This window comes from Saccopteryx bilineata, chromosome X, assembly GCF_036850765.1.
Source record: "Saccopteryx bilineata isolate mSacBil1 chromosome X, mSacBil1_pri_phased_curated, whole genome shotgun sequence".
NCBI classification, from domain to species: domain Eukaryota; kingdom Metazoa; phylum Chordata; class Mammalia; order Chiroptera; family Emballonuridae; genus Saccopteryx; species Saccopteryx bilineata.
Genome location: NC_089502.1, coordinates 72,849,114 through 73,137,471, shown reverse-complemented (window position 1 = coordinate 73,137,471; position 288,358 = coordinate 72,849,114). Strand labels below are relative to the sequence as shown.

General features: G+C 36.4%; 2 pseudogenes; both read left to right on the top strand.

Annotated features, from left to right (window-relative positions):
* Positions 1-129,705: 129,705 nt before the first annotated feature.
* LOC136317695 (PRELI domain containing protein 3B pseudogene) lies at positions 129,706-268,191 on the top strand (annotated as a pseudogene).
* On the top strand, positions 191,880-191,973 carry LOC136317924 (small nucleolar RNA U3; annotated as a pseudogene).
* Positions 268,192-288,358: the final 20,167 nt, after the last annotated feature.

Genomic DNA, 288,358 nt, shown 5'->3' with positions numbered 1-288,358 from the left:
TGAAACATATAATTTTCCAAAAATTAATCTAGAATAATCAAAAAACCTAAACAGACCGATTACATCAAATGAGATAGAAACAGTTATCAAAAAACTCCCAACAAAATAAAGTCCTGGGCCTGATGGCTTCAGAAGTGAATTGCAGCAAAAATTCAAAGAAGAACTAACTTCTATTTTCTCAATCTATTTCAAAATATTCAAGAGGAAAAAAGACTTCCCAGCTCCTTCTATGAGGCGATCATAATTCTGATTCCAAAATCAGTCAAAGACTACACAAAGAAAGAAAATTATAGGACAATATCCCAGATGAATATAGATGCTAAAACTTTAATAAAATACTAGCAAACTGGATCCAGCAATATATGAAAAAAATCATAAACCATGATCAAGAGGGATTTATTCTGAGGAGGCAAGGCTGTTACAATATTTGCAAATCAATCAATATGATTCATCACATAAACAAGAGGAAGGAGAAAAACCATATGATAATTTTAATAAATGCAGAAAAAGCATTTGATAAAATCCAGCACCCATTCATGATCAAAACTCTCAGCAAATTAGGTATACAGGAAACATACCTCAACATGGTAAAGGCCATCTATGACAAACCCACAGCCGACATCAGACTCAATGGGCAAAAATTACAAGCAATCCTCTTAAGATCAGGAACAAGGTAGGGGTACCTTCTTTCACCACTGTTATTCAACATAGTTCTGGAAGTCCTAGCCAAAGGAATCAGACAAGAAGGAGAAATAAAAGGCATCCAAATTGAAAAAGAAGAGATAAAACTATCATTATTTGCAGATGATATGATACTGTATGTAGAAAACCTCAAAGTCTCAGTCAAAACACTACTGGACCTGATAAATGAATTCAGCAAGGTGGCAGGATATAAAATTAATACTCAAAAATTAGAGGCATTTTTATACACCAACAATGAACTGTCAGAAAGAGAAATTAAGGAAACAATCCCCTTCACTATTACAACCAAAAAAAAAAAAAAAGTACCTAGGAGTAAATTTAACCAAGGAGATTAAAAAGTTGTACTTGGAAAATTATTAAACATTGATAAAAAAATCAAGGAAGATACAATCAAGTGGAAGCATATACCGTGCTCATGGTTAGGAAGAATAAACATCATTAAAATATCTATATTGGCCCTGGCTGGTTGGCTTAGTGGTAGAGTGTTGGCCTGGCGTGTAGAAGTCCTGGGTTCGATTCCCAGCCAGGGCACACAGGAGAAGCGCCCATCTGCTTCTCCACCCCTCCCCCTCTCCTTCCTCTCTGTCTCTCTCTTCCCCTCCCACAGCGAGGCTCCATTGGAGCAAGGATGGCCTGGGCACTGGGGATGGCTCCTTGGCCTCTGCCCCAGGCGCTAGAGTGGCTCTGGTTGCGACAGAGCGACGCCCCGGAGGGGCAGAGCATCGCCCCCTGATGGGCAGAGCGTTGCCCCCTGGTGGGTGTGCCGGGTGGATCCCGGTCGGCGCATGCGGGAGTCTGTCTGACTGTCTATCCCCATTTCCAGCTTCGGAAAAACACAAAAAAAATAAAATTAAAATAAATAAAATATCTATATTACCCAAAGCAGTTTATAAATTCAATGCAATACCAATTAAAATACCAATGACATACTTCAAACATATAGAACACAGATTCCAAAAATTTATATGGAACCAAAAAAGAACATGAATAGTCTCAGCAATCTTGAAAAGGAAGAATAAAATGGGAGGTATTACACTTCCTGATATCAAGTTATACTACAAGGTCATTGTACTCAAAACAGGCTGGTCCTGGCATAAGAACTGGCATATAGATCAATGGAACAGAACAGAGAACCCAGAAATAAACCCACAGATTTATGGACAACTGATATTTGACAAAGGAGGTAAGAGCATACAATTGAGTAAAGACAGACTCTTTGACAAATGGTGTTGAAAATTTTTTTTATTAATTTTAATGCAGTGACATTGATAAATCAGGGGAAAATTTGACATCTAACTGCAAAAAATTGAAACTAGACCAAACTTACACCATTCACAAAAATAAACTCAAAATGGGTAAAATATTTAAATGTAAGCCATGAAATCATAAGCATCTTAGAAGAAAACATAGGCAGTAAGCTCCCTGACATCTCTCACAGCAATATATTGCAATATTTGCCAAATTATCTTCACGGGCAAGTGAAATAAAAGACAGGATAAACAAATGGAACTATATCAAACTAAAAAGCTTTTGTGGAGCTAAACACAATAAGAACAGAATAAAAAGACAAACTACACAAAGGGAATACATATTCAACAATACGTCTGATAAGAGGTTAATAATCAAAATTTATAAAAAACTTGTAAAATTCAATACCAAGAAGACAAACAATCCAATCAAAAATGAGCAAAAGAAATGAATAGACACTTCTCCAAAGAGGACATACAGATCACCAATAGGCATATGAAAAAATGCTCAACATCACTAATCATTAGAGAAATGCAAATTAAAATCACAATGAGATATCCCTTTACACCTGTCAGAATGGCGCTCATCAACAAACAACACAGAATAAGTGCTGGTGGGGATGTGGAGAAAAGGGAATCCTCTTGCACTGCTGGTGGGAATGCAGACTGATACAGCCACTGTGGAAAACAGTATGGAGATTCCTCAAAACATTAAAAATCAAATTGCTTTTTGACCCAGCTCTGCCACTTTTAGGAATATTCCCCCAAAACACTATAGCACTGTTTCAAAAGGAGAAATGCACCCCCATGTTTATGGCAGCATTGTTCACAATAGTGAAGATCTGGAAACAGCCCAAGTGTCCGTCAGTGGATGAGTGGATTAAAAACCTTGGAACATAAATACTATGGAATACTACTCAGCCATATGAAATGATGACATTGGATCATTTACAACAATATGGATGGAGCTTTAATACATTATACTGAGTGAAATAAGTAAATCAGAAAAAACTAATAAGTATATGATTCCATACATAGGTGGGACATATAAATGAGACTCAGAGACATGGACAAGAGGGTGGTGGTTATGGGGAGGGCGCAAAGAAAACCAGATAGGAGTTGAGGTAAGACAACTTGACTTTGGGTGATGGGAATGCAACATAATCAAATGTCAAAATAACCTGGAGATGTTTTCTCTTAACATATGTACCCTAAGTTATCAATGTCATCCCATTAAAATTAATAATAAAAATATGTTAAAAATAAAAGAAATAAAAACTTCTTTTTGTTTCTACTGGAAAATTAAAAAGAAAACATTTTTTCTTTAAAAAAATAGAATTTGGATCAATACCTGTTTTTTTATTAATTGTATAGAGAATCAGGCTTTCTCAACATTGTCTCCATTCATGTAATCTCTGTAACGTTTTCACTTTCTTTGCATTACTAAAATCAATTAAATATCTTCATACCACGTACGTTGTATCTTGCACTACAATAGCTGTAGAAAGACTATGTAGCTAGTTTCACCACTTTGAATGCAGAGTTAAGAGCCACAAGAAATCTTGGGAGCTAGAATAAAGTTTCCAAACCAGCCCCAAGTGCCTTGAAGATTCTCTAAGAACACACCTTGCTCCAAACTCAGACTACACCAGTTTTTCCTGCAGAAAGTGAGACAAATTTATATAGTAATAAGTTTGACTGCTTGAGCCCAAGCCATGCAAATACTTGTAGGAGGAGATGTCATGGAGTGTTTCTTTCTTACTTCAGAGAACCCGATGAAATAAGAATGTGGTCTTGAGGAACTTCTTATTTGGAAGGCAGAAAAGATGGTTTTTGTCTCTATTAGACCCTCTTAGACCATGAGGTAGTGCCATGATGGTATTTAAAAGTTCTTCTTTGGTCCTTTTAAATAAATCCTTACTGAATTAGCTGGTCATCTGCCAGGCATTGTGGTAGGTCTGTGGTAAGGAAGTAGGAATAAAAAAGATAAGGTACCTCAGGGAAATCACACCAGCAAATGCATAATTGGGAGTCAAATTCTGTTTGTGTTTAGGAAGAGGGTGGTCAGGGAGGACTTAAGGGCTTCCTATTGAAACTGATTTTTGAGCTGGGTTTTGTAAGATGAGTTAGTGTAGAGATTTGGGGAGATAACTGCCAGGAATCGTGACAGCAGAGTTGCTGAAGTGAAAGTGGCCTTATTTCACTGTAGATTGTAGTTATCAGGCTCAAGTGACCTGGTAAATACAGAAAATAGTCATTTTCAGAAGTCTGGCCAGGTCTTAACATTTCCCTTTGATAAAAGTGCACCCTTAGTCAAAAGGTGAGATCATAAAAGATGACATAAAAAGAGAACTTTAATTTTACAAACCAAATGTGCATAAACTTTGTAATCATGCTAAAAAGCCTAGAAAGGCAGAGACCATCTGGTCCATGCTCTTAATTTGGCAGATGAAAAAAAAAAGGCCCAGAGAGGGAAAAGGGAAGTAATTGTCCAAGGTAACATGGAAACTTTGAAACAAAGCTAGCATTAGAGCCCAAGTCTTCTAAACACACTTTAAGGCTTAGAGATTCTGTCAATGAACAATATGTAGGAAGCATAACATTATGAAGGCTGACTTAAGGAAATCATCTAGCAGAGTGCATATGCTTGCCATATGGTAGCTACTAAGTGGACAGGTGGTGTGCCATAGTGGTTAAGAGCACAAATCCTAAAGCCAAACTGTTTGGATTTGAATCTTTGTTCTGCTAATTTCAATTTGAATGATACTAGACATTTGTTGTACCACAATTTTGAGGGTAGTAATGAGGATTAAGTTATTTAAAATCTGTAAAGTACTCAAAGAAGTGCCTGAGGTATAAAAATATTATGTAAATATTTGATAAAGAAATTGATTTCCATAAATTTCTTTGTCCTTTTCACTATTGCTACCACAATGGATGAGTTTGGAGGGAAATCACATAACAATTCTACCCCATCACTGTTGCAAATGATTACGCATTGATTACCCCTGTGTTTCTGAATACAGAAGAAGAGAACTTTAAGGTATTGAAACTGGAAGTCCTTTAGCAACCTTTCAGATTCTTGGTGTAGTATTACAAAAGCTTAACACTATGCATTTTGTGTTAAAATGTCCAAGGTTCATATTCCAGGTGTTCTATGTATTGAGAGAATTATCTGTGCCTTGGCTTTCTCATTAATATATATAAAAAAAGATTTAAAAAGTCCCTCTCATAGGATGTCATGAGAATTAAATGATTGAATTCACACAGTAGAGCATTTAGCTCATGTCCACCCTAACAGAAGTGCTTGGTAAGTAGTAGCTGCTATTATTTTTGGAATTAATGTTATGTTCAAACTCATAATAGTAACTTGGCCACAGAACTGACTCTCAAACACATGTATTTTAAAATCCTTGTACTGATATTTATCCTGAGGATACTTCAGGGCACATATCTGCAATTCCTCCCTAGTGACTCATATCCCAGTGCATTTAGGTGAGGAAAGCTCTTTTTAGTAGTCAGATAATTATTGTGATGATCTGACTCTAAAGAGATGCAAGAAGTGGAATTCCCATTCCAACTATTAGGCCTCAACCTCTAATACAGCGGTTCTCAACCTGTGGGTCACGATCCCGGCGGGGTCAAACGACCAAAACACAGGGGTTGCCTAAAGCCATTGGAAAGTAGATATTTATTATACAACACATTTTTAAATAAAATACATATTTCTGATGGCTTTAGGCGACCCCTGTGTTCTGGTCGTTCGACCCCTACCGGGGTTGCGACCCACAGGTTGAGAACCGCTGCTCTAATAGCTCCTATTTCCAGTGTTACACTGTTACAGACTTGGCGTTTGTAAAAACTTGGCAGTGAGAAGGTAAGAAATATGTACCTTTATTTTAAAAATTAAAAATTGATGGTCATAGAAGTAAAGTGATTTGCCAAGGTCATATAACATGTTAGTAGCAGCGATTAACTTTGAAACTCAAATCTTCTGATTTCAGTTGAGTTCTTTCCCTTACAAGACCCTGCTTAACTCCCTCAATTTTAAACAAGGCTTACTTTTGGCCTTTAGCCTGTCAAGAGAGACAAGTGATGTGTGTGTGGGTATACATAAGTGGAGTTTGATAGAGATAGAAATTGGAAGCCTGGTCTAGACTTGGGAGCAAGAAAGGTTTAAGCCAGTGGTCCCCAAACTATGGCCCGCAGGCCGCATGTGGCCCCCTGAGGCCATTTGTGCAACCCCCTGAGGCCATTTGTCCGGCCCCCACCGCACTTCCGGAAGGGGCATCTCTTTCATTGGTGGTCAGTGGGAGGAGTATAGTTCCCATTGAAATACTGGTCAGTTTGTTGATTTAAATTTACTTGTTCTTTATTTAAAATATTGTATTTGTTTTCGTTCTGTTTCTTTTTTACTTTAAAATAAGATATGTGCAGTGTGCATAGGGATTTGTTCATAGTTTTCTTTATAGTCCGGCCCTCCAACGGTCTGAGGGACAGTGAACTGGCCCCTTGTGTAAAAAGTTTGGGGACCCCTGGTTTAAGCTCTGCTATCTAGATCTGAACCAAACAACACAAAATGTTACTCCATTTTATTTATGTTTTATGAAGAGGACAAAAATTTGGAGTGAAAGGAGAAGTGTGGGATGTTGGATGTGGCTCTACATATTAGAAGATCTAAGCTATGGAATAAAGTAAATCATAGAACAGCTGGAACAGATCCCTGTCACTTAAAAAGGTTATAGATGGCTATTTGGGATCTTTGGTAAGGAACAATAAAAGCTTCATTCCATCCCTCAGCTGCTGTACATTCAGCAACCTCCTATTCTATTTAGCTCTATACCATTCTTCCGAAGTAGATTGCATTGGTACTGCAGCCTCAGTTGTCTTGGCCTAGAAAAATGGTGGACTTGGGCTGGTGTCTCCATATAATTGTGGTACTTACATAGAATAAAGATATGATGGGCCCTGGCCAGTTGACTCAGTGATAGAGTATCTGCCTGGTATATGTATTTCCTGGATTCCATTCCTGGACATTGCACAGAGAAGTGTCTATCTGCTTTTCCACCCCTTTCCCTCCCTCCACCCCTCTCCTCTCCTTCCATAGCCGTGATTTGATTGATTTCAGTGCATTGGCCTTGGGCACTGTGGATGGCTCTGTGGAGCCTTTGTCTTAGGTGTTAATCATGGCTCAGTTGCTGAGCAATGGCCCCATTTAGCAGGGCATAGTTGTCACCTGAGGGGCTTACTGGGTGGATCCTAGTCAGGGGCATACAGGAGTCTGTCTCTTTGTCTCCCCTCCTCTTAAGAAAAAAGACATGAGAAATTATTTAGTCTCCATATCTTTTATATAGATACCCTAAAGTGAAAATAAATTACATCTTCCTTCTCTTACCCTTTGTTTAACACCTTCTGTTAGCTGGATCCTTTCTTTAATAGGTCAGGAAAAAAAAATAATGAAAAATTGACAGATCGAGGGATGCTTCCTCTAGTACAGTCTGAGTCTTGTACAGAACAGCTTCTGTGTCCTGGGAGTAGGCTTCTGGGAGGACTAGAAAATTCTCTAGTGGACTCACTTTGCTTCTGCCTATAAACATGCTCCTAAAACTCCAAGAACAGGAAAGAAATATATGTTTGACAGCTTTTGCCTGAAGCTTGTCACAGAATTTAGGAAGTTCTTGGTTTTCTTGTGATGGTCATACAGAGCAAAGTCCACCTTGCAGGACACATTTTGCGGCTCTACAAGATAATATTGTTCTATAATAAATATATAAGAACGGAGATCAGCTGTTTTTTTTTTTTTTTTGGTGACAGAGACAGAGAGAGAGACAGATAGAGGGACATATATGGATAGACAGACAGAAGGGAGAGAGATAAGAAGCATCAATTCTTTGTTTCCTGCTACTTAGTCTCCTTAGTTGTTCATTCATTGTTTTCTCATGTGTACCTTGACCAGGGGGCTACAGCAGAGTGAGTGGCCCCTTGCTCAAGCCAGCAGCCTTGAGCTTCAAGCCAGCAACCTTTGAGCTCAAGTCATCGACCATGGGGTCATGCCTTTGATTCCATGCTCAAGCCAGTGACTCCATGCTCAAGCCAAATGAGCCTGCACTCAAGTTGGAGACCTCGAGGTTTCGAAGGTAGACCCTCTGCTTCCCACTCTGACACTCTATCCACTGTACCACCACCTGGTCAGGCTCAGTTGGTGGTTTAACTACAGCATTAAAATCTTCCTCATGTCTCAGCTATTCTTCTTCTCAGTCTTAGACTCTCATTGTTAAGCCAATGAAATCAAAGAGGGCCAATCATTTTGACATTCTCCTTGCAGTGGTGGGTTAAAGGCAGAAGTGATCACCTACAGAGGCCGATAAGGAAAGCTTCACTAGTTTTAAATACCCTAATTCTGTATATACGCATGATTCTTGTAGACAAATCACATTGGCCCAAATTCCTCAGAAGGTTATCTGAATTATTGCCTTTTATTGAATGAAATGAGATGAGTTCTGACTGACCATGATTCTGACCTTAAACTCTGGTATCATTCAGTTCTAGAGTTATAACACCTGAAGAAATCTTTGATCTCTGATCACAGAACAGAAAGCCCATGGACCACCTTGGGAGAAATAAGTAGAAAAAGCCTTAAATGCCTATGGTCTACATTCCTCAGTTTACCTAGATCCCATTCTCATAATAATATACCAATATCTGCCCCCCCAGTAATAACCAAAAATAATTTTATGCAGAGGGATCTTTAGGTAGGAATGGACTATGGTTCCAGTATCTCAAATATGGCCTTCTGGGGAGTTGACTCTTTCTTTTTAGCTACTCATTGTGAGCTCTTCTCAGCTTTCACCTGGGAGATGCTAAGGTATTTATCTTTTAGAAAGATAGTCCTTCCTTCCTTCCTTCCTTCCTTCCTTCCTTCCTTCCTTCCTTCCTTCCTTCCTTCCTTCCTTCCTTCCTCACTCTTTCCCCCTCCCTCCCTCCTTCCCACCCTTGCATCTTTCTTTCTTTCTCTCTCTTTCTCTTTCTTTCTTTCTTTCTTTCTTTCTTTCTTTCTTTCTTTCTTTCTTTCTTTTCTTTCCTTCTTTTCTTTCCTCCCTCCCTCCTTCCCTCCCTCCCTCCTTCCTTCTTCCTTCCTTCCTTCCTTCCTTCCTTCCTTCCTTCCTTCCTTCCTTCCTTCCTTCCTTCCTTTCTCTCTCTCTTTCTTTCTTTCTTTCTTTCTTTCTTTCTTTCTTTCTTTCTTTCTTTCTCTTCCTTTCTTCTTTCTCTTTCCTCCCTCCCTCCCTCCCTCCCTTTCTCTTTCTCTTTCTTTCTTTCTTTCTTTCTTTCTTTCTTTCTTTCTTTCTTTCTTATTTTCTTTCTCTCTCTCTCTTTCTCCTTCCTTCCTTCCTTCCTTCCTTCCTTCCTTCCTTCCTTCCTTCCTTCCTTCCATTCATTCTTTCTTTCTTCTTTCTTTCTTTCTTTCTTTCTTTCTTTCTTTCTTTCTTTCTTTCTTCTTTCTTTCTGAAAAATCAATCAGAATGGATAATAGGGAATCCTACCAAGAGAGAAGAATAGACAAATCAAGAACTAGAGATATATTCTTTGTTTTATTAGAATAAGTCATTTAAGATCAAGAAGTTAAGAGAGGTCCTTCAGATGAATGTGGTATATTGTTAGTGGACAGCTGATGTGTTCCAGCTGGTCCTTTTGAACTCTAGACTTTTCATGCCAGTTGGTGGAATACAAGAACTAAAAAAAAATCTGTCTTCACCACATGTCTGTCTCTTTCTTTAAGGTCACAATTCTGGCCAACACCAGCATTTTGGCCATGCCAGGCATAAGTTGTGTAACCCAGAACAGGAAAACAGGAAGGTCATATGATTGCTCCAAATCATTATGTACCTCATTTATCTCTGCATTCCCTGTACCTAGAACTGGCCCTGGCATACAGTAGGTGCACAGGAAATGTTTAATGAGCAAATAAATGTTTAAATAAATATTTCTCAGTACTTCCCTTGCCAAGGACAAAAGATCAATCTTTTCTTAGAGTAACTTTCCACCTTTCACCTCAACCTTTCATGTGCCCAATTCTTCCCATCTACTCCAAAGGAGAGAAGACTCATGAATAAAAATAGAAAAGACTTGGGTGATCCACAATGGAATTCAACTCAGAATAATTCAGATAGTTAATTAGATCATTCACAGAGTCCAAATTTCCTGCTAGTGACAAAAAACAGCAAGAAACAAACAAAAAAACAACCTCACTATAATTTCTAATTCAATTTCTACTTACTTTGTTCTTTTTGAAACATTAAACAGGAGGCAAATGCCTTTAGAAACAAACATCAAGTTTTGCTTAAATAGACTACATTCTCCAGATTTCATGCCCAAAACATTACAATCCAGGCTGAACTCTCTGCCCAAGTCTTATAGGCATTCCAAGAATTCTCTAAAGAATTGATTGCATACAATGATAATGTCAAAGCTGAAAAGAACCTTAGAAATGATGGCACTCAACGTCTTCTTTACATAGGTAGAAGAAGTGATACCCAATGGTTGGAAGATATTTGAAATTTGGTGTGCTAACCTCCAGGCTAGTGTTATTTTCACTGAACCACACACAATTTTTTGATTTTCCAGTGTTGGTCAATCCTATGTAGGACTCTTATTTACAAAACTATAAAGTTACAGAATAAAATTCTCTGTATTGGAAACACCATGTGGACAGAGAAAATAAGGGCCTCTGTCACTTTTGAAAATTACATCCTCTGTAAATTGTTGGTTTATTTTTGCCTAGAATGTGCTGCTAGTATGGCCCAGAGGAGGATTAAAACTCTTAGGTTTTGTTTCCCTCCCCCATTCAGCTAAGTCAGGTGTGCTGGGGCATGTTTGCACAGCATCCTTTTCCACGCATTTCATTGGAACAGAGGCCACAGGCCAAGTACATGTTAGTGAAGCTATGCAGAGTATCTAGGGCTCAAAGGTCTGGGACTAGGAAGAAATGAGGACAGGCTAGATAGAAAGTAGACTATGAGGAGAAAAGAATTGTAATTACAAACTAGAAAAAAAAATATCTTAGAGCAATTAAAAAGAGCAATGGGCTTCCAGGACCTACATTTGTAGTTTTGGCTTTGTGGTTTTTTGTTGTTGTTTTTTTTGTCAAGTCACTTAACCTCTCAGACCTTGGTACTCTCAATTATAAAATGGGGATAGTTAGATCAGGTTTAACTATTTTGATGTAACTATGAAAGTTGTTTGAAAAACAATAGTATTATCCAAAGGCTCTTTGTGACCAGACCTGGGCTTTTTTCAATCCTTTGCATCAAGTAACTCCAGTAGAAGATACCAGTGCTTTTATTCAGATAAATGTAAGAAAGCATGAAATGGTTAAAGAGTAATAGTAAGCTTCAATCACATTTAAAGATAGTCTAATACAGTGATTTTCAAACACAGTAGTTGTCAGATTGGTTGATCAGAATCACCAAGAAACTGCTTTTAAAAAAATCCAGAGGTTTGAACTCTATATTGGATATAAGGTTAAAATTGAAGAAGAAGAGATATGAGTTGGACACAACATCTATGTTTTTTAAAAAGGAATCCCTAGACATTCCCATAATCAACCAAATTTGGAAAGTACTGATCTAGTAGACTGATCAAGGAAATGAGGTATATAAAAAGCACCTAAACTATGACTCCATCCAGAAACCAATTTCAAGTATTGACCTGGAGCAAATTAATTCCTGTCTCAGAGTCTTCATTTATTCATCTATAAAAGAGGAATCTATCTCTTAATAAACATTTATTTATTTATTTATTTATTTATTTATTTATTTATTTATTTATTTTATTTTATTTTTCTGAAGCTGGAAACGGAGAGAGACAGTCAGATAGATTCCCGCATGCGCCCAACCGGGATCCACCCGGCATGCCCACCAGGGGCGAAGCTCTGCCCACCAGGGGGCGATGCTTTGCCCTTCCGGGGCGTCGCTCTGCCGGCGACCAGAGCCACTCTAGCGCCTGGGGCAGAGGCCAAGGAGCCATCCCCAGTGCCCGGGCCATCTTTGCTCCAATGGAGCCTTGGCTGCGGGAGGGGAAGAGAGAGACAGAGAGGAAGGAGGGGGCAGGGTGGAGAAGCCAATGGGCACTTCTCCTATGTGCCCTGACCGGGAATCAAACCGGGTCCCCCGCACGCCAGGCCGACGCTCTACCGCTGAGCCAACCGGCCAGGGCCAGGAATCTAACTCTTGAAGATACTCGGGTATTAAAGGAGATGTTGTAGGAAATGTAGCAGGCATCGTTTATTACATGTAGTAGACATAGTTTTTTTTTTTGTTTTGTTTTGTTTTTTTCATTTTTCCCAAGCTGGAAACGGGGAGGCAGTCGGACAGACTCCGCATGCGCCCAACCGGGATCCACCCGGCATGCCCACCAGGGGGCGATGCTCTGCCCCTCTGGGGTGTCGCTCTGTTGCATCCAGAGCCATTCTAGCGCCTGAGGCAGAGGCCACAGAGCCATCCCCAGCGCCCAGGCCATCCTTGCTCCAATGGAGCTTCGCTGCGGGAGGGGAAGAGACAGAGAGGAAGGAGAGGGGAAGGGGTGGAGAAACAGATGGGCGCCTCTCCTGTGTGCCCTGGCCGGGAATCGAACCCGGGACTCCTGGACACCAGGCCGATGCTCTACTGCTGAGCCAACCAGCCAGGGCAGTAGACATAGTTTATTACATGTAGTAGGCATTCAAAAGAACACTTTTGAGTGTTATTTAACCTGATTTGTTGTAAGCTCCTAGTTGGCATGAACCTTATCTGTCTATCTCATTCTGCATGATGCCCAGGACTATGGTTTGAGAGCAGGGAGAGGTGTGAAGAAAGAGAAGCCTAATAACTGTTTTGTGATTGTTTTAGTCAGAAACAGAGGTCATTTAGTAAAGGAGAATTTACTGCCAGGCTATAGGGATCTGACAGAGAAAAAGTGAACCTAAGAAGCTAAAGAGATCTCAACAACTAGAGTTCATAAACAGACCTTAAATTAGTGTTATTTGGCTACCCTTGTCAATTGACTCCCTCATAACCGCAGCTTAAACACAGTATACTGTAACTACTCCTGTTCCAACTCAACCTGATGACTTTCAGTTATAACCTCTACTACTAATTGCTCATTCATTTTTTATATTTCCTAGTTCAAATATGAGAGTCATAATGGGAATGTGCTTTGCTCAGTTCACTTTTTTTGTGACAAGCCAAACAAGTTATAAGTTCTAGGCTTGACCAAAAGATCAAAGATTGGTTGCCCTTGAGTCATATTCAGCCAACAAGGAGTCATTTGATATAATGTTGGCAACATAGGCTTTAGAAACAATTTATCTTGGAAGGAAATATGGTTTAAGCATGGATCATAATATAAGACTGGCACAGCATTTTGCTCTGTGGTTGAACAATTGAGCAGATACTGGAAGGGACTTGGCAGTGGATGTGTACTGATTGATTAGGTTATACCATGGTGTCTCTGCTTTAGACAGTAGTATAGGTAACCATCCTCTGGGAAGTAGAAAAGTTACATCATAGAATCTGACTTTTTGAATGCACTGAATGATAACCCACACTGTTTTTAAAAATTCACTTTCATTATATTCTTTCAGCTTCAAAATAGGCCTATGAGAGGGATGACTCTTTCCCTTTGCAGGTAAAGAAACTGAGATAAGAAAAGGAGCATCTCACAAATAAAAAGTAAGAGTCAAACCTGGTTTGCCTGCCTCTACATTTTATACTCACCATTATACTCAAGCTTTGGTTTTCCTCATTATAAATCCAAGACATTACAATGAAGTATACCACTTCCTATTTTACAGATAGAAAAACTGGGGCGTAATTGGCTGCCTGGACAACATCTGTACTGACGAAGTGAAGCAGATGACTTTATATTTTTCAGGAAAATTCAGGCAAAGTTACCACTTTTATTAGGTGTATCTTAATATGCATTAGAATTCCCTGGATGGCTTGTTAAATACAGATTTCTGGGTTATACTCTTAGGTAATTTGATTCATTACATGTGGGGTAAGGGTAAGAAATTTGCATTTCAACAAGCTCCCAGAATGCTGCTGCTGGTTCAAGAGGCCACACTTTGAGAACCATTGTTGTAAACAAAATGTTGCTTAATGTTTGGCATGTGGCATCAAGCTTTCAGGCCACTAAAACGAAGCACTTTAAAAGAAACAACCCTGGATATTTGAAACCATATGTAATCTCTTGAAAGTTAGCTCATACTATACACTACCTTCATCTCCTCCATAGACATTAGCAAAGACAGTGATGATGGCACAGACTTCAGAGTCAGACTAATTTGGTACAGCTTCCTTGCTATGTGACCTCAAGAAAGTCATTTGAACTATCTGGACCATGTTTCATCATTTTTAAGATGGGGTAATAAAGCAGCTTCATAGGGCTATTGTGAAGCTTCTGGATACGTAAAAGCCCTTTGAAGAATAGAAGCTTTGCATCAGTGGAAAAAAATGGTTTTCTTTAAAATTTTATTTAGAAAATTAAATTTAAGAGGGTGACATTTGATCAATAAGAGTACATACGTTTCAGGTAAACGTTTCTATAGCATTTGAATTGTTGATTATGTGGTATACCCATCACCCAAAGTCAAATCATTTTCTGTCACCATAGATTTGTCCCTCTTTACTCCCTTCCTCCACCCTTCCCCCTTCCCATGTCCCCCTCCCTTTTCTCTAAGTCCGTGAGTCTCAGTTTTATATCCCACCTATGTGTGAAATCATATAGTTCTTAGCTTCTTCTGATTGACTTATTTCACTCAGTATAATGTTCTCAAGGTCTACCCATGTTGTAAGTGTCACTATGTCATTATTTCTTATGGTTAAGTAGTATTATGTTGTTATATAGGAACCACATCTTTTTTATCCAATCCTCTTATCAAAAGTATGGTAGATCCTCCAAAAATTAAGAATATGATTACCATGTAACCCAGCAATCCCTTTACTGGGTATCTACTCTTCGAAACTTGAAAACATTGGTAGGTAAAGACACATGCACCCTGTTGTTCATTGCAGAATTATTCACAGTGGTCACAACATGGGAAAAAGTGTCTTTTAAAATAGTGGCAAAGTTCTTCTGAAACACGTCTCCTTCTTGGCATTTTAAAATTCCTTGGGTTTTTGGTGATTTATTGCAAAATGTGACAGTCAAGCAGATCTGCAAATGTGTATGGAAGAGCCAGCATGGACTCTGCAGGTGCTTATTTACCCCTATTGACAATGGTTAAAATTCAGGTCCCCCCAAACTCTTAGCATTGGTTCTTTTTAATCTGATACCTTCAATAGCTAAATTGCTGTCATTCACAGTCTGAGAAATGCAGATGACCATGGAAGTTTCATCACTAGTCTTCATCTTTAGATGATGTAGTCTTTGAAGGAAATTAGCATTTTCTTAAGAGGTAGACAACACATACAGCCTTTACAACTGTGCAAAATTGCTCTCTGCTACAGGGCGAATGCAGAGACTACCAAACTTGGAGTCAGGAAAGCTGGATCATATACCATTATCTACAACAAACTCACTGTTCAACCTTTGGTAAATACCTCCTGATTTCTGAGCCTCAATATTTGGCCTGCAACAACAAGTACTCAGATTAATTGGTCTTGAGGAGTCCTTCAAGATCTGAATTCTAGGATCATCAAAATAGCAGACTTATTTCTGGCCTTGGCTATATATCTAGACTTATTATTTGACCTTGAGATATCAGTACTCATCTCTCAGCCTTAGTTTCCTCATCTATAACATTGAGAATAATTATAAATCATGCCCTAACTCACTTCCAAATGCTTATGTCAAGGATAAAAACATTATTTGAATATCTAATTAGTGATTAATATCCAGATTATATAAAGAACTCCTACAGCTCAATAATACACATACATAGAAAAATGGGCAAAAGATTTGAATAGACAATTCTACAAATATATATAAATGGACAATAAATATATAAAAAGATGCTTAACATCATTAATCATTAAGAAAATTCAAATAGAAACCAAAATGTAGTACCATTTCATACCCAATAGGATGGCTACTTTAAAAAAATCAGAAAAATAATGAGTCTTGGCAAGGATGTGGAGAAATTAGACCACTTGTGCACTATTGGTGGGATTGTAAAACTGTGCAGTCACTAAGGAAAACAGTATGGCAGTTCTTAAAAATGTTTTAAAAAAAACAACTTCCACATGCTACAATCATTCTACTCTGGATATATATTCCAAAGAGTTAAAAGCAGTGCCTTGAAGAGGTATTTGTACACATATGTTTATAGTGACATTATCTATAGTAGCCAAAAAGTGGAAGGAAAACAAGTATCAGTAGATGGATAAATGAATAAATGCATAAACCAAATGTGGTATTACATACAATGAAATATTATTCAATGTTTAAAAGAAAGACAATTTTTACATGCTATAGTGAAAATTAACTTTAAGGACATTATACTAAGTAAAGCAAGTCAGTCCCAAAAAGAACAAATGCTTTATGATTCCACCTATATGAGATACCTAGAGTAGTCGAATTCATAGAGGTAGAAAGTAGAGATTACTGGGAACTGGGGAGGAGGGAATAGGGAGTTATTGTTTATGGCTACCGAGTTTCAGTTTTGCAAGTTGAAAAGATTTCTGAAAATGAATGATAGTGATGGTTGCACATCAATTTTGATGTATTTAATACCTTTACAATATACACTTAAAATGGTTAAGATGGTAAATTCTTGTTATATATACTTCACAACAAGTAAAATGATAAATTTCTTTGAAAACAGAAAAGTACTCTGTAAATTTGGAAATATGATTTAAATTACAAGTACAACAATCTTTAGATTTTTGAAAAACATGGCTACATATGCATTTATTTTATGACAAAACCAATTGAGGCTTGAAGAGAGACCCATTGCTTCTTTCGGCTTGAGATTATTTTCCTAACTCAAGATATGTTCTTTTTAATCCCTTTAGAGTAGATAAGGTGGCAGATTGATATATTGAGCTGGAAACTAAGAAACTAAAATGCCAAGTTGAAAACTGAGGCTAGAATAACCAGTTTTGAAAAATGCCATGGTCTTGTTTAAAGACAAGTTATATAAAGAATTAAATTTAACATTGTTGTAACTGATGGCTTGGCTATGATAGGGAATGGAATGACGAGAAGCTATTTCTCTATCCCCAGCTACTTACCTACCCTCCACATAGGTTCAGCCATTTCTTCTTGTTGCAAATATCCCTGTTCATTTTTGCACATTGATGATATTTCTCAGAAGACCCTGGAACATTTACTTGTCTTGGCTTGGTCATAAGAAAATTGGCTTGTAGTTATTGCAGTGGTTTTCCAGTTTTAGTGGGTGAGTATCAGAATCACTCAGAGGGCTGTTAAACTACAAATGGCTGGTCTCCCACTTGGAGTTTCTGATTGAGTAGGTCTGGGGTGGACTTAAGAATTTACATTCATGACTTAAGGTAGTGAACACACAGTGATGTATTGTAGAATTGTGTACCTGAAACCTGTATGATAATATTAGCTAATGTCGACCTAATAAATTCAATAAAAATTTTTTAGAAAGAATTTACATTTCTCACAGTTCCTCAGATGATTATGATGCTGTGAGTTGGAAGCACATTTTGTGAACCACTGTATTAGAGGACTATATAAGTCTAGCTGGGATGTCTGTTGGCACCTCAATTGCAGACTCAGTCCTGCTCTAGTAACAAAGACCAATCTTGACCTAAATTTGTAGCTACATCTTCTCGGGTATTAATGTGAGACCCTTTCACTGCTGCCTTAGACTTTGCAGCAGCTCCTTGTCTCTTTTTTACGAGCTCTTCTTCTGCTTCTAGCAATTCCTTACCTTACTTTATGGTATCTAAAGCTGACTTACAGTGGCAGTGCAAATCAATTGTGCACACCTCTTCCCAACTCCATGTTTAGTTGTGTAAATGTTTACAGCACAAAAATTGGCAAGCATGAAAAATCAGTGCTTCCTCCCTCCTACCTGGAGACCTGATTGTTAAACCACGTTCTGTTATCACCATTGCCAAATGATTTCCTATACTGTAACATCCATATGCCAAACTGAACCTCCTTTGGCCAACCCTATATTGGAACAATTCCTGGGGCATGTTGCCCCAGGTTCTAGCCCTTCTTAATCTCTATGATGCATTTTTGAGATATGAATATAAAGAAAGAATATCCAGGCATCAAGTGCTTTGGGTTCTTGGTATTCTATGAAATTTCTTGGTTCTTAATGGAGAGTTAGACACACTATAAAGATAGTGTATGTGAAAGAAATTAACATGTGTTATAGAAAATGATAGGCATTTGCATATCTTCTGTCTCCATTATTACACTGAAACTTTATTTCAGCTCTGTGAACTAGGGGTTATTGGTTCTACTATACAGATAAGTCAGAGAAGTGAAGTATATTGTTCAAGGCCACACAACTATTAAGTAGTAAAGTGTGGATTCTTACTTAAATAATTATGACTCCAAAGTTTTGACTCTTTTGAGTCAGCAAATATATTCTAAGCACTTAAGAAAGCCGTCTTGCTTGAAACCATGAAACTGTGTTACAAAGATCTTGAATTTACAGAAGAATTTAACTGCTTCTGAAGTTAAGACTAGAATGTAGGCTAAAGACAGAGTTCTACTATCTAGTAAGGGCTCATGTTACAAAAAGCAGTAAATTGAGAAGTTTCTGAGAAGAGAGAAGGGGGTCATTATTTCCCAGCGATATTCAGGAATGTGTTAGACACTTATTTTCCTGAACTAGGTTTGTAGATTCTGCCTAGGGTAAACCCTAGAACTATAGTGTAGTATAAGGCTTAGAATTGTGATGTCACAGGACTGAAACTAAAAAGGTACAATTTAACAACTTGTTCGTACAAAGACTTGTCATTAGGACTCAAAACTATATACTTAAGGCTAGAGAAGCAAAGCTCAGCCACATCCTTGTTTTTGTTGTTTTACTTACTTATTTTTAAATTTATTGGGATGACATGGTTCACGGAACTGTACAGTTTTCAAGTGTACAATTCAATAATCAATATAACACCATATACACCCCACAACATGCAGCTACATTCTTATTTTTAATTTCAAGTTACAATTTTTCATTACTGGTATATAAGTCAGTAAGAGAGTTTTGTATATTAACTTTTTAATTTTTCAATCTTGTTAAAGTCATTTATTAATTCTAGAAACTTTTTGGTTGATTCTTTGAGATTTTTCTGTAGAAAATCTTGTCATATGCCATCAAAACCAGGATTAATTGCTTCCTTCCCAATATGTATACCTTGCAATTCCTTTTCTTGTCATATTGTATTAGACAGGAGTTCAGGTATGATGTTAAATGGGGGTTATAAGATGTGACATCATTTACTTGTTCCCAGTATAAAAAGAAAAGCAACTAGTTTCTTGCCATTTAGTATGATTTCAGATGGAGGTTTTTTATAGAAGTTATTTACCAGGTTAAAGAAGCTACCCTCTATTTATAGGTTGTTGAGAGGTTTTATTAGGAAACTGGGTTAGATTTTGTCAAATCTATTGATATAGTCTTATGATTTTTTTCTTCAGTCTATAGATATGATAGATTACAGTAAAAATTTATCATTGGAGGTTGAACTAGCTATGCTGAACTATTAACACCTGCTTTGTCATGGTGCATTATTCTTTTTACACATTGTTCAATTCAATGTGTTAGTATTTTGTTAAGGTTTTTGCATTTATGTTATGAGAGATACTGGTCTGTAGTCTTATTTTTTTGTCATGTTTTATTTGCTTTTGTTATCAGGATAATGCTGTCCTCAGAATGAGTTAGGAATTATACCCTGTCTATCTTCTTAGAGGTTGTTTAGAATTGGTATAGTTTCTTTCTTAAGTATTGGGTAGAATTTATGAGTGAACCCATATGGGCTTACTGCTTTCTCTTTTGAATAGTTATTAATGATTGATTTAATTTATGTAATAGATTTATGTGTATTCTGGTGGTTATTGTGTATTTCTTGTGTGACTTCTAGTAGATTGTGTCTTTCAAGAAATCTTTTCATTTAAGTTATCGAATTTGTGTGCATAGAGTTCTTCATATTATTAACTTATTATGCTTTAATGTTCATGGGATCAGTAATAATGGACCCATTTTTATTTCTGAAATTAGTCATTTATGTCTTATTTTATTTATTTATTTATTTATTAAACCTGGCTAGAGCTTTATCAATTTTATTGTTTCAAAGAACCAGTTTTAGGTTTCCGTGATTTCTTCTATTGATTTCAGTTTTCAATTTCTATTCCAATATTTATTATTTATTTTTCTGCTTTCTTTAGATTTAATTTGCTCTTTCTTTTCTAGTTTCTTGAGGTGGAGGTTTAGATTATTTATATTATATCTTTCTCATTTTATAATACATACATTAAATGCTTTATATTTCCTTAAAAGTCTTATCTCACAAACTTTCATGTTATATATTATTTTTCATTTATTTAAAATATAAATATATTTGAGACATTTTCCTGGACCCATATGTTATTTAGAAGTGTGTAGTTACTTTCCAAGTATTTAGGGGTTTTCCAGTGATCTTTGGGTTATTGATTTTTAATTTAATTCCATTGTCATCTGAGAGTATATTTTTATTATTTTTTATTTGTTAAGATGCACTTAAGGCCCAGAATATGGTATGTTCCATGTGAGTTTGAGAATAATGTGTATTCTACTGTTGTTGGATGAGCAACTCTATAAATGTCAATTAGATCCAGTTGATTTGTGGAGTTAAGTTCAACAATGTCCTTAACGATTCTCTGTCTGCCAAATCTCTCAATAGAAGGGTATTAATGTCTCCAAATATAATAGTGAATTCATTTTTTTCTCTTTGTAACTGTGTTTGTTTTTGCCTCATCTACTTTGATGTTTTCTGGTTATAAACATACAATGTAAGGATTTTTATGTCTTCTTGAAGAATTGCCCTCATAATCACCACATAGTGGCTCTTTTTATTCCCTATAATTTCCCTTGTTTTAAAGTCTAGTTTGTCTGAAATTAATATAGTTACAACAGATTTCTTTGGTTAGTTTTTAGCATGACATATGTTTATCTAAACATTTACTTTTAATATATCCTTGTCTTTATATTTAAAGGAAGTTTCTTATGGTCACATATAATTGGGTCTTGTTTTTTATGCACTCTGACAATCCCTGCCTTTAAATGGGTGTATTTAGACCATTAACATTTAAAGTAATTATTGGTATTTTTGGACTAATATCTACCATATATGTTGTATTTTTCTATTCACTGCCTCACCTTTTCTACTGGTTTTGCTGTTCACACTTCTTCTGAATTCTGTGGTTTTAATAAAGAAATTTATTTTATTTATTTTAAAATTAAATTCATTGAGTACATTGGCTAATAATGGTACATAAATTTTATTTTATTTATTTAACACATAACAAATTTATTTATTTAGTTTTGTTTACCTGTTTATTTTTTATTACTTTTTCCCCTTACTTATTGAGTATACTGGAGAGACATTAGTTCAACAAAACTACATATGTTTTATGGGTACAACTCAACAGAAAATCATCTGCATACTGCATCATGCATCAAACACCTCAAGCAAAGTTTCTTTCCATCTACAATTTCTCCCCTATTCCTCCTCACCTCCACCAATCCCCTAAGGTCCTTTCCCTCTGGCTATCACCACAGTGTTGTTGTCTGGCTAAACATATACATACACATATGTGTTTTTTTGCTTAATCCCTGAACCTTCTTTCATCCAGCCCCCAGACCCTTTCCTTCTGACAGCTGTCAGTTTGTTCCATGTATCCATGGCTCTGTTTCTATTTTGTTTGACAGTTTATTTTGTCCATTTGATTCTAAATATAAGTGAGATCATATAGTACTTGTCTTTCTCTGACTGGATTATTTTCCTTAGCATAACACTTTCCAAATCCACTAATGTAATGCTGTCACAAAAGGTAAGGTTTCTTCTTTTTCTTTTCAAAGCCCAGTGTCGTATTCCATTGTATAAATGTATCACAGTTTGTTTTATCCACTCATTTACTGATGGACATTTTGACTGCTTCCAAATGTTAGCTAATGTAAACAATGCTGCAATGAATATAGGAATGCATATATTATTTTAAATTAGTGTTTTGAGTTTCTTTGGATATATTCTCAGAAGTGGGATTATTGGGTCAAAAAAAAATTCCATTCTTAACTATTTGAGGTAATTGTATATTGTTTTCCATAGTGGTTGCACCACTTTGCATTGCCACCAGCAATGCATGAGGTTTCTCCACATCTTCACCAGCACTTGTTGTTAGTTGATTTATTGATAACAGCCATTCTGACAAGCGTGAGGTGATATCCAATTGTAGTTTTAATTTGCACCTCTCAGATTATTAGTGATGCTGAGAATTTTTTCATGTGTCTATTTGTCATCTGTATATCTTCCTTGGAGAAGTGCATATTCACATCATTTGTTAATTTTAATTTTTTTATTTATTATTTTTTAAAATTTTATTTAGAAAATTAAATTTAACAGGGTGATATTGATCAATAAGAGTACATAGGTTTCAGGTGAATGTTTCTATAGCATTTAAACCGTTGATTACATTGTATACCCAGCACCCAAAGTCAAATCATTTTCCGTCACCTTATATTTCTCTCTCTTTAATTCTTACCCTCGCCTCTCTCCCATATCCTCCTCCCTCTGATAACAGCTTCATTTACATTTATGTCCATAAATCTCAATTTTATATTCCACCTATGTGTGAAATCATACAGTTCTTAGCTTTCTCTGATTTACATATTTTACTCAGTATAATGTTCTCAAAGTCCACCCATGTTGTAAATGGCACTATGTCATCATTTCTTATGGCTGAGTAGTATTCCATTGTCTATATGTACCACATCTTTTTTATTCAATCCCCTATTGAGTGACACTTTGGTTGTTTCCTTGTCTTGGCCACTGTGAATAACTCTGTGATGAACACGGAGGTGCCTGTCTCTTTTATGTACCAATGTTTTCAAGTTTTTGGGGAAGATACCCAGTATAGGGATTGTTGGGTCATAAGGTAGTTTTATTCTTAATTTTTTGAGGAACCACCATACTTTCTTCCATAATGGTTGTACTAGATTGCATTCTCACCAGCAGTGAATGAGGTTTCCTTTTCTTCACAGCCTCTCCAACACCTATTATTACCTGTCTTGTTGATAATAGCCAATCTAACAGGTGTGAGGTGGCATCTCATTGCAGTTTTGATTTACATTTCTTGAAAAACTAGCAAAAATGAGCATCTTTTCATATACTTGTTGGCCATTTGTATTTCTTCTTGGGAGAAGTGTCTTCTCAGGTCCTCTCCCCCATTTTTTTTTTTTTACAGAGACAGAGTCAGAGAAAGGGATAGATAGGGACAGACAGACAAGAATGGAGAGAGGTAAGAAGCATCAATCATCAGTTTTTTGTTCGACACCTTAGTTGTTCATTGATTGCTTTCTCATATGTGCCTTGACTGTGGGGCTACAGCAGACTGAGTAACCCCTTGCTCGAGCCAGCGACCTTGGGTCCAAGCTGGTGAGCTTTGCTCAAACCAGATGAGCCTGCGTTCAAGCTGGCGACCTTGGGGTCTCGAACCTAGGTCCTCCACATCCCAGTCCGACACTCTATCCACTGCGCCACCGCCTGGTCAGGTCTCTCCTCAATTTTTTAATTGGATTCTTTGCTTGTTTTTTTTACTGAGATTTGTGAATTCTTTATATATTTTGGGTATTAAGCACTTATTGGAGCTGTTGTTTGCAAATATTATCTCCCATTTAATTGGCTGCATATTTGTTTTATTTGCCAGTTTCTTTTGCTGTGCACAAGCTTTTTAGTTTGATATACTCTCATTTATTTATCTTAGCATTTGCTTCCCTTGCCTTTGGGATCAAACTCATAAATTCTTCTCTAAAGCCAAGTTTCATGAGCTTAGTACCTATGTTTTATTCTATGTAATTTATAGTTTCAGGTCTTATATTTAGGTCTTTGATCCACTTTGAATTAATTTTTCTTTAGGGAGACAAACTGGAGTCAAGTTTTTTTCTTTTGCATGCGTTTTTCTAGTTTTCCCAACACCATTTATTGAAGAAACTTTCTTTACTCCATTGTGTGGTTTTGGTTCCTTTGTTGAAGATGATTTGGCCATATATATGTGCTTTTATTTCTGGACTCCAAATGTTGTTCCACTGGTCTGTATGTCTGTGTTTTGTTTGTTTGTTTGTTTGATTTTTTGTTTTTTGTTTTTTTGTCAATACCATACAGGTTTCATTATTGTGGCTCTATAGTATAATTTGAAGCCAGGTAATGTGCTACCTCCAGCTTCATTCTTTTTCCTCAGGATTGCCTTGCTACTCAGTGCTTTTTATGATTTCATACCAACCTGGTAATTTTTTGTTTTATTTCTTTAAAAATTCACATTGAGATTTCGATAAGGATTGCATTAAATTTGTATATTGCTTTGGGTAATATGTCCATTTTAACTATGTTGATTTTTCCAGTTCATGAACATGGAATATTTTTCCATTTCATTGTGTCTTTTTCAATTTCTTTTAATAATGTTTTGTAGTCTTGATTATAAAGGTCCTTCACATCCTTTGTTAAGTTTTTTCCTAGGTACTTTATTTTTTTTGTTAAAATTGTGAAAGGAATTTTTTTGTGTTTTTGTTGTTGTTGTTTTTTGTAGTTCATTTTCCAAAGTTTCATTGTTGGCATACAGAAAAGTAGAAGACTTTTGTATATTGATTTTGTATCCTGTGAATTTACTATATTGGTTTATTGTTTCTAATAGTTTTTTGGTGGAGTCTTTGGGGTTTTTTATATACAGGATGATGTCTTCAACAAAAAGTGGTAACTTTATTTTAGCTTTCCAAATTTGGATGCCTTTTTTTTCTTTCTCTTGCTGATCAATCTGGCTAATACCTCCAAAACTATGTTGAATAAGGGCAAAGAGAGTGGAGAGATTCCAAGATGGCAATGGAGTAGGAGGACGTTCCAACTGCCAACTACCAGGACCAACTTGGAACACAATTTAAATTAAGAAAAATCATCTTGAAAAACAAACTTTGTACTAAAGAATAAGGAGTCTATAACCAAGGATCACAGAAGAAACCACAACGAGACTGGTAGGAAGAGCAGAGACATGGAAAGGGCTGTTCTGCTCCCAGGAGCGGGTAGAAATGGAAGTTCCTGAGGGACTGCTACTGTGGGGAGGTTTGCCCTGAGAAGGGAGGGTTCTCAGCCCCATGTTGGGTGCCCCAGCCTAGAGCCCCAGATCTTAGAAGAAATGGTTACATAGCATTCGGTTGTGAAAGAGCCAAGGTTTATGTCCCTGAGAAAGGAACAAGAGCTCCAGAGACACAGCTTCTGTCTTAAAAGGCCAGCAAAGAAAGTTTTATTCACAGCCATTTACCCAGGACTCCAGTCGAAAGAGAGCTGAGAGAACTAGAGCTGTGTGAGGAGAGTGTGGAGTTGGAAGTCTAGGGAGAGATACCATGAGGGATGGCCACTAAGACCCCTGTGCTGAGTAATTTGACAATACGACAGTCTCTGTTTTTTTGGGGGTGGTAAAATCCCCTCTGTGTGACATCAGCCTGAGGGAAAGCAAGTTCATGCCCTCTGGAGTCTTTCCAGTCCCACCCCATAGAGACTGGGTCTTTTTGCAAATTAAGCCAGAAAGCTGGGGGTGACTCAATTTTCCAGTGTTGAGGCTGGAGTCTCTCCCATATTCTCTTAAGTGTATGACTTGTGTTTCTGCCTCGTGGGAGATTCAGTAGACTTTATGAACTGTGGGAAGACCACATCTCTGTGTCTCAGAGGCCACACCACCAGATTCCTTGGGCCATACCTGACTGAGTTCTGTGAAAAAAGTCTGGACAGATTGACATCTGGGGCCAAGACACATTCACTGTCTTTCCTAATTCCCCAGGTTCTAGGTTCTAGCAGAGGTTTTTTAGTGGCCAAGCCTAACAAGCAGCCAGCAGACAAAGGCTGCAGGAGTTGGGGCTCATGGTACCTTGCCTTTTGCAGACCTTTTCTCAGGTCAGGTGTGGTTAAAAGCCAGACTAGGTGTTCAGGTTGGTATTTCCAGCTATATCTTGGCCCAGCAAAGGCAGCCACAAAATCTGGATTGCTTGTAGCTCCAAGAAGGTTGCTGAGGGCCACTCATGGGCCATGTTTCCCATTGGTCTGTTCTGGGTTCTCTCCAGGCAGGTGCAGGGCCAGCACATTCAGTGGCCAGCTGCAGAGAACATTGGTTTAGTACCTAACAACCCTTGCTAGTGGGGTGTCTGATGGATGGGTTTCTCACACCTGGCTCAGCTGTGGCAAGTACTGCTTTCTGTGATCAGCAACAGCACAGCAGCTCACGTGCACTGGACAGGGTGAAACTTCACACTCAGCTTGATTAGGTATTGGATATTTTTCCCTGCTTGTCTAGGTTCCATAGGGGGGAGGTACAGAGCATCTTAGAGCATGGACATTTAAAGTGTGGGTTCTCACAAGCCTATTGTCAAGTCCAGTAGAGGATTTATCTACTTTCTGGAGGGCAAAGTCAGCCCCAGGAAAGGATTCTCAATTTTCCTGAGACCAGGGTCTCATCAGCTGGAAGAAATTCTGCAGAAGGGACTGTCAGCCCCAATCAATCTGAACCTGCTGCTCACCTTGCTGGGGAGTATCCAGCAGTGGTTGAGGTGTTAGGCTCTGAAGTAGGGGCCACTTTCCCCATAGTGAGATACTGACCAAGAAACCCCTGAAGTAGGTGGTCACACTAACATCTCCAACCTCAGTTGCCATAACTCACCAACCTCGCATCCTGTAGAGGAGTTGGTGGGCTGAGGCTGGACTAAGCCCACACTATAGTCTTTCTACAGAAGACTCTGTGGGAAGAACAGGCAGCTGCAAGAAGAGGTGGAAGAGCTGAAAAGTGGAAGCAAATCATACAGAATCTGGGGCTTTTATGGAGCTGCTGTCATCTCTAAGCAGGAGGAAGCTGATCCTTATACATAGGTTGGCCCCTCCCACTCTACTCAGGCATAGGAAATGAAGACACAGACAGAAAACAGAGCAGTAGCTCCAGAAAGGTAATCCACAGGAGGTTACAAACAATGACTGATGCCAACCCAAGAAGACAGAACCAACACAACCAGTAGTTGGTGGCAGAGAAAAATAATCCTAGACTCAGCTAACTACACAGGCAGCATGCCTAAAGGAGAAGTCCAGCAGGCACCAGATGCTGTGGACGATAAATATGCCCAACAAGACAGACACGGTATAGTGTCTAACATACGTGATCAAGGCTGACAAATAGAGTCAGCCTGCCTGAAAGTATAACAGCACTCACAAAAGGGCCAACTGCATTTAATTCTCAAATACAACAGGGGGGGAATACTACTTTGAAGACACATTGTTAGAGCAAGGAAGTCAGGTGGCCTGGACATCAGTAGCACTGAGCCTATCTTTCTTATAAAGACATCACAATAGATTTCAAAGTCAGACAGTGCTACCTAATACACAGACAAAATAGGCAAAAAAATATATATGACACAAATGAATCAACAACTGAAATGTTTAGAAAAAGAACTAACTTAAATGAAGTAACCAAACTATTAAATGCAGAGTTTAAAATATTAATTTTTAGGATGCTTAACAGTCTTAGAGCACCAATGGATGGTCACAATGAGAACCTAAGCAAAAAAATAGCAAGCGTCAAATTGGGCATTGCCTCTCCACAGCCTCTCTAACATTTGTTATTATCTGTCTTGTTGATAACAGCTAATCTAACAGGTGTGAGGTGCTATCTCATTGTAGTTTTGATTTGCATTTCTCTAATAGCTAATGAAGATGAACTCTACTGGGAATATACCCGCATAACTCAAAAACACTGGTAAGTAGAGACACATGCAGCTCCATGTTCATTGCAGCATTATTCATAGTGGCCAAGACATGGAAACAACCAAAAAGCCCTTCAATAGATGAATGGATAAAGAAGATGTGGTACATACCACTCTCTCCACTCTTATTTAACGTGGTGCTAGAAGTTATAGCCAGAGCAATCAGATAAGACAAAGAAATAAAAGGCATCCATATTGGAAAAGAAGAAGTAAAGGTATCACTTTTTGCAGATGATATGATCCTATACATTGATAACCCCAAAGACTCCACAAAAAGATTACTAGAAACAATAAACAAATACAGTAAGGTCGCAGGATACAAAATTAATATACAAAAGTCCATAGCCTTTCTATATGCCAACAATGAAATATTAGAAACCAAACTTAAAAAAAATAATCCCCTTCACGATTGCAACAAAAAAAATAAAATACCTAGGAATAAACATAACAAAGAATATAAAGGACCTACATAACAAAAACTACAAAGCATTGTTAAGGAAAATCAAAAAAGATACAATGAGATGGAAAAATATTCCTTGTTCTTGGATAGGAAGAATAAATATAAACAAAATGGCCATATTATCCAAAGCAATATACAAATTTAATGCAATTCCCATCAAAACTCCAATGTCATTTTTAAAGAAATGGAACAAAAAATCATCAGATTTATATGGAACTATAAAAAAACCCAAATAGCCAAAGCAATCCTAAGGAAAAAGAACGAAGCTAGGGGCATTACAATACCTGACTTCAAACTATATTATAGAGCCACGACAATCAAAACAGCATGGTATTGGCAGAAAAACAGACACTCAGGCCAATGGAACAGAATAGAAAGTCCAGAAATAAAACCACATATATATGGTCAAATAATTTTTGATTAAGGGGCCAACAACACAGAATGGAGAAAAGAAAGCCTCTTCAACAAATGGTGCTGGGAAAACTGGAAAGCCACATGCAAAAGAATGAAACTCAACTACAGTTTGTTCCTTTGTACTAAAATTAATTCAAAATGGATCAAAGACCTAAATGTAAGACCTGAAACAATAAAATGCATAGAAGAAGACATAGGTACTCAACTCATGGACCTGGGTTTTAAAGAGCATTTTATGAATTTGACTCCAAAGGCAAGGGAAGTGAAGGCAAAGATAAATGAATGGGACTACATCAGACTAAGAAGTTTTTGCTCAGCAAGAGAAACTGACAACAAAATAAACAGACAGCCAACTAAATGGGAAATGATAATTTCAAACAACAGCTCAGATAAGGGCCTAATATCCAAAATATACAAAGAACTCATAAAACTCAACAACAAACAAACAAACAAACATTTTATCCAATAAAAAAATGGGAAGAGGACATGAACAGACACTTCTCCCAGGAAGAAATACAAATGGCCAACAGATACATGAAAAGATGCTCATCTTTATTAGTTATTAGAGAAATGCAGATCAAAACTACAATAAGATACCACCTCACAGCTGTTAGATTAGCTATTATCAACAAGACAGGTAACAGCAAATGTTGAAGAGGGTGTGGATAAAAAGGAACCCTCATTCACTGTTGGTGGGAATGTAAAGTAGTACAACCATTATGGAAGAAAGTATGGTGGTTCCTCAAAAAACTGAAAATAGAACTACCTTATGATCCAGCAATTCCTCTACTGGCTATATACCCCCAAAACTCAGAAACACTGATACATAAAGACACATGCAGCCCTATGTTCATTGCAGCATTGTTCATAGTGGCCAAGATATGGAAACAACCAAAAAGCCCTTCAATAGATAACTGGATAAAGAAGATGTGGCACATATACACTATGGAATACTACTCATCCATAAGAAATGATGACATCGAATCATTTACAACAAAATGGTTGGATCTTGATAACATTATATGGAGTGAAATATGTAAATCAGAACAAAACAAGAACTGCATGATTCCATACATAGGTGGGACATAAAAATGAGACTAAGAGACATGGACAAGAGTGTGGTGGGTACCGGGAGTGAGGAGGGGAAGGGGGTGGGGAAGGGAGAGGAGGGGCACAAAGAAAACCAGATAGAAGGTGACAGAAGACTATGTGACTTTGAGTGATGGGTATGCAACATAATCAAATGTCAACCTAACCTGGACATGTTTTCTCTGACCCTTTGTAACCTGATTGATTAATGTCACCCCATTAAAATGAATAAAAAAGGACATTGAAATTATAAAAGAGGACCAGTACAGAATGACAAATACAATATTAGAAATGAAGACTTCACTAGATGTAATCAACAGTAGGCTGGATGAAGCAGAAGATTGAATCAGGAATTTAGAGGACAAGATAAATGCCCAGAAGCAGAGAAGCAAAAGGAAAGAGGCTCAAAAAGACTGAGGAAACTCTAAGAGACCTCAGAGACAACATGAGGAGGAACAGTATCAGTATCGTAAGGATTCCTCAAGAAGAAGAGAATAAACAAGGGATAGAGAACATGTTTGAAGAAATTATAGCTGAAAGTTTTCCTAAATTGATGAAGGAAAAAGTCTCACAAGTCTAAGAAGCACAGAGCGTTCCATTACAGAGGAACCCAAGGAGGTGTACACCAAGACACATCATAATTAAAATGCAAAAGTTAAGAGACAAAGAAAGAATACTAAAAGCTGCAAGAGAAAAGCAGTTAGTTACTTATAGAGGAGCCCCCATAAGGATGTCATCTGATTTCTCAACAGAAACACTTGGGGCTGGAAGGGACTGGCAAGAAATATTCAAAGTGATGCAAAATAAGAACCTACAAGCAAGACTACTTTATCTAACAATACTATCATTTAAAATTTATAGAGAAATAAAAAGCTTCCCAGATTAAAAAAAAAGACTCAAAGAATTCATTGAAACCAAACCAGTACTGCAAGAAATGATAAGGGGCCTGCTGTAAAAAGAATTAAAAAAAAAAGTAAAGAAAAGAAGAAATCAAGAGAAAGTGGATTGTAGATTTAAAGAATAAAATGCAATTCGACTTAAGATCAAAAACAAGGCAGGGATGACTCATTTCCAACTCTTACTCAACATAGTACTGAAAGTCCTAGCCACAGCAATCAGAAAAAATAAGTAATAAAAGGTATCCAAATTGGAAAAGAGGTAAAGTTATCATTATTTTTGATGACATAATACTGTATATAGAAAACACTAAAGTTTCAGTCAAATAACTACTAAACTTGATAAACAAATTAAGCAAGGTGGCATGATACAAAATTAATAATCAGAAATCAGTGGCATTTTTATATAACAACAATAATTTTTCAAAAATAGAAATTAAAGAAACAATTTCCTTCATAATTGCAATAAAAACATAAAAACCTAGGAATAAATTTAAGCAAGGTGGTAAAATAGTTGTACTTGGGTAATTATAAAACATTGAAAAGAAAAATCAAGAAATATATAATTAAGTGTAAGCATATAACATGTTCATGGGTAGAAAAAATAAACATTATTAAAATGTCTATGCTACCCAAAGTAATCTATGGATTCAATTCAATTTCTATTAAAATACCAATGGCATACCTTAAAGATATAGAACAACTATTCCAAAAGAACTATATGAAACAAAAAAAGAACTTGAATAGCCTCAGCAATCTTGAAAATGAAGAATAAAGTGAGATGTATCACAATTCCTAATATCAAGTAATATACTACAAGGCCATTATAATAATAACAGCTTGGTACTGGCATGAGAACAGGCATACAGATCAATGGAAGAGAACAGGGAACCTAGAAATAAATCCACAATTTTATTGTCAGTTGATATTTGACAAAGGAGGTAAGAATCTACAATGGGGTAAAGACAGTAATTTTAATAAATGGTGTTGGGAAAATTGGACAGGTGCATGCAAAAAAATGAAACTAGATCACCATTCACAAAAATAAACTCAAAATGGTTAAAAGTCATAAGTGTAAGTCCTGAAACCATAAACATCGTGGAAGAAAATATAGGCAGTAAACTCCCCAATATCTCTCATAGCAGTACATATTTTTGCCAGTATATCTCCATGAGCAAGTGAAATAAAGGGCAAAATAAGCAGATAAAATTATATCAAACTAAAAAGCTTTTGCACAACAAAGCACACTATTAACAAAATAAAAAGACAACTCACACAGTGGGAGAACATATTCATGAATACTTCTGATAAAGGATGAATAATCAAAATTTATAAAGAACTTCTAAAACTCAGCACCAGGAAGGTAAACAATTCAATGAAAAAATGGGCAAAGGAACTGAATAGGTGCTTCTCCAAAGAGGACATGCAGATGTCCCATAGTCATATGGAAAATATTCAACGTCACTAATCATCAGAGAAATGCAAATGAAACCCACAATAAGACACCACCTTACACATGTCAGAATGTCTCTCATTAACAAATCACCACCACAAGTGCTGGTGAGGGTGTGGAGAAAAGGGAACCCTCCTGTACTGCTGGTGGGAATGCAGACTTGTACAGCCACTGTGGGAAACAATTGGAGTTTCCTCAAAAATAAAAAATGTAACTGCCTTTTGATCCAGCTGTGTCACTTTTAGGAATATATCCTAAGAGTCCCAAAACACAAATTCAAAAAAATATATGCACCCACATGTGGTATTGAAGCATTATTTACAATAGCCAAGATCTGGAAACAGCTCAAGTGTCCATCAGTAGACGACTGGATTAAAAAGAAGTGGTACATATACACAATGGAATACTATGTGGCCATAAAAAAAAAGAAATCTTACCCTTTGCGACAACATGGCAAAATAAGCCAGTCAGAGAAAAATATATCATATGACCTCACTCATATGAGGAATCCAATGAACAATGTGAACTGACTAACAGAAGAGAGGTAGAGAAGGGGTCAAAGAGTCCAGAGGGAAAGCGGTCAGAGGGAAAGGGATGAGAGAAGAGATCAAAGAAAGGAAAAACATTAGTGAAAGTATATACACGTAATGCAGAGAGATAGAGGGCAGGATAGTAAATAATGGAGGGAAGGGAGAAAGTTGGTGGAGGGAGGGGGCAAAGGGGTATCAAGGAGAACACGGGGGGAGGGAAGGAGATATATTTGGGGGAACACTTGTAACTATGTAAACACAACAAATTAAAATCAATAAAAAAACAGTTCAAATGCTATAGATATGTTCACCTGAAACTTATGTGCTCTTATTGATCAATGTCACCTCATTATATTTAATTTCTAAATTATAAAAAAACGAAAAACAAAACAGCTGTCACATCTTCCTCCCAGGTTAACAGTTCTCGTTCTCGTGTCCTTCCAGGGCAGGAATGGAACCTTATTTGACTTTTTTGTTTATAATCCCAGAGCCTGGGCCATAGTAATAAATGTTTGTTAGATTATAAAAAAAATATTGAAACTTGTTTTGTGTCCTAAAATGTGTTCTATCCTAGAACATGATTTCTGTGCTCCTGAAAAGAAAGTATGTTCTGCTGCTTGGGGCAAAATGATGTATAAATATCAATTGAATCCATCTGATTTAATGTGTCATTTAAGTTTGTTGTTTCCTTATTGATTTACTATCTGGAAGATCTATCCATTGATGTCAATGAAGTGTTAAAGTTTTCTATTATGACTGTATTACTGTCAATCTCTCTCTTTATGTATGTCAATATTTCCTTTATATAGTATTTTTAGATGCTTTTATGTGGGTGCATAAATGTTTATACAGTAATTGTGTTATATTCTCTTGTTGCATTGATCTTTTTATTATTATGCTTTCCTTTATCTCTTATTATAATATCTGTTTAAAGTCTATTTTTCTTTTTCTTTTCTTTTTTTATTTTCAAGAGGAGGGCAGAGAAGGGAGGGGGGGAAGAAAGAAATGAGAAACATCAACTCATAGTTTCTTCACTTTAGTTGTTCATTGATTGCTTTTCATACATGTCTTGATTTGAAAGCTCAAGCCAAGCCAATGAGTCCTTGCTTAAATCAGTGACATTGGGCTGAATCACGATCTTGGGCTTTAAGCCAGTGACCTTGGGATCATGTCAATGATCCCATGCTCAAACTGGAGACCTTGCTGTTTCAAACCTGGGACCTCAGCATTCCCAGTTGATGCTCTATCCACTTTACCACCACCAGTCAGGTCAAGTCTATTTTTTCTGATATAACTATTGTTATCCAGATTTTTTTTTGTTTCTATATGCATGAAATATCCTTTCTTAATCCATTTACTTTTAGTCAAGGTGTATCTTTCGATCTGATGTGTGTTGTTTGTAGACAATGTACATATAGGTCTTGTTTTTTCTTTTTAAAATCTATTATTCTGTCCTATATCTTCTGATTGAAGCATTTAATTATTTTAAATTGAAAGTGATTACTGAAGGCTATGTAGTTATTGATGTTATATTTATGTTCTATTTTTCTTCCTTTTTAAAGAAGTTTCTTTAACATTTTCTGTAATATTGTTATTTGTTTTTTGTTTTTTGTATTGATGAACTCCTCTAATTTTTTCTTGGCTGGGAAGCTTTTTACCTTTTCTTTAATTTTTAAATGATAATTTTGCTGGGTAAGGTAGTTTTGGTTATTTGTTTGTGTTTTTTCTTTTCTTCAAATATTTTCTGCCAATTCCTTTTGACTTGCAATGTTTCTGTTGAGCAGTTATTTCCCAGTATTACGGTAGCTGCCTTATAGGCAACAAATTGCTGTTTGCTTGAGGTTTTTAAGATCTTCTCTTTGTCTTAAATTTAGCATTTTAATTATTACATGACTTCATATGAGCTTTTTTGGTTCATCTTGTTTGGGATTCTCTGTGCTTTCTGAAGTTTTGTTTCTATTTCCTTCACCAGGTTAGGGAAGTTTTCTGGCTTTGTTCAAATAGTTTTTCAATTTATAGCTCTCTTTCTCTCTTTATGTAATCCTATGATGCCAATGTTATTATACCTGTACTTGATGTTGTTCCAGAGGTCCCTTTTATTATCTTCATTTCTTGCATTTTTTGTTGTTTTGATTGGGTATTTTTTACTACTTTGTCTTTTAAATTGCTCTTTCAATCTTTTGCTTCCTTTAATTTGCTTCTGATTTTTTCTAATCTTTTCTTTATTTTAGTTACTGTATTTTTCATTATTGACCTGTTTCTTTTATGGTATATATCTTCTTTTTTATGCTTATTATCTCCTTGTTGGAATTTCTCACTAAGTGCATTGAGCATCATCATTATAACCAGTTTGTTGGATTCTGGGTAGATTATTGCTTCCCTTTTGTTTAGGTGCTTTACTGGAGTTTCTTTTGTTCTTTTATTTAGGACAAGTTTCTTTGTCTTTTTATTTTGGCTGCTTCTCTGTGTTTGTTTTTATATTAGGTAGTTATGATTTATCTCTCAGTGTTAGCAAGGTGCCATTATGTAGTAGGTATCAAGGGGGGCCCAGTGGCACCGTCTCTTTGATTATCTGAGCTGGGTGCTTCAGGAATACCGTGTGTGTGTGTGTGTGTGTGTGTGTGTACTCTTATTGTAGTTGAGTCTTGATTGTTTTTGGCCATTAGGTTGTGAAATTCATCCTCAGGGAGACTGACTATGAAGGCTGTTCATAACCATAGCATATGAACTGCTATATTGCACCTGAACTCATTGAGTGTGATTTAGCTCAAAGGGCTCTGGCTCTTGTGTCTGTGGAGACCTTTGTTTGGGTGTGGTGCTTTTGGATATAATTGAGTGGTGCTTTGTTGTACATTAAAGCTTGCCTCAGAGTGTGTTGGTGTGGGGCCTCTTGGGAACAGTTCCAATGCATGCTAAGTCCACTTGTTGCCTGGGGCTACCTGATATTGAATAAAATGTTTTCTTCATTTGGAAATTGCCTGTGCTATACGTGAAGACTCCTGGGAGAGGCCATGATCCATACCTCATCTAACTTATACTAGTACTGAGTCTGGGGCAGCTCAGCAAAATGCACATGACAACTTGAGACCTGCTGCTTCTTGCAGGATGCCTGTAATGCTCAGCTAATAGCCTTGGGTGATATGTGTGTTGGGTGAGGCAGGGTCTTATAGAGTCACCTGGGTGGGTCAAGTGGTGGTCACCATGTTAACACAGATTCAAATTTTGTGTCTCCAATGAACAAGGGTACATTCAGAAAAACAAAACAAAACAAAAAAACCAAACAGGCCTGACCTGTAGTGGCACAGTGAATCAAGCATCAACCTGGAACACTGAAGTCACCAGTTCAAAAACCCTGGGCTTGCCTGGTCAAGGCACATATGAGAATTGATGCTTCCTCCTCCTCCTCCCTTCTCTCTCTCTCTCTGTCTCTCTTCTCTAAAATAAATAAATAAATAAATAAATAAATAAATAAATAAATAAAAATAATAAAAAAATAAAAAATTAAATAGAAAGAATTTGCTGAAAAAAAATAAAAGAAAACGCAAACAAAGAAACATGTCATGGTCCAGCCACAATGAGTCTATTACGGGGTCCTCAAACGGAAAAAGGTATGGAATTGAAATGAATGATAAATGATAGACAGGGACTTAAAGATACACACACACACACACACACAGGTTCAGGAGGATGCCATGGCAAACAGTCTTTACTGTTCCTTAGCCATAATATCCATGTTCCCAGAGGCACACCCACTTTTATTCATAGAAAAACTGTGGTCCATCAGCAATTCAATTAAGTTTCCAAGGCAACTCAAAGACAACCTTCACCATACCATCCAAACCTACTTTACACTAATAAGAAATTAGCTTCCAGCCTCCTCTGGAGAACATGGGTGAGACAAATGAGAATCAGGTGTAGCTCTTTGTTAACTAGGCAAATGAGATGGGGTTTGGGCCTAGCACCTCTGTCCAGATTGCAAAAATACCCTGCTTATTTATTTGGTCCCCAACATATTCCTCTTTTTATTTTTATTTTTCAAAACTTCAATTCATGTGCTGTGATTCATATTCATCTGAATTTTCATGTTCTGATTTGGAGGCAAACTGTAAAAAATATAAAATAAACAATAAAATTGAAATAGCCAATGCTAACAGATACTGTAACAAGTGTCCGAATATAATTAAGTGATTAGATTATCAAGCAAAGTCTTAACTAATACAACAGGATCTATAATAAAATTCTTACAGTCTTAAATGTCCTTAACATATTAATGTAAATTTCACCAAGTCCATGTCGACACCATCATCACTTCATATTATTTGTAAATGTAACCCAACCTCACTTCAGTCTAAGAACTGTCGCAAGGAGAAGGAGTCACACACATTCAGGAAAAGTCCACAAGGCACTGGAGTTGTGGTCATATTTTCACACTTTTCAGCTAGAGTCCAAGTCCCAATGACAACTGCTTCTAGCTGACACTGATTGAGATAGACTAGTAAAGCCATCTGTAGCATGTATGCAGATGGAGCTTCCGTTTCTTTAAACTAGAGAGATGGACCCAGGGTGCCTTTCCCTGGAGCTCTGCAGCATGGCATGGTGAAGAGAACCTTGGGATAAACTATGCTGGGTGGCAGAGATAAATTCATCTAAATTAGGAGCAGGTTCCAGCCTAAAATAGGCATGGGACATTAAGGCAGGAGGAATAAAGGAAACACTATATATTAAACAAAGCAGCAGAAAATAAAGACTATCAATACCCACAAAGATCTTTGAGGGATGAATTAAAATCCAAATATTCAGGCAAGGCATAGTAAGTGGCCCTAATGTCCACAAGAAACAAGATTAGTTTACCCACTACTTGGAACAAATACCCTAGGCTCATCCATGGTGAAGTGAGATGGGGCCAACAGCCCTGGGCACCTTTATTCTATAGTGGTAAGTCCCAGTAGGCTGGGCAAGGTTAGGTCACAGGTGGCTGGAGCAGGGCTGGAAGAGACTAAACCCTTCCTTAGAAGAGTGAGGGGGCAGCTTATCTTCCAGTGTCCCTATTTTTTCCACAGCAAAGGTATGTCCCTGGTAGGGGCAGAGAAGGCTGACGGGCTTTATTTCAATGACCTTCCTTTCCACTCTTGAAGCAGGGCTCTGATGAGTCCTATGAGGCCCCTTTGGGGTGTTGGAGCCTTTAAAGGTGTATGCCAAGAGCTGGTACTTTTCCTGATCTCTTTTGGGCTTTATCTGCCTTTTCTTTTCCTCTTGATCATTACAGACCTTAAAAGCCATGCTCAGAGGATCTCGCTGAGGGTTTTGAAGGCCCACATCCACCTATATAAACTTTTTCTGTATATCTGGAACTATTTAGAAAAGATTAAACATTGTTACTAGATGAATCAAATAAAAGAGGGTAGAAATTTGCAACAGAAAGAGGTTTGGCGTCTCCTGTACATCAGCATTCAAAAGAAAATTTTTAAAGTAAATAGATTTGCAGGAATTCCAGAATATGGCCAAAATATAGTAAATACATTTTCAAGTAATATTCCCATGCTTATCAAAACATTTCTACCCCATTAATTAACAGGCAATTTAAAGAGTAAAAAAAAAATTATACCTTTGTTAAGCAAATCCACCCTGCTTCAAGCTTTGCAGCTGCAGCAACTTTAGCTTGGAGCAGTTTGGCCAAATTAGGAAGTCTTTAGAACCGTGATGGCAAACCTTTCTATAAAAACCGCCCACTTTTGCAGTGCTGGTCAACCTGGTCCCTCCTGCCCACTAGTGGGTGTTCCAGCTTTCATGGTGAGCAGTAGCGGAGCAACAAAACGGCGCCACGATTGGCAAAAAACATACATACAGACCAATGGAAAAGAATTGAGAGCCCAGAAATAAAGCCACATATGTATGGATAAGTCATCATTGACAAAGGAGCCAAAAATACACAATGTAGGAAAGAAAGCATCTTAAATAAATGTTGCTGGGAAAATTCAAAACCAATATATGAAAGAATGAAACTTGACTACAGTTTGTCCTACTGCACAAGATTAACTCAAAGTGGATCAAAGACCTAAATATAAGACCTGAAAATATAAGTTACATAGAAGAAAACATAGGTACTGAGCTTATGGAACTTGACCATAGAGAAGAATTTATGAATTTGACCCCATAGACAAGGGAAGTAAATGCGAAAATAAATAAGTGGAACTATAACAAACTAAAAAGCTTCTGCACAGCAAAAGAAACTGGCAATAAAACAAATATGCAGCCAATTAAATAGGAAAGAATATTTGCAAACTACAGCTCAGATAGGAGGTTAATACTCAAAATATACAAAGAACTCACAAAGCTCCGTAACAAGCAAGCTCATCCTCACAAGCTCTTAAAAAAATGCAAATTAAAACTACAATGAGATACCACCTCACACCTATTAGATTGGCTATTATCAACAAGACAGGTAATAACAAGTGTATGTTCATTTCATTTGTTTCAAGGATTTTTTTTTATTTCTTTCTTGATCTCATTGTTAATTCATTCATTATTTTATAACATGCTATTTAGCCTCCAAATGTTTGGATGTTTTTCAGTGTTTCTATTGTAGTTGATTTCTACTTTCATGCCACTGTGAAGATGCTTGATATGATTGCAATCTTAAATTTATTGAGACTTGTTTTGTGTCCTAAAAGGGTAACTATCTTAGAGAATGTGCCATGTGCACTTGAAAAAAATGTGTATTCTGTACCTTTGTCATGAAATGTTCTAAAGATGTCAATTAAATCCAGTTGATACAGTGTGTCATTTAAGGATGCTGTTTCTTTGTTGATTTTCTGGCTGGCGGATCCATCCATTGATGTTGGTGGGGTGTTAAAATCCTGTACTATTATTACTGTATTGCTGTCACTCTCTCCCTTTTGTCCATTATTACCTGCTTTATGTATTTAGGTGGTCCTATATTGGGTGCATAAATATTTACAATCATTATACCTTCTTGTTGAATTGCTCCCCTTATCATTTTGTAGTACCTTCTTTGTCCCTTACAAATAGCCTTTGTTTTAAAGACTATTTTTTCAGATATAAATATTTCTAATCCAGCTTTTTAAAATTTCTATTTGCATGGAAAATTTCTTTCCATTTCCTCACTTTCAGCCCATGTGTATCTTTTGTTTTGAGGTGGGTTTCTTGTAGAGAGTATATGTATGGCTCATGTTTTCTTATCCATTAATTTACCCTATGTCTTTTGATTGGAGTGTTTAATCCATTTACATTTAAGGCTATTATTGATATGTACTTATTTATTGTCATTTAATTCTTAAACCTATAATCTTCTTTCTCTCGATTTCTTTTTCTCTTTCCTTTTCTTTTTTTAATTATTTTTTTTATTTTATTTATTCATTTTTAGAGAGAAGAGAGAGAGAGGGAGAGAGAGAAAGAGAGAGAGAGAAGGAGGAAGGAGCTGGAAGCATCAACTCCCATATGTGCCTTGGCCATGCAAGCCCAGGGTTTCGAACCGGCGACCTCAGCATTTCCAGGTCGATGCTTTATCCACTGCGCCACCACAGGTCAGGCTCTTTCCTTTTCTTATAGCAGGCCTTTTAACATGTCTTGTGGTACTGGTTTGGTAGTAATAAACTCCTTTAGCCTTTATTTATTTATTTATTTAATTTGGGAAGCTCTTTATTTCCTTTTCAATTTTAAATGGTAGCTTTGCTGCATAGAGTAGTCTTAGTTGTAGGTTCTTATTTTGCATCACTTGGAATATTTCTTTCCATTTCCTTCTGGCTGGTGGTAAGGGTCAACCTTGATCACGTGTATTAGATGTTGTGCAGTGTCTTCCCTATGAGGTGTAGTTATTCTCAGCAGGGTCTAATGCCCACTGGACTCCTCTTTTGGGCATGCTACTTGTGTGGCTAGTTGAGTCTAGCACTGGTGCAGACTGCAACCCACTGCTGGCTGTATTGTTTTTGGGTCCTCTTGGGTGGAGATTGGTACAGGTTGATTTCAGATGTAGTTTGTAACCCACTGTGGGTTGCTTGTCTGGAGTAACCACTTTTATCACTGTTTGTGTTATGTATTCTGTAACTGGGTATGTGTGGGAGGTGCCAAAGTGTGTATAAGGATCAACTTCTTCCTGCTTAGAGCTTGCAGCAGCTCCATAAAAGGGCCCAAACTCCTTAAGATTTGCCTCCACTTTTCAGCAGCTGCGCCAACTCTTGTAGTTGCTTGGTCTTCCTGCAGACTCTTCCTTAGAAAGATTATAGAGTGAGCTCTGACTGGCTTTACCTTATCAACTTCTCCACAGGATGCTAGCTTGGTAGGTTAGAGCAGGTGAGTTTGGTAGGACAGTTAGCGGGCCTCCCTACTTTGGGTGTCTCTTTGTTAGGAGCTCATTATGGGGAATGTGACCCCTACGGCAGAGCCTAATCCCTCAGCTACTGTTGTATACTCCAATTCTATTTCTCCTCAGAGATGTGAACAGCAGTTTCTGGCTGGTTGGAGCTGACAGTCCTCCCTGTAGAAAGTCTTTCAGTTGAGGAGCTCCTGGTCTCAGGGAAGAAGATTGTGAGGTGTTCCAATGGGGCTGATTGGTGCTTTTCCTTAGGAGATGGCTTAGCTCCTTGATTGGTCCCAACAAGCGGTTCCAAGGAACTCACAGTTTGAATGTTGAGCTCTAAGCCACTCTCCCTTCCCTCTGTGGAACTTAGTCCAGTGGAGTAGGTTATCTAGGACTTGAGCCAGCTGACTGTGAGCCTCTATCTCATCCAATTCATGTGTGGTGTTGACCACAGAAAGGGAAATTTACCTCAGTTGGGATTGGTGCCTGCCAACCTTTCCCTTTGGCTATGCTACTAGTAATGCTAGTTGCATCCTTCTCTGATGTGTGTAGCTGGCCACTGGCTGTATTGGTTCAGGGCCTTTTAGGAGGAAACCTGGTGCAGACCAGTGTAAGACATTGCCTGTGACTAACCCTCAGCAACCTTTTTGGAGCTATAAGTGATCCAGAGTTTGTGGCTGCCTCTACTGGGCTTAGTTGCACATAGAAGGACCAAGTTTCACACCTAGGCTGGCTTTTAGCAGCACAGAACTTAGGGGAAAGTCACAAAAAGGCCCATGGTTCCCTGAGTTCTGCCTCCTGCTTCCTCTGTCTGTTGGCTGCTTGTTTGTTTTGGCCCCTGAAACAACCTCTGGTAGAGTGTAGAAGCTTGGGCTGATCTGGTGTCAGAAAAGGCAGTGGGTACAGCTCCCATCTGAGGGAGCAGATGTTGGTCTGTCCTGAATTTTTTTCACAGACCTCAGTAGGTTGTGGCCACTAGGAGTCTGTTGGGTGTGGCCTCTGTAACCCAGAGATTTGGTCTGCCAATAGCCCAGGCAGTTTCTACTAAATCTCCCTTGGATCAGAAACACCACTCATATCAGTCATATTCTCAGGAAAGTGAGGGGAAAGCTTCAGTTTTAATACCATACAACTGAGTCACGACAGCCACCTGAGTCTTTTCAGTGCACTAATTCCTGTCTAAGGCTGCTTACTTCTCACTAAGGTCTAATATTTATAGGGTGGGGCAAGAGAGATTCCTGAGGGTGGATCAGTTGTTTTTCCCCAAGCTGATGCTGCAAGGAGGTAATTGCTCCACCCAAGATAGATGGTGATTGCAGTATTGGAGAATGATTCAGCACAGGGTTTCCAACAGCTGTCTCCCACCATGTCTTTTCCAAAGGCCGCCAATTTCACAATCTCCTTATGCAACTCTAGACCTCTCAGCCCTCGTTCTGCCAGAGTCCAGGGTAAGTGGCTCTGAATGAGATTTTCTGCATTGGTCTTTTAAGAGGGTTCCTGTGTCTCTCAGAAAGCCTGTCTCTTTCTCAAAGACTGAAACATTACCTCTTTTCACCACCAAATACTAAATGGGCTGTTCTTCTTGAATCTGGTGTTCTAGGCTGGTGTGCCCAGTCTGGGGTTTAGGACCCACAACTTTCAAAGAAAACCTCCCCACAGCTGAGATGTGCCTCCAGACCCTCAGCTTTTGTTTGTTCCTGGGAGCAGGGTAGCCTTTTTCAAGTCCCCACATTTTCTACCCGTCTTGATGTGGCTCCTGTGAATCTTTGGTCATAGACTGCTTTACTTAGTTCTGAGTTGGTTTTTCAGGATGATCATTCTTAAATTTAGTTATAGCTCTATTTTGGTCCTGAGAGGAGGCATGTAGAATGTCTATCTGCTTACTCCATTAACATCTTGGATCTCTATGCCAGTCTATTAAAAAACTTATTAAAGATATTTTTCACTTTTGTAACAATTTTTTTGAGGTCTAGTATTTCCTTCTCATACTTTCTTAATACTTTCCTTTTTTTGCCTACATTACACATCTGTTTTTGTGTGTCACTTACTTTTTATACTAGAGATCTTAGCATATTAATCATCATTAAATTAAATTCCAAGTTGGCTAATTCTAGCATCTCTGCCATATCTATGTATAGTTTTTTAAAATTAATTTTAATGGGGTAACATTGATAAATCAGGGAACATATTTTCAGAGAAAACATCTCCAGATTATTTTGACATTTAATTATGTTGCATACCCCTCACCCAAAATCAAATTGTCTTCTGTCACCTTCTCTCTGGTTTTCTTTGTGCCTCTCCCCTCCCCCACATCCTTCCTCTCCTTCCTCCCCCTTCCCCCGGTTACCATCACATTCTTGTCCATGTCTCTGAGTCTCATTTTTATGTCCCATCTATGTATGGAATCATATAGTTCTTAGTTTTTTTCTGATTTACTTATTTCACTCAGTATAATGTTATCAAGGTCTATCCATATTATTGTAAATGATCCAATGTCATCATTTCTTATGGCTGAGTAGTATTCCATACTATCTATATATAATTTTAATGTTTGCTTTCTCTCTTACAATGTTTTTTGTCTTTTAATTTGTCTTGTAATTTTGTTGTTGTGAAAGCTTGACATGATATACTGAGTAAAAGAAATTGAATTAAATAGGCCTTTTTTGAGGTGCTTTGTTTATCTGCCTAGGATTAAGACTGTGTTTTTCATTTGTTATAGCTGTAGTTGTAAGAGGTTAAAATTTCCTCTGAGATATATATATATATATATATATACCTGTTGCTTTTGGATTTTCCTAGAGATTTTTAAAATAATGTATGAGATATTCCACTCTTTTAGTTTTAAGCCAATTATTATACAGAATCCCTATCAATGTGGTGGGAAGGTGTGGGGGAAAAGAAAGTATTCTGTAGTCTTATGATTATGTTTCAGCATTTTATTAACCTTATACACCTGAGCTGTGACTTTCAGAAATGCTTCTCACCCTTCCTTCCCATTATGTGAGGTAGAAAGAATAGAGAGGGCTGGATTGGGGTATTACTCATCATTGATTTGCAAAGCTAGAGAGGACTGGACATGCATATTTTTCTTCCTTGAAATGAAAGGCTGGATTTCCCTGAGGTTGAGCAGTTTTCTTTTTCTATGTCAAGTGGGGTCTGATTTAAAAGGTTATCTTGAGGACTGGCCTTTTTAAGAACAGAATGTTCTAGTGGTTTTTTTTTTGTTTGTTTGTTTTTATAATGGCTACTTTCCTCATTTCTGCTGGAAACACTGCACAATTTTTTCCCCTGATCTGTGAAAATGATAGACCTCTTGAAGGTAAAACATATAAAAGTTGATGGGTTCTCCTAAGACTTAGCTTCCTTAGAGTTTTTAACTCTCAAGCTTGTCGTTATTGAACATACAGCAATTCATCAATTATCGATTAGCGTTTCATACCCAACTATTGGTTCTTATGAATGTTACCGCTCCTGGGCTCTGCTCTCATAAACTGCAATTTCTGGAATCCTTCTGCCTATATCTCTGATCATTAGGGATTTTCCTGTCATCTCAATTTTATGATGGATTAAAAAAGATATTTTTAAACATTTTTTTCCTTGTCTGAATGGGAATGACAACTTCCAAACTCTATTTGCCTTACCAAAAATCAGATGTCTGACAAATATTTGAGAAGAAGACTTAGGGATTCTAGTTTTTTAGGTAATGATAGTGAGTTTCAGCAACTTTTAAAGCCAAGTTGCTCTTGAAATGCAGAAAACATGTAAACCTAGACAGAGAGAGGAAGCCTTCTGCCATGATCAAACTTCCCTGGAAGACTGTGCTCAGATCTGGGATCCTTCTACACTTTAAGGGTGACACAATAAACATAAGATAACATGCAGAGGGGAAGGCACAGACTGGGGCAAGATCTAAAACCAAAGTCTTAATAAAATAGCTGAAGAGGTAGAATTGCTTAGATTGAAGTAAAGAAGACTCAGTGGGGTGAGTGTTCTCTTTTCAGGTTTCTGAAGGGCTGTCTCAGATCAGAAAGAGCAAATGGATTCTGTGTGTCCTCCCAAAGATATAATGAGTAACCTATGCAAATATTTATTATAAGGGCAAATAATAACTTTTACTAAATCTCACATATGTACACAAAAGGAATAGGCTATACTGAGATGGAATGAGGTACCATCATTGAAGATATCCAGAGAGAGGTGGGATCCTCCTTTCATGGTGATTCTAATATCAAATGGTCCTAATGAGGTTGGACATGATTACTTAGTATCTTCCAGCCTTGTGTTCTTGTGATATTAATAAAAAAGATAATTTGTTGTGGAGTAGGAGATTATAATTGTAGTCATAGCACAGTTTTTTTCCTGACTGAATAGCTTTGAGATAAACACATTTTCCCTGATAAGCCTCAGTACATTTTTAAATTTATTTTTATTTTTTATTTAATTAATTGTGTTTACATAGATTCTAGGTCACACCGAATGCATCCTCCTCCCCCCTGTTCTCCTCAACATCTCCCTTGCCCTACTCCCTACAGTGCCCTCCCCCTTCCCTTTAGGTTTATCCTATCCTATCATCCCCTTTCACTCTGTCCTCTATTCCTCTGGTCCCTTTGATCCCTCCTCTGTCTCAATTCCGTTCCTCAGTTCTCATTATTCCTTGGATTCCTCAAATGAGTGATGTTATATGATATTTTCAAAAAGTGAGGTCATATCAAGTGATCTTAGAGGTTGCCTTTTCAGATCTTTAGGCCTAAGAGTCATTGACGGTACCAAGGCAATTTAGAAGTGATCTAGAAACCACAGAAGCCAGCATATTGCCAGAGAATATTTGGAGTCATGTCTCAGTTGCAGCTGCCCCAAAGTTGGCCATGTATAGCTGCTTCCTTGAGAATCTTGCCAAATGAAATCATCCCATTATCTCTGAAATCCCATTGGCTACTAACTCATCACCTCATCTTTCTTCCACATCCTCAACCTCTCACCTTGCAACCTTAAGCCCAGTAATTTTCTGGAGACCCTGCTGTTGAATCTGCCCCATTTCCTAGGGCATCTTATTTGGCTTTATTTTCCCTGATCTGTATTAACCTGTCTTCTTTTGAAGGCCTTGGACTTTTGGTTTTCTCTTAACAGAGAATTTTGGAAGTAACCTTGTGTATATACAACAAGTTGAACTTGCAAAGAAAAGAAGATGATGCTTGTTCATTCACTATGGGGCTTTTGTGAAACTCTTCTTTTCTGGGTTTTCTTTTCCCATGCTGTGATATGAAAACTTGGGACTTTATCAACAGTTTTTAAATTATTTTTAGTGAGTCTATTTTTTATGTTAAAATAAAATTTACATTGAATCTCAGTATATGTAGATTAAAATATTTTATTTCTTTTAAATGTCTTTTACAAGTTTTTTTTGGTCTATTTATTCATCAAATATGTATTGAGCACTTACTATATGCCTAGAGTTGTTTGAATTGTTGGAAATATAGAGATAAACAGACAAAAATTTCATGTTATTATAGAAGTTACGTTAGGTAGAGGGAAATGGTAAAATGTATATTTCAAATTGTGATGAATATTATGGAAAATTTAGGAAAAGAAGGAGAATGGAGAGTTCTTGGAGAGTTGTGTAATTTTTAAGATGTTAAGGTAAGGCCTAATCGAAAAGAATGCTTTATAGCAAAACCTTGAAAGATGTATGAATGCTCATTTCCAGAGGAAGAGCATTCCAGGAGGAGGAGCATCCAGCACAGAGGTACTGAGGCAAGAACAAGTCTCTTATTTTCTAGGAACATTGAGGAGGTCACTATGTTTGGAGAAGGAAATTCATAAGAGAGTAGGTTGGAGAGGTCAAGAAAGATGGCAAGTTTGTAGGTCGTAGTAAAGACTGCAATCACTCTGGGTGAGATGGGAAGTCTTGGAAGGTTTAGAACAGAAAAGTGGTATGATCACATATGAAATATAATTTGCTTTTTATAAAGTCAGCCAAAGTAAACAATAAAGGCACTTTAACAAGCAGATATTTTAAAATGAGCTTAAGGATAACAGTTTCAGCATCCAACTTTGATTTCACAATTTTATGAAAATCCTTATTTCTGCTGATATGTAGAGGGAAACTTGTTTGTTAGAATCTGATATTAGCAGACATGCATAGGCCTGAATTAAAAAAGAGCCAAGTGTTGAACTCCAGATTTCTGAATCAATGCTGTAGTTGAAAGGAGTTTCAAATATGCAAAGTCTGTTGCTTTATTGTAAGACTTGCGGAGAAATAAAGAAAACCAGGCACATGTGTTGACATCTCAAATATATTAAAACTTGGTCTAGAACACACTTGAGTTTGCATATGCTTTGTTTACATAAAGTATTTGAGTTGTAATATTAAAATTTCTATCAAATTTTGAGGAAGCTGCTCTGAGCAACAGAAACTCAGTTTAAAAACTGCAGAACTATGTCATTCTTATGAGAATTGTAAGCTCTGGAATCATATGATTCTACGAACCTCAGTTTTCCTATTTGTAAAATGGAGACATAAATTTCAGCTCATTTCTTGGACTTCTTATAAAGATTGCTGGCACTAGCACAACACAAAGCATTATTGGTCAGACTTGTATAAGTTGTTTCAATTATGAATATATTTCAAGAGTGTAAATCATACTACAGTTTAAAAAGGAATCTTTCATATAGAAACTTATTTGAAAATTACAACCATTCTCTAAGACAGGGTAAACATCATATCCTCATATTGAAGGTGTAAAATTTGAGGACAAAGAATTAAAATAATTTGTGTAAACTCACATAACTAAGAAGTCAGGCTAATCATACCTCACATGTTTCATAATGTTAAATGGAAAGGTTAGGACTTGAATTGAGATATTTGATCTAAATCAGGTACATTTTACACTTTAAGTAATTTAACAATTTCATCCTTCCCCTGCCAAAATGATACAGTTGTGGTTACATCTGCTTTTCTCTCATAAAGCCTTATGGTAGAGTGGGAAGAATGGAGAAGTCTGAAATTCAGATAGTCCTATGTTAACTCTGGTTCTGTTACTGACTTGCTGTGCTCCTTAAATAAGTCACTTCATTATCATAGCTTCAGTTTTTTCACCCTTAAATGAAAATATGTACATCTATCTCTCAGGGTAGAAGGATGAGTTTCATAAAGTAACAAACATTAGAAAATGTCCGTAGTCTTTGATCTGATAATCAATCTCACTTTTAGAACTTGACTGTAGAAATAAAAAATGTACATACATAAAGATAACTGCACAAATATATAGTACCTCTGATGATGGCAAGTATTGTGGAGAAAAATAGTGAAGAGGGATCCAGAGTGTTTGGGAAAGGGCTAGTAATTTTAAACGGGATGATTGAGAAGAGCCTCAGTTAAGAAATGACATCTAATATATATCATAAATTAATACTGCTTACCTCTTGATAGTGGAATGGGATATGGAGGAGGGTTTCATTTATTATTTATTTAATTTTTAATTTGAGGGATTAATGTTGATTTATAATTTTTGTGTTTTTCACATTAAATATGTAACATGTGTTATAGTGTTTATCACATAGTAGGTTTTATAAAACATTAGATTAGTATCCTTTCTCCTTTTCCTATTTATTTCTAGCCTATAAAGATTAGAGTTCTGTCTTTCAGTAATGGAAAAAGAGCAGCATTCAGAAGCACAAGTTTCTCATGTTTTGACAAAAAATTTCCTGTCTACAAATGTTGTCCACAGAGTCCCAATACCCACATCACCTACAGTGAAGACAGTTCTTTGTTTATAACTGAAATAATTGAAAATTGAGAATATGTTATACCCTATGGCTGGTCCCAACTTTCAAATTCTGGCCTTCATCTACCAGTTTGATGGAGCAAAATTTATTTATCCAAAGCTTGACAGATACAAAGAAAAACTGAGTTTGGAATTTAGTCCTGTTAAGTCTGTCCACAGCCCATGTAATAAAATTATACCATCTTACGGACAGAACAGATTGAGTGCAACTTCTCATATTATAGAAAGGGGAAATGAGGCCCAGAGAGAAAAGAGTTTCTGAAGGTAAATATAGCTTGTTGGTGGAATTGCTGAGATTTGAATGCACATTTTCTGATTCTAATGCAATGTCCTTTTTTATTATATCAAGGCTAGTTTATAGCAAATTGGCAGTAAAATCATGTTTCCTGATTTCCATATGAAAGTTATCTTTATTGCATTGTATTACACCTCTTGCTTTCTGTATTTTTTAGTCTATGAGCATCCATGAGCAGGGTCGGCTTAATAGGAAGATGAAATAGACAGGTGTCCATGAGTGCTTTCAGATAGTTTCTCCCTTTGCCCCCGCCCTCCCTTAGCTTAACAGAGTTCTTGAATTACCAACATCAGTACTTTATTCAAAGAAGTACTTTTAATAGTATAATATTTCCTGTGAAAAGGCAAGATACTTGAGATAATTTTATTACAGTCATTAAAACCTAGGTAGTTCTAGAGAAGATTACTTCTGTGTATATGTAGGAGTGAAGGAGGAACAGGGGTGAGTAATTTACAAACATCTCAAAAAGAACATACCAGGAGTGTTATTTGCATACAGACTTTGAGTCTTCTTGCAAAGGCACAGAAGAATTCATTAGGATACACATGGAAAAAGTTGGGGAAGTTGCTATAAAATTTTGGAACAAAACTTCAGATCAAGAGGTTACCTCCAAAGTCTGAGGCAAAGTGTTTTTAATTTTTTATAGTATTATAAAGGGAACTGTTTTATAAATTTTTTTAGATTGTTCATTGCTATGGATAAAAATACAATTAATTATTGTATTTTGATCATGTATTCTAAAATCTTTATGAAATCATTTAATACTCCTAGTACTTTTATTTGTAGAGTTTTTAGAAGTTTCAACATATAAAGGATGTCACCTGTGAATTGATATTGTTTTACATATTTTTTCCAATCTTGATAAATTTTAAAAATTGTCTTGCTTAGTTTCTAGAATATCCAATATATTTTTGAATAGCAGTGACTCAGAGTGAACATCCTTATCTTTCCCCTTATAATACAGGGGAAGACTGTAGGCTCTCATCATTATGTATAACATTAGTTGTGGGTAGTTTTTATTATTTACTTATTTATTTACTTATTTATTTATTTAGCTTATGTTTTTACTCAGTTTGAAAAAATTCTCTTCTGTCCCAACTCTGTTAAGTATTATAAACAACATGGTATAGAACATAAATTTTTTTTTACAGGGACAGAGAGAGAGTCAGAGAGAGGGACAGACAGGGACAGACAGACAGGAACGGAGAGAGATGAGAAGCATCAATGTTCAGTTTTTCATTGTGACACCTTAGTTGTTCATTGATTGCTTTCTCATATGTGCCTTGACTGCGGGCCTTCAGCAGACTGAGTAACCCCTTGCTCGAGCCAGCGGCCTTGGGTCGAAGCTGGTGAGGTTTGCTCAAACCAGATGAGCCCGCGCTCAAGCTGGTGACCTCTGGGTCTCGAACCTGGGTCCTGTGCATCCCAGACCAACGCTCTATCCACTGTGCCACCACCTGGTCAGGCTAGAACATAAATTTATATATATTTTTTGCACCCTTGTCTTATTATTAGTATGAATTTCTTAAGGTTAAATTATAGAGTGTAAAAGATACCTATTTTTAAGACATTTGGCACTTATTGTTGAACTCTGACCAAGATGAGGAACTCATTAGACCTTGGTGATAAGTTTCACAAATGAGTAGATCCATGTAAACCACTGGGACCTGGCATGGTATCTTCTATGTGTATGGCACTTAAGTAATTCTCTAAACTAGGGGATGTATATATATATATATATATATATATATATATATATATATATATCCAAAAATATTCATTCAGAAGAACAACAGATTTGAGTAATTACTTGTAAAAAGTAAACTTTTGACAAGCCTATGCCTGTTGGTTTTGTTGAAAGAAAGAGTAGATCCTCATGCATTATTTATAGATTCCTTAGCCAGGGAGACTTAGGCTTGGTGTTGGAGATAATTAGTTCAATATAGAGCTTCATAAAATGACAAAAACTGAAAATCATTTTTCCTGAATGAGAAAAGTATAATGTATCATTTTCCTAGTTGTTTTACTTTGCCTAAATCACTTCACTTTACTGAGCCTTAATTTTCCCACCTGTCAAATGGTGGTATTGGTAGTGGTGGTAATGATGATGAGATAACAAATACTATCTTCTTGGTTGTAAATTTCAAATGAATAAGTGAATGGAGAAATGCTTTGGGAATTTTAAGTAAAGGTAAATATTTTGGGACACTACAGAGATATTCATGTAAGGAGTAGTTTGTTGATTTCCCTTCCTTTACCCCTGGTTCTATTTCCAGAATATCCTTAATGTATCTAACTTCATTATAGCAGCCAAATCCAAACCACTATCATCTCATGTCTTGGTCTCTCTGCTTGCTTCCAATTTTCCCTCTTCCTTCACTTACTGCCAACCCGTGGGAGCTTTAAAATTAAATCACATTACATCATTTTCCTGCTTTAAAATCCTCCTGTGGGATCACATCACACTTAGAATACAGACCAAATTCCTTACCATTGCTTATAGCCCTATGTTTCCCATTCTCATCTCACACTTATCTCCCTGTTACTTGCTGCATGCAGTACACTCATGTCACAATTGCCTTTATTAGTTCCTCTGATTCACTGTGATCATCATCATAGTAACTTAGCATGTGTGTTCTCTTTGTTTGAAATGCACTTCCTTCTTCTGTTTACCTAGTTAATTCTTTACAACTTTAACTCAGTCTTCACTTCTTTCAAGAAGCCTTCTTTAACTCTCTCATTAGATAATCCCTTTCCTATTACAGTCTCTCATATCATCTATTCTTTGTAACACTGATATCCCAAGAGCTGCTTCTGGCTCTGAATTTTCTAAATTAAAATTATAGAACTGAAAAATGAATTACCAAAATTAAAACAAAAATTCATTGGTTGGGGTTCAACCGAAGAATGACAGGCCAGAGAAAGGAGTTAGTGAACTTGAAGATATATTGATAAAAATTATTATATCTGGAAAACAGAGAGAAAACAAACTGTAAAAAGATTGACAGAAATTTAGGTACTTGTGGGACTATACAGAAATCTAAAATCTTTGTCATTAGAGTCCCCAAAGGAAAAGAGAAATAGAGTAGAGCTGTAAAAATATTTAAACAAATAATAACTGAAAATTCTAAAATATAACAAAAGGTATGTAAACTTAATGATTCAAGAAGCTGAGTGAACCTGAAACAGAATGATTTCAAAGAAATCCATGACAAGACATATAATTGTCAAACTTTTGAAAACTAATGACAAATAACAAATTTGGAAAGTTTTGATAGAGAAATGTCATCTTACTTATACAGTCAAAGCAATTAATTTATTTTTACTTTTATTTAAATTTATTGGGGTGACCTTGGTTAATAGGATTATATAGGTTTCAAGTGTACATTTCTATGACACATGCTCTGTAAATTGAATTGTGTGTCTACCACTAAAAGTCAAATTATCTTCTGTCACCATATATTTAGTCCCCTTTACCTTATACTAGTCTACTACTCCCCCTTTCCTCTGGTAAAAACAATTTAAATGAGAGAACTTATCATTCAAAACTATGGTGAGAAGGAACTCACACAATATTTTTAAATTGTTCAAAGAAAATGACCTATAAATCTAGCATTTTGTATACAATGAAATATATTTCAAAGTGAAAGGGGAGATATTCTCAGATGAAGGTAATAAATTTAGAATTTGTTACCAGCACACTTGATCTAAAATATTGATTAAAGGAAGTTCTCTAATAAAAGAGGAACCATGAAAGATGGAATTTTGTAGAACCAGTTAGGAAGGAATAACAACGAATAGTGCAAAAATGGAGATGAATATAATAGACTATTTTTCCCTATTGAGTTGTCTAAAATATGTTTGCAAACTGAAGTAAATTTTTTTCTTTTTAAAAATGATTTAATTTCTATTTTAAATTTATTTTAATTTAATTTATTGAGGTACAAGTTCAAGTGTGAAACTCAATAAAACATCGTCTGCACAATGTATTGTGTGCCCATCGCCCTGAGCAAAATCCCTTTTGTTGCTATTTGTACCCCGTTTGCCACCTCTACTGACCTCTTCACCCCAGTATCACACCATGTAGTCTAAGGCTGCTTATCTATTGGCTAATAGACAAGCAGTAGAAGGGTCTCCACCCCCTACCACTCATTTTTCCTTCCAGGAATCATTTGATTATTTTGGAAGAAAGCTCATTTTGCTTCCTGTTGACTGTGTGCTGCAAGGAAGCCTATATCTATACACCAGGGCAGCCTAAAGCCCTACAGCCAGATTGCAGTCCACATCAGGTTCATGCCTCTCAACTTTTATCATGACCTACTTTCCTAGGCGTGGGGCTGTGGGGCTGGCTCTATCACTATTCCAACTCTAGATTTTTCCAGGAATTGTTGCTGGATGATCCAGCCAATACTGAGAAAAACTTTCAATCCCCTATCCAGAAAGTAAATGTGGAGGTTAGAAGATTCTAGTAAGCCTCATGTTTGGCATTTTAAAGGGTTTGGGGATTGTGAGAAAGTGATCATGGTTATTGTAACCATGCAGTAAACTTTTATTAATAATCTAATAATTTGACTAAAATTTACTAAGTATCAACTGTGCTCAAGCATTTTATGAATATTTTCAAGTCTTCATAATAACACTGTGAGCTATAGATTACTATCCCCTAGTTCAGAGACTGGAGAATTGGTATTCAGAGAAGTGAAGTTACATGCCTAAGGTCACACATGTAGATGCTCAAAGAGGAGAAGAACTGCAGTTTGCAACCAGCCCAATAAATAAAAACAAAACAACAAAAACGACAAAAAACATTGACTTTAGTGGTAGGTAAAAGATGTTCAGTAGATGCTAACTCTTATTACCTAAAATCATAGTCTGCATTGTACCCCAGGTGTTTGTATCCAACAGTTTCTGAACCTTTATCTAAAAAACAAGAAAAACTGCTGTTTTGCATGACTTATGCATAGAAATGGCCTGGAAGAGAGTTCTACCAAATACAAGAGAGACCTATCCCTTATCTTAGTGTCTCAGCTGTATTTGAAAGAGGAGTGTAGAAAATCTTGTCCTATAACAAGAGGCTTGGCCTGACTGGTTTTGGGAATGAAAGTATATTCACTAGATTACTACTTCTAGTTCTGTCTCATCAACCTTCTTTCCTTCTAAAGCTTTTTTTTTCTTTTAGTATTTTTCTGAAATGGTGAGGCAGAGAGACAGACTCCTGCATGTGCCCAACCAGGATCCACTCAGAATGCCCACTAGGGGGCGATGCTCTGCCCATCTGGGGTGTTACTCTATTGTAACCGGAACCATTCTAGTGCCTGAGGCAGAGGCCATGGAGCCATCCTCAGAGCCTGGGGCCAACTTTGCTCCCATGGAGACTTAGCTGTGGGAGGGGAAGAGAGAGATAGAGATAAAGGAGAGGGGGAGGAGTGGAGAAGCAGATGGGTGCTTCTCCTTTGTGCCCTGGCTGGGAATCGAACCCAGGACTTCCATACGCCAGGCTGACACTCTACCACCAAGCCAGCTGGCCAGGGCCAAGCTTTTGTTTTTTAATTAAATTGTTTTCAATTACAGTTCATATTCAATATTATGTAAAGCTTTTCAGTACAATGTAACCAATATACACTAATCCCTAAGGTGTGTAAAGCCCTGCACTGGAATCACTTACCATATATTTTCTTATACAATCCTCAGAACACTGACATATAGATAAGCATTATTATTTCCATTTAACTGTTGATAACACTGAACTGAGGCTAAGAGAGGCCAAAGGACTTTTCTGAGATCACATTACTAGTGATTAACTGAGTTGGAATTCGGAGCCTGATTGTTGCCTCTCAAACAGGCATTTTATGCCTATCTTAGTCTCCTCAGCTTCCTTTTTTTTTCAGTAAGAAATTCTTTACATCCCTCCCCCACTCCCTCAACATTCAAACACACACACATGTGCAGAATAAGCCTACTCAATCTTGGTGGGAAAAGAGTTGTTTCTCCAATCCTTTATCTAAAAATTATTCTGTTTTGGGTATGTTTTGGGTTGTGCAAGGCCATTATAAAGTAGGGGCTGGGAATGCTTAAAGACAAGTAGACTTGAGTTTGAATTCCAGCTGTGCTATTTACTTTCTGTGTGACTCCTCATAAATGGAATTAAGAATCTAATACTTCTTAGTTTAAAACCTTACAAGATCTTTCCCACTGCTTTGGAATAAAATTCAGTCTTTATTTTAGCCCACAAAGCTCTGCTTGATTTTGGCCTGTTTGACTACATTTCATAACACCTTTCTTTTTGCTAAGAGTTCTCCAGATACACCAGTGTTCTTTCTGTTCCTTAAACACAATGCGCTCATTCCAACAGTGTCTTTGCATTTAAAATCTCCCCTTTCTGGAACTCTTAACATGACCGGTTTTGTCTTCTATTTTCTGGCCTCAGCTTAAACATTCTCTCTTTACAAAGGCCTTTTCCAACCAATCAAACTGTTTAATCTGCACGATGCCCCTACCCCATTACTTCATGTTCATGACTTCATTGTTTTCTCCACAGCTTTTATTGTTATTTGATATTTTATTTGCTTATGTGTTTAGTTATTTATTTTCTGTTTCTGTTATATGTTTGTGATGATAGGGGCTTTCCTGAATTATTCACTGCTATATATCTAGGACTCAAAACAGTACCTGGAACATAGCAGATGTTGATTAAACATCTGTTGAAAAAATGAATAGATGAATCTCTTCTGTCTGGTGTGTGAAAAGAGATAGTCATACCTGAGTTTCTGTGAACGTCTTAATACAGAGTGAGGATCAAATACCCAGTATTTTTTATTCCTCCCTGCTCTTATGTTTTTGATATGCACACTTGACATTGATGAACTGACTTGTCCTGAATGCCTCAGAGGTTTTCTGTTTGGACCAAGCACTTGAGTTCTGATAGATTGGAAGCTAGAAGGCCTGTCCAGTGAGCCCTCTCTGACATGGCGCTCACTGAGTTATAAATTCCAAACAGTCTGGGTTTGTCTGGAGACTCCCAAGCAGGGCACAGTCCTGAACTGATGCTATTTCTAGTCACCAGGTTCATATAGCTCACCCTTTCCATACCTGCATCTGTCACTCTTAGTCATTCACCATGCCAGTGGAAACAGAGGTGCTTTTACCAACAGGCAATGCTGTAAGGAACATAGACTCTAATGTCTACTTCTGGATGAGGAAACTTGTGCCCAAAGAGAGTAAGAGATTTTCTCCAGAACTGTCAGAATTAGAATTATAATTTCTTATCCCTGATCCAGTCTGGAGCTCATTTTTATTTCCTGCAAACAGTACTGTGCTCTCAATAATTCTTTACAATAGATGGAGTAGATCTGCAGTTGGGGATATAGAGGAGATATGTAGTTAGAAGAAACATATCCAAAATGCATACTAAAAAATATTTAGTCAAAATTGTCTTCATATGGAGAGTACAAGAAGTTAAATTGAGAATGTATATATAGAGAATGAGTGGGTTAAAAAAGTTGAGACACATAGCAGTGCAGATGCCCTTCATATCTCTAATAGCTATATCTAACAGAATAGTTTTTAAACTTTATTTTTATTATATTCACATTTAATATTATTTTGTATTATTCTCATTTATACAGCATAATGGTTAGATAATTACATACTTTACAAACTGATCCCTCAAATATTTCTAGTACTCAATGGGCACCAAACAGTTACTACAATATTACTGACTATAATCCCTATGCTCTATATCTCCATGATAATTTTGTGAATACCAATTTGTACATCTTAATTCTTTTACATTTTTCATGCAGCCACCCACCCACCACAGCCCCAGCAACCATCAGCCTTCTAACAAAATAATTCTTATTTGGATAGCAATGGCTTCTAGAGAATTTTCATAAACAGTCTTCTCATTTCAACCGACAAGTATTGTGTTCTTTGTCACTTACTGCCATATATTCTTTTCTTTCTCCAATGCATGGCACTATTTGTACCTCTTTGTAAAAATATTTTAATTATATTTCTTAATTTTTTCTGTTGACATTGTTTCAAGTGTCCCACTTGATATAAAGCCCTCTACATACCACAATGTGCCCCTTCATGCCCAATGCAAAGTCTGTTTCCACCTCCACTTTTCCCTTTTGTCCCCCTTCCCTACTTCCACCCCTTCCCCTTTTGCTATTGCTACCCTGTTGTCTATATATATACATATATATGTAAAATATATATGATTGTTGGCTAATCCCTTTATATTCTCTGATCCCATCCACTCATCCCGCTGCTCTCTGACAGCTGTCCATCTGATGCCTGTGACCATGACTGTTTCTATTTTGTTCATCAGTTTCCTGTGTTCATTAGATTCCACATATAAGTCAGATCATTTGGTATTTGTCTTTATTTACCTGATTTATTTTACTGAGCATAACAATCTCCAGGTCCAACCATGCTGTCACAGAAGATAATATTTCTTTCTTTTTATGGACACATAGTATTCCATTGTGTATATGTACCACAGCTTTTTAATCCACTCATCCACTGATGGACAATTGGACTGTTTCCAGATCTTGGCTATTGTAAACAATGCTGCAATGAACATGAGGGTGCATATCATTTTTTTGAATCAGTGATTTAGAACTCTTAGTGTATGTATATATATATATATATATATATATATATATTTTAATGGGGTGACATTGATAAATCAGGTTACATATTTTCAGAGAAAACATCTCCAGGTTATTTTGACATTCGGTTATGTTGCATACACATATTTCAAAGTCAAATTGTCCTCCATCAACCTCTATCTAGTTTTCTTTGTTCCCCTCCCTTCCTCTCACCCCTCCCTCTGCTCCCTCCTCCTCCCCACCCCAGTAACAACCACATTCTTGTCCATGTCTCTGAGTCTCATTTTTATGTCCCACCTATGTATGGAATCATATAGTTCTTAGTTTTTTTTCTGATTTACTTATTTCATTCAGTATAATGTTATCAAGGTCCATCCATGTTGTTGTAAATGATCCGATGTCATCATTTCTTATGGCTGAATACTATTCCATAGTAAAGATGTACCACAACTTCTTTATCCAGTCTTCTATTGAAGGGCTTTTTGGTTCTTTCCATGTTTTGGCCACTGTGAACAATGCTGCAATGAACATGAGGCTGCATGTGTCTTTATGTACCAATGTTTTTGTGTTTTGGGGGTATATATCCAGGGGTGGGATTGCTGGGTCATATGGTAGCTTTATTTTTAATTTTTTGAGGAACCACCATGCTTTCTTCCATAATAGTTGTACTACTTTACATTCCCACCAACAGTGGATGAGAGTTCCTTTTTCTCCATAGCCGCTCCAACATTTGTTATTCCCTGTCTTGTTGATAATATCTAATCTAACAGGTGTGAGGTGGTATCTCATTGTAGTTTTGATTTGTATTTCTCTAATAGCTAATGAAGATGAGCATCTATTCATATATCTGTTGGTCATTTGTATTTATTTCTTCCTGGGAGAAGTGTCTGTTCATGTCTTCTTCCCATTTTTTTATTGGATTGTTTGTTTGATGTTGAGTTTTATGAGTTCTTTGTATATTTTGGATATTAGGCCCTTTTCTAAGCTGTTGTTTGAAAATATCATCTTCCATATAGTTGGCTGTCTGTTTGTTTTGTTGTCCGTTTCTCTTGCTGTGCAAAAGCTTCTTAGTCTGATGTGGTCTCATTCATTTATACTTGCCTTCACTTCCCTTGCCTTTGGAGTCAAATTCATAAAGTGCTCTTTATAACCAAGGTCCATGAGTTTAGTACTTATATTTTCTTCTATGTAATTTATTGTTTCAGGTCTTATATTTACATCTTTGATCCATTTTGAATTAATTTTAGTACAAGGGGACAAACTGTAGTTGAGTTTCATTCTTTTGTATGTGGCTTTCCAGTTTTCCCAGCACCATTTGTTGAAAAGGCTTTCTTTTCTTCATTGTGTGTTGTTGACCCCTTTATTGAAAATTATTTGACCATATATAAGTGGTTTTATTTTTGGGTTTTCTATTCTGTTCAATGGGTCTAAGTGTCTATTTTTCAGCCAATACCATGCTGTTTTGATTGTCATGGCAGTATAATATAATTTGAAGTCAGGTATTGTAATGCCCCCAGCTTGTTTTTTTTTTTTCCTTAGGATTGCTCTGGTATTTGGGTTTTTTTTATTTTTTAAATTTTATTTATTTTTTAAAATTAATTTTAATGGAGTAACATCGATAAATCAGGGTACATATCTTCAGAGAAAATATCTCCAGATTATTTTGACATTTGATTATGTTACACACCCCTCACCCAAATTCAAATTGTCTTCCGTCATCTTCTATCTGGTTTTTTTTGTGTGTGTGTGCTCTTCTGCCCCCCACCCCTCCTTCTCCTTTCTCCCACACCCCGAGTAATCATTAAACTCTTGTCCATGTTCCTGAGACTCATTTTTATGCCCTTTCTATGTATGGGATGATATAGTTCTTAGTTTTTTCTAATTTACTTATTTCACTCTGTATAATGTTATCAAGGTCCATACATGTTATTGTAAATGATCCGATGTCATCATTTCTTATGGCTGGGTAGTATGCCATAGTATATATGTACCAAAGCTTTATAATCCACTCATCCACTGACTGACACTTGTGCTGTTTCCAGATCTTCACTATTGTGAACAATGATGCCATAAACATGGAGGTGCATTTCTCCTTTTGGAACAGTGCTATGGAGTTCTTGGGGTATATTCCTAAAAGTGGCAGAGCTAGGTCAAAAGGCAGTTCGATTTTTAATTTCTTGAGGAATCTCCATACTGTTTTCCACAGTGGCTGCACCAGTATTCATTCCCACCAGCAGTGAAGGAGGAGTCCCTTTTCTCCATGTCCTCACCAGCACTTATTCTGTGTTGTTTGTTGATGAGCGCCATTCTGACTGGTGTGAGGTAATATCTCATTGTGGTTTTAATACGCATTTCTCTAATGATTAGTGATGTTGAGCATTTTTTCATATGCTTATGGTCTATCTGTATGTCCTCTTTGGAGAAGTGTCTATTCATTTCTTTTGCCCATTTTTTTGATTGGATTGTTTGTTTTCCTGGTGTTGAGTTTACAAGTTCTTTATAAATTTTGGTTATTAACCCCTTATCAGACGTATTGTCGAATATGTTCTCCCATTGTGTAGTTTGTCTTTTTATTCTGTTCTTATTGTCTTTAGCTGTGCAAAAGCTTTTTAGTTTGATATAGTCCCATTTGTTTATCCTGTCTTTTATTTCACTTGCCCGTGGAGATACATCGGCAAATATATTGGTGCGACAAATGTTGGAGAGTTTACTGCCTATGATTTTTTCTAAGATGCTTATGGTATCACGGCTTACATTTAAGTCTTTTATTCATTTTGAGTTTATTTTTGTGAATGATGAAAGTTGATGGTCTAGTTTCATTTTTTTTTTTTTTTTTGCAGGTAGATGTCCAATTTTCCCAGCACCATTTATTGAAGAAACTGTCTTTACTCCATTGTATATTCTTACCTCCTTTGTCAAATATCAGTTGTCCATAAATCTGTGGGTTTATTTCTGGGTTCTCTGTTCTGTTCCATTGATCTACATGCCTGTTCTTATGTCAGTACCAGGCTGTTTTGAGTACAATGGTCTTGTAGTATATCCTGATATCAGGAAGTATGATACCTCCCGCTTTGTTCTTCCTTTTCAAGATTGCTGAGGCTATTTGTGTTCATTTTTGGTTCCATATAAATTTTAGGAATTTGTGTTCTATATCTTTGGAGTATGTCTTTGGTATTTTAAATGGTATTGCATTAAATTTATTAATTGCTTTGGGTAATATAGACATTTTAATGATGTTTATTATTTCTAACCATGAGCACTGTATATGCTTCTACTTGTTTGTATCTTCCTTAATTTCTTTTATCAATGTTTTATAATTTTCCAAGTATAAGTTTTTAATCTCCTTGGTTAAATTTATTCCCAGGTACTTTATTTTTTGGTTGCAATAGTAAAGGGGATTGCTTCCTCAATTTCTCTTTCTGACTGTTCTTTGTTGGTGTATAAAAATGCCTCTGATTTCTGAGTATTAATTTTATATTCTGCAACCTTGCTGAATTCATTTATCAGGTCCAGTAAATTTTTGACTGAGACTTTAGTGTTTTCTATATACAATATCATATCTGAAAATGATAGCTTTACTTCTTCTTTTCCAAAGTGAATGCCTTTTATTTCTTCTTCTTGTCTGATTGCTGTGGCTAGGACTTCCAGAACTATGTTGAATAAGAGTGGTGAAAGGGGGCACCTCTGCCTTGTTCGTAATCTTAAGGGGATTGCTTTTAATTTTTGCCCATTGAGTATGATGTTGGCTGTGGGATTGTAATAGATGGCCTTTATCATGTTGATGTAGATTCCCTGTATTCCTACTTTGCTGAGAGTTTCGGTCATGAATGGGTGCTGGATTTTATCAAATGCTTTTTCTGCATCTCTTGAAATTATCATGTGGTTTTTATCCTTCTTTTTGTTTATGTGATGAATCACATTGATTGATTTTCGAATATTGTACTAGCCTTGCCTCTCCAAAATAAATCTCACTTGATCATGGTGTATGATTTTTTTCATATATTGCTGGATCTGGTTTGCTAGTATTTTTTTTTTTGAGGATTTTAGCATCTATATTCATCAGGGATATTGTCCTATAATTTTCTTTCTTTTTGTTGTCTTCACCTTGTTTTGGAACCAGAATAATGCACGCCTCATAAAAGGAGCTTGGAAGTCTTCTTTCCTCTTGAATTTTTTGAAAAAGCTTAAGAAGGATAGGAGTTAGTTCTTCTTTGAATATGTGGTAGAATTCAGTTGTGAAGTTATCAGGCCCTCGACTTTTCTTTGTTGGGAGTTTTTTTTATAACTTTTTCAATCTCATTTGTTGTAATCTGTTTGTTTAGATTTTCTGATTCTTCCAGATTGATTTTTGGAAATTTGTATGTTTCAAGGAATTTCTCTATTTCATCTAAGTTGTCTAGTTTTTTGGCATAAAGTTTTTTATAGTATTTTCTTACAATATTTTGTATTTCTGTTGTGTCAGTTGTTATTTCTCCACTCTCATTTCTAATTTTTTTATTTGAGTCCTCTCTCGTTTTTTCTTGATGAGTCTAGTTAAAGGTTCATCGATTTTGTTTACCTTTTCAAAGAACCAGCTCCTGGTTTCATTGCTCCTCTGTATTATTTTTTTAGCCTCTATGTCATTTATTTTCTCTCTAATCTTTATTTTTTTTTTCTTCTACTACATCTGGGCTTTATTTGCTTTTCTTTTTCTAGTTCTTTTAGATGCAAGATTAAGTTGTTTATTTGAGCTTTTTCTAGCTTCTTAAAGTATGCATGTAGTGCTATGAACTTCCCTCTCAGTCCTATTTTTGCTGTGTCATAAATTTTGAGTTGTTGTATTCTCATTATCATTCTTTTCTAGGAATTTTTTATTTCTTCTTTGATCTCATTGTTAATCCATTTGTTATTTAACAACCTGCTATTTAGTTTCCATGTGTTTGAGAATTTTTTAGCTTTTCTGTTGTGGTTCATTTCTAGTTTTATGCCATTGTGATCAGAGAAAATGCTTGATATGATTTCAATCTTCTTAATTTTGTTGAGACACTTTTGTTCACTACCATGTGGTCTATCCTAGAGAAAGTACCATGAGCACTAGAAAAGAATGTATATTCTGCTGATTTAGAGTGAAAGGTTCTGAAGATATTTATTAAATCAAGTTGATCTAGTGTGTCCTTTAAGTCCACTGTCTCTTTGTTAATTTTCTTTCTTGAGAATCTATCTAGTGATATTAGTGGGGTATTGAAATCCCCAATATTATGGTATTGCTGTTGATTTTGCCATTTATATCCATCAAACTCTGCTTTATATATTTAGGTGCTCCTATATTAGGTGCATTGATATTTATAATAGTTATGTCTTCCTGTTGGATTACTCCCTTTATCATTATGTAGTAGCCTTCTTGATCTCTTACTATATCCTTTGTTTTAAAGTCCATTTTGTCAGATATAATTATTGCTACCCCAGCTTTTTTTTTCATTTCCATTTGCATGAAATATTTTTTCCATACTTTTACCATCAATCTATGTGCATCTTTTGTTTTAAGGTGTGTCTCTTGTAGAAAGCATATGTACGGGTCCTGTTTTCTTATCCATGCAGCTACCCTATGTCTTTTGATTGGATCATTTAATCCATTTACTTTTAAGAATATTATTGATATTTAGTTTTTTATTGCCATTTTATTCTTTAAAACTGTATTCCCCTTTTGCTACATTCTTTTCCCACTTTGATCTGTTTACAACAGGCCCCTTAACATTTCCTGCAGCATTGGTTTGGTTGTAATAAATTCCTTGAGGGTTTTTTTTTTTTTTTTTGGTCTGGGAAGGTTTTTATTTCTCCTTCAGTTTTAAATGAAATCTTGCTGGATAAAATAGTCTTGGCTTTATGTTCTTGTTCTGCATTACTTTGAATATTTCTTGCCATTCTCTTCTGGCCTCAAGTGTTTCTATTGAGAAGTCAGATGTCATCCTTATTGTGGCTCCTTTGTAGGTGATAGCTTTTTTTCTCTTGCAGCTTTTAATATTTTCTCTTTATCACTTAGCTTTGGTATTTTAATTATGATGTGTCTTATTGTAGATTTTTTTTGGGTTTCTCTTTAATGAAGTTCTTTGTGCTTCTTGAACTTGTGCGAGTTTCTCCTGCATTAATTTAGGGAAGTTTTCAGCTATGATATGATTGATCAAAGTCTCTATCTCTTATTCTTTCTCTTCTTCTTCAGGAACCCCTATGATGCAGATGTTATTTCTCTTCATGTTGTCACAGAGCTCTGTAAGAGTTTTTCAGACTTTTGGAGTCTCTTTTCTTTTTTCTTCTCTGCTTTTTTGCCTTCATTCAAGTTTTCCTCCAACTTGCTGATTCGATCCTCAGCTCTATCCATCCTGTTTTTAATTCCTTCCATTGTGGTCTTCATTTCTGATATTGTATTTGTCATCTCTGACTGATTCTTTTGTAATATTTCAGTATCCTTTTTTTATACTTGCTATTTCTTTATTTAGGTTTTCGTAATGACCATCCATTGTTGTTCTAAGATCCCTGAGCATCCTTACAATCATTATTTTGAACTTTGCATTTGGAAGTTTAGTTATTTCCATATTACTCAGTTCATCTCTTTAAGGTTTCTCTCGTGGTTTCATTTGGATTGCACTTCTCTGTCTTCTCATTATGTCTGTGTGTTTGGGTGTTTTGTTTGTAGAGCTGGTTGAGTCTAGGCTTGGTGTTGTCTGCCTCCAGTTTTCAATTGTGTTATTTCTAGGTCTTCTTGGGTTGGCATCAGCTATTATTTGTAATCCACTTTGGGATTTGGGCTGCTTTGAAGTTTTGATTTGTTTTCTTAACAGGTGATAGTCTTGTTTACTGATCTCAGCAGGGGGTTTCCTTGAAACTGTATCCAGGAATGTGGTGGGTGTAACCTGAGACTCTGAAGGCCTCTTCTACCAGTTAATCTGTCTGGGATCAGGGTGTTTTCTCAGCTTCAGTAGGAGGAAGTGTATCTCAGATCTTCATGGAGACCTGAGTTACTGCCCCTTTTCCCTATTTCTTGTTTTCAGCTCTGTCTTGTTGTGCTGATTGGTACTGGAGAGATGTCTTGAGATCTGTGATCTGGAAGCAATTTAGTCTTTGTTTTATGGAAGGATCAGTCCCTCCCCCAGCTATGGCCACCTTCAGCACTGGATGAGTCAGCTTTTTAGGTCATCCCCTGCATTCCTCTGCCCCTCAGTGTCTGCCCCTCTCTCTCCTCTTTCCTCTTTTAAGACAAGTGGGTCCTTTCAACACACCTCTCTTCATGGTCGCCAGGCAAGTGGCTGTAAGCAGTATTTTCTGCTCTTTCCCCTGGAGTGAAAACCCTCTGGGCTTTTAGCCTCACCCCCCCATTCCTGTAAGCAGGGGAGATTCAGGCGCTCCCTACCAGGTTTGTTGTGGCTTTTTCTTTGCTCCTTGGTTTTTGAGAGCTATTCTTGTAGTCCAGAGTTGGTTTTTCATGCTGATTGTTCCTAAATTGATTTGTATTCCAGTTTGGTGGTGAGAGTTGGGAGACTGTGTGTCTGCCTACTCCTCTGCCATCTTCAAGTCCCCCCAGCTTTGTTATTTTTTCATTAGGATTGCTCTGGGTATTTGGAGTTTTTTATAGTTCCATATAAATCTGATGATTTTTGTTCCATTTCTTTAAAAAAGGACATTGGAATTTTGATGGAAATTGCATTAAATTTGTATTTTGCTTTGGGTAATATAGTCATTTTGACTATATTTATCTTCCTATTCAGGAACAAGGAATATTTTTCCATTTCATTGTATCTTTTTTGATTTCCCTTACCAATGCTTTGTAGTTTTCATTATATAGGTCCTTTTACATGAGTGTCCGATTCATCCCAGAATCAGAAGGATGGTTCAACATACATAAAACAGTTAACGTAATATAGCATATCAACAAAACAAGGGATATATTCTTATAAGTAGGATAGATGGGTGATAAGGCAGTTAATTTTTCTTTCTTTTTTAGGCAGTTCCCTTTTTAATTTTTTTGAGGAAATGCCATACTGTTTTTCACTGTGGCTCCATAAGTCTGCAGTCTCACCAGAAGTGCAGGTGGGTTCCCTTTCCTTTACACCCTCACTATCATTTGTGGTTTGTTGATTTATTAAGGGAAGCCATTCTGGCAGGTGTGAGGTGATATCTCATTGTGGTTTTAATTTGCATTTCTCTGATGATTACTGACTGGGCATTTTTCTATATGCCTATTGGTCATATATATGTCCTCTTTGAAGAAGTGTCTATTAAGGTCCTTCATGCTTTTTTTTATTAGATTGTTTGTCTATCTGGTATTGAATTTTATTAGTTCTTTATAAAATTTGGTTAGTAACTCCTTATAAAATATATTGGCAAATATGTTCTCCCATTCAGTGGGCTGTTTTTTCATTTTGTTAATGGTCTTTTGCTGTGCAAAAGCTTTATAGTTTGATCTGGTCCCATTTGTTCATTTTGTCCCTTGTTTCACTTATTTGTAGAGATATATCTCAAATATAATATAAAAAGTATTGATATAAATGGTGTGTGAGAGTGGACTGCCTATTCTTTCTTCTAGGATTTTTATGGTTTTGGGACTTACATTACAGTCTATCTTGAGTTTATTTTTGTGAATGGTATAAGTTAGTGGTCTAATTTTACTTTTTTTGCATGTACCTGTCCAATTTTCCCAACACCATTTATTAAAGAGACTGTCTTCCTCCTTTGTCAAATATTAATTGACCATAAAGTTGTGGATTTATTTCTGAGTTCTCTGTTTTGTTCCACTGATCTGTATACCTACTCATATGCCAGTACCAGGCTGTTTTGACTACAATGGTCCTGTAGTATAACTTGATATCAGAAAATGTAATGCATCTCAGTTTGTTCTTCATTTTCAAGATTGTTGAGGTATTTGTGTTCTTTTCTGTTTCCATATAAGTTTTTGAAATATTTCTTCTAGATCTGTGGATTATGCCATTGGTAGTTTAATAGAAATTGCATTGAATTTATAGATTGCTTTAAGTGGTATAAACATTTTATTTCCATTCTGATCTTTATCATTTTCTTCCTTCTACTTTCTCAGGGTTTTGATTTCTTCTTCTCATTCTCTTAGATCTAAGCTTAGATGGTTTATTTGAGATTTTTCTTTCTTCTTGAGGTATGCCTGTAATGCTGTAAACTTCCCTTTCAGGACTGCTTTAGCAGTCTAGTTCCATAGATTTTGGGTTGTTTTATGTCATGTTTATTTTTTTTCAAATAAATTCTTTATTTCTTCGTTGAATCCTTTTTAACCAATTAATAACATGCTATTTAGCATCCAAATGTTTGAATGTTTCTCAGTTTGTCTACTGTATTTAATTTCTACTTTCATGTCATTGTTGTCAGAGAAGGTGCTTGATATGATTTCAATTTTAAATTTATTGAGACTTGTTTTGTGTTCTAATATGTGGTCTGTTCTAGAAAATGTGTGCTGTGCACTTGAAAAAAATATATTTTTCTGTTTTGGAGTGAAATGTCCTGAGGATATTCACTAAATTCAGTTGATCTAATGTGTTATTTAAGGATGCTGTTTCTTTGTTAATTTTCTGTTAATTTAACACAGGAGTGTTCTCAGTGGGGTGTTAAAATTCTCTACTATTACTGTATTGCTCTTGTTCTCTCCTATGTCCATCAACATCTGCTTTATTAAGTGCTCCTATATTGGGTGCATAAATATTTATAATGGTTATATTCTCTTTTTTTTTTTTTTCTGAAGCTCGAAACAGGGAGAGACAGTCAGACAGACTCCCGCATGCGCCCGACCGGGATCCACCCGGCATGCCCACCAGGGGCGACGCTCTGCCCACCAGGGGGCGATGCTCTGCCCATCCTGGGCGTTGCCATGTTGTGACCAGAGCCACTCTAGCGCCTGAGGCAGAGGCCACAGAGCCATCCCCAGCACCCGGGCCATCTTTGCTCCAATGGAGCCTTGGCTGCGGGAGGGGAAGAGAGAGACAGAGAGGAAAGCGCGGCGGAGGGGTGGAGAAGCAAATGGGCGCTTCTCCTATATGCCCTGGCCGGGAATCGAACCCGGGTCCTCCGCACGCTAGGCCAACGCTCTACCACTGAGCCAACCGGCCAGGGCCTTTGGTTATATTCTCTTGATGGATTGCTCCCTTTATCGTTATGTCTAGACATTTTTTTTTGTCTAGACATTCTTTGTCCCCTTTGTTTTAAAGGCTATTTTTTCAGATATAGTATTGCTACCCCTGCTTTTTTTTTTTTTACATTTTTATTTGCATAGAATATTTCTTTCCATCCCTTCACTTTCAGTCTATATATACTATTTGTTCCTACTTGGGTCTCTTGTGGACAGCATATATTTGGGTCATGTTTTCTTATCTATTCAGCTACCATATGTTTTTGGTTGAAGCATTGAATTCATTTACATTTAAGATTATTAATATGTACTTGTTTATTGCAATTTTATTTTTTAAACTTATAGTCTTTCTCTTCAATTTTTTTCCTTTCCTCTTTATAGAGCAGGCCCATTAATATTTCTTGCTATACTGGTTTGGTGGTAATAAACTCCTTTAGTTTTTTTTTGTTTTGTTTTGTTTTTTTGTCTAGGAAGCTCTTTATTTTTTCTTCAATTTTAAATAATAGCTTTACTGGATAGAATAGTCTTAGTTGTAGGTTCTTATTTCTCATTACTTTGAATATTTCTTGACAATCCCTTCTGACCTGAAGTGTTTGTATTGAGAAGTCAGATGTCATCCTTATGGGAGCATCTTTGTAGGTAAGTAATTGGTTTTCTTTTGCAGCTTTTAAGATTTTTTTTGGTCTCTCTTATTTGGCATTTATTTTAATTATGATGTGCCCTGGTGTGGGCCTCTTTGGTTCATTTTAATGAGACTCTTTGTGTTTCTTGAACTTGTGTGACTTCTTCCTCCTACAGATTAAAGAATTTTAAAGCTATGATTTCTCAACAAGGTTTTTTCCTTAATCTCTTGTTTATCTTCTCTTTTTCAGATCTTATCATGTGGATGTTGTTTTGCTTCTAGTTGTCACAGAAGTCTTTTATAATTTCCTCAACCTTCCTGAGCCTCTTTTATTTTTCTTTTATTTTTTCTAATCTGCTTCTGTGCTTACATTTATTTTGACCTTTATATCAGTGATTTGATCCTCTGCTTTATTCATCTTGCTGTTTATTTCAGTCTTCATTTCAGATATTGTGTTTGGCATTTCTCTTTTATGGTTTCAATGTCATTTTTAATACTTACTATCTATTTAAGTTTTTACTGAGTTTATTTATTCTTATTTTAAGATCCCTGAGCATCCTAAAAATCATTATTTTAAACTCTGCCTCTGTTAGTTTGATCACTTTTATTTTATTTAATTATTTTGGAGGGATTTCTCTTGTAGATTCATTTTGCACATATTTCTTTGTCTTACCATTTTTTTTTCATTATGTAGCTCTGCTTTGACTCCCTCATATGTTGTTATGTTTTTATGAAGAAAGTGGGCTCAGTGGTAGTACCTTCTAGACCACTTAAGCTAATTGCTCTAGGAATTATTCTTTAGGGTTATATTTACCCTCTTATTGTATCTGAGTCTTGAATACTGTTGGCCTTTTCATGGGTGGAGTTAACCCTTCAAGCTGGCTGGCTTTAAGGGTCAACATTGATCATGTGTATTAGATGTTGTGCGGTGTTTGTCCTATGAGGTGTAGTTATTCTCAGCAGGGCCCAGTATCCACTGGACACTTTTTTAGGGCATGTCACTTGTGTGGCTAGTTGTATCTAACATTGGTATGGTCTGAAACCTACTAGTGGCTGTGTTGTTTCTGGGTCCTCTTGGGCAAGGACTAGTATAGATTGATGTCAGATGTAGTCTGTAAGCCATCGTAGGCTACCTCTCTGGAGCAACCATTGTTTTCACTGTTTGTGTTATGTTTTCTATTCCTGGTTGTGTATAGGATGGTCCAATGTGTATATAAGAATCAGCTTCCTCCTGATTAGAGCTGGCAGCAGCTTCGTAAAAGGCCTAAGTTTCTTAAGATTTGCTTCCAATTTTCAGCTGCTCCACCTCTATTTGTAGCTGCATTGTCTTTCAATAAAGTGTTCTGTAGAAAGTCTGTAGAGTGTGCTCAAACTGGCTTTACCTCACCAACCCTTCCACAGGTTGCAAGCTTGGTGGGTTTGGGAAACTAAGATGTGGAGGATGTTAGTGGGACCCCCTACTTTAAAGGTCTCTTGGTCAGCAGCTCAGCATGGGAAAAGCAGCTTCTACTCCAGAGCCTAATCCCTCAGCCTCTTCTGGATACTTCAACTATAGTTCTCCCTAGAGAGGTGAACAGCAGTTTCAGTTTAGGTGGGGCTGTCAGTCCCCTCTGCAGAAGTTCTTTCAGCTGAAGAACTCCTGGTTTCAGGGAGGAAGATTGCAAGAGTCTTTCACTGGGCCTGATTGGGACTCTTCCTCTAGGAGGTGGCTTAATCCTTTGATAGGTCCCAAGAATAGGCTCGAAGAAACTCACACTTTGAATGTTGATCTCTAAGCCTTCTCTTCCTTCCTCCTGTGGAACCTAGTGTAGAGGGGAAGGATATCCAATACTTGGGCCAGCTGACTGTGAGGCTTTACCTCATCAACTGTATGTGAGCTGTTGTGCAGGTGTTGACCACAGAAAGGGGAAATTGCCTCAGTTGTGTTTGGTGCCTGATAAGCTCTCCCTTTGGATATGCTGCTAGTAATGTTAGTTGGATCTTCCTTTTATGTTTTTTGTATCTTCCCACTGGTTGTTTTGGTTCTGGGCCTCTTAGGAAGAAACCTGGTGGAAACCAGTGCAGAGCACTGTCCATGACTGGCTTTCAGCAACATTTGTGAAGCTATAAGTGATTCAGAGTTCTGGCTGTTTAGGCTGGACATAGGTGCACATGGAAGGACCAAGCTGCACACCTTGGCTGGCTTTTATTAGTACCAAGCCTGGAAACAAATCTGTAAAAGTCCCAAAGTTCCCTGATTCTGCTTCTTGTTGCCTCTGTCTACTGGTTTCTTGTTAGGCTTGGTCCCCCAAAGAAACCTCTGGTTGAGTATAGAAGCCCAGGCTGATCAAGCATCAGGAAAGGTGGTGGGTGTGGTTCCAGACCAGGACCAGGACCCCAGGTCTTGGTCTGTCTTAAATTTATTCACAGATCTCTGTAGAGTATGCCCACTAGGAGTTCTGTAGGTGTGGTCTCTGAAGACCAGAGATATATTCTTCCCACAGTCTGGACATTTTATAATGAATCTTCCATGAGGTAGAAGCTCCAGGCATATTATAGGCAAAGTGGGGGAAAAGCTCCGACCTCAATGCTGGACAACTGAGTCACTGTCACCCACTGAGTCTTTTCAACCCCCTGTTTTCTAGCCCAGGCTGCTTACTTCATAAGAAGGCTAATATCCATAGGGTGGAACAAGAGATATTTCTGAGGATAGTACAGTTGCTTTCCCCCAGTTTGCTGCTGCATTGAGGGGATTGCTCCACCCAAGAAAGACTGAGGTTCTGGTGGTATTCTTCACCATGTCTTTCCGCTAAACTGCCAATTTCACACTCTCCTCATGCTACTCTAGTCCCCTTAGTCCTCCCTTCACTGGATCCCAGGGTAATGGCTATGAATGAAATTTTCTTTATTGGCCATTTAAGAGGGTACCTGTGTCTCAAGTCTCCTGTCTTTTGGTCAAAAACAGAAACTTTGCCTCTTTCCACCACCGAATGCTATGTGGGACCCTCTTCTAGTCTCTGGTGCTTTGAACTGGGGTACCCTGTCAGAGGGCTAGGACCCACACCTCTCAGGGAAAACCTCCTAGTAGCTGAGATGTCTCTCCAGGCCCTCAGAAACCTCTATTTCCTGGCAGTGGGGACAGCCCTTTTCCAGTCTCCATGCTTCCTACCACTCTCAATGTAGCTTCTTCTCTGAATCCTTGGTTATAGACTCCTCTTCATTTACTCCCGAGTTGATTTTTCAGGATGATTGTTCTTAAATGTAATTATAACTCCAGTTTGGTCCTAGGTGGTGGCGAGTGTAACATCCATCTACCTATGCCATCACCATAGTTAATCCTTTTGTGCCATGTATTGACCTATAACCTTTTTTCAGTATAATCATCACAGTTTGTTCCTGTAAATTGTTGGTCTTCACCAATACTAGCTTTTATTTTTTATCATTGTCTCTCCATCATTTCTTGTAATGCCTCCCATGTAAAGGGCAATCAACACATATTTGTGAAATTGAAGAATGAAATACTGTCTTACAGATATTTATATATACTGAGAACCAGAAGGAAATAATTTTGTTGCTCAACATCAAATACTATCAAAGTGGCAGAACCAATACTTTAACTTATGTTTCATGATTTCCAGGCAGGCCACCTCTCTTTCTACCACTGACTTAAATAAGAAACAATAGTAATAATTGCTATCAGTTGTTGATGTTATGGGTGCAGTGCATTATTTTATCACATTAACTATCATTTCTAGAACTTTACAGCTGATCCGTCTGCCTTGAACACCATCTTCTATTTGTCTTGAGTCTCTCTATTTATTCCTTAAGAGAATCTTAGGCTTTTTCTTACCCCAGGAATCATTTTCTAATCCTATATATGTAGAATTAGATAACATTTGTCTTTATTCAAGCCTCTGTACTAGCATTTATCCCATATATTGTTATTATTTGTCTAAATACTAGACTATGAGCCTCCTAAGAGTGGAAACCATGTCTATTTTATCCCACAGAACATAATTTTATTTTTGTGACAGAAACAGAGACAAAGAGAGGAACAGATAGAAACAGACAGACAGGAAGGGAGAGAAATGAGAAGCATCAATTCTTTGTTGCAGCTTTCTCATATATGCCTTGACCAGGGGGCTAAAGCAGACCAAGTAACTCCTTGCTCAAGCAAGGACCTTGGGCTCAAGCTGATGAGGTTTGCTCAAACCAGATGTGCCCATGCTCAAGCTGGCAACCTCTGGGTTTGAAAATTGGTCCTCCACATCCCAGTCCAACACTCTATCCACTGTGCACCCACCAGATCAGGATCACAGAACCTAATTTATATTATCAGTAAATATTTTATATATCAATAAATTATTAAATTTACATTTGATCTTCAAAGTCACTCCTTAGAAAAGGTAGTAGAGACTGTGTTCTTATGGCAATAGGTGTCATACTTTACTATTCAATACTAAAGCACTTGACGTGCTTGTTAAACACACAGATTTTTAGTCTCTTTTCCTTTACAACTACACCTAGAGAGATTAAGAGTCAGTAAGTCTACGGTGTGGACAAGGATTTGCATGCTTTATAAGCCTCCCAGGTGATTCTAATGCAGGAGGTCCTTGGAACATACCTTGAGAACTCCATGCTACTCAAAAACAATCTTTGCATTCTTCTGGACTTGCATAAATAAAAAAAATTCAGTAGCAACCATGTTCACTGGTGTGATTCCCAGCTGTAAATTTCAGGAGTTATCTAGAAGAGTAGCTTCTCCAGTCACTCATAAAAGAGGATCCCTTGGTCACTTCTCTCAATATTTTTTCATCCTTGATATATAATCATGTGGAGAAAAGCACATTGCTCTGGAATGGAAGATATCTGGGTGATGATTGGGTGGCCTGAGACATGTCTCTTACCATGTTTGAGTCTCAGTTGCTCATATTTAAAATGAAAATCTGTTGACTTGAGTACCTACCTCAAAAGACTGTCTTAAAAGTTAATTAAAATACAATAGATCAAAAAGCTAACACAATATGGGTACTGAATAAATGAAAATAAATTACACAAAACTGTATTATCTCAACTCTGCAATTTAATCATTGAGCTTCCTTTATTTTTCTTATTTTTACTGTTTATCCAATAATGTAAAGAAGCATTTACAGGATTATTTCCAAGGTGTATTGAATTCTGTGTTGTGGGCTTTGTTACAGAGTTCAATGCTAGGTTTGATGTAATTTTTTGAAGTGGGCCATTATCTTGTATAGCGTTACCAATCAGTCTAAATTTGATATGTTACCCTTCACTTTTCCCTTCTCCTTGATTTTTGACCTTGCTGTACATGTGTCTGCAGTTCACACTTTTTTTTTCTTTTTTAGAGCAGGCAGAACAAGGGACTTTTGCAAGTCAGGAGAATGAGTAATGGAATTGTCAACATGTTCAATTTTCTTTTTAGTGTGGTCTTGATTGTGTTTTGAATAATGTCTTGTAAAAGATGGACTAGGTGGTGTCTCAAAGGCTCCCATTAGGTTTGCTTTGTTAGTTATATTAGCTACTAACTTTGCTATTAATTCAGGAAAAATGAGAAACAGGAAGTTCAAGAAAGAGTAGGTACTTTGTAAAAATGTTTGATAACTACAAACAGTGGCATAGACGGTCATTGCAGAGTTGGAATACTTGAACTTTGTGAAGTAGTTCTCATTAAAAGAGCTTTCAAAGGTTCAGAGAAGCAGAGGACAAGAGAAGAGTCAGAATTCTTGTGACACATTCTTGACATATCCATATTTTAACTCTTTCAAAGCTTATAAGAATCTACGGTGTAAGTACTATTATTATTACTTGCACTTTCAGACTAAACAATCAAATAAACAAAACTAAGCCACAGACAGTTCAAGTGATGTGGTCAGGGTCACACATAAGGTAGATGTGACAAGGCTTAGATTTCAACTTAGAATGTCTGGCTCCAGAATATGTGTTATCACCACTATGCTACACTGAGTCTAAAGTTTGTTTAAAACCCTTCAGGGTGCAAGAGAGTGGCCTAACTCTGTTTTGGGGTACAGTATATTTTTATCTTTGATAAAGTCTAGATCTCTTCCATCTGCCTTTTGAATGAAATTGATAACCCAAGAATTTTAGATTGTTATTGATTAGTTTTCTTGGTTGACCTTCCCTCCTCTTCTTCCATTTAACCATAGTTAAGCTAGTTTATCTAAAGTTTATATTATCCTCTGGGATTGTTTTTTTACCTAGACTCACTAAATGTTATAATAGTTACTTTTAACAAGTATACAGCACTTCCATATACATTTTTTCATGTGGTTCTTAACAGTTGTGTGGTATAAGCTTGACATGGATTATTGTCATAGCTTCAAAGTTAGAACAATTGAGGTCCAAAAAAAGTAAGTGACTTACCTAAGGTCACACAATAGATTATCAACACATTCTTGTCAGTCAGCTCACATATACTTATTGAGTATCTGTTAGATACTAGGTATTTATTTATGTATGATTCTGACACTGTCTGACTCCCATTCGATGCTCTAGCACTTTCTCCACATTCTTGGAAGTTATGCAGAATGTATACCCAATTTCCATGAGTAAGGGAGAGAATAAGCATTTATTGAGTTCTTATGATGTGCCAAGCTAGGAACTTTATTTACATTTGTTGTCTTAGTAAATTGTGTTACCAACACTGAAAGTTTGGTATTTGTATCTACAGTTTAAATAAGAAAGCAAAGGAGTGAGACATATCCCAGTTGAGTTGGCTCCCTTTTTCCTCTCTAGAGTTCCATGTCTGGCTTGCATTGCAGCACTGGAATGTTTCCCTGGCAGACTCTGCTGAAAACATTCCGAGGAATGCTGAGTCTAATATGAATACATCTTTTTATTTATTCCTTGCGTTTCTCCACAGAATCATAAATAATCAAGCAGAATGCAATCAAGTTAGTGAGGGAGAAAGGAAGTGGGGACTAGACTCTGGGTAATATTTTCAGTCCCCAGTTCCACTGATACCCAAGGTGCCCTCCAAGTCCAAGTCACAGATGGATGGAAAGGGTTTTGGGCAATAGTCCTCTGAGATGTGGCCTAGTTTTGATGCTCAAAACTCTGTTGGCTGCTCAAGCTGTTGCTTCTCATTTATTTTTCAGGCTTGGCCAGCATCATTTGGAGAGAGAAAGGTTGAGAAATGCAAGAGATTATATGAGGAGAAACTCACTGAGAACAAGATCATGGCTCTTAAGAAAATGAAATTCAATTCTGTTGAGACAACTTCTCCTGTTTCCTCATGTGGAGGGTCTGAGAGTCAATCTCCTGATCAAATTGTCTCTTGTGGTGCTCAGTACTCAGTGAAAAACATATTATAGTACTTAGGGAAATGACATGTGTCAGGTGAGCCTGCTCAGTTGCTTTAACGCATAGGCAAAAATACTTTTCACTCTGGGCCATATTTTACCTCCCAGTCTTTAAGCCTCATCATCTTAATCTTTGAAGAAAATTGTAGAATTAAAGAGTCCTTTGGTCAGAAGAACCTGCTAGAGTCATTTTTGTCTAACTATTGTCTCACCGCATGAGTCGCCTTGAGTATTTAGACTAACATGTTGTTAATCTGTTCATAAAAATCTTTTAGGAAGAGAATTAAACTCTTTTGATGTCTTAATAAACTCCTGATTAAACCAGTAACCTCCAAATTTTGAATGCCTTCTTTGCATGTATCTTGATTCTTCATTTACTGTCATTTCTTTTTAGGCTCATACAAAGAACCAAAGGGAGATATTACTACTATATGAGAGGCTTTGCAGTAAAGTACTGCCCATATGTAATTTATTATTGCTATCTTGTTCAGCCTCCACACTTGAAAAATGAGCAAGCTATAGCCCTTTGGGATAAAGTGATTTGCCAAAAATTATGCAGATCATAAGTGACAACTTTAGTCTCAATCCCAAATTTTTCTGGACCAATGAATTAGCATGTTCTTTTCTGTGCTCACTGACTCTTTTCCTGTCTCAACTGACTTGGTGAAGAATATGTTACAGCCTCCTCAATATTTATATTCATGTGTTGTTATGATGTCACTGTTTGACCTTCTCTTCCTCAGTCTAAATCAAGGAATTAAATACATTTTTTTTTATCCCAGAGACTTATTTTGAACTTTTTAGTCCTTCCAGTTTTCTGAGGAGAAGATGTGTTCTTCAGTAGTAGAAAGATACACAATGGGTTGGCCTAACAATGGCTTGAAATATTTTCCTCTTCCTAAGCAGAATAAAATGCTGGTGAGAAAAGTAGAAGTTGTCATTTTTTCCTAGGCACCAGGATTTCAGTATACTGTAACTGCTATTTGATGGTGGGAAGAATACATCATATGTCTGATAAGGGATTAATAACCAAAATTTATGGAACTTCTAAACCTCAACACAAGGAAGGTAAAAATACAATTTAGAAAAGGGCAAAGAACCTGAATAGACTTCTCCAAAGAGGACATACAGATGGATGAAAAAATGTTCAATGTCACTAATCATCAGAGAAATGCAAATTAAAACCACAATGAGTTATCATCTCACACCTGTCAGAATGGCACTCATTAAAAAAACAACATACAATAAGTGCTGGCGAGGGTGTGGAGAAAAGGAAACCCTCCTGCACTGTGGGTGGGAATATAGACTTGTGCAGCCACTGTGGAAAACAGTATGGTGTTTCCTCAAAAAATTAAAAATGGAACTGCCCTTTGGCCCAGCTATTTTACTTTTAGGAATATATCCTAAGAATACCAGATCACTCATTCAAAAGAAGATATGCATTCACATGTTTATTGCAGCATTGTCTACAGTAGCCAAGATCTGGAAACAGTCCAAATGTCCATCAGTGGACCAGTGGATTAAGAAGCCGAGGTACATATATACAATGGAATATTATGAGGCCATGAAAAAGAAGAAAATCTTATGTTTTGTGATGACATGGATGGACCTGGAGCTTATTATGTTAAGTGAAGTAAGCCAGGCAAAAAAGACAACTATCATATGATCTCACTTATATGTGTATTCTAATGAACAAAGTGAACTGAGGAATGGAATAGAGGCAGAGGCGGGGTCACTGAGAGCAGTGGGACAGCTGTCAGAGGGAAGGGGGATGGGAGGATGGGATCAAAGAAGGTGAAGAGATTAGTGAATTTATATATATATATATATCTATATATCTATATATCTATATATATATCTATATATAGATATATATATATATACACATAGATACAGATAACAAGACAGCAAATTCCAAAAGAAAGGGGGGGGAGTTAGGGGAGGAGGGCAAAGGAGGGGTAATGGGGGACAAGTGGGTGGGGATAGGGAGTTATATTGAGTGGGACACTTGAATACATGTTAGCAATAAATTAAAATTAAGAAAAAATTAAGAAAAAACACTAGCTACTATTTATTGAGTGCTTAAAATTAACAAAGGGCTATGCTAGGGCTTTGAAAAGATCATCTTATTTAATCCTTAGAAGAAATTATTATTAACACCATTTTATAAATAAAGAAATTAAGGATCAGAAGGGTTAAACACTGTGTCCACATTTACATAGCTACTAACTGACAAAATATTTGAACATGAATCTTTCCAACCCAGTGTCCAGACCATTTTCATTACAGTAAGCTGCTTCTGCAAAGAGTAGCCTTCTCCCTTTTTGATGTACATAGTCTGAAAGGTGTCCAAAGGTATCTCCAACCATTCATCCTAAAAGATTTTGCTGGAGGAAGGGGTAGGGGGAAAGGAGTAAACAGGGACAAATATACAGTGACAGAAAATGATTTGACTTTAAGTGATGGGTACACAACATAACCAACAGTACAATGCTATAGAGATTTTGTCCTGAAGCCAATGTACTTTTATTGATCAATTTCACCCCATTAAATTAAATTTTCTAAATAAAATTTTAAAACATCTCTCATGCCATGGTCTTATGATGACTGAGAAGTCACTATTCACAATTCGAGGCTTGTCATTTTCTAGTGAAAATTCTACTAGTACAGGAGTCACTGTGCAAACTTAGGCAAATTACTCCTACACTTTATGTCTCAGTTTTCCTATCTGTACAATGGGAAAAATCGGTGAGGCTTCTTTATTCTATGAAATCTTGCAATTTTCTGGAGGTGATGAGACAATTCTTCCAGGCTGTCATCTGATAATGAAAGATAGATTGAGAGTATAAAAATTTTTTTCCAGGTAATGGTTAATTTAAGGTACGTTTTCATAGTGAACCCATCCTCAAGGTGGAACTCCCCCACTTATACCCTATAAAGGTATGAGGATGGTTTTATATAAGTCTGAATGGAATGAAGACTAACAATGAGAGCTGGAGTTTCATCTGATGCTAGGAGTAATGTACCTCAGATTGAAGTCCTCCTGATCCAATTCAAAAAGGCCTAGAAATAATCTGAACATTTAATTAGTACCATCAGGTGCATGAGATGCCTCATGATGTTTGAGACTTACTTCCCTAGCAAAATATAATTTCTGCTACTTTTCTCAAATAGTGAATATAAGGATAAAATGAAGCTCTCTCTCTTTCTCCTCTTTCTCCTCCTTGTTCCCTCTCTCCTCTCTTGTTTCCTTTATTTTTTCCCTTATTTATTATACTTGATCATGAAACAAATAATTATTGATATGTCTGTGCCAGGATATTTGAAAAAATATAAGACATATTCTCTATGAGAAATACAAGATTCAGTAGGCAAGTCAGAGAAATAGACCAACGATGACAAGACATGAAGATTAGTGCTATAATAAAGATACACACAAATGCTAGAGGGGTCCTAAACCAGCAAAGGTGAGATTAAGGAAGTCTTCATTGAGGTTATTGTTTCTGAGATAAATCTTATTTGAAAAGTAGACAGGACTAGAAAGAAAAGGTGTTCCAAGCATATAATTTAGCCTTAAAGGGTTAAAAAATGTTATTTAGTCTGATCAGATAATATATAATACTGTTCTTAGTGCACTGAAAAAAAACTGAGAGCTATCATCATTATTGTATGACTTTTTTTCTTCTATGGAATTTGTTAACCAAAAGTGTCACCCAAGAGATTGTAATACTTGAGGAATTCAGCAAGTTCAGCCATATAGCTCAGAAGAGAACAGAGGGTATTCCATATCCACACTATTATCAACACCTCCAGTTTATGTGCCACATCTTCTTTATCCAGTCTTCTATTGAAGGGCTTTTTGGTTGTTTCCGTGTGTTGGCCACTGTGAACAATGCTGCAATGAACATGGGGCTACATGTGTCTTTACGTATCAATGTTTCTGAGTTTTGGGGGTATATACCCAGTAGAGGTATTGCTGGGTCATAAGGTAGTTCTATTTTCAGTTTTTTGAGGAACCGCCATACTTTCTTCCATAATGATTGTACTACTTTACAGTCCCACCAACAGTGAATGAGGGTTCCTTTTTCTCCACAGCCTCTCCAGCACTTGCTATTACCTGTCTTGTTGATAATAGCTAATCTAACAGGTGTGAGGTGGTATCACATTGTAGTTTTGATTTGCATTTCTCTAATAACTAATGAAGATGAGCATCTCTTCATATATCTGTTGGCCATCTGTATTTCTTCCTGGGAGAAGTGTCTGTTCATATCCTCTTCCCATTTTTTTATTGGATTGTTTGTTTGTTTGTTTGTTGTTGAGTTTTATAAGTTCTTTGTAAATTTTGGATATTAAGCCCTTATCTGAGCTGTTGTTTGGAATACTACTCAGCCATAAGAAATGATGACATCGGATCATTTACAACAAAATGGTGGGATCTTGATAACATTATATGAGTGAAATTAGTAAATCAGAAAAACCAAGAACTACATGATTCCATACATTGGTGGGACATAAAAACGAGACTAAGAGACATGGACAAGAGTGTGGTGGTTACCGGGGGTGGGGGGGAGGGGGGCGCGGAAGGGAAGGAGGAGAGGGGGAGGAGGAGGGGCACAAAGAAAACTCGATAAAAGATGACGGAGGACAATCTGACTTTGGGTGATGGGTATTCAACATAAGTGAATGACAAGATAATCTGGACATGTTTTCTTTGAATATATGTACCCTGATTTATTGATGTCACCCCATTAAAATTAATAAAAATGTATTAAAAAAACACCTCCAGTTTAAATCAGCCCAAAGATTACCATAAAATCTCATATCTTAAAGGTCATCTGACCAACTTCTCAGTAGAGTTGTCCTCATTCTCAAAGTACATAAAAATTAGATGTATTTCAGTTTCATTTATTATTTATTCTTATAAACCTTGGTCTCTCAGTTTCCTTTGCTCTTTGAGGCCAATGACTACATTTTCATCAGAGCTGGATGATCTTTATGACATACCTATTCCAACTTTTATATTTTATGGATAAAATGAGAGAACAAGAATTTTTTTTTCTTTTTGTGTTGGGTCAACCAACTTTTTTCTCATTGCCTCATTGACCTGTGCATAATGAATCAGTCCAAACAATAGTACAGTCTCTCTTCTTTTTTTATACATTTGCAGAATTCTTTTAACTTCTTTTCTTAGCTTTGTTAACATTAAGCAAATCATATACCCCAGAGGAAATTGAGGTCCAGAGAGGTAAAAGAAAATTTACTAACCCCTGAAATTGCTTAAACAATTGATCTATTCTGCTTTTCTTTCTTGGAAAACATTAGGAAGATCCTTTGTGTTAAAAATTATTATTATTATTAATTTTAATGGAGTGACATTGATAAATCAGAGTACATATGTTCAGAGAAAACATCTCCAGGTTATTTTAAAATTTGATTATGTTGTATACCCATCACCTGAAGTCAAATTGTCTTGTCACCTTCTATCGGGTTTTCTTTGTGCCCTGCCCTGCCCCCCCTCTCCTCCACCGCCTCAGTAACCATCATTCTCTTGTCCAAGTTTCTGAGTCTCATTTTTTTTTTGTATTTTTCTGAAGTTGGAAATAGGGAGGCAGTCAGGCAGACTGCCACATGTGCCCGACTGGGATCCACCCGGCATGACCACCAGGGGGCGATGCTCTGCCCATCTGGGGCATCACTCTGTTGCAACCAAAGCCATTTTAGCACCTGAGGCAGAGGCCATAGAGCCATTCTCAGCGCCCTGGCCAACTTTGCTCCAATGGAGCCTTGGCTGTGGGAGGGGAAAAGAGAGACAGAGAGGAAGGAGAGGGGGAGGGATGTAGAAGCAGATGGATGCTTCTCCTGTGTACCCTGGCTGGAAATTGAACCCGGGACTACTGTACGCCAGGCCGATGCTCTACCACTGAGCCAACCAGCCAGGGCTGAGTCTCATTTTTATGTCCCACCTATGTATGGAATCATATAGTTCTTAGTTTTCTCTGATTTACTCATTTCACTCAGTATAAAGTTATCAAGGTCTATCCATGTTGTTGTAAATGATCCGATGTCATCATTTCTTATGGTTGAGTAGTATTCCATAGTATATATGTACCAAAGCTTTTTAATCCACTTGTCCACTGACAGACACTTGGGCTGTTTCCAGATCTTCACTATTGTGAACAATGCTGCCATAAACATGGGGGTGCATTTCTCCTTTTGAAACAGTGCTATAGGGTTCTTGGGGTATATTTCTAAAAGTAGGATAGCTGGGTCAAAAGGCAGTTTGATTTATAATATTTTGAGGAATCTCCATGTTGTTTTCCATAGTGGCTGCACCAGTCTGCATTGTCACCAGCAGTGCAGGAGGGTTCCCTTTTCTCCACATCCTCACTAGCACTTATTCTCGCTGGTGTGAGGTGATATCTCATTGTAGTTTTAATGATTAGTGATGTTGAGCATTTTTTATATGCCTATTGTACATCTGTATGTCCTCTTGGAGAAGTGTGTATTCATTTCTTTTGCCTATTTTTTGATTGGATTGTTTGTTTTCTTAGTGTTGAGTTTTACAAGTTCTTTATAAATTTTGGTTATTAACCCCTTATCAAACGTATTGCCGAATCTGTACTCTCATTGTGTAGTTTGTCTTTTTATTCTGTTCTTATTGTCTTTAGCTGTGCAAAAGCCTTTAAGTTTGATATAGTCCCATTTGTTTATCCTGTCTTTTATTTCACTTGCCCATGGAGATACATCGGTAAATCTATTGCTGCAACAAATGTCGGAGAGCTTACTGCCTATGTTTTCTTCTAAGATGCTTATGGTTTCATGATTTACATTTAAGTCTTTTGTCCATTTTGAGTTTATTTTTGTGAATGGTGTAAGTGTGGTCTAGCTTCTTTTTTCTTTTCTTTTTTTTTTTCAGATAGATGTCCAATTTTCCCAACACCATTTGTTGAAGAGGCTGTCTTTACTCCAATGTATGCTTTTACCTCCTTTGTCAAATATCAATTGTCCATAAAGCTGTGGGTTTATTTCTGGGTTCTCTATTCTGTTCCATTGATCTGTATGCCTGTTCTTAGGCCAATACCAGGCTGGTTTGAGTACAATGGCTTTGTAGTATAATTTGATATCAGGAAGTGTGATACCCCCACTTTATTCTTCCTTTTCAAGATTGCTGAGGCTATTCGTGTTCATTTTTGGTTCCATATAAATTTTTGGAATATCTGTTCTGTTTCTTTGAATTATGTCATTGGTATTTTAATTAGTATTGCATTAAATTTATAAATTGCTTTGGGTAATATAGACATTTTAATGATGCTTTTTGTTCCTAACCATGAGCACGGTATATGTTTCCACTTGTTTGTATCTTCATTAATTTCTTTTATGAATGTGTTATACTTTTTGTGTACAAGTCTTTAATCGCCCTGGTTAAATTTATTCCTAGAAACTTTATTTCTTTGGTTTCAATAGTGAAGGGAATTCTGATTTCTGAGTATTAATTTTAAATCCTGCCATCTTGCTGAATTTATTTATCAGTTTCAGTAGTTTTTTGACTGAGACTTTTTGGTTTTCTATATACAATATCATATCATCTGCAAATAATGATAGTTTTACTTCTTCTTTTCCAATTTGGATGCCTTTTATTTCTTATTGTTGTCTGATTGCTGTAGTTATGATTTCCAGAACTATGTTGAATAAGAGTAGATAAAGGGGGCATCCCTGCCTTGTTTCTGATTTTAAGGGGATTGCTTTTAATTTTTGCCCATTGAGTATTATGTTGGCTGTGGGTCTTTCATAGATGGCCTTTATTATGTTGAGTTATGTTCCCTGTATTCCCATTTTACTGAGAGTTTTGATCATGAATGGGTGCTTGATTTTATCAAATGCTTTTTCTGCATCTATTGAAATTATCATGTGGTTTTTATCCTTCCTATTTTTTATGTGATGAATCACATTGTTTGATTTGTGAATATTGTACCATCTTTGCCTCCCCAGAATAAATCCCACTTGATCATGATGTATGATTTTTTCATATATTACTAGATCCGGTTTGCTAAGATTTTGTTGAGGATTTTAGCATCTAAATTCATCAGGGATATTCTCCTATAGTTTTCTTTCTTTTTTTTTTTTTGAAACATTCTTTTTTTTTTATAATTTTATTTTTTTAATGGGGTGACATCAATAAATCAGGATACATAAATTCAAAGATAACAAGTCCAGGTTATCTTGTCGTTCAATTATGTTGCATACCCACCACCCAAAGTCAGATTGTCCACCGTCACCCTCTATCTTGTTCTCTCTGTGCCTCTCCCCCTCCCCCTTTCCCTCTCCCATTCCCCCCTCCCATCCGTAACCACCACACTCTTATCAATGTCTCTTAGTTTCACTATTATGTCCCACCTACGTATGGAATAATACAGTTCCTGTTTTTCTCTGATTTACTTATTTCGCTTCGTATCATGTTATCAAGATCCCACCATTTTGCTGTAAATGTTCCGATGTCATCATTTCTTATGGCTGAGTAGTATTCCATAGTGTATATGTGCCACATCTTCTTTATCCAGTCATCTATTGATGGGCTTTTTGGTTGTTTCCATGTCCTGGCCACTGTGAACAATGCTGCAATAAACATGGGGCTGCATGTGTCTTGACGTATCAATGTTTCTGAGTTTTGGGGATATATACCCAGTACAGGAATTGCTGGGTCATAAGGTAGTTCTATTTTCAGTTTTTTGAGGAACCACCATACTTTCTTCCATAATGGTTGTACTACTTTACATTCCCACCAACAGTGGATGAGGGTTCCTTTTTCTCCACAGCCTCTCCAACATTTGCTATTACCTGATTTGCTAATAACAGCTAATCGAACAGGTGTGAGGTGGTATCTCATTGCCGTTTTGATTTGCATTTCTCTAATAGCTAAAGAAGATGAGCATCTTTTCATATATCTGTTGGCCATTTGTATTTCTTCCTGGGAGAAGTGTCTATTCATATCCTCTTCCCATTTTTTTATTGGATTGTTTGTTTGTTTGTTGTTGAGTTTTATGAGTTCTTTGTATATTTTGGATATTAAGCCCTTATCTGAGCTGTTGTTTGAAAATATCATTTCCCATTTAGTTGGCTTTCTGTTTATTTTGTTATCAGTTTCTCTTGCTGAGCAAAAACTTCTTAGTCTGATGTAGTCCCATTCATTAATTTTTGCCTTCACTTCTCTTGCCATTGGAGTCAAATTCATAAAATGCTCTTTAAAACCCAGGTCCATGAGTTGAGTACCTATGTCTTCTTCTATGTACTTAATTGTTTCAGGTCTTATGTTTAGATCTTTGATCCATTTTGAGTTAATTTTTGTACAGGGGGAGAGACTGTAGTCCAGTTTCATTCTTTTGCATGTGGCTTTCCAGTTTTCCCAGCACCATTTATTGAAGAGGCTTTCTTTTCTCCATTGTGTGTTGTTGGCCCCTTTATCAAAAATTACTTGACTATATATATGCGGTTTTATTTCTGGACGTTCTATTCTGTTCCATTGGTCTGAGTGTCTATTTTTCTGCCAATACCATGCTGTTTTGATTGTCGTGGCCCTATAATAGAGTTTGAAGTCAGGTATTGTTATGCCCCCAGCTTCATTCTTTTTCATTAGGATTGCTTTGGCTGTTCGGGGTTTTTTATAGTTCCATATAAATCTGATGATTTTTTGCTCTATTTCTTTAAAAAATGTCATTGGAAGTTTGATGGGAATTGCATTAAATTTGTATATTGCTTTGGGTAATATAGCCATCTTGATTATATTTATTCTTCCTAGCCAAGAACAAGGTATATTCTTCCATCTAATTATATCTTTTTCAATTTCCCTTAACAATGGTTTATAGTTTTCATTATATAAGTCCTTTACATTCTTTGTTATGTTTATTCCTAAGTATTTTATTTTTTTTTGTTGCAATCGTGAAGGGGATTATTTTTTGAGTTCATTCTCAGTTGTTTCATTGTTGGCATATAGAAAGGCTATTGACTTCTGTATGTTAATTTTGTATCCTGCGACCTTACTGTATTGGCTTATTGTTTCTAGTAGTCTTTTTGTGGATTCTTTGGGGTTTTCGATGTATAGGATCATATCATCTGCAAAAAGTGATACCTTTACTTCTTCTTTTCCGATATGGATGCCTTTTATTTCTTTGTCTTGTCTGATTGCTCAGGCTAGAACCTCTAGTACCACATTAAATAAGAGTGGAGAGAGTGGACAACCCTGTCTTGTTCCTGATTTAAGGGGGAAAGCCTTCAGTTTAGTGCCATTTAATATGATGTTAGCTGATGGTTTATCATATATGGCCTTTATCATGTTGAGATATATTCCTTCTATACCCATTTTGTTGAGAGTCTTAAACATAAAATTGTGTTGTATTTTATCGAAAGCCTTTTCTGCGTCCATTGATAAGATCATGTGGTTTTTGTTCTTTGTTTTGTTGATATGGTGTATTACATTAACCGTTTTACGTATGTTGAACCATCCTTGAGAATCTGGGATGAATCCCACTTGATCATGATGTATTATTTTTTTAATATGTTGTTGTATTCGATTTGCTAGTATTTTGTTTAGTATTTTAGCATCTGTATTCATTAGAGATATTGGTCTGTAGTTTTCTTTTTTTGTGCCATCCTTGCCTGGTTTTGGTATGAGGGTTATGTTGGCCTCATAAAATGTGTTTGGAAGTATTGCTTCTTCTTCAATTTTTTGGAAGACTATGAGTAGAATAGGAACCAAGTCTTCTTTGAATGTTTGATAAAATTCGCTGGTATAGCCCTCAGGGCCTGGACTTTTATTTTTGGGGAGGTTTTTAATGGTTTTTTCTATTTCTTCTCTACTGATAGGTCTGTTTAGGCTTTCTGCTTCTTCTTGACTCAGTCTAGGAAGGTTGTATTGTTCTAGGAATTTATCCATTTCTTCTAGGTTGTTGAATTTAGTGGCATAAAGTTTTTCATAGTATTCTACAATAATTCTTTGTATATCTACGGTGTCCGTGGTGATTTCTCCTCTTTCATTTTGGATTTTGTTTATATGAGTTCTTTCTCTTTTTTCCTTGGTAAGTCTTGCCAAGGGTTTGTCAATTTTGTTGATCTTTTCAAAGAACCAGCTCCTTGTTCTATTAATTTTTTCTATAGTTTTTCTGTTCTCTATTTCATTTATTTCTGCTCTGATTTTTATTATCTCCTTTCTTCGGCTGCTTTTGGGTTGTCTTTGTTCTTCTTTTTCTAGTTCCTTAAGGTGAGAAGTTAAGTGGTTCACTTGGGCTCTTTCTTGTTTGTTCATATATGCTTGAAGCGATATGAACTTCCCTCTTATCACTGCTTTTGCTGCATCCCATAGATTCTGATATGTCGTATTGTCATTTTCATTAGTCTGTATATATCTTTTGATCTCTGCACTTATTTCTTCTTTGACTCATTCATTTTTTAAAAGTATGTTGTTTAGTTTCCACATTTTTGTGGGATTTTTTTCCTCCTTTTTGCAGTTGAATTCTAGTTTCAAGGCTTTATGATCAGAAAATATGCTTGGTACAACTTCAATTTTTCTGAATTTGCTGATGTTGTTTATGTGGCACAACATATAGTCAATTCTTGAGAATGATCCATGTACACTGGAGAAAAATGTATACTCAGTCACTTTGGGATGAAATGTCCTGTAGATGTCTATCATATCCAGGTGCTCTAGTGTTTTGTTTAAGGCCACTATGTCTTTGTTGATTCTCTGTTTGGATGACCGATCTAGAGCTGTCAGCGGTGTATTGAAGTCTCCAAGTATGATTGTATTTTTGTCAGTTTTTGTTTTAAGATCAATAAGTAGCTGTCTTATATATTTTGGTGCTCCTTGGATTGGTGCATATATATTAAGAATTGTTATGTCTTCTTGATTCAGTGTCCCCTTAGCCATTATGAAATGGCCATTTTTGTCTCTGAGTACTTTTCCTGTCTTGTAGTCAGCATTATCCGATATGAGTATTGCTACACCTGCTTTTTTTTGGATGTTATTTGCTTGGAGTATTGTTTTCCAGCCTTTCACTTTGAATTTGTTTTTATCCTTGTTACTTAGATGAGTTTCCTGTAGGCAGCATACAGTTGGATTTTCTTTTTTAATACATTCTGCTACTCTGTGCCTTTTTATTGGTGAGTTTAATCCATTTACATTTAGTGTAATTATTGATACTTGTGAGTTTCCTATTGCCATTTTATATCTTGCTTTCTGTTAGTTTTGTGTCTTGTTTGATCCTTCTCTTTCGTTTTTCTATCTTTTGTTTTTATTTGGTTGTATTCCATACATCTTTCCTCTGTTGCTATCTTTTTTATCTCATGTGCTTCTGTGGTGGTTTTTTCAATGGTGGTTACCTTTGAGTAATGAAAAGGGTCCCTACCCTGTTCATTGTAGCGAACTATTTTGTGAGTACTTTTGCCCTCCATCATTCTTTGCTACTGTTAATCTCCATCTTCTCCCCCTCTTTCTTTTTGTTGTTGTCACAGTTTAAATTTGGTTTTATTGTGTTCTTCTTGGAGCTTTTACTTGTGGCTCTGTTTTTTTTTGTTCTTTGTATCTGATTGAAGAACCCCCTTTAGTAATTCCTGGAGTGGGGGTTTTCTGATGATAAATTCCCTCATCTTTTCTGTATCTGTGAATGTTTTTATTTCTCCTTCGTATTTGAAGGATAGCTTTGATGGGTATAGTATTCGTGGCTGAAAGTTCCTCTCTTTCAGGACTTTAAATATTGGGGTCCACTCTCTTCTAGCTTGTAGAGTTTCTGCTGAGAAATCTGATGATAATCTAATGGGCCTTCCTTTATATGTTGTATTCTACTTTTCCCTGGCTGCCTTGAGAATTTTTTCTTTGCTGTTGGTTTGTGTCAATTTCATTATGATATGCCTTGGAGTAGGTTTGTTGGGGTCAAGAAAACTCGGTGTTCTGTTTGCTTCTTGAACTTGAGGCTTTAGTTCTTTCCACAGGCTTGGGAAGTTCTCATCTATTATTTGTTTGAGTATGTTCTCCATTCCATTTTCTCTCTCTTCTCCCTCTGATATACCTATTATTCTTATGTTATTCTTTTTGATGGAGTCAGATAATTCTTGTAGGGCTATCTCATTTTTTTTAATTTTTGAGTCTCTTTCTTCTTCTCTCTGTTGTGCCTCAAGTTGCTTGTCTTCTATTTCACTAATCCTCTCTTCTATCTGACCTGTTCTATTAGCTAAGCTTGATACTTCATTTTTCAGCTCGTGAATTGAGTTTTTCATCTCTGTTTGATTTGTTTTTATAGTTTCAATTTCCTTGGACATATATTCTTTGTGTTCATTGAGTTGTTTTCTGAGCTCCCTAAATTGCCTTTCTGTGTTTTCTTGTATATCTCGGAGGATTTTTAGGATTTCTATCTTGAATTCTCTGTCATTTAGCTCCAAGGTTTCCAATATATTAAATTTTTTCTCCATAGATTTTTCCTCATCTAGCTGTGTTACCTCTCTTTCTTTTGTATCCATGATATTCTATTTTCTCTTCCTTAATGGCATCTGAGGGTGGTTTTGTTGATAGTATTAATGAGATTTAATAAAGAATAAAAAGTTAAAAAAGTAAAAATAAAAAAAATGAAAAATCGAAAAGAGTTGTTTTTTTTTTAAAAAAAATTAATAATGAAATAAAGAAAAATAAAATAAAAATTAAAATAAAGGAAATTATTCCCCCCCTCCTTTTTTCCTCTCCTCTCCTCTCCCCTCTTTTTTGAGAAAATCTTGTGGTGGACTGTGAATTTTAACAAACAATGCCTGTGATGGAGGGCCTGAATTGGGGAAAAGTAATAAAGGGGCAAAAAGAAAAAAAAAGAAAAAGAAAAAAAAAAAAAAAAAGGAAAGAAAAAAGAAAAAAAAAGAGCGTATGGACCCACAAAAAGCAAATAAGGAAAAAATTTGGGTCAAGAATGAAATGATTTGCTTTTAGGTGTTGGTTGTCTAAGAGTTATGATGAGAGGAATAAGAGGAAAATGGAAAAATGGGGGGACAAGTTAAAAAATTACTATTGTATTTAGTGGAACAAGAACTAGATAATATGGAGAGCCAGGGATGAGAGCACTGCTAGTGAGTTAAAAAGGTGAAGTAAAAACCCCCCAAAATGCCACAAACATAGGTTTGAGTCCCAGATAAGATAATTTGTTTGTTATTGAGGTTTGAATGAGAGGAGATGTAAAGGAGAAAGGAAGAAACTAATATAGAGGGAGAAAAGAAAGAGAGAGAGAGAAAAAAAGAGGTAACCACTAAAAGAAGAAAAAAGAAAGGAGAGAGAGAGAGAGTTAAGGGTTTTGGAGTGCAACCCTCATAGAGAGAAAGGAAGAGAAGAGAAAAGATAATGGGAGATGTAACACTTATGGGTAGTGTACTTCAAGGAGAGGAGAGAGTAAGACCGGTAGAGAGGTAATCGGCCAAATTGGAGGAGGAAAAAAAAGTATCAAGAATGAAGATAAGAGAAACAAATGAACAAATATAATAAAATGGGATAGGTTATAAAGTCTGCAGATTATTCTTGATTTTGAGAGGTTATCTTCTTGCTTTTTCTTTTCTCTCCCTCTTCCTGGTCGGTGACTCTGTACCCCGGGTTCTGCCCCTTTGGCACGCTCAGGTAGAGGTTTGCAGTTGATAAGTCTCTATGGCAATGTCATATATTGTGCTTTAGTCTCGTTGGCAGTCGAAGCTCAATAGCATTTATAGGCTCCGACAGTGAGAGAGTCCGTGTTCCTGGAGCCTTTCTCCTAGTCTTTCCTTCCTTAATTAGTAGCCTGATAATCCAGCTATGGGGTTGCTGCTGCCTCTGCCTGGATAGTAAGAGGCTCAAAGAACTGGCAACTCCCCACTCTATTTCCACTCAGCACAGGGCTCTGGGTAAGGCTCAGTCAGTCAGAGCTGCTAGCATAATCAGGCGGGCTTTCTGCCCACTCAAAGACCTCTGGCTCTGCCACTCTGTCTGGTAACACAAGCGGGCGCCCACTTCCGGGGTGCTTGGAGGAAACTCTCACTCACTGTCTGTGACCAGGATATCTGGCCAGCAGTCTCACGCTCTGAGTGAAACCCCCAACCGCAGGGAAAATTTGTAGCGTTGGAATTGAGTCTCACTCCGTCCCCGTGCGCGGCTTTTGCAAGGCGCTGGGGCAGCTCGAGATTCCGCTTTGGCCCACTCAAAGGCCCCTGACTCTGCCCCTCTGTGCGATAACACGGGGGCGCACTGCCGAGGCACTCGGAGGAATCGCTCACTCCTTATCTGCGCGCGCAAACCAGGATATGAGGCCGGCCGCGGTTCCCTCTGAGTGAAACACCCTCCAGCACGGAAAATCTCCACCGTTGGAATTGAGTCTCACTCCGTCCCCGTGCCCGGCTTTTGCAAGGTGCTGGGGCGGCTCGAGATTCCTCTTTGGCCCACACAAAGGCCCCTGACTCTGCCCCTCTGTGCGATAACACGGGCGCGCACTGCCGAGGCACTCGGAGGAATTGCTCACTCCTTATCTGCGTGCGCAAACCAGGATATGAGGCCGGCCGCGGTTCCCTCTGAGTGAAACACCCTCCAGCACGGAAAATCTCCACCGTTGGAATTAGTTCTCACTCCCTCCCGTGCGTGGCTTTCCCAGGAAGAAATTCTCGCCCACCAACTGCGCACCGACCAGGAGACCGGGTAAAATGGCCGCTCCGCTTGTCTTTCTTTGTTTGGGTTTGGCGCGAGTGTTAGCTTGTATTGCCCGGGTTGCCACAGGATCAGATTTTCCTCGGCTTGGATCTCTGTGCCACAGCCTGGTTCGGCCGTTTGTGCCGCGGCGGCCTGGATCTATTCACCCCCTTTGCCCGCCTCAGTTTCTATATTCACAGTTACCAGAGAAAGCCGCCCTGTTTAGGTTAGTGAGGAAGGAGGAGCATTTCTTACTCCCTATTTCCTTCGGGGTTTGGTTATATATTTAGCCAATTTTTCACTCAATCATACCTTTGGGTGTATTGCGAAGCATCTGGAAGCTCCAAGTATAGGTTTTTCTGTTTCTGGTTGAAGATCTTGTTGAGTTTTGGGGGAGATTTATCGGTATCGCTTCCTACCCCGCCATTACTCTGACATCATCTCTCTATAATTTTCTTTCTTTGTATTGTCTTTCCCTGTTTTGGAATCAGAATTATGCTCGCCTCATAAAAGGAGCTTGGAAGTCTTCCCTTTTCTTGAATTTTTTGAAGTAGCTTGAGAAGGATAGGAGTTAGTTCTTCTTTGAATATTTGGTAGAAATCACTTATGAAGCCATCAGGCCCAGGACTTTTCTTTGTTGGGAGTTTTATGAAAATTGTTTCAATTTCATTTGTTGCAATCGGTCTGTTTAGGTTTTGTGATTCTTCCAGATTAATTTTTGGAAGATTATGTTTCAAGGAATTTGTCCATTTCATCTAGGTTTCCTAGTTTTTTGGCATACAGTTCTTCATAGTATTTTCTTTCAATATTTTGTATTTCTGTTGTGTCAGTTGTTATTTCTCTACTCTCATTTTTAATTTTATTTATTTGAGTCCTCTCTCTTTTTTCCTTGGTGAGTCTGGATAAAGGTTCATTGATTTTGTTTACCTTTTCAAAGAACCAGCTCTTGGTTTTATTGATCCTCTGTATTGTTTTTTTAGTCTCTATGTCATTTATTTCTGCTCTGATCTTTATTATTTCCTTTCTTCTACTACCTCTGAGCTTGCTCTTCTTTTTTTTAGTTCTTTTAGATTCAGGGTCAAATTGTTTATTTGAGCTTTTTCTAGCTTCTTAAGGTATGACTGTAATGCTATGAAATTCCCTCTCAGGACTGCTTTTGCTGTGTCCCATAAATTTTGAGTTGATGTATGCTCATTATCATTCATTTCTAGGAATTTTTTTATTTCTTTTTTGATCTCATTGTTAACCCATTCATTAGTTAATAACATGCTATTTAGTTTCTAAGTGTTTCATTATTTTTCAATTTTCTGTTGGGGTTGATTTCTTGTTTCATGCCATGTTGATCAGAGAAAATGCTTGATATGATTTCAATCTTCTTAAATTTGTTGATACTGCTTTTGTGTCCTAACATGTGGTCTATCCTAGAGAATGTACTATGAGCACTTGAAAAGAATGTATATTCTGCTGCTTTATGGTGAAAGATTCTGAAGATATCTATTAAATCCAGTTGATCTAGCGTGTTGTTTAAGTCTGCTTTCTTTGTTAATTTTCTTTCTTGAGGATCTATCTAGTGATGTTATGTGGTATTGAAATCCCCTACTATTATAGTATTTCTGTTGATCTTGCCGTTTGTATCCATCAAAGTCTGCTTTATATACTTTGGTGTTCTTATATTAGGCGTGTAGATATTTATAATGGTTATATCTTCCTGTTGAATTGCTCCCTTTATCATTAAGTAGGTACATTCTTTATCTCTTACTATAGCCTTTGTTTTAATGTCTATTTTGTCAGATATAAGTGTTGCTGTCCCAGCTTCTTTTTTTCATTTCCATTTGAGTAAAATATTTTTTCTATCCTTTTACCTGCAGTTTATCTTTTGTTTTAAGGTGTGTCTCTTGTAGACAGCATATGTATGGGTCTTGTTTTCTTATCCACACAGCTACCCTATGTCTTCTGATTGTATCATTTAATCTTTTTACATTCAAGTTTATTATTGATATGTAGTTGTTTATTGCCATTTTTTATCTTTAAAGCTGTATTCCTCTTTTGCTATATTCTTTTTCCCCTTTGACCTGTTTATAACAGGCCCCTTAGCATTTCTTGCAGCATTGGTTTGGTTGTAGTGAATTCCTTGATTTTTATTTTTTCTGGGAAGCTTTTTATTTCTTCTTCAATTTTAAATGATTGCCTTGCTAGATAAAGTTGTCTTGGTTTTAGGCTCTTGTTCTGCATTACTTTGAATATTTCTTGCCATTCCCTTCTGGCCTCAAGTGTTTCTGTTGAGAAGTCAGATGTCATCTTTATGGGGGCTCCTTTATGGGTGATAGCTTTTTTTTTCTCTAGCAGCTTTGAATATTTTCTCTTTATCACTTAGCTTTGGTATTTTAATTATGATGTGTCTTGGATTAGCTTTTTTTGCATTTCTCTTTAATGGAGTTCTCTGTGGTTTTTGAACATGTAAGACCTTTTTCTTCATTAATTCAGGGATGTTTTCATCTATGATATGATTGAACAAAGACTCTATCCTTTGTCCTTTCTCTTCTTCTTCAGGTATCCCTATAATGCGGATGTTATTTCTCTTCATGTTGTCACAGAGCTCTGTTAGAACTTCCTCAGGCTTTTTGAATCTCTTTTTTTTCTGCTCTGCTTCAGTGCCTTCATTTATCTTGTCCTCCATCTCGCTGACTTGATCCTTAGCTTCATTCATCCTGCTTTTAATTCCTTCCATTGTGGCCCTGGCTGGTTGGCTCAGTGGTAGATCGTTGGCCTCGTGTGCAGGAGTCCCGGGTTCGACTCCCAGCCAGGGCACACAGGAGAAGCGTCCATCTGCTTCTCCACCCCTCCTCCTCTCCTTCCTCACTGTCTATCTCTTCCCCTCCCGCAACCAAGGCTCCATTGGAGCAAAGTTTGCCCTAGCGCTGAGGATGGCTCTGTGGCCTCTTCCTCAGGCACTAGAATGGCTCTGGTTGCAGCAGAGCAACACCCCAAGATGGTCAGAACATCGTCCCCTGGTGGGCATGCCAGGTGGATCCTGGTCCGGTGTATGTGGGAGTCTGTCTGACTGCCTCCTTGTTTCCAACTTCGGAAAAATACACACAAAAATAAAAATAGGATAAAAATTTACAAAAAAAAATCCCTTCCATTGTGGTGTTCATTTCTGATATTGTATTGGTCATTTCTGACAGATTCTTTTTTATTATTTTAATGTTCTTTTTTATATTTGCTATGTCTTTACATAGGTGTTCATAATGACCATCTATTGTTGATCTAAGATCTTTGAGCATCCTAACAATCATTATTTTAAACTCTGCATCCAGTAATTTGGTTATATCTGACTCATTCAGGTCCTTGTCTGGGGATTTTTCTTGATTCATTTGTGTTGCATTTCTCTGCCTTTCCATTTTGTGAAGGTTTTGTCCACTGTAGTCCACTGAGTGTGGCCTCTTTGTTCCCTAGGTGTCTTCTGTCTGCAGGCCCGCCACCCCATCTGCCACAGCTGACTAGGGTGTTTGGGTATGGGTGTTCCTGGTGCCAGCTTGCTGGGGCTGTCACTGCAGTTTCCGCCTCTCCTCCATGGGAGGTGCTGTGATCATGTGCCCGGGTCCACAAGTCTTGGTAGCTTTTACTTTCTCCCCACTTCCACTGGTGGGATTATGCACTTTGCCCAGTCTAAAAGCCTCGGCACTGGAGGCAGGCGTGAGCACTTTTGCTCAGCTGTGAGTCTTCACCTGTTTCCAGGCTTTTGCTGCACCCCTGAGGAATGAGCCTGCTCAACGTTGGGCTGCAAACTTTGGCTTCTCGGGCCCAGGAGGGTTTCACAGCCGTGTTCTGTTGTGGGACTCTTCCTGTTCTGGGTTTTCACCCTACCCCTGTGGGAAGAGCTGGCTTGCGTGACTGGCAGCAAGCCTCTGTTTCGCGGGCCTGGCAAGGCTTTGCACCTGTGTACCCTTGCTCAGAGGTTGGTTTCCACCCTTTCTGGGATCCTGCCCTTCCCCCACAGGTGGGATTGCAGGGCGGCCTGCAGCTGGTGTTCATCACTTTTGCACATCCCCTCTGTCCCTGCCGGGCAAGACTGAGCTCTCACCTGGACCTCAGTAGTAGCATGCCAGCTTATGCCATTGCCAACAGAACCTTGCTTCTGCATCCCACTGCTTGCTGCCCTCTAGTGAGCCCTGAGCCATGTGGGTTGGGGCACTGCAGCTCAGATTCTAACACTCCATACTGTAGTCCCAAAAGCTCCCTCCTTCTAAGCAACTCTGTTCTGAGTGCCCAGCGAGAGCTTGTTTGACTGGTGTCCTGCTTCCCTTTGCTGGTATTACTGTTTCCAGGGAAAATATTCACTTTAGATTTGGGGGATTACTCAGCCCAGGGGTTAGGGTGACTATTCCTCAGTGTTTCTCTCTGTGCCTCCTAGATTACACTCTCTTCCCAATGCTCTGGTCCTCTCCTCTCTCTTGTCCCCTGGAGCCCCAGATGGGTGGTTGTGAGAGAGGTTTTCTGCATGGTCCTTTTAAGAAAAATCTTGGGTCTGAGAAATCTGTCTTTTTCTCACAAACAGTATCTTGAGTTATTTCACAGCTAAATACTGTCCATATGCCTCTTCTAGGCTCTGGGACTGCAGGCTGGGGCTTTGTTCCTGGGGCTCAGGTCCTCCCCTCTCCATTAGACTCACTTCCCACCATGTGAGTCTCTGCAGGCTGCTGTTCACTCCCAGGAGCTGGGCATCCCTCTCCACGTTTTGTTTTTTTTTTTTACCAGTCTCAGTGTGGCTTCTTTGGTGTTCCTTGGTTAAAGAATCCTCTTAGTTTAGTCCAAAGTTGGGTTTTCCAGATGATGGTTCTTAAAATTAAGTTGTAATCCACTTTGGTTCAGGAAGGTGGAAGTTAGTACATCTGCCTACTCCATCGCATCTTGCTGCTCCTAGAACAAGGAATTTGACACCTTGTTTTTGACTGATTTCAAGTTTCTGACAATCTCTTAAAATAAAAAAGCCTTCTTTCTTCCTTCCTTCTTTCCTTCCTTTCTTCCTTCCTTCCTTCCTTCCTTCCTTCCTTCCTTCCTTCCTTCCTTCTTTCCTTTCTTTGTTTCTTTCTTTCTCTTTATTTTTTTTAGTTTATTAAAGGTTGGATCTTACTAGTGCTTTGAGACTCTAAAGGTATTGGCATGGTATCAGATGTTATCTAGTCCAGAAGACTAGATTAAAGCCAGCTAAGCAGATATTTATTTGTCTTATTATTCAAGATCTTCAGAAATGGTCATCTTTTACTCATAAGCTATTTTGATATTTCACTTAGTTGTGATCTGGTGTCTAATAAAATGCATGGTATATTGTAGATGTCCAATAAACATTTGTTGAAAACATTTTTGGAAGGATTCTTATCTCTTTTTCATTTTTCTTTTTAAACTTAAAACATATTTATTATTACAATAATATAATTTCTATTTTAAATTTCATAAATAGAGAAAAGTAGAAAATTTGCCCACTATTCCAGTACTTTAACATTAACATTATTGGGATTTTTATTAGGTTTTTGAAACACATTTCTATGTATAATTTTTCTTAAAAAATCAAAAGTTAACTTTGCATATATTTTTCTGTTCTGTTTTTACACTTATTATCTCATAGCATGTTTCTGTTATTATGTATGCTGTATAACCAAAATTTTTATAGAAGAACTTTATTATTAAGTTTCTTATTTGAAGGCATTATCATGACATTCTCGTATTCTACATTGTATTTCATCTTTATCCTCTAATATCACAAACAGACACCAAAGAACACTAGGCTTCCAGGAATTTCTTACTGTAGCTACTTCTCTTTCTAAATTTTTTTTCTGAATATATTCATGATGTTGAATATCAGAGAACCTTCACTTTATTCTTCCTTATCTTTAAAGATTCATATGCATTAACAAAGTAAATTCTTATTGTTGGTACACAAAAACTTGTATACATGATAGGTCTCTGTCCTTATAGTTTGAGTAAAACTAACTATGAGGTACTTAGGCTAATTCCAATATAAAGAAAATCCATGAACAGAGAAGTATTTTCATCATGAACAATGAGAAGAAGAACACCATAGTGGTTGGCAGTGAGTGTGTGAGTGTGCGTGTTTGTGTGCATGTCGGTGTTAGATAATGAATGAAAGACTGAGAACAAAAACTAATTGCAGTTTATTTCCAAAAACGGTAAGATAAGGGGAAGTGGTTGGCTCTTTTATGGTCAGTTTGGGATTACTTCCTAGAAACATTAACACTGTCCACCATCATATATTATATTTGATCTCAGACATGTGAGCATGTAGTTGGATCTCTGTGAAATTGGGTAACAGTGTGTGTGTGTGTGTGTGTGTGTGTGTGTGTGTGTGAAGATCAACTTTTCTTGTGCTAGCTATGTTTTGGCAATATGATAAGGTAACTTAAAAGGGCCAATATTGCCCTGGCCGATTGGCTCAGCGGTAGAGCGTCGGCCTGGTGTGCGGGGGACCCGGGTTCAATTCCCGGCCAGGGCACATAGGAGAAGTGCCCATTTGCTTCTCCACCCCCACCCCCTCCTTCCTCTCTGTCTCTCTCTTCCCCTCCCGCAGCCAAGGCTCCATTGGAGCAAAAATGGCCCAGGCGCTGAGTATGGCTTTTTGGCCTCTGCCCCAGGCGCTAGAGTGGCTCTGGTCGCGGCAGAGCGACGCCCTGGAGGGGCAGAGCATCGCCTCCTGGTGGGCAGAGCATCGCCCCTGGTGGGCATGCCGGGTGGATCCCAGTCGGGCGCATGCGGGAGTCTGTCTGACTGTCTCTCCCCGTTTCCAGCTTCAAAATGACTGATAAAAAAAAAGGGCCAATATTATTTCCAAGAATGTTCTAAGAGAAACTATGTCATGGAACTATGTGATTTTGATTAGATGGCACCTAGGTTGTCTTAGTTAGTGTAGCGTCATCATAGGCTCTGACTAATGATGACACAAGGATAGAAGTCAGAGAGAAGCTTATAAACATGACTGATGAAGAGGGGAGATATGATTGACAGGGAAATATTAAAGGAGCTATGTTTTCCCAGAAACTTGATGATGAGACACAGAGAATAGATCACATAAATATCTGGGAAGCATTAACACTAATAAAAAGGATGATGATTTTTGAAATGAGATAGGGTAAGAGAGCTAGGATGGAGATAAAGGAAGTTATTTTAAAAATTGGGCTTTATTAGGATACTTAAAAGTTATATTAAAATATTGACAAACACTATATAGCAAAAAGAAAAAAATCATTTAGAATGGACATTTTCCCATGACACTAGAGAAAGGTCCTAGAGTTTTATTCTTATGTCAGGCAATATTTTATAATGAGGCAATCTGGGAGAAGTACTAGAAAAATCAGGGCAATGGAAGTATATTTGAGAGATTTGAGGGGCTGTTTTAACAACTGATATAGGTACAACAGTGGTTCTCAACTAAGGGTGAGTTTTGTTTCCTTGGGAATATTTGACAATGTCGTGATATATTTTTTACTATTATGACTGAGGAAGTACCACTGGTATCTAGTGAGTAGAGGTCATGAGTGCTACTAAACAACTTATAATACAAAGGACATATCATCTACAGCACACATAATATGAAATATCTGAATCAAAATGTCAGTATTGTTGAATTTGAGGAGACCTCACCATACTGGTAAAGAACAACTGAATATGAGCCTTGAGTATGCCTTCATTGTTGAGAAATCTAAGTTGGTACAAGAGTTTCACAACAGAAATGACTGATACTCATTTTTCTCTCTAACTCCTTTAGTACATTTGTCTCTCCAGGATGTTAAACTAGACACTTTCCATCTTCATTATTCCTTCTTTTCTCAATATACCCACATTCAGTAGTTCATTTGGTCTGCTGAATTGGATTTCCTGGTTCTATCTCAAACTCTCTCCTCTTCATGCTAATTTTCACTAACTTAATCTAAGACTTTATCATCATTCTTTTTCTTACCCAGTATTTATTTCTAGGACTATTTTAATGATCTCTGAGTGAATTTTTCAGACTCCACTTTTTCACTTTCAATTATATCTCTTACTGTTTATCTTGTTTACAATGTAGCATGTGTATAGCACATGCTGTCATATCTAGAATAAGCACCAAGTAAATATTTATGAAATTAAATAATAAATGAAAAATATTTGCTACAAATATTCTCCAAAATTTCCAATGGTTTCTAAATATTTTCAAAATAATTATAAAATTTCATCATATGGCATACAAGATAATTCAAAATATTACACCAATTTATCTTCCCAGTTTAATTTAAAATGTATCAGTGATGACAACAGAGTAATGGCAGTGTGAGAGATACTCCAGATCTTTCCCCTTGAAATTTCAACAAATTGAACAACTATAATGCAGTGCTTATAGTTGGGCTTGCAGGTGCACTGAAAGATCCATGCACCAAATGGACTAAAAGTGGGATAGAGTGAAATGGGAGGTGGAAGGTAAAATGCATTAATGGTGGGCTTTGGAGAGGATAGGAGACAAATCTGGAGTGAGTGGGGTTTTTTTCCTGCTTGACTATGGGGAGTAGTGAAGCCCAGGCTCCCTGAATTTTGTCTGGGAGCTATGGAGAGGGAAACTTGGAGGTACTGGGTTCCTTCTGCTGGAAGAAGTGGTGAGATAGAGGGGCAGAGGGGGAGATAAACCAAAGCAGCCAAAGGATGGGTTATGGCCAATGTTTCTGCAATCTGCCTGTAACTTGCACTCAGCAGAGACAGAATAAACTAAAGTGTCCCCCCCAGCCTCCCAGATACCGACTCCCTCACCTTGCAGTACTGAGTGGTAGAGACAAAACCCACAGCTAGTTTTCTAGAGCCACTCTCTCCCCTGAATAAGAGAGTTTCTCTGAGTCTGTTCTCCAGGTCTGTGGAGACATGGGGAGGGGCATCTGGATGCCTGAGATCACCATCGCTAGAGCCGTAAAGCCAGAAAGCTGAAGCTGTAAAGCATCTGAACATGTCCAAACCACCAACGTGACTGTGGACTCACCTACATCATTGTGACAGCAACATCTCAGTGGAGCCAAGGAACTTCACAGAGCTAAAAGTTGTAATACAGCAACACCTACTGGAAGAAACCTCCCAAATTCAACATGTATTTTTTAATTTTTTCTCCATTTTCATTCTTATTCTTTTTTTTTCCTTTTCTCTTTTAAATTTTATTTCTTTAACTTTTATGTTGTATGATTATTTTTGTGGGTGTTTTGTTCCTTATTTATTTTGTTTACTTTTGATCTTTTCTTCTGTGGTTTTTCTTCTTTACTTGTGATTATTTTATAAATTTTTATGTATTTTTTATTTTAATTTTTAATTTTTTTGTTAGAGTCCTTAATAATACCATCAGTGAAGAAGAAATTGAAAACCATTGCTATACAAAACAGAGATATAGTTCAGAAAGAAAATAAAAATTCACCAGAAAAAATCTAACTAACATGGAAGCCTTGGAGTTAAATGATAGAGAATTCAAAATTGAAGTTCTGAAAATAATCAGCAAAATACAAGAAGTCACCAGTAGGCACATTAATAGGCTTGGAAAACAATTTAGTGAGCAAAATAAATACTTCACCAAAGAGATTGAAATTTTAAAAACAGATGAAGAACTCAATACATGAATTGAAGACTGAGGTAGCAAGTTTAGCTAATACAATGAGTCATATAGAGAAAAGAATTAGTGACACTGAAAACAAACATTTAGAAATACTACAGAGAAGAGGAAAGAGTGATTCATGAATTAAAAAAACCTGAGAGAGCTCCACAAGAATTATCTGATTACAATAGAAATATTAACATAAGAATAATGGGTATATCAGAATAGATTGAGAATGGAATGGAGATTCTATTCAAACAAGTAATTGATTAGAATTTCCCAAACATATAGAAAGAATTAGAGCCTCAAATCTAAGAAATAAACAGAATGTCGTGTTACCACAACTTAAACAGACCTACTACAAAGCATATCATAATAAAATTATCAAAAATCAATGACGGAGAAAGAATCCTCAAGGCAGCAAGAGAAAAGATGATCATAACCATTAGGTTAACATCAGACTTTTCAGCAAAAAGTCTACAGGCTAGAAGAGAGTGGACCCAAATATTCAAAGTACTGAAAGAGAGGAATGACTTGCCAAAAATACTATATCCATCAAAGATGTCTTTCAAATATGAAGGTAGATATAAAAATTTTATAGACATACAGAAGTTGAAGAAATTTATCATCAGAAAACTCCCACTACAGAAATACTCTCAAGGTCTATTTGACCAGACACAAAGAACAACACAAATCAAAATTATGAGTAAAACTTCAACAAGGTCACAATAAAAACAAGGATAATCTGTGACAACAATAACATAAAAGGGGAGAAGATAAAGTTCTGTAGGAACAAAGGAGGATGGAGTGCAGAAGCACTCATAAGACAAAGGACTCTTGTACATATGAACATTTTTCTCTCAACAACCTAATGGTAACCATCCACAAAAGAGCTACTACTGAAACACACAGTTTAAAAAAAGTGAAACAGGTAAGAAGTATGGAATACCACAAAACAAAAACAACTGAAACAAACAAACAAAAAAGAACTAAAAAAGACACAGCGTTAACAGAAAACAAAACATAAAATGTTATCAGAAATCCTCAAGTGTCAGTAATTATCCTAAATGTAAATGGACTGAACTGACCAATAAAGAGGCACAGAGTAACAGACTGGATCAAAAAGCAAAATTCAACCATATGATGCCTTCAAGAGACACATTTCAGCTGCAAGGACAAAAGTAAATTCAAAGTGAAAGAAAATGATACTCCAAGCAAATAATATCCAAAAAAAAAGCAGATGTATCCATGCTCATGTATCTTACAATGCTGACCTCAAGATAGACAACAAAGATAACCAGAGACAAAGATGGACATGTCATAATGATAAAAGGGACATTGTATCAAGAAGATACATCTTTTAAATGTATCCACCAGCCTGACCTGTGGTAGCACAGTGGATAAAGCGTCGACCTGGAAAGGCTGAGGTCGCCGGTTCGAAACCCTGGGCTTGCCTGGTCAAGGCACATATGAGAGTTGATGCTTCCAGCTCCTCCCCCCTGTCTCTCTCTCTCCCTCTCACTCCTCTCTAAAATAAATAAATAAAAAATAAAAATTAAATGTATCCACCAAGTCATCAAGGACCAGATATATAAGACATCCACTGACTGATCTAAAAATAGAAGCAGACAAAAACACAACCATACTCGGAGATTTCAACACACCATTGATGACTTTACACAGATCATCCAAACAGAAAATCAATAAAGAAATATCAGCTTTAAATAATACTCTGGACCAAAATGGACATAATAGACATTTATAGGATATTTTATCCTAAAAGATCAGATTATACATTTTTCTCCAGTGTGCATAGAACATTCTCAAGGATAGACCATATGTTGGCCACAAAACTAAGATCAACATATTCAAGAATATTGAAATTATACCAAGCATATTTTCTGATCTTAAGGCTTTTAAATTAGAATTCAACTATAAAAATGAAGTAAATAAACCCACAAAAATGTGGAAAATAAATGACATATTTCTAAATAATGACTGGGTCAAAGAAGAAATAAAAGCAGAGATCAAAAGATATATACAAGCAAATTGAAATGATGATATGAAATATAAAAATTTCTGGGATACAGTGAAAGCAGTAACAAGAGGAAAGTTTATATCATTACAGGCTTATAAACAAAAAATAAGAAAGATTCCAAGTAAGCAACCTAACATCACATCTTAAGTAACTAGAAAAAAAAGAACAGCCTGACCTGTGGTGGCACAGTGGATCAAGCATTGACCTGGAACACTGAGATCCCCAGTTTGGGGCCCCAGGCTTGCCTGATCAAGGCACATATGGGAGTTGATGCTCCCTGCTCCCTCCTCCCCCTTCTTCTCTCTCTCTGACTCTCTCTGTCTCTCTCCTCTCTAGAAATGAATAAATAAAATCTTAAAACAAAAGTAATAAAAAAAAACAAAGGCAACCCAAAGTCAGCAGAAGAAAGGAAATAGTAAAAATTAGAGCAGAGCTAAATAAAATAGAAAAAAATGTAAAAAAATTTAATAAAACAAGGAGCTGGTTCTCTGAAAAGATCAATAAAATTGACCAACCACTGGCTAGACTCACTAAGGAAAAAGTAGTAAGGACTCGTATAGACAAAATCCGAAATTGAAGAGGAGAAATTACCGCAGACATCAAAGATGTACAAAGGATCATAATAGAATATTGTGAAAGATTATATGACACCAAATTCAATAGCCTAGAGGAAATGGATAAATTTCTAGAACTATACAATCTTCCTATACTGAGTCACAAAGAAGTAGGAAACCTAAATAGACTTATAAGCAGGGAGGAAATAGAAACAACTATCAAAAACCTCCCCAAAATAAAAAGTTCTGGTCCAGATGGCTACACTAGTGAATTCTATGAAACATTTAAAAAGATTTGGTACCTATATTTCTCAAAGTCTTCTAAAAAATAGAAGAGGAAGCAATACTCCTCAACACATTTTATGAGGCCAACATAACCCTGATACCAAATTATGGCAAGGACAACACAAAAAAGAAAACTACAGACCAATATCTCTAATGAATACAGATGCAAAATTTCTAAACAAAATATTAGCACATCAAATACAACAACACATTTAAAAAAATACATCAAAATCAAGCGTAATTCATTCCAGGAGCACAAGGATGGTTCAACATATAGAAATCAATCAATGTAATACACCACATCAACAAAACAAAGAACAAAAATCATACGATCCAGATGACGTCAGAGTAATGGCAGCATGAGAGATACTCCTGATCTCTCCTCCTTGAAATTTCAACAAATTTAACAACTATAATGCTGTGAAGATAGTCCAACTGGGCTCATAGGCATGTCTGAAAGATCCACACACTGAATGGACTAAAGGTGCGAAGCAGTGAAAAGGGGAGCAGAAGATAAAATGCATTCACAGTAGTCTTTGAAGAGAAAAGGAGACAAACCTGGAGTGATTGAGGGTTTTTTTTTTCTCTGCTGGACTGTGGGAAGAAGGGAAGCTCAAGCTCTCTGGATTTAGTCTGAGATATATCGAGGGAGAAACTCAGAGTGACTGGTTCTCCTTCTGCCAGGAGAAGTGGTGAGACAGAGAGGCAGAGGGGGAGATAAGTCAAAGCAGTCAAAGTGCAAGGTCATAGCCATTGTTCATGTGGTATACCTGCAGCCTGCACTCAGCAGAGAAAGAGAAAGCTAAAGTGTGGCCTCCAGCCTCCCAGATTCTGCCTCCCTCACCTCACTTACAGAGAGTGGCAGAGAAAAACACCACAGCTAGCTCTCCAGAGTCACTGCCTCCCCTGCAGAACAGAGGTGCTCCACATGCTGTCTCCAGGTCTGTTGAGACATGAGGAGGAATGCCGGGAAGCCTTAGATCTCCATTACTAGAGCAGTAAAGCAGTAAAGCTGATTTTCTGTATCTTTAAGTTCTCTCTTTCCTCTCTTATCTCCATTCTGCAATTGAACCCTTCAAAATTTTATTTTTAATTTCATTGCTCAGATAAAATTTTTATGTGTTCTTTTTTTTATGTTTTCTATTTCTTTGTGGAACCTTTCATATCTTTTCATTACTTTCAATATGGTTCACCTTTACTTTTTGGAAAATTCATTATTGATAATACTAGTTGCTTATAAGGTTGATGATAATTCCAAATTAGTTTTCTTAGAGTTGTCATTTGTTAATTACCTTTGTTCTTTCTGAGTTGAGACTTTCCTCTTTCTTTGCTTTTTTTTCCCATTTTTTAATGCCAAGTAATTTTTCATTATATCCTGGACATTTAAAATATTATTGTCATTAAACTATGGGTCTAAAAAATCTTAGGAGAATGTTGATTTTTCATTATATTTTTAGTACACAATTCACTGTCTTATGACCATTCTAAAAATCCCAACCTGCACTCTGAGTGCTGTGGTTCCAATACTCATTTATTTTGCAAGGTTTTTGATGTTGTATTCGAATCAGTCCAGCATGGAATCTAGGTGGTGGCCTACCCTGTAGTTTACATCTAAAAGTGTGAGGTGTGCTGTTATGATCAGATACCTGCAATCACAGTAGGGAGGTAAATTCAGGAGTTCATACACAAAGGTATGGGTCTGATCTCTTTATTCCTGTCCTCTTAGTGATTTTTCTTGGAATTCCCAGTTCCCCTTCTCATATTTTCCTAGGACAATTTTTATAGTTAAGTCCAAACAGTGGAAGGAGAAACAGAAATAAATAAGTAAAAAGATAATGGGGATTTGTTCAATGTTCTTTAGGACTATAGATTCTCTTGTCAGAAAGAATGATTCTTCTTTTATACTGTTCTAGACTCATGCACCATTACTTGTCAATGTTATGATATGACTGCTACTGTATTTTCACATGGAGGAATAAGATGAGAAAGAAGAGATCAACATACACACAAAAAATAACATGGACACTTTCCCTAATCTTTCTAATCCTTAGCAGTCTTTTTCTTCTCCTTCATAACAGTAATAAAGAATTTGATTTGGAACTATTTCTGTTTGCACCTGTGATACACTTCTGGATTTTTAGCTGCTTTTAAATATAAGTATTGCAATACCAGATTGAAATAAAGAAGATACTTCTGTCTCAACTTTGCTGTTGTTACTTGATTTTTATTTTTTTATTTTTTTAGTATTATTATTTTCTGTGTGTGTGTGTGGTTCCATATACATTTTTGGAATAATTTTTTTAGTTCTGTGAAATACATTATTGGTGTCTTGATAGAAATTGCTTTGAATCTACAGATTGCTTTGGGTGATATGAATATTTTAATGATGTTAATTCCTCCTATCCATGAACATAGAATATGCTTCCACTTACTTGTATCTTTTTCAATTTCTTTCTTCAGTGTCTTATAATTTTCTGATTACAAGTCTTTTATAATCTTTTTCAAATTTACTCCTAAGTATTTTATATATTTTGGAATCAATTGTGAGTGGGACTGTTTTCTTAGCTTCTCTTTATGATTGTTCATTATTGGTGTATAAAATGCAACAGATTCTGGATATTTATTTTGTATTCAGCTACTTTACTGAATTCATTTATTAGTTTTCATAGTTTTTTGTTGGAGTCTATAGTATTCTCTATATACCATATCATGTTATCTGCAAATAATGATAGCTTTATGTCATGTTATTGCTTGTTTTTGTCTGATTGCTGTGGCTAAGACTTCCAGTACTACATTGAATAGGGGTGATGAAAGCAGACAACCCTATCTTATTACTGTTCTTAAGGGAAATGTTTGTAGTTTTGCCTATTAAGTATAATGTTGTCTGTGAGTTTGCTTTATATGACCCTCATTACAGTGAGGTATGATCCCTATATTCCCACTTTGATGAACGTTTTTATTTATTTATTTATTTTATAGAGGAGAAAGAGAGGGAGAGAAAGAAAAAAAAGAAAAATAGAGAGAGAGAGAGAGAAGGTAGGGAGAAGCAGGAAACATCAACTCCCATATGTGCCTTGACCAGGCAAGCCCAGGGTTTTGAACTGGCGACTTCAGCTTTCCAGGCTGATGCTTTATGCACTGTGCCATCACAGGTCAGGCAAGTTTATTTTTTAATATTAAATGGTTGTTGGATTTTATCATATGCTTTTTTTTAGTCTATTGATGTGATCATGGCTTTTTATCCTTCATTTTGTTTATGTGGGCTAACATATTAATTAATTTGTGGATATTTTATCAACATTGCATCCTTGAAATAAATTCGACTTGATCATGCTGTATGACCTTTTTAATGTATTAAGAAAGGAGAAAAAAGTTGGAAGAATTACACTACCTGATATCAATCTATAGTATAGGTTGACAGTAATCAAAACAACATGGTACTGACATAAAAACAGACAAGTAGATTAATTGAACAGAATAGAAAGCACAGAAATAAATCCATATTAATATTTGACAAAGGAGGCAAGAACATACAATGGGGTAAAAATAGTCTATTCAATAAATGGCATTGGGAAAACTGGGATATGTTACGAAAAGTTAAACTGGACCACCTTCTTACATCATATACAAAAGTAAACACAAAATAGTTTAAAGACTTACATGTTATACCTCAATCCATAAAAATTCTATAAAAAGAACATAGGCAGTAAAATCTTGAACATTTCTTGTAGCAATACTTTTTTTCTGATATATTATGTTGGACAATGAAAATAAAAGAAAATAAACAAAAAGAACTACATCAAAGTAAATTTTCTTTTTGCACAGCAAAGGAAACCACAAAATAAATTAAAAGACAGCTCACTGAATTGGAGAACATATTCACCAATACATCTCTAAAGAGATCACTATCCCAAATTTATAAAGAACTTATAAAACTCCACCCCCAAAATAAACAAAACCAAACAACAATGCAATTAAAAAATAGTTAAAGGGCCTGACCTGTGGTGACGCAGTGAATAAAGCGTCAACCTGGAATGCTGAGGTCACCGGTTCAAAACCCTGGGCTTGCCCGGTCAAGGCACATATAGGAGTTGAAGCTTCCTGCTCCTTCCCCTTCTCTCTTTCTCTATCTTTCTCTCTCTCTCCTCTAAAATGAATAAGTAAATAAATAATATAGTCAAAGGACTTGATAGACACATCTCCAAAGAAGATGTACAGGTGGCCCACAGATATATGAAAAGATGTTCAATATCACTCACCATCAAAGAAATATTAATTAAAATCACAATAAGATATCACCTCATACCTGTGAAAATGTCTATCATCAATAAATTAACAAACAAGAAGTGTTGACAAGGATGGGGAAAAAAGGAAACCCCATGAACTGTTGGTGGGAATTCAGATTAGTGCAGACACTGTGGAAAGCAGTAGGGAATTACCTCAAATAATTAAAAAACTAACTTCCTTAGACATAGCAATTTCACTTCTGGGAATATATTTTTGAAAAACCAAAATAGAAATTCAAAAGAAGATATGAACCCTTCTGTTTATTGCAGCATTATTTATAATAGCCAAAAATTGGAAACAGCTCAACTGTTGATCAGTAGATGAGAGGATAAAAAAGCAGTGGTACATTTACACAGGGAATACTACTTAGCCATAAAAAGAAGGAACTCTTTATTGTTGTGACAGTGTATATGGACCCTAGAGATTATTATGTAAAGTGAAATAAGTGAACCAGAAAAAGACAAGTATCATATGATTTCATTCATATATGGAATCTAATAAAAAATACACTAACAAATAAAATAGAAACAAACTCATAGATACAGAATACCAACTGATAGCTGTCAGAGGGGATGGGAGTAGGGAACTAGGTGAAAATGTGAAAGGAGTAAGGAAAGAAAATATATGTAGATACAGACAACATTGAGGACATTGCAGGAAGAAAAACAGGTAGGGGGAATGTGGAGAAGGATAGATGTGGGACAAAGTTATTGCAGTGATAGCTGACTTGGGGTGGTGAATACACAATGCAATATACAAATGATGTATTATAGAATTGTACACCAGAAACTTGTATAATTTTTTTAACCAATGTCATCTCAATAAATATAATATTTTTTTTAAAAAAAAGGAAGACAGCCTGACTAGGTGATGGCACAGTGGATAGAGCATCAGACTGGAACATGGAGGACCCAGGTTTGAGACTCCGAGGTTGCTGGCTTAAGCATGGGATCATAAATATAACCCCATGGTCACTAGCTTGAGCTCAAAGGCCACTGGCTTGAGCAAGGGGTCACTCGCTCTGCTGTAGCCCCCCGCCCCAGTCAAGGCACATAAAGGAAAACAATCAATCAACAACTAAGGATCCTCAACAAAGAATTGATACTTCTCAATTCTTTCCCTTCTTATCTGCCTGTCCTTATCTGTCCCTCTCTATGACTCTATCTCTGTCACACACAAAAAAAGAAGGAAAACGCTATTAGTTCAGTGGTACTTTAAGTCTGCTTCTCCAATTTGTCTATTACTTTGAATATTTTCATGTACTCGGATAACTGAGTTTATCATCTTTGTTAAAGCAACAGAACATTCTATAAGGCCCACAAAGTTCATTGTTTAAGACCTCAAATCATGAAATACTATGCACTGGATTACCTGACTAGACAGAATAATCAGTTTTGCTGTGAAAATGGGGAAAACCTAAGCTGTGTTGTTTGTTCAAGTGCCACTGTAAACAGTGTTGTTTTATGGTTTATGTACCTTCCTGTGTATTCTGCTTAGGTTCCCTGATCTAGTAGGCTGAAGGTTGTATTCAACAAGCAATAAGTGGGGTTATAAATTAGTCTTCTTGCCCTGGTAGATCATAGAACCAGCTCCAAGGCTGGAAAGTCTTGTTTGTGAGCTTGATTCAAGCCAACATGTGTCCTAATTTTCCACTGGCCTTTCTGTGGAGTGATTCAGCATTGTTTGTCAAACTCTGCTCAAATGTTGCCGGGGTACACAGTCTTCTAGGTATTTAGTCAGTGTTTTCTGATTAGGCAGGACCAGGAGCAACAGTCAGCAGGATAATAAATTTGCTCCTCTGCCACAGTGGGGGATGAAAGCCAACTTTATGTCCAACAGTGCTCTTCATGTCCTTGACTAAAGCCTGTCTGCTCCTCGAGTTCCCTGGCTGAATGGTATGACTAGCTTTGTCTTGAAGACAATCAGCTCTATCTGCCGTATTCTGTACTTGAGTGTTGTCAGGCTATGCAGATTGCAGGTGTTCTGGCCAGGCTTTCTGGTCAGAATGAACCAGAAGCTATCAGGTTCTTTGGCTACATTACCTCATTTTATCTTCTTTCTAACAATATGTAATACTAATACAGTTAAAGGGTATATAACTACATATGAAGTAAATATTTTAAAATAAGAGAATGCCATGAACAACTTTACACAAAGTTAAAACCAGTCAAAATTAACAACTTTATATAGCTTACAAAAATAACAAGAAATACATTTATTTTTTAAGAAATATAAAACCAGATTAAACCTACAATTATTAAAAACACTGAACCAGTTATTAAAAATAAAACCAATATAACCTTGTTATTAGAGCTCAGGAAAAAGAGGCGTCTACTGTACAAACAAGTAAGAAAAAAAGTAGTTAATATTAAAACAAATTATTAAAACCCAATTTAATTTCAGTCTAGAATGGCAAGACACAATTGGTAATTTTATAATCTTTTTTTTTCCATGGACCTTCAAGGTGCTCATGAGAAATTTTGGGGGCATATCAGGATAGAACCTACCTCAGTTATATGGGTATGCAGAAAGTGATGAGCTCCCTACAAAGAACAAGTTGAAAAGTTCACTAGCTTCCCCAGATCATTTTTTTTCCTGTAAGCAAAAAATTTTATTGCTGTAAGCAGTAAATTTTATTGCTCCAAAGAAGAGAAAATGATCTATTGCTTCTTCAGGGGGACCCAAGCAAAACTCTTATGTCTTTTGGGAAAAGCAGAAAATTTTATTTTCCAAAGGACATAGGAAAAGTCCATTTTCTGTTGGATAAGGTTAGGGGAGAAAAATTCCATATTCTTATGGGAGGTGAAACAATGGACTGGGGCCTAGTACTCTACACTATTACCATGTGCATGGCTATTATTACTGTGGGAGGGCAAGAAATGCCTACCTAGTAGCAACCACAGATAAAAAAGCAATGTTTGTCTGACACAAGAAGGATGGGCAGGGATTTTGGGAAAGACCTATTTTATATGCCCAGGCATACAGGGCCTACTTAAAACCAATACTGAACCAGGACAACATAGAGCTTTTTTCTTCACCACAATTCTAGAGCCCAATAACAAGCAATAGCAGTTTGCCACTATTTAAGTAATAAGATCAAGGAGAGAATAGCATTTTTGGCACAAGCATAGAAAGATGGATGAACAATGTTGCGGAAACAGGAACAAAGAAATACCTTCAATGGCTGGGTCTCTCTTTCAACATAAAATAATAACAACATCTCACTTCTAGAAAAATTTTAAAGCCTTTATTTTGATGACAGTACTGGAAATAGTAACAGAAGTCAAATGCAATTCAGATTTTGAGTTAAACTGACTTAATACTTCATCCTAAAAAGTCAACAGGAACAGAAACATTCACATTAAATCCTATGTATTTCAAAGTCTTCTGTTCTTTTATTCATTATGTTTAACTACTCCTTCCACATGTCATTAGAGTAGGGAACTACACTGGCTTCATCCTGAGAACTGCCTGAGGCCCTTTCCTACTCATCTCAAAGACAGCTATAGGCTCTGCTGGTGGCAACCAGCCTAAGCCCATGCTGTAGTCTTTTTTTTTTTAAACACTCTTAAGGAATTTTGGACAAGCTCAGAAGTATCAAAGATGGAAAGGTAGAGACTGAATTCTGTGGCTTTAGAATAAGGGCCACAAACCTGTAGACCCGACAGGCACCACTGTTCATGTGCAGAGTCCTCTCTCCATCCAACCAAATCTTAATATAATTTCTCTTAATGAAATCTATTGGCTCCACCCTGATGACTCCCAGACGCTCTGTCCCATCACACAAAAGACCACAGGCCCCAGACAGGTGATTCCTTGATTTTTGCTGAATTGTCTCAGACCGAGCACCAGTCCCCAGATTGAATTTCTATTAACCTTGTGCACAGCACTAGTCCTCACTTGAGATCTACCTTAAGCAACTTGCATGCCACCCAATGCTGTTTCAGTGACTGAGCTTAATGTGCAGCTGGCAGGCAGTGGTGGAACTTTGGGTACCTTGGGCCTTTTGCTAACCTGCCAAAGGTGCAGTATTTGTGACAGTCAGCATAGGTTCACAGCTTGGCCCCATCAATGTACTCCCAGGCTCAGCAAAAGCCGTGGGTAAATGTGGATCACTTTGTGGCTCTTAAGAGGTAGCCCAAGGCTGATCACAAGCAGCTTCAGACATTAACCTGCATTAGAGACCCTTCCAAGAGGACACAGAATCAACAGATTAGGTGGCTACCTTTAGACCACAATAAGCAGAACCTATTAATTCCACAAGAGGCAAAATTAAAGGGAAGTCTTGGCAGGCACCAGAAACTGCTTAGACAAACCAGCTTATATAAAGTGGTTATGGCCAATGTTTACATCTAGCCAGCTTGAGGGTTAACCTCAAACATAAATATGTTCACATCAATCAAAATTCAACTACGACAGGTAGACTCATATAACCTACACAAGGGACATCCACAAGCACCCAGTTCAGGTGATAAGGGAGACTGTGCCAATGAGCCTCACAATACAGCTACTCTATATGAACACCAGACCAAGACTGGAGACAGCCACAAAGAGACAAAGAAACATGACCCAAAAGAAAGAACAGAAAAAAATCACACAGACATATACACACACAACAACAATAAACAACAAAACTAAAAAATGATGATAAGCAATCTACCAGATATAGAGTTAAAAACAATGGTTATAAGGATGTTCAAAGAACTTAGTGAGAACTACAAAAATATTAAAAAATAAGCCAGAATATAGATCCATGTCAGAAATGGTGATTAAATAAGTAAAATTAAGAATGGTATTGGCAGAAAAATAGACACACAGACCAATGAAAGAAAATCGAGAGCCCAGAAATAAAATCACATATATATGGACAAATAATCTTCAACAAAGGAGCCAAAAACACACAATGGAGAAAAGAAAGCCTCTTCAATAAATGGTGCTGGAATAATTGGAAAGCCACACACAAAAGAATGAAACTTGACTACAGTTTATTCCCCTGCACCAAAATTAATTCAAAATGGATCAAAGACCTAAATATAAGATCTGACACAATAAATACACAGAAGAAAACGTAAGTACTAAGCTTTTGGACCTTGGCTGTCAGGAACAATTTACGAATTTGACCCAAAAGGCAGAGGAAGTAAATGCAAAAGATTAATGGGATTATATCAAATCAAAGAAACTGACAACGACACTGACAGCCAAAGAAATGGGAGATGATACCTACAAATAACAGTTCTGATAAGGATTTAATACTAAAAATATATAAAGAACTCACCAAGGTCAACAACTGAATAGTTACTTCTCCCAAGAAGATATACAAACGGCCAACAGATGTATGATAAGATGCTCATCTAAACTATCTATAAGAGAAATGCAAATCAAAACTACGAGATACCACCTCACGTCTGTTAGATTGGTTATTATCAACAAGACAGGTAATAACAAGTGCTGGAGGGGCTGTGGAGAAAAAGGAGCCCTCATTCACTGCTACTGGGAATGTAAACTGGTACAGCCATTATGGAAGAAAGTATAATATTTGTCATAATAATGAATGACACTGTAAAACATTTTTTTTAAAGGGAAAAGAGGAGAAATCCTCAAAATGAACAAAGAGGAAAGGATGAATTTCCAAAACTATGCAATTTAATCCCATTTTAAGCCTAAATTAAGAGAACAGTTGTCTGTCATCTCATAAAGTTACTTGTACATTATAGCAACCGGTATTTATTTATTCTTCTGGGCTTGCTAAATAAGACTGCTGGTTAACGTTCCTCACCACTATGCTCCCCCTGTTTGTTCTTGTGCTCCTTTCTCTCTGAGAGTACTATTCCTGTCAGCAGCTTCAAGAAATATGTAGTTGATTGAGGACTAATCAGTGCCCTATACTTGAACCCTACCCATTTATTAATGACCAAACCAACACATACCATCTTTAAGAAACTTTTCTTGGTCTCCCAAACTGGAACTGATCATTCTCTTATCTGAAGCATGTGCACTGGGTTCATCTATTAAGTTGCTGACTGAGTTCACTACCATTTTCTCTACTTCTCTTTTCAGTTCAACGTTTAGAAGAACCACTACTTCAGAAGAGATCTATCTTTCTATGATGTTTACTTTGTTATGTATCAGAGTTAGAGATTAAAGATTTTAATAGTGAAGAATATTTTAATATTCTTAATTTAGTTCTGGAGTTGTTTTTAGAGCTGATTATATAAAGCCAGAAATGAACAAGTACAAAGGTCAGGTATATATATTTGCTTTTCAATGAAAACTGAATCAGTTTTTCAGTTTAATGAAAGAGCCTCAAGAGTTCAGAAGTAAAAACAAGATTAAAATTGAATAAAGAAATATGTAGCCCTGAATTCAGGATAGCTTGGTTGTTTAGACCATCATCATCAAACACAAAGGTTGTGGGTTCGATCTGCAGTCAGGGCACAAACAGAAACAGATCTATGTTTCTGTCTTGTGCTCTCTCTCTCTTCAACTCTCTCTAAAAATCAATCAATAGCCTGACCAGGCAGTGGCAAAAAAGAAATAAAAAAAAGAATATGTTAGAGGGTATCAATAGCAGACAAAGCAGAGGATATCAGAACAACAAAGAGAAAAAACAATGGGAAAAAAATGAGGGTAGTGTAAGGGATCTCTGAGACAACACTAAGAATAGGCACATTTGCATCATAAAGGTACTAGAAGAAGAGAGAGAACAAGGGACTGAAACGGATTTGAAAAAATAATGACTGAAAACTTCCCTAACCTGTGAAGAAAAAAGACGTGAAAGTCCAGGAAATGCAGAGAGTGCCAAATAAAATGAACTCACCGAGATCAAAACCAGGAAAATTAAAATTGCAAAGGTTAAAGACAGAATCTCAAAAGCTAGTAACTACAAGGAACCTCCCATATAAGAGTGTTAGCTGATTTCTCGACAGAAACATTTCAAGTCAGAAGGAAATAGCATAAAATACTTATTTATTTATTTTTAAGAATAAAATTGTAGATTATTCAATTTATTTGCAGATTATATATTCTTTTTATTGAGTTTATTGGGGGTGACAATGGTTAACAAAATTATGCAGATTTCAAGTGCACAGTTCCACAACACATCATCTGTCCACTGTACTATGTGTTCACCATCCCAGATCAAATCCCTTTCCATCATCATTTATTCTCCATAACCTCCTCCACCTCCCCCCACACCCTCACCCCCCAGCAATCACCACACTGCTGTCCATGTTTATGAGTTTTATCACTTCTATTTTCTTTTTTACTCAATCACTCCACTGCAACACCCAGTCCCCCAACACTCCTCTTCACAGCTGTAAACCTGTTTTTTTTTTTTGTATGTTTCTGCCTATATTTTGCTTCTTAGTTCATTTTGTTCATTAGATTCCAGATATGAGTAAAATCATATGGTACTTGTTTTTCTCTGACTGGCTAATTTCACTTGGCATAATACTCTCCAGGACCATCTACACTGTTGCAGAGATAATATTTTCTTCTTTTTAACAACCAAGTAATATTCATTGTGACACAAAATTTTTTTTTATACTTTTATTTTTTTAATGGGGTGACATCAATAAATCAGGATACATATATTCAAAGATAACAAGTCCAGGTTATCTTGTCGTTCAATTATGTTGCATACCCACCACCCAAAGTCAGATTGTCCTCTGTCACCTTCTATCTTGTTTTCTTTGTGCCCCTCCCCACCCCCTTTCCCTCTCCCATTCCCCCCTCCCCCCCGTAACCAACACACTCTTATCAATGTCTCTTAGTTTCACTATTATGTCCCACCTACCTATGGAATAATACAGTTTCTGGTTTTTTCTGATTTACTTATTTCGCTTCGTATCATGTTATCAAGATCCCAACATTTTGCTGTAATGTTCCAATGTCATCATTTCTTATGGCTGAGTAGTATTCCATAGTGTATATGTGCCACATCTTCTTTATCCAGTCATCTATTGATGGGCTTTTTGGTTGTTTCCATGTCCTGGCCACTGTGAACAATGCTGCAATAAACATGGGGCTGCATGTGTCTTTACATATCAATGTTTCTGAGTTTTTGGGATATATACCTAGTAGAGGAATTGCTGGGTCCTAAGGTAGTTCTATTTTCAGTTTTTTGAGGAACCACCATACTTTCTTCCATACTGGTTGTACTACTTTACATTCCCACCAACAGTGTATGAGGGTTCCTTTTTCTCCACAGCCTCTCCAACATTTGCTATTACCTGTCCTGCTAATAACAGCTAATCGAACAGGTGTGAGGTGGTATCTCATTGCCATTTTGATTTGCATTTCTCTAATAGCTAAAGAAGATGAGCATCTTTTCATATATCTGTTGGCCATTTGTATTTCTTCCTGGGAGAAGTGTCTATTCATATCCTCTTCCCATTTTTTTATTGGATTGTTTGTTTGTTTGTTGTTGAGTTTTATGAGTTCTTTGTATATTTTGGATATTAGGCCCTTATCTGAGCTGTTGTTTGAAAAAATCATTTCCCATTTAGTTGGCTTTCTGTTTATTTTGTTATCAGTTTCTCTTGCTGAGCAAAAACTTCTTAGTCTGATGTAGTCCCATTCATTAATTTTTGCCTTCACTTCTCTTGCCTGTGGAGTCAAATTCATAAAATGCTCTTTAAAACCCAGGTCCATGAGTTGAGTACCTATGTCTTCTTCTATGTACTTAATTGTTTCAGGTCTTGTGTTTAGATCTTTGATCCATTTTGAGTTAATTTTTGTACAGGGGGAGAGACTGTAGTCCAGTTTCATTCTTTTGCATGTGGCTTTCCAGTTTTCCCAGCACCATTTATTGAAGAGGCTTTCTTTTCTCCATTGTGTGTTGTTGGCCCCTTTATCAAAAATTATTTGATGGGCTTTTTGGTTGTTTCCATGTCCTGGCCACTGTGAACAATGCTGCAATGAACATGGGGCTGCATGTGTCTTTACAAGTCAATGTTTCTGAGGTTTTGGGGTATATACCCAGTAGAGGGATTGCTGGGTCATAAGGTAGTTCTATTTTCAGTTTTTTGAGGAACCACCATACTTTCTTCCATAATGGTTGTACTACTTTACATTCCCACCAACAGTGGATGAGGGTTCCTTTTTCTCCACAACCTCTCCAACATTTGCTATTACCTGTCTTGTTAATAATAGCTAGTCTAACAGGTGTGAGGTGATATCTCATTGCAGTTTTGATTTGCATTTCTCTAATAACTAAAGAAGATGAGCATCTTTTCATATATCTGTTGGCCATTTGTATTTCTTCCTGGGAGAAGTGTCTGTTCATATCCTCTTCCCATTTTTTTATTGGATTGTTTGTTTGTTTGTCGTTGAGTTTTATGAGTTCTTTGTATATTTTGGCTATTAGATGACTGGATAAAGAAGATGTGGCACATATACACTATGGAATACTACTCAGCCATAAGAAATGATGACATCGGATCATTTATAGCAAAATGGTGGGATCTTGACAACATTATACGGAGTGAAATAAGCAAATCAGAAAAAACCAGGAACTGCATTTTTCCATACGTAGATGGGACATAAAACTGAGACCAAGAGACATTGACAAGAGTGTGGTGGTTACGGGGGGGAGGGGGGAGAGGGAGAGGGAAGGGGGAGGGGGAGGGGCACAAAGAGAACTAGATAGAGGGTGACAGGACAATCTGCCTTTGGGTGATGGGTATGCAACATAATTGAACTTTAAGATAACCTGGACATATTACCTTTGAATATATGTATCTTGATTTACTGATGTCACCCCATTAAAAATAAATAAATAAAAAAAATTATTTGACTATATATATATGTGGTTTTATTTCTGGACTTTCTATTCTGTTCCATTGGTCTGAGTGTCTCTTTTTCTGCCAATACCATGCTGTTTTGATTGTCGTGGCCCTATAATATAGTTTGAAGTCAGGTATTGTGATGCCCCCAGCTTCATTCTTTTTCTTTAGGATTGCTTTGGCTATTTGGGGTTTTTTATATTTCCATATAAATCTGATGATTTTTTGCTCTATTTCTTTAAAAAATGTCATTGGAAGTTTGATGGGAATTAAATTTGTATATTGCTTTGGGTAATATAGCCATCTTGATTATATTTATTCTTCCTAGCCAAGAACAAGGTATATTCTTCCATCTCATTATATCTTTTTCGATTTCCCTTAACAATGGTTTATAGTTTTCATTATATAAGTCCTTTACATTCTTTGTTATGTTTATTCCTAAGTATTTTATTTTTTTTGTTGCAATCGTGAAGGGGATTATTCTTTTGAGTTCCTTCTCAGTTGTTTCATTGTTGGCATATAGAAAGGCTATTGACTTCTGTATGTTAATTTTGTATCCTGCGACCTTACTGTATTGGCTTATTGTTTCTAGTAGTCTTTTTGTGGATTCTTTGGGGTTTTCGATGTATAGGATCATATCATCTGCAAAAAGTGATACCTTTACTTCTTCTTTTCCGATATGGATGCCTTTTATTTCTTTGTCTTGTCTGATTGCTCTGGCTAGAACCTCTAGTACCACATTAAATAAGAGTGGAGAGAGTGGACAACCCTGTCTTGTTCCTGATTTAAGGGGGAAAGCCTTCAGTTTAGTGCCATTTAATATGATGTTAGCTGATGGTTTATCATATATGGCCTTTATCATGTTGAAATATTTTCCTTCTATACCCATTTTGTTGAGAGTCTTAAACATAAAATTGTGTTGTATTTTATCGAAAGCCGTTTCTGCGTCTATTGATAAGATCATGTGGTTTTTGTTCTTTGTTTTGTTGATATGGTGTATTACGTTAACCGTTTTACATATGTTGAACCATCCTTGAGATTCTGGAATGAATCCCACTTGATCATGATGTATTATTTTTTTAATATGTTGTTGTATTCGATTTGCTAGTATTTTGTTTAGTATTTTAGCATCTGTATTCATTAGAGATATTGGTCTGTAGTTTTCTTTTTTTGTGCCATCCTTGCCTGGTTTTGGTATGAGAGTTATGTTGGCCTCATAAAATGTGTTTGGAAGTATTGCTTCTTCTTCAATTTTTTGGAAGACTTTGAGTAGAATAGGAACCAAGTCTTCTTTGAATATTTGATAAAATTCGCTGGTATAGCCGTCAGGGCCTGGACTTTTATTTTGGGGGAGGTTTTTAATGGTTTTTTCTATTTCTTCTCTACTGATAGGTCTGTTTAGGCTTTCTGCTTCTTCTTGACTCAGTCTAGGAAGGTTGTATTGTTCTAGGAATTTATCCATTTCTTCTAGGTTGTTGAATTTAGTGGCATAAAGTTTTTCATAGTATTCTACAATAATTCTTTGTATATCTACGGTGTCCGTGGTGATTTCTCCTCTTTCATTTTGTATTTTGTTTATATGAGTTCTTTCTCTTTTTTCCTTGGTAAGTCTTGCCAAGGGTTTGTCAATTTTGTTGATCTTTTCAAAGAACCAGCTCCTTGTTCTATTAATTTTTTCTATAGTTTTTCTGTTCTCTATTTCATTTATTTCTGCTCTGATTTTTATTATCTCCTTTCTTTGGCTGGTTTTGGGTTGTCTTTGTTCTTCTTTTTCTAGTTTCTTAAGGTGAGAAGTTAAGTGGTTCACTTGGGCTCTCTCTTGTTTGTTCATATATGCCTGAAGTGATATGAACTTCCCTCTTATCACTGCTTTTGCTGCATCCCATAGATTCTGATATGTCGTATTGTCATTTTCATTAGTCTGTATATATCTTTTGATCTCTGCACTTATTTCTTCTTTGACCCATTCATTTTTTAAAAGTATGTTGTTTAGTTTCCACATTTTTGTGGGATTTTTTCCTCTTTTTTGCAGTTGAATTCTAATTTCAAGGCTTTATGATCAGAAAATATGCTTGGTACAACTTCAATTTTTCTGAATTTGCTGATGTTGTTTTTGTGGCCCAACATATGGTCAATTCTTGAGAATGATCCATGTACACTGGAGAAAAATGTATACTCAGTCACTTTGGGATGAAATGTCCTGTAGATGTCTATCATATCCAGGTGCTCTAGTGTTTTGTTTAAGGCCACTATGTCTTTGTTGATTCTCTGTTTGGATGACCGATCTAGAGCCGTCAGCGGTGTATTGAGGTCTCCAAGTATGATTGTGCTTTTGTCAGTTTTTGTTTTAAGATCAATAAGTAGCTGTCTTGTATATTTTGGTGCTCCTTGGATTGGTGCATATATATTAAGAATTGTTATGTCTTCTTGATTCAGTGTTCCCTTAGCCATTATGAAATGGCCATTTTTGTCTCTGAGTACTTTTCCTGTCTTGTAGTCAGCATAATCCGATATGAGTATTGCTACACCTGCTTTTTTTTGGATGTTATTTGCTTGTAGTATTGTTTTCCAGCCTTTCACTTTGAATTTGTTTTTATCCTTGTTACTTAGATGAGTTTCCTGTAGGCAGCATACAGTTGGATTTTCTTTTTTAATCCATTCTGCTACTCTGTGCCTTTTTATTGGTGAGTTTAATCCATTTACATTTAGTGTAATTACTGATACTTGTGAGTTCCCTATTTCCATTTTATATCTTGCTTTCTCTTAGTTTTGTGTCTTGTTTGATCCTTCTCTTTCGTTTTCCTATCTTTTGTTTTTATTTGGTTGTATTCCATACATCTTTCCTCTGTTGCTATCTTTTTTATCTCATGTGCTTCTGTGGTGGTTTTTTCAATGGTGGTTACCTTTGAGTAATGAAAAGGGTCCCTACCCTGTTCATTGTAGTGAACTATTTTGTGAGTACTTTTGCCCTCCATCGTCCTTTGCTACTGTTAATCTTCATCTTCTCCCCCTCTTTCTTTTTGTTGTTGTCACAGTTTAAATTTGGTTTTATTGTGTTCTTCTTGGAGCTTTTACTTGTGGCTCTGGTTTTTTTTTGTTCTTTGTATCTGATTGGAGAACCCCCTTTAGTAATTCCTGGAGTGGGGGTTTTCTGATGATAAATTCCCTCATCTTTTCTGTATCTGTGAATGTTTTTATTTCTCCTTCATATTTGAAGGATAGCTTTGATGGGTATAGTATTCGTGGCTGAAAGTTCCTCTCTTTCAGGACTGTAAATATTGGGGTCCACTCTCTTCTAGCTTGTAGAGTTTCTGCTGAGAAACCTGATGATAATCTAATGGGCCTTCCTTTATATGTTGTATTCTTCTTTTCCCTAGCTGCCTTCAGAATTTTTTCTTTGCTGTTGGTTTGTGTCAATTTCATTATGCTATGCCTTGGAGTAGGTTTGTTGGGGTTAAGAAAACTCGGAGTTCTGTTTGCTTCTTGAACTTGAGGCTTTAGTTCTTTCCACAGGCTTGGGAAGTTCTCATCTATTATTTGTCTGAGTATGTTCTCCATTCCATTTTCTCTCTCTTCTCCCTCTGATATACCTATTATTCTTATGTTATTCTTTTTGATGGAGTCAGATAATTCTTGTAGGGCTATCTCATTTTTTTTAATTTTTGAGTCTCTTTCTTCTTCTCTCTGTTGTGCCTCAAGTTGCTTGTCTTCTATTTCACTAATCCTCTCTTCTATCTGACCTGTTCTATTAGCTAAGCTTGTTACTTCGTTTTTCAGCTCGTGAATTGAGTTTTTCATCTCTGTTTGATTTGTTTTTATAGTTTCAATTTCCTTGGACATATATTCTTTGTGTTCATTGAGTTGTTTTCTGAGCTCCCTAAATTGCCTTTCTGTGTTTTCTTGTATATCTCGGAGGATTTTTAGGATTTCTATCTTGAATTCTCTGTCATTTAGCTCCAAGGTTTCCAATATATTAAATTTTTTCTCCATAGATTTTTCCTCATCTAGCTGTGTTACCTCTCTTTCTTTTGTATCCATGATATTCGATTTTCTCTTCCTTAATGGCATCTGAGGGTGGTTTTGTTGATAGTATTAATGAGATTTAATAAAGAATAAAAAGTTAAAAAAAATAAAAAAATAATGAAAAAAAATTGAAAAGAGTTGTTTTTTTTAAAAAAAAATTAATAATGAAATAAAGAAAAATAAAATAAAATAAAAATTAAAAAAAAGGAAATTATTCCCCCCTCCTTTTTTCCTCTCCTCTCCTCTCACCTCTTTCTTGATAAAATCTTGTGGTGAACTGTGAATTATAATAAGCAATGCCTGTGATAGAGGGCCTGAATTGGGGAAAAGTAATAAAGGGGCCAAAAAAAAAAAAAAAAAGAAAAAAGAAAAAAGAAAAAAAAAGAGCGTATGGACCCACAAAAAGCAAATAAGGAAAAAATTTGGGTCAAGAATGAAATGATTTGCTTTTAGGTGTTGGTTTTCTAAGAGTTATGATGAGAGGAATAAGAGGAAAACGGAAAAATGGGGGGACAAATTAAAAAATTACTATTGTATTTAGTGGAACAAGAACTAGATAATATGGAGAGCCACGGATGGGAGCACTGCTAGTGAGTTAAAAAGGTGAAGTAAAAATCCCCCAAAATGCCACAAACATAAGTTTGAGTCCCAAATAAGATAATTTGTTTGTTATTGAGGTTTGAATGAGAGGAGATGTAAAGGAGAAAGGAAGAAACTAATATAGAGGGAGAAAAGAAAGAGAGAGAGAGAAAAAAAGAGGGAACCACTAAAAGAAGAAAAAAGAAAGTATCGAGAGAGAGAGTTAAGGGTTTTGGAGTGCAACCCTCATAGAGAGAAAGGAAGAGAAGAGAAAAGATAATGGGAGATGTAACACTTATGGGTAGTGTAGTTCAAGGAGAGGAGAGAGTAAGACCGGCAGAGAGTTAATCGGCTAAATTAGAGGAGGAAAAAAAGTATCAAGAATGAAGATAAGAGAAACAAATGAACAAATATAAAATGGGATAGGTTATAAAGTCTGCAGATTATTCTTGATTTTGAGAGGTTATCTTCTTGCTTTCTCTTTTCTCTCCCTCTTCCTGGTCGGTGACTCTGTATCCCGGGTTCTGCCCCTTTGGCACACTCAGGTAGAGGTTTGCAGTTGATAAGTCTCTATGGCAATGTCATGTATTGTGCTTTAGTTTCGTTGGCAGTTGAGGCTCATTAGCATTTATAGGGTCCGACAGCATGTGCGCAGTTAGTGGGCGAGAGAGTCCGTGTTCCTGGAGCCTTTCTCCTAGTCTTTCCTTCCTCAATTAGTAGCCTGATAATCCAGCTATGGGGTTGCTGCTGCCTCTGCCTGGATAGTAAGAGGCTCAAAGAGCTGGCAACTCCCCACTCTCCACTCAGCACAGGGCTCTGGGTAAGGCTCAGTCAGTCAGAGCTGCTAGCATAATCAGGTGGACTTTCCGCCCACTCAAAGACCTCTGGCTCTGCCACTCTGTCCGGTAACACAGGCGAGGAAACTCTCACTCACTGCACGCACGCACACCAGGATATCCGGCCAGCAGTCTCACGCTCTGAGTGAAACCCCCAAACGCAGGGAAAAGTTGCAGCGTTGGAATTGAGTCTCGCTCCATCCCCGTGCGCGGCTTTTGCAAGGCGCTGGGGCGGCCCGAGATTCCACTTTGGCCCACACAAAGGCCCCTGACTCTGCCCGTCTGTGCGATAACACGGGCGCGCACTGCCGAGGCACTCGGAGGAATCTCTCATTCACTATCTGCGCGCGCAAACCCAGATATGAGGCCGGCCGTGTTTCCCTCTGAGTGAAACCCCCTCCAGCACGGAAAATCTCCACCGTTGGAATTAGTTCTCACTCCTTCCCATGTGTGGCTTTCCCAGGGCACTGGAGCTGCCCAGAGACTCTGTTCTTGGCCCACAGAAAGGCTTCTGACCCTGCCTTTCCGTGGGGCAACATGGGCACCCACTTCTGGGGCTTAGGAAGAAATCTCTTGCCCACTAACTGCGCACACACTGACCAGGAGACGGGTAAAATGGCTGCTCTGCTTGTCTTTCTTTGTTTGGGTTTGGCGCGAGTGTTAGCTTGTATTGCCCGGGTTGCCACAGGATCAGATTTTCCTCAGCTTGGATCTCCGTGCCACAGCCTGGTTCAGCCGTTTGTGCCGCGGCCTGGATCTATTCACCCCCTTTGCCCGCCTCAGTTTCTATATTCACAGTTACCAGAGAAAGCCATCCTGTTTAGGTTAGTGAGGAAGGCAGAACATTTCTTACTCCCTATTTCCGTCAGGGTTTGGTTATATATTTAGCCAATTTTTCACTCAACCATACCTTTGGGTGTATTGCAAAGCATCTGGAGGCTCCAAGTATAGGTTTTTCTGTTTCTGGTTGAAGATCTTGTTGAGTTTTGGGGGAGATTTATTGGTATCGCTTCCTACCCCGCCATTACTCTGACATCATCTCCAACACAAAATTTTTAATTAGATAAAAGTAAAGACTTACAACCAAGACTATGCTACCTATCAAGACTCATTTAAAATTGATAAAAGAATAAAGAGCTTCCCAGATAAGATAAAAGAGTTAATCACCAGCAAACCAGGATTGCAAGAAATGTTGAACATCCTTAAAGAAAAAAATAAACATAAATATGAATAAGTTACATATCTATCAATAATAACTTTAAATATGTGAAAAAATGCTCCAGTTGTAAGACATAGGCTACCTGAATGGATAAGAAAACAAAACTCATTGAAAAACATAAAGAGACTGAAAGTAAAGTGATAGCAAACAATATTTCATACAAATAAATAAAAAAATCAGCTGAGGTAGCAATATTTATATCAGACAAAATACACTTTACAATGAAGACTATAATAAGAGACTATATAATAAGGAGAATGTTTCACAATAAAGAGATAGATTCAATAAGACTATATAACCTTTGTAAACATTTATGCACCTACATAGGAGCACCTAATATATAATTAAATATTGGTGGACATAAAGAAATAAGTGGACAGTAATACATTCTTATAGGGGACTTTAACACCCTGTTGAAATCAATTTATAGATATTTCAGACAGAAAATCAAAAGGAAATGGCAGCCTTAAATGACACATTAGGTGAGCTGGATTTCATTGATACCTTCAGAGCATTTTATCTTAAAGTAGCAGAATATACATTCTTTTCAAGAACACTTGAAAGATTCTCAAGGATAGACTACATGCCATTTTACAGGAACAGACCAAGGTAGTGCCTTGCTTCGATTGCTCTGATGTCATCTTAATAAATTTGAGAAGACTGGGGGGAGGGGAGTAAAGAGGAACAAATATACAATGACGGAAAATTATTTGACTTTGGATGATGGATACACACACAATCACCAGTTTAAATGCTATAGAAATATTTAACTGAAACCTATGTACTCTTATTGATCAATGTTGCCCCATTAAGTTGAATTTTCTAAATAAAATTATATAAAAAAAACAATTGAAATAATACCAAGTATCTTCTCTCACCATAATGGTATGACACTAGACAACAATTACAAGAAAAAGAAAGCAGAAAAATACATAAACACATGGAATTTAAATAACATATTAAAATAAGTGGGTAAATAATGATAGCAAGGAAGAAATTAACTATAACTTGAGAAAAATGAAAATTAAAACATAACAACCAAAAACTTCATGGGACTCACCAAAAGCAGTCTTAAGAGAAAAATTTATAACAAAGCAAGCTTACTTCAAGAAACATGAAAAATCTCAAGCAGTCTAATTTTACACCTAAAGTAACTAGAGAAAATTGAACACAGAAAAGAAATAATTGAGATCTAGCAGGAATAAACTAAACAAAGTCTAAATAAACATTAAAATACATCAATGAAAGCAAAAGCTACTTCATTGAAAAGATAAACAAGAATGATAAACCTTTAAACAGATGAATCAACAACCAAAAATAAGGGACCAAATAAATAAACTGGAAAATAAAAGAGGATAAGTGACGACTGACACCACCAAAATGCAATATATATATATATATATATATATATATATATATATATATATATATATGCCAAAAAAATTGTACAATCTGGAAAAAAAATGAATATATTCCTGGAAACATAGAATCTTACAAGACTTATTCAAGAAGAAACAGAAACTCTGAGCAGACCTATTACAACCAACAAAATAAAAGTAGTAACCAAAAAACCCAACAAACCAGTCCTGGACTGAATGGTTTCACAGTTGAATTTTTAGTTAACATTCAAAGAACTAACATGTATCCTTCTAAAATTGTTTTATAATATTCAAGATGATAAATGATTCCCAAACCCATATACCAGGCCACAAATATCCTATTCCAAAATCATATTAAGACATTACCAAAAAAATAAAATTATAGACCAATAACCCTGATGAACATACTACACATGCAAATATCCTCAACAAAATATTAGCAAACTGAATTCAGCAACACATTAAAAAAGTCATACTCTATGTTTAAGTGGCATTTGGTCCTGGAATTTATAGTTTGTTCAATATCTGCAAATCAAATACTGTGATATACCACATAAAAAAATAAAGGGTAAAATTATATGAGCATATCAGTAGATGCAGAAAAAGCATTTGACAAAATTCAACATATCTTTATGATAAAAACTCTCAGCAAAGTGGGGATAAAGAGGACATACTTCAACATAATAAAGGTCATATGTGACAAACCTACAGCTAACATCATACTCAATGGAGAAAAGTTGAAAGCATTTCCCTTAAGATCATAACCAAAACAAAGATGTCCATTTTCACAACTCTTACCCTTTAGAGTTCTGGAACTTCTAGCCACAGCAATCAGACAAAAAGAAGAAAGAAAGGAAATCCAAATTGAAAAGAAAGTATTAAAACTGTCATTATTTGTGGATGGCATGATACTCTACCTAAAAAACCTTAAAGATTCCCAATGAAGCCTATTAGAACTGGTAAGTGAATTTAGTAAAGTAGCAGGATACAAAATTAACATTAAAAACATCATGGACCTGACTTGTGGTGGTGCAGTGGAAGAAAGCGTCAATCTGGAACACTGAGCTCGCCAGTTCGAAACCCTAGGCTTGCCTGTTCAAGGCACATTTTGGGAGTTAATGCTTCCTGCTCCTCCCCCCCCTCTGAAAATTGAATAAATAAACTCATAAAAAATAATAATAAAAAGTGGGTGATAGGAAGCAACTCCGAAATGGCTCAAATGTTGGATTTAGCAGACTCTAAAATGGCATATATAAGAAAGCAATCAATGAACAACTAAGGTGTCGCAATGAAAAATATCATGGACAATTCTATATACAGTAGTACCTTGAGATACAAGTTTAATTCATTCTGTAACCTAGCTCATAAGTCAGTCAACTTGTATATCAAACAAATTTCTCCCATTTAAAATAACTGAAATAGGTTTAATCTGTTCCAGGCCCTGTGAAACGTCCCCAATCCATCCTAAATAATGAAAAAGACATGTTTTTAATTAAGAAACAGACATGTGTACTTTACCAATGCATAACAAAATATATGAAATAAAAGAAAAAAGTGTTATTTAGTACTGTATTCTTACCTAGGAGACAGACAAGTGCGGCTAACGGAGGTGAATGGCAGAGGAGGAAGAAGGGAGGAAGGGATACAGACACTGTAGACACATAAACTAAAACTGCACCTTCTTAATACTAAATGTAAACTAAAACTGAATTTTCTTTACTTTAAACAAAACTAAAACCACACTTTCTTTACTTAAAATAAAACCATAAAAACTTAATTGTAAAAAAAATGCACTTTCTTAACTTTAAATTTAGCCTAAGATTAACATTACATATTTTTTCATTTAATCATCACCTGTTTTTGCCTTTTTGGCTGCACTTTTGGCACTTTCACTTGCAGGACTTTTGAATAAAAATCTATCCAAAGAGGTTTGCTTTTGCCTGCCTTTTAAAATGTTACAGAAATGTGACAAACAAGTGTCATTAAAAAGTGCTGAAGCACGACCAGTTGAAACTTTTTCTGGGTGTTTCTTTCAATGAAACTTGAAAGCATCTCCCACATTGCCAGCATGTCTTTAATTTCACTTGGAGAAATCACTTCCTCCAACTCTACCTCCTCCTCACTACTAATCTCTTGCAGAAGCACTATATGTTGCATCATCTGTAGCTCCCTCAACTCCTCAGTTGAGAGTTCCACCTCATGCTCCTCGACAAGCTTGTTTACATCACCCACATCCACCTCCAAACCAATCGAATTTCCAACGGACACAATCTCCTCCAGTGCTTCTACCTTGGTTTCGGTCTCTGATTCCAATCCTTCAAAGTACCTGTATGCAAAAACATTAAGCTATTACTTTTTCCATGATGAGTTCAAGGTTCTTCTTGTAACTTCTTGCCATGCAAGTCAATAATGCATAAACATATCACGATGTTGTAGTGATCTTCCCAAAACTCTCGATGGGTTAGATTTGTATTCTCAGTCACCTCAAAGCAGCGGTGGAACAAGTGCTTTGTGTAAAGCTTTTTAAAGTTGGAACCTGTTGATCCATAGGTTGTAAGATTGAAGTTGTGTTGGGTGGGAGGTAGAGGACTTTCACAAATTTGAAGTCATCGAGGATGTCATTTTCAAGACTAGTTGGGTGGGCTGAAGCATTATCAAGGATTAGTAATGCTTTCATTGGGAATTTTTTTTCTTGAAGATATTTCTTCACTGCAGGACCAAATACGAGATTTACCTGTTCAAAAAAACCCCAAAAAACTGCTGCGTAACCCATGCCCTAGCATTGGTGTGCCACATAAGCTGCAGTTTTTCTTTAAGAATCTTGTGAGTATTAAAGGCTCGAGGAATTTCAGAATGATACAATAGCAGTGGCTTTACTTTACAGTCACCACTAGTATTTGCACACAATGCAAGGGTCAGATGGTCCTTCATGGGTTTATGGCCCGGCAGGTTCTTCTCCTTTGTGGTGATAAAAGTCTTCTGGGGCATTTTTTTCCCAAAACAATTCTGTTTTATCACAGTTGAACACTTGTTGGGGGATGTAGCCTTCCTTTGTGATAAGCACAGCAAAATGTATGATGTACTCCTCAGCTGCCTTAACGTCAGCACTCGCAGCTTCACCGTGCCTCACCACTGAGTGGATGCCAGATCTCTTCTTGAAATTTTCAAACCAGCTGTGATTTGCCTTAAATGTATCTTCTGCTGCCTCTTTTGAGGTTGGTGGTTCTTGCATCTTCAAGTCACTGTAAATAATACATGACCTTTTGCATATTACTGTCTCCATCACTGTATCTCCTGCTAGCTCTTTCTCTTTCACACACACCAGCAGAAGCTTCTCCATTTCTTCATGGATATTTATCCTTAATTGGGACAGAGTTGTAGTTCCTTTCTCTGGATTTGTGCTTTTGATGGCATACTTTTGTTTAAGGATGGTACAAATTGTAGATGTATTGTGGTCGTACAGCCTTGTCAGTTCAATCACTCATACAGCATGCTCATGTTTTTCTATTATTTCCTGCTTTACTTCTATTGACATCATTCTCTTCTTCTCACCACTGTCCTTTACACTCACTTTTTTTGGCCCCATGATAGCACACAAAAAAAGTTAGTAAAAATGCAAAAATGATGCAAGAATGAGTACAGCGCACGAGATTCGACTTGATTCTGTGGGTAACACACGAGAAAGAACAAGATGCTGTTGTTGTGTGGCCGATACCGGACCTGTGCACCAATGCGCCAACTAGCAGCAACTTCCCAAATCACGACTCATATCTTGGAATTTTGTTTGGATCTCGAACAAAAATATGGACTGAGTTGCAGCTTATATCCTAAAAAAAGTATGTTGGTCTGCTCGTATCTCTAGGTACCACTGTATTAACAGAAAAAGAATCATAAAATTCATATGGAACCATAAATGACCCCAAATAGTCAAAACATTCCTGGAAAAGGTAAGACACCACATTTCCTTATATCAAACTGCATTCTGAAGTTATAGTAATCAAAATAGTATGGTCACACATCTGGTCATTTGCATGTCTTATTGGGAGAAGTGTCTGTACACGTCCTCTGTAAATGTTTTTATTGGAATTTTTCGGTGTGGAGTTTAAACATAGTGGCAAGATTTTATTGAGGTGAAGGGAAATAATATACCCTCATGGATGTAGGAGGTGGGCAGGCTCCAGCAACAATTGTTCCAAAATTCCTGAAAATCCTTCATATATTTTCTTGTTTCTTGGTAATGAGCAAGCTGTCATTTAAACCATCCAAATCACTTCCTGATTCTTCCTAAGCTTGACTTGAACCTAACCCTCTAACCAATCCTTTTCCTGTACCTACTAGGGTTCTGCACACTCTAAGTAATCAGATTCTTTCCACAGATTTTCCCAGGCTATATTATAACCCTTCATGTTGCCGTCTTGGCTTCTACTGTGCATGCCTCAAAGTAGAAGCACCTTCCCTTGTACCATCTTGACTTCTATTGTGGATGTCCAAAAGCTCTGCTGTCATCATCTGGTTTCTATTGTGCATGTGCACAGCAGAGAAATTGCTCCATACTCTTCTGAAAATTTGATACCAGACTGTCAGTCCCTTGGGGAGAATTTTACTGCCTGCTTTGAAGATTAAGTCCCCTAGGAAGAGGATAAAGTGGTCTCCTGGGAAATGAGGTTGAGGTTGTGAATGCCATAGCTTTCTAGTAAATCATTAAATGAAATACTGTAACTTTCAAATGAAGCAGGTCTAATATCTGATTCAGCTTCTCAGTTTATTAGACTCAGTGTCTGATCCCCTTTGTTCCTTCTTCTAAAATTAATAGTAAGGTAAGTACCTACACTAACAATGGCACAATGAACTAATTACTAAAAATCTGCAGCATACCAAATATATGATATTTTTTGATTACCTGACAAAAATAGGTTTAATTTTGATTGATTTACAAAAAAAAAATAATAGTAGTAATTACCTACCCTTTTTGCTCTAGCGACATTATTTATTTTATTTTTTATTAATTTTAACTTATTGGGTTTACATAAATTCAAGTGCCCCACTGAATATGACACCTTCACCCCCCACCTCTGTGTCCCTGTTTATACCCCCTTGGCCTCCTTCCCCCTAACTCCTTCCCCCCTCCTTCTGGGATTTGCTATCCTGTTATCTGTATCTCTGTGTTACATATGTATAATTTCACTCATCAATTCACCTTCTCTGATCCCATCCTCTCATCACACTTCCCTCTGACAGCTGTCCCTCTGGTCCCTGTGACCCTTCCTCTGCCTCTATTCCATTCTTCAGTTCACTTTGTTCATTAGATTTCACATATAAGTGAGATCATATGATATTTATCTTTCTCTGCCTGGCTTATTTTACTTAACATAATAGTTTCCAGGTCCATCCATGTTGTCACAAAAGGTAAGATTGCCTTATTTTTCATGGCCACATAGTATTCCATTGTGTATATGTACCACTGTATTTTTAAATTTTTTTTATTTTTAAAGACTTTATTCATTTTAGAGAGGAGAGAAAGAGACAGACAGACAGAGACAGAGAGACAGAGAAGGCAGGAGCAGGAATCATCAAGTCCCATATGTGTAAGCTCAGGGTTTTGAACTGGTGACCTCAGCATTCCAGGTCGGGGCTTTATCCACTGCACAACCACAGGGCAGGCCTGTACCACTGCTTTTTTAAAATTTTTTTTTATTTTATTTATTCATTTTTTTAGAGAGGAGAGAGAGAGACAGAGAGAGAGAGCAAGGAGAGAGAGACAGAGATAGAGAAGGGGGAGGAGCTGGAAGCATCAACTCCCATATGTGCCTTGACCAGGTAAGCCCAGGGTTTCGAACCGGCGACCTCAGCATTTCCAGGTCGACGCTTTATCCACTGTGCCACCACAGGTCAGGCCTGTACCACTGCTTTTTAATCCACTCGTCCACTGACAGACATTTGGGCTGATTCCAGATCTTGGCTATTGTAAACAATGCTGTAATAAACATGTGGGTGCATATCTTCTTTTGAATCAGTGATTTGTTATTTTTAAGATATATTCTTAAAAGTGGGATAGCTGAATCAAATGGCAGTTCCATTTTTAATTTTTTGAGGAAACACCATACTGTTCTTCATAATGGCTGCACAAATCTGCATTCCCACCAGCATTTCAGGAGGGCTCCCTTTTCTTCACACCCTTGCCAGCACTTATTGTATGTTGTTTTGTTGATGAGCACCATTCTGACAGGTGTGAGGTGATATCTCATTGTGGTTGTAATTTGTATTTCTCTGATGATTAGTGATGTTGAATATTTTTTTCATATGCCTATTGGCCATCTGTTTTTCCTCTTTGGAGAATTCAGGTGTTTATACTTGTATATAAGAATTTCTGGTACCAATATTAACCAATCAGATGCAATCTTATTATGTGACATGATTCATAACATACAACTGTATCATATGACACATATATGTATGGTTCAAGTTAGGGCATGCAGAGAAGTTGGCTTTTGTGTTGGATGTTGTAATTTTTTTATTTGACTATCTAAAGAGAAGAGATCAGTGCCCTGAGTAAATAGTTAGGTATTGCATGTTTTAAAAATTCTAAGTGTCTATTTTTATGCCATTACTATAGTACTTTTTAATTAAATTTATTGGGTGACATTGGTTTCTTAGGAAACACATAATATTATTAGCAAATGTCATCCCAATAAATTTAATTTAAAAACTATGGTACTTTCATAAAAACAGACACCTAGAAGAATGAAACAAAATTGAAAGCCAAGAAATAAACCTATGTATGTATGTCCCGATAATATTTGAGAAGGGAACAAAGAGTAGTCAGCAAAGAAAGACAGTCTCTTCAATAAATTTTTTGGGAAAATTGTATATTCAAATGTAAAATAATGAAAATAGACCCCTAACGTACCTCATAAAAATGAATACAAATGGAATAAAAATTAACTGTATAACTAGAAACCATAAAATTCTTATTTTATAAGAATGAATTTCTTTATACGGGCTTTGGCAATAATTTTTGAATGGCATCTAAAGCACAAGTAACAGAAAAAAGTAAACAAGTGGGAATACCTCAAACTAAAATGTTTCTGCATAGCAAAAGAAGCAATGAACAAAATGAAATGACAACCTCCAGAATGTAAAAAATATTTGCAAAGGACATATGTATTTGTATATATATTATGATAATATATATTTTATATACTATATACAAGGTGGGACAAAAGTAAGTTAATAGTTGTGAGTATACAAAACACAGTTTATTCTTGTATTATATATTAATTACTGTATTACTGTCCATATGAACAATTATAAACTTATTTTTGTCCCACCTTATATATTATTAGAATATATATTTCATTTGTTATATATTATTAGAATATGTATTTTATATACTGCATATTTATATATTCTATTATTTTAAAATATATACTATTCAGCCATAAAAAGGAAATCATTTGCAATACAATGAATGGAATTTGATGACATTATGCTACATGATAAAAATCAGAACAAGAAAGATAAATACTATATATTTTCACTTAATGTGAAATCTAGAAAAAAACAAACATAAAAAAGTGTCAACCTCATAGATGAAAAGATCAGATTTGTGGTTACCAGCAGCATAGTACATGGGTAGCACAAGTTGATGCAAGGTAGTCAAAAGGTACAAATTTCTAGTTATGAAATAAACAAGTACTGGGAATGTATTTTATAACATGATGATCATAGTTAACATTGTTGCACAGTATACTTGAAAGTTTTTAAGAGAGTAGAGATCAAGTGTTCTCATCACAAGAAAAAAATTCTTTTGTTTTTGGTATTCATATGAAATGATAGATGTCATCTGGCCTTTTTGGTTGTCATGTCACCATATGAGTATGTTAAATAAGTTTAAGTGCAGCTTAAACTTATACATTGTTGTATGTCAATTCTATCTAAAAAAAACTGGGATAAGGGAAGTACATATTATATCATTGTTCAATAAATGTTAATCTATTAGAGTTGTTCATTGCTTTAGAAATTAATAATTTTTAAATAACCCTTTACAGTCACAGATTCTCAGTATTTTTCAAAATCTATAGCTGTGATCATTTTAATTATCATTATGTGCATCTTCTCCAACTGTTTCTTTTTTCTTGAAGTACAAAAGTTAGTTTTATGTTCAGTTTTTTTAATTTTTTAAAAATTTCTTTTATTTTTAACTTTATTTAGTTTTTTTAGAGAGAGAGACAGAGAGGGAGAGAGAGAGAGAGAGAGAGAAGAGGGAGGAGCAGAAAGCATCAACTTCCATATGTGTCTTGACCAGGTAAGCCCAGGGATTTGAACCGGCAACCTCAGCATTCCCAGGTCTACCTTTAATCCACTGTGTCACCACAGGTCAGGCCTATGTTCAGTTCTGATGCAAATTCACAATGCCTTGCACATAGAGAAAATATTTTTTTTCTTTTTTTTTCTAACACAATAGGCTACAGACCCTCACTGAAGAAGTCTCTTCAAAGACTATCTTAGTTATTTTTAAATCTCTTCCTTGAGTTGTAAGTAGGAGCTCAGAGTCTATACTCTAATGCACATGAAGTAGTTTAACTTTACCTGTTGTGTTTTATACCAGATACATCAGAACCTCTCCTCCAACATGTGGTTCCCAGAGTTAAAATCTAAAGTGAATGGGTCCTTAAGTGAGGTTTGTATTGGTAATACAACTTTTTGTGAGTGATCAGTGAGAAGCAACTGCCCATCAAGTGGGGGCCAGAGAAAGTTTATAGATTTTACTGAGAAAGTTAAGACTTTGCCTCTTAAATATACTTTGGAGCAGTTAGGGAAGCAAACATTGCTCTCAAAAAGTGATATAGTTCTTAAGTAACCACTAATTACAGTAGGTTACATTTATGACCTACTTGCTATATGTTAGACACTTTACATGCATGAATGTATGTAATCATGTACATCTTATGAATCATTATTATCCTCATTTCAAGATGAGAAACTGAGGTACATAAAGATTAATAAGAAACCTGCTTGGTATGGTAGATGTGAGGTTTAAATCTAGGCAAAATGAATTCTAGTTAGTATATGTAATTGTTCCATTATACTGTTTCCAAATAAATGATAAAAAAACTGTAGTTGGTATTTTTACAGATACTCAGAGCCATATGGTAATATGTGATTATGATATGATTATCACTGAGTTTTCTTTTATTTAGAAAAATTAATTTAACAGGGTGACATTGATCAAAAAGAGTACATAGATTTCAGGTGAATATTTCCAAATCATTTAAATACTGACTTTTTAAAGATTATTTACAGTATTTTTATTATATGAAGAATGCCAACACACTTTCCATTTTTCTGAATTATGATACACACATGAAACACACACCCATTGAGACCCATTGAACTAAGAGCTTCACAGTCTGCAACTTTACAATAATGCACCTCTAACTCTGTTCTGTCTGCTCATCTCTTGAGATTTTCTTGCACTTTATCCCTTAGCCATTGTTTCACATCATGAAACTCTCCAATAGTTTTTCTTCCAGTCTCATAAAAAAATCAATTTATTTTCCATATTATCACCAACATGCTCTCCCTATATTAAAAAATCTGATTACATCATTCTTACACGAAGTTCTTTGATAGCTTCTTATTTCCTATAGAATAAAGTTTCAACTTTTTAGAGTTGTACACAGGGCCTGAATAATATGACAGTATTTTTGGTCCATCTCTAGTGATTACTCTCTTTGAAAACTCTTACTCAAATTGTAATTTCCTTTTAAAAAATTAGTTTGTGTTTGGTTTAAGAGTCTGTTTTGGAGTGACGTCAGAGAAATGATGCCATGAGGAGCGCGACTGACAAATCTCCCCAAAATTTCAACAAGTTCATCAACCACAGACAGAAAAATTTATCCTTGGAGTGTCTAGGGGTACCACATACTGAAAACAAAGGTATGATTGAGCGAAAAATTGACTAAATATATAATCAACCCTGAAGGAAATAAGTCGGAGAAAGGAACACTTTGCCTTCCTAACTAACCTGAGCAAAGGCTGATTTCACTTGGAACTGAGAGTCAAGGGGGGCTAAGGGTGTGGAGGAAGCTAGGCTTCAGCACAGACGTTCATTCAAGCTGAGGAAAGAATTTGCCTGCAGTGAATCAGCCCACGTGAGCTAAAGCCTGAGCCATGAGCAGCAGCTGCCAGTGGCACAGGGAGTGCGCCAAAGCACAATTCCCTACGTCCGAGCTTCTCTGGGCAGGCAGGATTCCTCAGCCAGCCATTTAAGCTAACAATCAAGCATCGGGGTAGGGGCGCGTGGGCAGCTTGCAGTCCTTCCTGGAGCAGATCATCGGGGGAGGGGCATGCAGGCAGCTTGCAGTCCTTCCTGGAGCAGATCAGCCGATCCAATCGCTGAAATTAGCTTAACCCACAGTCTGCTCACCTCCCAACTGACCTACTTGGCTGTTACTGACAAGATCTCTCTCAGTTCAGAGATCTAAGACAAGAGGCGTGATATTTTTTAGTGCCTCTTGCTAAAGGGGTGGGGGCACCTTCTGATTGGCAGAGCTTTCATACTCAGGGATATATGCTAAAAAATAGAGGGGCTTGGCAGATATTAAGACTTCCTGTACTGCAGGCAGCGACTAGGGCATCTTCTTCCCAGCCAAAACAGGTTACAAAGTGCAAAAAGCCTGGGGAGAGTGGTCCCACAAAGTGCTAGGCGTGCTGAACAGGCCTGGAGGCTCACAGAATTTCACCTTGAGAGCAATTGGCTCTCAGCCCCGCCTGATTACTCTGGCGGCTCTGACTGACTGAGCCTTACCTAGAGCCCTGCATTGAGTGGGGATAGAGTGGGGATTTGCCAGTTCTTTGAGCCTCTTACTTCCCAGGCAGAGACAGTGGCAGCCTCATAGCTGGATCATCAGGCTGCTAATTCAGGAAGGAGAGACTAGGAGAGAAGCTCCGGGAAAACGGACTCTCTCATTGTCAGAGCCTGCAAATGCTAACAAGACCTGACTAACGATGAGACTGAAGCCTAATATATGACAACGCCATAGAGTCTTATCAACTGCAAATCTCTAACTAAGAGTGCCACAGGGGCAGAGCCTAGGGTACAGAGTCACCAACCAGGAAGAGGGAGAGGAAAGAAAAAGGAAGAAGTTAACCTCTCAAAATCAAGAAAACTCCACAGACTTTATAACTTGTTCCACTATTTTTTTTGTTTCTTTCATCTTCTTGCCTTTTATTATTATTTCTTTTTCCTCCACCTTGGTCCTTTTATTCTCTGCTGATCTTATCCTTTCCTATTCTTGAACTACACTACCCATAAGTGTTATAATTCCCACTTTCTTTCTTTTCTTCTTCCTTTCTCTCCATGAGAGTTACACTCTGAAACCCTTAACTCTCTCTCTCTTTTTGTTTTTTTTCTTCTTTTCCCCTTATTCTTTTTTCTCCCTTTCTATTACTTTCTTCTTTTCTACTTTTACTTTTCCTCTCATTCAATCCTCAATTGTGAACAAAATATTTTGCTTGAGACTCAAATTTTTTCTTTGTGGCATTTTGGGTGCTTTTACTTTGATTTTTAACTCATTAGCATTCCTCCCAACCCAGGATCTTCATTCTAACTAGTTTTTGCTTCACAAAATATAATAGTAATTTTTTTTCCTTTTTCTTGTTTCCTTCTTATCCCTTTCATTATATCTCTTAGTTGACCATCACTTACAAGCAAATCATTTTATTCTTGACCCAAATTTTTTTCTTTTTCGCATTTTGTGGGTCTCTACCTCCTTTTTTGCTCCTTGATAACTTCCCCTCAACTCAGGCCCTACATTATAGGCAATATTTGTTCCATTTAGCATAATATAATTTACAATTCATCACAATATTTTCCTAAGGAGGAGAGGAGAGGAGAGGAGAAGAAGAAGAAGAAAAAAAGGGTAAATAATAAATTATTATTTTTTCCATTTTTTCTTTTTTCTTCTTTTTTAACTTTTTACTCTTTATTAATTCTCATTAGTGCTATCAACAAGATCACCCTCAGATGCTATTAAGAAAAAGGAAATCAAATATCATGAATACAAAAGATAGAGAAGTAGCACAGAAAGATGTGGAAAAATCTATGGAGAAAAAATTTAACATATTGGAAACCTTGGAGCTAAATGACAGAAAATTTAAAATAGAAATCCTAAAAATACTCAGAGATATACAAGAAAACACAGAAAGGCAACTTAAGGAGCTCAGAAAACAACTCAATGAATAAAAATAATATATTACCAAGGAAATTGAAACTATAAAAACAAACCAAACAGAGATGAAAAACTCAATTCATGAACTGAAAAAAGAGGTAAAAAGCTTAGCTAATAGAACAGGCCAGATAGAAGGTAGGATTAGTGACATAGAAGATAAGCAACTTCAGGCACAACAGAGAGAAGAAGAGAGACTCAAAAATTTAAAAAAATGAGAAATCCCTACAGGAATTGTCTGACTCCATCAAAAAAGAATAACATAAGAATAATAGGTATATCAGAGGGAGAAGAGAGAGAAAATGGAATGAAGAATATATTCAAACAAATAATACTCGAGAACTTCCCAAGCCTGTGGAAAGAACTAAAGCCTCAAATTCAAGAAGCAAACAGAACACCCAGTTTTTTAAACCCAAACAAACCTACTCCAAGGAACATCATAATGAAATTGGCACAAACCAATGACAAAGAAAAAGTTCTCAAGACAAACAGGAAAAAGAAGAATACAACATATAAAGGAAGGCCCATTAGATTATCATCAGATTTCTCAGCAGAAACTCTACAAGCCAGAAGAGAGTAGACCCCAATATTTAAAGTTCTGAAAGAGAAGAACTTCCAGCTATGAATACTATATCTGTCAAAGCTATCCTTCAAATACGAAGTAAAAACATTCACAGACACAGAAAAGATGAGGGAATTTATCATCAGAAAACCTCCACTTCATGAAATACTAAAGGGGGTTTTCCAACCAGATACAAAGAACAAAACAAAACAAAACCACAATTAAAAGCTTCGCCAAGAACACAATAAAATCAAATTTAAACTGTGACAACAAAAACTGAAAAGGGGAGAGGATGGAGATTAACAGTAGCAAAGAATGATGGAGTGCAGAAACACTCATAAGATGGAGTACTACAATGAATATGGCAGGTACCTTTTTCATTACTTAATAGTAACCACCCTTGAAAAAACCACCAGAGAAGCACATGACTTAAAAAAGGTAGCAACAGAGGAAACAGAGGTACAAACAAACAAAAACAAATGATAGAAAAACAAGAGAAGAATCAAACAAGATAAAAAATTAACAGAAAGTAATTTATAAAATGGCAATAGGGAAGCCACAAGTGTCAATAATTACACTAAATATAAATGATTAAACTCACCAATAAAAAGACACAGAGTAGTAGAATGGATTAAAAAGAAAATCCAACTGTATGCTGTCTACAAGAAACATATCCAAGCAACAAGGATAAAAACAAATTCAAAATGAAATGCTGGAAAACAATACTCCAAGCAAATAACATCCAAAAAAAAGCAGGTGTAGCAATACTCATATCTAATAATGCTGACTACAAGACAGCAAAAGTACTCAGAGACAAAAATGGTCATTTCATAATGATTAAGGGGACACTGAATCAAGAACACATAACAATCCTTAATATATATGCACCAAACCAAGGAGCACCAAAATATATGACAGCTACTGACTGACCTAAAAGCAAAAACTGACAAAAATACAATCATACTTGGAGACCACAATATGCCGCTGATGGCTCTAGATAGTTCATCCAAACAGAAAATCAATAAAGATATATTGGCCTTAAATGAAACACTAGAGCACCTGGACATGATAGACATCTACAGGACCTTCATCCAAAATTGACAGAGTATACATTTTTCTCTAGTGTACAAGGAACATTCTCAAGAATTGACCATATGTTAGGCCACAAAAATAACATCAGCAAATTCAGAAAAATTGAAATTGTACCAAGTATATTATCTGATCATAAAGTCTTGAAACTAGAATTCAACTGCAAAAAAGGGGGGGAAACCCCACAAAAATGTGGAAATTAAACAACATACTTTTAAAAAATGAATGGGTCAAAGAAGAAATAATCACAGAAATTAAAAGATATATACAGACAAATGAAAATGACAATACCACATATCAGAATATCTGGGATGCTGCAAAAGCAGTAATAAGAAGGAAGTTCATATCACTTCAGGTCTATAAAAACAAAGAAGAGAGAGCCCAAGTAAACCATTTAACTTCACACCTTATGGAACGAGAAAAAGAAGAACAAAGACAACCCAAAACCAGCCAAAGAAAGGAAATAATATAAAATCAGAGCAGAAATAAATGAAATATAGAACAGAAAAACTATAGAAAAAAATTAATAAAACAAGGAGCTGGTTCTTTGAAAAGATCAACAAAATTGACAAACACTTGGCAAGACTCACCAAGGAAAAAAGAGAAAGAACTCATATAAACAAAATCCAAAATGAAAGAGGAGAAATCACCACAGACACCATAGATATACAAAGAATAATTGTAGAATACTACAAAAAAATTATATGCCACCAAATTCAACAATCTAGAAGATATGGATAAATTCCTAGAGCAATACAACCTTCCTAGACTGAGTCATGAAGAAGCAGAAAGCCTAAACAGAGTAATTAGCAGGGAGGAAATAGAAAAACTATTAAAAACCTCCCCAAAAATAAAAGTCCAGGCCCAGACGGTCATACTAGTGAATTCTATCAAACATTCAAAGAAGACTTGGTTCCTATTCTACTCAAAGTGTTCCAAAAAATTGAAGAAGAAGCAATACTTCCAAACACATTCTATGAGGCCAATATAACCCTCATACCAAAACCTGGCATAGAAGGGTATAGAAGGAAAGTATCTGAACATGATAAAGGCCATATATGATATACCACCAACCAACATCATATTAAATGGCATAAAACTGAGGACTTTTCTCCTTAAATCAGGAACAAGACAAGGTTGTCCACTCTCTCCACTCTTATTTAACGTGGTGCTAGAAATTCTGGCCAAAGCAATCAGAGAAGATAAATAAATAAAAGGCATCCATATCAGAAAAGAAGAATTAAAGGTATCACTTTTTGCAGATGATATGATCCTATATATATTGAAAACCCCAAAGACTCCACAAAAAGATTACTTGAAACAATAAACCAATACAGTAAGGTCGCAGGATACAAAATTAACATACAAAAGTCCATAGCCTTTCTATATGCCTACAATGAAATATTAGAAAACAAACTCAAAAAAATAATCCCCTTCACGATTGCAACTAAAAAAATACCTAGAAAGAAACATAACAAAGAATGTAAAGTACCTATATAACGAAAACTACAAAGCATTGTTAAGGGAAATCGAAAAAGATACAATGAGATGGAAAATATTCCTTGTTCTTGGATAGGAAGAATAAATATAATCAAAATGGCCAGATTACCCAAATCAATATACAAATTCAATGCAATTCTCATCAAAATTCCGATGCCTTTTTTAAAGAAATGGAACAAAAAAATCATCAGATTTATGTAGAAGTATAAAAAACCCCAAATAGCCAAAGCAATCCTAAGAAAAAAGAATGAAGCTGGGAGCATTACAATACCTGACTTCAAACTATTATAGGGCCACAATAATCAAAACAACATGGTATTGGCAGAAAAATAGACCAATGGAATAGAATAGAAAGTCCAGAAATAAAACCACATATATATGGTCAAATAATTTTCGATAAAGGGGCCAACAACACACAGTAGAGAAAAGAAACCCTCTTCAACAAATGGTGCTGGGAAAACTGGAAAGCCACATCTAAAAGAATGAAAATTGACTACAGCTTGTCCCCTTGTACTAAAATTAAATCAAAATGGATCAAAGACCTAAATAGAAGACCTGAAACAATAAAATACATAGAAGAAGACATAGGTACTAAACTAATGGACCTGGGTTTTAAAGAGCATTTTATTAATTTGACTCCAAAGGCAAGAGAAGTGAAGGCAAAGATAAATGAATGGGACTACATCTGACTAAGAAGTTTTTGCTCAGCAAGAGAAATTGACAACAAAATAAGCAGACAGCCAACTAAATGGGAAATGTTATTTTCAAACAACAGCTCAGATAAGGGCCTAATATCCAAAATATACAAAGAACTCATAAAACTCAACAACAAACAAACAAACAATCCAATAAAAAAACGGGAAGAGGATATGAACAGACACTTCTCCCAGGAAGAAATACAAATGGCCAACAGATATATGAAAAGATGCTCAGCTTCATTAGTTATTAGAGAAATGCAAATCAAAACTGCAATGAGATACCACCTCACCCCTGTTAGATTAGCTATTATCAACAAGACAGGTAATAGCAAATGTTGGAGAGGCTGTAGAGAAAAAGGAACCCTCATTCACTGTTGGTGGGAATGTAAAGTAGTACAACCATTATGGAAGAAAGTATGGTGGTTCCTCAAAAAACTGAAAATAGAACTACCTTATGACCCAGCAATCCCTCTACTGGGTATATACCCCCAAAACTCAGAAACATTGATATGTAAAGAAAAATGTAGCCCCATGTTCATTGCAGCATTGTTTACAGTTGCCAGAACATGGAAACAACCAAAAAGCCCTTCAATAGATGACTGGATAAAGAAGATGTGGCACATATACACATATACTACTCAGGCATAAGAAATGATGACATCGGATCATTTATAACAAAACGGTGGGATCTTGATAACATTATACGGAATGAAATAAGTAAATCAGAAAAAACCAGGAACTACATAATTCCATACATTTCTGGGACATAAAAACGAGACTAAGAGACATGGACAAGAGTGTTGTGGTTACCGGTGGGGGGGGGGGGGAGGAGGGATAGAGGAAGGGGAAGGGGAGGGGTACAAGAAATCTAGATAGAAGGTGACAGATGACAATCTGACTTTGGGTAATGGGTATGCAACATAATTGAATGACAAGATAATCTGGACATGTTTTCTTTGAATATAAGTACCCTGATTTATTGATGTCACCCCATTAACATTAAAAAAATATTTATAAAAAAATAGTCTGTTTTATTTTTCTACTTTAAGTATAATCAAAGATGCATATGTGTATAGGTGTGTATATGGGTATCCAGAAATTGTATGTCCATATATATCCTCAAATTGTGTACTTGGAATATATCATATATGTAATAAATACACATATATCTTTCAAATATACAGCTTGTGGATATATACCTTTTATTATTCTTTCCTAACATATTCTATATATACTTTCTGCACATTTTTCTTAATATATTGTGAATTTCATTCTGTAACATTATATAGATATATTCCTCATTTCCATTCATAATTGCATGGGTGTACCATATTTTTTCAGCTGTTCTCTTATTGATGGATATTTGTCTTTCAATATTTTACTATTACTTTTGTCTACATTGTTTTACCAGTGTATCTCTAATGTAGCATTTTTAGGATAATTATGGAAAAACAATGATTGAAGATGGAAAAAGGCTTTGTTTAAGGGTGATATTCAACATATTTAACAACTAATATAGCAAGAGTAGCATCCAGTTTTAAAAGAGATTTGTCTAGGGGTGAAACAGGGTTTTTGAAGCCTCCTGATAAATCAACAATTTATATTTTAGCTACAGAATTATGAGGAGGTCAGAGAAGTCCCAGAAAGGTAGTAAGAGAAGTAAAGGGGCACTTTTGAGGGCAGAGGCATACCATTGTATATCAATTAGTATGATGTTTTATTATTTTAAAAATCATGCAGCTAACCAATTTATACTAATTGAATTTTAGCCCTATTTATATGTTTGCTGTTAGAAAGGTAAGTAGTATTACATGATAGTTTTCTCACCCTGTGAAATTGTAGAGAACGGCATCTGCTCTAGGAAGGTAGGAAGGTCAGAATTTTGAAGAAGAGTTGTAATTATTTTTGAGAGTCTTAAAAAATTAGAGAAATATAATACAATTATTGGGGTATATTGAAGACACAACTGAGACTTGGGGTCATGAGTTCTTAATGGTTCAGAACTGCCCTTCATTAAATTGTTTTTCAGCTATTATTAATGTGCATGTCTGGCAAAAAGGGCGAGAACAAATTATTGGTGTTGTGTAATGTTTTGTTTCCTCAGATGAATAGGCTGAAAGAGCAGGTAAACAAAGATTCCATGGTATTTGTAAGAGAATGGTTGAAAAGATGCATCATGAAATCTAAGCTGAATAATGAAAAAAAAAGAGTAGAGAGTCCTTAGTGATAGGGATAAATTTTAAGAACTAATGCAAATTACAGATTATTTTGAAGACTAGTCATGGTGGAAATGGTGAAACAAGAAATTTGGAACAAGGAATAGGGGCTCAAAAATGGTGTGAAATTGAAGGATGAAGTTGTATGTTGCAATTTCACAGTGTAATTATGGAGTGGTAATTGATTGGAATGCAGAAAACATGAAAAAATAAAGATTTTTATAACCTGATATCAATGAATAAATATAAATATCTATATAGATCTATTTAGAATTTCAGGAAGATCACCCAGTATGACATTAAGAAATAGGGAGAAGAGGCCAAGTTTTAACATGTTTATAAAATAAAAGGGAGTGACCATGAAGTTGGTAAAGGACAGATGTCAAGATGTGTAGCCTGTTGATGGGAGCCTGAAAACATCAATTTTTAAAGCTTTAAAAAATTGATCTATAATTGACATATAATGTATAAGTTTAGGTGTATACCATAAATATTTGATATATGTATAAATTGTGAGATGATTACTACAAGAAGTTTAATTAATATCCATCATCACACATAGTTACATATTTTATTCTTGTGATGTAAACTTTCAAGAATTCCTCTACTTTTTCTGTGATAGAGACAGAGAGAGACAGAGAGAGGGACAGATAGGGACAGACAGAGAGGAAGGGTGAGAGATGAAAAGCATCAATTCTTCATTGCACCACCTTAGTTGTTCATTGATGGATTTCTCATATGTGTCTTGCCCCGGGGGCTACAGCAGACTGAGTGAGTTGCTTGAGTCAACGACCTTGGTCTCAAGATGGTGAGCCTTGCTCAAACCAGATGAGCCTGCACTCAAGTTCGTGATCTTGGGGTTTTGAAACTGAGTCCTCCGTGTCCTATTCCAACACTGTATCCACTGCGCCATTGCCTGGTCAGGCTCTTCTACTTTCAGAATATATATATTGTTAACTATAGTCACCATGCTATATATGTTGCATCCCTATAACTTATTCATCTTATAATTAGAAGTGCATACTTTTTGATTACCCTCACCCATTTTGCACAACCCTGGCTTCTGGCTACCACCAATCTGTTCTCTATCTGTAACTTGATTTTTGTTTTGTTTTGTTTTTATATTCCACATATAAGTGATATCACACAGTATTTATCTTTCTCTGAGTTATTTTACTTAGCACGATCCCCCCAAAGTCCATCCATTTTGCAACAAATGGAAAGTTTGCCTTTTATATGGCTGAATAATATTCCATTGAATATGCCTATATAATCTCACACACTTTATCTAATTATCTATTGATAAGCCAGTTTTAATTTCTTAGGCTTACTTACATCTCTCTGTCTTTGTATATGCTATTTCTTTTCCTAAAACTTTCTAACATTTCCAAACCAAATTGTAATATTTCCATAAGATCTTTCTCAACCAATGTTGGTTAGTTACTCTCTCTTCTGAGTTTCCATAGCACTTTATTTTAACTCTGTTATAGGACTTAGTACATTGTATTTATAATTGACCTCCCTGTTTTTACCAACCTATGGCTTGTATAAGGTCACATAATACACATTTTGCTGCTGTTGCTCCTACTGGCTCATACAGGACCTCAAATCCTTTCAAAATATACTTCCTTTACATGAATCGCACTAGTATTTTGGTGTATCCTCAAGGTGTGGCTCAAAAGATCTTTCAAACAACTCTGCTACCTCCAGGTCTCAATGCAAATTTGTCACCCACTTCAGTTTTTCGGGCTATTGTCACTTTCTTGTGAACTACAGTCTCCCATTTGGTACACTCCACTCTGTGCTCACACTTACATCACCCAGAGGGCTGCTGCTATTGGTCAGCAATTTCAATGTGCACTCCTGCTTAGCAGTGGATTACAGACAAAACCCCTGCATTTTGGAGAAGATGGATCCTTTTTGTAGGGGTGACAACACTTTAATTTTCAGAAACTTTTTATTTTGAAACTATTACACATTTTTAGAAAGTTGCACAGAAATATATAAGGAGGTCTAGTGTACCAATCACTCAATTCCCTTAATGGTTATATAGTATATAACTATAGAACAACATCAAAACCAGAAAATTGGAACTGGTAGAATATATGTGTATAGATTTATGTCATTTTATCACATGAGTTGATTCAAAGAATCATCATTATGATCACAATACAGAATTATTTTATCACCTCAAAAATCTCCCTCTCTTTATAATCACATTCACTCTCTTGCAATACAACATTCCTAAGCCTAAACCCTAGAAATCACTAGTATTTTTTTCCATTTTGAAAGTTATATAAATGTAATCATAATTTGTGACCTTTAATTACTTTAATCCACTCAGATATGTACTTGAGAGGCATTTAAATTGTGTGTATCTACAATTATTCTTTTTGTTACTGACTAGTATTCCATGGTATGTAAATACCACTCTTTTCTTTTTTCTAAGAGAGAGGTATAGGCACAGAAAGAGAGACAGAGACAGAGAGACAGGAACATTGAGCTGTTCCTGCATGTGCCCTGATCAGGGACTGAAATGGCAACTTCTGTGGTACCACTATCATCTGTTATAGGACATTTTGGCTGTGTGATGCATTGATTTGTATCCTCCAAAGTAGATATGTTGAAGGTTTAACTCCTGGTACCTCAGAATGTGACTTTATTTGGGAATAGGGTATTTATAAATATAATCAATTAAAATGAGATCATCAGCATGGGCCATAACCCAATATGACTGGTGTTCTCATAAGAAGGAGAAATTTAGACACAGAAACAGACATGCACAGAGGAAAGCCTATGTGAAGAAATACAGTAATAATTCAATGTGAAGCTGGAGTATTGGAATGAGGCATCTGTAAACCAATGAATGCTAAAGATTAATGACAAATTACCAGAAGCTAAGAAGAGATGTGGAATAGATTCTCCCTTACTTTACTCAGGAGGTACCAATTCTGCCAACACTTTGATTTCAGACTTAACAGCTTCCAGAAAATACATTTCTGTTATTTTAAGCCTCTCAGTTTGTAGTAATTTGTTATGTCAGATCTAGGAAACTAATAGATGTTGTTTCCAGTTTGAGATTATTATGAGCATTAATGTACATGTTTTTGCATCGACATATGTTTTTGTTTCTTTGAGAGGAATGAAAAGAGTTCAGAAAGGGGCAGTTCAAGATGCTAGACTGATTTACATTAAGATAATCTTTAATATAGTGTCCCTTTCTAAAAATAGGAACTTTCTTAAGCCCCTTTTTGCCACTAGAGTGGAAGTGCTTCCCTCCCTCTGGTCAAATATGATCATCATCTCTGAAGACATGCAACTCAGCACCCCCTACCATGATGGCAACTCTTAACATGATTATGCTAAGCACTTTGTTCCTCAGTGATTCAACTTCTCCACTTTACAACAGGGTTTAAACTTTTACCTCTGCATATTAAAAAAGACCCGTTTTGAACTTCAACCTGAACTTTACACCTGATACATACAATAATTCAAATTGAGTCAGAGATTCAGATGTAAGATTATAAATATTTTAAAATAAAATATAGGAGAAAACCTTTGGACTCTAAAGAAGTCTTGATTTAAATTCTAGTTATGTTCTCTGCCAGTTGACATATTGTTAATCATTTCACCTCTCCAAGTTGCAATCTTTTTTTTCTTCTGTTAAGTAGAGTTGTCTCAAGAATTAAATAAAGTAACAACTGTAAAAAGTATCGTGTACAGGGCTTGGCATGTAGTTAACACTGAAGACATTTTTGTCTACTTTCCTCTATATTTTTTGCTAAAACCTGCCTTCCTATGAATTTTAGTTATTGGACTAATTTTTATCAATGAGGTCTACTCTTGATCAGGCCAATCTATCTTCCATATAATAAAGGCTAATTTGAATCTTTAAAAGCATTGTCATATGGAGCAATATAAGATATGTCCACATAATGAGGTTGGTGATTTTGTTGGGTCTTTTGAAGTTCAAGTTTCTAAAATCCTCAGATAGCAAAGACAGGGAAAGCAAGAACTAGGGAGGTCACAGGTACCTTATGGGGTTTGTTGAGGACAGGGCTTCCATGGCTTTATGGCCATCCTTCATAACAGGAACAAACATGACTACTTGTTGATTCTAGTGTTTAGAGTAATAAATTTTTTATACAGTAAATCCTGCCTATCCTTATCAGGTGTGTACACTGAAGTTATAATAATTCTCAGGCTGAGGTAAAGCAGGCATTTCCATGGAGACAAACTGTTGGCTAGAGACTCTGGACCAGAACAGCATCAAAGGAAAAGGTTTGAATCTATTATTCTTACACAGAATATATGCACCAAACTTAAATTTAAGAATACGTGAGGGGTTTGGCATGTACGATGCTACCAGACATCCTTGGGATGTGTGCTAGTCAGAGTCTCTAGAAGTCTTATATGGATCTCTCATCATTTAGGAGCCCAAACTGGGATACTTGAAATCCTTAAACTTAGACCTTATCTCTATTCTATCATGTGTTTTTCATCCTTTTACAGTGTTACCTGTTCTTTTACTTCAACATCAGTGGTATATTGAATATTGTTTAAAGAGAAAGACCTTATTGGAGAAGTGTCCCAGATTTTTCTCACATATATAGACTTGCATTTTATTCCTGACTTTTATGGATCTCCTTTCTTTCCAAGTCACTATCCTCATCATTAGCTAGGGTTTTGAGAGCCTCTTGCCAATTTTAATGCATTGCGTAATGTGTCTGAGGCTCTCAGTAAACTGAATGCCCCAGTTGCATGTCAACATTTCTTCAGGAAATACCAATTTCTTGGTTTTTAGTTATGGACAAGCCTTTAGAAAGCATTGAGCTCAGTAGTGCTCATCAGAATCACTGAAAAGCTTATTAAAAATTTAGCTCCCATGTGAGTGGAGCACAGAGTACATTCCTAGCAGCTGCGGCTGATGCAATGCTGTGAGAATACTCCAGCTCCCAGAAGCCTCCTGGGCATACCCAGGAAGGAAGCTTGGTCTCTATAAGGAAGTGACTTAGCACCAACCACACAGCTCCCTGATCTTTTCAGCCATTGGCTATGAAAGACATGCTGTAACATCTTATTGGCTGAACCCATGTATATAAGCTAGCTTACTTCCTGAATAAAGTGGATCTGCATCACTGAACCTGGTCCCCGGAGTCGGGTCTTTGTGTCTCCTCGTCCTCACCCTGGCAGGACTTGTCCACACTCCCAGAGCTATACCCCAGGCCTAATAAATCAGAATTAATATGATTGATGCTTAGGCATGTGTATTTTTAACATGCTCCTTCAGTGTTTATGATATAACACAAAATTTGAGAAACATTGATGTAATCCATCCTTTTCTTCTCCCATTTTATATAAAAAACTGAAGCATACAGAGGGAATGTGACTTCTTCAAGTTCACAAATATAAATGAAGAATTGTTTGAAAGAGAATTGTGGACACATTTATAATTTGTAAATGTTCATTTTGTCTAAAAATACTTTTCAATATATAAAAGTTAGACTTGAGTTATAGTAGTCAGTTTAATTAGGTCAGACTTTTGGAACTCTGACTCTCATATAAATAAAGACTAGTGTCAAATAAATCAGGCTTTGGTAACCTAAACATTAATAATAATTAAAAAATAGAAATTAGGTCTCTGGGGTTTACGTGTTAAAATTCAATCCCTAAATTGTTTCAGCACTGAAGATAGGGAGCTTTGACAGAAGAGATTCAAAGGCCTTTGAGCTTTGCTGCGGGGATACCCTGAAGCCACAGCACAGTTAATGACTCTGAGGGTTAATTGAGCCAAAAATAAAACATAAATTGCGTTTGAGGTGCTTTTTACCCCCTTTACCTTTACACAGAATTTGATTTTGCCATGTGTTTCTTGAAAATGAGATTAGATCTGCGTGGGATTAGATGAAAATGTACAAGAATTTTGTATTTACCCTGTAGCACTCCAGCTGCCCTTGCAGAAGACATCTCCCAGGGCTTGGGCCTTGGGTAATGTTCTTTTGAAATTTTGAGTGGGTTCCGATATTTTTTAGATGGGCCTCCTCATCCATGTCAGAAGAACAGCTTGATTCTTCTCCAAGTTAAAGATAGATTCTATGAGGCCATTTTAATTTGCTTATTCTGAAACTTCAATCAGTGCTTTAGGAAAGATATTTTCAGTCAATAAGTAGCCAAACACATACACAAGCCCTATAATTAAGATAAAATCACCTATGGTATTGCACCCCAAACTCTAGTGATTTATCAGTGACTATGGTTTGCTAACTAACAAAGCTGGCATCAGTGAATAGTGACCTTTTGGCAATTTGGAGGCTAGAAGAGAGAAAGGAATGAGGAAAAGGGGAGTGGCATGAGGCATCTGAGACTGAAAGCAAGAGGGCCAATGAACAAAAATGATTCCTGGACCTTCAAGAGGGATTCAGCTACAAACAAAGAAGCTAGCCTTATTTTTCAAATGGATATTTATTCAAAAAAGCCATCAAGGTAAAATGTGACCTTAGAAAAACAAGAGAAAATGTTCTGATTTGATTTCTTATTATATCTGTCACCAAATTTGCCCATTTTTCCTGGGACTCATTTCCAGAAGGTGATGCTGATCCATAGCCTCCCAATTGTTCCCAATAAGGACAGGTTAACATTACTGACCATGTCCTTTGAAAAGCCTAGTCTTTGGTAAATGTTATTGCTTACTACTATTCCTAAATTAGCCTATATTGTAGACCTTGAATTTGGTTGGAAAGGACACTGTGTGAAGAGGTAAGAAGTCAGGGTCAAACCTTAGCTCTGCCATGCACCCCTGTTAAAATATATGGCATTTGGCAATTCACATGCCCTTTTTATGGTCTACACAAGCCTTCCTCACAGGATAATTGAACACAAGGGTCTCAAGGGAGGTAAACAACCTTTCATTTTGGTTCTTCTACATTTAGACTCACCCAAATGTTTAAATGTTTCCTTAACAAATCATCTGGCTCCAATTGAATCTAATTACTCATTCTTTAAACATGCCTTGGCATCCTCCTCCTTTGCACTTCACATTGGTCTTCCTGTTCAGAATATTTACCCTCTTTACCTTATCCCATTCAAACCCTCCTCAAACCCCAATGAAAATCCATCCCCTTCAAAGAAATACTTTCCTGTGTCACTTCAAGGTTCTTGTCCTCTTCTCTACTCTCACTGTGTACTACTCATTTGGTACTTGTCATCTGTATGTTTATGTATGACTGTTCCAAGTAGACTATAAGTTTTTTCAGTCTGTAGAGAGAATGTCCTGTTCAATAAATTAAGTTAATGGATAATATAAAATATCTTTATAAATTGTCTATTGTGACAATTATTTTACGGCAGTTGTTTTTTTATTAATTTAAATGGGGTGATATTGATAAATCAGGGTACATATGTACAGAGAAAACATCTCTACATTATTTGACGTTTGATTATGCTGCATTCCCATCACCCAAAGTCCAATTGTCTTCTGTCACCTTCTCACTGGTTTTCTTTGTGCCCCTCCCCTCCCCAACCCCCTTCTTCTCCTCCTCCCCCCCTGTAACCCCCACACTCTTGTCCATGTCTCTGAGTCTCATTTTTATATCCCACCTCTGTATGGAATCATATAGCTCTTAGTTTTTTTCTGATTTACTTATTTCGCTCATTATAATGTTATTAAGGTCCATCCATGTTGTAAATGATCCGATGTCATCATTTCTTATGGCTGAGTAGTATTTTAAATAGAAACTATGAAACAGTAAAATGATTTAGATTTAGATCTGTAAGCTCATGTTGACCACTTCACTTTCATAAGTGAAGTTATATCACAGGCAATGCTGTGTGAATTTGGGATAAAATTATCAAAACACTTTATACTTGACAGGTCTATGGCTTTAAAATATTCTATATTAATATTGCAGTCCAATTGCTAAGCTTTAGCAGAGATGAATTTCAAGGTCACACAGCCAAGCAGTGAAGGAGCCAGGACACAAGCCCACTGCTTTTTTGTCTCTTAGTATCCAGTATCAATCTTCTCCCCAAATAATGACCTGTTCTGATATTCCCACCTCCTTCCTGTCTGTGACTCACAGAAAAGTCAGATTTAAATCATCTTCTACTGGTCTCAGCTTCAAGTGATAGAATAGTAATTTCTGAACTAAGACTGGAATGAAGTACAGATTGGCCCATATCAGGCTATGTAGTCCAAACAGTCGGTATGAGATAAGCAAATGCAACCAGCCTTAAGTTTATTGGCTCCTTTTCCTCCACATATATTTTTATTGAAGAATTACTTGAATAGTATTTGAATAATTTAGCAAAATTAATGAGTAGAAAAAAATAGGTTTGCAGTTGTGAGAACATAAAACAGAATTTAACAAGTTATTGTAATAATGATAAGCTGTATGTCTTTTTCCATACAAATAACTGTAAACCTACTTTTGCTAACCCTTCTACTTAATATCTCAAATTCTCAAACCTAAACTGATTTAAAATGAGGATTATAATAATATCAACTTCATAAGGTGGTTGTAAGGATACAATAAATAAAATTATATATGTAAAATATTTAGAATAGTAGTTAATACATAATAAACACTCAAAATTTTAACTGTTGGTATTGTTATTATACAAGATAAAAAGTCATATGACTCATAGGGAAAGTATAAATTAATTACTGTGGCTAAGTTGAGGTTGTCAGACTCGATTTAAAAAACATGTAAAATCCAAGTACATGTTGACTATAAAAAGAGCCTTTTAATATAAATATAGATATGTTGAAATAAAACAATTAAAAAGATACACCTTGTACACATTAATCAAAAGTGCTATTAGAGGAGAAGAGATTCAAAATGGCAGTGAAGTAGGTGGATATTACACTCATATCCTCCCAATATGAAAATGGAATTACAACTAAATTTAAGAGCAATCATCCTGAATAACCAATGCAAGACTAAATAAAGGAAGTCTTATAACCAAGGATTCACAGAAGCAAAGGAAACCAATGTCACCCTGATAAATTTAATTTAAAAGACACTATGGTACTGGCATAAAAACAGATACCTAGAATTTTTAAAACATGCAACACCTGACTATTTAGTCAGAGACACTGATCTCTTTTCTTTACATTGTCAAGTAAAAAAATTACAACATCCAACAGAGCAATAGCCAACTGGTATGCATGCTCTGCCTTGAACCATACAAATATTTCTTGGGGGGGGTTCCTTGACATGTGTGAGGCCTAAACCCTGAACTGGGCTATAAGCCCAAAGTACTAGAGCCAGGAAGAGGCACTCAAATAGCATTGGCCTGTAAAAAGCAGAGAGGTTTCTCTTTTCATAAAGAGGTGAGAATACACAGAGATGTGGGCACCAACTTAAAGGGCCAATAAACAAAATCTCACTCACAGACATTTACTTAGGGCTCCACCAGGAGGGCTAAGCAGGTTAGAGTCATTTGAGGATAGTTGGGGTTTTGTGGCTCTGGGAAGAGACAGGAGGGAGAAAGTCACCAGGATCCTTGTGCTGAGTCAGTGTCCAATACTGCAAATGCCATTTAGGTATAGCACTCTCCTTTATGGGGCATCAGACTGGTGGATAGCAATTTTCACACCCTCTGAACACCTTGCCACCTTACTTTTTGGAGATTATGTTCTGCTGATGAGTGATCAGCCTTGGGCAAGGAGTAGAAGTCTGGATAGACTCAGGGGGTGCAGGGACTCACTTGTCTTTCGTTGAGGAAGTGGCCAATCCTTCCACTTTTCTTTGAATCTGACTTGCATTTCCCCCTCATGAAAGATTCAATAGAACCACTATCCAGGTTGCTGGCAAATTCACCCTCTAGACTACAGAGGCCCCACCCATGAGACTCCTAGTGGCTCTGAGTAATGCTGGTGGCCGAGGACAGGTAGGTTCACATTGGATTCAGGCAGACATTAGAGGAACTATAAAGACAGAAAGCATTGGAACATTTCCATTTAATAGAGTCTTGCAATGGGGAATGAGCAATAAGGCAGGGGAAAACCATTTCTCACAGCATCAGGCAAACAAATAGCAAAAACATACCCTCACAGTGGTGCCTAGGTAATTTATAATATTCCCTGGGTCAAACCACCCATAACCTTATATAGACTACACACATGTGGTGCTGCCACATGCTCACATACTAATCAGGCAAAGTATAAGCATGCAAGCTTAACAGAGTTGTTTTCCCAACAATCCACCCCTATAAGGTTGCACATCTCACAATTTATGCAGCAGACATCTTACACAACAGTCCCAAAAGAATTACAGAAGCAAAAGAATTACAGAAGCTATTACAAAAATGACAATAGTTACAAAGGTGACCTTCGCAATGTCTCCCTGAGCATTCTTTCCAGAGAGTTAACTGAAGGCCTAACTCAAGCAGCCTACCCTATAGTAGGTGAGAGGCCTATAAAGTCCAGTGCTATGTACATTGAATCTGTATAGTATCCTTTGTGCATCTCTGCAACTGGATGGAAGCAACTTTCCAGTACACAAGCACCTCCACAGGTGCCAAGCCCCCCATCAGGGTCTCTCATACTGTCCACAAGCAGCATGTCCATACAGAAAGGGAACCAGTGCCTCCCCTCTTGACACAGTCCTTGCCTCAGGAGTACATTATAATATAGTCAGCGATAGACACCAGAGGTGAAGGTTCATTATGATCAACTAGCCATATGGCTCAGACCTTAGTACCTTTCCATAAGAGCTCTGTCTGTTGCCGTAAGCTCCATTCACACCCCTCACAGCTTACTTGGACATCAACCTCACAAGGCCTGGTGGATCAAACACATTAAAGGCCTGGACCACCTTTCATAGTTCTCTGCTGCAAAAGCACCTATTATCTTCTAAGGCCAAAACTGTTGCACATTAGAACTGGACCAGTAAATTGCCAATTTTACATGGGGCACCTAGGCCCCACCCATTCCCATTAGACAGGTCCCTCAGCCTTCCCTTCATTCAAACTGTAACAACAGGTGTTAGGAATCCTCCTCTCTCTCAGCTATCTCCAACAAGTAATCCTACAACCATGCAATGCTAATACCAGCCATCCTCTTGGCAGCTGCTGGGGACCTCTTCTTTTTCCGCTTTTTTATAAGCTGGAACTTTTTAGAGCCACCAGAACTCTAAAATGATTTTATTAGACCTGCCATCAAATTTCTCCATATCTGCTCCAGCTACAATCAACCTACTTACATCTGTGTTTGGGTAGCCTTTACAGGCCCATTTCTCTTGTTAGTCGGGTGAGGGACAGCACACGCAGCAACCCACACAAGCCTTATGGTTCTCCCAAATCTGCCACCATCTGTGTAACCATGCTGATGGGCTGCCCCCACATAGGGGCTCAAGATAGCCACTAGTGACCCAAAAAGGGCTGATGGGGTGCTACAGAGAATAAGATACTTTATCCCTGTTATAAACACTTCCTCATCCAGCCCACAGGACCTCAGATTGAAAGCAGCATTACTCATATTCAGTTCTCACAGGACCTGCTGCAGTTCAGTATATAACTGCCACTGACTCACTGCACTGGGAAAGTCTCCAGCATTCTGCCAGACCATACAAATGACAGCCATCACCCATTCTAATAAAATATGGTTTACTGAGTTGTCATGGCAGTTCTGAAGATGCTGCCTCAAGGAGGAGTGCATGATAATGATGGCTAATTTCTCCATTTCTGATCCAGAGAGCATGATGACATCCACCCCTACTATTTAAAATTAAAGGTAAAGTAATAAACTTTTTACACACATACACACACACACACACACACACACACACACACACACTAAAAAAGCTGAAGGAGGTGTGACCACCAAACCAGTATTACAAAAAATGTTAAGGAAAAAAAAACCTGCTCAAAGCAGAATAATAATAAGGGGAAGTATAAGAAAGAGGATAATGATGAGGAGGAGAAATTATAGGAGGAGGAGGAGGAGGAGGAGGAGGAGAAGAAGAAGAAGAAGAAGAAGAAGAAGAAGAAGAAAAGAAAAGAAGAAAAGGAAGAAAGGAAAGAAAGAAGTAGAAGAAGAAGGGAGAGGAGGAGGAAGAAGAGAAAAGAAGAAAGAAGAGGAGAAGAAAACAAGCAGAGGAACACAGAAGATCATAGATTAAAGAATAAAATGGCAATAAATACATACCTATCATTAATCAGTGCAAATGAAAATGGCTTAAATGCTCTAATCAAAAGACATAGTGTAACTAAATGAATAAGAAACAAAGACACATATATATGCTTTATACAAAATACTCACCTCAGAATGAAAGATACACACAGGCTAAAGGTAAATGGATAAAAAAAATGTTTTATGCAAATGGAAATGAAAAAAAAAAAGCTGGAGTAGAAATACTTATATCTGAAAAAATAAAATTAAAAAATAAGGCTATAGTAATAGAAAAGGACATTACATAATAACAAAGGGAGTAATTACACAAGGGGATATGACCCTTGAAAACATTTACACCCCCAATGTAAAAACATCTAAATATGTAAAGGAACTCTTGATGGACATAAAGTGAGATATTAACAGAAATACAGTCATAGTAGGGGATTTTAACACGCCATTGTCATCAATGAATAGATCTTCCAGACAGAAAACCAGCAAGCAAATGTTAGCCTTAAATAATACATTTTATCAGCTGAATTTAATTAAATAATTTCAGAGCCTTTTCTCCTAAACCAGCAAAATATACATTGTTTTTCAAATGTACATAGAACATTTTCTAGGACAAACCACATGTTAGAATACAGAACCTGTTTCAATAAATTTAAGCAGTCTTAAGAGGGAGATTCATAACATTATAGGACTACTTCAGAAAAGAAAAAATATCTTAAATAAAAATTTACCTTTACACTTAAGGAACCAGAAAAACAACAACAAACAAAGCTCAAAATTAGAAAAAAGGAAATAAAAAGATCAGAGCAGAAATAAAAAAATAGTGTCTAAAAATAAAAAAAAAATTAAACAAAGTGCCCTATTTTTTTTAACATAAACAAGATTGACAAACACTTTTTTTTTAATAATTTTATTTTTTTTAATGGGGTGACATCAATAAATCAGGATACATATATTCAAAGATAACAAGTCCAGGTTATCTTGTTCAATTATGTTGCATACCCACCACCCAAAGTCAGATTGTCCTCTGTCACCTTCTATCTTGTTTTCTTTGTGCCCTTCCCCACCCCCTATCCCTCTCCCATTCCCCCCTCCCCCCCGTAACCACCACACTCTTATCAATGTCTCTTAGTTTCACTATTATGTCCCACCTACGTAGGGAATAATACAGTTCCTGTTTTTTTCTGATTTACTTATTTCGCTTTGTTCATGTTATCAAGATCCCACCATTTTGCTGTAAATGTTCCGATGTCATCATTTCTTATGGCTGAGTAGTATTCCATAGTGTATATGTGCCACATCTTCTTTATCCAGTCATCTATTGATGGGCTTTTTGGTCGTTTCCATGTCCTGGCCACTGTGAACAATGCTGCAATAAACATGGGGCTGCATGTGTCTTTACGTATCAATGTTTCTGAGTTTTGGGGATATATACCCAGTAGAGGAATTGCTGGGTCATAAGGTAGTTCTATTTTCAGTTTTTTGAGGAACCACCATACTTTCTTCCATAATGGTTGTACTACTTTACATTCCCACCAACAGTGGATGAGGGTTCCTTTTTCTCCACAGCCTCTCCAACATTTGCTATTACCTGACTTGCTAATAACAGCTAATCGAACAGGTGTGAGGTGGTATCTCATTGCCATTTTGATTTGCATTTCTCTAATAGCTAAAGAAGATGAGCATCTTTTCATATATCTGTTGGCCATTTGTATTTCTTCCTGGGAGAAGTGTCTATTCATATCCTCTTCCCATTTTTTTATTGGATTGTTTGTTTGTTTGTTGTTGAGTTTTATGAGTTCTTTGTATATTTTGGATATTAGGCCCTTATCTGAGCTGTTGTTTGAAAAAATCATTTCCCATTTAGTTGGCTGTCTGTTTATTTTGTTATCAGTTTCTCTTGCTGAGCAAAAACTTCTTAGTCTGATGTAGTCCCATTCATTAATTTTTGCCTTCACTTCTCTTGCCTGTTCAGTCAAATTCATAAAATGCTCTTTAAAACCCAGGTCCATGAGTTGAGTACCTATGTCTTCTTCTATGTACTTAATTGTTTCAGGTCTTATGTTTAGATCTTTGATCCATTTTGAGTTAATTTTTGTACAGGGGGAGAGACTGTAGTCCAGTTTCATTCTTTTGCATGTGGCTTTCCAGTTTTCCCAGCACCATTTATTGAAGAGACTTTCTTTTCTCCATTGTGTGTTGTTGGCCCCTTTATCAAAAATTATTTGACTATATATATGTGGTTTTATTTCTGGACTTTCTACTCTGTTCCATTGTTCTGAGTGTCTATTTTTCTGCCAATACCATGCTGTTTTGATTGTCATGGCCCTATAATAGAGTTTGAAGTCAGGTATTGTAATGCCCCCAGCTTCATTCTTTTTTTTAAGGATTGCTTTGGCTATTTGGGGTTTTTTATAGTTCCATATAAATCTGATGATTTTTTGCTCTATTTCTTTAAAAAATGTCATTGGAAGTTTGATGGGAATTGCATTAAATTTGTATATTGCTTTGGGTAATATAGCCATCTTGATTATATTTATTCTTCCTAGACAAGAACAAGGTATATTCTTCCATCTCATTATATCTTTTTCGATTTCCCTTAACAATGGTTTATAGTTTTCATTATATAAGCCCTTTACATTCTTTGTTATGTTTATTCCTAAGTATTTTATTTTTTTTGTTGCAATCGTGAAGGGGATTATTCTTTTGAGTTCGTTCTCAATTGTTTCATTGTTGGCATATAGAAAGGCTATTGACTTCTGTATGTTAATTTTGTATCCTGCGACCTTACTGTATTGGCTTATTGTTTCTAGTAGTCTTTTTGTGGATTCTTTGGGGTTTTCGATGTATAGGATCATATCATCTGCAAAAAGTGATACCTTTACTTCTTCTTTTCCGATATGGATGCCTTTTATTTCTTTGTCTTGTCTGATTGCTCTGGCTAGAACCTCTAGTACCACATTAAAAAAGAGTGGAGAGAGTGGACAACCCTGTCTTGTTCCTGATTTAAGGGGGAAAGCCTTCAGTTTAGTGCCATTTAATATGATGTTAGCTGATGGTTTATCATATATGGCCTTTATCATGTTGAAATATTTTCCTTCTATACCCATTTTGTTGAGAGTCTTAAACATAAAATTGTGTTGTATTTTATCGAAAGCCGTTTCTGTGTCTATTGATAAGATCATGTGGTTTTCGTCCTTTGTTTTGTTGATATGGTGCATTACATTAACCGTTTTATGTATGTTGAACCATCCTTGAGATTCTGGGATGAATCCCACTTGATCATGATGTATTATTTTTTTAATATGTTGTTGTATTCGATTTGCTAGTATTTTGTTTAGTATTTTAGCATCTGTATTCATTAGAGATATTGGTCTGTAGTTTTCTTTTTTTGTGCCATCCTTGCCTGGTTTTGGTATGAGGGTTATGTTGGCCTCATAAAATGTGTTTGGAAGTATTGCTTCTTCTTCAATTTTTTGGAAGACTTTGAGTAGAATAGGAACCAAGTCTTCTTTGAATGTTTGATAAAATTCGCTGGTATAGCCGTCATGGCCTGGACTTTTATTTTTGGGGAGGTTTTTAATGGTTTTTTTCTATTTCTTCTCTACTGATAGGTCTGTTTAGGCTTTCTGCTTCTTCTTGACTCAGTCTAGGAAGGTTGTATTGTTCTAGGAATTTATCCATTTCTTCTAGGTTGTTGAATTTAGTGGCATAAAGTTTTTCATAGTATTCTACAATAATTCTTTGTATATCTACGGTGTCTGTGGTGATTTCTCCTCTTTCATTTTGGATTTTGTTTATATGAGTTCTTTCTCTTTTTTCCTTGGTAAGTCTTGCCAAGGGTTTCTCAATTTTGTTGATCATTTCAAAGAACCAGCTCCTTGTCCTATTAATTTTTTCTATAGTTTTTCTGTTCTCTAATTCATTTATTTCTGCTCTGATTTTTATTATCTCCTTTCTTCGGCTGGTTTTGTGTTGTCTTTGTTCTTCTTTTTCTAGTTCCTTAAGGTGGGAAGTTAAGTGGTTCACTTGGGCTCTCTCTTGTTTGTTCATATATGCCTGAAGTGATATGAACTTCCCTCTTATCACTGCTTTTGCTGCATCCCATAGATTCTGATATGTCGTATTGTCATTTTCATTAGTCTGTATATATCTTTTGATCTCTGCACTTATTTCTTCTTTGACCCATTCATTTTTTAAAAGTATGTTGTTTAGTTTCCACATTTTTGTGGGATTTTTTTCCTCTTTTTTGCAGTTGAATTGTAGTTTCAAGGCTTTATGATCAGAAAATATGCTTGGTACAACTTCAATTTTTCTGAATTTGCTGATGTTGTTTTTGTGGCCCAACATATGGTCAATTCTTGAGAATGATCCATGTACACTGGAGAAAAATGTATACTCAGTCACTTTGGGATGAAATGTCCTGTAGATGTCTATCATATCCAGGTGCTCTAGTGTTTTGTTTAAGGCCACTATGTCTTTGTTGATTCTCTGTTTGGATGACCGATCTAGAGCCGTCAGCAGTGTATTGAGATCTCCAAGTATGATTGTATTTTTGTCAGTTTTTGTTTTAAGATCGATAAGTAGCTGTCTTATATATTTTGGTGCTCCTTGGTTTGGTGCATATATATTAAGAATTGTTATGTCTTCTTGATTCAGTGTCCCCTTAGCCATTATGAAATGGCCATTTTTGTCTCTGAGTACTTTTCCTGTCTTGTAGTCAGCATAATCCGATATGAGTATTGCTACACCTGCTTTTTTTTGGATGTTATTTGCTTGGAGTATTGTTTTCCAGCCTTTCACTTTGAATTTGTTTTTATCCATGTTACTTAGATGAGTTTCCTGTAGGCAGCATACAGTTGGATTTTCTTTTTAATCCTTTCTGCTACTCTGTGCCTTTTTATTGGTGAGTTTATTCCGTTTACATTTAGTGTAATTATTGATACTTGTGAGTTCCCTATTGCCATTTTATATCTTGCTTTCTGTTAGTTTTGTGTCTTGTTTGATCCTTCTCTTTCGTTTTTCTATCTTTTGTTTTTATTTGGTTGTATTCCATACATCTTTCCTCTGTTGCTATCTTTATTATCACATGTGCCTCTGTGGTGGTTTTTTCAATGGTGGTTACCTTTGAGTAATGAAAGAGGTCCCTACCCTGTTCATTGTAGCGAACTATTTTGTGAGTACTTTTTCACTCCATCGTCCTTTGCTACTGTTAATCTCCATCTTCTCCCCCTCTTTCTTTTTGTTGTTGTCACAGTTTAAATTTGGTTTTATTGTGTTCTTCTTGGATATTTTACTTGTGGCTCTGTTTTTTTTTTGTTCTTTGTATCTGATTGGAGAACCCCCTTTAGTAATTCCTGGAGTGTGGAATTTCTGATGATAAATTCCCTCATCTTTTCTGTATCTGTGAATGTTTTTATTTCTCCTTCATATTTGAAGGATAGCTTTGATGGGTATAGTATTCGTGGCTGAAAGTTCCTCTCTTTCAGGACTTTAAATATTGGGGTCCACTCTCTTCTAGCTTGTAGAGTTTCTGCTGAGAAATCTGATGATAATCTAATGGGCCTTCCTTTATATGTTGTATTCTTCGTTTCCCTAGCTGCCTTGAGAATTTTTTCTTTGCTGTTGGTTTGTGTCAATTTCATTATGATATGCCTTGGAGTAGGTTTGTTGGGGTTAAGAAAACTTGGAGTTCTGTTTGCTTCTTGAACTTGAGGCTTTAGTTCTTTTCACAGGCTTGGGAAGTTCTCATCTATTATTTGTTTGAGTATGTTCTCCATTCCATTTTCTCTCTCTTCTCCCTCTGATATACCTATTATTCTTATGTTATTCTTTTTGATGGAGTCAGATAATTCTTGTAGGGCTATCTCATTTTTTTTAATTTTTGAGTCTCTTTCTTCTTCTCTCTGTTGTGCCTCAAGTTGCTTGTCTTCTATTTCACTAATCCTCTCTTCTATCTGACCTGTTCTATTAGCTAAGCTTGTTACTTCGTTTTTCAGCTCGTGAATTGAGTTTTTCATCTCTGTTTGATTTGTTTTTATAGTTTCAATTTCCTTGGACATATATTCTTTGTGTTCATTGAGTTGTTTTCTGAGCTCCCTAAATTGCCTTTCTGTGTTTTCTTGTATATCTCGGAGGATTTTTAGGATTTCTATCTTGAATTCTCTGTCATTTAGCTCCAAGGTTTCCAATATATTAAATTTTTTCTCCATAGATTTTTCCTCATCTAGCTGTGTTACCTCTCTTTCTTTTGTATCCATGATATTCGATTTTCTCTTCCTTAATGGCATCTGAGGGTGGTTTTGTTGATAGTATTAATGAGATTTAATAAAGAATAAAAAGTTGGCCTTGGCCGGTTGGCTCAGCGGTAGAGCATTGGCCTGGCATGCGGGGGACCCGGGTTCGATTCCCGGCCAGGGCACATAGAAGAAGCGCCCATTTGCTTCTCCACCCTCACCCCCTCCTTCCTCTCTGTCTCTCTCTTCCCCTCCCGCAGCCAAGGCTCCATTGGAGCAAAGATGGCCCTGGCGCTGGGGATGGCTCCTTGGCCTCTTCCCCAGGCGCTAGAGTGGCTCTGGTCACGGCAGAGCGATCCCCCTGGTGGGGCAGAGCATTGCCCCCTGGTGGGCAGAGCGTCGCCCTTGGTGGGCGTGCCGGGTGGATCCCGGTCGGGCGCATGCGGGGGTCTGTCTGACTGTCTCTCCCAGTTTCCAGCTTCAGAAAAAAAAGAAAAGAAAAAAAATAAATAAATGAAAAATAAATAATGTCATTAAAAAAAAAGAATAAAAAGTTAAAAAAATAATAAAAAAAATAAAAAATCGAAAAGAGTTGTTTTTTAAAAAAAAATTAATAATGAAATAAAGAAAAATAAAATAAAATAAAAATTTTTTAAAAGGAAATTATTCCCCCCCTCCTTTTTTCCTCTCCTCTCCTCTCCCCTCTTTCTTGAGAAAATCTTGTGGTGGACTGTGAATTATAACAAACAATGCCTGTGATGGAGGGCCTGAATTGGGAAAAAGTAATAAAGGGGCAAAAAAAAAAAAAAAGAAAAAAGAAAAAAAAAAGAGCATATGGACCCACAAAAAGCAAATAAGGAAAAAATTTTTGTCAAGAATAAAATGATTTGCTTTTAGGTGTTGGTTTTCTAAGAGTTATGATGACAGGAATAAGAGGAAAATGGAAAAATGGGGGGACAAATTAAAAACTTACTATTGTATTTAGTGGAACAAGAACTAGATAATATGGAGAGCCAGGGATGGGAGCACTGCTAGGGAGTTAAAAAGGTGAAGTAAAAACCCCCCAAAATGCCACAAACATAAGTTTGAGTCCCAGATAAGATAATTTGTTTGTTATTGAGGTTTGAATGAGAGGAGATGTAAAGGAGAAAGGAAGAAACTAATATAGAGGGAGAAAAGAAAGAGAGAGAGAGAAAAAAAGAGGGAACCACTAAAAGAAGAAAAAAGAAAGGAGAGAGAGAGAGAGAGTTAAGGGTTTTAGAGTGCAACCCTCATAGAGAGAAAGGAAGAGAAGAGAAAAGATAATGGGAGATGTAACACTTATGGGTAGTGTAGTTCAAGGAGAGGAGAGAGTAAGACCGGTAGAGAGTTAATCGGCCAAATTGGAGGAGGAAAAAAAAGTATCAAGAATGAAGATAAGAGAAACAAACGAACAAATATAATAAAATGGGATAGGTTATAAAGTCTGCAGATTATTCTTGATTTTGAGAGGTTATTTTCTTGCTTTTTCTTTTCTCTCCCTCTTCCTGGTCGGTGACTCTGTACCCCGGGTTCTGCCCCTTTGGCATGCTCAGGTAGAGGTTTGCAGTTGATAAGTCTCTATGGCAATGTCATGTATTGTGCTATAGTCTCATTGGCAGTCGAAGCTCATTAGCATTTATAGGCTCTGACAGTGAGAGATTCCGTGTTCCTGGAGCCTTTCTCCTAGTCTTTCCTTCCTCAATTAGTAGCCTGATAATCCAGCTATGGGGTTGCTGCTGCCTCTGCCTGGATAGTAAGAGGCTCAAAGAGCTGGCAACTCCCCACTCTATTTCCACTCAGCACAGGGCTCTGGGTAAGGCTCAGTCAGTCAGAGCTGCTAGCATAATCAGGTGGGCTTTCTGCCCACTCAAAGACCTCTGGCTCTGCCCCTCTGTCCAGTAACATAAGCGGGCGCCCACTTCCGGGGCACTTGGAGGAAACTCTCACTCACTGTCTGTGACCAGGATATCTGGCCAGCAGTCTCACGCTCTGAGTGAAACCCCCAACCGCAGGGAAAAGTTGCAGCGATGGAATTGAGTCTCGCCCCGTCCCCGTGCGTGGCTTTTGCAAGGCGCTGGGGCGGCCCGAGATTCCGCTTTGGCCCACACAAAGGCCCCTGACTCTGCCCCTCTGTGCGATAACACGGGCGCGCACTGCCGAGGCACTCGGAAGAATCGCTCACTCCTTCTCTGCGCGCGCAAACCAGGATATGAGGCCGGCCGCGTTTCCCTCTGAGTGAAACACCCTCCAGCACGGAAAATCTCCACCGTTGGAATTAGTTCTCACTCCCTCCCGTGCGTGGCTTTCCCAGGGCTCTGGGGCTGCCCAGAGACTCTGCCCTTGGCCCACAGAAAGGCCTCTGACCCTGCCTCTCCATGGGGCAACACGGGCACCCACTCTTGGGGCCTAGGAAGAAATTCTCACCCACTAACTGCGCACCGACCAGGAGACCGGGTAAAATGGCCGCCCCGCTTGTCTTTCTTTGTTTGGGTTTGGCGCGAGTGTTAGCTTGTATTGCCCGGGTTGCCACAGGATCAGATTTTCCTCGGCTTGTATCTCCATGCCACAGCCTGGTTCAGCCGTTTGTGTCGCAGCCTGGATCTATTCACCCCCTTTGCCTGCCTCAGTTTCTATATTCACAGTTACCAGAGAAAGCCACCCTGTTTAGGTTAGTGAGGAAGGCGGAGCATTTCTTACTCCCTATTTCCTTCGGGGTTTGGTTATATATTTAGCCAATTTTTTACTACTCAATCATACCTTTGGGTGTATTGCGAAGTATTTGGAAGCTCCAATTATAGGTTTTTCTGTTTCTGGTTGAAGATCTTGTTGAGTTTTGGGGGAGATTTATCAGTATCGCTTCCTACCCCGCCATTACTCTGATGTCATCCCCAAGATTGACAAACATTTAACTGGACTCATCAAGAAAAAAAGAAAGCCTGACCAGGCAGTGACACAATGGATACAGTGTTGGCCTGGAACACTGAGATTCCAATTTTGAAACCCTGAGGTCGCTGGCTTGAGCATTGGCTTACCTGGCTTTAGTGCAGGCTCACCAGCTTGAGCACAGGGTTACTGGCTTCAGCGTGGGAACATAGACATGACTCCATTGTTGCTGGCTTCAGTTATATGTTGCTGGCTTGAAGTCCAAACATTTCTGGCTTGAAGCCCAAGGTTTCTGGCTTGAGCCCAAGGTCACTGGCAAGGGGTCACTGGCTTGGCTGGAGCCCCTCAGTTAAGGCACATATGAGAAAGCAATAAATGAACAACTAAAGTGCCATAACAATAAATTGATGCTTCTCATCTTTCTCCCTTCCTATCTTTCTGTCCCTATCTGTCCCTTTTTCTCTCTGTGTTTGTCTCTCTTTCAAAGAAAAAAGAGAAATAATCCAAATAAATAAAATCATATATAAAAGAGAAGTAATAACTGACACCAAAGAAATAAAAAGAGATGTAAGACAAGAAAAAAAAAGATATGTAAGAAAATGTTATGAAAAACAATATGCAAACAAATTGAGCATTCTTGGCAAAATGGGCAAATTCCCAGGAACATTCATCTTCCAAAACTGAGTCAGAAAGAATCAGAGAATCTGAATAGACAAATTAAAGGTAATGAAATTGAAACAGTAACCAAAAAACTCCCAACAAACAAAAGTCTCTGACAGGTTGTCTTCACCAGTGATATTTACAAAACATGGAAAAACTGAAAATTTATCCTCATACTAGTTCAAATAATTCAAGAGGTGGGAAGACTCTCAAGCTCATTTTATAAGACCTCAGCATTGTCTTAATTCTAAAAGCAGGTCACACTACAAAGAAAGAAAATTATAGGAGAATATTTGTGATGAACATAGATGATAAAAACTTCAACAAAATGAATCTAGAAATGTATTACAAAGGTCATACACCATGATCAAGTAGAATTTATGTCCGGATGCAAGTTTAGTACAACATCCACAAATCAATAAACATAATATACCACATAAACAAAAGTTTAAAAATCACATTATCACATTAATAGATGCAAAAAATGCATTTAATAAAATCCAGCATTCATTTATGTTAAACACTATCAGCAAAGTTGGAATATAGAGGACATATTCAATGTAATAAATAGAGGACTTTTATTAATGTAATAAAAGCTATATATGACAAACTCACAGCCAATGTCACACTCAATAGGCAAAATCTACAAGAATTTCTCTTTCAGCAAGGAGATAAGGATCTCTACTGTCACCACTCTTATTCAGTAAAGTACTGGAAGTCCTAGCCATAAAAGTGAGAAAAGAAAAAGAAATAAATGGTATCCAAAATAGAAAGGGAGAAGTGAAGCTGTAATAATTTGCAGATGACATAATACTGTACATAGAGAACCCTAACAATTCGACCAAAAAAACTACTAGAATTGATCAATTCAGTAAAGTAACACCATTCAAAATTAGTATCCAGAAATTAGTTGTGTTTTTATACATCCATAATGACCTATCAGAAAAGGAATGCAAGAAAATAATAACATTCACAATGGCTTCAAAAAAGAGTAAAATACCCAGGAATTAATGTAACCAAAAATAAAAAGACCTGTACTTCTGAAAAATATAAAGCACTGAAAAAGAAATTGAACAAGATAAAAATAAGTAGAAGCATAATTTGTGTCCTGGATAACAAGAATTAACATAATTAAAATGTCCATATTGCCCAAAGCAATATATAGATTCAGTGCAATTCTTAACAATATATCAATGGTGTATTTCACTGAACAAAGAAAAACATTGCACAAATTTTATGAAACCACCAAGGACCTTGAAAAACCACAACAATCTTGAAAAGGAACAAAATTGGAAGAATCACATTACCTGATATCAAACTATTGTATAAGGCCATAATAATAAAAAAAGCAGAGTACTGAATGATTTCAGAGTAATGAGAGTGTGAGAGATACACTTGATCTCTTCTGTTGAAATATAAGCAAATTGAGCAACTCTAACACAGTGAAGCAACCCCATCTGGGCTCGCAGGCTTACTTGAAAGATCTATGCACTGAATGGACTAAAGGTGGGAAGGGTTGAGAAGAGAGTGAAAGATAAGACACACTTGTATTCAGCTCCAGAGAGGTGGGAAGTCAAGACTGTTTGGATTTTTGTCTGCTGAAGTCCCTGAGAGGGGAGCAGCTTGGAGTGACTGGGTCTTCTTCAGCCAGGATTGGTAAGACTGAAGGGCAGAGGGGAAAGTATTAAATTAAACTGGCAGTAGTGCAAGGGTCACAACTATTGTTCCTGTGGGCTGCTGGTAGCCCCCACTCAGCACAGAGACAGAGAAAACCAAAATCTGTCCCCCATGTCACCCAGATCTTATCTCCCTCACCTTGCCAGGGTATGGAGAACAGCAAAGACATACCTCTCAGCTAGCTTTACAGAGCCATTCTCTCTGCTGAGGAAGGTAGGTATTCTGTCTGTGTCTGGTTCCCTGGTCTGTTGAGATTTGTGAAGGAGCCTGGGGAGATATGATATCACCATTGATAAAGTGATAAAGCCCTCACAACAACTTCTCCCCTCATCATTGTGACTGCAGCACTGCCTACATCATTGTGACAGTACCATCTCAGTGGATGTCAGACCAAGAATTTTACATAGCTAAAACTTGTAATATAGTGCCATTTACTGGAAGAAAACAGAAATAGTCTCAAAATTGCAATTTCTCCCTTTTTTAAAAAAAAAATTCATTTTCTTTCATTTTTACATTTTCATTCATATTTTTGGGTGTTTTGCAGGGAGGAAAAAGAAACAACCAACAAAAGCCTCCCAAGAAATAACAGTCCAGGACCAAATGGCTATACTAGTGAATTCTACCAAACAATCAAAGAAGATTTGCTACCTATTCTTCTAAAAGTCTTCCAAACAATATACAAAGAAGCAATGCCCCTTAACACATTTTATGAGGTCAATATAACCGTGATACCAAAACCTGGCAAAGACAACACAAGAAATGAAGACTACAGACCAATGTATCATATTTAATGAATGCAGATGCAAAAATCTTTAAAAAAATACAAGCAAATCAAATACAAGAATACATTAAAAAATAATTCAACACAGTCAAGTGGGATTCATTCCAGGAGCACAAGGATGGTTAAACATACATAAATCAGTCAACATAATACATCACCACAAGAAAACAAAGGACAAAAATTATGATTTTATCAATAGATGCAGAGAAGGCATTCAATAAGATATAACATTTCTCTACGTTTAAAACACTCAATAAAATGGTTGAAATAGAAATAGAAAGTACCTCAGCATAATAAAGGCTATATATGACAAACAATCAACCAATATCATTATAAATGGTGAAAAACTGAAGGATATTCCTCTAAAATCAGAAACAAGAAAAGGCTGCCTACTCTCTTTACTCTTATTCACCATAATTCTGAAAGTTTTAGTTAGAAAAGTCAGGGAAGTTAAATAAATAAAATGTTTTCATATTGGAAAAGAAGAAGTAAAGATATCGCTATTTTTTACTGACATGATCCTGTATATAGAAAACCCCAAAAACTCCACTGAAAATTTATTAGAAACAATAAACCAATACAGTAAATGTTCATGATATAAAATCCATATAGAGAAGTCTACAGCTCTCCTATATACCAACAATACAACTTCAGAAAATAAAATTTTTAAAAATTTCTTAAACAGTTGCAACAAAAAAACATTAGATACGTTGAAATAAACTTAACAAGGATGTGAAGGAGCTATATACTGAATATTACAAACCATTATCGAAAGAAATTGAAAAGGACACAATAAAATGAAAAAATATTCCATTTAAATGGATTGGAAGAATCAACATACTTAAAATGGCAATATTATCCAAAGCAATATACAAATTTGATGCAATCTTCACAGAAATACCAATGTTATTTTTTAAATAAATAAAACAAAAAATTGCTACATTTGTATGGAATTATAAAAAACACTGAATAGCCCAAGAAATCTTTTTTTTTTTTTTTTTTTTTTTTTTTTTTTTTTTTTTTTTTGTATTTTTCTGAAGCTGGAAACGGGGAGAGACAGTCAGGCAGACTCCCGCATGAGCCCGACCAGGATCCACGCGGCACGCCCTGCCCACCAGGGGGCGATGCTCTGCCCTTCCAGGGCGTCGCTCTGCCACGACCAGAGCCACTCTAGCGCCTGGGGCAGAGGCCAAGGAGCCATCCCCAGTACCCAGGCCATCTTTGCTCCAATGGAGCCTTGGCTGCGGGAGGGGAAGATAGAGACAGAGAGGAAGGAGGGGGGAGTGGAGAAGCAAATGAGCGCTTCTCCTATGTGCCCTGGCCAGGAATCGAACTCGGGTCCCCCGCACGCCAAGCCGACACTCTACCGCTGAGCCAACCGGCCAGGGCCTAGCCCAAGGAATCTTGAGGAAAAGAATGAAGCCAGAGGTATCACACTACCTGACTTCTTACTTTATACTACAGAGCCACAATAATCAAAACAGCATGGTATTGGAAGAATAACAAATATACAGTCCAATGGAACAGAATCAAGAGCCCAAAAATATAACCACACACATATGGACAAACAATCTTCAACATAGAAGCCAAAAACACACAATGAAGAAAAGAAAGCCACTTCAATAAACGATGGTGGGAAAATTAAAAAGCCACATGCTGAAGAATGAAACTTGACTTTACTTTGTCCCCATGCACAAAAATTAATTCAAAATGGATCAAAGACCTAAATATAAGATCTGAAACAATAAATACATAGAAGTAAATATACAGTAGGTACTAAAATCATGGAACTTTGCCATAAAGAACAATTTATGAATTTGACCCCAAAGGCAAAGGAAGTAAAGGCAACAATAAATGAATGGGACTATATTAAACTAAAAGGCTTCTGCACAACAAAAGAAACCAATAATGAAACAAAAAGAAGCCAACTGAATAAGCAGTGGTATTTGCAAAGAACAGCTTTGATAAGGGGTTAATATCCAAAATATATAAAGAACTCAAAAAGCTCAGCAACAAACAAGCAAACAATCCAATTAAAGTGGGGAGAGGACTTGAACAGTTACTTCTCCCAAGAAGACATACAAAATGGCTAACAGATATATGAAAAGACTCTTATCTTCTCTAGCTATTAGAGAAATGCAAATCAAAACTACAATGAGATACTAGCTCATACGTGTTAGATTGGCTATTATACCCAAGATAGATAATACCAAGTGTTGGAGAGGCTGTGGAGAGAAAGGAATCCACATTCACTGCTGGCGGGAATGTAAACTAGTACAAACATTATGGAACAAAGTATGGTGGTTCCTGAAAAAAAAAATTAAGAATAGAACTATCTTATGACAAAGCAATTCCTCTACTGGTTAGCTACCCCCCCCCAAAAAAAAAACACCTTAGAAAACATCGGTACATAAAGACACATGCAGCCCCATGTTCATTGCAGCATTGTTCACATGGCCAAGAAATGGAAACAACCAAAGTGTTCCTTGATAGAGGATTGGATAAAGAAGATGTGGCACATATATACAATGGAATACTACTCAGCCATAAGAAATGATGACATAGTGCCATTTACAACATGGATGGAACATTATACTGAGTGAAATAAGTAAATCAGAAAAAGCTAAGAACTGTATGATTTCACAAAAAGGTGGGATATAAAACTGAGTCTCATAGACATAGATAAAAGTGAAGTGGTTACCAGGGAAGGTGGATATGGGGGAGAGAATATAGGTGAGGGAGTAGGAGGAAAGATGTAAAGAAAGATAAATATAAGCTAACAGAAAATGATTTGTCTTTGGTTGATGGGTACACAATATAATGAACAGTTCAAATACTATAGAAATGTTTCATAAGTGTATATATACATTTATTAAAAAGTGTCACCTTGTTAAAGTTAATTTTTTTAAATTTAAAAATTAAAAAAGAAATCTGTGAATTTTTTTTGAAATCTGTGAATTTTTATTGATCAATATCACCCTGTTAAATTTAATTTTCTAAATAAAATTTTTAAAATGAGCATGTGGACACTGAAATTTACAATACCATTTATAGTTATACAGAAATTAAAATTGCATAAAGCCAAAAAACATGCATTTAAAACTACATATCCTGATGCCAGAAGTAAAAGATGATTTAAATAAATGTAGAGACAGTCCAGGTTCATGTAGTGGAAAGCTCAATATAGTAAAGAAGTAAATTATTATCAAAATAATTAATAGATTTACCAAAATTACTATAAAATTGCAGAAATATTTTTATATATATGAAAAAGAATTCTGAAATTAGTATGGAAAGCTAAGGGAAGTAGAATAGTAAAAATGATTTAAAGAAGTGAATAAAGTGAGAGAAATTGGTGAGTGCAATTATAAAACATATATAGCTGTGGTAATCAAGATTGTAGTATTGGCGGAGGAATAGACTAAAAAATCAATGAAACTTAACAAAGAAAATAGAAATAAGCCCACAGAAGTACAGCTAAATGACTTATCAAAGAGATGCTAAAGCTATTCAATAAAAGAAGAATAATATTTTCATGGTGTTGGAAAAATTGGACACTAATAGACATATAAAAAACCTTGACCAACCCTCATGCTTTATACAAAAATTTCAAAATGGATCACAGACTTAAATGTAAAATGTGGCCCTGGCTGTTGGCTCAGTGGTAGAGCATTGGCCACATGTGTGGATGTCCCAGGTTTGATTTTTCATCAGGGCACACAGGAGAAGCACCCATCTGCTTCTCTACTCCTCTCTCTCTCTCTCTCTCTCTCTCTCTCTCTCTCTCTCTCTCTCTCTTTCCTGCATCCATGGCTCTGCTGGAGCAAGTTAGCCCTGGGTGCTAAGGATGGTTCCATGGCCTTCATCTCAGGTGCTAGGAAGAGCTCAGTTGCTGATCAACAGAGCAGTGCCCCAGAGAAGCAGAGCATCATCCTCTGCTGCATCCCAGTCAGGGTACATGCGGGAGTATGTCTCTGCCTCCCCTCCTCTCACTGAATAAAAAACAAATGTAAAATTATAAAATTTTTATAAGATAACGTAGAAGAGAAGCTTTGCAACCTAGGGTTTGTTGGCATCTTAGATGTGACAACAAAGAATATTTTATCAAAAAAATCAATAAATGAGACTTTATAATTTTTTTTAAATACTGTCCCAAAGACTCCTAGTAAAAGTACAAAAAGTCAACGTAGAGATTAGGAGAAAATATTTGTTGCCCACATATCTGAAAAAATTTTCATATCTAAAATATATATTAAAAATTTTCAAAACACAAGAGTTACAAAACACTTCAGTTAGAAGATCAGTTTCATCTTTGTGGTAAGGGTGAACACAGAATACGTTATACAGAGATGTGTTGTAGAATTGAGCACTTGAAATTTTTATAATTTTGTAAAACATTGTCATATCATTAATTCAACTTAAAAAATAAAATGTGGATTTTTACTTTCTAAGAAAAAAGAAGACAGGCAAGGTCACGGACAAACATTTCATCAAAGTTGTCAAATCCATGAAAATACTTTTAACATTGCTAGCCACTAGGAGAATACAAATTAAAATCACCATTAGTTATCAATACAGAGTGATAAGAACTACTAAAATTAAAAATAATGACAGTATCAAATATTGAAGGGGATGTAAAAACTTGATCATTCATAAATTGCTGGTGTTAATTTAAAATAAAGAATTACAACTTCCATATGACCTATCAGTTACACTCATGGGCATTAATCTCAGGGAAGTGTGAATTCATGCTCACATAAAAACTTGTACAAAAATGTTCATAGCAGTATTACTCAAAATATTAAAAAATGTAAACAGTGCAAATACTCATCAACCTGGAAATTGACATACCTACTATGGTATTCCATACTATGGATTACTACTCAATAATAAAAAGTAATATACTATTGACATATAGAAAAACCTGGATGACTCTTTAGAGAATTATGCTGAGATAAAAAAAATTCTCCAAAAGTTAAAAATGTATATTTCTATTATATAATATTCTTGAAATTACAAAATTATAGAAATGAAGAACAAGTTTTAAGGAGGAGGAGGCCAGAAGAAAGTGAATGTGTTTACAAAAAGGCAACATGAGGGATCCTTGTGGAAATGTACTATATCTTGACTGCATCAAAGTCAATATTTATTTGCAATACAGTATATTCTAGCTTTGCAAGTTGTTATTATTGAGGAAACTGGATAAAGGGTACATAGAATCTCTTTGTATTATTTGTTATAATTCCATGTGAATCCAAAAATACCTCAAAATAAAAGTTTAATTACCAGGAAAAGATATGAGCTTATCATTTTCATTTTCAAAATCCTTTGATGGCTGTCTAGTAGTTCAGTATATTACAACGTACTTCAAGATCCAACTCCTACTCAACTATTTCCTTAATCCTACTTCCCATTACTGCCTGTCTCCCTTCCTCAAATAATGAAATGTTCGGAACAGCCATAACCTTATATATGGCCTTTTTGAGTTGTTTTTTTTTTTTTAAATATCACAACTTATAACTTACTGCAAATTAAATTAAAGACACCTCTACTTTTGACAGAGGTAATCATTTGTTGGGAATCACAGGTAGGTGGACAGAGAATGGAATATACCTATTTTTATCAGTACATAAACCTTTCTTGATTCTCATCTGGTCTATGGAAATGTCTTCCTTAATGATCTCAAGTCCTAAAAATTTTGTCTCCCGAATCACGGTTCTTACCATAATTCTTCACTGAGTGCCTCTACTCCTCCAACTAGTCTTATAGTTGTCTGCTTTTCTGGCTATGTAACCTACTAAATTAGAAACTGCTGGTGGATAGGGAATTTATCTGCTTTATCAGTCTTCCCAGGGACCAACACAGGGCCTGGCGTGGAGCAGGTATTCAGGCAGTGCTTCATGAACTGAATCAAATTTCTTAAGCGCCTCCACTAAGTCCTCTCCCTCCAACCCCCACCCCCCTCCAGCTCTCTTTGAATCTCAGAAGTTAAAAGAATGGAATGCCACTTTATGGATCTAAGTGGGTGGAAAAAAGAACCTTTCTTAAATCATAAAAGTGTTTAGATCATTGTACTGTAGCCAAATCAACTGCTTTTCAAAGTGCCTTGGATTTAAGACCACAGGGTGGACAGTCAGGATTATAGCTCACAGCTCCTCAACATGAGGAAGAGAAATTGAGATGAAGCCATCAGTGCGTAAGACCCTCCCTGCCTGTTGGTAATCACAATGAGCTGCACCATTTTCTGCTTTGGATTTGAATGTATGATATATTATTTCATCTGAGGAGTACTTTACTGCTTGGCTCTTTATTTATTATTTAGTTCTTCTTTGATTTTTAGAAACATGTCCTCTTCCTTAAAAGCCTGGGGGCAGAAGTCCAAAAAAGTGTATCATTAATTAAAGCCATTTGAAATGATGGATAGAAACCATATTGAATAAAAACAAAAAATGCAAAAAAAAATGCTGTCTCATCTGTTACACCATTTTTTTCCCAACAAGTTCAAATCTGGTCCCAGGATTCTTTGACATACATGCTTTTATTGAGCTCCTTTTGTTTGCAGAGCCCAGGAGCGGCTTTTGATGTAGTTGACAAGAATAAATGCAGGCACAGAGAAAGGATAATTCAACAACCAGTGGCATATCCATGGTGGTCTTTAATGAACTTCCTGTTCAGTCACCCTACAGGAATGAATGAATTTCTTTCCCCATTGCGAGTGCTGGAAGTGACAGAGGAATATGGCCCTCACCCAGCTTCTAATTTCAATCAGGATTTTCACCATTGAAGAGAGCTGTTTTGCTTTGAGGTCATACCCCTATTCCAGAGCTGGGGCAAAGTGCTATGCCTTCGATGTGTGGTAAATACTGGGATGTAAAGGCTTTGTGACTTTACCTCAACTCCATAGAGAACGCTGAAGAATCATTTGTTTCAGAATTCCACGAGGCCTCTATTGTTACTGCATCATGGCTCAGTTCTCTTTCCCAAACTCTGCTTCTTTTCTTTCCTTTCCATAGGCATTGATCTCAAAAATACTCATAATATACCTACTAAAGGCTAAACTATGACTCTGATTTCCAGGGACTCCAACTTGTGATATCTTTTTTTCAGGTTTCCCAGAAAGTGGTTTGTGAATGTATTTGGACTCCCCTGCTAAGTTGTTAGTTTCTTATGGGCAATGACTATGGGATCTTATGCACATCTAGCCCATTGCCTAGCAAGCACATAATATATGTTCAGGAAATCTTGGTGTAATTTAATTTAGTCACCTTAGTAATGAAATAAATGACTGGGGAAAGAGAGTTCTCAGAAATGTAGTGAATTAGAAAAAGGTAAGAACTGTTAGAATATCTGGTCTTATATACAGTACCTATCTATCCATCCATCTATCAATCATCTATTTATACATCTAGTTATCTATCTAATTATTTTCTATTCAGCAATTCTTAAAGATAGGTATTATTAGCCACATTTTGCAAGTGCAGAAATGAAAGCTCAGCATGGTTAGGTACCTCTGCCTAAGTTACTCTAGTTATTAAATGGAAGAGACTGGATTTAAACTGAGGTACGGCTTACCCCAAACCTTGTCTTTCACAGAGATAAAAACAGATAGCTTCACAAGATAAATGTGTTTGGAGTCAATGTCCTTTACTTCTCAGTTGCTTCTTTTCATTTCTTGCCAAATTTTTAATGAGAATCTTGTTGTAGACTTATGTAAAGTGAAAAGGGGCTGTAGGGCTCAAAAAGCTGTAGTAAAGAATGGCACAGGACAAATTATTTTTTGTATTTTTGTAATGTTAAAGATTATTTTTCTTTCCAGTCAGTTCTTACACATTTTAACTGAAAAAATTATTATAAAATATAATGTAGAGAAAAAGATAGAAATATATATATATATATATATATATATATATATATATATATAATTTAACACATTTTGCATAGTGAACAACGGTGTAATAACCACTGAAGTCAAGAAATGAAACTTCACTGTCTGTCTACTTTCCCCAGGTATTCCTGGCCAGTTGTAGCCATTGCCTCTCCTGCACTGATAATCATAGCTTGGCTTTTACAGTGATAATTTCTATTTTTACAGTGATACACATGAGTTTGTATCCCTAAACAATTTAGAGTAGAAGTTGACAAACCATAGCTATAAGACCAATGCAGCCCACTGTGTGTTTCGGTAAATGAAGTTTTATTAGAGTACAGCTATGTTTATTTATTTATGTATTATCTATGGCAGCTTATGGACTAAACAGACTGAGTATGACCTATCAAGCCTTAAATGTTTACTATATGGCTTTTACATAAAAAGTTTACTAGTCTCTAATTTAGATTATATTTCTTTCTTTTTGAAGAGAATCATAAAATAAGCACTCTTTGGTGAGTTGCTTTATTGTCTCTCAACATTATATTTGTAAGATTTATTCACAATAAATCTATTCATTTTTATGTATCAACTGCTAACATATATGAAAAACATATATGTATATATCTTTTATATTACTATTTTAATTTATTTTATTACAGTGTATTGTATATTTAGAGTATTTAAAAAATACATAAAGTATAGATGAGAAAATAGAAAATTAGAAATAAGAAATATAATTTGCCTGAAAATAAATTGACCTTCTTCCCATCAGTAAAAAGCAGCAACTTAATGGTGTTTTGTTTCTTTTCTCAATAACTCTTGATTTTACCACTTTAAATGGAAATATCAGCTTTTTTTTCTTTTCAGGAAATAAAATAAAATGGAAAGGAAAAAATCATTGTTAATATTTTGGAACCTGTCTTTTCACTTTTTTTCTTTAGTTCTTTATTGACAATGCAAGCATTACATGTCAAAATTTATGTGATGTAGGCAAAGCAATACTCAGGAGAATTTTCTGCCTTAAATATATTAAGAAAAATAAATAAACAGTGTAAAATTAGTTAACTTAGCTTTTTTAGTTAGGATGCTAAAAAAAAGAATTGCAATGTAAATACAGTGGTACCTTGAGATACAAACAGACAACATAAAAATTTTTTAAGATATGAACTGCGACTCGGTCTATATTTTTGTTTGAGATCCGAGCAAAATTCCTAGATACGAGTCGTGATTCGGAAAGCTGCCGCTAGTTGGCACACGGGTCCAGTATCGGCAGTTTGATAAAAGAGTTGACTGACTTACGAGCTCAATTATAGAACGAATTAAATCCATATCTGAAGGTACCATTGTATTTATTTTCCAGTTATGCAAGTGCATGTGTTTAATCCTTTGTTATTAATTCCTTACTTTTTAAATATTGCAGTCCTTTATATTTCTGAAAGATTTATATCATAATATTCCTTATGTCTTTGGATAAGCTCATATTCCTTACATTCCTAAATGCTTTGCTTGTAGATTTCAAAGCGATATTATTAGGTAAATAGATAATCATCTCTGTTATAACTTTTTGGAGCATTGTTACTTTTACAATATAAAATATCTTTTTCCTGTTTAAATTACCTTGAATCCTATTGTGTGATACTACTAGTGCTTGAATATTTGATTTCCTCATCCTATTTTTTCATTCTAGATTTTGTATGACATACCACTTTCAAACTTTAGTGTATAATTAAAAAAAATATTTTTCTACATTTTTTGTTTTCTATTTACTAAGCTCTATCTTATTGTCTTCATGTAATAGCATGAGTATGCACAAACATTCACTTTTTTTTCTGTGTTGAATATATCAAAATTTTTCTGCTCTACATTTTTCTTCTAGTGGATTGGAAATTATAAAAAAACTTTTTATTAATGACTATTCTTCAATGTTCATTGAATATTTAAGTTTGTATTTTCTTGTTTTCATTCATTTAATTTAAGATTTTATTTATTCATTTTTATAGGAGAGAAAAATAAAGAAGGGGGGAGGATCAGAAAGAATCAACTCCCATATGTGCCTTGACAGGGCAAGCCCAAGGTTTTGAACCGGTGACTTCAGAGTTCCGGGTCAATGCTTTATCCACTGTGCCACCACAGGTCAGGCCAACTTTGTATTTTCTATGACAGCATATTTTTCTATTTAAATTGCTTGATTTACTGATAGAGTATGATAATTTCAATTCCTGATTTTATGTCACTCCAATGTTTTTCCAATTCTTGCTTAGGATGTTTTGGCTATGGGAAAAAAAGTGCTCAGAATAGAAAGAACCTGTCATTTGATTTAACGCATCTTTTATTGTTCGTTTATCCTCTGGAAGGCCCTGTTTGAGTTGATGTAGAAAAAGTGATATAAGAGGAAGAGTTGGTATTCCTATGATTTCTGTACTCTCTGGGGGAAGGGGAGTGTTTGTTGACCAAGTTCCTATTTAGTTGAAACACTTGACACTTTTTATTTTGTGACAGAGAAAGAGACAGAGACAGAGACAGAGAAAGGAACAGATAGAGACAAATAGACAGAAAGGAAGAGAGATGAGAAGCACCAATTCTTCATTGCAGCACCTTAGTTGTTCATTGATTGCTTTCTCATATGTGCCTTGACCAGGGGGCTCCAGCAAAGTGAGTGACCCCTTGCTCAGTCCAGCGACCTTTGGGTTCAAGCCAGTGACCATGGGGTCATGTCTATGATCCCATGCTCAAGACTGTGACCCCACACTCAAGCAGGCGACCTCAGGGTTTCAAACCTCGGTCCCCTGCATCCCAGTCCAATGCTCTGTGCACTGTGCCATTGCCTGATTAAGCCCAAACTATGTTTATGGTGGTCTTCTTGAGGTTAATGATCTCTTAAAATTGAACACATTCTAAAATCAATACAATTTTATTTATTCCCTCTACATATGTGTTGTCATTATTACTGTTTACATCTTTTTTTGTCTGTGTTTACCTATGTCCCTTAATTTATTGTAATTACACATGATCCCTTTACTTTTGTGCTTTAACATTTGAACTAGCTTTATAATTGGTTGATTCACTTCTTTTAATAAGCATTTGCCTTTGGCAGTAAATGTTTTCCCTCTATTTTCTTATTTATGTATTTTTAATTAAATTTAATGCAGTGACATTGACAAATCAGGGTACATATGTTGAGAGAAAACATCTCCAGATTATTTTGACCTTTGATTGTGCTGTATACCCCTCACCCAGAGTCAAATTGTTTTCTGTCACCTTCTATCTGGTTTTCTTTGTGCCTTACTCCCTCTCTCCTTCCTCGCCCCATCCCCTCTCCCCCCACCCATGTTGCCATCACATTCTTGTTCATATCTCTGAGTCTCATTATTATCTCCCATCTATCTATGGATTCATATAGTTCTTAGTTTTTTCTGATTTACTTACTTCACTTCGTATAATGTTATCAAGGTCCATCCATGTTATTGTAAATGATACGATGTCGTCATTTCTTATGGCTGAGTAGTATTCCATAGTATATATGTACCAGACCTTTTTAATCCACTCATCCTCTGACGGACACTTGGGCTGTTTCCAGATCTTCGCTATTGTGAACAATGCTGCCACAAACATGGGGTGCATTTCTCCTTTTGGAGCCATTATATGGTGTTCTTGGGGTATATTCCTAAAAGTGGGATAGCTGGGTCAAAAGGAAATTCGATTTTCAGTTTTTTGAGGAATCTCCATACTGTTTTCCACAGTGGCTGCACCAGTCTACAATCACACCAGCAGTGCAGGAGGGTTCCCTTTTTTCCACATCCTTGCCAGCACTTATTCTGTGTTGTTTTGTTGATGAGAGCCATTCTGGCTGGTGTGAGGTGATATCTCATTGTGGTTTTAATTTGCATTTCCCTAATGATTGGTGATGTTGAGAATTTTTTCATATGCCTATTGGCCATCTGTATGTCCTCTTTGGAGAAGTGTCTATTCATTTCTTTTGCCCATTTTTGGACTGGATTGTTTGTCTTTCTGGTGTTGAGATTTACAAGTTCTTTATAAATTTTGGTTATTAACCCCTTATCAGACGTATTGTCAAATATGTTCTCCCATTGTGTAGTTTGTCTTTTTATTCTGTTCTTGTTGACTTTAGCTGTGCAAAAGCTTTTTAGTTTGATATAGTCCCATTTGTTTATCCTGTCTTTTATTTCACTTCCCCGTGGAGATAAATCAGCCAATATATTGCTCCGAGAAATGTCGGAGAGCTGACTGCCTATGTTTTCTTCTAAGATGCTTTCACGGCCTGCATTTAAGTCTTTTATCCATTTTGAGTTTATTTTTGTGAGTGGTGTAAGCTGGTGATCGAGTTTCATTTTTTTTGCAGGTAGCTGTCCAATTTTCCCAACACCATTTGTTAAAGAGGCTGTCTTTACTCCATTGTATTTCCTTACCTCCTTTGTCAAATATCAGTTGTCCATAGAGCTGTGGGTTTATTTCTGGGTTCTCTGTTCAGTTCCCTTGATCTATATGCCTGTTCCTATGCCAGTGCCAGGCTGTTTTGAGTACAATGACCTTGTAGTATAACTCGATATCAGGAAGTGTGATACCTCCCACTTTATTCTTCTTTTTTAAGATTGCTGAGGCTAATCGTGTTCTTTTCTGCTTCAATATAAATTTTTGGAATATGTGATCTATATCTTTGAAATATGTCATTGGTATTTTAATTGGTATTGCGTTGAATTTATAGATTGCTTTGGGTAATAGAGACATTTTAATGATGTTTATTCTTCCTAACCATGGGCACAGTATATGCTTCCACTTGTTTGTATCTTCCTTGATTTTTTTTTATCAATGCTTTGTAACTTTCCGAGTACAAGTCTTTAGTCTCCTTGGTTAAGTTTACTCCTAGGTACTTTATTTTTTTGGTTGTAATAGTGAAGGGGATTGTTTCCTTACTTTCGCTTTCTGACTGTTCACTGATGGCATAAAAAAAATGCTTCTGATTTCTGAGTATTGATTTTATCCTGCCACTTTGCTGAATTCCCTTATCAGGTTCAGTAGTTTTTTGACTGAGACTTTAGGGTTTTCTATATACAATATCATATCATCTGCAAATAATGATAGTTTTATTACTTCTTTTCCAACTTGAATGCCTTTTATTTCTTCTTCTTGTCTGATTGCTGTGGCTAGGACTTCCAGGACTATGTTAAATAAGAGTGGAGAAAGGGGGCACCCCTGCCTTGTTCCTGATCTTAAAGGTATTGCTTTTAATTTTTGCCCATTGAGTATGATGTTGGCTGTGGGTTTCTCATAGATGGCTTTTATCATGTTGAGGTATGTTCCCTGTATTCCCACTTTGCTGAAAGTTTTGATCATGAATGGGTGCTGGATTTTATCAAATAATTTTTCTGCATCTATTGAAATTATCATATGGTTTTTCTCCTTCTTTTTGTTTATGTGATGAATTACGTTGATTGATTTACAAATATTGTAGCAGCCTTGCCTCCCCAGAATAAATCCCACTTGATAATGATGTATGATTTTTTCCATATATTGTTGGATCTAGTTTGCTAATATTTTGTTGAGGATTTTAGCATCTATATTCATCAGAGATTTTGGCCTATAATTTTCTTTCTTTGTGTGGTCTTTGCCTGGTTTTGGAATCAGAATTATGCTCGACTCATAAAAGGAGCTTGGAAGTCTTCCTTTCTCTTGAAATTTTTGAAATAGTTTGAGAAGGATAGGAGTTAGTTCTTCTTTGAATATTTGGTAGAATTCAGTTGTGAAGCCATCAGGCACTGGACTTATCTTTGCTCGGAGTTTTTTGATAACTGTTTTGATCTCATTTGGTGTAATCAGTCTGTTTAGGTTTTCTGATTCTTCCAGATTGATTTTTGTAAGATTTTATGTTTCAAGGAATTTGTCCATTTCATCTAGGTTGTCTAGTTTTTTTGCGTATAGTTCTTCATAGTATTTTCTTACATTTTGTATTTCTGTTGTTTCAGTTGTTATTTCTCCACTCTCATTTCTAATTATATTTATTTGAGTCCTCTCTCTCTTTTTCTAGGTGATTCTAGTTAAAGGTTCAGCAATCTTGTTTACCTTTTCAAAGTACCAGCTCCTAGTTCCATTGATGCTCTGTATTGTTTCTTTAGCCTCTATGTCATTTATTTCTGCTCTGATCTTTATTATTTCCTTCCTTCTACTACATTTGGGCTTTACTTGCTGTTCTTTTTTAGTTCTTTTAAATGCAAGGTTAAGTTGTTTATTTAAGCTTTTTCTAGCTTCTTAAAGTGTGCCTATAGTGCTATGAACTTCCCTCTCAGTACTGTTTTTGCTGCGTCCCATAAATTTTGAGTTGTTGTATGCTCATTATCATTCATTTCTAGGAATTTTTTTATTTCTTCTTTGATCTCATTTTTAATCAATTCATTATTCAACAACCTGCTATTTAGTTTCCGTGTGTTTGACAATTTCTGAGCTTTTCTGTTGTGGTTCATTTCTAGTTTCATGTCGTTGTGATCGGAGAAAGTGCTTGATATGATTTCAATCTTCTTAAATTTGTTGAGACCACTTTTGTGCCCTAACTTGTGGTCTGTCCTAGAGAATGTACCATGAGCACTAGAAAAGAATGTATATTCTGCTGCTTTAGGGTGAAAGGTTCTGAAGATATCTATTAAGTTTAGTTGATCTAGTGTGTCCTATAAGTCTGCTGTTTCTTTGTTAATTTTCTTTCTTGAGGATCTATCTAGTGATGTTAGTGGGGTATTGAAATCCCCTACTATTATAGTGTTGCTGTTGATCTTGCCCTTTAAATCCATCAACGTCTGCTTTATATATTTAGGTGCTCCTATATTAGGTGCATAGATATTTATAATAGTTATATCTTGCTGTTGGATTACTCCCTTAATTATTATACAGTGGCCTTCTTTATCTCTTACTATATCCTTTGTTTTAAAGTCCAATTTGTCTGATATAAGTATTGCTACTCCAGCTTTTTTTTTTCATTTCCATTTGCATGAAATGTTTTTTTTCCATCCTTTTACCTTCAATCTATGTGTATCTTTTGTTTTAAGGTGTGTCTCTTGTAGACAGTATATGTACAGGTCCTGTTTTCTTATCCATGCAGTTACCCTATGTCTTTCGATTGGGCCATGTAATCCACTTACATTTAAGGTTATTATTGATATGTAGTTGTTCATTGCCATTTTATTCTTTAAAGCTGTATTCCTTTTTTGCTATATTTTTTCCCACTTTGATCTGTTTACAACAGGCCCCTTAACATTTCCAGCATCATTGGTTTGGTTGTAATGAATTCCTTGAGTTGTTTTTTGTCTGGGAAGCTTTTTATTTCTCCTTCGATTTTAAACAATAGCCTTGCTGGATAAAGTAGTCTTGGTTATAGGTTCTTGTTCTGCATTACTTTGAATATTTCTTTCCATTCCCTTCAAGCGTCAAGTGTTTCTGTTGAGAAATTGGATGTCATCCTTATGGGGGCTACTTTGTAGGTGGTAGCTTTTTTGTCTCTCGCAGCTTTTAATATTTTCTCTTTATCGCTTACCTTTGGTATTTTAATTATGATGTGTCTTGGTGTAGATTTTTTTGGGTTTCTCTTTAATGGAGTCCTCTGTGTTTCTTGAACTTGTGAGAGTTTCTCCTGCATTAATTTTGGGAAGTTTTCAGCTATGATATGATTGAACAAAGTCTCTATCCCTTGTTCTTTCTCTTCTTTTTCAGGAACCCCCATGATGTAGATGTTATTTCTCTTCATGTTGTCACAGAGCTCTCTAAGTGTTTCATCAGACTTTTTGAGTCTCTTTTATTTTTTCTTCTCTGTTTTCTTGTCTTCATTCCAGTTGTCCTCCAACTTGCTGATTCGATCCTCAGCTCTATCTATCCTGTTTTTAATTCCTTCCATTGTGGTCTTTATTTCTGATATTTTATTTGTCATCTCTGACTGATTCTTTTTTATACTTGCTATTTCTTTATTTAGGTGTTCATAATGACCATCCATTGTTGTTCTAAGATCCCTAAGCATCTTTTCAATCATTATTTTGAATTCCACATCTGGAAGTTTGATTATTTCTATATCACTCAGTTCATCTCCTGAAGGTTTCATTTGGATTGCACTTTTTTGTCTTCTCATTGTCTGTGTTTTCTTTGTAGAGTTGGTTAAGTCTAGGCTTGGTATTTTCTGTCTCCAGTTTCCAGTTGTGTTATTTCTACGTCTTCTTGCATTGGTATCAGCTATTATTTGTAATCCACTTTCAGATTTGGGCCGCTTTGAAGTCTTGATTTGTTTGTTTTCTTAACAGATGATAGTCTTGTTTACTGATCTTAGCAGGGGGCTTCCTTGAAACTGTATTCAGGAATGAGGTAGGTGTAACCTGAGACTCTGAAGGCCTCTTCCACCAACTAATCTCTCTTATTTATGTATTTAATGTTTTATTTTCTTCTGGAAGAAATCCCTTTAATATATATTTTTCATAAAACTGAATTAGTAGCAATGAACTCCTTCAACATTTTGTGGCCAGAAAACTTTATCTCTTCCTCATTTTTAATGATATCTTTGCTGTGCAAAGTAGACTTAATTGTGTTTTTCTTTTATGATTTTGAATACTTCTAATTTCTTCTAGCCTGCAAGGTTTCTGTTGAGAAATTAGCTGATTGTTTTATGAGAGCTTCCTTTAGGTAATTAACTGCTTTTCTCTTGCTGCTTTCAAGATTTTCTTATTCAGACCTTTGGCATTTTAATTATTATATATTTTCGTTGAGCTTCCAGTTTACTTTATATTCTCCACACTTCCTAGACTTGTTTGTCTATTTCTTTTTCCAATTTAAGAAAGTTTCCAGTCATTTATTCAAATACATTTTTCAATACATTGCTCTCTCTTTTCTTATGATATTCCTTGGATGTGAATACTGGTACACTGTGAATATTAAATATGAATATGGTCTTGGAGTTCCCTTAAATTATCATTTTTTTCTTTTCCTTTTGGATGTTTTTCACTACCTTATCCAAATCACTGATGTGATCCTCTGGTTCATCAAATTTTCTCTAGATACCTTCTAGTGTAGTCTTCAGTTTGGTTATTGTACTTTTCATTTTGGATTGGTTCTTTTTTATATATACTATATCTTTGTTGAAGTTGAGTTTATTTATTTATCCCTTAAGTTTATTGAGCATCCTTATACCTAGTGTTTTGAACTCTGCATCTGGTAGATTGCTTGTCTTCATTTCATTTATTACTTTTTTTCTTGGATTTTTGTCCCATTCTTTCATTTGGGACATATTTCTTTGTCTCCTCACTTTGGCTGACTCCCTGTATCTTCTAGTCTATTTTTTCAATTACAGTTGACTTCTAATATATTAATTTCAGGCATACAATATAGCAAATAGACATTTATATAATTTATGAAATAATTATAAATTTAATCTTCATCTGACACCATGCATAGTACCTGGCAGTACTTGTGACTCTTAGTTAAAGCTATGTTTCAGGCCAAGGCTGGCCACTTATGCCAGGCTTGGAGCCACCTAATGGGAGATATAAGAAAAGATGAGATCTGTCACTACTTATGCTGGGATTGGAGCTATTTATGGTTATTCGATAATAAAGTTATAATTTTGATGTGGTTTTAGGAAGAAGCATGCACAAAATTTATTTATTTCACCATCTGGACCAGAAGTTTACATTTTTTCCATTAAATTTATTGGAGTGACAATGATTAGGATTATATAGGTTTTAAATGTACAATTCTATGATACATAATCATTATTTTTCATTGTACACTCAACACCCAAAGTCATTTTTTTCTGTCACCATATATTTGATCCCATTAACCTTTAGTACTTCGCATCCCTCTCGTAACCACAATGCCATTATCTGTTTCTATGAGTTTTTGTATGTTTGTTTGTTAATTTGTTGCTTTTAGTTTTATATGCCAAATATGAGTAAAATTAGATGGTCCTTGACTTTTTCTGATTTATTTTTTTTAGCATGATATTCTCAAGATCCATCCATGTTGTCACAAATGACTGTAGTTTATTTTTTATGGCTGAATGGTATTTCATTGTGAATATGTACATCTTCTCTATCCAATTATCTGGCAAAAGCCACTTAAAGATCATCAAAAAACTATTAGAAACAATAAAATATCATAAAGTTGAAGGACACAAAATCAATGTATAAAATTTCTTTACATTCTTATGTACCAGGGGTCCCCAAACTACGGCCGTGGGCCACATGCAGCCCCCTGAGGCCATTTATCCTGCCCCTGCCACACTTCCGGAAGGGGCACCTCTTTCATTGGTGGTCAGTGAAAGGAGCATAGTTTCCATTGAAATACTGGTCAGTTTGTTGATTTAAATTTACTTGTTCTTTATTTTAAATACTGTATTTGTTCCTGTTTTGTTTTTTTACTTTAAAATAAGATATGTGCAGTGTACATAGGGATTTGATCATAGTTTTTATTTATAGTCTGGCCCTCCAAGGTCTGAGGGACAGTGAACTGGCCCTCTGTGTAAAAAGTTTGGGGACCCCTGTTTTATACTAACAATAAAATTTTAGAAAATAAAAAAATATATAATTTCTTTTACAATTGCAATAAAAAGAATAAAATACCTAAGAATGAACTTAACAAAGGAGGAGGATGAACAATGCACTGAAAATTACAAAGTATTATTAAACAGATTGAAAAAGACACAAAGAAATGGACAGATATTCTATGTTCATGGAGTAGAAGAATCAACATATTTAAAATGCCCATATTACTCAAAGTAATTGACAGATTTAATGCAATTCCCATCAAAATCCTAATGGCATTTTAAGAATAAATAAAACTGAAATATAACCACATTTGTACAAAACCACAAAAGACCCAAAATAGCCAAAGCAATCCTGAGAATAAAGAAGAAAGCCTAAGGCATCACAGTCCTTTACTTCCAATTATACTACAAGCAACAATTATCAAAACAGCATGGAATTGGTGACCATTGTTTTTAATACACATATTTGCTATGCAAAGAATTATAGATGACAGATGATGATAGAGAGTTACTATGTTTTGCGTTCAATACCTTAAAAGTTTTTATTCTTTGTCTACTCACTGGCAATGTTTCTGATAAGAAATGTTATGTTCAACTTTTCCTTTTTCCTCTGCAAATTGCCTGTATTTTTTCTTTGGTTGCTTTTAAGATTCTCTATTATCACCGGTTTTAAGAAATTTTATTATGAGTTGCTTTGCTATGGTTTTCTTAATCCTTGTTCCTGAGGTTCCTTGAATTTCTTAGATCTGGGATTTTATAGTATTATTAATTTTGGAAAAGCCTTAGCAATTATGTCTTTATTTATTTATTTTGTATCATGCAGTTTTTCTCTTCTCCAAGAACTCTAATTACATGTATTCATGGCCACTCAAATTTGTGCCATAGTTCATTAATGCATTAGGTTTATTTTTCAGTCTTATTCCTCTTCTTTATGTAATTTCTTTTAGGTAGTATCTTCTTACGCTCATTTTGTGGATGACATGAAGAGGCCATAATTCAAATTCACTGAGAGACACAAGATTATAACCTATGTATCTTGAGTCCCAAGACAATAATGCTTTTTAACCTAAGTCAGAATATATGCTTCTAGCATCTATCATTCAGATAAAATAAAATTTAAATAGGTTTCTTTGCATTATATTCTATACAAGGCACATTTTCTCAATCTTCCTACTAAAATTTTAGTGTTAGGAAGACATCAACTCTCTGTCAGTTATTTACTATTGAGATTTTAGGTGGCAGCATCTTACCATAGTTTCTCTAGAAAACTTAGGTTACCTCCTTTCCACAGCCAAATCCTATAGAGCACAGTGTAGCTCCTTTCCATATGATCCAAAGCCATGAAAATCTTCATTTTACTTCTGTTAAAAACCTATGTAAGGAGCCATAAATTTTTTTAAAAAGCCAAAGTTGGAGGTTGATAAAAATTCTCTATTCTTTTGCTTAATACTAGGTCAATTACCTTTATTACACAGGCCTTCTACTCCCTGGCACAGTCCCACCTATACAATTTGGTTAGCTTCTACCTTTATATTTAAGACTCTGTTTTAAAATGAAACTTCAATCTCTGCTCAAATTTACTTATTCATGGTATAGGGGAGATCAAAATAATTACAAACACCAATTTTGGTACTTTGAGTTGTGTTACAGATTTTAGAAACATTGTTTAATTTAACTTAATCCTTATAAACATCCAGGAGGATATGATTATTAGCTTGTTTGCAGATGAGAATAAAAGGCTCATAGGTGTGAATTGACTTCACCACTGCTAAACGTGATGGAGTAAGAGTTTGAGGTGCAGTCTTTAGATTATTCCCACTAAACTATATTTCACCTTAAAGATACAGATAAGGTTACATTTAAATCATTTATGCCAATTTTATTGACTGGATCTCATTGTGGGGGTTGTGTTATAACAGGAATAAACTCTTATTTACAGAAAAAGAGTCAGAGAAAGGGATAGACAGACAGGAACGGAGAGAAATGAGAAGCATCAATCATCAGTTTTTCGTTGCAACACCCTAGTTGTTCATTGATTGCTTTCTCATATGTGCCTTGACCGTGGGCCTTTAGCAGACCAAGTAACCCCTTGCTTGAGCCAGCGACCTTCGGTCCAAGCTTGTGAGCTTTTGCTTAAACCAGATGAGCCTGCACTCAAGCTGATGACCTCGGGGTCTCAAACCTGGGTCCTCCATATCCCAGTCCGACGCTCTATCCACTGCACCACCACCTGGTCAGGCAATAAACTCTTATTTAAAGTGATGTGTTTTTATTTATTTTAAACAGCAACTAATAACTGGTAAGGTTATGAAGAATTATGAAAGAGAAGATTCTGTGTAAGGTGACCTATTCCATGAAAAACAACCTCAGGAAAACCTATACTTCTCCTATTGCCCTTCAGGACTTTACCTCAAACCCAGTCACAGCCTTCAGAATATGTCTTCTAGCACAGGTAAAAGTGACCAGATAATCCTTCTAAACTAGAAGGGCAACAAAGCAGAGCATTTGGATGCAATTTTCAACATGTAAAAATATTATTGGTTGATTACCAATTAGTGTATGTTAAATACATTCTTCACCTTTACTGCACCCCTTACTCTTACCCTACCACACTCCCTACCCATCTTTCACCTCAAACCCATCTCTGTTTACCATCCTACCTTTCACCTCTATTCCTTTTTCACCCTTTATAGAGGGATAAGAAGGGTCAAGGATGGGGAACTCAATCAGGGAAAGGTTGATTAACTATAGAGTGTGAATCTCTTTCCTGTGCTCTATAGGATTTGGCTATCTGATACTTTGGGTTGTAGGTAAAATTTTATATTTAATGTTTTTAATAATATATATATAAATACCATGGAATACTATGCAACCATTAAAAAGAAGGAAATATTACCTTTTGTGATAGTATGATGGACCTGAAGATTATTATGCTAAGTGAAATAATCCAGGCAGAGAAAAACAAATATCATATAATCTTAGTTATATGTGGAAACTAATGAACACGGTGAACTGAGGAACAGAATAGGGGTAGAGGCAGGAGTCATGGGAAGCAGAGGGACAGTTGTCAGAGGGAAGGGGGATGAGGGTTTGGGATCAGAGAAGGTGAAAGGAATAGTGAAACTGTATATACATAACACACAGATACAGATAACAGAATAGCAAATCTCAGAGGGAAAGGGGGGAAGAAATCAGGGGGGAGTGTATCGGGGGAAAGCAGCTGTAATAGTAGGAAAGTTGTTGGGGGTTGAGAGTGTTATATTGAGTGAGACACTTGAATTGATGCTAACACAATAAATTAAAATTTTTAATAAAAAAAATACCCATCAATACCTGAGTCATTGACTGATAAATACCTTAGTCAAAAAGTGATATTCCCTAATAAACAAGCCTGGGACTCTTTTTTTCAAGATTCTTAGATTTAGTGTCTTTGGACTATTGAGCCATAAATACATTGTTAATTTATTCAAAAATCACTTAAGGGAAGTCTATTATAAGTGTGCAATTGCATTAAGTAGGACTAGGAATAGAGAGCTGAACATCATTACTTACGTGAAAAGAGATCCCAGCCAATAAGGTGTATAAGAAATGAAAAAATAGATTCACATATAAATACATTATTAAAAATTTTATAAGTGTTTCAAAGGAAATAGGCTCAGCATTTGTAGAGAATTTAATGATGGTGGAAGAGGTGGTGTTGGTTGTGGAAAACTAGGAGCAGAGGATAAAACTTTGATATCCATACATAGTTGTAATGCAGTCTTCCTCACATTTTTTTTCTCCTTGTCAAAGATCTTGAGGTCCCCCAGCTTGTCTTTCCATATCTTTCAATAATAGGTACCCATTGGAGCCTACTTACTATGCTTGATTTTTTTGGAGAAGTACACTGTCTACCCTCTGTTCTTCTTATGTTTCACAACCAATATCTTAAGATCAAAGTAGATCTTACCTAACTTCAAATTCTCACTACTCAAACATATCTAACATGGATAGCATTTCATCTGACACATCCATTCTCACCCAACTTCTGCTTTGGATACTGACACACTCTGAACTACTGATGGCTCTGCAGATTTTTTTTTTGCCATATCATTACTATGGACCTGTGGCATGTCTCTTGGTTGAGCTAAGATTATTGCTGCCCCTTCTTCTTTAGAAAGGTTAAGCTAATCAGGGATCCATGTTAACAAGGTCTTAGGGTGCCTCAACTTAATTTGTATTTTATCTTCCAAATATATTTTAGGAGAAACCTTCATTCTACCCTTTTTGATACTTTTTCTTTCAAGATTCTACTTTGTTTCATGCATTTTCTTCATAACCACGAATATACTGATTTAAAATTGTTCATTTACTTATATAATACTCCTTCTATACTGGGGTTTCTTGATAGCAAGGATAAGATTTGATTTGTTTTTGTTTTCCAAGTACTTAGCACAAGGCCTTGTAAGTTAAGTATGGATAAAACTAAATGCCAGCTTCCATAATGGCTGATTTTGTTACTTTCTCTACTTTAAAAATGCTCATACCAATTGACTCAGTAATTATAACTAGGAAAGTATTATAAGGAAATAATTAGAAATACAATCTGATTTATGGACAATATTTCACAATGTAGTGTTTTTAGTTTTAGTTTTATTAAAGTTATTGAGGTGACATTAACCAACATTGGTTAATAAAATTATATATTTTTAAGTGTACAATTCTGATACATTAACTGTACATTGTATTGTGTACCCACCTATACTTTCAGGAATCATTTCTATAGTACATTGCAGTACTTTTTAAGCCATTAAAATTATGATTTTGAAGACTATCTACATGGAGGAATGCTTAAAATATGTTCAGTAAAAAAAGCTGTTTTAAAGCTATTACAGAAAATTAAATGCTATGTAACCTCAAATACTTTTTTATATATATCTTCATAGAACAAAAGGAAATTTACAACTACTTTAATAATGGTATATCAGCAATCATGGGTTTATTGTCTTATGTATCTTTCCATGTATTTTTCAAATCATTTAGCATAAATACTGCACACTTTGAGAAAAAAAAGATAAGTATACACATCTCAGAACTGATTGTATAACACTACAGAGAGTCTAAACAAAGCAGAGTAAAGCAACATGACCACCTTTCTTATTTTGTGCCTCACACAATTTTTGTATAAACTAAGGTAACATTGAGTTGGCTGGAGGCCATATGCCACTGCTAACTCAACTTTGCTGATAATAGTTTTCTGAATCCCCTAAGCAATTGTTATGTTCTCTCACCTTTTCCTTCTGTAGAACAATGCCTTCAATCTTTTCTTCAAGTGTCAACTCTGCATTTATTTCTATTCCCTAGGGGAAAATAAAAGTAGTGAAAGCACTCTCCTTTTCTCTGATTTCATCTGCCTATTACCGGACAATTAAGACTTCATGTTGTCATGTTTTAAATTGAACTCTTTTACAGAAAAGTAAAACACTTAAATTAATTAATACAAATGAATAAGATGGATAATGAGGAATGCAGTCAAAGAAAACTACAGTATGGATTAAAATCCAGTGTGGTGAATATACTAATTATATGTCAGAAACTGATGCACACTCTTTCTGTAGTTGCTTCATCACTGAATGGTCACACCAACTGTTTGAGTAAAGCATTGTTTATTTTGACTTACAGATGAGGAAGTTGATGTCTAGAGTAAAGACACGTCTTAATGTTGGTTATTCAGGGACCATTTGACAGAGAAAAATGCTAATATAACCACCTTCCTCTTACAATATAGAATAAATTTATAAAATATTTTATTAATTAAAACACAGGAAATGGAAATGAATAAAAATTTCAGCAAGAGAAATTAAGTTAGACTTAAAAATTTCCTTTTAGTAAAAATCTTGGACAATGGAACCATCTGCAAGAGAATCTTGTACTGTACTACCTCTTCCTTCAAAAACTGAACAAACCATCCAGAGGCCCCACCTCTACTTATTAGTTTAGTAGCCTCTTAAAATTTCAATTAAAGTAATTTCATGCACTTTTACCTTGACTTTCAGAGCAAGGAGGTAGGACAAAATATATTCTGGAAGTCACTTCCCTTAAATAAATTTTTGCTTGCAGCAAGTACAAGGGTCTAATATTAGGCTGATGAAACTAATAATGCCACCCTTGAGCTGGGATTAGAAAGAAGGCAATGAAACACCTGCATTTTTTTCATAGATAAGATTAAGCCATGTGAGATAGAATGTGGAGAGGCCAAACACCAGGCAAAAAAGACATCATCTATACTAAGTGTCTTTCTAGGGCCAGAGTAAGACATTTAGGGGCACACAGCACAGATAACATTTTAAGATTCCTTCTTCCCATATGTATTTCAAAACAAAAACCATAATGAAACATAAAAAAGTGCATGGAAATCCACAATTTTCTTAATAATGACTACATTGAAGGTTTATATATTTATATTTTATCTATTTGCTCTAGCATGAACTTGGTCTGCCTATTTGATAACCCAGCACTAAGTCTTGTTTAAATTTCACACTCCTCACAAATGAAAATATCATTTTGTCTTCTCAAACTCTGAGGCACCACTGCCATACATAATCATCTGTAGGAAAAATTCTCAGGCTGCATTCCCTTATCCCCAAAGAGAATGCTTTCATGATCTATGAGTTGTTCCTTGATTTAGGCCTTTGATAGAGTTACCATGAATGTCCCCTATATCTCTTGGATTTGCTGAAACACTTGTACTTTAATCAATGAGAAGCAAGAAAGATATTTTCTAAGTGAAGAAACAGTCTCATAAAAGAGAAGTATTTCAGCTAATGCATTCTGTTAAAGGGTACACTCAAATTCTGGCCTTGTCTCTCTACCTCATTTGGCTTGGGTATGAAAAATACAATAATAAATAATAAGTAATAACGCCTTAATTAGCTGTTCATTTTCAATTGACAAGTTTTTACTTACAGATGTCCCTGGTTCAAGTTTTTAAACAATAAAAATTACCATTCCATTTCTTTAAGAGGTTTTTATTTGTTTGCATCTTAGTCTTGAAAGCCTTAGAGATGGAGCATGTAACAATGCCCTGAATACAAGCTGTCAGACTAAATCATCTCCTTCAAGAACACTCATAAACTTATGGGCTCAAGCCTGAGGTATTATTTGATGCTTCAAAGTTTACATTCTGCTCTGACCTTTTAAAAATCTACTTGTATTAGAATCTGAACTCCTGGTAGACATTTATATATTCATGAAGCCAGAGCAAATGATTCCCTTGTTTGCTCTTTCACAAGTGTCTTACTCTAAGAGAGAGATAGTTACCTTAGTCTCTGCTTCCATCACTTCTGCAGGCTTTGCCACTAGTAAGGATGCATTTGCTTGCTATGTGACTTTGAGTAAGATAGTCCATATCACTGTTTCAGTTTCTGTATCTGTAAAATCAAAGCAATGAACAATGGCATCTATTCCTTCCAGATACCAAAAAAGGTGCCATATACTAGAAGGGTTAGCATCTTTGTTCAAGATTCATAAAGCTGAGCTTCTTTCCAGAAAGTGGAGTCAACCCAGAAAATTTCCTTCAGCTCCCTCTTGCCTTCCCCTTTAGAAGCTTTGCATTCAGGTCCATCTGTCTTCATAGGGAAGCCCACCTGACCCTAGTTATGTACATTTGTGATAAGAATCAGCTATGTTTGGCTCTCAGAAACAGTTCTTTCACCTCCTACCTTGCTCTGTCCCTAGCTCTAGCTGAGCCTAAAAGTACATAAATTTAAATAGATAAATGGCTAAGGCATGATATGGTAATTTTATGGTTAAATATTTGAACTAAAAGAAAATAGAAGGCCTACCCTCTGAACTGGCAAAATAGAAAGAAAATTGAACAGGATCCATAAGAATATTGAGTGTGTGGGAGCTCCAAAGAAGTCCATCTTCTGAGTGAAGATGAAGGAATAGAAAGAGTCAAAACAGGGTCCAGTGGCAATAGGTGGCAGAGAACAAGGACATGGATGAATATGCTAAGAACTTTTTTACGGATTTCATAAGAATGTGATATTATAGTTCAATATGAGGATATGGCATCTGTGTGTATTTCTACAGTAAAGAGAGCAGAGAAGGAAGGTAATAAGTTTACATTATCAGGGCCAGTCATACCTAACCAGAAAATCCTGTTTCACCTCTCATTTTCATACTTTAATAGAAATGAAAATAAATTGGAGCATACATTTATGCAGAGGCAGGGAGAAGAGGAAGGAACTGACTTCGGAGAAATTTTTGGAAAAGTGATTTTTTTTGTTTTTTTATTGTTATTATTATTATTAGGTATTTTTCTGAAGTGAGAAGCAGGGGGGAGGCAGAGAGACAGACTCCCACATATACCCAACCAGGATCCACACAGCATCCCCACCAGGGGCTGATGCTCTGCCCATCCAGGGCTGTTGTTCCTTTGCAACCAGAGCCATTCTAGCACCTGAGGCAGAGGCCAAGGAGCTATCCTCAGCACCTGGGCCAACTTTGCTCCAATGGAGCCTTGGCTGTGGGAGGGGAAGAGAGATAGAGATAAAGGAAAGGGGGAAGGGTGGAGAAGCAGATGGGCACTTTTCCTGTGTGCCCTGGCCAGAAGTTGAACCAGGATTTCCACATGCTGGGCTAACACTTCACCGCTGAGCGAACTAGTGAGCGCTTTTTGTTTGTTTTTTAATCTGAAGACCAGAAGATGTATGATTTTGCCAAAGAAAATGGAATATACCAGTAAATCTATTAATTATGTCCCCAAATAAAAGTTAGCAATCATGCGTAGGAGCTACACACACAGGTGAGTTTCAATTAAAAATTTTGACAATCAAAGTGTTTTAGACAAAATAGAATTCTCAAAAGATACTAAGTTCACAGTTACTAGAAATTAACACCCCAAAGCTAGAAGGCCATAAATCAAACATACTTAAAAAAAACAATGGGACTTACAGAGTAGGATGAGAGGAAACTGGCTCTTATTATCAGAACTGAGATGAATAAATATGTATGTATGATTCTAGCAGAAAATAAGGTTGAAGAAAAAAGGTATTAGCAAAAAAGGCAGAGATACATTATGACTCCTGTCCATTCCACTTTTTATATTCTTTTCCTTTCTTATAAAAGGCAGTCTGTTTTCTATTAACATGTTTTGTACAGAAATAGCTGGAAAACACTTGACCTAGTAAAATCCTTCATATTCCCTTAAAATAATTTTCCATAGCTTAAATATCTATTCTGGAGAATCTTAGTTTTATGAAGAAATGATAAAGGAAAATTCCAAAAATGATCATTTCAGAGGCAATAGTTATGAAATGCAACTTTAGATTTGTACCACTGGAGAAGCTGTACTATAGGTGGAGGCATCCTCCAGTATCCCAGACTGTATTTGGCTATGAGTCAACCCTTACACTTTTGTAGTAATTGTTGTTGTTTGTTGTTGTTTTTTAATGAGACAGAGAGAGAGCCAGAGAGAGGGACAGATAGGGACAGACAGACAGGAAGGGAGAGAGATGAGAAGTATCAATTCTTTGTTGCGACACCTTAGCTGTTCACTGATTGCTTTCTCATATGTGCCTGGACTGTAGACCTTTAGCAGAAAGAATAACCCCTCACACAAGCCAGTGACCTTGGGTCCAAGCTGGTGAGCTTTTGCTCAAACCAGATGAGCCTGCACTCAAATTGGTGACCTCAGGGTCTTGAACCTGGGTCTTCTGCATCCCAGACCGATGCTCTATCCACCATGCCACCGCCTGGCCAGGCACTTTTGTAGTAATTGGCATGAAAGTTAAGGAGGTGAGTTGCACCTGATATGTCAGGAAGTCCTAAGAACAAAAAGGATCATTTACAATTTTGTCCAGGCTGCTGTTGATTGATGGCTTTATAAAGACACTTGGAGGTGGTTGGAACATATAATGCCAAAAACTTCCTCCCCTCCAGAGCTGTCAGTCTGTTCCATGTATTCATCTTTCCATTTCTATTTTGGTCATCAGTTTATTTTGTTCATTAGATTGCACATATAAGTGAGCTCATATGGTATTTGTCTTGGTGTAGGTTTGTTAGGATTAAGATAACTCATTGTTCTGTTTGTTCTTCAATTTGAGGCTTTAGTTCTTTCCACAGTCTCAAAAAGTTCTTGTCTATTATTTGTTGGAATATGTTCTTTCAATTTTCTCTCTCTTCTCTTTCTGATATACCCATTATTCTTATGTTACTCTTTCTATTGGAGTCAGACAATACCTATAAGGTTTTCTCATTATTTTAAATTCATGCATCTCTATCCTCTTCTCTCTGTAATGCCTATAGTTGCCTGTCTTCAAAAATATCATATTTCTATCCTATATCTAGCCTGTTCTATTGTCTAAACTTGTTTACTTGTTTTTTAGTTCATGTAATAAATTTTTTATCTCTGTTTTTATCTCTGTTTCATTTTCATAGTTTCAATTTCCTTTGTGATGTATTCTTTCTGTTCATTGAATTGATTTTTGAGCTCTCTAAGTTGCCTTTCTGTGCTTTCTTGTATATCCATGAGTATTTTTAGGACTTTAATTTTTAAATTCTGTCATTTTACTCCAAGGTTTCCAAGCTATTGAAACTTTTTTCTGTAGATTTTTCCTCATCTATCCAAGCTATATCTCTGTCTTTTGTATTCATGATATTTAAATTTTTTTCCTTAGTGGCATTTGAGAGTGGTATTTTAATAACACTAATAAGAGTTGATTAAAAAAGAAACAAAAATTTTGAGAAATAGCAGTGAAAAACTGAAAATTCAATTGTGCTAAGTGGAACAAAAATAGCTAGAAGAGAAAGCCTCGTTTGGGGGGAGGTGTCAAAGAGGCTACGAGCAGGGAAAGATACCACAAAACATCACAAGGAAAAAATTTGGATCAAGAATAAAATAATTTGTTTGTAAATGATGGTTGAATGAGAGAAATAGTGTAAGAGAAAAGAAGGAAAAAGAAAGAGAAAAAAGAAAAAAATACAGTGAAAAATGAAAATTCTATTGTATTGAGTGGAACAAAAAGACATAGAATAAAATTACAGAGTTGGGGAAAATGCTAAAGAAATAAAAAGCGAAGTAAAAAGCACACAAAATGCTATAAATAAAAAATTTGAATCCATAATAAAATAATTTGTTTTATAGGTGAGATTTGAATGAGAGAACAAGTAAAAGAGAAAAGAAGAAACAAAAAGAAAGAGAGAAAAAGTAAAAAAAAATAAAAAAGTTGATTAAGGTTTTTGGAATGTAACACTTATAAAAAAAAATGGAAAATGTAACACCTATGAGTAATAAAATTCAAAATGAAAAGAAAAGAATAAAATGGAAAGAGGATAAAATGACCAAGGTGGAAAAGAAAAAGAAAAGATAATAAGTACAAGAAAAAAATGGAAAAAGTTATAAAGACTGTAGATTTCTTTTTGTTTTGAGAAGTTATCTTCTTCCTTTTTCTTTCTTCTCTCTCTTTTTGGCCGGTGGTGCTGTACCCCAGGTTCTGACCCTGTGGCACTCTTAGGCTGAGATTTGCAGTTGATGTGTCACTATGGTGATGACATAAACTAGGCCTGGGTCCCATTGGTAGGCAGGGCTTGTCAGCGTTTTGAGGCTCCTACAATATGAGTATCCATTTTCCCTGAGCCTCTTCCTAAATCTCTCCTTCCTGAACTAGCAGCCTGAGGATCCAGCTGTGAAGTTGACCCAGTCACCGCCTGGTAAGGGAGAGGCTCTAAGAGCTGCTAAATCCCCCTTCTATTCTTGCTCAAATCAGGGTTCTGGATAAGGCTTTGCCAGCCAGAGCCGCCAGCATAATCAGGCAGGGCTGGGAGCCGATTGCTTTTCAGGTGTCTTTTTATGAGCTTCTGGGAATGTCTAGTATGCCTCAGCATTCTGCGGGTCTACTTTCTTCAGGCTTTTTGTACCTTGTAATCTATATTGGATGTCAGGAAGATGCCCCAGCCACTGCCTGCCAAGCAAGAGGCCCTGAGAACTATCAAGTCCCTCCTCCAGGTCCCTTTAAATTGCAGGCCTGAAAAAGAAGGCTTTGTCAGCCAGAGCCACCATCATACACCTTCCGGGAGGTGAGCAGACTGTAGATTAGGCACCTTTCAGCACTCAGTGGATCTTCTCTCCAGAGGCTGTCTGTGCACCCTTCCTCCCACCACTCTCTCAGTTCTCTTTCCTGGGAATGTGCTTTGTTTGCCTGTATGGCTGGCAGAGGCACTGTGCCCATAGGAAAGTCAACTCTCCATGCACTTTCCACACGCTGCTGTGTGGGGCACTGGGATTATACAGAAACTCTAGTCACAGCCCATGCAAGGGCCACTGCTGACAGTCTCCAACCCAGCCCCTCCATCGTGGAATGTGGCGTCCATGCCTGAGGCTCCAGATGGATCCACTTGCACACTGCTTGCACTCTCTGAGTGGGAGACTGGGAGAAAACAAGGCAACTGCGTGCCCACCTCTGCTGGGGTCTGTGACTGGCATTAGCTCCACGTGGGCTGAGCCTCGGGCACACTCTCTCCTCGGCTTGAACGTCTCTGCCCTAGCTTTTTTCACGCCTCCAGGCCTCCTTTCCTCTTAGTTCCAAGTAAAAGCAGCCCTTCCTCAGTTCAGTGAGAAAAGTGGAATACTCCATTCTCCGTCCTATTTCCTTCAGAGTGGATTATATATTCAGCCATCTTTTTGCACAATTGTACCTTTGTTTGATATATGTGTATTTCAGATGCTCCTTTGATTGTTTTTCTGTCTCTAGTTGTTGAATTTGTTGAAAATTCAGGGAGAGGTTTTGGGAACACCTCTCACGGCACCATTTCTCTGATGTCACTCCCCAGACGTTTTTATATTTTTGAAGAAACTCCATACTGTTTTTCACAGTAGCTGCATAACTCTGTATTCTCAGCAACAGTGCACAAGGGTTCCCTTTTACACATCGTCACCAACACTTGTCGTTTTTTGATTTATTGATGATAACCATTCTGATAGGTGTGAGGTGATATCTCATTGTGTTTTAATTTTAATTTCTCTGTTAGTGACATTGAGCATTTTTAATATGTATATTGGCTATCTGTATGTTGTCTTCAGAGAAGTGTCATTCAGGTTCTTTGCACATATTTTACTTGAGTTCTCTTCTTGTTGGTGAGCAGTATGTTTTTTATATGATTTGAATATGAACCTCTTAGCAGATGTATCATTGTGAAATATGTTCTCCCATTTCGTATATTCCCTTTTTTTCTTGTTAATATTTTCTTGTGCTGCAAAATCTTTTTAGTTTGATGTACTCACATTTGTTTACTTTTCCCTCTGTTTCTTTTGCCCAAGGAGATATATCAGCAATAATATTGTTATGAGAAACAATATTTTATGTTTTCTTCCAGGATTTTTATGGTTTTGATACTTATGTTTAAGTCTTTAATCTATTTTGAGTTTATTCTTGTGTATGGTGTAAGTCAATTGTCTAGTTTTATTTTTTCTTTGCATGTATCTGTCCAATTTATTCCAATACCATATATTTAAGAGATTGTCTTTACCATATTGGATATTCTTTCCTCTTTTGATCATAAAGGCATGAGTTTATTTCAGTGTTCTTTATTTTTTATTGAACTACTATATATGCCTCTTCTTGTGCCAATACCATGTTGTTTTGATTAAAATGGCCTTGTATATAGTTTGATATTAGGTATTTTGACATCTCTAACTTTGTTTTCTTCTATCAAAATTGCTAAGGCTTTTCAGGGTCTTTCTTTTATATCTATATTTAAGTATATATATAGATGTATAGATACACACATACATATTATATATTATGCTCATATATATATATATATATATATATATATATATATATATACAGTTGTCTTTGTTCTGTGAAATATGCTGTTGGTATCTTGTTAGGAATTGTCTTGAATCTGTAGGTTGCTTTGGGTAGTGGACACTGTAATGATGTTTATGGACATGGTCTATGTGTCTAATTCTTTGCATCTTCTTCAGTTTCTTTCTTCAGCATCTTATAATTCTCTGAGTACAAGTCCCTTTCTTCCTTGGTATAAGTTATCCTTAGTTACTTAAATTTAATTGCAATAGTAAATAAGGTTATTTTCTTTATTTCTTTTTTTGTAGTTTTTCTTAAGTGAGAAGCAGGGAGGCAGAAAGATTCCTACGTGTGTACTGACTGGGATCCACCTGACAAGGCCCCTACAGGGCAATGCTTTGTCCATCTGGGGCCATTGTTCTATTGCTCAGCAACTGAGCCAATTTAGTACCTGAAGTGAGGCCTTGGAGCCATCTTTAGTGCCTGGAATCAAGAACTTGCTCCATCAAAGTCATGACTGTGGGAGGGGAAGAGAGAGATAGACAGAGAACAGGTAGATGGAGGGGTGGAGAAGTAGATGTTTGCTTCACTTGTGTTCCCTGACCAGGAATTGAACCCAGGATTTCCACATGCCAGGCTGATGCTTTCCCACTGAGCCAACTGGCCAGATCCAAAGTTGTTTTCTTAATTTCTCTTTCTGATAATTAATTATTAGAGTATAAAAATGCCACCAATTTCTGAATACTAATTTTATATCCTGCTAATTTCAAAAATTCATTTATTAGATCTAGTAGATTTTTGATTGAGTCTTTAGGGCTTTCTATTTTATAAAAGATCAGTCTGGTTTCTGTGAGAAGAAGAGATTTTAAGAGAATAACAATAGCAGCAGAGGGATCTGGAAGAAGGCTACTATTGCAGTTGTCCTGGCAAGAGAAGACAATTAGGCCAAGGATACTGAAGGTGGTGAGAAGTGGTCATGTTCAGGATATATATTTTTTCTTTTTCTTTTGTATTAATTTAAATTTATTGTGTTAACATGAGTTCAAGTGGCCTGAATACAAAACCCTCTCCCCCTACCCCCTGTCCCTATTTACACCCATTTTGCCCCTTCCCCCTAACTCCGTCCCTCTTCCTTCTGGGATTTGCTGTCCTGTTATCTATATCTATGTTATATATATATATATATATATATATATATATATATATATATATATATATATATATATATATATATAATTTCACTAATTCCTTTACCTTCTCTTATCCCATACCCTCAGCCCCCTTCCCTCTGACAGCTGTCCCTCTGGTCCCTATGATCTCATTTCTGCCTCTATTTCATTCCTCAGTTCACTTTGTTCATTAGATCCCACATATAAGTGAGACCATATGATATTTGTTTCTCTCTGACTGGCTTGATTCACATAGCATAATAATCTTCATGTCCTTCCATGCCCTCATAAAAGGTAAGATTTCCTTCTTTTTGTGGCCATATAGTATTTCATTGTGTATATGGACCACAGCTTTTTAATCCACTCATCCACTGACGAACACTTGGGCAGTTTTCAGATCTTGGTTATTGTAAACAATGTTGCAGTAAACATGGGGTGCATATCTTCTTTTGAATCAGTGATTTGGTATTCTTAGGATATATTTCTAATAGTGGGATAGTTGGGTCAAAAGGAAGTTCCATCTTAAATTTTTGAGGAAACACTATACTGTTTTCCACAGTGGCTGCAAAAGTCTGCATTCCCACCAGCAGTGCAGGAGGGTTCCTTTTTCTCCACACCCTCACCAGCACTTATTGTGTGTTGTTTTGTTAATGAACGCCATTCTGACAGGTGTGAGGTACTCTCTCATTGTTGTTTTAATTTGCATTTCTCTAATGATTAGTGATGTTGAACATTTTTTCATATGCCTATTGGCCATGTATAGATCCAAGATAGATTTTTAAAGGGTAAATTTGACAAATCTTCCTAATGGATTGAACGATGAAAGGATTAGCTGGTTAGCTCTCACAAGTCATTAATGTCTTCATAACTGCATTTTTCTTTTTCCTTTACCTTCCCCCATTTCAAAAAATATTAATCTGAGATACCATATGTTCATTCATGCCATTATAAGGAAGTATTTATAAATTATTATTAATGTAATGCATTCATTTAAAATTTATTAATAGTATGTGTCAATTTTAGCTCTAGGTGCTCAGGATTCACCTAGACAGTTTCTAAACTCTCATATCTCACTGCTTGGTCAGGATCATGGCTAGGCACTTAAAACATCATGCTGTTTAATCATTAGGAGCTCACGTATCACCATGTGCTTACCTTAAGAAAAGTTAGCAGTTATCAGGGGTTTTATATGTTCAAAACTTTACAATTACCACTGCTATTTCATATAACAGCTTTCATGGTTATTATTATTGTTTGTATTTTAAAGATGTGGCTCTTACTTGTCAAAGAATGCATAGGTAGTAAAAGACAACCTACATTTGAATCTTAAAGCTTAAGAAGAAGTATTGTGTTGCAGTTAATAGCTTTGGCTCTAGAATTAGCCGGAAGTGGACTTAAATTCTAGTTCAGCTGTTAATGTAGGTAGATAGCTAAATGTTAATGGAGAAAGAGAACAAGGGGAATTGGACATCATATTTATTAACACCTGAGAAACCTGCTTCAGAAAAAGGGCCTGATTATGGTTAGTAGGAGGAATCAACACAAACCTTCAAAATTAAAAATAAAAACTTACTGGTTAACATAAGGAAACCTAGTCTTTCCCAGCCCAAAAATATAAACACAGGCTTAACAGAGATCCATCCCTTCTTACCTTCTCTCCTGTAAATACATTAGCTATGTTTGCTCCCATGATGAATGGTCTGGCAGCTGGATGATCTCCCAAGTACAAATTTTGAGCAGTGACTGGACAGGACTAAGCTCTAATATGGGCAAAACCATGGTGAAAAATATCTGGACTTTTTTTTATACTGGACTTCATGAAGACAAGACTGAACATTTTCCTTGGCAAGACAGAGGGAGATGAAACACTGAAAGCCTATAAACAACCTTCTATTTCAGCTTCAAATAAATATTACTGCAAAAACCTAAGCTTCTCTAAGTGTAGGTATAATAAAGTGCTTTTTATGCAACACTGAACACAAACCCCACTTCAACCGGCATCAGAACTTATATCCGATGGTGCCCAACATGGGGCATCCTACAACTGCTTCCAGGTCCAGCCAAACTGCATTCCACATGGACATGGATGTGTAGCTTCACTACCCCAATTTGTCTCCCTCTCTCTGCAACTTGGGGACCCAGTGTCACTGGGGCAGGGCAGCCACAATTTACTGGTCTCATGCACCAAGCAGTTCTCACAAGGTATTCACATGTTAAACTTAGGCACTGACCATGTGATGCCAAGCTAGGGAAGTTTGGTGACACCCATCTCTACCTAAGCTACCAAATTTCCTCTTCTTTAACAGGAAATGCATTTTCTCTTGCCTGAAGATAAGAAATAAACTTTTGCATCCACAGATTCAGAACCCCAAATCTCAGTATGATCTGCTTATCTGCTCTTACATACTCCTTCATAATATTCTCTTACATACTGTCTTAATAAGTGTCTGGAACCGAGCCTCCTCTGCCCTCTAGAGGAAGTAGCAGAAGCGGCTGTAGAAATCACCCAAATTCATGTGCCCCTCATAATGTTGGACTTAAAAAAGGCTCCAAATTTGGAAACTGCCTCACAATATGCAATTTTTCAAAAGAAAAGCCTTAGCTATCTAATAAAACCATTTAAACCTATTTCAAATGTATGTTTTGTTTTATAATATGTATCTCATAAAAATATGCCTCTTAAAGTTTACAAAATGTATTTGCTAATCTAAAGAATGCTAACTACTTACTTCTTAGCTGTCTAATACAAAATTGAAGTTTGGTCTCTTTTTACTGTTAAAAAAAGAAGTTTCCTTTTGCTTTGTAGTTTTATCCCTACCTGATATCTCCCGAATTTGGCAATTCTTAATATATGTGTCATGGTAATATGTTTATTTGCACAAATCAATTAAAAATTTGTTCTTTTTAAGGAGAACACATAAGACCAGTTTTCAATTATAGGTTTATTAACCGAAACTTGGACTGAAATGTCATTTCTAAAGAGACATGCCTAAGCTTTATCACTAGAAAGTCTTCAGGAAATGAAGTTAACTTTGAAAACTGGTAAAATCCCACTAAATTGCATAATACCTTATTTATTTACATGGTTCATGACCATAAGTCCAGGCAAAAAGCAGAGGTTACTTTACTGAAAAATATTAAGAAAGGGACATCAAGGCAATTTTGTGAACTTCAAAAACTTAAGAAATCTACTCAAACTTATAGGTATTGCAGACAAAGCCTAATGGCAACTGTGGGACCTGATTTGTATGCCCTGAGAGGATAGTTAAAATTTAATCTAAATATTCTTTACAAAACTCCAACAAAGCAAAATTTAAAAAGTCTATGTAATTAATTGCTATTCTTGTTATGTTTATACAAATAATCAGGTAAAATCAAAACTGAACTTAACACAGTCTCTTTAATAAATATAAGAATAATTTTATGAAAAAAATGGTTTCAATAAAAATCACAATACCTGATTGTGAATATAGGACTCTAATTCAGTTAATTGTCTTAAAAGTTTGCTTTTCAAAAACTATGTGTATATACCCATAAGTATTTATCTAAGCAACCAAAAATATCATAAAAAATGTTCAAACTGAAAATAAAAATCGATCAAATTATAACTACTTTCTCTTATTTCAGCAAAGCCTTATATCTGGAAGTTTTCTCAACTAACCTTCTTGCAAAGTCAAAACTAAGTTATAATTTGCTATGTTTATCAACCTTTGTATTTTTTTCTACTTTCATAAGGTGTTTGCTTATAACCTTATTTACTAATTGCTCATTCCAATAGTATAAACTTCACTTTAAAAGCCCATCTGCACTGCCATTTCTTAAAATAAGACTCAATAATCTCACTGAATTAACTTTTGTCAGAACTAAATGGTTGTTAATCAAATGTAGAGTAGTCTAACAACTTCACTTAAAAACTGCTTTCCCTTTTCTACCCAAGTAATTCAGAGAAAAAAAAGTCTGCTTCAGAAAATAACCTTAAAATGTTCCCCATGGTCTGTTTTTTTTTAAATTATTTAGAAATTTAAATTTAATGGGGTGGCATTGATCATTAAGAGTACATAGGTTTCAGGTAAACATTTTTTTTATATTGGAACATTTAGCTATTTCTTTTTTAAATTAATTTTAATGAGGTGACATTGATAAATCAAGGTACATATGTTCAGAGAAAACATCTCCAGATTATTTTGACATTTGATTACGTTGCATACCCCTCACCCAAATTCAAATTGTCTTCTGTCACCTTCTATCTGATTTTTTGTGCCCCTCCCCTCCCCCCACTCACTCTCTCTCCTTCCTCACCGCCCCCCCGTTACCATCACATTCCTGTTCATGTCTCTGAGTCTTATTTTTATGTCCTATCTATGTATAAAATCATATAGTTCTTAGTTTTTTTCTGATTTACTTATTTCACACCGTATAATGTTATCATGATCCATCCATGTTATTTCAAATAATCTGAAAGAAATGAATAGACACTTCTCCAAAGAGGTCATACAGATGGCCAATAGGCATATGAAAAAAATGCTTAACATCACTAATCATTGGAGAAATGCAAATTAAAACCACAATGAGATATCACCTCACACCAGTCAGAATGGCGCTCATCAACAAAACAACACAGAATAAGTGCTGGCGAGGATGTGGAGAAAAGGGAACCCTCCTGCACTGCTGGTAGGAATACAGACTGGTGCAGTCACTGTGGAAAACAGTATGGAAATTCCTCAAAAAATTAAAAATTGAACTCCCTTTTGACCCAGCTATCCTAATTTTAGGAATATACCCTAAGAATACCATAGCATTGTGCCAAAAGGAGAAATGCACCCCCATGTTTATGGCAGCATTGTTCACAGTAGCAAAATCTGGAAACAGCCCAAATTCCTATCAGTGGACCAGTGGATTAAAAAGCTTTGGTACATATATACTATGGAATATTACTCAGCCATAAGAAATGATGACAGGTAAACATTTTTAAAGCATTTGAATTGTTGATTGTGTTGTGTGCCAATCACCTAAAATCAAATCATTTTCTGTCACCATATACTTGTCCCTCTTTATACCCTCAACCCTTTCCTCTTGCCCCCTTCCCCCTGGTAACCACTTCACTTTTATCTATGTCCATGAGTCTCAGTTTCATATCCCACCTATGTGTAAATCATACAGTTCTTAGCTTTTTCTGATTTACTTATTTCATTCAGTATAATATTCTCAAGGTCCATTCATGTTGTAAATGGAATTATGTCATCACTTTTTATGGTTGAATAGTATTCCACTGTAAATGTACCACATCTTCTTTATTAAATCCTTTGCTGAGGGACAATTTGGTTGTTTTCATGTCTTGGCAACTGTAAATAATACTGCGATGAACATGGCGTGCATGTGTCTTTATGTACCAGTGTTTTTTTTATTTTGGGGGGTAGATACCCAGTAGAGGGGTTGCTGGCTGATATGATAACTCTATTCTTAATGTTTTGAGGAACCACCATACTTTCTTCCATAATGGTTGTACTAGTTTGCATTCCCACCAGCAGTGAATGAAGGTTCCTTTTTCTCCACAGCCTCTCGAATATTTGTTATTACCTGTCTTGTTGATAATAGCCAATATAATGGGTTGAGGTGGAATGTCATTGTAGTTTTGATTTACATATCTTTAACAGTTAGCGAAGATGAGCATGTCTTCATATATCTGTTGGCCATTTGTATGTTTTTTTGGGGGGGGAGAAGTGTCCAGGTCCTCTCTATTTTTTTAGTTGGATAGTTTGATTGTATGTTGCAGAGTTTGTGAGTTCTTTATATATTTTGGATATGATCCCCTTATTGGAGCTGTTCTTTGCAAACATCATCACCCATTTGGATGGCTGACTTTATGTTTTGTTATAAATTTCCTTTGCTGTGCAGAGCTTTATAGCTTGATAGAGTCCCATTAATTTATTATTGCCTTTATTTCTCTTGCCTTTTGGGTCAAATTCATAAATTGTCCTCAACAGCCGAGGTCCATAAGTTTAATACCTATATGTTCTGCATTTACCTCATTTGAAAACCAGCAGCCTAGACTTCTTTCCTATTTGAAAGAAAGATAAACATAAGTTCAGAAAGGGAAATTATCTTGCCTAATGGTTTGCAGAACTGAGATTGAAACCTTAGCCTCCTGATTCTCAATCCAGTGCTCTTTCTAACGTACTATACCATTTCTTCCAGTAACTAGATTTCCTTTTACCATTTCTCACATCTCTTATTTTCTGGGATAACAGGGAAAAAATTGGTTGAGTCACCAAAGGCTTTAGTTCTGTACATTGATTTTTGACTTTTGATTTATAAAGCTCTTTTAGAATAACTAAACAAATTATTTTAGAGACCGATGTTCAAGGTATAAACATAAACAGTAGAATAGGCTGAATTTTGTGTCTAAAAACAAAAGCTGTACCTTTTTGCTATATATTGATGTTAGAAGATGGCACTATGAGTAGAAAAAGAAAAATCTGACCTGGGCAAGGAGGAGAACCTCGAACTGCTAATGTATGTGAAAAAAAAAATGGTTTGGAACATACCCTTCTCAATTTATTTCCCAAGTACTCAGTGAATGCCCTAAATGAAGACACCATGCTGGTTTCTGCAGAGTCAGCTGAGATTACAGCCTATATTAGTCTTCTGTTATTACCTAACAAATCACCACAAACTAAGTGGTTTAAAACTATGCAAATTTTTCTGAGATGGCAGCAGAGTAGGTGGCTATTATATTCATATCCTCCCTGGTGTTTTAACTAAATTTAAGAACAATCATTGTGAAAAACCAACTCAAGACTAAATGAAGAGTAGTCTTATAACCAGGGATTCACAGAAGAAGACACACTGAAACTGGTAGAGAGGCTGGAGATACGAAAAGGGCTGGCTTCACTCCCACAAGCTACTATTGAGGGTCCAGAGGGACATCTCAGCTGTGTGGAGGTTAACCCTAAGAAGGGCCCTAAACCTAAAGCCTAGTTCCCCAGCACAGAACTCCAAAGCCAAGAAGAAGTGCCGACATAGCATTTGGGTGTGAAAAATGACTAGGTTTTGTTTGCCAGAAAGAGTCAGGAGTCCACTGAGATGCGAATTCCTTTTTAAAGGGCCAATGCATAAAATCTCATTCACAGTCACATACCCTGGGTTCCAGTGGAGGGAAGGCTATGCAGACTAGAGATGCATGAGGAGAGCCTGAGGTTTATGGCTTTGAGGAGAGACATAATGCAGGCCATCCACCAGGACCCCTATGCTGAGTTATTCTCTAATACTGCAGTCAGCATCTTTTTTGGGTGGAGTACTCTCCTCCATATGGCATCAGCTAGAGTGAAAGCAACTGCCTTACCTTTAGGAGTCTATCTAACTCAGGGAGATTAGGCCCTGATGAGGTATCAGCGACCTTGGCCAAGAAGTAGATGTCTAGATGAAATCAAGGGATGACAATGACTCAGCTGTCTGGCTTTGAGGAAGAAGATATTCTTGACACTTTCTTGAGAATCTGACTGATATTTTCATCTCATGGGAGATTCAGTAAAACAACTGTCCTGGCTATGGTAGACCAAATCTCCAAGCTCCACAGGCACCCCCACCTGAATCTTAGAGGTTCCACTTTGCTGAAGTGGAAGGAAAAATCCAGAGACCTGTGGCTCTGGAGTAGAGAGCATAATCATCCTCTTTCCTAAAGCTGGACAGGCACTGCCCCCATAGAGAAGCTCCACTACAGCACCATCCTCCCAACTGTACCAGAGGATCTTTCAGTGGCTGAGACTGAGAAGCAGCCAGCAGATGAAGGCAGACAGAGGTGGATCTCAAGGTGCCTTGGGACTTTTGATGACCTGCCCTCAGGTCTCGTACTGGTAAAAGCCATCCCTGGTATGCAACTTGGTCCTTCTATATATACCTAAGGCAGCAGAAGTAGTCACAAACTGAGAATCACTTGTAGCTCTAAACAATGATGAGGGCTAGTCTTAGGCAGCATCTTACATTGGCCTGTACCAGGTTTTCAACTAAGATGCTCAGAACCCACACATCCAGTAGTCAACTTTGGATAACATCAGAGCAGGATCCAATTAACTTTATAAGCAACATATACAAAGGGAGATCTTGTCACACATAACACTGAGCTGAGGAAACTTTCACTTCCTGTGTCAGCACCTGTATACCAACTCACATGCATTGGTTAAGGTACAGCCTCAAAGTCAGCCAGCCTGAGAGTTGATCTTACATGTACACAATGAGCCAAAAGCAATCAAGACTCAATTACAACAGGAGGGCCCACATAATCCACACAACAGACATTCATGAAGCACCCAGTTTAGGTAATCTGAGAGACTTCACCACTGAACCCAAGAGAACACCTATTACATAAGGCCAACCAACAAAGACTGGGAATCAAGGAGATGTACCTAATACATAGAAACAAACATAAAGAGTCAGCAAAAGTAGGGAGAAAAAGAAACAGACCCTAAAAGACAGAACAGGAGAAACCTCCAGAAAAAGAGCTAATTGAAAAGGAGATATGCAAATTTTTTAATTTATAAAGAAATTATTTAGAAAATTAAATTTAATGGGATGACATTAATCAATAGGGTACAGAGGTTTCAGGTAAGCATTTCTATAGCATTTGAACTGTTGATTGTGTTTTGTACCCATCACTTAAAGTCAAATCACTCACCTTCACCATACATTTGTCTTTTTTTTATCCCCTCTCCCTCAAACCCCTCTCCCTAGTAACCTTTTCACTTTTATCTAAGTCCACGAGTCTCATTTTTATATCCCACCTATGTGTGAAATCATACAGTTCTTAGTTTGTTTGTTTTTTTCAGAGACAGAGAGAGAGTCAGAGAGAGGGATAGATAAGGACAGACAGACAGAAATGCAGAGAGATGAGAAGCATCAATCATCAGTTTTTCGTTGCGGCACCTTAGTTGTTCATTGATTGCTTTCTCATATGTGCCTTGACCGTAGGCCTTCAGCAGACCGAGTAACCCCTTGCTCGAGCCAGAGACCTTGGGTCCAAGCTGGTAAGCTTTGCTCAAACCAGATGAATCCCTGTTCAAGTTGGAGACCTCGGGGTCTTGAACCTGGGTCCTTTGCATCCCAGTCTGATGCTCTATCCACTGTGCCACCGACTGGTCAGGCCAGTTCTCAGCTTTTTCTGATTTACTTATTTCACTTAATATAATGTTCTCAAGGTCCATCTGCCTTGTAGTAAATAGCAATAAGTCATCATTTTCTTTGATAGAGACAGAAAGAGACACAGAGAGGAAAAGATAGGGACAGACAGACAGGAAGGGAGAGAGATGAGCAGCATCAATTATTCATTGCAGCACCTTAGTTGTTCATTGATTGCTTTCTCATATATACCTTGACCGGGGGTTACAGCAAAGCAAGTGACCCCTTGCTCAAGCCAGTGACCTTGGGCTCAAACCAGCAACCTTGGGCTTATATCTGTGACCCCACACTCAAGCCAGCAACCCCACACTCAAGCAGGTGAGCCTGCTCTCAAACCAGTGATCTTAGGGTTTTGAACCTGGGTCCTCAGCATCCCAGTCTGATGCTCTATCCATTGTGTCAATGCCTGATCAGACTATATTAGCAATTTCTTGCCATGTTTTCCTAAAATCAGCTTAACATTCTTTTCTAAAAGATGTCAGACACATCCATGTAACTGTTCATTGGTCAGGCTGAAAATCAGAGACAGATGAGACAGATCTTTGAACCATTTCGTTGTTAGAGTCAAGGAATCTTTTTTATTTTCTAAACAAATTCTTACATGGAAAGCTGGTAATATAGAATAAATTGTGTGTTTTAAAAAAGGTATATTATTGCCCTGGCCGTTTGGCTCAGTGGTAGAGCGTCGGCCTGGCGTGCAGAAGTCCCAGGTTCGATTCCCAGCCAGGGCACACAGGAGAAGCACCCATCTGCTTCTCCACCCCTCCCCCTCTCCTTCCTCTCTGTCTCTCTCTTCCCCTCCCGCAGCGAGGCTCCATTGGAGCAAAGATGGCCCGGGCGCTGGGGATGGCTCCTTGGCCTCTGCCCCAGGCGCTAGAGTGGCTCTGGTCGCAACAGAGCGACGCCCCGGAGAGGCAGAGCATCGCCCCCTGGTGGGCAGAGCGTCGCCCCCTAGTGGGCGTGCCGGGTGGATCCTGGTCGGGCGCATGCGGGAGTCTGTCTGACTGTCTCTCCCCATTTCCAGCTTCAGAAAAATACAAAAAACAAAAAACAAAACAAAACAAAAAAGGTATATTATATTTCTAACTCAGTACCTCAGAGTGTTATTTATTTGCATTTAAAGTCTTTGTACAGGTAAGTTAAAATGAGGTCATAGGGTGGATCTTAATCCAATATGACTGGTGTCCTTATCATAAGGGTAAATTTGAATAGAGAAAGACGTGCAAAAAGGTAACGATAAGAAGAGACACAAAGAACACAATGAGAAGGCAACACTCTGTAGTAATGCATCTATAAGCTAATGAATGACAAAGATGGCTGGCTAACCACCACCACAAGTGAAAAGGCAAGCAAAGATTCTCCCTTATAGGTTTTATGGGAGCATATCCCTATAGACACCTTGATTTTGGACTTTTAACCTCCAGAACTGTGAGACAACAAATTCCTGTTATTTTAAGCCGCCCATTTAGTGGTTCTTGTTGTTTTTTTTTTTGAGGGGGGGGTTGTTTGTTTTTGTTTTGTTGTGTGTGTGTGTGTGTGTGTTTAATGGCAATCTCAGGAAATTAATGTAGCTAGTATGTAAAATATAGAAAACAAGAACTTTTCTCTATAAAGTGGTATAAGAGTTAGAATTCTACCTCTCAGGATAAACTTTTATGTTTGAAGTACCTTGGCAAAATCTTAATACAATTTATAACAAGCTTGGAAACCACCTCTTTTTCTGAAGAAAAATATGCTGTTTAGCTTTTGTAGCATGATAAAGTACAGTAAATATTCACTTTAGTCTAAAAAGACCTTGTCTTCTCTCCCAAATTTATGACTGTAGTATACCTCCCCATACCCGCAAAGGATAAATTCCAAGCCTCCCAGTGGATGTCTGAAACTGTGGATGGTACCAAATTCTACATATTCTATGATTTTTCCTATAATGCATACTTATGGTAAAGTTTAGTTTATAATCTAGGTCCAGTAAGAGATTAGCAACAATGAAAAATAATTAAGTACAACAATTAAAGCAATATACTGTAAGAAAAGTTATGTTCATATCTTTGGTGTCATTATTAAGTAGACTAAAGGGTAGTTGAACACAAGCACTGCAATACCATGACAGTTGATTTGAAAACTAAGATGGCTACAAGTTGATTAATATGCAGGTAGTATATTCATTGTAGAAATGGTGGAGAAAGGGGTAATTCATGTCCTGGGAAAGAGGGAGTAGAATGGTGCAAGATTTTATCTTGCTACTAAGAACAGTTCACAATTTAAAACTAATGATTTGTTTATTTCTGGAATTTTCTAGTTAATATTTTTGGATCATGGTGGACCACAGTTAACTGAATCTGTGGAAAGCAAAACTGAGGCTAAGGGGAAATACAATAATGCACTGTAATATAGAGAAAGTCCCTTTTCTCTGGCTCTTAGTTTCTTAATCTCTAAGGTCCCATTCAGTCCCCATTCTGATTATTTTAAATATTGTTAGAAAATAAGGTCACTAGCTTCCTCTTAGAAATAATCTCAGGTTAGCTAAATACACTGTGAACCCACAATTCCTGAATTAAGAACTTTTTCTTGAAGAGTTTTACAAATTCTGTCTGAATTTACATTTACTTTGGCCTTGTCCTCTAGAAACAAAAGCCATGCTTTATTATCAATTTAGGGAAACAAAGCTCCTGGCATCTCATTGAGTTGAATAGCTCTTGCATGGACTTCTGCAGCTCTCTCTCTCTGTTTTGTGGACAAATGGTGTGTAAAAAAGTTTGTTAATAATTTGGGGGACAGGCCCTGGCTGGTTGGCTCAGTGGTAGAGCGTCGGCCTGGCGTGCAGAAGTCCCGGGTTCGATTCCTGGCCAGGGCACACAGGAGAAGCACCCATCTGCTTCTCCACCCCTCCCCCTCTCCTTCCTCTCTGTCTTTCTCTTCCCCTCCTGCAGCCGAGGCTCCATTGGAGCAAAGATGGCCCCGGGCGCTGGGGATGGTTCCTTGGCCTCTGCCCCAGGGGCTAGAGTGGCTCTGGTCGCAACAGAGTGACGCCCGGGAGGGGCAGAGCATCGCCCCCTGGTGGGCGTGCTGGGTGGATCCCGATTGGGCGCATGCGGGAGTCTGTCTGACTGTCTCTCCCTGTTTCTAGCTTCAGAAAAATACAAAAATAAATAAATTAATTAATTAATTAAAAAAAATAATTTGGGGGACAAATAAAGAATGCCCAGAAGTCTGTATGTGTCAAGGGTAAAATAAGGTGATCCAGAAGAGATACTTATTTCTGTATTGGAGACATTTCAGTTTAAAATAAGGTTAGAATTTAAAAAAAAAGAAAGGCTTCCGGAGAGAGGTTCAAGTCAGGAATGCTAATGTAGGTTCTGAAGGCTCAGGAAGCTGATTTCTTTAGACTATTACATTGATAATAGTATTAATGATGGCTAAAATTACTGGACATGTACAATCTCAGGAGGATGGCAGGTGCTAACTAATTTAATAATCACAATCATTCTCTTGTTTTAGATGAGGACTCTGAAGTTTGTTAAAGATGAATAAATTGGCCAAAGTCACAGAGCTGGGCAGTGGTTGACCCAGCCTCCTAACACAGGCAATTTGAGTCAAAGGCCCATGTTTTTAATCATTATGCTATAGGTATTTATACCAGGGAGTATAGCAAAGACATATCTTAACTGATTTTTTTCCCTTTCATGATACTTTAAGTAGGACCTGAGTCTGAGTATGCTTTGAGCCATGAGGGGAAGAACTTTTGAGTCCTCAAATGTTTAGACTTGTAAAATATTGTACTGGGAGTATCCATGGAGCAAAATTTGGGAAGAGAGGCCCAGCATTTTGGGGGCTTCAGTTATAGAAATTCCTCATTGTGTTGTGGGAAACAGAAAATAATCAGAAACTGCTTCAGACGCCATGGAGCTTTCTGCCCAGTACAGGAGATGAGACAATACATAACTTACTTAGACACAAAGGAAAATGTGATCAGTACAACATGCAGCCCAGAATTGAGTGTGGAATTTTGTGAAATAAGTTAAAAGAAGTTTCAGGAGTTGAAAATCGATGAAGCTGGTAGTCTGCATTGAAAAGTGTAATAGATGAGGTTGTTTTTATTTTGTTTTGAAGGATGGTACAGTTTGAAAAGTAGAATAGGAGGGATGAAGGGGAGACAGCAGGTTAGATGAGTGTAGCAATATAATAGTTGAGTGTTTGTGCATGTGTGTGCATACATATGCATGTGTATTCAAATGTTCATGTGTTTCAGTGAAAGAGCCATGCACTCTTCCAGGTCTTGTTGTAGATGAACCTGAAAAGAAGATGTGTGAAGGGTTATGGAAAGCATAATACCTCTCAAGAAGAATGAAATAAAGCATACTTGTTGAAGATTCTCTTATTTTTATCTACCAGTTTCCTTTGCTAAATCTGAGACTCATTCTCTGTCGTATCTTAGTAGCATCTTGATATTTATGTGCCATATGATGTATACTAATGGATTATTGGATGAGAATTTAAGGCCCAGGGTCTAGTCTCTTGCATGGAATGAGTAATTTTGGAAAACGAAAATCCAAAGGATTTAACAAAATTTTTGACTATGTAGTATGTGTTGGGGGAGATTTTTGGTGGTTGGTCTTCTTAGTTTATGGAAAACCATGGCATTTTTTACTCTGCTTTCAGAACTAACATTCTTTTATACTCGATTCTTTCAGAAATGGTAATGTGACTCTTATGTAGATTTGAATAATAAATTCAAATTTATTTTACCTCTGTTATGTGACATGAAGATGTTGAGGTGACTCCTATATCCATAAACTTTTCTATCTGCATAGATACCCGGGATAAAGCAAAAGGACCATCCAGCCCCTATCTCCATCTTTAGGTATAAGTCATTTGACTGTCAATTGACTCAGCCAAACTAGAGTCACTTACATAGGAGCTACTAAGAAAGTGACAAAGCAGGAAGCCTATCTTTTATTGAATAGTTGCTGTGTTACCAGACACTTCGCTAGGACTTTCATATACTATCTTGGATAAAAGCATACTCTTGACTAGTTCATTAATGCATTACTTGTTGCCTGAGGCACATCTGGATTTAATAGCAGTCCCACTTTCTTTCCCTCTTTACCCAACTTCTTATGAAATTCCAGTTCATATTTAAGTCATTAGTGGGTTGAGAAAACAGTTTATTGGGTCATGACCAAAAGTTAAAAAAATAAGTAAAGATACAAAATAATTAATTATAATAGGAAAGAATAGGAAGAAAAAATCAGTAGCTATCACATATAGTTAAATTTATTATTCCTTCATGAAATTTTTATTCCGGTGTATGTGTGTACGTGTGTATTTGTGTGACCTACACAAAATAATTCCTAACGTTGAGTTGTGGTCCATAAAGTTTGAAAATCACTAATATAAAGTGGAAATATAAAATTGTCAGGAGCAATCAGATATAACAGCTTGTCAAACAAAAGCTTCTGTTTTACACATAATAATAACATATTTGTACATTTTCCTTGAGCTTCTAATACTTCTTTCCAAGTGTGTACACATAGTTCTTGCTGGCACTCAAATTTTTCTATTAGTATAACAGCCATTAATCACAATGACCATTAGGTACTTAAATAACAGCTCTGATAAGTGGTTAATATATAAAGAACTCACAAAGCTCAGCAACAAACAACCAAAAAATCCAATTAAAAAATGGGGAGAGGGCCTGAACAGACACTCTCCCAAGAAGACATACAAATAGGCAACAGGTATATGAAAAGATGCTTATCTTCAATAGCTATTTGAGAAATGCAAATCAAGACTACAATGAGATATCACCTCACACCTGTTAGATTGGCTGTTATCAACAAGACACGTAAAACCAAATGTTGGACAGGCCATGGAGAAAAAGAAATCCTCATTCACTGCTGGTGGGAATGCAAACTAGTACAACTATCATGGAAGAAAATAGAGTGATTCCTCAAAAAATTAAAAATACAACTACCTTATGATTCAGCAATCCCTTTATTGGGTATCTACCCCCCCAAAAAAACTCGAAAACATTGGTAAGCAGACACATGTACCTACATGTTCATTGCAGCATTATTCACAGTGGCCAAGACATGGAAATAACAAAAGTGTCCTTCAATAGAGGATTGGGTAAAAAAGATGTGGTACAGCCTGACCAGGCAGTAGTGCAGTGGATAGAGTGTTGGACTGGGATACAGAGAACTTAGATTTGAACCATGAGGTAGCTGGCTTCAGCGCAGGCTTATTCAGTTTCAGCATGGGGTTGCTGGTTTAAGCGTATAATCATAGACGTGACAACATGGTCACTGGCTTGAGCCCAAAGGATGCTGGCTTGAAGCTCAAATTCACTGGTTTGAGCAGGAGTCACTCACTCTGCTGTAGCCCCCCAGTCTAAGTAAATACAAGAAAGCAATCACTGAACAACTAAGGTGCTTCCATGAAGAATTTGATGCTTTTCATCTCTTTGTTCTTGTCTGTCTGTCCCTATCTCTTCCTCTCTCTATTTCTCTCTCTATCTCTCTCACAAAAAAAAAGAAGATGTAGTACATATACACAATGGAATACTAGGCCCTGGCCGGTTGGCTCAGCGGTAGAGCATCAGCCTGGCGTGTGGGGGACCCGGGTTTGATTCCCGGCCAGGGCACATAGGGGAGGCACCCATTTGCTTCTCCACCCCCACCCCTCCTTCCTCTCTGTCTCTCTCTTCCCCACCTGCAACCAGGGCTCCATTGGAGCAGGGATGGCCCGGGCGCTGGGGATGGCTCCTTGGCCTCTGCCCCAGGCGCTAGAGTGGCTCTGGTCGTGGCAGAGCAATGCCCCGGAGGGGCAGAGCATCGCCCCTGGTGGGCGTGCCGGGTGGATCCCAGTTGGGCGCATGCGGGAGTCTGACTGTCTCTCCCCATTTCCAGCTTCAGAAAAATACAAAAAACCAACAACAACAACAACAAAAAAACCCCACAATGGAATACTACTCAGATCTAATAAATGATGACATAGTGCCATTTACAGCAACATGATTGGACCTTGAGAACATTATACTGAGTGAAATAAGTAAATCAGATAAAGCTAAGGACTGTATGATTTCACACATAGGTAGGATGCAAAACTGAGACTCATGGACATAGATAAAATTAAGTGGTTACCAGGGGAAGGGGTGGTGGGAAAGGAGAGAAAAGAGGGACAAATATACAGTGACATAAAATGATTTGTCATTGTATGATGGGTATACAACATAATCAACAGTTTAAATGCTATAGAAATGATTACCTGAAACTTATGTACTTTTATTGATCAATAGCACCCTATTAAATTTAATTTTCTAAATAAAAGTAAAAAAAGAAATTTTTCTCTTAATTGAAATATGCTGTTTGTTTAAAATATATACCAGATTTTGAAGACATAGTATAAAATATAATAAAATATTTATTCATAATTTTATTTGATTATATGTTGAAATGGTAATGTTTTTTATATTGGATTACAGAAACTATATTACTATTAAAATTAAATTCTCTTCTTTTTTACTACTTTAAATGTGGTTGCTAGAAAACTTGAATTTACAAATGTGACTTGCATCATATTTGATTTGGACATTGCTGGTATTTACAACATATATATATGCAAGCAAAATCTTTATTGTATTACAATTTGATAATTGTCTCTGTGAACATGCCATGCAGTTTCAAGATGTTTCTGTACCCAAGAACAATTTTTATATATTCAATTAAGTAGACAAGGTAATGATGCTTCTCATTCAACCATCTTGCAGAATTTCTATTTTGTGGCTCAAGAAGTCACTTAAAATTTAATCTGGCTCAATCTCAGAGGTTGAAAAAGAAATTAACTAGACCCACTTCTGGTTATGAGGGAGAACTTACCTCCTGGGACAATTTGCTATTTAGATTGACCTTAAATCTCCTCTTGTGCATTTGATCACAGGTTTATTCTCTGGACCTACATCCAGCACAAACAATCCCTTTTTTTCATGTGACTACCAAGAAGTTTTCAAAACTGACATTTTTTTTCTCTACTAAATCCTTTGTTTTTCCTGCTTAAATAGTTCTAGTTCTTGTAGATTTTTCTCATGTTATGATTTCTAGAATCTCCATCACTGTCTTTTTCTTCTCTGAACATCCTTTGAATTATTATTGACACTATTAAATTATGAGACCTAAAATTGTATTAAAGATTATCACTTTTCTTATATTAGACATTATTCTTTTATTCATTCATCTCAACATTGACCAATTAATTTTCTGGACAACTACTTCATTCCTACTCTGGCATATTAGGCTAAAATCCTTAAATTTTATTGATATTTGTATGTCCTACTGTTCATAATTCTCACCTGTTTTATAATTATGTTTTTTAAAAAAGTAAATATATTTTATTTCATTTTCAATCACAGTTGACATTCACTATTATTTTATATTAGTTTCAGGTGTAAGGCATAGTGGTTGGACATTTATATCATTTAGGAAGTAATCCTCCTGATAAGTCTTGTACTCACCTGGCACCATACATAGTTACTACAATATTACTGACAATATTTCTTGTGCTGTACTTTATATCTCCATAACTATTTTATAGCTACTAATTGTATTTATTAATCCTTGTACCTTTCTCACCCAAACACCTATACCCCTCCTATGTGGCAACCATCATGGATAGACCTAGAGTATATTATGTTAAGTGAGACAAGTCAGAGAGAGAAAGATAAATACTCTGTGTATGTCTGTGTGTGTGTGTGTCCAAATACAGACATAAGGTATCTATTATACCTTATTTTGAGTTTGTAGCTATCATTTGAGTATGCTAAGAATAGTTTTGGGCCTGACCGGATGGTAATGCAGTGGACAGAGCATCGGACTGAGATAGGAAGATCCCAGGTTTGAAACCCCAAAGTTACCGGCTTGAGCACAGACTCACTAGCTTGAGCACGAGGTCACTGGCTTTAGCATGGGATTATAGACATGATCCCATGGTCATTGGCTTGAGCCCAAATGTCGCTGTCTTGAAGCTCAGGGTCCCTGGCTTGAGCCCAAAGTCATTGGCTTGAGCAAGACGTCACTTGCTCTGCTGTAGCCACCTGGTCAAGGCACATATGAGAAAGCAATCAATGAACACTAAGGTGCCACAATGAAAAATTGATGCTTCTCATTTCTCTTCCTTCCTGTCTGTCTGTCCCAATCTGTCCCTCTCTTTGACTCTTGCATCTTTCTCAAAAAATAAAAAAAAGAAAAGAAAAAAAATAAATAATGTTTTTGGATCCTGTCTCATAATTTTTTTTTCTGTCTTAACACCATTGACAAATCGGATTAGCCCCTGGTGTATTTGTCTCTCTGTTTATAGGGTTAGATAGATGTCTCTGCTTCCTAAAATAACCCTTTCTAGTGCTTCTTTTTTTTCCTTCTTTTGGGAGTCCTGGCTATTGAGACCCATGTTCTGCGTGCTATTTTGAGGTTTGGAGGCACACTGCAAAGCCCTAGTTATTTGATGTTGGGCATTATCAAATCCTTTAAGTCTTTCTCTTCTGATCTTATCCTTACACTTTGTTTCCATTCTTTAGTTCAGTGAAAATCCCAGTTTTACCCTCATGTCCAGTTTAGCATCTCTTGGGTCTCCATAAGCTCTGCTTCCCTAAGTCATTGTCAATTGGCTTTTGAGGACCTGCCCTGTCACTGGTGGAGTCTGTCTCACAGCTTATGGTAAAACAAACTCTCAAACTATGGAGCACATTGTACAGAACCACAAGCTTTTTATAAAAAAAAATCCAGTTTTATTTGACACAATTGACATATAACACTGCATAAATTTAATGTATGCACCATGATGATTTGATACATGTATATAATGAAAAATTATTATCAAGTTAAGGTTAGTTACATTCATCACTTAACATAATAACCTTTTTTGTGAGAATATTCAAGATACATTCTATTAACAACAGAAAAACTTACATTAGGTGCCCATCTCCCAAACATCTCCGTATTTTCTTGAATGTGACAAGAAAGCAAAATATAGGGTAAATGTATCCTGCTGTTTCCTCAGTGGACAGTTTTGGCTCTGGGAGAGGTATTCTGGGGAATCTAGATTGGAAAAATGTGCCTTTAGCTAGCTTTATTTCCCTCTATTTTTCATTACCTGGTCAACACCCCTTGAGAACAAGGTGGTCAGCCCATAATAGCTACTTATTGACTCCTTCTGGGAGTTAGAATAAAGCTTAGAGGGTTGGCTCCCATAAAATACTTTTCTTAAAAGTAGATTCTTACTCCAGTGACTCAATAGGCTGCAGTAAAAAATGTAGAGAAAGAGTCGGAGGTAATCATATTTATAAAAATAATGATTTTTTTTAAAGGCTAAGTTGTTTTTGTTTGTTTTTTTTTAATTTTTATTTATTCATTTTAGAGAGGAGAGAGAGAGACAGAGAGAGAGGAGAGAGAGACAGGGGGGAGGAGCTGGAAGCATCAACTCCCATATGTGCCTTGACCAGGCAAGCCCAGGGTTTCAAACCGGCGACCTCAGCATTTCCAGGTCGACGCTTTATCCACTGCACCACCACAGGTCAGGCCTATAAAAATAATTATTAAGTGATACTTAGTTTCAAGCATTGTACTGAGCATTTTTCATGCTTTATTTTATTTAGTCCTAACAGTATTTCTGTCATATAAGTGGTGTCATTTCCATCGTATAGACATAGCATCTAAAACTCTTAAAAGTGTAGTTATTGAATCAAGGTTGCAGGGGCAACGAGGACCAAACTGTAATTTGAGTCTCACTCTGATAAAACCCAAAGTCCTTGTACTTTGCATTGTATAACACTGCCTCACAGGGGAGGGACAAAATTTTATATAAGAAAAGAATACGGCCCTGGCCGGTTGGCTCAGCGGTGGAGCGTCGGCCTGGCGTGTGGGGGACCCGGGTTCAATTCCCGGCCAGGGCACATAGGAAAAGCGCCCATTTGCTTCTCCACCCCCTCCCTCCTTCCTCTCTGTCTCTCTCTTCCCCTCCCGCAGCCAAGCCTCCATTGGAGCGGAGATGGCCCGGGCACTGGGGATGGCTCCTTGGCCTCTGCCCTAGGTGCTGTAGTGGCTCTGGTCTCGGCGGAGCGACAACCCGGAGGGGCAGAGTGTCGCCCCCTGGTGGGCAGAGCGTTGCCCCTGGTGGGCGTGCCAGGTGGATCCCGGTTGGGTGCATGCGGGAGTCTATCTGGCTGTCTCTCCCCATTTCCAGCTTCAGAAAAATGCAAAGAGAAGAAAAAAAAATAAAAATAAATAAAAGAATACAATAAACAGGAGAGAAGAGCCTATAAGAATGCTTCAAGCTTTAGAGGTGAATTGAGCAGATATCCCATAATTTCAGGGTTGGAAGACTCATTCAAGTTTCCTCTTCTTCTATCTGCAGCACAATCTATGAGCTTTGAAAAATAAAGAAAAAAGCATCAGTTAATAGAAACTTCTGATGCCCCTTCTCTTCAAGAATTTGGAACTGGGTTATGGCATGGATGGATAACAAAAGGTCATAAGGAGTCTAGAAGGAGGATGATCCAGTAAGTCTGGATTCAAAGGTTTTCTAATGATAGCTGGCACACATTTTATCCTAATTCTCACACCTACTCTAACTCCCTGTGAAAGTTCTTTCTGTAGCCCTGTGATTTCTTTACAGGGCACAGGATAGTAGAGAGAAACTCTTAGACTTTGTTACATGTGCCCCTTTCTCTTCCAAAAAGGTTTAACAAGGAAGGGTTACTCCTGTCTTCTGCCTAACCTAACTCTCACTATCCCCCTCACACCCTTATAGATTCTTCCTCATTCTTCCCATACATGCACTTAGGTAATATGAAGACTATGCATTTTTTTTTCTCACATGTTAGAGCTTCAATGTTTGAAGGTGGTAATCACACTATGTGTCTTGCCTTTCCCAAAATAAGCCATTTTTGTTTTTTGAGCTCTTCTATCGAGACAATGACTTAAGTTGTACTTCAACTTTCTCTGGATAAACTTCAATTTGCTAATGTCTTTAACAAGAGTAGAGTCTAAAACTAATTATAGGTCTTCCAGGGTATACAGCATTAACCTTTCAAAAGCAGAGAGGATAAACTATTTTTTAAAACCTCTGTTGAAAAATGCAACAAATTTTCACCATTATCTGTGCTGACATTTAAGAACCTACAATTTTAAAAGCTCTTTTTGCATCTGACTTACATCTGTTGTGTTATTTTTTTGACCTTCTTATTTCCATAAAGGTACAGATGAACATTTTACCTTCTTTCTTCAAATTTCTTCTCCCTTCTTTACCCGTGGTCTAGTTTTCTAACAGGAGACATAATCCTTAATCATTAAAACTAAGCTTCTTTCTTTCCCAGTGAGGCTTCGGTCTAAGATAGTGGGCATCACTTGCATGGAGACAGATTGGAATACAAGATAGAGACAACTTTTTGAGGCTGAGCTCTGATGCTTATGGGAAGATCTAGGCAGGAAAACTTCTCTAGTCCTAGGAGTTGGGAATAGGGTCTCTGTATTTCAATTTAAGCCATTTATTTATTTATTTATTTATTTATTTATTTATTTATTTATTATTATTTGCTTTCATTTTCATGCCACTGCATAAATTTCCCAAATAATAAAGACAATTAACTGAGGCACTAAGAGAGTGATTCAGAGTTAGCTTTAGAGGAGCTGGAACACGTTCTGCAAGAGGCCCAGAAGGAGAAAAAATATTTTGGGTAAGAGAAGAGGCAAGTAAGCCATGGACTGATAGATAGTAGTGAATTCTAGTTTAGTCATGGTGATGTTAGAAATATAGTGGACCAAAGTGGACAAAGGAATGAAAGGTAGGAGGAACAAGACGATAAAGTCATCATAGAGATCATGTTAAATAAGTTGTGCCATCTCAGACTTCTGATGTCAATGCCACTGGCCTTCAGAAATATAATTTCTAGTTTCTTTGTTTGACAGATTTCATGTGTCCTCAGTCCTTTCCCAGGCCAGACATCTTCTGCAATGTGGCTTCTTACCCTTCTCTTACTGTGTCTGCCTCAGTTCAACATTCTACTGATACCTCACCAATAGCACAGACTTAGTTTCATTTTAGAGATGAAAACTGTACTCTTTATTTTTCCCAATCTTCTGCCTGGATCACCAGGCCCATAGATATCCCTCTCACCAGGAGGAGTTGTATTATGTTCATTCAAGCAGAAAGGGTCAAACCTGGGAAAAGGAAACAGGGGAAAAAGCATAGAGACTGCAGTGTATGGCAGGTAAAAAAAGAGAGATACAATTAGAGTATCTGAACCTAAAAAGTGGGTATTATGAAAGGAGAAAGGAAAAAGACAGGAGAAAAGAGAAGTAAAATGGGTTTGAATTGAATGCTTTTGAAAGTGCTGAGGTACAGTAGAACAGAGTGTCCTTGGCAAAGCTGAAATATTTGGTTTTGGCCGAATGGTTCCATGCTAGTGATCTTTAGATAGCTAACTGAATCTGGTCATCACAGACCAAATGGGTAAATAAATAAATAGATTTTAATAACAAAACAAAACAAATATATATCTATATACATGTATACATATCTCTCTATATATATCTATATCTATCTATCATCTATCTATCTATCATCTATCTATCTATCATCTATCTATCATCTATCTATCTATCTATCTATCTATCTATCTATCTATCTATCTAATGTATGTATGTATAAAAAGATATAAGGAAAAACAGTTCAGCAACGCAGAACTGATCAAAGGCTTCCTGCACCTCATTATGGCCTACAGGTTCCAACCTGCACCTCCTTCTTCCCTGTCCAAGTATCATAAGGGGGAGGCGGGCAATAATTATGATTCTGCCTGATAACTTCAGAACCTTCCCTCCTCCTTGCCACCAGCAATGCTCAATGAAACAGGAAAAGGAATCTTGTAGGTCTGGTGAGAAGATGACCTCAAGAAAAGTAGGTAGACTCCAGGCTCTTGTCAAGAACTCCTGTGGTGTCCTCAAAGAATGGCTCAATTTCTAAAATTTGTAGGGGACCTTAGGTTAACAGAAGAAAACTCATTATTACAGAATCTTCTGCCTCCTTTTTTTTTAAGTTTCTGGTGAGTGCTCACATTTGCCACAAATCTTTCCTGGTGTACCCTTGTCACTTATAACCTCAGACTTTTCTGCCATCTTTCTCAAGCCCTGTCTTAATCTTCACTTTACCAGGAGCTATTATAGTCCCTAAATCACTTTGCCTTAGAGTACATGCATGCTCTAAAGTACAAGGAAAATCTTCAATTTGAACTCCAGAGACAACTGTTGCCAGAGTATATCTAACATGCTCTATTTTCTCAGCCTATTTTCAGATTGTCAGGTGCTTTTTCTCTCTGACTCTGATCATCACCCACCAAACCCAGCACCTCAAATTCATAACCTAAATCTCATAATGAAGAAGTCATTTTTCAAAAACCCATAAAAGAACAAGAAAAGGCCCAACTTTAGTTCTTCATTGCTTATTCCAGATGAAGATTATGGTCTTAATTTCTTATAACTATGAAATATATTTAAAAATATTTTCCCTCAGAAAAGCTCTTACCTTCAAATATCACTTTAAGCTTCAATTTCCTGTAGTACAAAAAATCAGGAAAGGGTTCAAGTTAGTATTTTTTTCAATAGTGTCTTCCATAAAACTAGGTTCATTTCTAGAACAAGATTCAAGTATATTCGAGAAGTGGGCAACGTGCCACAGAGATCAATAGATCTCTTCAACCCTAGCCATTTCAGAGCAATCCACTGAGGTTTCTTTCTTCCATACATCTGCCACAGGCAAATCTTCTTTCTCATCATTTATGTCATCCCCAAACTCTTAAATTAATAAATAGAAGGCAGAGGAAAACATCTTCACAAAAGAGGTCTATTGATGGTAATTATTCTGAGATTTGGTGCAACAGAAAGAACTCACAAAGGTCTAATTGCAATATCAACTATGCCATTTGATAACTGTATGAAACCTTTCTGAGCTTCTATTCCTTCATCTAAAAGGGAGATAACATAGCCTGGTTCACAGATGTATTACAATGATCAAATGTATACTATAAGCCTAGCACAAAAACTAGCATGGAAGTAGGTAGACCTTGATCAACTTTAGCTATATTTTCTTTCTGGTAAAAATTTTCCTCTGAACTTGGAAAAGAGAAATAAACAGAGGTTTAGATAGCCCATATAATTAACACCACACTTAGGTTTCTCTTTCCTCTCCATTGTCTTCCTCAGGAACAAGGTCCTGCTAACAAGGGCGACTCTTAATCCTATCAGGATACCCTCAAATTTTCTCAAACCTCAACTTTCTAACTGTTTGCTGACCATTCCCACATAAATTTCTCTTTGAACCACTCTGGCTCAACTCTATAGCTATTCAGGGTTAGTATCTTAGCATTGTAACTGACATAGTTTGTATCTTCCATTATATATAATTGTCACATAACTGTGAATTCTTTCTTCATGACAGCTCAGGACATACTTTCAAATCTCAATACTTTTGGTCTTTTTCCTTGTCTTGATCCTTATCTTCTTATTTTCATAAGTGTCTGCTCTCTCTGATACCCTTTAATATGCTCCCTATAGCATAACCAGAATAATCTTAATAAATATTATTTTAAAGCACAATATGCCCCTGTATAATGTTTCAAAGACTTCATATGTAATAGTATGAAGCCTAAACAGCCCGACTTATCATTCAATGACTGCCTTGATCTGGACATATTCAACATTTTCACAGAAAAATAATCTGATTAGGGCTGGCATAAGAGAAAGTATAGGGCCTAGGGGTAAACCAAAAGGACAGTACTTAACTCAGTTGTTAGGTGCAAACTGGAAATGCAATAGACATTAGCCAAGCAAAAAGTGGAAGTTTAAGGGGGGGAAAGTGAAATAGAGGGAAGAATGTTTATGCATTAATTTAACCCATATTTATTGACTGCTTACATTATGACAGACACTGTGCTAGGTGCCAGAAATGTCATAGGAATAAGACATAAAATGAAGTCTCTGCTTTCATAGAGAAAATATTCTAAGAGGAGTAATACAACAAAATATGGTTTACAGTTGTGAGTACACAAAATATAGTGTTTATTCTTGTATTATCATTTACTAATGTGTAATTTTCCATATGAACAACTGTAAACCTACTTTCGCCTAACTTTGTAACTATATATATGGGTGGGTAAAAGTAGGTTTACAATTGTTTGCATGGAAAGTAATGCAATAATTAATAAATACTAATACAAGAATAAACTCTGTGTTTTATATACTTACAACTATAAACCTATTTTGCCCCACCCTGTAAATATTGAGTAGTCTGAATAAAGTAAACAAGACAAGGAGATAAAAAGTGATGAGGTGAGGTGCAATTGTAATGATGTTTAGACAGAGATGTAATAGAAATAAGAAGAGCTACGTGTAAATATGCAGAAAGAGCAATTCAGTCGGGATGAACTGTAAATGAGTTGACCTTAAGGTGAGAGTGTGCTTCATCCATTCAAGAAACAGTAAGAAAGCCAATGGCTCAAAGAGATATTGTACCTGTAGGTCACAATAAAGACTTTAAAACATTGAAACATATACAAGAGAAAGGGAAAGAGAGAGATAAAGAGAATCAGTAGAACTTCAATGATTTCATTTTTGCAGGAATTTAGAGCATATGTAAAAAGTTGCCAAAGATAAGACTTTAAAAGAAAGCAGAGATCCGACATAATTGGTGAGCAAGTACATTAAGGAATTTCCCCTTGCCTGACCAGGCAGTGGCGCAGTGGATAGAGCATCGGACTGGGATGAGGAGGACCCAGGTTCAAGACCCTGAGTTCGCCAGCTTGAGTGCGGGCTCATCTGGTTTGAGGAAAAGCCCACCACCTTGAACCCAAGGTTGCTGGCTCCAGCAAGGGTTTACTCGGTCTGCTGAAGGCCCGCGGTCAAGGCACATATGAGAAAGCAATCAATGAACAACTAAGGTGTTGCAACGTGCAATGAAAAACTAATGGTTGATGCTTCTCATCTCTCTCCATTCTTGTCTGTCTGTCCCTGTCTATCCCTCTCTCTGACTCACTCTCTGTCTCTGTAATAAATAAATAAATAAATAAAAATTTAAAAGAATTTCCCCTTTATCATGGCACAAGAATTTTAAGAATCTTCCTGACCGATGGTGGCACAGTGAATAAATCCTCAATCTGAAATGCTGAGGTCACCAGTTCAAAACCATATGCTTGCACAGTCAAGGCATATACAGAAAGCAACTACTACAAGGTGGTACTTCCCATTCCTTTCCCCACCATTTCTTTCTCTAACATGAATAAATAAAATCTAAAAAAATATTTTTAAGGCACCATTGAAGAGCTTTCAGCTAAAGAATGTTATGATTAGAGTTGTACTTCAGAAAGATTATTGTGGCAATAGTGTGGTGAGTGGGTTGAACTGGGTCAAGACAAAAGGGTGATCAGTTAGGAAGATGTTGCAGCCATTTGGATGAGAAGTAGTGAGGACTTACAAATGAGGGGACATATCTGAGTTACATAGAAAGTAGAATAGTCAAGACTTGGTGCTTAATTTAACATGAAAGTTTTTGACAGGAAAATGTCAGTGATGACTTCCAAATTTCAGAAAAGAAATAATACAGCCTACTGTTACTTAATTTTCTATGTGTCAGTTTTGTCAACAAAACCACTGACCAGCACCTATGTATACCAGTATACATTATGATCCTCCCCTGTAGTTAATTTCATGTTAGAAATTTATAATCTTACTAAAGGGATGAAATGAGTTTGAAAATTAATCTTTTGTGCCTCTACTTGATTCAAAGCACTGTGCTAGGTGTTTTATATACATTATGACATGTAATTATTATAACCACCTTGTGGAAAACTTATTCTCATATTACAGATGGGGAAAGTGAACCTCAAGCATTCAACTCACTCAGTGTCAAGTAATTAGTAAACAGAAGAGATGGAACATGCTATATATACATGCAGCAATAAAATTCTAATGCAGTGGTTATGTAAATTGCCTTGTAGTTTTAGAGCATTTAACTTTTAACCTGAAGGACTAGCTATGCTAAAAGGCATCTGCAATCTGTGTGAAGCACAGAACAGTAAACTGTTTTCTCACAGCTGATAGGGACTTAGATTGTGTCAATCACAAGACATAGTTTACTTTCTTATCTACAGTATTTTTTTTCTTTTTTGGTTTGCCACAGGGTCTGATATAAAAATACATTGTGTACAATTTTTAATTTAGCTTCCTTATACTTTGACAAATTTATTTTTAAATGCTTCTTAGGTTTTACCATATGAGCAAAAAGGGTATTGATTCAACACACATTAAATGAAGGGACATACTATATGTGAATTTTCATAGATGACACAAATGCACAGGAAAGAGACATCCCTGTCTCAGAGAATAATGCAAGAACTATATGAAAAGCTGTAGAATGCGATGGTTAAGCATCGGGACTCTGGAGCCAGACTGCCTAGCTGAAACTGAATTCTAGCTTCAACCCTAGTTTTTTGTATTTTTCAATCACATTTCCTAAAATAAGTTATACAAAATTTAAGCATATATTTGGTGAATAGTCATATCATTGCAAGGATTCCTGACATATCTCTGGTTCTCTTCTACTAGAAGTATTATAGTGCTGATTACTAATTCTATTGTTGAATTTTTAATTGAATTTATTGCGGTGATCCTGGTTTACAAAATTACATAGGTTTATACGCACATTCCAAGTCAAGTCTCTGTCTATCACCATTTATCCCCCCATACCCTCCTCCACCCCCACTCACCCACCTTCCTCCGGAAATCACCACACAATTGTCTGTGTCCATGAGTTTTTTCTCTTTTTTTCCTGTTTTGTGCAATCCCTCCAACTCCTTCACCCATCACCTCCCCCCTAAGAGTTGTCAGCCTGCTCTGCATTTATGAGTTTATCTCTATTTTACTTATTCATCCATTTTGCTCATTAGATTCCACATATGGGTGAAATCTATACTAGTTCTTGATGTAAAGAGAAAGCACTGTAGGTTGGCGTAAATAAGAAACAATGAGGAGGTCCATTTGGTTAGATCATGAAGTATAGGAAGGTGCCCACAAAAGATGAGGGTCAGAGCGCAGCCACTCCTCATGAAGGCCAGCCGAAAGGCCTTGGGATTTTTTTTTTTTGAAGACCAAACTCAGTCTTGCAACCCACTGATGTGATGAAAGTAATGTATTACTCATAAGAGTTAAAGTACCAAAGTTTGCAAATGATTTACTTATGATGAAAATCCAGTAAAGTAGACGCAGGGTTATCCTATAATAAGACCACTTTCACTAATTTGCTTCCTTGTGTGCTTTCTTGAGCAAGAGAGATTTGGTGGAGTTATAAACTGGTTTACTAAGAATTACACATAATTCTTACCCTTATACTTACCCAGTCTTATTCCTAATTTATTCCATAGTTGGTGTGTAAAGACTTGTAAATTGTAACTTTTCAGTTACTCATTTTTTTTATTTTCACCTTACACTCCATATTAGGAAGAAAACAATAATAGACAAACAAGGGGTGCCTAGCACCTCTATATTTATTTTGCACATGGGTGAGAATAAGCCTATAAATGTTTCTGTTAATAACAACACAATAGAAGACAGTGGCTGATACAATACAGAGTAAATGCTCAATAAATGTATGCTGTGCACATTATTATAAACACAAAGGTGATTTTATAAATTTTAGGCTTAGTTGGAGTGATGTGAAAAGCAATCGCAAACCACACTACTTGTTGGAGGAAGTGTCCCGTCATGGTCGCCTTGATCTGTTGTTTTGAACAAGTTAAAGTGACATTTCAAAGCAAATTTCGAACAAGTAGTCCAGAACTGGAAAGGTTACTTCCATTAAGTTTGAAATAAAGTCACAGTAAATTACTTAAAAGCACTAAATATTATTAGGTGAATCTTTTTGACATCATTCAAAATAACAAAGGTAATGTAAATGGTTGACTTTTTTTACTCACAGTCTTTTAAAAAGCTTCTGTAAATAACACACCAAAACAGTTTGCAGTGAATGCCTTTCACTACCTTGCAGAATTTTTTTTTTTTTGGGGGGGGTTGCTAAAATCGGAGAATGTTCATGATCAATTATCATAAAAGTGAACATTGTTTCATGTTAAAAAAATGTAGGAGAACTAAGGACTGCGGCTGCAATTATTAAGAAATGATTTGTAGGCTGTGATCAAGGATAAAACATGATCAGTAGGTTTAGAGTGAAGACACCATCAGGGGTATGTATTTAAGGCAAATTAGTATAGGAAGAAAACAAGGGGTTAGGTAGACCAACTAGAAGAATCACTGCTGTAACAAACTAAACTTTAGACCCTAATAGAAATAAATGAAAAGATTGGTAAGGTCTTGGAGAGGCATTAAGTTGAACTATATAAAATTGCAATTATCCAATCCTTTCTGTTCTCCAGAAATGTAAATTATATATATCTTTACCTAATATAACTCAAGGTTTAGTGTTTACCTATTTTGAGGAGTGAGGAAAATAAAGAACTTAAGGAAATGGATATTTTAAGTCTTCACGATTGAGAGAATAGTATTTAATTGATATTAAGACAATAATAATTGCCATATATATACATATATATATATATATATATTCTTTTTTGGTGACAGAGAGAGGGACAGACAGACAGGAAGGGAGAGAGATGAGAAACATCAATTCTTCATTGCAGCACCTTAGTTGTTCATTGACTGCTTTTTCACATGTGCCTTGACTGTGGGCAACAGCAGAGCAAGTGACCCCTTACTCAAGGCAGCAACCATGGGGTCATGTCTATGATCCCACACTCAAGCCAGTGACTTTGAGCTCAAGCCACATGAGTCCTCACTGCAGCCAGTGACCTCAACATTTCGAACCTGGGTCCTCCATGTCCCAATCTGAGACACACTATCCACTGCACCGCTGCCTGGTCAGGCATAATTGTTACTTAGTAAACCTTTATTATGTCCCAATTATCACTTAAGTGTTTTATATATATTAAATAATTCAATTCCCTCAAAAGGTACATGAAGTAAGTACTATGTTTATGCCTATTTAATACAGGAAGAAACAGAGATATAGAGACAATAAGTAACTTGACCAAAGTTATTTGCTCTAAGTTGAAGTGCTTGGATTCAAACCTAGGCAGTTTGGCACAGTCAATTCTGTTACAGCTGATTCTATAAATACTTCTGAAGTTGTGATACTGTGAATGAGGAAATAGAGGGGACAGATGAACTTGTTTTCTTTAGCCAACTTTCATTTTTATAATCTTAGTTTAGTTTAATTTGCAAAAGTAATACATGCTGGTGAAAACCAATACAGAAGCTTATAAAATAAAAAAAAACTGAGTCTTCTCAAGCCCACTTCTTGAAGGTAATTTAGTGTGTATATCGTTGCAGATGATTCTCACACCTATAAAATTTATGTTTTCATATAAATATGTTCATATATAATTTTGTCTTCTTTACAAAAATGAAATCATACAGTGCATATTGATTTTCAACTTTTTTCACTTAATGAACTTTGGGCATCTTTCCATATTATTACATAGATGTACTTCAATCATATCAATGTTATAATTTTATTTCAGAATACAGTTATATCAAAATTTTTAAATCAATGTTATTTAATGAGCAGTTAAGTTTTGTTCATTTTTTTATTATAAGTATATTTTAAATGTTTATAGAGGTTGTTAAAGAAATATCTCAAATATCAGCCAATTAGCACTCAATGCAGCAGTATATGAAAGAGTATGTCTCCCCACTCTCTTCTTAAGCCCAAGCAAGAATGGGTTTAGATAATAATAATAAGGAAGAGAGTTAGAGTTCAAGATCTATGAGGAACAATTAAAGAACATGGGACTGTTAAACTTGAGGAAAAGAAAGTTCAAGGTGACATAATTGTGGTCTTTAAAACGCTGAAAGTCAGAAGAGATAAACCTAATAAAAATATTCCCAGTGAGAAGAAACTATAGGTAAACAGAAATTTCTTATTAATCATAAGATATTTCTTTGTAATAGATTTTCCCTGAGATGGAACAGTGCATCTCTGAGAAGAATGGGCTCCCTGTTACTGGAGATGTACAAGCAGGGGTTAAAATACCTGGCTGGTATCAAAACTTGTAACTGCAATTAAATTGGAGAAACTTGACTATTCTCTTCTTCCTTGAGATTTTACTGGAAACTACAATTTTTGAAGCAGAGAAGAAAGAGGAGACCTAAGAAATCCCCTTGCCACCCAGAATTTCACTGATTCTGGGGTGATAAACACAGGGACCCTAATACTGCTGCACTCCTAGGTGATGGCACAATTCTGTGTGATGCCTGTTTATGCAGAGCCTACCATAATAAGAGAAAGGTCTTACAGAGACATATCAACTGAGCATTTCCAGAAGGCCAACAGGCATGTCTATACACTGCCAAAAAACTACACTAACTTCTCAGCCACCATTATAAAATAATTTAGAGGTCAAAGGACTCATCTTAAAGAAAACAAAAATTTCATTGTCTGTCTAAAATGGCAGAAGGTCAGCCCTGGCCGGTTGGCTCAGTAGTAGAGCGTCAGCCTGGCGTGCAGAAGTCCTGGGTTCTATTTCCGGCCAGGACACACAGGAGAAGCGCCCATCTGCTTCTCCACCCCTCCCCCTCTCCTTCCTCTCTGTCTCTCTCTTTCCCTCCCGCATCTGAGGCTCCATTGGAGCAAAGATGGCCCTGGCGCTGGGGATGGCTTCTTGGCCTCTGCCCCAGGCGCTGGAGTAGCTCTGGTCGCAACAGAGCGACACCCCGGAGGGGCAGAGCGTCGCCCTCTGGTGGCCGTGCCAGGTGGATCCCGGTCGGGCGCATGCGGGAGTCTGTCTGACTGTCTCTCCCCGTTTCCAGCTTCAGGAAAAAAAAAAAAGATTAAAAAAAATAAATAAATAAAATAAAATGGCAGAAGGCTGACTGAAACTGATTCTCTAAACTAAAAGCTTAGTTTTGCCATTGGCTGGCTTGTATGACCTTGGACAAGTACTTTCATTATTCTAGGCCTCACTTTTTCCATCTGTACAGAAAATTAGACTGTATGTTCTCTTTCCAGCTCTGAATTTCTATGAAACTAAGTGCCTTTAAGCCAAGTGTCCCTTCTCTATGCTTCTGTAACTTGCTATTCTGACTTCTATCATTTCACTCAATATTTCACATTGAAATTTTATTAACTCTTTCCCCAGTTGGGCCATGAACTTCTTGGCTTCACACGTGGTCTGGCACTTAGTAGCCACTGAGTTTAGTTAAAAATAAACTTCAATTGTTTTTGACATCATGTTTATGAGTCCTGGACTATAGACCTATAGACAAACTTAAAAAATAATATTATGCAGCCTAGGGGATTCCACTGTTAAGCCTTACTTCTTTCTTTTTGAACTCCTGAGAAATTAATAATTGAAGTCAGAGAGAAGCAGTGAGAAGAGGCAGCAGCTAACAGAAGAATTACTCCTTCATCCTCTGATATCATGTGTTTTTTGTTTGTTTGTTTGTATTTTTCTGAAGTTAGAAGCAGGGAGGCAGACAGCCTCCTTCATGAACCTGACTGGGATCCACCTGGCATGCCCACTAGGGGGTGATGCTCTGCCCACCTGGAGTGTGGTTCCATTGCAAACAGACTCATTCTAGCACCTGAGGCAGAGGCCATGGAGCTGTCCTCAGCACCTGGGCCAACTTTGCTCCCATGGAGCCTTGGCTGCAGGAGGGGAAGAGAGAGATAGAGAGGAAGAAGAGGGGAAAGGGTAGAGAAGCAGATGGGCGCATCTCCTGTGTGCCCTGACTGGGAATAGAACCCAGGGCTTCCACACACCAGGCTGATGCTCTATCTGTGAGCCAATCAGCCAGGGACTTCTCATACCATGTTTTATGTCTCTTTTCCTAGCTTCTCTCAGCAGTTTAAACTCAAAGTTTCTTTTGTCTTTCTGAATTTTCTGTGAAGTCATCTGGAATCTCTTCCTATTCACTGTCTCCCCTGGCCTGCCTTGCCAATGGTACTCTTGTCAACCAATTATCTTCTGTGGAGGTTTATTTTTCCTGCATTCTTTTCATTGCTAAAATGAAGAGAGGATTCTCTTTCCATTATCTTCTCTGGCTCAGTCTCCACCCCGCCCAGCAGCAAGATTTTTGTTAGAAAACAAAGGCCAAGGCTTGCCCTGACCCCCATTCCAGATGTAAAACAAATTGTGGCAGCAACACAATTCCTTCTACTTTGGGACCTGGCTGGAGATAATCACCAGCTGGGGGAGATTTTATTTATATTTAGATTTGTTCCAACCAAAAAATTAACAGAAGAATAAATAGAGATGGAAGGAGAGAGATTAGAAAGCACAATTTGGTGAGAGAAACATTTCAAGTTTGTTTGCTTTCTAGTTTTGGAGCATGGCCCATCTTACCTAAATAGTAACTCGCTCCCACATAGTCCTGAATAATGTACAGTTGGTAGAGGACAAAAATAAATAATAATGTATAGCCCTCCTTTTTTTGCCATCAGAAATCTAGAGATTGGGAATTAAAACAGACTAAGGCAGCAACAAAACCAGGAGAGTAAGATCAATTTGCTAGAGCCTTCCTCTGCCTATATAATGACCATGCTTGAGAGCAAGAAGGAAGATCTTTCAAAAAAGTTTTTTTTTTTTATGTAGAATCTGTAAATTCTGAGCCTGCCAGCATTAGAAGGAATTTCAAAGATATCTTAAGTGGTTTGGTTCTTTGCTGTTGGCGGTGATGGTGACAGTGCTCAGTTGTTTGTTTTGTTTTGCAATAAAGTTTATTTCCCTCAAATGAAATCTTACATAGAGTTTAATATTGTTGGGTAGATAAAATATATTATGCTCACTTTGTGAAGGATGGCGCTGCCCATGTAGAAGCCCGTTGCTCAGGTGATTGCATGGGATGGGCATGATTATGTTAATATGTGTTGCTGGAGGGCTTCTGCGCCAAATCATTTTAAAAGGAAGAGAGATCACGTTTTTCCCAGAGAAGAGTGATTACGTTCTAGGAGGAGCCCATGCTAGAGGAGAGTAGAGAAAAGAGAGCATAGAAAGGCCACATGGAGGAGAGAAGGAGCCAAGATGGTGGAGTGCTGAAGGAGAAGCCAGTTTGTGCAGAGTTTGTACAGAGAGAAGGAGATAGGGAACAGAGGTGAATGGGGCTGGTGAGCTAGAAACCTTTGATTCTAGGAAACTCGGATAAGTCAGTAGCTTTGTGAGCACTGAATGAGTGGCTTTTTGGAGCCCAGTATGTGTTTTTACTTGCCCGCCAGGTGCAAGCTAGGATTAAAGATAATGGCCCACCAGTTCGTGGCTCTGTTGTTTCATTACCGTCTGTCCAAATCCAATGCAAACCTGCATGGGCCAGGGGGCTACTGGCTTTACAAATATCAAAACAAACAAACAAATAAACAGAGCTGCTTAAGAAGTGTGGGTATATGGAGCCAGAACCCACTTTTTCAGTGTTCTTTTGCTTCCTGAAGTGACTTCTGAAGGAGTTCCCCAAGGCTCCATGGAACCTATTTTAAAAAATATTGATCTAGTCCAATTCTCTCATGTTACAGATAAGAAAACTAAGGGCAAAATTCACATTGAAATAGTTTACTTCCAGATCTATAACCCAGATTTCTTGACTGCTAGTCTAAGGAACTTTCATGACTTCATGTTGCTTCTTCTTATAAAAATTACCCCTATATTCCTGTGGGTTACAATATTTTTTTCATAATAGCAAAAAGGAGAACTGAGATCTTCATTGGTGATCAGTTTTTCAAAGAACACTGCAGTGAGAACTTTTGTGGTCTAATGAGACGGTTCTAGGTCTCAAAAGTTAGTCAATAAAATTAACATGTAATGTCAGGAGAGAACATATTCTGTTCTTGAAGTAGAAAGAATGACTTAATTACAGCTCAGTCAGTTGTGTCAACATATAAAGGGAAAAAGTGTTTATCAAAAAAGAAGGTGATCATTATGGACACAGAAAAACAAGGTACCGGAAGGTTTCTGGTCCACAGTGTATATCTTGAAAAGTCTAAGGCCACCAGGTTCTAAAGGACCTCCAAACTCAAGTCACTAAGAAGTGTTTCTAACAGGTAGAGATGGTCTGGATAAAATATTCCTTAAATTAATTCACCTCCATTTTGTAGGAATCATTGCTTATTAAACTTTCTGCATTTGTGTAAAAATTGGGCTTTCCAGGAGGTAAGAGTATTCTTTTCTTGCAGGCTCTTTTTCTATTTTAAGTTTTCTTTTTACTCTAACCCAGGGGTCCCCAAACTTTTTACACAGGGGGCCAGTTCACTCTCTCTCAGACCGTTGGAGGGCCAGACTATAAAAAAAAACACACCAACTATGAACAAATCCCTATGCACACTGCACATATCTTATTTTAAAATAAAAAAAGGAACAAATACAATATTTAAAATAAAGAACAAGTAAATTTAAATCAACAAACTGACCAGTATTTCAATGGGAACTATGGGCCTGCTTTTGGCTAATGAGATGGTCTATGTCCGGTTCCATATTTGTCACTGCTAGCTGTAACAAGTGATATGACGTGCTTCTGGGGCCGTGATGCATGAGTTTCACATCACCGTAAGTAGTACTGTATGTAGCAATGCCGCACTTTGCTGCGCCGCCACATACAGTACTCTAGGAGCACAGGATGAATGACTGACCACCAATGAAAGAAGTGCCCCTTATAGAAGTGCGGCAGGGGTCGAATAAATGGCCTCAGGGGGTCGCAGTTTGAGGACCCCTGCTCTAACCTTTACTGGACAATTATTTCTACCGTCATAGCTTCTATTTCCTTTTATAACCAATGAATCCTAAATCTCTAACTCTAGTTTAGGCTCCTCTACTGAGTTTTAAAACTATTAATCCAATTATCTAGTACTGCATGTCTCTAAGTCCACATGACCCTCAAATTTAAAAGCAGTGGTTTAGTTGGGGTTCCAACTAGAAGCAGACAACAAACTCTATAGTGGATAATTTGAGCCAAACTTTTTACAAAGAGGCTATTAACAAAGGGGTAGATTTAGGGGAACAATAAGGGATTTAGGCAGTAAGCCAAGATTGTAGTCCTTTGAGCTGTTATCACCCAAAGGGGAGGGCTAAGGGAGGGAGCAGCTGCTAGAATCTGGAAGAAGAGAAAGTTCTGTAGAGTTGGCTACCTTCAAAGGAGGAGTGTTTTTCAGTTAAGTGACTCAAGCAGCCCAAGGCAAATTCTCAGAGCAGAAGCCAAGGGAATAATAATCCTGATATCTTTTTTTTTTTAAATTTAGTTATCTGATATTGCTTCCTGTTGGCTGAACAAAGAAGGCACTACAACCCACAAATGAAGTTTACTAGTTCAGTTTCTCTAGGAGTGGATATTTAAAGGGCAAATGGGGTCCTGGCTGGTTGGCTCAGCGGTAGAGCGTCGGCCTGGCATGCAGGGGACCCAGGTTCGATTCCCAGCCAGGGCACATAGGAGAAGCGCCCATTTGCTTCTCCACCCCCCCTCCTTCCTCTCTCTCTCTTCCCCTCCCACAGCCAGGGCTCCATTGGAGCAAGGATGGCCCGGGCGCTGGGGATGGCTCCTTGGCCTCTGTCCCGGGTGCTGGGGTGGCTCTGGTCGTGGCGGGGTGACGCCGGTGGATCCCGGTTGGTTGCATGCGAGAGTCTGTCTGGCTGTCTCTCCCTGTTTCCAGCTTCGGAAAAAGGAAAAAAAAAGGGGGTCAAATGGAAAATATATGGCATGTATGTGGTTCTGTGTATGCACATGTGCACATCATATATATATATATATTCTCGTGTGTGTGAATACATACAATCTCCCTATCACATATTCTTGCTATCTATACTATAAAAAAATAATAAAAAACATCATACTGTGCATATTAGGCCTGGATTAACAACTTTAGGGTGCTTAAAAGAGGAACGCAATTCCCTAAAAGAGAGTTACATGAAACAGTATATCCATATGATAATACTAGATATTCTAAGAAAAATGGATTTTCCATGTCTACTAAGTTACCCACTATACACCCTATAATAGGACCCAGAAAATAGAAAGCCCATAGTAAATATTTGATGAGGATAAGAGACCAAATGAACAATTCTTGAGAATTCTGAACAGAATGAGAAGAATAATTTATTTCTCTTGTATGTATATAAGCGGCATAGTTCAGAAATGTATGTATTTGACAAGAAGAAGTAAGACTTGACTCCTCCAACCTGTTTTTAATGATTGGATAACAGAAGTTTCTACTGAGTTAAGAACTTGATTAATCCAGTGTAAGAGCCCATTTAAAGAACCCCTAAAACAGAAAAGTCTGCTTAAGAAATAATAAGGTTTTGGCATGACCAGGTGGTGGCACAGTGAATAGAGCATTGGCCTGGGATGCTGAGGACCCAGGTTCGAAACCCCGAGTTCACCAGCTTAAGTATGGGCTCATCTTGCTTGAGTGTGGGGTCACCAGCTTGAATGAGAGTGGATCATAGAGATGACGCCATGGTTGCTGGCTTGAGCCCAAATGTCGCTGGTTTGAAGCCTAAAGTTGCTGGCTTGAGCCCAAGGTCACTGGCTTGAGCAAAGGGTCACTAGGTCTGCTGTAGTCCCCCTGGTCAAGGCACATATGAGAAAGCAATCAATGAACAACTAAGGTGCCACAACAAAGAATGTTTCTCATCTCTCTCACTTCCTGCCTGTCTGTCTCTCTCTCGCTCACTAAAAAAATAATATTAATAATAAAATAATAAGGTTTTGGAATTTATGTGCATGTTGAAAAGTAATATATTGGTAAGGTGTCTCCATAGTATTTGGCAAAATTCATTTAACTCAGTTGCATTTTTTTTTTCTTTTTGAAAACAATTACCTTTATCCCTCATAACTCTGCTTGGTATATTCCTATATTCCCTCCAATGTGGATATCCATGTAAATGCACTGTTGGGTCTCTGCTTTTCTTTTCTCATTTTAAAACTGCCTCTCACTTCACCACAAATTGTATATTTGGAGTTCCATTTGTGCCCAAAATGTAGTTGTTTAATTGCACAATATGTAATTTATAATATAATTATGCTGGCCAAATCATTTCCTGGGGTGCTCAATTACTATGATTACATTTGTTAAGTTTACAAGCCAAAAAAAAAAAGAAGAAGAAAGAAAAATGGATTTTGTGATAAGTTTTAAAAACATAGAAGTAAAACAAAGTTTAACAGTGTTTTATAATTTAGGCGTTTCAAGAGCCCTTAATACTCCAAAATATATCATAAACCTCTAAAATAAAATTATAATAATTAACATTAGTTCAAATAATTTGCAGAAAATTTCCTGAAAATAATTTTCTAAAAAACATACTTTGAAAAATTCTACTGTACTCTAACCTCTCCATTTGCCAGATGGAAAATTGAGGTACAGAGAAGAGAATGTTATGCCTCAAGTCCCAAGATAGCTTGGTGAAGGGGCCAAAATTTAGGCTACAACACTCAGGATCTGTAGAACACTGCTGTTTGCACCATATCACATTGTCTTACTAGCTTCCTTTAATAATAGCATATTATTAAGGTATCTTCAATAACTTTATCTACACTATGTTTGAATTGTATTTCAGTTTCTCTTTGTTCTACTTCTTATGATAACATTGCTTAAAACTACTATTTGCAGTGTAAAGTATCACTTGTAAAATTTGCCTTAAAATTATTGATTTCAAACTTTAAGATATAGACTTTAGGCTTTCTTATTCTGGATTTTGTAAACAAGGTTGATAGAAGGAGACTTGAGTTGGGAGAGTGTGGATACAAAATATAATGTAGAGAAGATATGTCATAGAATTGTACACCTAAAAAAATATAATTTTATTAACCAATGTCATTTTAATAAGTTAAATACAAAATAAGTGAAAGTGGAACAGTTGAACTGAAAGACAAAATAACACGTAAAGAAAAATATGTATTACTTAAGTTCTTTCTATGGGTCAGGTATTAAAATTTTATGTGTATTATCTTATTTAATCCTCAGATTAACTGTACAAATTATTTCTTTTGTTAGATATTAGGAAACTAAGATCCAGAGAGATTAAAAGTAAATTTTCTAAGGGTAAAATATAGCAGATGGTGAGGTCTGGTTCTAACTCACTCCTCAATTAAAATCACTATGTTCTATAATATCATTAAAGGAGTAGAAAAAATCAATAATAAACCATAGGAGAGCTTCTAGTCCTTAAATAGTGAGCAATAGGTGTAAGGTCGGTGGATAATGGGGGATGGTCACATGGGGAACTCAGACCCCCGAACTTTGGCTAGGATCGCCCACAACCAAGCGCGCCAAAAGAGGCTTCACAAGAACCATTTGGAAAAAAGCGACCGTCTACTAGCCAGTGGGATTTTACCACATCATGTTAGCTCTACTTCCCTAGAGGGACCCCTTTAAATATCTCCTACGTGGTTTAATCCTTGCAACTTCCCTGGCCTCCATTTTACCTCGGGGCCAGGGAACCTTGCCGGGTGGGATGCACGCTCTGTACTCAATAAAGCCATTTTGTTATTCCACACTTGTGGCTCCGAGCCCTGTTCCTTCCTTCTCAGCAGGGAAAAATACCTTACAATAGGGAGGTTAGAGAAATAAAGATTATTATTTAAAATTATAATGTTATTTGCTTATTTTTTAATTTTTAAATTATATTTAGAAAATTAACTTTAACAGGGTGACAGTGATCAATAAGAGCAAATAGGTTTTGCCTGACCAGGAGGTGGTGCAGTGGATAGAGCATTGGACTGGGACATGGAGAACCCAGGTTTGAAGCCCTGAGGTCCCCAGTTTGAGTGCAGGCTCATCCAGCTTAAGCACAGGCTCACCAGCTTGAGCAAGGGGTTACTGGCTTGAGTGTGCGATCACAGACATGACCCCATGGTCGCTGGCTGGAGCCCAAGGTTGCTGGCTTGAGCAAGGGATCACTCGCTCTGCTGTAGCCCTCCCCCCTAGTGAAGACACATATGAGAAAGAAATCAATGAACAACTAAAAAGACTAAGGAGCCCAACAAAGAATTCATGCTTCTCATCGCCCTCCCTTCCTGGCTGACTGTCCCTATTTGTCCTTCTCTCTGTCTCTGTCACAAAAAATAAAAGTGCATAGGTTTCAAGTGAATATTTCTATAGCATTTGAACTGCTGATTATGTTGCATACTCAGCACCCAAATTCAAATCATTTTCTGTTACCTTATATTTGTCCCTTTTTATACCCTTCCCCCACCCACTTCCTAATCACCATTTCTCCAAGTCCCCTTTCTTCTCTTCCACATTCCCTTCCCCTTTTTATCTATGTCCATAAGTCTCAGTTTATGTGTGAAATCATACAGTTCTTAGATTTTCTGATATACTTATTTCACTCAGTATAATGCTTTTATGGTCTATCCATGTTGTCATAAATGGCACTATGTCATCATTTCTTATGGCTGAGTAGTATTCCATTGTGTATATCTATAAGCTTAGTACCTATATTTTCTTTTATATAATTTATAGTTTTAGATCTTATGTTTAGGTTTTTGATCCATTTTGAGTTAATTTTTGTGCTGGGCGACAATTTGTAGTCAAGATTCATTCTTTTGCATGTGACTTTCCTATTTCCTCAGTACCATTTATCAAAGAGACTTTCTTTTCTCCCTTGTGTGGTTTTGGCTCCTTTGTCAAAGATTATTTGTCCATCTGTATGTGGTTTTATTTCTGGTCTCTCAATTCTGTTCCATTGCTCTGTATGGCTGTAATTCTGCCAATACCATGCAGTTTTGATTATCATAGCTTTATAGTATAATTTGAAGTCAAAATAGTGTGATAATGTCCGGCTTCATTCATTTTTCTCCATATTGCTTTGGCTATTTGGGATTTTTGTGGCTCCATACAAACCTGGTAATTTTTTTTTTATTTCTTCAAAAACTAACATTGGGATTTTGGAGGATTGCATTAAATTTGTATGTTGCTTTGGGTAATATGGCACTTTAACTATACTAATTCTTCCGATCCATGAACATGAAATATTTGTTTTTCATTTCATTGTGTCTTTTCCAAATTCTTTCAATAGTATTTTGTAGTTTTCAGTATATAGGTCCTTCACAACCTTCATTAAGCTTATTCCTAGGTATTTCTTTTGTTGTTGTTGCAATGGTAACAGGAATTGGTTTTGTTTTTTAGTTCATTTTCTGAAGTTTCATGTGGTCATATAGAAAAGCAGTAGACTTCTTTATATTGATTTTGTATCCTGCGGTTTTACTGTATTGGTTTATTGTCTAATAGTTTTTGGTGGAGTCTCTGGGGTTTCTTATATACAGAATCATATCATCTGCAAAAACTGATACCTTTACTTCTTCTTTCCCTACACGGATGCCTTTTATTTCTTTCTCTTGCCTGATCGCTCTGGCTAAAACTTCCAGAACTATGTTGAAGAGTAAAGAAAGTGAGCAACCTTGTCTTGTTCCTGATTTTAGAGGAAACACCTTCATTTTTTCACCATTGTGTATGATATTAGCTGATGGTTTGTCATATATGGCCTTTATTATGTTGAGTACTTTCATTCTATTCCAATTTTATTAACGGTTTTAAACATAACATAAAGTGATGTTCTATCTTATTGAATGCCTTTTCTGCATCTATTGATAGGATAACATAGTGTTTGTTCCTTGTTTTGTTGATGCTCTGTGTTACATTGATAGATTTATGTATGTTGAACCATTCTTGTGTTCCTAGAATGAATCGCACTTCATTGTGCTGTATTGTTTTTTTCATATGTTGTATTTGATTTGCTAGTATTCTGTTTAGAATTTTTCCATCTGTATTCACTAGAGATATTGGTATATAGTTTTCACTTTTTGAGTTATCCTTGCCAGGTTTTTGTACGAAGCTTATGTTGACCTCATAAAATGTGTTGGGAAGTATTGCTTCTTTTTCTATTCTTTTGTTAGACTTTGGGAAGGAGAGATACCAAATCATCTGTGAATTTTGGGTACAATTCAGCAGTGTAGCCAGCTGGTCCTGGACTTTTTTTGTGGGGGAAGGCTTTTGATAGTTGCTTCTCTTTCCTCCCTGCTATGGGTCTATTTAGGTTTTCCACTTCTTTGTGACTCACTTTAGGAAGATTGTATAGTTCTAAGAATTTATACATTTTTTTTCTAGGATGTTGAATTCAGTGGCATATAATCTTTCATAATATCCTATTATGATCTTTTATATATATTTGATGTCTCTGGTAATTTTTCCTCTTTCATTTTAGATTTTATTTATATGAGTCCTTCCTCCTTAGTGAGTCTAGACAGTGTTTTGTCAATTTTATTGATCTTTTCAAAAACCCAGCTCCTTGTTATACTAATTTTTTCTACACTTTTTTATCTTTATTTTATTTAATTATGCTCTAATTTTTATTATTTCCTTTTTTTGTATTTTTCTGAATCTGGAAAGGGAGAGAGACAGTCAGACAGACTCCCGCATGCACCCGACCAGGATCCACCCAGCACGCCCACCAGGGGCAACGCTCTGCCCACCAAGGGGCAATGCTCTGCCCCTTTGGGGTGTTGCTCTATTGCAACCAGAACCACTCTAGCGCCTGGGGCAGAGGCCAAGGAGCCATCCCCAGCGCCCAGGCCATCTTTGCTCCAATGGAGCCTCAGCTGTGGAAGGGGAAGAGAGAGACAGAGAGGAAGGAGAGGTGGAGGGGTGGAGAAGCAGATGGCACTTCTCCTATGTGCCCTGGCCGGGAATCAAACCCAGGACTTCTGCACGCCAGGCCGACGCTCTACCACTGTACCAACCGGCCAGGGCTATTATTTCCTTTCTTCTACTGACATTTCCTTGCCTTTGTTCTTCTTTTTCTAGTTTCTTTTCTTTCTTTTTTTTTTGTATTTTTCTGAAGCTGGAAAAGGGGAGGCAGTCAGACAGATTTCCGCATGTGCCCGACCAGGATCCACCCAGCACGCCCACCAGGGGGCGATGCTCTGCCCCTCCGGGGCATCACTCTCTCGTGACCAGAGCCACTCTAGCACCTGGGGCAGAGGCCAAGGAGCCATCCCCAGTGCCCAGGCCATCTTTTGCTCCAATGGAGCCTCGGCTGTGGGAGGAGAAGAGAGAGACAGAGAGGAAGAAGAGGGGGAAGAGTTGAGAAGCAGATGGGCACCTCTCCTGTGTGCCCTGGCCGGGAATCGAACCCAGGACTTCCGCACGCCAGGCCGATGCTCTACCACTGAGCCAACCAGCCAGGGCATTTTTCTAGTTTCTTAAGGAGTGATGTTAGGCTGTTTTTTTGGGATCTCTCTTGTTTCTTGGCCTGTAATGATATGAACTTCCCTCTTATTACTGCTTTTGCTGCATCCAAGAAATTTTGCTATGCCATGTTATTATTTTCATTTGTCTGTATATATCTTTTGATCTTTGCTTTTATTTCTTTTTTGACTCAGTCATTTTTTAATAGTATGTTGTTTAATTTCCACATTTTTATGGGTTTCTTTACTTCCATTTTACAGTTGAATTCTAATTTTGAAGCCTTATGATCAGAAAATATGCTTTGTATAATTTCAATTTTCCTAAATTTGTTGATGTTTGTTTTGTGGCTCATCATATAATTTATCCTTGAGAATGTTTCATGCATATTGAAGAACAATGTATATTCTGATGTTTAGCAATAAATTGTCCTATAAATGTCTATTATGCCCATTTGGTCTAGAGTGTTGTTTAAGGCCAATATTTTTTTATTGGTTTTTTTTTTGTTTGGATGATCTATTTATATACTTCAATGGTGTGTTGAAATCTTCAAGTATGATTGTTTTTGTCTGCATCTATTTTTAGATCAGTTAGTAGATTTCTTAAATATTTTGGTGCTCCCTGGTTCAGTGCATATATATTAAAATGTGTTATGTCTTCTTAATACATTGTCCTGTTTATTAGTATAAAGTGTTCATATTTGTCTCTGGTTACTTTTGTTGTCTTAAAGTCATCATTGCCACATATGAGTATGGCTTCATCTGCTTTTCTTTGTATATTATTTGTTTAGAGAATCAATTTTCAACCTTTCACTTTGAATCTACTTTTTTCCTTGCAGCTTAGATGTGTCTCTTGAAGGAAGCATATGGATGGGTTTGGCTTTTAAACCAATCTGTCATTCTGTGCCTCTGCATTGGAGAGTTTAGTCCATTTACATTTAGACTAATTATTTTAACTTGAAGATTTTCTATAGTTATTTTATGTTTTGTTTTCTGTTAGCTCTATTTCTTCCTTGGTTTTTCTCCTTTTTGTTTCTGTCATTTGTGTTTGTTGGTGGTATTCCATACTTCTTTCCCCTATATCTTCTTTTTTAAGCTGTGTGTTTCAATAGTGGTTTTTTCATGGGTGATTACCATTAGGTTATTCAGAAAAAATGTTCATATGTATAAATTCCTTTGTTATATGAGTGCCTCTGCATTCCATCCACCTTTGCTATTGCAGATCTTTATCCTCTCCTCTTTTATGTTATTGCTGTCACAGATGATCCTTGCTTTTATTGTGAGCTTGTTGGAGCTTTTATTTGCAGTATTTTTGTTGTTGTTGTTCTTTGTGTCTTGTTGAATAACCTCCCTTGAGTATTTCCTGCAGTGAGGCTTTTCTGGTAATGAGTTCCCTCAGCTTCTGTATATCTGTAAAAGTTTTTATTTCTCCATCATATTTGAAGGATAACTTTGATGGATATGGTATTCTTGGCTGGTCATTCCTCTCTTTCAGTATTTTGAATGTTTAGGTCCACTCTTTTCTGGCTTGTAGAGTTTCTGCTGAGAAGTTTATTGATAACTTGATGGATTTTCCTTTACATGTTATGGTCTTTTTTTTCCCTAGTTGCCTTGAGGATTCTTTCTTTGTCATTAGTTTTTGACAAACTTATTATGATATGCCTTGGAGTAGGTGTGTTTTGGTTGCAGAAACTCAGTCTTCTGTATGCTTCTTAGATTTTCAGCTCTAACTCCCTGGTTCTCGATTTGTGGCTGACAAGCCACATGCGGCTCTTTGGCCCCTTGAGTGTGGCTCTTCCACAAAATACCACGTGCAGGCACTACCTCAATAAGAAATGTACCTACCTATATAGTTTAAGTTTAAAAAATTTGGCTCTCAAAAGAAATTTCAATCATTGTACTGTTGATATTTGGCTTTGTTGACTAATGAATTTGCTGACCATTGCTCTAACTCTTTACATAGGTTTGAGAAATTCTCATCTATTATTTTTTTGAATAGGCTCTCCATATCCTTATTTCTGTCTTCTTCTGATATACCCATTATTCTTATATTGCTCTTTCTGATGGAGTCAGACAATTCTTGTAGAGCTCTCACAGTTTTATTTTGTTAGTCTCTGTCCTCTTCTGTCTGTAGCTTTTCTAGTTGCTTTTCTTCAGCATCATTGATTATTTCCCCTATCTGGCTTGTTCTAATTTCTAAACTTGCTACTCAGTCTTCAATTGACATATTGAGTTCTTCATCTCTGTTTTTAAAGTTTCAATCTCCTTGATGAGGTACTCATTTTGTCTATTAACTTATTTTCTGAGCTAATTAAATTGCCTATTGGTGTATTCTTGCATCTCATTGAGTATTTTTCAGAACTTCTATTTTGAATTCTCTATCATTTAACTCCAAGTTTTCCATGTAATTGAGATTTTTTTTCTAGAGATTTTTCATTTTCTTTTGACCTATGTCTCTGTATTGTGTAGCCATGTATTTGATTTCTTCTTCTTTGATGGCATTTGAGAGTGGTATTTTTAAGAATCCTAACAAAAAATAAAACAAAAAATACCCCACATAACTTTAGTCCATTCAGTGAGTGAATCTCTCAGGCATGCCTGTGAGCCCAGTTTGAGTTTCTTCTTGCATTATAGTTGTTCAATTTGTCGAAATTTCAAGGGAAGAGATAAAGAGTATCTCTCACACTGCCAGTACTCTAACCTATTTTGTTCTTAACATTTATTTCATAGATATAGAGAACATTTGGACAGTTGCCGGGTTGGAGGCAGATTCAGGTTATGGGTGAAAAAGAAGAGATTATGAACTACAAATTGGTTGTTACAGAATAGTCATGGGGATGGAAAGTACAACATAATGAATATAGTCAATAATATTCTAATAACTGTATGGTGTCAGCTAAGTATGACATTTATGGGGATGATCACTTAGTAAGTTATATGATGCCTAATTATTGAGGTATAAACCTAAAACTAATATAATAATGTATGTCAAATTTTGTTGAAAAATAAAAAAATAAAAAAATAAAATTATAGTGTGGTATAACCTAAAAAACACAAATTAACTTAGAAACTTTCCTTATTATGGTAACTGGAGTGAACTATAATAACATTATGGAGTTTTCCAAAAGATACTATCCAAACACATGTAGAACAATTGACTGTTCTTACCTAAAATAATACATACCAGGGATTAAAGATTTTCTTATAATATAACCCCTTTTAAAAGGGGCAAACAGGGCCCTGGCCGGTTGGCTCAGTGGTAGAGCGTCGGCCTAGCGTGCGGAGGACCGGGGTTCGATTCCCGGCCAGGGCACACAGGAGAAACGACCATTTGCTTCTCCACCCCTCTGCCGTGCTTTCCTCTCTGTCTCTCTCTTCCCCTCCTGCAGCCAAGGCTCCATTGGAGCAAAAGATGGCCCGGGCGCTGGGGATGGCTCCTTGGCCTCTGCCCCAGGCGCTAGAGTGGCTCTGGTCGCAACATGGCAACACCCCAGAGGGGCAGAGCATCGCCCCCTGGTGGGCAGAGCGTCGCCCCATGGTGGGCATGCCAGGTGGATCCCGGTTGGGTGCATGCAGGAGTCTGACTCTCTCTCCCTGTTTCCAGCTGCAGAAAAATGAAAAGAAAAGAAAAGAAAAGAAAAGGGACAAACAAGTGCTTGAGGTTTTAATTTGAGAGTATATTTACCTTAGATATAAAAGAAGTTATTGACAAACTTTAAAAGTCCATTAAACATGAATAGTAAATTCTAATACATGACTCTCTCTCAAGCAATTCAATTTCCAGTTTTATATTTTAAGTCTCAGTTTGGTATTTGCTCTTTGTGACATATTGGGTATTAATACTTAAGTGGACATTTTATATTTTCCTTCAAATATGTGATTTGATAAAGCTTTTTGTTTTAGGAAATATGAGTTATTAAACCATTTTAAACATTGTGTTTATGTTCAATATGCCTGTGTCTTTATTAATAAATTCTGCATTTATGTTTTAAGATATTCTTAGGTTTATTATTGAATCTTTAAAATTATATTTTTGTATATCACATATTACATAGTACTTGTTATTTTTTTCTTTAAAAAGTTGACATCAAAAACTAATTGCTAAGAAAAACATATCTTTAATTACTTAGTAGATTTTAGTAGTAGAGCACAACCTAATTTATGCATTTTTTCTCTTATGGAAACATCCATTCCACAAAGTAAAGCATGCATTTAACATTTGTTTTTATCTCCAGTATTTTCTTGTATTATTTTGAAGAGGACACACAATTTCTAAAATAATTTTTCAATCATAAAAGTAATCGAAAAATTAAAATGAACTCCATAGAATGATAAGAAGGAATTATTGGGATCTGCCACTGCTTTGCTTGTGACACTTTCCTTCTGTGAGCCTTAGTTTATTCTTATGTAAAACCCTGGGCAAAGGAATTTATAACTCATATTCTTAGACTTAAACAAAAATAAATTTGGTTTGGGTTAAGCTGGATACCTTCTGTTTTCTTCTCCAGATTCATGTTTGACTCTCATGTTCATCAGGACACTGACTCAAGTACTTTATGGTTAGATTTGATCAATAGGGTACCCTGAAAAAAGAATAGAGTGAGGGAAGATAGTAAAATTAAAGTATTTATCATCTGAATTTCCTCTCTTGAAGAAAGTGTTCTGCCATAGCTACATCCTTGTTTATTAAATTTATTGGTGTCACACTGGTTCACAAAACCATACAGCTTTTAAGAGTATAACTCAACAAAACATCATCTGCACCCATTGTGCACCCAGCGCCCAAGGCAGTCTCTTTCTGATCCTCCTTTTCCCCTCTTTTTCCACTTCTATCTCTCAACCCCCTATTTACTCTGGGTATTTTCACACTATTGTCTGTCTATATGTTCTATATATTATATAGAATATATATATATATATATATATATATATATATATATATATATATATATATTCTCTTCACCCTTTTTCATCCAACCTTCCAACTCTCTCTCCTCTGAAAGCTGTCAGTCTGTTCCATGTATCCATGTCTCTGTTTCTATTTTGTTCATTGGTTTATTTTGTTCATTCGATTCGGCATATAAGTGAGATCATATGATATTTGTCTTTCTCTGCCTGGCTTATGTCATTTAGCATAATAATCTCCAGATCCATTCATGCTGTCACAAAAAGTAAGAATTTCTTTTTTATGGGTGTGTAGTATCCATCATATAAATGTACCACAGCATTTCTTTAATATTATTTTTTTTTTGTGACAGAGACTGAGAAAGGGACAGATAGGGACAGACAGACAGGAAGGGAAAGAGATGAGAAGCATCAATTCTTCATTGTGGCACCTTAATTGCTCATTGATTGTTTTCTCATATGTGCCTTGACTGGGGGGCTACAGCAGACTGAGTGACCCCTTGCTCAAGCCAGCAACCTTGGGCTCAAGCTGGTGAACCTTGCTCAAACCAGATGAGTTCACACTCAAGCTGGTGACTTCAGGGTCCCCTGTGTCCCAGTTCAATGCTCTATCCACTGTGCCACTGCCTGGTCAGGCACTTTTCTTTATTTTTAATCCACTCATTTACTAATGGGCACTTAGACTGTTTCTAGATTGCGGCTATCATAAATAACACTGCGATGAACATAGAGGTAAATGTATTCTTTCAAAACAGGATTTCAATAGTCTTGTACTATATTCTTAGAAGTGGATTTGCTGGGTCAAAAGACAGTTTTATTTTTAGTTTTTGAGGAAACTCCATACTGTTTTTCACAGTGGATGCAACAGTCCCTGAGTCTGTATTCCCACCACATACATGAAGGTTCTTTTTCTTTTTTTTACACATCCTCAGCAATACTTGCTGTTTGTTGATTTATTGATAATAGCCATTCTGACAGGCATGAGGTGATATCTCATTGTGGTTTTTATTTCTGTCTCTGATGACAATAATATTGAACTTTTTTTTTTTACATGTCTATTTGCGATCTGTATATCCTCTTTGGAGAAGTGTCTGTTCAGGTTATTTGTCCATTTATTTTACTTGGATTGTTTGTCTTCTTCCTGTTGAGTTGTATAAGTTTGTTATGTAGTTTAGAAATTACCATATTTCCCCATGTATAAGATACACCTTTTTTCAAAAAATTTGGAGTCTAAAAACTGGGTGTGTCTTATATGCTGGTTGTAGAGTTTTTTTACTTGCATTTGTTACTTTTTTGAGCTTGTTTTTGCCCTCTTTATTGAAGACAGTGATTCATCATCAGACACAGATGAGGACAAGATAATGGATGGAAGTTTTGACAGTGATGAAAAGTTGTATGAATTTTATGGTGAATAAAACTTGAGTTTGATAACTTTATGTAATTCCTTTTTTCAAATTTTGGGTCTCAAAATTAAAGTGCTTCTTATGCATGAGGTTGTCTTATATATAGGGAAATATGGTAACTCTTTATCAGATATATCACTGACAAATATGTTCTCCAATTCAGTGGATACCCTTTTCATTTTATTGATGGTTTCTTTTACTGTGTAAAATATTTATATGTAGTCCGAGGTAGTCCCATGTGTTTATTTTTTTCCTTTGGTTCCCTCACCCAAGGATATATAACTAAAAAAAATTCCTATGAGAAATGTCTGAAATTTTACCCCTTATGCTTATTTCTAAGATATTTATGTTTTCATGACTTAAATTTCAGTCTTTAATTCATTTTAATTCTTCTACATGGTGTAAGTTAGTGGTTTAGTTTCACTTGTTATACATATATTTGTCCAATTTCCCCTATACCATTTATTCAATACATTGTCTTTATTCCATAGTATGTTCTTGAATCTTTTATCAAATATTAATTGACCATAAAGGCAGAGACTATTTCTGTTGTCTCCATTCTGTTCTAATGATCTAAACTTGCCTGCTTAGTGCTAATATCATGCTGGGTTTTTTGTTTTGTTTTGTTTTGTTTTGTTTCTTTACATAGACAGAGAGAGAGAGCCAGAGAGAGGGATAAATAGGGACAGACAGACAGGAACAGAGAGAGATGAGAAGCATCAATCATCAGTTTTTTGTTGCAACACCTTAGTTGTTCATTGATTGCTTTCTCATATGTGCCTTGACTGTGGGCCTTCAGCAGATCGAGTAACCCCTTGCTCAAGCCAGCTTGGGTCCAAGCTGGTGAGCTTTGCTCAAACCAGATGAGCCTGTGCTCAAGCTGGTGACCTTGGGGTCTTGAACCTGGATCCTCTGCATCCCAGTCTGATGCTCTATCCACTGCACCACTGCCTGTTCAGGCCACACTGTTTTTATTACTATGGTATTGTTATATAGTTTGATATCAAGTACAGTGGTACTTTGAGATACAAAAAGACCAATGTACAAATTTTTTTCTAAGATACGAGCTGCAAGTTGGTCCATATTTTTGTTTGAGATCCGAATGAAATTCTGAGATATGAGTTGTGATTCGGAAAGCTGCTGCTAGTTGGGGCATTGGCGCACAGGTCCAGTATCAGCAGTTTGATATACAAGTTGACTGACTTAAAAGCTTGGTTACAGAACGAATTAAATTTTTACTTCAAGGTACCACTGTAGTGTGAAAGCTTCAACCTTGATTTTCTTTCCCAAGATTACTGTTGGTTTTCAAGATTTTTTTTTGTGGTTCCATGTAAATTTTTTAAATGTTTGTTCTAAATCTGTGAGTTACACCAGTAGTATTAGAATAAAAATTGTGTTGAATCTGTAGATTGTTTTGGATAGTATGGATAGAGTAATTATATTAATTTTCTTAACCATGAACATGGTATATACTTCCACTTATTGTATCTTCTTCAACTTTGTTTTTTAGTACCTTATAATTTTCTGAGTACATATTTTTACCTACTTGATTAAATTTATTACTAGTTACATTTTTACAATAATAAATGGAATTATTTTCTTTTTCTCATGTTCTGATAGCTTATTATCAGTGCATAAAATACAACTGATTTCTGATATAATTTTTGAGTCTTGCTAAATTTCTAAATTTATTTATTAGAATGAGTGGTTTTTTGTTAGAATATTTAAGGTTTTTATAGACAGTATCATATTATCAGCAAATAATGATAATTTTACTTTTGCCTTTTCAATTTGGATGCCTTTTATTTCTTTTTCTCATCTGATTTTTGTGGCTAAGACTACCAGTTCTGCATTAAATAAGAGTGGTAAAAGTGGATATCCTTGTCTTGTTCTTGATCTTAAAGGAAACACTTCTTGTTTTTCCCATTGAGTATGATGTTGGCTGTGGGATGGCTCCATCTTCATGTGTACCTCTTGATGATTTCAGGCCTTGAACAGGGGTAAGCTCCCTAAAGATATAATCTTAATACTACACTACATTGTCTACATCTTCTATAAATAGGTTATTTTTTCTAATAAACTCAAGTTTCCAAATTTAGCATGCCATCTGCTTCCTGTCTGGACTCTTACCTATTAGGGGAGGTAATTTGATGCTTTTACAAGATCTGAAGATTTACTCTAAGAAGAGTGCTGCTCAAGAGTTTTGTCTCTGTTGAAAATAAAAGAAGGTTTAAAGTTCAGATATTGCAATAAAAGAGCATGGAATTAGGCAGAAAAATAATCTGTTTGATTAAATAATTTTAGTCACACCTGACCAGACGGTGGTACAGTGGATAAAGTGTCGAACTAAGACACGCAGGACCCAGGTTCAAAACTCCAAGGTCTCCGGCTTGAATGCAGGCTCATCTGGCTTGAGCATGGGCTCACCAGCTGAAGTGAGAGGTCACTGGCTTGAGTGTGGGATCATAGACATGACCCTATGGTCACTGGCTTGAGCCTAAAGGTTGCTGGCTTGAGCAAGGGGTCACTCACCCTGCTGTAGTCTCCCAGTTAAGGCACATATGAGAAAGGAATCATTGAACAACTAGGGAGCTGTGATGAAGAACTGATGCTTCTCATTTCTCTCCCTTCCTGTCTGTCTGTCCCTATCTGTCCCTCTCTCTGACTCTCTCTCTCTGTCTCTGTCAAAAAAATAATTTTAGTCTTAGTTGGTAAGATTATTAATAACATAATTTTGGTTAATATTTTCAAATATTAAATTTTAAAGGCTATGTAGGGAGGGTTTAGTTATGATGAGGAGAAGATATTTCAGTTCTGAAAACTGCAGTGGACCCCAGACTCCTACCCTGCACCTCAGTGATGATCCATGTGTCTTCTGATGGGACTCAGTTGCACTTGTCTTCTTATGTCTGCCCTTCCACATCCATCCTTACCTGATTAAGAACAATTTTCTAGTCCCAAAACAGAAACTAAGAACATAATTTTCTCCTTTTGAATGAGTGAGCTTTTTAAAAGAAATTACAGACTTATAGGAATGAATAAAACTAACACAAGTTTTAAAGTCACCTTTGTCTAGACCAAGAGGAATAAAAAAATTTAAGCTTCTCTCACATTAGTATATAAAGATACATTCACCTCCATGTTCATTACATTATTCGTAGTGTACAAGACATGGAAACAACCAAAATGTCCCTTGGTAGAGGATTGGATAAAGAGGATGTGGTACATATAGACAATGGAATACTACTCAGACATAAGAAAGTATGACAACAACATGCAACATGATTGGACTTTGAGAACATTCTTCAGAGTAAAATCAGTAAATCAGAAAAAGCTAAAAACTGTATGATTTCACACATAGGTGGGATATAAAACTGAGACTCATGAACATAGATAAAAGTGAAGTGGTTACCAGGAGTAGGGGCATGTGGGGAGGGGTAGGGGAAGGATATATAGAGGGACAAATACAAGGTGATGGAAAATGATTTGACTTTGGGTGATGGGTATACAACATAATCAACAGTTCAAATGCTGTAGAAACGTTCACCTGAAACTTATGTACTCTTATTGATCAATGTTAATTTGATGATTTTATTTTTTAAATAAATGTCTTTTTAAAAAGGTTTTTTCACTTTCACAGACTATAGAAAAGAAAAGAGAGTCTGTATTCCTTGGTTATAGAAAATAATTCCAAAAGAAGTTTCTAGCAAAGATGACAACAATGTTTGACACCAAGAATGGGCCTAGTTATTTTAGGCTGCTCTATAGAGCAGGCCCTGGGTATAGCCATAGCTCTTATCAAGAACAGTCAGGTATTCACAACCTCAGTTGCTGGAGCTCTATTAATTCACTAGCTCTTTTCAATTACAATGCTAAAAGCCACTATTACATTTGAAATGTAGTGCTTGGGCCTTGATCAAACTTCTGCATTATAATAAAGCTGTGTTTGTCTGTTTTTTATTTAAGATAAGCAGGATTTAAATTATTAAAAGAATGCTATACTGACCAAAGGGCCAGGGTTCTATTAAAAATGGCATCTGCTTAGACATCTAATGCCCCTAAAGGGGCAACCCTTATAATTATACACTCTACTATACACAGTACTCTAGAAAGATAATTATTGTATTCTCACCATTTAGCTTTTGTTCTGAGACCAGGGTATGGTTAAAGTAATCATCAGTTAATTTTAATCTGAGCAACTCTATACAGATCAATGGCTAATGTCAGAGTATTAGTAATTTGACTTACTTGTACATTCTCAGTCTGAGGAGGAAGAACATCTATAATATTAACTCTTGCTGTAGTAGACTAAAGTTATAGGGTGAGACAGGAAGATGAGAAATCTAGGAACATGAATGCTACCTTTTCGAGAGGTCATTAACAAGATTGTGTGATAGGACAGGCCTGCTTAGATAAGGAGAATGCAAAGGGCTTGCCTGGGAGTAACTAAAGGGAAAACTGAAAAGATGTGTAGTAGTAACTGGATGTTTGATAGGATTGATCTGAGAGAGAGAGAGAGAGAGAAAGAGAGAGAGATATCAGGGACACAGACAACAGTATGGTAATTGGTGGGGAGAAGATGGAGAGAGATGGAGGAGGAATAAGAAGAAAAAAAAGTGGAGCAGTTCTGGATGATGACAATAGCAAAGGTGGCTGAGAAGAAATGGTAAATAAACATATTACAGATGAGTAATTTGAAGGATCTGAGAGGCCAGATGTTATCTGGGTTATCTCTCAGAACTCTGAAGTCATCTACAGTAATGGCAGGAAAAAATACAGCAAATCACATGCCAATGTGTACAACAAAGCTTGAGAATTGACCAGAAATTTCAAGAAGTGATAGTAAAGAAAAGGTGTAGAAGTCAATATATTCAGATAACATGAGTCTAAAGCTAAAAGACCCCCCCTATAGATATGGAGGAGCAAACAAATGTACTGGCTCATTAAATAATAGCTCCCTGCTGAGTTCATCCTCAATATTTTGAAGATAAAGTATTACAAATTCTCTCTGAAAGTCCAAGTTTCTTGTCATCTCCACTCGTGCTTACCTGAACTCCCCATTGAGTCTCTATCCCCACCCTAAGTATCAGAGGACAGGTCATCCTGAGACACTCTTGTCTGCATTCTCATGAGAAGCAGAAATATAGGCATTGCTTATTTAAGAGTATGTTGTATGGGGCTACATGAAATTAAATATGGCCAACTTGGAAGTTACTTCATATGCCAGAAATCTAGAGAGCCCCAGTTCTGTGCAATTATTTGGGGGGGATTTGTTGTCCTCAGAATCAGTGTAAAGAAATTAGAGGTTCCCTCTAATTTCACTCTCACTCAAGTGTCTACCAGAAGAACAGACCCTAAAGACAACTATTAAATATAAGGTGGTTTGCCTGGGGAAGACCTATTCTAGTCACCCCAACCTGCAGGGATTTATATGAGAGATGCCCACATGAAAAATATGTATTAACACAAAATAAAAGTAGCTGCAAAGAGGAGATGAAAGCCACAACTGGCATAACTTCAGAGCAAAGCTTCAAGCAGCTTGTTTCAGGCTGCAGCTTGCACTGCTAGGAGTAACAAGAAAAGGACAAATATAATTCAACAACAGTTTACTGCACTTGAAGGCCCCATGCCATGTATTGTGCTGCACACTGTGAATAACAAATAAAGGAATAAGTTGTCCTTGAATAAAAGAAGGCAAAGAAGAGACTAGCACCCATTCAATTTAATCAAAAACAGAAATTGATAAGTTCTATAATGGGAGAGGTATCCAAGAAGGATATTCAGCACTTGAGCTGGGGTAGGAAAAATGAATTGAATTTCCACACATACATATGAGGTAGAATGAACAGCCTGGATACATGCATGGAGTCAGGACAATGCAGAATACTGGGTATGTAGTGAGAAATATAGAAAAAAATGAGGCTAGATAATAACACTGATAGTTAACATTTGTAGGTCACTCACTAAATCCTAAGCATAGTGCTGAGAATGTATTATATAATAAATTATTTAATCTTCACAAAAAACCTATAAGATAGACTAATATGGTCATCATCATCCTCAATTGACAGTTCAGAAACTGAAGCCTATGGGAATTAATTAACTTGCTCAGTATCTCACAGCTAGTAAGTGGCAGAGCCAAAATTCAAATCCAGGCAATTTGTATCCAGACTGAAATCATGCCCAGAACCTCTCCATTATACTACCTTTCAAGAAAGGCTAGAAGAAGATCATGAAGAGCCTTGCATGCCAAGATAAGAATTTAGGACTTGATCTTGTACTCTGTTTGATTCCTAGCTATAGAAGTCACTAGATGAGTGACTTGTGATAAGTTACTTCATTTATCTAAACTCTCATTTCTTTTATTTTATTTTAAAATTAATTTTAATGGGGTTACATTAATCAATCAGGGTACATAGGTTCAGAGAAAACATCTCTAGGTTATTTTGACATTTGATTTTGTTGCACATCCATCATCCAAAGTCATATAGTCTTCTGTCACCTTCTATCTGATTTTCTTTGTGCCCCTCTCCTCTCCCATCACCTCCCTAGCCATCCCCACCCCTGGTAACCACCACACCCTTGTCCATGTTCCTGAGTCTCATTTTTATGTCCCACCTATGTATAGAATAATATATTTCTTAGTTTTTTCTGATTTACTTATTTCACTCAGTATAATGTTATCAAGGTCCATCCATGCTGTTGTGAATGATCCGATGTCATTATTTCTTATGGCTGAGTAGTATTTCATAGAATATATGTACCACCTCTTCTTTATGAATCATGTATTGAAGGGCTTTTTGGTTGTTTCCATATCTTGCCTTCTGTGAACAATACTGCAATGAACATGGGACTGCATGTGTCTTTACGTACCAGTGTTTTTGCGTTTGGGGGGTATATACACAGTAGAGGGATTGCTGGGTCATATGATAGTTCTATATTTAATTTTCTGAGGAACCACCATATTTCTCCCATAGTGCTTGTACTACTTTATATCCCCACCAACAGTGGATGAGGGTTCCTTTTTCTCCACAGCCCCTCCAACACTTGCTGTTACCTGTCCTGTGGATAATAGCTAATCTAACAGGTGTGAGGTGGTATCTCATTGTAGTTTTGATTTGCATTTCTCTAACAGCTAATAAAGATGGGCATCGTTTCATATATCTGTTGGTCATTTGTATTTCTTCCTGGGAGAAGTGTCTGTTTATGTCTTCTTCCCATTTTTTTATTAAATTGTTTGCTTGTTTGTTGTTAAGTTTTATGAGTTCTTTGTATATCTTGGATATTAGGCCCTTATCTGTGTTGTTTGAAAATAACATTTCCCATTTAGTTGGCTGTCTGTTTGTTTGGTTGTCAGTGTCTTTTGCTGTGCAATAACTTCTTAGTCTGATGTAGTCCCATTCATTTATCTTTGCCTTCACTTCCCTTGCCTTTGGAGTCAAATTCATAAAGTGCCTTTTGTAACCAAGGTCCATGAATTTAGTACCTATGTTTTCTTCTATGTAATTTATTGTTTCGGGCTTTATATTTAGGTCTTTGATCCATTTTGAATTAATTTTAGTACTAGGGGACAAACTGTAGTCTAGCTTCATTCTTTTACATGTGGCTTTCCAGTTTTCCCAGCACCATTTGCTGAAGAGGGTTTCTTTTCTCCATTGTGTGTTGTTGGCCCCTTTAGCAAAAATTATTTGACCATATACATGTGGTTTTATTTCTGGGCTGTCTATTCTGTTCCATTGGTCTGAGTGTCTATTGTTCTGCCAATACCATGCTGTTTTGATTATCGTAGCTCTATAATATAATTTGAAGTCAGGTATTGTAATGCTCCCAGCTTTGTTCTTTTCTCATAGGATTGCTCTGGCTATTCAGGGTTTTTTATAGTTCCATATAAACCTGATGATTTTTGTTCCATTTCTTTAAAAAATGACAGTGGAATTTTGATGGGAATTGCATTAAATTTGGATATCACTTTGGGTAATATAATCATTTTGACTCTATTTATTCTTCCTATTCAAGAACAAGAAATATGTTTCCATTTCATTATATCTTTTTCGATTTCCCTTAACAATGCTTTGTAATTTTCATTATATAGGTCCTTTCCATTCTTTGTTATGTTTATTTCAAGGTATTTTATTTTTTATTTTTTGTTGCAACCATGAAGGGGACTGTTTTTTGAGCTTGTTTTCTGATGTTTCATTGTTGGCATATAAGAAGGCAATGGACTTTTGTATATTAATTTTGTATCCTGTGACCTTATTGTATTGATTTATTGTTTCTAGTAGTCTTTTTGTGGAGTCTTTGGGGTTTTCGATGTATAGAATTATATTATCAGCAAAAAGTGAAACCTTTACTTCTTCTTTCCCCATGTGAATGTCTTTTATTTTTTCTTATGTCTGATTGCTCTGGCTGGAATTTCCAGCACTATGTTGAATAAGATTGGAATGAGTGGACAACCTTTTCTTGTTCCTGAGTTTAGGGAAAAAGTCCTCAGTTTTATGCCATTTAATACGATGTTAGCTAATGGTTTATCATAGATGGCCTTTATTATGTTGAGATATTTTCCTTCTATACCCATTTTGTTACATGTTTTAAACATAAAATGATGTACTTTATCAAATGCCTTTTCTGCATTTATTGATAAGATCGTATGGTTTTTGTTCTTTGTTTTGATGATATGGTGTATTATGTTAACCATTTTATGTATGTTGAACCATCCTTGTGATTTTGGAATGAATCCCACTTGATCATGATGAATGATTTTTTTAATGTGTTGTTGTATTCGATTTGCTAATATTTTGTTTAGTATTTTAGCGTCTTTATTTATTAGAGATATTGGTCTGTAGTTTGTGTGTGTGTGTGTGTTGTCCTTGCCAGGTTTTGGTATGAGGGTTATGTTGGCCTCATAAAATGTGTTTGGCAGTATTACTTCTTCAACTTTTGGGAAGACTTTGAGTAGAATAGGAACTGAGACTTCTTTGAATGTTTGATAGAATTCACTAGTATAGTCGTCTGGCCCTAAACTCTTATTTCTTTGGAGGATTTTAATAGTTGTTTCTATTTCCTTCCTGCTTATGTGTTTGTTTAGGCTTTCTGCTTTTTCTTGACTCAGTCTAGGAAGATTGTATTGTTCTAGGAATTTATCCATTTCTTCTATATTTTTTAATTTGGTGGCATATAGTTTTTCATAGTATTCTACAATAATTCTTTGGGTATATCTATGCTATCTGTGTTGAATTCTCCTCTTTTATTTTGGATTTTGTTTATATGAGTCCTTTCTCTTTTTTCCTTGGTGAGTCTTGCCAATGGTTTGTCAATTTTGTTAATCTTTTCAAAAGACCAGCTCCTGTTTTTATTAATTTTTCCTATACTTTTTCTGTTCTCTATTTCTTTTATTTCTGCTCTGATTTTTATTGTTTCCTTTCTTGTGCTGGTTTTGGGTTGTCTTTGTTCTTCTTTTTCTAGTTCCGTAAGATGTGAAGTTAAGTGGTTTACTTGGGATCTCTCTTGATTGTTCATATATGCCTGTAGTGATATGAACTTCCCTTTTATCACTGCTTTTGCTGCATCCCAGAGATTTGATATTTTGTATTGTTATTTTGTTTGCCCGTATGTATCTTTTGATCTCTGTGCTTATTTCTTCTTTGACCCACTCATTTTTTAAAAGTATGATTTTTAGTTTCCACATTGCTGTGGGGTTTTTTTTACCTCTTTTTTTTTTTTTTGCAGTTGAATTCTAGTTTCAAGGCTTTATGATCAGAAAATATGCTTGGTATAATTTCAATCTTTCTGAATTTGTTGATGTTATCTTTGTGGCCCAATATGTGGTAAATTATTGAGAATGTTCCATGTACACTAGAGAAAAATGTATACTCTGGCATTCTGGGATGAAATGTCTTGTAGATGTCTATCATATCTAATTGTTTTGGTGTTTCATTTAAGGCCAATATTTCTTTATTCATTTTCTGCTTGGATGAATGATCTAGAGCTGTCAATGGTGTTTTGAGGTTTCCAAGTATGATTGTATTTTTGTCAGTTTTTGTTTATAGGTCAGTCAGTAGCTGTCTTATATATTTTGGTGCTCCTTGGTTTGGTGCATATATATTAAAAAGTGGTATGTCTTCTTAATTTAGTGTCCCCTTTATCATTATGAAATGTCCGTTTTTTACTCTGATTACCTTTGTTGTCTTGTAGTCAGCATTATTAGGTATGAGTATTGCTACACCTGCTTTTTTTTTTTTTTTTTTTTGGATGTTATTTGCTTGGAGTATTGTTTTCCAACTTTTCACTTTGAATTTGTTTTTATCCTTGTAGCTTAGATGTGTGTTTTTTGTAGACAGCATACAGTTGGATTTTCTTTTTAATCCGTTCTGCTACTCTGTGTCTTTTTATTGGTGAGTTTAATCCATTTATGTTTAGTGTAATTATTGACATTTGAGGGTTTCTTATTGTCATTTTATATATTGCTTTCTGACAGTTTTGTATTTGGTTTGGTTCTCCTCTTTTATTTTTCTATCATTTGTTTTTGTTTGGTTATAATCCATACTTCTTTTCTCTGTTACTTCTTTTATCAAGCCATGTATATCTGTGTTGGTTTTTTCAGGGGTGGTTACCATTAAGTAATGGAAAGCATACATATGATGTACATTGTAGTACATTATCTCATGAGTGCTTCTGCACTCCATCCTCCTTTGCTACTGTTAATATTTGTCCTGTCCCCCCTTTTTTGTCACAGATTAATCTTGTTTTTATTGTGCTCTTGATGACACTTTTACTTGTAGTTTTTTTTTGTTTGTTTGTTTGTTTTTTTGTGTGTGTTTCTGTGTCTGGTCAGAAAACTCCCTTTAGTAATTCCTGCAGTGGGGGTTTTCGGGTGATAAATTCCTTCTTCATTTCAGTATCTGTGAATGTTTTTCTTTCTCCTTCATATTTGAAGGATAGTTTTGATGGGTATAGTATTCTTGGCAGGAAGTTCCTCTCTTTCAAAACTTTAAGTATTAGGTTCCACTCTCTTTTAGCTTGTAGAGTTTCTGCTGAGAAATCTGTTGATAATTTAATGGGTCTTCCTTTTTATGTTGTATTCTTCTTTTCTCTGGCTGCCTTGAGAGTTTTTTCTTTGTCATTGGTATGTGCCAATTTCATTATGATGTGCCTTCATATAGGTTTGTTAGGATTAAGATGACTTGGTGTTCTGTTTGCTTCTTGAATTCAAGTCTTCAGTTCTTTCCATGGGCTTGGGAAGTTCTTGTCTATTATTTGTTTGAATATGTTCTCCACTCCATTTTCTCTCTCTTCTCCTTCTGATATACCCATTACTTTTATGTTGCTCTTTCTGATGGAGTCAGACAATTCCCGTAGAGCTATCCAAATTTTTTTTTAAATTTATGAGTCTCTCTCCTCTTCTCTCTGTAACACCTCTAGTTGTCTGTCTTCTATGTCACTAATTCTCTTCTCTATCTGGCCTGTTCTATTGGCTAAGCTTGTTACATCATTTTTCAGTTTATGAATTGAGTTTTTCATATGTTTGATTCATTTTCATAGTTTCAATTTTCTTGGTGAAGTATTTTTTCTGTTCATTAAATTGTTTTTTGAGCTCCCTAAATTGCTTTTCTTTACTTTCTTGTATGTTTCTGGGTATTTTTAGGACTTCAATTTTATATTCTCTGTCATTTACCTCCAAGGTTTCTAAGCTATTTAAATTTTTTGTATCCATGATATTCAATTTCTTTTTCTTTAATGGCATTTGAGAGTTGTATTATTAATAACACTAATAAGAGTTGATAAAAATTTTTTTTGAGAAAATGCAGTGAAAATCTGAAAATTCTATTGTGCTAAGTGGAACAAAGATAACTATAATGGAAGGCCTAAGTAGGGGGGAGTGACAAAGAGACAAAAAAATGAGGCTACAACCCACAAAATGCCACAAGGAAAAAATTTGGATCAAGAATAAAATAATTTGTTTGTAAATGATGGTCAAATGAGAGAAATAGTGTAAGAGAAAAGAAAAAGAGAAAAAAGAAAAAAATACCATGAAAAATGAAAATTCTATTGTATTAAGTGGCACAAAAACTATAATAGAGAGCCAGAGTTGGGGGAAACACTAGAGAGATAAAAAGCGAAGTAAAAAGCACATAAAATGCTACAAAGAAGAAATTTGAATCCAGAATAAAGTAATTTGTTTGTGGGTGAGATTTGAATGAGAGAAAAAGTGAAAGAGTTAAGAAAAAACAAAAAGAGAGAGAGAAAAAAAAATGATTTAAGTTTTTCTGGAATATAACATTCATTAAAAAAAGAATAAAAAATGTAACACCTATGGGTAATAATGTTGAAAATGAAAATAAAAGAATAAAATGACTAAGGTGGAAGAAAAAAAGAAAACAAAAAGATTAAAAAATACAAGAAAAAAATGTAAAAAGTTATAAAGACTGAATTTTTTCTGGTTTTGAGACATTATCTTCATCTATTACTTTCAAATTTCTGCCCTTTAACATCTACCAAATTGTCTCACCCCTCAGCTTCTAGTAACAACCACTTGCTGTTTTGTGAGTTTGGCTTTTTAAGATTACTTTAATTGTAATCACACAAAAAGTTTCTTTTTCTGTTTGGTTTATCTCACTAAGATAATGCTCTCAAGGACCATCCATGTTATCTCAAATGGCAGGATATTTTTCCTACTCATAAATGAATAATATTCCATTATATATTTTTGAATTAGATAAACTATTTATTTTATTATTCAGAATAAGTATAATGCTGCATGTGTTTCTTTACTCATTTTTATTTATACATTGATTTTTCAAAAATAATTTAGATAGTTATGTGAAAATTTTAGCATTTACATTATAAAGACTGAGAGCCAACAGTGGTAGGTACTAAGAAAAGCTGTATTTTGCCATGGATTGTAACTTAAAGTTTTATCAAATTGCTTTTATTTTTTAACGGTTTTTTTAATGTTTTCTTAAAAATGATTGTTAATATTATATTAGTTCAATATTATATTAATTTCAGATGTACAGCATAATGATCAGACATTTCTACACCTTACACCTGGTAAGTCTAGTACCCTTTGACACCATACATATAATTTTTGTGATATTTTTGACTATATTTCCTAAACTGTACTTTACATTGCTATGATATTTTTCTAATTCTCAGTCAGTACTTTTTAATTCCTTCATATTTTTATTCAGATTCCCAACTTTCTTTCTATCTGGCAAGCATCAGTTTGTTCTCTATCTATGAACTTGTTTCTGTTTTGTTTATTTAGTCTTTTTAGATTCTACATATAAGTGAAATAATATGGCATTTGCCTTTCTCTTTTGACTTATTTCACTTAATATAATGCCCTCTAGACCTATTCATGTTTGCAAAAATGATAAAATTACACTTTTTTATGGCCAGGTAATATAACACTTCTTTATCTATTCATCTTTTGATTGGACCATTTAATCTATGTGCAATTAAATTAATTATTGATAGGTATGTAATGATTGTCATTTTATTGTTTTCTGATTGTTTTTGTAGTATTTCTCTATTCCTTTCTTTTTAAACTTTTAATCATTTTTTAATTTTTTAATTAAAATTGACATACAATTTTATATTAGTTTCACATGCATAACCAGTGATTAGACATTATATAATTTACTAAGTGATCATTCTGATAAGTATCATACAAATCTGAAACCATACACAGTTATTAGATTATTGACTCTATTCCTCATGCTGTACTTTACATTCATTCCCATGACTATATTGTAACTACCTATTGGTACTCTTGATTTAGGCACCTTTTCCATCTATTTCCCTAACCCCCATTCATTTGGCAATGAATGTTCTCTGTTTCTCTGAGTTTGTATCTGTTCTGTTTGTTTATTTATTTTAATGTTTTTGATTTATTTGTTGATAGATATATATTTGTTGCCACTTTCTTGTTCTTAATTTTTACCTTTATTTCTTCTTTTTAAACCTTTATTTAAAAAATTAAATTTAATGAGGTGACAATGATCAATAGAAGTACAAACTTTCCATGTAAACATAACTATAGCATTGAACTGCTGATTGCATTGTGTGGCTATCACCCAAAGTAAATAATTTTTACTCTTTACTCCTTTCCCCACTCCTCCCCTTAAACCCTTTTCCCCTGGTAAACAGTTTACTTTTATCTACGTCCATGAGTCTCAGTTTTATATCCCATCTATGTGTGAAATCATACAGTTCTTAGCTTTTATGAAAAATATAACAAAAATATTCCAAAATCTTGACAAAAATAAAACAAATGACTACATTGAAAAATGGGGAAAACAGCTTAACAGACAATTCACTAAAGAATATACACAGATGGCAAGTAAACAAATAAAAATATGATTCACAAAGAAAATGTAAATTAAAATAACAGTAACTTTCTACCACATACTTACTATAGAACATTGACAACACCAAATGCTGCCAAAGATGTGGAGAAACAGGAAATCTCATTTTGTTTTTTTTGTATTTTTTCTGAGGTGAGGAGCAGGGAGGCAGACAGATAGACACCCACATGCGCCTGACTGGGATCCATCCAGCATGCCCACCAGGGGGCAATGCTCTGCCCATCTGGGGTGATACTCCGTTGCAACCAGAGGCATTCTAGCACCTAAGGCAGAGGCTATGGAGCCGTCCTTAGTGCCTGGACCAACTTTGCTCCAATGGAGCCTTGGCTGTGGGAAGGGAAGAGACAGAGAGAAAGGAGAGGGGGAAAGGTGGAGAAGCAGATGGGTGCTTCTGCTGCATTCCCTGGCCAGGAATCGTGCCTGGGACTTCCATATGCCAGCTGACATTCTACCACTGAGCCAACCGGCCAGGGCCAGAAAATCTCATTTTTAAAGCGGGAAATCTAAATGGTACAAGTTTAGAAGAGAATTTGATACATTCTTACAAAGTTAAACATAGTTCAGAAAAATGGCAACAAATGTTATTTCTGAGTTTTCTAACACACACACACACACACACACACACACACACACACACAACTAAGTATTCATGGCCAAGACATGACGGATAAAATCTTAGAATACAAGAGTGAATTTAAAGAACTCCCCTGCATCACAGAGACCAAGACAATGCATTAGGGATAGGGATAATAGCTATATGCTGACTGTATTGCCTTTCCCCAATGTCAGTATAGCACCACATCAAGAGGTCTCCCTTGACCCTATGGTTCCTCCAGTAGGATCCTAGGGTAAATATTCAGCTCTCCCAAAATTGTAGGTCAGTTTTTTGGAGCCCCCACTCAAGTCTTATACTGTAAAGATTATGAGTAAATATGTAGGGCTTAATTGCTGGAAAAATGACTGTTACAGAAAAGGGGGGAGGGGTTTGCAACAACCAGAAATATATAAATTATGTAAAATATAACAAAAATAATCTAAAATGTGAGGAAAGGAGAAGTAAAAATATAAAGTTTAGAAATTTATTGAAGTTAATTTATCAGTTTCAAATAAAATACTAAAATTTTAAGATCTTTTATGAAAGCCTCAGTACAACCACAAGCAAGAACCCTGTAGCAAATACACAGAGGAGTGTAAAAAGAACTCAAAGTATATTGATAACAAAATGAAACAAAACACAGACACAAAAAGAAAACAGAAGAACTAACAAGGAACAGTGGATTTACAAAACAGCCAAAAGACAATTAACAAAATGGAAAGTAGCAAGGGAGCAGGGGCAAGAGCACGTGTGTTCTTGTCTCTTTGCACCACTCAGACACAATAAAGATCTGGATCTCTGACCACTTGTGGGAAAGTGTTATAACAGCTGCAATGCAGAAATACCTGAACCCTCGAAACCCAAGCATGGTTAAAGTTGATGTATTAGACAGATAGATAGATCCTTCTGGAAAGTTGCATAGCCATAGACCAGCGGTTCTCAACCTGTGGGTCGTGACCCCACAGGTTGAGAATCGCTGCCATAGACGGACTTCTCAGCACAAAGAGGGGACTGCCTTCCATTGTGAAATCTCTTATCGGTACAGCAAAAACCAAAACACATGTGCAAGGACATTGTGTAGTTGATCCTGTAGAGAAAACAATGGAACTTAAATCTACTAATATTTCATTTACAAGTACTGTTGCAGGACCCAGAAAGAAACTATTTTGACTAAAGAGGCCATGATCACTGTGAAAAGAATTCAGTCTTAGTAGTCATTTGAAGGGCTGATGGAAAGTGCAGTATCTTCAAAAGCTAATAAAAGCTGAGAAGAAATGAAATTAGAAATACATAAATTAAATTCTGAGAATGAAGAATTAGTGGTTTCAGTAAGAGGGAGCATAAGGACACTGATGGCAGCAGCAGCATTTGTAGAAAAATGATAGAAGTTGGTATGCAAGACCCAGTTTCCTAGATCTCTTTAGTTGCCATTATATTTATTTGTTATTTAAAAATACAACTAGCCTGACCAGGCAGTGGCACAGTAGATAGAGCATTGGACTGGGACACAGATGACCCAGGTTCGAGAACCTGAGGTTGCCAGCTTGACCACGGGCTCATCTGGTTTGAGCAAAGCTCACCAGCTTGAGCCCAAGGTAGCTGGCTCGACAATGTGGTCACTCAATCTCCTGTAGCCCTCTGGTCAAGGCACATATGAGAAAGCAATCAATGAACAACTAAGAAGACTAAGGGGCCTCAATGAAGAATTGATACTTCTCATCTCTTTCCCTTCCTGTCTGTCTGTCCCTATCTGACTCTCTCTGTCTCTGTCACTAAAATAAATAAATAAATAAATAAATAAATAAATAAATAAATACAACTATATTTTAAGTAGGTTTTTAATAAGCTGAAGAAAGGCTATGTGACTTGTTCAAAATAAAGAAGTACAAGGGTTTCTAAATAAAAGGGAATAATCTGAAATTATTAGTGTTGTTTGAAATGACTGCTTGTTTTTGAAGATTCCAGTATTTATGTGACCATTTAATGACTTATGAAAATGGTGCTAGCATATTAAATTTTATTTAGATAGAATTTTAAAGCTTTTCATGTATTAAAAGTTTACTTGGCTTTGGGTCAAACCTAGAACAAAGCAGCACCTCTAAAGAGATACAACTGTCCTGCTACTGTAAACTTCAAGAGGAAACTGATTTTCAAAGGACAAATTGTATAATTTTAAAAGATATATTAATTTTTGTATAATACCTTGCTTTGCTTTAAACTACCATTAAAACCCACAGTGTTTTAATTTGGTACTTAAATGACAATTTGGAGTGAAAATTATCACACAGAGGTACAGTATTGATATGCCAAAGTTTTGTAACTTAGTTAAAGTATTACCTTTCTTGAATTTGTACTTTATAAGTTAGTATGCCATATCATGGGCTGGTGATGTTATCTAAAAAATAAGTTATTACTAGAAATTTCAGCATGCTAAACATAAAAGGAAGAATAGCTGTTCATATCTTTTAGCATTTCACATTTGTCTAAGTTATAAATAGGTATGTGTCAAAATCATGGATCTGGGCCCTTGCCGGTTGGCTCAGTGGTAGAGCGTCAGCCTGGCAGGCAGGAGTCCTGGATTCGATTCCAGGCCAGGGCACACAGGAGAGGTACCCATCTGTTTCTCCACCCCTCCCCCTCTCCTTCATCTCTGTCTCTCTCTTCTCCTCCCGCAGCTGAGGCTCCATTGGAGCAAAGTTGGCCTGGCCATTGAGGATGGCTCTGTGGCCTCTGCCTCAGATGCTAGAATGCCTTAGGTTGCAACAGAGCGATGCCCCAGATGGGCAGAGCATCGCCCCCTGGTGGGCATGCTGGGTGGATCCCGGTCAGGCGCATGCAGGAGTCTGTCTGACTGCCTCCCCGTTTCAAACTTCAGAAAAATACCCCCCCCAAAATCATGGATCTGTAATTGCTAAAACATGGTATCTCAGGTTACTTGAATATAATTGCTTTTTAAAGTAATTGTGACCACAAAACATCTTTTTTTTTACATGAGGAGCTATACATCACTTGAAATTATTCAAATTATGTCTTTATTTTATGCATAAATCCCATGTACTCAATGTTTTTATTAATATAGTGCCACTGTGGGGTGTGGAAGTAGTAGGAAAGAAAAAAAAACTAAGAAGGAAAAAAAATTGACCAAAACTAATTACTACATAAATTGCTTTGCAACTTTTATTTTTGGGAAATCTTCATTTTGGATCCCAAAAGGAAGCTAAATATTGAAAAACAACACAGTAAGTGTATTTTGCTTCATATTTTGTAGCAGTTAATTATCAATCAGTAAAACATATATTTAATGTTTGCAATTGTTATTTTGTAGAATATTTTTGTTAAAAGGTCATTAACTCCTGTCTTTATTTTGCAGTGCTTAATGCAATAAACTTCTAGTCAGTTTTCATATAAAAGAAATTAGACAATATATGTACATAAACCATAGAAGTAGTATAGCATACCAAACTACTAAAAATTGATGTTTTTTTGCCTGACCTGTGCTGGCGCAGTGGATAAAGTATCAACCTAGGATGCTGAGGTCACTGGTTCAAAACCCTGGGCTTGCCTGGTCAAGGCACATATGGGAGTTGATGCTTCCTGCTCATCCCCCTCTTCTCTCTATCTCTTCCCCCCCTCACTCACCAAAAGTGAATAAATATAATCTAGAAATATATAAAAATTGGTGTTCTTTTCTGAAATATTGTTCATTTTAAGACTTCTTAAAATATTTGGCATCTAAGACCTGTGTGATTGTGTTATCCAGTGTCACCCCAATAAATTTAATTAAAAAGATATGGTACATATATACAACAGGATACTACTCAGCCATAAAAAATGATGATATATTGCCATTTATGACAACATGGATGGACCTTGAGAATGTTATACTAAGTAAAATTAATAAATCAAAAAAAGCTAAGAACTCTATAATTTCACACTTAGGTGGGATATAAAACTAAGACTCATGGACATAGATAAAAATGAAGTGGTTACCAGGGGGAGGAAAGTAAAGAGGGACAAATATATATGATGGAAAATGATTTGATTTTGGGCGATGGGCACACAATGAAATCAACATTTCAAATGCTATAGAAATGTTTACCTGAAACCTACATACTCTTATTGACCAATGTCACCCTAATAAATTTAATTTCTAAATAATAGAAAAAATACTTTTTAGGGCATTTGTAAAAGCAAGTGAAATTTAATAAGTTTTTTATTTTTTTGTAACAAAAGATGGTTTTTACAATTGAAATAATATTTCAGGTAAACAAAACATTGCTAAGTACTGACATTTAATAAAAAGTTGCCTTGTATAATTTCTGTAAATTATACTTGTTCCGAAAAAGGTGTAATGAATGCCCTTATGGTAAAGAATTCTTAACAAGAACAGCAAAATAGCAATAGTACGTTCTTACCTATAAGTAATTACTTTAAATGTAAATAAATTCAATTCTTTAAAAAAATATATAGAATGGCAGAATGGATTTTTAAAAGATCCTACAAGAGACTCATTTTAAGCTTATAAGCACACACAGATTGAGAGCTAGGAGATGGAAAGAGTATTTCAAGAAATAGTGACTACAAAAAATAAGGATAGTTATATTAGGCAAAACTGACTTTTAATTAAAATAGCAAAAAGAGATAAGAGGTTATTATATAATAAAAAGGGGGAAAATAAGAAAGGGATCATCCATCAAGAAGATATGACAATTGTAAATATGTATGTACCCAAAATTGGAACACATAAATATATAAAGTAAAAAGTAACAGAGCTAAAGAAGAAACAAATAGCAATACAATGATAGTTGAAGAATTTAATACTACATTCAACAATGGATAAATTATCCACACAGAGAATCAATAAGGAAACAGTTTATTCTAAAAATGCTATCAAACAAATATAACTAACAGATGCATACAAAACATTTTATCTGACAAAAGTAAAATATACATTCTTTTCAAGAGTATATAAACCATTTTGTCATGGTGGAGACTTGGTAGCATTGTGTGGGGTGAAATGGGCGAATCAGAAAAAAACAGGAACTGCAGGATTCCATACATTGGTGGGACATAGAAGCGAGACTAAGAGGCATGGACGGGAGTGTGGTGGTTACGGGGGGTGGGGGGAGGGGAGGAGGGAGAGGGAGGAGGAGGGGTACAGAGAGAACTGAATGGAGGGTGGCGGAGGACGATCTCTCTTCGGGTGATGGGTATGCAACAGAACTAAATGACAAGATAACCTGGAAATGTTTTCTTTGAATGTATGTACCCTGATTTATTGATGTCACCCCATTAAAATAAAAATTTATTTAAAAAAAAGAGTATATAAACCATTTTGTAAGACAGAACATCTGTTAAGCTACAAAGTAAATCTTAGCAAAATCAAGAAGATTAAAATCACACCAAGTATCTTCTCTGGCCACAGAAGTATGAAACTAAAAATCATTAACAATAAGAAATTTTAAAAAATTACAAAAAAACCCATAAAATTTAAACAACATTATTCTTAACAATTAATGAATTAACTACAAATTAAAGGAAAATTGAAATTATAGGGGGATAAATGATGATGGAAGGAGCCTTAATTGGGGTGATGAATACACAATGAAGTGTACAGATGATATGTGGGAGATTTATGCACCTGAAGTCTGTATAAGTTTGTTAACCAGTGTCACTTCAGTAAACTCAACAAAAAGCTTTAAAAAAAAGTGTCTTGAAATGAACATAATGGAAACAAAATACCAAAACTTATGGGATACAGCAAAAGCTATTCAAAGAAGTAAGTTCATAGCAATAAATGTCTACATTAAGGAACAAGAAATATCTCAAGTAACCAATCTAAATCTAAGCCTCAATGAATTACAAAATAGAAGAATAAACTCAACTCAAATTTAGCAGAAATAAGAAAATAATAAAGATGAGAATAGATATACATAAATCATAGAACAAGAAGCAGTAAAAATAAACCTCAATAAAATTAAGGGTTGTCTTTTTTTTTGGAAAAGAAAAACAAAATTGACAAATTTTACCTAGAAAAAGGAAAAAAGACAGAAAAGCCAAATCAACAAAACTATAAAGTAAAAGACATTGGATCTCACACCACAGAAACAGAAAAAGATTATATGATGCTACCATTAACAATTGCATGGCAAACCGCCCCCCAAAAGAAACAAATAAACAAACAAACAAAAACCTGTACCAGATAGGATAGAGGGGAAAATATCTTTGAAACATACAACCTACCAAAACTGAATTAAACAAATGGATTACTACTATGGAGATTGAATGATTAATAAAAAAAAAAAAAAATCTCCCAATAAAAAATCCCAGGAGCAGATTTCTTCACTGGTGAATTTTACTAAAAACATTTTTTTTTAAAATAACACAATTGTTTTCAAACTATTCCAAAAAGTCAAATATCAGGGAACATTTCTAAATTCATTTTAAGGGGACTGAATTACCCTTATAACAAGGATAGGAAAGGCCATTGAAAGAAAAGAAACATATAGGCCAATCAGTATCCCTGATGATAATGCAAATTTAACATTAATACACATTCATACTAAATTCAGCAGCACTTTAAAATTACTATTTAGCATTATGAGGTAAGATTTATTCATAGAATACATGGATGATTCAACATATACAAATCAGTAAATGTGATACACACATTAATGAAATTAAAGGGAAAAATATCACAATTTTCTCAATAGAGGCAGAAAACACATCTGATGAAATTCAATATCTGTTCATCGTAAAAACTCTTAGTAAATTAGGTATAAAAAAAAGAAGTACCTCAACATAACAGAGACCATATATGACAAGTACACAGTTAACAACATACTCAATGATAAAACTTTGAAAAATTTATTTTTAAGATTACAAACAAGATAACTGTGCCCACTATTGCCACTTCTATTCTGCATAATAACAAGAAGTTCTAGCCAGAGCAATCAAGAAAAAAAAACCAAAACCCAAAACCAGAAATAAATGGTCTCAGAATTAGAAAAAAAAGGAGTACAATTGACTACTTGCAGATTAAATAATTTTTTTAGATTAAATAATTTTACATAGAACATTATAAAGACTCCACTAAAAAATTGTTAGGCCTAATCAACAAATTCAGTAAGATTTCAGGATAAAAAAATAATATAAAAATAAGTAACATTTTTTATAAACTGACAACAAATTATCATAAAAATCAACTTAATTTATAATACCATCAAAAACATTAAATATTCAGAAATAAATTTAACCAGGAAGGTGAAAGATATCAACTCTGATATCTATAAAATATTGATAAAAAGTGAAGAACATATAAATAAATGGAAAGATATCCCAAATTTATGGATTAGAAGAATTAATATTGTTAAAATGTCTAGGCTACCCAATGTAATGTATATATTCAGTGCAATCTTTATCAAGATTCCAATGACAATTTTTACAGAAGTAGAAAAATAAAAACAATTCTAAAATTCATATGGAACCACAAAATACCCTAAATAGCCAAAACAGTTCTGAGAAAGAAGAAGAAGCAGGTGGTATCACATTTTTTAAATTCAAGACATATTTTTAAAACTACAGTAATCAGAAGTGTATGATATTGGCATAAAACAGACACATAAATCAATGAAACAGAATTAATCACTCAGAATAAATCCATGAATATACAGTTAATTAATACAGTATTTAAAAACGGAGCCAGACATATGGTCAAGATGGCAACATAGGTAGATGCAGTATCTGCCCCAAACTACATCAAAATTATAACTGCAGTACAGGACAACCATCATTTAGAACCTCCTGAAATCTTGCTGAATGGAAGGTCTACTACGGATTTAAAGAAGAAGCCACATTAAGATTGGTAGGAGGGGCAGAAAAACAATGGCCTGGTCCCACACCCATGTGCTGAAGTTTAAAACTGGGAGGAGTATCTCAGTTGCAGACATTCCTGCTGAGAAGTGAGGGATCTCAGCCCCAAACCAAGCCCTCCAGCCCCGAGTTCCAGTGCCAGGAAAAGAATCCCCCATAAATGCTGGTTGTAAAATCAGCTGGGATTGAGGCTGAGTGAGGTGGAAAGCTATGGGACTCCCAGGGAGCTCCTCTTAAAGGGCCTGCTAATGACATTAGTTGGACTCTCTCCCTCTGAGCTCCAGTGCTCGAGCAGCTTGGAAGGAACCAGGAACCAGGGACATACACAGAGAAACTGAGTTGTCAGGCATCAGGTAAAAAAACTGGGGCGGGGGGCAGCATATCACCAGACAAAATTGCTGTTGGAGACCATTGATCTTTTTCTGAGAGCATCACCTCCACAAGGCTAGCAGGCAGAAGCCATATTTGAGTTTCCATCAACCTGGCTCATACTATCCGTACCACCCAGGTGATTCCTTGAGACCTTACACTACCCTACTTACAGGACCATCCAGTAGTGGCTTTTTCATACAAATGGCCTTTCTTACCTCATGCTCTCGACTTTCTTAAAATATCTCAAACAAAGCAGCATCTGGCCTCTGTATATCCCCTACTTCTTGCTAAGTGGCTCCAGACCTGGCATTAGAAACACGTGGCCTTGGTTCACTGATTGGAATCTCCTGGGAAATTTTAAGCCCAGCACAAGTAGCAGCCATCTGCACATCACTCTATAGCTCATGCTGGGTGGCCCCAACCAGAGCACAGGCACTGGCAGACCTTGCACTTAACAGGAGACCTCAGAGCCAGTGCACTTGGTGGGCAGCTTCAGACAATATCAGATTACAGCCCTACTGCTTCCATGAATGAGAAATTCAAGGGGCAGATTCAGTGAGCACCAATGCCACATTAAAGCAAGTCCTGCTCTGTAGAGTCAACTACTGCACAGCAGATCTTTTGCTGTATTTGCAGATAGTCCTCACAGCTGATCAGTCAGGGGGGAATTCTCTCCACTAATGCCAATAAGAATCAAGATTCAACTACAACAGGACAGTGCACACAGTTCACATAGGGGTATACCTGGAGTGCCTAGCTCAAGTGACAGGGAAGGTTGTGCCACTGGGGCCTACAGTACACTTATTACACAAGGCCACTCTACAAGTCTGGGAAACAAGTAGCTCTACCTATGAAACAAAACAAAACACAGAGAACACAGAGAAGCAAACAAAATATGGAGACAAAGAAACATGTCCCAAATGAAAGAACAGGAGAAACACCCAGAAAAGAAAATGGAGGTAAGCAATCTATCAGATACAAAGTTCAAAACATTTTTTATAAAGATGCTCAAGCCTGACTAGGTGGTGGCACAGTGAATAGAATATTGGAAAAGGACATGAAGGACCCAGATTTGAAACCCTGAAGTTGCCGACTTGAATGCAGGCTCATCCAGCTTGAGTGTAGGCTCACCAGCTTGAGCATGGAGTCTTTGGCTTGAGTGTGGGATCATACACATGACTCTATGGTTGCTGGCTTGAATCCGAGGTCACTGGCTTGGGCAAGGGGTCACTCATTCTGCTGTAGCCCCCCAGTCAAGGCACATATGAAAAAGTAATCAATGATCAACTAAGGTGCTGCAATGAAGAATTGATGCTTCTCATCTCTCTCCTTTCCTGTCTGCCTGTCCTTATCTGTCTCTCTCTCTGACTCTCTCTCTATCTCTCTTTCTCTCTCTGTCAAAAAAAGGATGCTTAAGCAACTTAGTGAAAACTTTAGCAAAGAAATGCTAAACATAAAAATAACAAAAAACATAAAAAAATCAGAAATGAGTAATACACTAACTGAAATGAAGAATAATTTACAGAAAATTAACAGTAGAGTACATCAATTTGAGAATCAAATCAGAGATTTAGAATATAAGGAAACAAAAACACCCAATCAGAACAGCAAAAAGAAAAAAAAAATCCAAAGAAAATGAAGATAGTATAAGGAATCTCTAGGGTAATTTCAGGCATACCAACATTTATATCATGTGGGTGCCAGAAGGAGATAGCAAAAAATTGAAAACTATTTGAAAAAATGACAGAGAACTCCCTTACTCTGGTGAAGAAAATAGACATACAAGATCAGGAAGCACAAAGTATTCCAAACAAGATGATCTCAAAGAGGCCCACACCAAGACACATCATCATTAAAATGCAAAACATTAAACATAAAGAGAGAATTTTAAAAACAGCAAAAGAAATGCAGTTAATTATTACAAAGGAGCTCTCATAACACTATCAGCTAATTTCTCAACAGAAAATTTGCAAGCCAGAAGGGCGTGGCAAGAAATACAGAGGGCTGTTGGGTTATGACAGTCTTGACATATGAAGTTAGAAGTTTATGATGCTCACTCACATAAAAACTTAAAAAATTTGAAACGTGAGTGTTTTTGCTTATTCAGTTAGTGTCGTACTTACAGACTATGTGGCTAACCTAGTTTGATTGTGCATGGCAGAAGAATATGCAATAATGTGGCATATAAGTGGGTAAGTTGGCATCCCCCAGTATGCTTATCCACGTTATTCTGGACTGTTAAAAGTGCAAGTGATCTGTTTGTGTTAGTTAAGGGTGTGTTTCAACTTACATCAAAACTTGAGCTATGTTACTGTTGGAGGAACAGAATTGTGTCATATCCTGAGGACCCTCTGTATTCAAAGTAATGAAAAGCAAGAGGCTACAACCAAGATTACTCTACTCAGAAAAACTACCATTTAGAATTGAAGAACAGATAAAGAGCTTCCAAGACAAGAAAAAACAAAGAAGGATCATTACACCAAACCAGTATCATATGAAATGCTAAAAGGTCTTCTTTAAATAAAGAAAAAGAAAAAAAACGTTAAAAATATGAGCAGTAAAATGGCAATGAATACATATCTGTTAACAATTGATTTTAAGAAACAAATTAACAAGCAGAATAGAATCAGATTCATAGATACAGAGAACATTTTGATGGTTGCCAGATGGCAGGGGGGGTATTGAAGGGATGGGAGATAAAGTGAAGGAAGTAAGATGTACAAATTGGTTCTTACAGAATAGTCATGGAGATGGAAAGTACATTGTGAGGAATAGAGTCAATAATATTCTAATAACTATGTCTGGTTTCAAATAGGTATGAGACTTATCAGGATGATCATAGCAAGTTATATAATGTCTAACAGAGTTGTGTACCTGAAACATATATAATACTGTATGTCAAATATAATTGAAAGATAAAAATAATTAAATAGTAAAATAAAATAAAATAAAAACCTCCAAAAAGAAAAATAAAATAAAAAAAGAGCCAAGAATATTCAGTGGGGAAAGAACTCCTTTTTCAATACTTGGTCCTGAGAAAATTGTATATTCACATAACAAAGGATAAAATTAGGTCCCTATCTTACATCACTTACAAAAAATTAACTCAAAATGGATTTAAGTTGTAAACATAAGATCAGAAATCATAATTCTTAGAAGAAAATTTTGTTATAAATTTCTTTGGCATTGGTTTTGCAATGATTTTTTTAAAATATAACATCTGAATTACAAGCAACAATGTAAAAAAAATAAACAAGTGAGACTACATAAAACTAAAAAGCTTTTGCCCACAAAGAAAATGTTCAACAAAATGAAAAGACAACCTATGAAATGAGAATAAATTTTTACAAACAGAACCGCTAATAAGAGCTTAAAATTCAAAACATAAGTTATAGAAAAAAATAGCAAAATAATAACAGTCCAATTAAAAATGAGAAAATTAACTGAATAGATATTTTTTCTAAAGAAGTTGTACAACAAATCAATAGATACATGAAATGGTAGTAAACATATATAATACAGGCAAATCAAAACCACAATGAGATATCACCTCAAACTTGATAAAATGGCTATCATCAATTTACTGTTGCTGGTAATGTAAACTGATGCATCCACTATGGAAAGCAGTAAATGTTTTTGAAAAAATTAAGAACAAACTTACCATGTGACCCAGCAACCCTTCTTCTGAGTATTTACCCCAAATATTTCAAAACATTTAATTGCAAATATAGATGCACCTCTATGTTCATTGCAGTCTTATTTATGATGTCTAAAATATGGAAACAGCCAAAGAGTCCTTTGCTAGATGATTGGATAAAGATGTACACACACACACACATATGTATGTATACACACACACACACTATGGAATACTACTCAGCCATGAGAAAAGATGAAATACTACCATTTGCAACAGCCTGGATATAACTTGAAAATATCATGCTAAACAAAATAAGTAAGACAAGAACCATATGATTTCTCTCATATGTGGGATATAAAACTGAAAGCAAGAAATGAACAAACAATAAAAATAAATACACAAATAAAAACTCATAAATATAGACAAAAGTATGATGGTTACCACAGGGAAGGATAGAGATCAAATGTATAGTGATGGAAGAAGATTAAACTTTGAGTGGTGGGCATACAATCACAATACAATATGCAGATGATGTATCATAGACCTTTATGCTTAAAACCCTTATATATTTTATAACAAATGTTACCTTAATAAATTTAATAAAAATAAATTTTAAAAGTAAAAGGATAACAAAGGCTAGCAAGGATGTGGAGTGATGGAAACCCTTCTATTATAAGTGGGATTGTAAATTAGTACAACCAATATGGAAAAAGTATGGAGGTTCCTCAAGAAAATAAAAATAGAATCATCATATGATCCACTACTTCCACATCTGGAAGTATGTCTAGAAGAAACAAAATTATTATGTTAAAGAACTTGAATGTTTATTAGAATATTATTTATAATAGCCAAGATATGGAAACCATCTAAATGTCCATCAACAGATAAAGAAGTTGTAAATGTATATATTCCATAGTAAAATGTTATTTATCCCTAAAAAGGAAATCCTTCCATTTGCAAAAAATTAGACTGACTTTTGGGGCATTCTGTTAAGTGAAATAAGTATTAAAGAGAAAAATAATATTGTATGATCTCACTTAAAACTGGAAACTAAAACAATCTCATAGAAAAAAATTAATTCGTGGTTACATGAAGCAGATGGATGGTAGAGAAAGAGGAAGCTGAATAAAGGTGTTCAAATGGTACAAACTTTCAGTCATAAGATAAATAAATGCCAGAAATGTTATGTACAACATGATGACTGTAGTTAACAAGGCAGTATAGTATATTTAAAAGTTGTTAAGAGAATAAATCCCAAGAGTTTCCATCACAAGAAAAAATAATTATTTTTCTTTTTTTGAATCTATATGAGATGTGTGTTAACTAAATTTATTGTAATAATTTCAACATATATGTAAGTCAAATTGTTCTGCTGTATACCTTAAAATTTTACAGTGTCATATGTCAATTAAATTTCAACAAAGCTGGAAAAAAAAACTAAACATAAGCTTACCATATAATCCCCTAATTATGTTCCTTGATATTTAAAGGTGTTGTAAACTTATGCCCCCCCACACAAGTAGATGTTTATAGAAGTTATATTTATAATTATAAAACTTATAATCAAAAAAGGTATCTTTCATCAATGGATAAATAAACTTTTATAGCTAGACAATAAAATATTACAAAACACTAAAAAGAAATGAAATATCAAGCCATGAAAATACATGGAGGAATATTAAATTTACATTACTACATAAAGGAATCCAATTTTAAAAGGCTGAACTCTGTATAATTCCAATATGACATTCTAAAAATAGACAAACAAATAAAAAACCAAAAAAAACCCCAAAACAAACAAACAAAGAACTATGAGACAGTAAAAGATCAGGGATTCTCAGGGATTAGCGTGGAGGGAAGGATTAATCAGTGAAGTACAGAGGATTTTTATGTTTTTATAATGTTAGACATATGTCATCACAATTTTTTCTAATCCAATACAATGTAAAACACCAAGAGTGAATCTTATTGTAAACTATAAACTTTGCATGATTATAATGTGTCAACATAAGTTCATCAATTGAAATAAATGTACCACTTTAATAGGACATGTTGATAATTGGGAAGTCTATGTGTGGGAGAGGGTTGGGAATATATGGAAAACATCTATACTTTCTTGTCAATTTTTCTGTGAATTTAAAACTATTCTTAAAAATAAATTGTTAGAAATATATAATACAGTTAATATTTATTAAATAAATTAATATAGTAAGTATAGAGCAGAGCAGGGGATAAGCTGTCTCAGGGATCAGTGCCCTGGGGTGGGAGGGGTCACTGTGAGAAGCATGTAGGGCAGACATTCTGAGCTGCATCAGGAAAGTTGATTCTGAATCTAGTACCAATGGAATTCTAAAGGAAATTAATTACCAAAAATGTTAATCTAGATATTTTTTTCTGTCTAGTCTACAACAGTATAATAGCTCTGGACCCCAAACATTAAAAGGGACACAACAAAAGCCCTGGCCGGTTGGCTCAGTGGTAGAACATTGGCCGATGTTTGGAAGTCCCAGGTTCAATTCTCTGCACACATGAGCAGTGCCCATCTGCTTCTCCACCCTTCCCCCTCTCTTTTCTCTCTATCTCTCTCTTCCTCTCCCACAGCCAAGGCTTCACTGGAGCAAAGTTGGCCCAGGTGCTGAGGTTGGTTCCGTGGCCTGGCCTCAGGCATTAGAATGGCTCTGGTTAGAGAGCAACAGTGGTCCAGATGGACAGAGCATCATCCCCTGGTGGGCATGCCCTGTGGGTCCCGGCCGGGTGGATGTGGGAATCTGTCTGCCACCCCTCGCTTCTCATTTTGGAAAAAAATTAAAATACAAAATAAAAGGGGCATAAGCAAACTACTCTGTCCAGAGGAAAGTGCTCAGTATGTGGAAGAGAATGAGTCTGCTCGGACTGCCATAACAAAATAACACAGATTGGGTGGCTTAGACAACGGGAATTTCTTTTCTGATAGTTCTGAAAGCTGGAAGTCCATAATCAAAGTACTAGCCACTTTGACTTCTGGTGAGAGCTGTCTTTCCAGCTGGAGATGACCACCATCTTGCTATGTTTTTACATGGCTTTTCCTTGGTGTATGTGTGCAAGTGAGTGGGGGAAGATAAAAAAATGAGGAGAGAGAGAGAGAGAGAGAGAGAAAGAGTGGGGGGGGAATATTTTTAAAAGGACATCAATCTTTTTGTATCAGGGCACCACCCTTATGAATTCATTTAACTGTAATTGCTTCCTTACTAATACAGTTACACTGGGGTTTGAGCTTCAGCATATAAAGTTTGGGAGAACACAAACAATTAGTTCATAACAAGAGTATTTTAGAAAATGGGTCTAATGAGGAACAGTTAAAGTTGCTGGGGTAGTTTGGTCTCAAGAAGAGAAGAATTAGGGCGACCCAGTCCTAGACATCACACTTCTGAAAGTCCATTGCAAGGCAGAGAAAAACAATGTTTTCAGTGCCCTCCGGGGAGAAATTTAGAAATGTATAGAGAGAATAGATTTTATCAGCTCAACACAAGAAAAAACTTTCCATCAGTAGAGCTGTCATTGGGTAGAATCAGTTATCTCAGAGAGAGTGAGCACATCATCATTGGAGGCAGAAAATCTAGTGTTGGCATACAGTTTGGGAGAGATGCAGCATAAGCTGGGCTTGAGTGGGTTAGTGAAAACTCAGTGGTCTCTTGTCTATCATGGGGGTTAGGTTCCAGAACCCCTGCAATAGGCGAAAATCTGCAAAGTAACAACCTCATATTTATTTTATTATTTATATATATTTTGAGGCTTTATATACCCTCCCCAAACTCTTATAAACCTTTCCCACACTGTTACTAAACTTTCCCACACTCTTATAAACACTTCTTATGCTCTTAAACACTTTACACACTGTTAAACTTATGTAATTTTAACAACATATAAAATTCTATATAGGTACTCACCTGTAAATATACAGTAATATTTTTAATATGTTTGAATTACTATTTTTTATATTTTTCTATTGTTTCAATTTTTAGGCTAGAAAATGCTCATTTTACTGCAAAAATAATTAAAATTATAAATATATAAAATACCTATATACCACAAAATCCATCAATATAGTGAAAAATCTGCAATATAAAATTAGATATATACAATTTAAAAATCCACAATACATAAAGTGACTGCATAAAGTGAACTGTGATATGGCAACGGTATTACTTTCTGCCACCAAATTAATAAGTAAAAGTTATGAGAACACCACCAAACCATGACTCATCTCTCCATTTAGTATCTCTGGGTGCAAGAAAATAATCTCATTTCTCTTATATCACCCTTCATACCTAATTTATCCCAAGAACCTCAGCCAAGACAAGCTTAGTTAGGTTAGCCAGAAAATGAAGGAGCCTGAATAGACTTGAGTCAAAAATGGCGAGCAGAAAGCTCAAAAAATATTTTTGTTCTTCCTTACTCTCCATTTCCATTATGATATTTTCATAGGGAGAAGCTGTGAGTGCTATGTGGAGCCTCTGAATAAAGTAAGCATGCCAAATAAGTAAAATAGGCAGGGAGAAAATAGCCTAAAATTTAGGGGGTTATAGGTTTTCTTTCCAGGGCTAGAATGAAAGCAGCTTTGGCTTGCTCCTATTGAGAAAGCCGGCCGGAAGTGCTGCAGCCCAGCAGTTGGTAGCAGTAGTTGTGGAGGCATGGAGAGTGAAGACTGACTCAATAACACTCACTGGACTCAGCAACATGTTGGGCCAGCTCTGAAATGGCCCAAGACAAGATACTTGTGGCAAAGACAAAAAGACTTCAACTGTGTGAAAAATGCATTTCCTTTATATTGTGGATTTCTTTGTTAACAGTTATGGTTTTGAAATGTGAATGGACATCAAGATTCCCTAAACCGCTTGTTAAAATGAAGATTCTTAGCCTCCCCCCCACACACACATGCTTACTGAATTTGTCTCTGGGGGTTGGTCCTGAGCATCTGCATTTTAACAAACTCTTTAAATGATTCAGATGTACACTTAAGTTGGAGTCTCACTGACTGAAGTATAAAAAGTAAAAGCAGTGTTGGAAAAATAAAACCACCTGACCTGTGGTAGCACAGCAAGTAAAGCATCAACCTGGAAAACTGAGGTCACCTGTTCAAAACCCCAGGTTTGCACGGTCAAGGCACATACGAGAAGCAACTACTACAAGTTGATACTTCCCGCTCTTTCTTCCCATTCCCTGCCCATCTCTAAAATCAATAAATAAAATCTTAGAAAAAAGAAAATTAAAACATAAAGCCTATATATACTTTAGAGGAAGATTTTTTTGTGTGACAAAGAATGAGAAAGAGACAGAAAGAGGAACAGACAGACAGGAAGGGAGAGAGATGAGAAGCATTAATTCTTCATTACGGCTCCTTAGTTATACATTAATTGCTTTCTCATATGTGCCTTGATGGGAGGGGGGCACACCAGAGCCAGTGACCCTTGCTTAAGCCAGTGACCATGGGTTTCAAGTCAGCGACCAATCGAGGAAGATCTTATATGAAACAATGAATTAGCAGACATTCCCACTCATAGCTTTTAATTATCTTGATGGTATTTGCTGTTGTTGCTTTACCAAAGGCTATGTTGCCCATTAAAAAGTTATTATATTGGGGAAAATATGTTCAAAATTAATTTATATCAACATATTAAAGTTTTAAAAATTAATATGTGCACTTATATCTTTTATAAACTGAAACATTAAAATTAGAAACTGACATTTCAAATAAAAATTGTTTGGGGGCTAGAAACTGGTTTGCAGACATGCTAGGATGTGTTAGTAAGACCCAGCCTAGAGTGATGTGCAACCACTTTTCAAGGTGCTGTATCTTGCAGAAGGCATTCAAGAAGCAGGGAGAAGTATTATTATGCCACTTCCCACATATAGGCACAAGATCTAAGATATCTCTGTCTCATGGGAGTGGTTCTATGAAGCAGTGGTAATAAAATGTAGATTTATTAGAAATAAAAAGATAATCATGTGGTGGAAACTAGCTCAGGTGACACTGAAAATTAGAAATTATACAATAAGTTTCTAACTCATATTCTAAAATCACAAAATCATATAAATCATTCTCAAGATTCTTAGAAAGTAATTTTATCCACGTTGTCATAAAGAATTCTTCACTAAATCAAGAACACAAATAACATCATGTTTTCTACATTTGACTAGCAAAAATTAAAAATCTGGCAATACTAAATATTAGAGAGAGGAATTGTTTATGTTCTCAAAAACATCTGTGTAAATGAATATATTAGTTATTTACAACATGAGTAAATCACAGTAACAATGTTGAGTTAACAAAAGAAAGTCAATTAAACCAATATATACATAGTATCTGATTTCTATAATGTTCAACAAGTAAAATATTATATTGTTGAAGAGAACTTCTGTAATAACAGAGTAAGGTAAGGTACCTAGTGTATCTTCTCATCAAAACAACAATTTAACTGATGAAAATGATTTTAAAAAGCTATTATTCATAATCTCTAATAATAGTCCTGAAGACTAGAAAGATAAATGTTCATTGAAGGCAATTTATTAAATATAAGTAAGAGTGATTCTAGCATTTGAACCATAACCTGTCTCTTACCATCCCCCACCCTGTTAACCCTATAGTTCTATTTTAAAAAAGCTCAACCCCATGCATTTTACTTGGGATATGTGCTCTCCTCAAAGTTCCCAGCCTGAAGCTATAGTTTCGCCATGGTAGGAGCGGGCCATCAGTGGCATTACTCAGACCATTGCTCCATGTCACGGAAGCTGTTTCAAGCAGGCATTGCTAAAAATCATGTATCTCTTTCCACTCCCATTCTCTTTCATAGAATGAGAGTTCAGTCCCTGCTACAAAATATTGGGGTCTCAATCATATCTCTCACAAAATTTGCTCATAGATTAGAAAGTCCACACTGGGAGAAACAATCTGAGAAAACTAGGGACTACATCCCATTCCATCCCAGTGCCTATTAGTAAAGCAAATAAGTCTCTCTGAGAAAAACAATGTCCACCCTCAGCTCCTGTGCAGTACCATAGGAGTTCTGCCCAGGGATAAAGACAGGCTATAAAAACAAAGAGCTTTCCAACTTCAACTGAGGTACCTAAATTTGAAATGCAAAATGGAGAACGCCATGACTATGGGCATTTTCAGAAATAATGAAGATCTCGGTGAAGAATAATTAAGAGAAAGCTAGTAGCTTCCCGATTAAAAACAAACAAACAAAGTAGGCAGAAGTTTAATTTTGAGAACCAGAAAAACAGCAAGAACCGAACAGGGAACACAATTAATCTGGCTGTTGAAAGGATGTGTATATGCTCTAGGCTGTACCTGATCAGGAGCAATCAGCAGGGCATATGGGACAGTTGAAAACATTCCCCAGGGAAAATACAGACCCATTAAAGCAAAGCAAAAGCTCATTGGGGCTTAAACACAATCTTTAATAAAACACTGAATGAACAATAAGCTACTCTGACCCAGAGGTGACTTTTAGGAAGCTAGGTATAAAAATAATATCACAGTTATCCCTCATAGTGTGGAAAACTATATGCATACCCCAAAGTATGCTTGTGCCCTCTCTGAAGCAGTAATGAAAAGAACCTCCAGGCTACAGTTTTTTTGATAAAAGTAGGGGGGAAGTAAATTCCATGACCAATAAGTAATTTAGGCTTACGCAGAGGTCCAGGGCTAAATCTTATGTAATCAGGCTAAGATAACAACAAAGGAAAATATTCTCAGAAAAGATACTTGAGACGATATGATAAAGGAAAAATTAAATTTAAAAAATTAATTTTGCAAAGTTACTACACAAATAAACAAGTAAACAAAATGATAACAACAACTAGGGGGTGAGATATAGAGGATTAGAATCAGTATCCAGAGTTGGTTAAATATTTTATCTAACATGTGAGGTTTAAACAACAAAAATGACATGCAAAAAAACAGGATTCAATGTCTCATACACAAAGGAAAAAATGAGGCAATAGAAACTGTCTTTGAAGCAGCCTTAATGATAAACTTAACAGATAAAAGTTTCAAAGTAGCTGTAATAAACATATTTAAATAACTAAAGAAAATAATGTATAAATAATTTAGAGAAAGGTATAATGATAATATTGCATTAAATAGAGAATATATGTAAAGAGAAAGAAAAAGTTTCAAATATAAAGTCTGGAGTTTAAAGATATAATAACCAAAAAAAAAAAAAGACTTTATTAGCTGATTTACTAACAAATACAAATCAATCCAGCAACATATAAAAATAATTAATATATGCCATTATCAAGTAGTATTTATCTTAGGAATAAAAAGTTGGTTTAATATCTGAACAACAGTTAAGGTAGTACAATATATCCATAATTTAAAAACCCAAAATTACATTATTTTGGTAGATGCAGAAGAAGCACTAAAAAAATATTTTTATGAAAATGCTGAACAAAATAAGAATAGAAAGAAACATCTATAATTTGACAAGAGCATCTATGAAAAGGCTAAGATAATATCATATGTTATGGTGAAAAACTGGATACTTTCAATCAGTAAGAATACAAGAATATCCACTCTCACCACTTCCATTTAACATTGTCCTGCAGGTTCTAGCCAAGGCAATTAAGCAAGATGAAAAAATAAAGAGTATCTAAATGAAAAAGAAAGAACAAACAATATCTATCCATAGACGGCATGTTGTTTTATATAAAAATGCTGATAAATACACTAAGAAACTAAAACAACTAGTAAATGATTTCAGAAAAATAGAATACAAGACCAATATAGAAAAATTATTTATATTTTTTACATTTGCAATGAGTCATCTGAAAATGAGATAAAGTGAACAATTCCATTTATAATAGTAACAAAAATAATAATCTATTCAAAGTTAATTTAACAAAAACAATGCAAATCTTATACTCTGAAAACTACAATTTTGTTGAAAGAAATTAAAAAGATCTAAATAAATAGAAAACATCTCACATTATTGGATTGAAAAAATTGACATTTTTAAAATCACATTATTCCTTGTACTGATCTACATATTCAACACAAAGAAGTTAAGAATCCCAGCTGACCTACTTTTAAAAACTGACCAGGTGAGTCTAAAATTTATACGATGTTTCAAGGAACTCAGAATATCTTTAAAAAAAACCTCGAAAATGCAGAGTAAACTTAGTGAATTTACACTTTTCCATTTCCAAATTTACTGAAAACCAGTAGGAATAAAGACAGCATAATACAAACACAAATATAAATTTAGGTCAGTAAAAATAAAGGAAATAAAACCATAAATATATATTAACAGAGTTTTAACAAGAGTGTCATGACTATCCAATGAAGGCCTAGAACTAGTAATTCAGTTGTTACAATATTACTGTGATATGCCAACGTTGTCAGTTCAATCCCTGGTCAGGGCACATACAAGAATCAATCAATAAATGTATAAATATTTGGAACAATAAATTAAGGTTTCTCTCTCTCTCATCCTTTTTTTCCTCTAAAATCAATCAATAAAAAATTTAAAAAGAATATCCAATGATTAAGGAATGGTATATTCAGAAAATAGTACTGGGATCCCTACATACCCATACAAAAAAAAATAATAAAGCTGAATTCTTACTTCAAACTTTAACATAAAAATTAACTTAAAATTTATAGATTAGAGACCTAAATA